Below are 275,374 nucleotides of genomic sequence, written 5' to 3' on the forward strand. Positions count from 1 at the left end.
AGTGACTGTGCCAGTACCTGGCATCACTAAACCAGTTAGTTTATGTTAGCTGTTATTTTATGTCTAAAGTTGTTCTTGTCATGTTTTGCTTCTGAAAACCAAGTCTAATTTTTAAATGCATTTTATTATTTTAATGTTTCTTAAAAAACTTTTTAAACTTCAAAACATCAAATGCAGCATGGAGTTTGTTCTGTATTGCCCGTCACCGCCATATTGCTTTTTAGACCTGTGTCTGCCGGTATATGATGCGTTTCCTGTTACTCGACTTAAAAGCTTGTTTCTAATAAAACATTTCTGGTTTTACTGCCAGGACTGAGAATGGATAACGGTACATTTACCGGACTAAAATCTTACCTCACTGCTAAATTATTGTTAAATATGCTTCTGGTGACGTAACGGGATTTCTACCACAGCCCCTAGTTAAGACTGAACATCTCAGATTAGGCACTCCTGCCTGTGAAACCCGATGGGCATTTTTGCTCGGGTTTGTGGGGTATGTTTTTGGGGTTTTTTTTCCGAAACAAATGGTAAGTTTAGCATATCAATTAAAAAAAAAGAATTTAATTTGGCTTCAAGTCAACCAGCCGCCACCCTTCCTACTTCAAGAGCCCTCAGCCTCCCTCACCTCGCTCTTAGCGCCAGCGCTGGAGGGCGGGCGGCGGGAGGAGGAGAAGGAAGAGGGGAGCGGGCGCGCGGGGAGCGGGCGCGCGGGGAGCGGGCGCGCGGGGAGCGGGCGCGCGGGGAGCGGGCGCGCGGGGAGCGGGCGCGCGGGGAGCGGGCGCGCGGGGAGCGGGCGCCGCCGCAGCCAATCCCGCCCGCTGCGCGAGCGGGAGACGTCACCCCCGTTGCCACGGTGGCGCGCGGACTCGGCGGAGGGAGCGGCCGGCAGCCATGAGCGCGGTGCTGGACGTGCTGTGGGAGGACAGAGATGTCCGTTTCGACGTTTCCCCGCAGTGAGTGTCGTTGCCCTGCCCTCCCCTTACAGCGGGGCTTTCGGACCCACCTGGCCTCTGCCAGCGGGCTTAGCGCGGCCACCATTAGTGGCGCGGTGCATGCTGGGAGCCTTCCCAGTCTGGCGGCAGCGAGGGGGAGCGTGTTTTCCTGGCAGGACGGGAAAAAGGTGTTTGTGGGCTGACTGGGGAGTTTTTGGTAGGTGTAGTCTAGTCACTGTCTCCAATCTAGAAAAGAAGAAAAAAAAAAAAAAGAAAAAAAAAAAAGAAAAAAAAAAAAGGTCGCACACTGGAGGACTGAGGGAAGGGTGTTCTTTTCCTGGTGCTGAGAAGTCGAAACCAGCCGCAGGTGCGTGTCAGAGGGGACAGTACCAGTCGCCGGTAAGCAGGACTCGGTGTCCGCCGCGGTGCCGGTAGCCCGAGCTCAGGGAAACGGGCGGTGGCTGCGCAGCCGCTGAGGGGCCGGGGCTGAAGGGGCGTCCCGCGCGGGGGAGCCTCGTGGGGGCAGTGCTGCCCCGTTCCTGTGGCCGTGAGCCCTGGTGAGCTGTCAGCCCTGGCCCAGGCGTAACACTTCTGCTCTGGTTTCTGTGGCAAAACTCCGCATAGGTTTGCTAATATGGAGCTACAAATTAGCAGCTGGTTGGTGATGATTTTTGGGGTGGAGGCTGAAAGTGCTTCATGTTCATCATGCTTCGTCTCCCTCCTACTCAGTTGACCCTACTGACAACACCCCTTGCGCCTCAGACATGCTGCCTGCAGTAATTTTAGAAACATGAAATTGTATCTTGGATGGTTAAGCACTTCTGTCTTACTTTTTTTTTTTTTTTGTAGAATTGTCATGTAGACGGAGCCTGCTTCCATATTTTCTTTTATGCTAGTGTTATTATTCTTGCTGTCTCCTGTCTAATATCTTTTGTGCTGTTCTGGTGATGTATTGCTGAGTTCATACCTAGTGTCTAGATCCAGATCTTCAGTAGTATCTCATGGAATTCCCCTCCTGAGAATGCATTTTGTTTCTGTCATGCCAATACACTGAAGAGTTTTAGCTGCTTTACATAATAGAGTTAAAATACAGAATCAAACAAAGAACAAAAAAAAAAAAACAAAAAAAACCCAAAATCAAACCACATCCTTTGTGGAAAATTTGGCAGAGCATTTCACATGTGGTATACACGTGATATTTCCTTTGCTGGCATCTATTCTTTCCTGAGCCTTGCTTCACTCCTTGTGACCTAAAAGTATAGCAAGAAGCAATAAATTCTATCCATTAAAATTATATTAATGTGACTTCTTTGCTTTTCCCTCCCATTTTGACACAGTTTCTCCCTATTTTGGGATATAGTTTGCTTGGTCACACTTACTACACATTTATTTATTTACTGTTATAGTTTAATAGTAAAGATATTAATGTATTTCATATCCCAGATGTAGTGATAACAATTTCACATGTACAATGTTGATTTGTATGTATGTGGGCATATGTGGATTTTTCATTGTACAATGCACTAAGAAAAAAAAAGAGAAAGGAAAATGAAGTGGGAAAATAGAAATGGCCTTCTTTTGGAGGATAAATCTAATCTATTTTTCATTAGATAATTTTTTTTCTCCTTTTTTTTTTTTTCTTTTAGACAAATGAAAATGAGACCTGGAGAGGTCCTTATAGACTGCTTAGAGTCTGTTGAAGATACCAAAGGAAACAATGGAGACAGAGGTAACTGCACACTCAGGAATATTGTAAATTTCCTAATATTTAACCTGTGCAGGTTCATGAAAGTCCTGTCTGGTTTCTGTTGAACTTAATGTAAATGGTTGTTGCAGAAAATAGATCCTGCGTGTGTTACAGATCTGTCTCCCCTTGAAATATTTTCAAATAGGATCTCTTGTTCAAAGATATAGGAAGGTAATAGTCTTGTCTCAGAATTTGTTTAGAATTTAAAGCCTTGTAAGAATAATCAATTTATAAACATCATGGTGGTCTTTCACTGTAAACCTGTTCAATGCTTAATTTTTGCTAACCTGATTTAAGCTGAATCAGTAAGGAGTATATATGTAGTGTGCAAGGGCATGAAGCTGCCAGCGTGCTGAGATGACCCTTCCTGGGGTTGGATGTGCTGCTGTACAGGGTGCAGAATCAAAGAAATTTGCATGTGACATAAAGGGGTGAGGTTATTCGTGCAGACAGCTGTGATAGTTAACTCACTGCCTTCCACTTCTTGTCCCCAGAGCAGTTCTGCACTGATTGTGTCTCCACATTTTTACCATAGGCAGGTGGATGTGAAATCAGTAGCTGTTCTTGGTTTGGTTTTGAGGAATGCTGGTATAACTTAGAGGTTGTTTAATTCGTTCTTTGCTGGATTTTCTCTCCTAGAATTTAAAAAAAAAAAGTGTGCAATGATTTTTCTGCTGTGGTTTCCTGTGCTTTTCTTCTTTTTCCTATCAAAGTGAAGTAATATAATGGTGTTTTAAAACTAGTGGTAAGTATGTACCACAGACTGGAACATTTAATTTAATGGAAGTTATTCAGATTAAAAATATCTACACTCTTTATTTCCAGGTAAACTGCTTGTGACAAATTTGCGGATTATTTGGCGCTCATTGTCATTGCCCAGAGTCAATCTCTGTAAGTATCATCTCCTGTTAAACAACTGCAAATTTTGTGTTTTCTTTGTGGTGGCATGCTGTTCTTTCACAGTAGTATTGATTACAGTACAGAATTGTATAGTTCTGTTGTACTGTAAGGTCTGAAATAAACTGTTAATAATGAAGCTATTTGTAATATAGGAACTGTTACAATAATTCACAGCAAAATACAAATATTAAATGTTAATTGAAGTTGAAGAGTACTTCAGACATATTTTTCATTTGCCGTATGTGGAATTCATTCGTTTTTCTAGAAAGAAACAAAAGTTTGAGTTTCTTCATGCTTTGCTTTACTTGAACCTCTTGTTGCCACCTCTTTGTTCACATTCTGTATTGTTGTGCAGCTCTTATTCCCCACAAGTGCCTACCTTACCAAATTTGCTATTGTAAGTTCTGAATAAGCTTCTAATTTTAACTGCATGAGTGGTTAGCAGGTCTACTCATATTTAATTTAATTTGCTGAAACAAGGGCAGGATGTACTTACTTTGTACCCGAATTATTTCCAGGGCTCAGTTCCCAAGAGCCAGTCAACACTGAAAATCTGTATTCTGTTCATAATGCATATAAACTGATGCTCTCAGCCTGCTTGCTCTTCTGCATTGGCTGTTTCATACATGCACGCACATACAAGTGCACGCACACACACCGCTGCTTTTCTATGTATTTATAAATTTTTAAAAAATTGTTTGCTTGTGTATTTAAGTTTTAGAATATACCCTTTTAGAGGAGATCACTAAGAAACTTATGGAGAAGTTCAGCCCTATAGAAGCTCAAGGAAGTCTAACCTGTGGCTTTTAGAGTTTAAAATACTCTCTAGCTTTCAAGATAATGCATTATTTTTTACATTAAGGGAATATATATATATATATAAAAAAAATTATTGGATGCCATTTTTGACCAGTGCTGTTTCTTTTCATTTTGGAAAATTTCTTATAAGGAACCTAGGAAATCGTCTTTTTCTGGTATTTTCATAAGTATTAATTCTGTAAAGACTGAATATTCTTATCTACATAACTGCTGCCACATCTGAGCTTTTGAAGAAGCAGAATCTGCCCAAAGCAAATTGTAGTTCTCCTTTTGATTTTTTTTTTTTTAACCTCTCTCTATGCTACTGTTAGTAGCAAGAGCGTCATTGACGTTCAGATTTAGCCCAGCACCATTTTAGTGCATCCGTTTGTTTTAGGAAAAATGGCTGGGATTGTTTCTGGTTTTATTTTGTGTCAGAGCAATACTGTAGAAGAGGCAAAGTGAAACTTATAACTGCTTTTTTCCTCTTCTACTTTCTTCTCCACTTGTACTTTCCATTTTGCTGCTTTTTTGGTAATCTCCTTAGCTCTTCTTCTACAAAGTATTATATCAATGTAGAAAGTTTTATTTATAAGGATAGAATTTACAAGCAACATCATAATGAAGCAGGCCTTTTTGAGGCAACAGTCAAACCCTGAAACAAGGGAAATTCTGATTAGGTATTAGGAGAAAAACGTTCACAATGATGGCAGTCAAACAATGGAACAGGCTCCCGAAGTGGTTGTGGAATCTCCTGTGGAAATATTAAAAACTCAATTGGACAGTACCCTGAGCAGCCAGGTAGAGTTAGTTTTGCTTTGAGAAGAGCACTGGACCAGACAACCTCCCAAGGTCCTTTCCAGCTTAAATTAGTCTTTGATTTTGTGATGAGGGCCCAAACCATTAACCACAGTGTGTAATTCTCACAAATAGCATCCAAAGCTGTGCTACAAAATTCAATACCATACTTTGTAATTTTGACTATTATTTTTTCCTGTTCTCAAAAACTGTTCTTTTTTTTTTCCTACCCTAACTTTTAGCTGTTGGTTACAACTGCATTATAAATATAACTACAAGAACTGCCAACTCAGTAAGTTTCAAAAAATACTTTTTAAAATAATAAAAGAAGGTGTAATTCATTGTTTATACTTGTTGCACTATACCAACAATAATCTGAAAGTTTACTTGCAAGAACAGTAATGGAATAGTAATGGAAGTTTAGTTTTAAAAGTTGAGAGAGTCAATAGGGGTCAGTTTCCTAAGGCAGTAAAACTCATGTAATCACACTGTTTGGTGATTCTTCTCCCCTTTAGGTAAGTCAAGCACATGTTGGCTCGTTGTTTCTGAATTTAACAAATGTCTAGAGAGGCACTAATTTTGTGTGAGAAAGTCCTCAAATTCATACCCTGAATTACATGTAACTGTGAAGCTATTTCTTTGGCTTGCAGCAAAGAACTAGCAGGGAGATCATGTAGGTTCCCCAGACAGCGACATAGCAAAGCCAAAAACAGTGTTTCAGTCGTGATATTGCAGATGTATAGCAGGCAGGCTTCGTTAGTTCTACTGTTGATGGAACTACTAGTTTCTCAAAAAGACCCTGAGTTCAGTTGAAGGCAGCAGTAGATCAGTGGTACAATCAGGATTACACCTTCAGATATACTATTTAGAACAAGAATTTAGAAAATACGTCAAGATTATTTATTGCCTGTACAGTCAAGCTACTATATTGTCAAAGGGTTAAATTTCATTTTTTTCCTTACAGAAATTACGAGGGCAGACAGAAGCTCTGTATATATTGACTAAATGTAACAATACACGGTTTGAGTTCATATTTACCAATGTTGTCCCCGGGAGTCCCAGACTCTTCACTTCAGTTATTGCTGTACACAGGTAGCATACTTAAAATAATATTTGTTCATTTACAAAATTCTGTGAATCAAGTACATGATTACTACTGCTGATGGACTGAGTATATAACCACCCATTTTGAACATTCAGAAAACTCTTCCAAAAGAGATCAATACAATTCATGGAAGGAGGGGAGAGAATGATCACAAATTCTAGTAGATAACTATGCATAATGAAAATTAATGTCTATTAATACCAGTCATTGATCACAGTTTATTCACCTTGTGTGTATAAACTATCTGAACAAATAAAAGTACAAAAGAGCTAATTCCAGTGTGCATTTTCTATCTATAATTTCTGTCTGTAGACAGAATTTCCCATAATTTTGGACCATGTAATGGAAAAGAAGAGTTCAAGCCTGGTCAAAACTCTAATTGACTACAAAACAGTTTATGTTTCCCACCTAAAGATAAGTCATCTGAATGAGTGTGTGCATAACACATAACCATGGTTTTCTGTTTAAGAGCTACGGAATACTGACCTACGTATATTGGATGTTTGTGACTTAATCAGCATTGAAAGATAAAGGATTCTTGATGTCTATACTTTGTATAATATGGGGCCCAGAATACATGTTTTGCAGTAGAGGCTGTGAGATTACTATCTTAAGGAAAAGAAAGAAGTAGCATACACATGAACAATACAGGAGATTGAAACAGATGTCAGACAAACCCTTTTAAGCTTAGAGATAACTTCATTAAGGAAAGCTGAAATATAATGGTTTACATTTATGAAATTTTAGGAGTACTCATCATTTTTGTGCAATGTGGTAATAAGAAACGTTGGAAGTAAACAACCTTTCTTATTGGTGCTAAAACAAACAGTAAAGATAATAGAAAACACTGAAACAGTAACGTGTTTTTTATTTTTTGCAGGGCTTATGAAACTTCTAAAATGTATCGTGATCTGAAGCTGAGAAGTGCATTAATTCAGAATAAGCAACTGAGATTATTACCACAAGAACAAATATATGATAAAATCAATGGAGTTTGGAATTTATCAAGTGATCAGGTATAGTGAAAAATGAAGCTACGTTGACGACAGCCGAGTTAAAAAGCTTTGGCTTTCATCTAGCAATTGTACTACTATAATTTTATAACCTCAAAGGAATTACCTTTAATTCAGTTTGACAGCTGATCCATGCGGAGAAGCTGATCCCATATATTCGCTACTCAGTACAACAAAGTATTTTTTGCAACCTGAAGTCTAGATGACAGCTGATATGCAAGGGACAAGATATACAGTTCCTGTTAAAAAGATGTATTTATGAGTCTAAAGCTCTGTATCATCCTGAAAGACAATAGTGTTGTTTCCAAAGAGCTCTGCTAAATATTTGTATGTTTACATGCAGCTTTGACTACAGTGTAAGACTATATTGTCTTCTGATTACTGGGAATTGAAAATACTGGTACAGGAATCTAGGTCTTAAAAACATGGAAAAATAAAGATTAAGGAAAAAATAGAAAACATTTCTATTATTTTACAGGGCATTAGTTGCAAGTATTTCCCAGAGCCATGAAACAAAATGGGAGCTGTTATTTCTATCTGTGCTATTTTAGTCCAGAATGGAAATAGGATCCATCCTGACAAGCTAAAAAGTTCTTTCCTCTGCATTCTCTTGGCACACATCTCCACAATTGCCTAAGTTTAACCCACATGCCATTATACTTACGCTATACACCAATTCCAGATCTGTACAGTTAAGAACACTCTCAGATGCTTCATGTACTCCCATGAGGTCTGCTGTGCTGTGATTTGATCCTGCTTTCCTGCAGTTATAGGTACTCCAGCTATTTTCACCACTTGAGTGCTGTATCCTTTAAAGATTGGATCTTGCTTCCTTGCAATCAATAGAAGCATTTTCACTGGTTTTGGTGGCAAAGAATCAGGCTTTTATTGAATTAAATATGAAGCTGTATCCTGCTTGTGTTTAAAGGATAGCAGTAATCATTGTGTTTGAAAAAAGACTCTATACTTCAAAGCAGTTCTAACATATCTTTTCTTTAATAGGGAAATTTGGGAACATTTTTTATCACTAATGTGAGAATAGTTTGGCATGCAAATATGAACGATAGCTTTAATGTCAGCATACCGTATCTACAAATTGTAAGTATCTTAAAACAACCATTTTCAAAATGAAATGGCACAAGTTCAAGTCTTCTGTTAAAACTCCCAGTTCACTAAAATTAGTATTTCATATCCCAGAGTCAGGGAGGAATTTAGCCTTACCAGCATCAACCACGGGGTAGATTTTTTTTTTTTTTTCCAGATTAATTTGGGACTTCCGTGGGCATGTATAGATGTTGAAAATGGCTTCTATTTCCAATTTTCAAACTACTTATTATGATGCTTCATGCCCCCTGCATACACTGGGGTTAATGATCTGTGAACCTGATGTTCAGAAATGAACTGTTACCACTTCTGACAACACTTTTCCTTGATGTTCAGGGGCTCAGATTTGTTATGGTAAATGGGAGGGGAATACTGGTAGCCAAGCTTCCAGAACCAGTAATTGTAATTAGTAGATTGTAAAAAAAAAAAAAAAATAGATAAAGCAGATTTTTATCAAGTAATTTAAAAAATTTTAACGAACAGTTTTTACCTCTTTACCCTTAGCGTTCAATAAAAATAAGAGACTCAAAGTTTGGCTTGGCGCTTGTTATAGAGAGTTCTCAGCAGGTAAGAAGCTTTAATAGCTTTTTTTTATTGGTTACATTTTTATATATAGTAGTTCTTTAATTCTGAAATGTTGCAGGGCCACTTTTAAGGTACTTCTGTATGGGCTTTTGAACAGAACTTTAAAAAAGTCCTCTTTGCACTGCTTAAAATGTCCGTATGTTAAGGTAAATATGGCTATTGTGAGTTATAGTTTCTCTAAGCAAAGCAACAATAGGCCAGCATGACTAGTTAAAATAAAGTAAAATAACTGTTAGAAACAGTGTCTTCTGACAGATTATCTTTGGGATCTAGTTACTTCTATACTTAATTAAGACCACTGTTTTTAATCTTTTTCACTTGTGTATCTGTTTTGCTGTAAGAGAGAAAATTATTTTTCTTCAATGTGACCTTAATCATAAATACTTTTAATAGTGATTTTTTTTTTAAAAAAAAAAAGTTCAACTAACTTTATTTACTGTATCTGAAAGCTTCTTCAAAAGCAACATCAAGATCTAACAGACTAAACATATGCTGAGTAGCTAGGAATAAATCATTAGTATTGCTTCTGAATTTCTCCTGCCCATGTTTGCTTTTGGTTTTCTGTCTGAGAAGTTTGTTGCCTGTTTATATAATGGGCTAGCAGTTAAAAGCTTATTAACCTCATACAGAAACATTGTAATTGTTTTTGTTTCACCCATCATTTAAGTGGCAAAATGAAAATAAGATAATACCGAAATACAGGTAATGTTTCATCAGCAAGCTGAAATTTGCTATCATTAAACTGCAAATCCCTATCAAGGGGAAAAATTGCTTAAATAATAAGCAACGCTAATAAATATATGTCTCCTTTTTTCTCTGTTATATAGAGTGGAGGATATGTACTTGGTTTTAAAATAGACCCTGTGGAGAAACTACAGGAGGCAGTGAAAGAAATTAATTCACTTCACAGAGTTTATTCAGCTAACCCTATATTTGGAGTGGACTATGAAATGGAAGAAAAGGTACTCCACTCATATATTTTAAATTAGATGCAATATTGTGTTAACAGCAGTAATAAAAATATATTAAACGTATTAGATATGTGAGCTTACTTACTTCAGTGTTTTACTTTGCAGCCTCAACCTCTTGAAGACCTAACAGTGGAACAGGTTCAAGATGATGTGGAAATAGAATCTGATGAACATACAGATGCTTTTGTGGTAAGCTGCTCCACAGAAAACTAAAAATTACATAATTCTTGTTTGGTTATTCAAATGTAAGCAATGTACAGCTGTAATCCTCTATTAAAGATAAGCTACAATTGAACTTTCTGTATTTAAAATGCACTTACACACCTTTTATTCAAAATCCTGAATACTAAAGGAATTTATTCTGTGTATGGATTTTTAACTTAAGAACAAACTATTATTCAAAATAAACAGTAGTAGCTAGTTAAAGTAACAGTTGTATATAGTTTCTCAGCACATTAAGAACAGGAATAGCTTAAAAACCAGCAGTATAATATAATCAAATACATTATATTAAAACAAGTCTTAATTTTCTTGGAGCAGATTAATAGATGGTGGTATCTATACACTCAACATTCATATAAGATTCAAACTTGAAAGATTTTTAGAAAGGCAGCAATAATTTTGAGTCACTCCTGACAACCTTTGCAGTCCTGACAATACCAGTTTAGAAAAATGTATTAGTATCGGTCTCCTAATATTTCAGGAAAATTTGCTTTTAAATGCATTAGTCTTTCTAGGAATTTCCAAATTTACTGTGCAACCCAGTAACACCTGACTGCATGACAGACTGCACAGGTAGACTGCACATGTTTTCAAGAGCTCACCTTGATGCACTGACAATTGGCATGTTTTCTTAATTCATCTCTGAAGTCTGGTAAATTAGCAGTGCTGGCACCCATCTTATTTCCACCTTATTTTCTTTCGCTGATGCAGATAAAGTCTTATCTCTTACTTTCCCTCCTTTTTCCGTTTATTTTTTTCTGTTTATTTTTGCACATTTTTAATGTGAATAAAAATGTGCAAAAACATAGTTGAAGACTACCTTTTCCTTAAAGGTAGATTCTGTTGCTCTATTGGTGCCTTTGTCACCTGGATTAAATAACTGTGCTTTGCATATTCTGAAACAAAAATTAGAAGCTCTAAATTTTTAGAAGGTGGTTGCTATAGGAAACATAGATCATCCACGACCCAAGGAGTAGGTCCACACCAATATTCCATGACACTTGACGACTGCGATGCTGTTCTGTAGAGTCTTGTATAGCTTAAGATCCAGCTAAGCAGGAAAACATTTTCTTTACTGCCCCTCGCCAGTCCATAGGGGCAGCTGAGGCAAGACCAAACCAGGCTTTTATTGGTAAATATGAAGATTTAGAGCCTGTTGGTCCAGAGACTTACAGAGCTGTGGATATTTTCAGAGATCTGATTTCGTGAAGAGTTTGAGCCTTCATTTCCACACACGCAGAATGGCAAAGATTGTATCTCCCTCCCAGATCTCTGTCTGAGAGTGGAAAAATTTGGTTAATTGTTCACTAACTCTGTGTTCATTCAGTATGATGTTAACTGAATTTTGATATTACTTGTACATTTTAAGTTAGCTTTTTAAATAATAAATGCTGCTGCACATGAGGCAGAAAATGCTAGGATGCTGTCAGTTTGCCTTCATATTAACATTTTGCTCCCTATAAAGTATTTGTCAGTATAATAAATGTAATCTAAAAATTTCACCATTTAAAAATCTTTGTTTATTATGATGGAAAATTCAAAGATTGGTACTTAATGAAAAATGGCATAATCACCAACTCCTGTTAGAATCCTTTTGTAAATTATTCCAACACAGAAAAAACTCTGATCTTGTTTACAAAAATAAAAACCATACTGACTGGTTTGTTGAAGAAAACTTACCAAATACAATTTTGACCCCAAGGAATTATTAGAAGATTTGATTTTAGACTTTTTTTTTTTATTCAAAGTTGCAAATTCTTTTTTTCTTTCTTTTGCAGGCTTACTTTGCTGATGAAAACAAGGTAAGAACACATTTTTTCATACTATCAAATTAATGTTGTTAAAATGAGATAATAAAATTTAAAAGTTCCTTCTGCTTTGTTTTATTTTTTCTCATATCTTGTGCATTCAAACAAGCAACATGATGGGGAGCCTGTTTTTTCAGAAGAACTAGGACTTGCGATAGAGAAGCTAAAGGACGGATTCACGCTCCAGGGACTCTGGGAAGTAATGACCTGATTTAGACTGGCATGCATTTGTTTCCTAAGCAAGGAAGGACTCTCGGTTCTTACTGGGCTTGTGTGTCTGTAGAAGATAATTTAGAAATACCAGAGTGGCATAGAAAGAACATGCCAACGCTGAAGAGCAGGGAAACGTTAGATAATATGACCTTGGGATATATCATAAAAGAAAGATTATTCAAAACCGTCGTATGTGTAAAAGCTTTGTATTCCTTACGTTGTTTCTGTAAGTAGTGGGAGGACAACCAGTATCTAATGTAAGAAGGGGCTGGGCCCCAGCTGCTGGTGGAAGCCCCGCCCCCTGCACCTAGTCACGTGTTCCACAAGCCCCAGCCACCACCTGCGGTTTTACGTGGAAGCAGGTCAGAAACGGGAGACTCCTGTTCCTGCGTACCAAGAGACCACCATGTGAGATAGGGCAGTGTGCTGTATGTAGTTTGATGCTCACTTCAAAGTATTCATGTGTTTATTATGCACAGTGATGTCCTTTCCATTAACTGTTTTATCTAAATCAAATTTCTATAACTTGTTTAATATTGTGCAACATAGAAATATCATCAGATGCAGAACCTTCTGTATGTAGGCATATTGGCTGTATCGTTGCAGCAGTGCCGTTACTGATGACTTTGACAAAAAGCAATACTGTTCCAAGTACTAGTTTCCACATGTCATAAGTTTGTTAAATGTCCAGCACATATCATTCCAGCTACTTAATTGTAAATTGTAATCCAGATATCCTCATACTTTTTTTTTTTTTTTTTTTGCTAGAGCACTTTTTTTAAGGAATGGTCTAGAAAAAAGTGCACACACAAATCGCTTCTATGTCTGAGTCATTAGATTTTTATGGTGTGTTATGTGTTAGAGAGAAATGAGTCATTTATTGTTTAAAGCAAGATGCAGCTGTTACGTTTTCTAGTGAGATAAGACCTCCGTGCTATTTTCTATAAGTGGAAAAAGTCAAATGAGCTCTCCTCTCAGCTGTTGTTTTAGCAGCTGACCGTTATAGTAGAGTAACTGTGGTGTGAATATAATTGTGGTGTTTGTAGAAAATTTTTAAAGGTATATATTTTAATGAAACACTACCTATATCAAAAAGCAAACCTGATTTCAATAAACTTTGGTAATGTGATACCTTGTTGTAGATCTTGCATTCAAATTTTTGTGTTTTGATCCTGTTTCCATTACATTCAAAGAACATTTTACCATATAGGTAAAAAGCATTCTCTACGTGGGCAAAACACAGTCCTTTTTCAAGGTACATTAAATAACTTAAAATTTCAGATTTGTTTTGGATCTGTATTACCACCTTTAATAAAAATCTAAGTGTTCCCAGTGTAAATTGTGAAACCTTCAATATATGCATAATTTTTCTAAATTCACAGTCGCTTTTCAGATTACTTCTCTGATTTTGGGCTTTTTTAGTTTAAATTCAGATTTTTAAAGTTTTTTTTTTTTTAATTACACATCCATTAAATAATACGGTGGATTACAGCAGTAATTTAACAGCAGTTAACACTATTTCTAGTAGAGTTGAATTTAAAAGGATTGATAATGTCTACAGATTATCTGCAGTGAAGAATGGTGTTTGGTAAGGGGGAGGGGGTGGAAGCTTCATTTGAGTTTATTTTTGAAATCAGAACTTTACCTGAATAATATATATTTTATGTCTAAACAGTAGGAGTTTGTTTACAAATAAATACAACCAAATGGATATTAAGAAGCAGCTCAAAATGAATTTCAAAGTCTTAGTTTCTGAAGAAGTTGCAGATGTGGTATGGGTATGTACAAAAATAACCTTAGAGCATAGATAATTGATGTAAAGTTCTGGAGTTTTTTAGTATCTTTATGACTGAAGCAATGAGATGTATTAAGCAGCTCTGAAATGGTGAACAGCAGTTGCAGCCAACAACTTGATTAATCATATTTCTATTTCAGAATATTTGCTAACATGTATATTTACAATCTTGCTCATAGCTGTCTTGCTGAGGGTCAGATTCTGCTGTCCTTACTCACATCGAGTAATTTCTTACATTGCGCGTAATCTCATTGATTCAATGTGGAGAATGATGGCAAAACCCGACCATAGTGACTAAAAGCAACAGTTGCTTCTTTCAGTCTTTGACAGCTGTGAGAGCAACTCTTTTTTCCAAACCATCCATCCTAAATTCCGACCTGTAAGGGTATGTACCTATATTTAGCTGGCAAGATTAAGTTGCAGAGGCTTCAGGCAGGGCAAAGCACATTGGTCTGCCTTTTTTACAGACAGACCTTTGGGCAGACAACAGCTAAAGCTTTCTGCTCCCTCCCCTTTCCCAAGTGTTTGAAATGGATTCCCAAAGGGAACTCACTGAAGAACTCAGACTTTACCAATCCACCCTTCTTCAGGATGGCCTCAAGGAACTCCTCGAAGAGAAAAAGTTTATAGATTGCTCTCTAAAAGCTGGTGACAGAAGCCTGCCTTGCCACAGATTGATTCTGTCAGCATGTAGCCCTTATTTTCGTGAGTATTTCTTATCCGAGCAAAATGAAGAGAAAAAGAAGGAGGTAGTTCTAGAAAATGTTGACCCCAACATCCTGGATATGATTGTCAAATACCTGTATTCAGCAAGTATCGATCTTAATGATTCTAACGTGCAAGATATTTTTGCTTTGGCCAGTCGCTTTCAGATCCCTTCTGTATTCACTGTGTGCGTCTCCTACCTTCAGAAGAGGCTTGCTGTTGGTAACTGTCTGGCCATTCTTCGACTGGGTGTTCTGCTTGATTGCCCAAGACTTGCATTTTCTGCCCGTGATTTTGTTTCGGATCATTTTGTGCAGATCTGCAAAGAAGAGGACTTCATGCAGCTTGCCCCACATGAACTTATCTCAGTTATTTCACCTGACAGCTTAAACGTAGAGAAGGAAGAACTGGTATTTGAGGCAGTAATGAGATGGGTCCGAACAGACAAGGAGAACAGAGTAAAGAGCCTGGGGGAAATTTTTGACTGCATACGTTTTCGTCTTATGCCAGAAAAATATTTCAAAGAACATGTTGAGAAAGATGATATAATTAAAAGCAACTCAGACCTTCAGAAAAAAGTAAAGATTATTAAGGATGCTTTTGCTGGAAAATTGCCTGACTCTAGCAAAAGTACAGAAAAGTCAACCAAAGGGGAGGTGAATGGCGATGTAGGAGATGAAGATTTACTGCCTGGCTACCTAAATGACCTTCCCAGGTACGGCATGTTTGTCAAAGACCTAATTCTTCTGGTTAATGACACTGCTGCAGTAGCTTATGATCCTCTTGAAAATGAATGCTACCTAGCAGCCCTGGCAGAACAGATTCCCAGAAATCATTCCAGTATAGTCACCAAACAAAATCAGGTCTACATTGTTGGAGGACTGTATGTGGAAGAGGAGAACAAGGATCAGCCTTTCCAGTCATACTTCTTCCAGGTATAAGCTTTATAATTGTTGCTGCAATAACAGGTGCTTATAAGAGTTACTGGAAAGTATTCTGAGTCTGTGCAAGTGAGTTGTCTGGGCTCTCTGTATGCTTGATGGAGAGATGTATTGATAGGGAGCTATTCCCAGTCTCAGAGAGATAAATGAAACTAAGGGACTTGCATCTTCTCTTTCAAGATCAAGCCCCTGCTGACATCTCAGAAGAGATTAAAAGGATTAGTATCCTCCGTCTAGGCACTGGCTTTCACTGTTTAAGTCCCAGATTTTTCATGGTACAGATGCCTAAATTTAAGCCTAACAGTATTTTTGTAAAATACCTTTTGTGTTAACTTCCATGAAAGTTGAGCACTTAGCTGCTTTAGATCTAATACGATGTCTTTCCTTTTTTGCATCTGAAATCTTTTTATTAAAGCAGTATTGTGTATATTTTAAATGCCACTTTTGTCACTGAAACTCCAGAAGTCCTTTTGTCACATCCACATTTAAAACCCAAGAGCATTCTAAAATAAATAATTTAGAGGTAGAAGGTTGTTTTCTTGGCAATGTTAGTACACTAAATACCATGTTTCAACAGAGCTTGATTTTATATCTTTGTAAACCTGTATAAATATAAGGTCAGTTAATAGAAACTGTAACTTCCATAACATATTTAAGAAAAAATTAGCAAAAATACAATTTGGCACACTTATACCATGAACTAATTCTGTTGTGGTTTTAGCTACCTGGCTACATGCTTTGGGGGACATTTAAACTATTCATGACAAATTATGCAATATGCTGCTGGCCATGTCCTGTTTTTAGGCACATTGGCCCAAAAGACTGAAAGCAGGTCCTGTTTCAATAAGAAATAAAGCAGAGCGATAAGCAGTGTATGGCTCGCTGATTTCACAGGCAATGGAAGAGTTGGTTTCAGGCATTAGTTATGAGAGGGAAATCTTTGTTAGAGAGGAATTTGCACTGTTTCATGTCCTTATGTAGGTGTAAAACTAATCACTGAAGTGCAAAACTTGTTACAGAAATATTCTAATAGAAATACTGTGTTGATATCATAAGGCATATAATCCAGAACCAAATAGTCTGTCTCAGCCTACTAGAAAGGGGCCTCTGAAAAACTAAACATCCAGATGGATATTAAAAATTGGTGAAGTTTTCAGAATCCTACTTTATATGTCTATATCACTTTCCTGAAATCTGGCTCTCTCGCTTGTCGTCTTTAAGCTTGCTTGCTGCTGCTACTGCCTATTGTTAAAATCCTTGTCTGCATTACCTATGTGGCTGCTGTTCCCTCTAAAATGTTAATGAGGTGCCAAACCAGTTTTTGCTCACTGATCTCCCTTTCTCCACCAGTGAAGCACCTGTTCCATTTTATTTGGTAGTTAGCAACCCAGGAGAAAACAAGGCTTCAGCTGGCTCAAAAATGCGTGACTAGTTTATGCCTCATCATCAGTAGATACGTCATCTTCAAGATTGATTCACTAAGCATGCTGTGATCTGTGATGGGTACATCTCCTCATTACACCACCTAGATCCAGCTACGGGGGCAATCCATGTCCAGGAACTAAATTTCACTGTTGCAATAAAACTTTCTATCCAGTAGGGGTGGTCTGTAAAATTTGGGAGATGCATTTTAGCATGGAGACCTTTACTGTGGAATGTATTTCTGGAAAAAGGATGTCACCGAGCTAAACCCAGATCTGATTACTTTGACTGAACTTTCTCTTGCTTTCTATCAAATGCCTTTACACTCAGGCAAACTCACATTTTACCTTCCCTTCCTGTACATTGTGAGGCAAATCTATATGCAATAGAAGAGAGAAAATGATGTTTTTGAATGTTAGAGAGCATTCAGGTTCAATTTTAAGTTTGCAGAAACAAAAATCAAGCACCACAGTTCCAGAAAAATATAGTTTTGGGTTTTGTTGTTTTTTTTTTCCTGTCCTCCTACTGCTGCTTCTCCTTAGGTGTTTTCAGCATAATGGATGTGAACTGAGGCAGCCATGGGAGTACTTCAGCAGGGGTGACGTCAATATTATTGCCAATGGAGCTGCACTGCCTGCCTTTTTTCCTTGAGAATGAAGTCTTTGTTGTGCTGTCAGAGATATCAGGAGCTTTTGAGGGTATTTGTGGTGAAACACCACCTCTTTTGCTCTAGGGATTGCAGAAGAAACATCTGTGCCATTTGCCATGTAATATTTGCTGATCATTAAGAGGAATGGTGTGAGGATTTCTGGCATCTCTCATTGTGGCAATGAGCACAACCAGCTAAATGCATAGGTGTGCAATGGCAGGAGCGTCTGCTCCCGTTAGGCAGGAAAAAGAGCAACTTATTCTTTCCAAAATGTGATAGGGAACCCAGAGAATGAGGGACCTTTAAACAAGGAAGACGCAAAGAAACTCTGTGAGGATGAGTGAGGCAAACAGATGGAAAAAGAGCTCTCTGGCATTGACTCTTCTAGGTCTCAGCACCACGAAGCGTGGGTGGGTAATCATTCATTAGCTGCACTGAGGGAAGGGTAGGTTGCTCAGGCAAGCAGATGAGCTGTTGAGAGACACTCGGTGCAATTAGATTAATTTTGTGCAAGAATGTTCATTGTGTGAATTTTTACTATTTGCTTTTCCTAACACTTCCTGTTCTGATGCTCTTTCAGCTGGATAGCATCGCTGGTGAATGGGTTGCCCTTCCTCCACTGCCATCAGCCAGGTGTCTCTTCGGACTGGGAGAGTCAGAGAACAAGATCTATGTAATTGCAGGCAAGGACCTTCGCACTGAGGAGTCTCTAGATTCAGTATTGTGCTATGATCCTGTGTATGTCTAAAATTTAATTATGCCCACTGAGGACATGTATATAGCCCACTGTTAGTTGAAAGAGCCTAATGGTGATATTCTTCTTGTTCCAGGGCAATGAAATGGGGTGAGATAAAAAAACTACCCATCAAGGTATATGGCCATGCTACTATCTCAAACAACGGACTGATATATTGTCTTGGTGGAAAAACTGATGATAAGTGAGTCTCTAAGTCTTTTCATGACAACTTATAACATTACTTGGTTGGCCCTTTATAGATTATATGTCCCCACACTCAGAAATCAGGGTTTCCCTTTTTCACATCTCTGGATTAAGGTTGCTAACAATTTGGCAGAGGGGAACACATTATGGTATATAGGATATCCTTTTCATTATAAGGTAAAATTGCATATCAATTGTAATCCCAACTAGTTATTTTAATGACTGCACTTATTTCCAAGGCAGATTTTACTTACGTTGCAGACACGGTAGTAATATATAGCTATGAGGACCCTCACTGGAAGTGTTATTTCCTTCCAGATAAAAATACTTAGGTGCCATGGAATTACTGTGTCAGTGTTTCAGATTTTCTGATCTGTGATGCCTGTTATACCTTAATGGGTATAACATTAGGAAAATCAAAGTTTTCACTCACACTGAGTATGTGGTGGTAATTTTCAGTGTCTGTATAGGGGACATTGAAGATGCAAGCTTGTCAAATCAGCCAAAACAGCAGCAGCATCTTTGTTTTATAGCTTTTGTCATACATTTCTCCACAAACCCGGCTGAACAGAACATGCTGGGAGAGGATGTAGTCTTTCTCCTGTAAGGTACAGTGAAATTGCTGCCCTGCGTAAGCAGCATTTAACATTTGATTTAGTTCTATGGATGTGGTTAGTGCTTAGACATGCAAAGATTCCCAGATTACATGCAAGGATCTCGTGGAGAGCAAAGAGGTGTTATACATAAACCCACACAAGCCACCTCAACTAGGTCTCACGTGGAACAAGCCAGAAGTTCGTTAGAAATGATTACAGGCTTTCTTTTTCCTCTCCAGGAAATGCACTAATAGACTATTTGTATACAATCCCAAGAAAGGAGACTGGAGAGACCTGGCTCCAATGAAAGTGGCTCGCTCGATGTTTGGAACTGCTATCCATAAGGGCAAGATTGTCATTGCAGGTGGTGTCACTGAAGAAGGCCTTACTGCATCTGTTGAAGCTTTTGATCTGACCACCAATAAGTGAGTGCAATATTGAAGCTATTTTCAGGCAAATATTTTATCATCTAGGCTTTTAGGAGCTCTGAGATAAGAGTCACAAAGGTGTTCAGGTGCCTATATTCCCACTAAGACACTTGGTCTATATTCACATCTTTAGCAACAACAGCAGCAGCAGCTTCAAGAACCCGTATGTCTGGCCATTTTTCTTGCCCCCACGCGCATTTTCTACGCTAGCATAGCTACATTGCAAACATGAATCAAAGAGCTCATGTAGCAAAAATAACCCACCCTCTATTTTTTTTTTCTTTTTTAAGTCTGATTACTTTCCCAGTTTAGTTGACCACACAGCCACATAGACAAGTGTGCTGGCGTAACAGGGGAGAAGTGGGAGAGATGGGCAAGGGCCGCGCAATCTAGCTGAAACAGCTCTGGTGCTGAACATGAAACCCCAGCAAGAGAAATCAGGTGCATGAACGTGACTGGCCAAATGTCCTTTGGGTACATGGCTTTGTGATGTCTTGCTGTTCATTTACCTTGTCACAGCAATACCATTTACCACTAGTTAGTGACAGGCAGATAATTCTGCTTATTTATTTAATAAGAAAACTCCAGGAAGACTTTCAATTTGAAGTGCATGCTCTGAAATATAATAAAGAAAAAGTAATGACAAACAAGAGTAAGTCATACCTGGAATTAGCTCACTTATTTGGTCTAGATACTTTCCAGTGTTATTCCTTACCACCAGAATCTTTTGCAGTCAGCATCTCTCAAATGTTTGTGATTTTCCTGGAGTTTATACCCTCTGTATCTGTGTCTTTCTACTCTTAATTTTCCTTTTTTTTTTCCCTTTTTGTTACCTCCTGTCATCATATTTGCAAACTTTCATTTAAAATAATATCAGTAAAGCTTTGTTATGATAGCTCAAACTTGTAAGTGGTCCTGGATGCACCTTTATTTTATTAATAAGCACTTCTATTGTATATAAACACATTTGGCTGTGCTGTCTTCACTGACAGGTGGCACTGCAGCCATCAGCCATGCAACAAAAGCTTTAGCTTAAATGTATGCTATCCCAAAGAGGCTTGCTTATAAAGTTTCACAATACAAAATGTGAATTATGCAAGAAGTAATTATATGAGTCCAAAGTCCACTAACGTTGCACTTTACATCTTCTATAGAAAGCGAAGGACAGTAAAGGTCATTTTGTTACTGTGATGTTTGGTGCATTGTTCAGAAACACGTGCAGCTTGTAGTCTGAAAAATCTGCAGGGTCTTATCTTGGTTTACTCTGTTTTGTTACAGTCAAGTTACACAAGCAAGAGAGACAAATTAGCTTATTAGTTTTGATGTTGACATTATCCAGAAGTGGGATGTCTGTATGTTTTATATGTTCAAAGGTGTGAACTGACAAAAAAAAAATTTAAATTATGCTAATGAGCTCCAGTTACTTCTTTTTTAATACTCAAATTATTATGTCAATGCCACTGGAAATGAACAGGCGTTTTGGAAACTAGAGGGAAAAAATGGGAGTTACTGGGGAACAATACCACTGTATAAAGCATATTACTGATGATGGGACCAGGTGACCTGTAAGAAGTGGTCTCCGGGAAGAGAGATGTCATCATGGTGTAATTCCATCATTTACAACTTGCAGGAAGTCCCTGTGGGGATGGAGACACTGAAACTCACTGCTGACAAATCTCAGCATTTTTCCCTGTTACTAAACCGTTTATTCAAGCGGTCCTTGGTAGCTGAATTTATGTCACCTAGAGGAACATTTTAGTTCAGTTTAGAATATTTCTCACGTGTGTGTTTAACTTAGGTTTTTCTTTTCATCTTTAGGTGGGAGGTTATGCCTGAATTTCCCCAGGAGAGAAGTTCCATCAGTTTAGTCACCTTAAGTGGAGCTTTGTATGCTATTGGAGGCTTTGCAATGATTCAGCTTGAATCTAAAGAATTTGCACCCAGTGAAGTTACTGACATATGGAAGTAAGTTTAATTTTATTCATGCTTTCCTGGTGGAAAGCCATATCTAAAATTGGGGTTTGTAGATACTGGAGGGTAAAATTAGTTTTATCTTTAACTCTGGAAATGAACCATCGCATAGGTTGTAAAGCACTTGTTGACAGATAGAAATGTTTGTCAGACAGTAACAAATAAACAGGAGACTTGCATCTAATGACTACTTTCCACCTACTAATAATTTGAACAGTCTGAATCATGATCTTCAGATTCTTTTCCTCATTAAAAGAGTAAGTTGCCATGTCTCTTGGCAGGTTTAGCCTTTTCGTGACATTCTTATGCAGAAAAGCCTGTATATGCAGAGGTTTGTACATATTCATGTGTTAATAGTCAAATGAGTGATTGTTCTAAGAGAATTAGAAATCCCTCTCTCCTAATTTTTGTTGGGTTTTGTCCAGGTTTTTTTTTGTTTGTTTGCTTTTTCTCTTTTAAAATCTAAATCACAGTAGCAGTGAGGAAACATCACACCTCTGTTGCAACTCTTCAGTTGCTAAGGTAAATTCAGGAGTTTTAACTGGCAGAAGGATAGCAAGGATTCCCAGAAAAAAACATCTTGATATGTAAGAATCTGAAGGAATTCAGAAAGGATGCTTAAGACAAGCAGGAAGCTTTTATAGGAGTAATTAAAGTATGACACAAGCCAAGAACAAGCTTCAGGGACCAGGAAAAGGACAACTCACGTACACAAGAACATCTTTCTGTTCTGCTCTAAAGAACAAAAGCAGCCTTTTTTGGCATCCTTCGGCACTTGGTTGCTACAAGCCATTGCAATATGTAGACTGTTCTCCTTTTCACTTATGTGTGATGAAGCATTAAAATCAAATTTTAAGAAGCTATGTTCTGACCTTATTTTGTTAAATGCAGGTATGATGATGAAAAGAAGGAATGGATTGGCATACTGAAAGAGATCCGATATGCTACTGGAGCCTCCTGCCTGGCTACACGCTTAAACCTGTTCAAGTTATCAAAACTGTAAAAAATGCTGGAAAATGTGATATGGTGACGGTTCAATAGGCCCTTCTGGTTTTGTTGCATGAAAATGTCCCGAAATTGTACAGAGTTTTGTAGCAGCATACTAGTTATACTGTTAAACAGTTCACTTGTCTGTCCAAGTCTTAAGATATTTACTAGCTAACTACCAACAAATGAATTTTTGCCAGCCTTTAAAATCCTCAAGAATTATAATTAATGTTGACTAGAACCAATTAAAGATTTTAGAGAGAACTCCATTTTTCACTCTGTGACATTGGCAGTAAAACTAGTTAGACTTCCTTACACTCAGACAATCCGGGATAGCGGTGGTTTATCCTCCAAACAATGCCCATGAATTAACTGTTAAGTTAAAGACAACGAGTAGGTAGCTATTTTATTTTAACTGGCTGTTTGTACAGCCTGACTTCCCCCTTCAGCAACGTATGTAAATCCTGCATTCTTCAGACATATCTTGAAAATATTTTTGTTAGAGCCTTCTGAAAATAATTTAGGCTGGAATTGAAAACAAAAGTGGCCTAATACTATGTGCCCTAAGAAATGCCAATCTCAGCCAAAGCTGTACTAGTAGCCAGATGTGAGGAAAGAGAGAGAAGTTCACAAGGTTAATAGCTCTGCTGTTTCATCTGCTATGTTTAGGCTTCTGGTAACAAGGATTTTTCCACTTTTTTTAATGCCTTTGTATTTATTTCCAAAGCAAGTATTTTATGGATTTGTTTCTCAAAGCTCTGAGGCCATTAACAAGCATTCATGAAAAAGGCCATCAGGAAATAGCTACGGCAGAGAGGACTTTTCCATCTAATAAAGAGTTGATGCATTTTGATGTTGAAACTTTTAACAATTAAACTTTGTTTTTAAAACTATAAAAGTATCATTTGATGGTGTCTCTTTTAGTGATCAGCTCATCATCACTATCATATTGACAGGACAGATTTCTTAGTACAGCGTTTGCCCAAAACAGAACACTCTGTTTTCTTGAAGCAGAGCACGCTCACCATTTCTATAGTGTATCTCTTCAAAGGACTTCTCCCCTGAATAAAGAGGGTGTCATAAATCTAAAGGATGTCATCAATCTAAATCTACAACAGATGTAGCAGGAAAACTGGAAAAGCGGCCCACCAGACCTGACTGAACAGCAACTCCAACTATCAAATGACCCCTTGCATCGCCTTCCTAGGAGACAGAAGAAAACATATAGCAAAGACACAGCCATCATAGCTCATTTCGGTATGTTACTGCACACCGTACTTACTCTGTGGGATATCTTTTCTATTTCCCCCTTTAGTACTCAAATCTTCAGCTGTTCTTAGCATCTTTTTATTGACTCCAGTTAAATCACTGGTTTACACCAGCCCATCTGCTCTAACATGTTCTGATTTAATTTAGAAAGAATGACTGCAAAAGCACATTTTACTGAAATACTGCTGTATTTTGCTTTTCTTAGATGCCCTTTCAAGTTTTAATCCTCTTCCCATTGTGAATACTCATAACTTTATCCGTACATAACTTGAAGATACCTGGCTTGGCCCAGAGTGATTGTCAGATACCTGAAAAGCAGGGTCCAGCTCAAACACACGACCACCTGTGACTGGTCACATAAGCTACAGCCACAGCCACTTCTCTTACGCTCCCAGGTCGCCACCTGAAGGACATCTGTACAGAAGCAGGGTCATGCAAGAGCCCGGACTTGTAGCCCACCTTCTGAGATTTGAACCTCTATCTATGCTTGTCGTCTCCATTTTACAGAAAATAGAACGTGTGTAGTCTTTCTGTGTGCTGTGCCTTCAATGACATTTCCTCAAAGCACTTGTTTTCGACATCTTGGAGCCGTTGTCTGTTTGATGCCATAAGCAGACAGCCAGCTACTATTTTTTTCAGGCATCCCACAAACATAAGGGCTGCCTTAAGCATCCCACAAACGTAAACGAAGCACCTTGCAGCTTAGATCTGTTCTGTCTGTTTCTCCTGGCTTTTCGTTAGTGTCTTGATTTGTATTCAGTCAAGAAAATTATTTTCTTCTGCTACTGAGTAGTGAAAAAAAAAAAGTGACAGTCAAGTGCATAATGGTCAATTCAGAAATGCAGATGCTTACCTCTGCCACGTTTCAAAGGAATTAGTAAAAAGAATCTGTATTGCTCCTACTAAAAAAGCAAGAAAACATATACACATTGTGTGTGTGAAAGAGATGGGCACAGCTCGCAGTCACGATGAGGTAATGGCAGCTGTAGTCACAACATGGCTGCCTCTGAAAATGGGCTGATTTGCAGAATGACCACTCTGCAGTCACTGCTCTACAGTGATTGTTCTCCTGGCTATTCCGCTTTTTCCTTCTACATCTCAGTATCTTATGCCTCCTGACACAAACCCTGGCTGAGCATGATCTGAGGAAGCCTGGTAACTGGCAGATGGTTTTGAAACATGATAAATAAGCCAGCAATGTTTTTCACTACCAGTAACCAAGGTGGTTGTCACTCTCTGCAGACTTTTCTTGGTCTCAGTTCTTGGTTTCAATTTTCAGCCTAATTTTGCTCTTTTGAACACCGTCTTATTTACAGAACAGGCAGATTAGATGGTTTGTCTAATTTTGTTTTATTTCTATCAGCAAGGGCTAGTGCAATGCATGATGCCATAATAATAAATTCCAGTAATTATCCAATTACTAGTAAGTGCCTATGTCTGACATAAGCATTATTTTCTCCTTATCTTGTATAAATCTTTCAGGTATCCCTTCCAAGTTGCATTTAACTGGAATGCAGGTGTTTCAAGGGTCTGGGTGGCTGCCAGACCTCTAGAAATAGTCTATTTTATACGTATGTAAAGGTGTTCCAGAAGGCTCAAGCCATACTTCTGCACACGCCACATCACAGGGTAGGAGAAGCAGCTGGAAGTTCCTCACCGCACAACACCCTCCCCCGACAGAGACACCCACAGTACCTCTGTTCTGGAAGATGGAAATAAAATGGCTGTAATAGCAGTCCTATTCTTAGTAAATCTGCATTTCAGTTTCTTAGTTTCACAGTACAGATACTGTTTGATCCCTGTTGCTCATCCTGTCACATGCAGGAGGACAGACATAGTTTCCAGTAGATCTGCTGTTTCCTCTCTCACAGTCAAAAGAGTATTTCCAGCTTTTCTTTGCGCAGTTTTACGTCTGGCTCTGTGCTATTTATTTAGGAGATAATAATGTAATTTTATGGCAAAAGTGTCACAGACTTACGTACTTAAAGAACAGCTTTCAGATAATGGGAGATTTTAAGCATCCTTATCACATCTTCATAGCCCCCTGTGACCTGCCTTTTGCAATCCCTAACAAATTGAGGATTAAATCTCTTGACACCTGATGCCCCATGGTAAGCCTTGGTTCAGCTGACTCACAGATAAAGAGATTTTTGAAACTAAATATTCCAGAATTATAGTAAGTTTAATAGTACATAAAGCGTTTGCATAAAAAGTACTTCTTGCTGCATGTCTGACATCACTGTATTCCATATAGATGCCTTCTCAGATATTCTAGCTGTTCACCTTTTTTTGACAGAACCATAGAATTCCATTCAAAGTGAGGAATCTGTAGAACAGAATCATACAAACTGAGTGTTAACATTGGTATAAACTACATACCATCTCATAGCAAAGAAAAAGCTCTTCGATATCTGTTGTTCTCCACTTGAAGATATTTAATCATGTTTCCTTCTAAAAGCTAGGCTTATTCTAATACTGAAAAGATTAATTTCTCAATGTAAGAGTTTTCTTAAATTAAGTACAGTCAGTTTGCTTCCAAAAAGCAGCATAGGTGCAGATATATAAAGCAGATGCCCGCACAATACAGGCCATGACAACTCCATTACACCATTTCCCACCTTCAGAAACCCAAATCGGGAGAAAAACCCCCAAGTCATTATAGTTTGTAATGTTAATATATCAAACTGGAGTAGTGTATCAGTAGCATAACATTTACTCTTGGGGCAATATGAGAAAGGATGATTGTCCTATTAAAAAAACCCAACAAACTTAAAGAAGAATTCTAGCTAAAATTAGAGTAGGTGAGTAATTATATATACAGGAGAATCTGCATTCTCCATTGCTCAAATGTTTCTACACTGGTGGCTGTGAATTATCTATGGCCACTAATGTTCCCTCTCACAGTACTATCACTGCAGCAGACAGACAGCATCCATATCCCAGCTAGCAGCTGCTGTAAGCATCTCTCTATCACTCGAGGAGAGTATGTTCAATGTTTTTCTAGTGAAGTAGTTAAGTCTTTGGTGAATCTAACTGAAACTCCTTCTCCTTTACTGAGACTACGTCAAGATTGCTGGTTTGCCTGCAGTAAAGTAAAACTTGAACCCTTTTACTTCCGTTTTCCTGCAGCCGTTTTCAGTTCTATGAAGTCCTTACACCATCTTGAGAACATCTTGGAATTCCCCCCTAAATACAAAAATTGCTCTTAACCAGTAGGTGCTTTTAACTATTAAAACTATCTTTAAATCTGTTGCAAGGAAAATGTTTCAATCTGTATCAATCAATGTACTGTAGAGTACTGCTGACTGCTCACCTGAACTACCCGGTACCCCAGCATTTCCAGGTGTCGTTTTTTCACTGCAGATTCTCCTTTCAGGTGATGTGAATCTTTGCTAAAAGCTTTTGAATTAAGAAATTCCAAAGCAATTCTGCAAAGGACAAAAACGTGCATTTACTTTCAGGTCCTATCTGAATAGTGAGAAGTGGCATTTCTAGGTCAGTATTGATAGTTGCAGCAAGACTATTACTGGATAAACCTGACAATTCATATAACATTATGCTCAGCAATAAAATGGGGGGGGGCAGTTTTTCCAAAGTAGCCTTTGCTCTCACATCGGTCTGCTGGTGGTGAGTAACTGCATTTGCATCAATTGTTTTCTTTTCCCTTTTTGGTTGGTGTTTGTTTTTTTTTTAAAATCTTCTTTCTTCTCTTCACTTATTAAACTGTCTTAATCGCAATCCAGGAGATTTTTCCTCGCTTTTGCCCTCCAGATTCTCTCCCTCATCACACTGCAGGGGAGTGAGTGAGCAACTGGGTGGGAGCTTAGTTGCCAGTTTGGGTCAACCCACCATACCTAGGAATGCTAAACCTCGTAAGGCTCTCAAAAAAGGAAAAGAAAAATAAATAACCTAGGGGTTGCAACAACCGTTTAGGACATAAGCATCAAAAACCTGGTCTAAACTTGATCTAAAATTGGAAGCTTGGAAGAGCTGATGTCTAAGAATTTGATGTACTAACCTCTGAGCTCCTGGTGGCAGAACCTTTCTCCCTTCATCCTTGATGTCATGTCTGAAGTGTATTCCTTCCACATCTTCCAAAGCTATATTCTGAGCCATATAGGAAAGAGGCTTTTTATTTTCATCCAGAACACACTCAAAATCTGCAAGAAAGCACAACAAACCTGTTTACTGACAAAAAAAAAAAAAAAAAAAGCTAAAGAACTTGATCTGTACAGTGTTTACTTCTAGAAAAACTAAATGATAACCAGAGATACTCAACATTATTTATATTATGCAGAGCTTTTTAGAAACTGTATTTTATACAGCAGTTTCTTCTTTGCAGTTATCTTGTGGCCACATGCCCAGGGGCTTCCTTATCTTGCTGATATCCTAAGGTAGCGATATCAGAGGTCTCCATAACAATCCTTAGAGGACTAACTTCTCACCTATTTCATAGTAGTATGGTGTGCGAACAGATATTCTTGCATAATGGCTCCCTCCTAAGATCTCTGTCAGCATTCTGTGAACATGCTGTCGCAGTGGATTTATTCGGCTACTGCCTACAAAGAGAAAATAAAAAATTCATACATCAAAACTTCCACAGCCAAAGTTTTGAAAACAGCACTTTGTGACACTGCATTTTTGACAGTCAGCCTACTGAATTGAATCTTTTCCACAGATCCCTGGTGTTATTCCATCATAATTCAGAGACCATGTGATCATCTTTTGGGTTGAAAGTGGCAGGTGCCTATTGAGCATGAATTTCAAACTAAGATTTGCCACCCCAGGAGTTTTCTGGTTCACACACTACAAGCACTTTAGTTTAAGGTTTCACCGGTTGGATTTTGTTTGCTTTTAATCATGCTTAGACAAATAAGTATTTACTTACTTTGCATCTACTACAGGCACACCACACTATGTGTCACTTCTCTGTGGCAGATTGTTTAATACCTTGCTCCATGAAACATCTCCAGTCTCAGAGATAAAGCAGCTGAGTTTGATGGATATCAAAGCAGATTTCCCCCACGAGAATTAGTGGAGGAGATACTGAGCTTGCATCAACTGGGTTTTCTAGGCTGATCACTATTCTGAAAGATCTCCGCTGCTACACTTGATCACTAGCCTACTTCTCAGTCTCTCGTCCTTGATGGATCTTGATTCTTCTGAGGAAGATGACAGCAGTGAGTTCAAAAGGAGGTAGCAAAAATGTTCACCTTGAAAAATTTTAAGTCAAATATTGTCTTGTAAGTGAAGCAGGGATCAAAGTGACCCATCTCCTCCAGCAGGCAATCCTAATGATCCTGCCTCTCCATCCTCCATGCCATATATACACTGTTTCTGTGTATTTAAATTTTATCTCTTATGAAGAAATATTCCATCTCTATTACATTAATTCTCACAGGGAAAACTGCCTTGCTGTATCTGTCACACTACTAAGTGGCTGCACTTTTCAAGAACAGATCCTCAGCAGATAGTAGGGTGCACCTTTCTAAGCTTCTATTGTGTGCTAGTGTCAACATGACAGTTTTAAAAGCAGTGTCTAGCAGACTGTTGAAAATAGACTGTTACTAGTAACAAGGGCAGCTTTTTCTCTCCTAAATTACTTACTGTTACGAAAGACACGTTGGCAGTAGTGCTCATGAAACCAAGGGATGTGAAACTCTGGGCATTCCAGACAGACTGCTCTGTTCAATTTCATGAGGTGCAAGCAGACCCTCTGCTTTAGGGCACGAGGCAGGACTGAGTTAAACAAAATAAAAAGGTGTGAACTGAAATGTCAAAAATCCAATACACCGAACTAAATAGCTATCTCTGAATTCCTTACTAGAGATGCAAATATCTGTATACTATGGCCTTTATAAAATTCATGCTGCAGAATCTTAGAAAGGTTTTCAAAATCTCTGAGGAAAAAATGAAAAAAAAAAGTTTTGCTCAATATTGAGAACAACAGCAAGAGAGAAGAAAGAAGCAATTTAAACTCTCTTCTGTCATTTAACTTTTAATGAAGTGGCTGAAGGCAACATAGCAACAGTACATTAATAGCGAACAACATACGGCTAGAAAGTAAACAGTCAGACAAACACTCTGTTTTTTATTCAGAGAGAAGAGACCGGCAGGACTCTTCTTGCAGGTAAGAATCCCACTTTATTTCTTGAGCTTTGTGACTATTTCTGGTAATAAATACCACACTCAGGTAATTTTACTTCCAATAAAATTGAAGAATTACTAAATACTAAGTGCAGTAAGTTGACTACAAAATTTGTTTTAAATGTGCTTCTCTCATCTGCAATACAAGTCTGTACTTCCAAAACAAAGCACAAATTTTTGTTCATTCCTTCCCTTTTAGCACCCAGATAATGACTAGGTTATATAGAGAGGTCTTTCCAGAAAAGTGAATTGTTTAAAGAGTAATTCTACTTCTCAAGTCATACATAGGTCCACAATTCCATTTTACATCAAATGCTACATAACCAAATTCAACAAAGAACTACATATCTACCTTCAAGTTGAGCATCCAGTTTGCTTAGGAAAGAAACATTAAATATCCTCGTTATCAGAACTGGAGGAAAATACCTAGCCACTGCCAAAACATGACCAAGCAGCACCAAGTGGTAAGTTTCAAAACAACCTTTAAAAAACAGACAGAAATCCATATTAACATATGACATAAAGTTGAAAGGATTTGCAATGCCCTCCCCCAGCCTCCCAAATCATCCAAGTTTCTCTCTCAATGTACTAAATGAACACCCAGGCAGATTAGGGACTACCTCTGCTAACTGCACCAAGGAGTAAGCTAAGTCTTGCCAGGTCTTTGCAGGAGAAAACTAGTCTTAAAAAAAAGGTAACTCCACAATATTTTAGTGGACAGCAAATTTTCACAGTTCTGTGAGCCTGTATCATCAATCAAGAAAAAAAAGTCTCTACACATTTCCTCTAAAACTTAGCCATTTCTTTGTGATGAATCACAAAATATATCCTGTCTCCAAATGAGAATTCCTTGGGGAACACCACAACAATTCTATCCAATAACAGCACAGGGAATTAATCAGAATATTCACTCCATTTTTACTACGCTCAAGATACCTTGCTAGTCCCTTATGAACAGTACTTTTTAAGAATGAAATGAAGCTGGAAAACTCAACAGAAGCATACACTGAATCCTTGTCATGGCTTAACTCCAGTAGGCAGAGTATCAGTAGTAACATTCAGACACAGTTTTTTCTTTGCTTAAAAAAAATGCCATCCTATTCCCATTTTTATTCAATACAAATAATATCTCCCAGTTATACTTATTTAATCAGTATCAGAAGATCTTTGTCTAATGCACTCACTCAAGTTAGGAGTAAGATACTGGATACAACTCTCAAAGAATTCTTCATTGTCAGGAGGGTCATAATTCAGAGCAGAGAAAAGGAAGAGAATAAAATAGATTTCAAAGGGGTGAATCTGGAAAATAAAAAAAAAGGACATCCTACATTAAGTTACTGCAAAATATTCTAATATTGCTTTAAAATATAAAAGGATTTTATAATTCATTCAGAACTGGGAGATTTAAGACTAGATGAGCTATTTTCTTAATTTTTTTTTGGTCAACTTTTCCTGGAGAAAATATTAAAAAAATAAAATGCAGAAATCATTACAATTGCAGCTATGGCTAAAATTTAAAAACTATTTCATGTAGATGATCCAAGTGTTTCTGTATACTTTAAAGAAGCTTTTAAAAAGGTTTCCCATTAAGGTCTTGAAGAAACTAAACTGTCTCAGAATAAAATCAAATATCTATATAAATACCAGATTGAGGAGAAAAATAAAAGACAGAAAAAAAAAAAAAAAAAACCAGAGTCATTTTGACCAGAAAGACAGGCTATTAGCAAAATCTCCATGAGAACGAGTAATGTAAAAATATATGCCATGTGATGTGACTACTTGTAAAGAAGTTAAAAAAATATTTAAGATGGTCGAATGTAAAGCTGAATGCAAAGGGTTATGGTTGACCTAGCACAGATTGACTGAACAATAAAATAAGAAAGGAAAATTAAAGAGAAGTAAGTGCAAAATAATATACACAGAAGCAAAACAGTTTTGAATGAACACAGAAAAAGATGAGCTCCAAGTCAGGTACACTGAAGAAAACTCTTAGAAACACTGTGTGGATTGTACTCTGAAACACATTAACTACTAACCTATTCTTACCGAATAACTTACACAGCAGATAGAAAGAAACTGTAATACCTTGTCCATATTTTCAACAGTCACAGAAGCTATTCTGTCAAGTAATGAAGGACAACGGCGGTTTGTTTTTATGAGAAAAACAGACAACTGTAATACATTTGCCCATGTTATTTGGCCTATCAAGTGCTGACACGCAGCCACAGTTTCCTCACTGAGGACTTCTTCAAACCACTCTCCATTCACGTGTGTAAGTTCTTCCAACAGAAGATTTAAGTTGTTGGCTTTCTGAAGCCTCTGAAATCCACAGTCATTCAGTTTTTGCAGAAGCTTTACACATAGCTCAGAACTGTTTTGCCAGTGCAACTGGTCATAATGATTCCATTTGACAAGAGTTGTAGCAATGCAATTCAAATGATGGAGCTTGCATTGAGGCAGAACTGCTGCTGCTTTGTTTATAATGATTTCTTCCACTTGAAAGGAAGGAAGCATGGCCAGGACACGAATTATTGCCGCAATATCAGCAGGTATGACACTAGATTTTAAAAAACTGGAAGAGCGATAGAAATAAAAACAGACCATCAATACTGACAAAGTGCAAATGTTTAAAAAAAATACGTTACATGCATGAAAATTCTATTTTAAAAGTCAAAAGCTGCACATCAAATATAAAATAAGTAGAACATTCATGACATGGTAGAAATTCACACAGCTAGTGACTACCATCTTTTTTCATTGAGATTAACTTCTTCCTTCTAATGTATTCAAAACTGAAAAAAGGGAAGGCAGGGAGCACGTCAGTCAGCTGGTGAGGCTTCAACTGTTACTCTTAAACACAGAAGTCCTTGGTAAAGGCAGAAGGTCCATCTTTGTTAACAGAGTCTGTGGGTCTCTGGGCCTGGATAATTTCTGTGATTTCTGTCCTGGGGAGCATCACGTTCTGAGGTGCCTGAGGAACATGAAGGCATCATCCACAACAAACATGAACAGCTAGGGCACTGCATTCCTATAGAGGCTGAGCAATGGAATCAACAGTGACAGATCTCTTCTCACACAATTCCAGAAATGGTTTCCCTTTCTATGCTGCAACTGTACAAGCCCAAGAACTAACTATACAGTTCTTCAATCAAAAGAAGAGTACTTCTGCTGCACACGTTCACTTGTCCCAACCATGGCATTCTTACTGTATATTTTTCACTACTTGTTCCTTCAGACAAAGACGATATTAATACTTGCCCTTCCTATAAAGCACCAAAGTTTCCTGTTCATTGTCATTATATTGCAGTAGCCAAGGGGCAAAAAAAAAATCTATTTTTAAAAGCTATCATCTCTATTAGCAGATACTATAGATACTGGGTCTATAGTCAAGACAATATCCACTTCCTATCCTCTGATTTACATGGTTAATAGAATCAAATACTTTTAACAGTTTGTTACTTCTTCATATTTTATGGAAACAAAACAATTTAACATCTTAGCTTGTAATTTAAAATACTAAGTCAACAACTGTTAAATACTTAAATAGCTACATTTCCAAGAATACACACTTACCCAAACAGCAACATTTTTAGTTTGGCAAACAGCTCCAGATCGTGGCAACGCAATGCCACCAAGTACTGTGCTAACTTTACCAACTGTAACACATGATAGCTATCCAAGTGTTTGTGCAGAACAGAAGCCATTCTGAATACAAAGAGAAAAAGATGACACGGTATTATGCTAATACAGGAGATACAGCAAAACGCAACATCCCACACGAAGAAGGGGTGTCCCGTGGTGCACAGTACCTATCTGGAGGGTTGCACACACCTGCACTCCTCTCCACCCCAGTTTTGACATGTTGTGTTGTGTTCCACTAACACACAGCAGGTTCTCTCCACTTAGTGGATTGCAAAATTGAAGCCTTCATGACAGCAAAACAGCTACTTTGCTCTAATAATTTCTGTTGCGGATTTTACAACCAGTTAAATTTAGAGTGGACCAAGAATGGGATAGACTAGAAGAGCATCACCAGCTTCAGCACCACTGTACTCAGTTATGTAACAGTGGTTGCTACAGCTATGTTGGTCTAAAGCTGCAAGAGGCAGCTAGATTTCAAGGGTAAAATAATACCTTAAGACCCTTTTAAGACAGTGAGATTCAAGGAGAAAAACCATGAATTCACCTGCTCTTCCCTTTAATACCACTCCAGTCCACAGTACTACTTGTCCTTTTTCTTCCAAGGATCTATTTCGCTTATACAACTACATTTAATCCAGTTACTGCTCACAACCTGCATTTAACTCTACTGCATCTGTGACATATCTGGTGCTACATCTTCCATGCCCAAAACCTCAACTGCTTTTCCCTTCATTGTACGACAGATATTACCTCTCCCTATAAACAATGCTCAATTTACAACTGCAGAATATCTGGTCCAGGTTCTTAAAGATGCAAGACTTAATAGTTCCAAACAGGGCACAAAGACTTTTGAAGAAACAATTCACATCAGTAACAGGATCTCCTAGATAGGACACATTCTCTGCAACTTTCTATATGCTCATTTGTCTCACCAGTTTACAGTAATTGTCAGAGGCTAAGTTTACTCAAATAGGATAATGTATTTGTAAACAAGCCAAAAACTATATTACATTAACTTAGTAGGGTTGAAACGCCCTTCTATGAAATTTCTAAATTGCCTCAATTACTTCTGGGTCAAGCTGCGATACTCTAAGCTCTGTAATAGCTAATTATATATCGTGTATATGCATGTGTGTGCAAGTGATACACTCTCCACTCCCAATTTCCTGGGTATTATATAGTTTTCCATACTAAATGGAAGTAGTTTACCTAGAGAATACAACTTCTTAGTAGTATAAAAAAAATTACTTTTTGAGTAGATGAGAATTTCTGCATTTCATTTTCTGCATCGTCTTCAGTATTACCAATACTTGGTGACTGCTAAGTTCTTCTGCCATGAGCGCTGCAGTTGCTAACAACCTAAAGAGGAAAAGAAAAGCTCTATTTCCTGAAGAAAAACAGTTTAAAATCTCCAGCAAAGACTGCAGCCATTTTCTTTGTCTAGGAGGGAAAGAACTAGTAGACTACTTCAGGAAACACAGAAAAATAAACTTTCCCAGACTAGAGACCTTTGTTCTGTGGACTCTTCTTCTAAACAGTTAATCTGTATGGCACAGATAGAGATGTAAGTGTGTTAGATCAGTACATATTGCTCTGGTGCTAGAAACCAGCAAGTCCAACAATTCTGAAAGTAGACAAGAAGTAGGGAAGGTACTCTAAGACACCAAACAATTCATGATCAATCAGCAAGCTATAGATAACAGAATCAAACATGAGCTGAACTGGTTCTGGGGCATTGATTTTTAACAAAAATAAAATAATTTTTAAAATCCAGAAAAAGCTTTTGGAACTGTCAGCTATGGCAAAACTAACATAGGCTTGCAGTTTATCCAGATCTCTGAATAGAGGCAAATGTTCATGAATAAAAGTCTGAAAAATATGACTAATTGTAAATAATACAGCAAATTCTGCCTAAACTGCAGACTTTGAGAGATCTATGACTAATACCACCTCCAAATAGGATTTTGTAGAACAAGAAAAACAGCAGAGAAATATCTGCCACACAATACTATGCTCTAATTGCTAAATAAATGCTGAAGGGTTCCCTGCTGACGACCTTTCATATAGAATAGGATGTACAGCAAACTGGGACAGGACAAGACTCAGGCTATTTCAGCTACTGCCAGTCTTAAAAAGGAAAAAGCAACACATATCACTGCATATATTTCTCAAGGGAAAGACAGAAAGTTTCTTACTACCGTCCACTGCGAAAGAAAGGCTATAGTGTAAGAGACGGAGCTACAAGAGGGCCTTGCGTAACAGCTTTCACATACCCCTTGATTACTGGATCCAGCTTTCCATGCAACTGTTTTAAGACAAACTGCTATGACAGTGTTTCCATAATGAAATAATACATCACTACAAAGTTACAACTAGGAAACCTACTGCTCAGCTCACAGATGGGCCCAGAAACTCCTCCAAACAGCAGTATATTTCTGTGCAAAACTATGTACATATCATAAATAAGACAAAACTGTTAATAGACTTACCTCTGTCTTATCTTGGATCCTGCTATAGGCCCAAGAGTAAAAAATAATTTTGCAAAGGTTTCAGGATGATAATAATCATCTATTGTTTCAGACAGTAGCTGTTTAGCAACCAAGCGGAATTCAGCATTGTCAAAACTCAGCTGCTCGTACAGTCCAAAAATAAGGCTAATACTGTGAATATCAAGATGGGAGGCACATTTAAGGAAAATCTTGTTGCATTTTTCTATCAATGGATGATATCTCAGATTAACATTCTGAAGAAATTGTAGTATTCTTTTGGCATAATTGAAGTGGACTTCATTCTTTTCTTCCAAGAGCTGTCCAGCCTTGTGTAGTAATCGATCTCGAAAGCTCTGTGAGATAACATCAGATATGCTGACCATCAGCACTGACAAAATCCTAAAAAATTCAAAAGATTTTACACTTACACATTGAATGTGATAAGTAATAAATGTTAGATTTCCTAAATAAACTACACAAAGAAAGAACATTAGTCAGGGTGTTGCTGGCTTCTGCCTAAAAAAATAATTTTAAATCTAACACATAAAAAACAGATGAGCAAAACCCATTAATCCTACTAAAGCCAAAACTCTGCTTTCAGTGAATTTCTGAAATGCTTGGGATTTTTCAACCATCTCTTATAAAGTTGTATGCGATGAAATTGTTTTCTTAAGGCAAAACCCTGACTTGCCTGATTCAAATTTGCAAAAAGATGTTGTTCAATGGAAACTAAAGAAATGTAAAAAATTCTCAAGTGACAGAATGGGGAGAAGAGTCATTGCCACTCCTAAAGAAAGAGTCCCTTCCTAAGGGAATAAAACTTACGACCACAGGGAAAGTAATTTCTGTAAAGAAATGCAGTCCCATTCAGAAAGTTTTATATATGCAGGCTCCTCACATCCACAGCGGTAAGTGCTGGGACCACTGGTGCTGTATAAAGCAGAAAAAAGGAAGAGCAGCCTTTGCTGCAAATGCCCAGGGGGAACAGAGGCAAGAAAAAGAAGCCTGGACTTCTTTGACTAGGGCCAGGTTTTAAGTAATTTTAATATTAGTGTAATGCACCAGCCATGCTAGCAAGAGAACTGATTAATTCGATTTGATTTTTAAAAAATGCTCTGAAGATAATAAAAATAACATTGCTTTAAGACTTTTATTGCAATTCTCAACAGTAAACTAAATCGATGTCGCAGTAGAAAAACTATCAATGTCAAGGAAGAAAAACATCTCCTGGTGAGTTAGCCTCTAAATTGTCAAAAAAGACTATGTAAAATTTACAATCAGTATAAAGCAATATCTGCTGGTTTTCCACTATAAGTAGAATATTAGTTTTAATCAAATCTTTAAATTGGTTATAAAGAAATTCTTCACAAAATCATTGGGAAAACGCATTCACCTAAGCAGACCTGTCCATGAAAATCAATGCATGAATACCAATCACCTCTTTCCCACAAACACCAAACGGAAGAAAATCAACCTCCAGTTGAGAAAAAGGGAGTGTTCAGCAAAGGCAGTCCAGTAATTGTGACACATTGCTTCTCCTGCTACTCAGTTTCATTCTGACACTTACCTTACATCCTGTATAGAATCCAGTTTCAAGTCCACCACATGAGCTACTTTGCCAATTACAGGACTGAAATGTCTGTGCTGCTTGTACAAACACAGTGCGAATTTAGACAGAGCTGGCAAACTAAGCCTGTAAGACATCAAAGACAGACAGACAGAATATTTACCTTTCATTTCTAGGGAATAACTAAAGACAAAAATCTACTTCAACAATTATTGTGCTGGTTTTAGCTGTGACAGAGTTAATGTTCTTCATGGTAGCTAGTATGAGGCTGTGTTTTGGATCTGTGCTGGATCAGTGTTGGTAACACAGGGATGTTTTAGTTATTGCTGAGCAGTGCTTACACAGAGTCAAGACCTTTTCTGCTTCTCACACCACCCCACCAGCGAGGAGGCTGGGGCTGCACAAGAAGGTGGGAAGGGGTACAGCTGGGAGAGCTGACCCCAACTGACCAAAGGGATATTCCATCGCATATGACGTCACGCTCAGCAAGAGTTGGGGGAAGAGGAAGGAAGGGGAGGATGTTTGGAGTTACGGCATTTGTCTTCCCAAGTAACCGTTAAGTGTGATGGAGCCCTGCTTTCCTGGAGATGGCTGAACATCTGCCTACCAGTGGGAAGTACTGAATGAATTTCTTGGTTTGCTTTGCTTGCACGTACAGCTTTTGCTTTACTTTTTAGTCTGTCTTTATCTCAACCCACGAGTTTTCCTTTCTTTCTGATTCTCTCCCTCATATCACCTGAAGGGGGAAGGCAAAGCAAGCAGCTGCGTGGTACTTAGTTGCTGGCGGGGGTTAAGCCACAACAATTATATAAAAAACAAGATTATATTTAAATTATAAAACAAGGAAACAAAATATCTAAGCATCTTCTATTTGGTCACCTATAGTGATACCTTGGACTTAGCCAAAACACCTAGGTATTTCATATTAAAGCATATTGCACAAATGGAGCTCTACAAAAATCACAAGTTCTTTGCTTAACCAGATCAGTCTTAAGAAATCTATAAAGATTACATTCTCAAGCAATGATGTGAAATAGCTAAAATGAATGCAAGCAATTTATCACCCGAACGTCATTTCGTGTTCAAGCTACACTGAATTTATTTACTTGTCAAGATGCCCCAGGTGTTAAGCTGGGAGAGGTAATTCTGTCATGCTGGTGCCAAGACGGACACTAGCTTCTGCAATTAACCCAAGATTGAAGAACGAAAATTACAATATTAAAAAAAAAAAAAAAAAAAATCAAAACAACCCAAGAAAAAAACAACAACAAAAACCACACAAAGGGAAAATGCTGATGTTTTAATACAAGGCTTTTACTAAAATTGAGATGAGCAGGGTTCTAACCATTTAAGAGTTGGACAAGTACTAAGACAAAATTGTAAATATTAAAACCTGCAATTCACTTGAAACACATAAATCTACATAGACAATACATTTCAAAATCTTAAGTACTTGTCAGTCCCCGCTGTTGCAGTATCTGAATCTCTCAAGCATTTGCGTACCAAAGTCCATTAATACGCAAAGCCTCTATATGCATAATTTCCAAAACCTTAAAGAAAACAATTGACATTTAAAATATGCAAATAATGTTTAAAATATCTCATAAATTCTCTTTGAGAACTCTGTGTAGCCTCACGTGAAGCAAATCGCACTTGCAACTTAGACATTTCACACAGCATAGTAGTATAGCACTTGCCTTTCTAATCTTTTCCACGCTTCTGTAACAAGCACTCCTGCCAGAGAATTGTGGTGTTCAACGTTGAGCCTTCAGAAGAAAGACATAATCGTTTGAAGTTTGCTTCAAAAGTTACAAAGAAATAAGATGTATGCCCTTTCATTATATATCATGATGTTTTACTTTTCTGTTGCTCCCTCCATTCAAACAGATTATAAACATTTGTGCATTAATAATCACAACTCCATTTACTAGGAGTGTAAAACAGATCAGCTCTGCCTGCATCTCAAAAACTGAAGCACAGGACGTTAAGTTGTCTGCATCACACAGTCAGAGTACGGACACTGGGACAGGACAGTCTCCCAGTCTCCTTACAGGATGGCTTTGTAGTCAAAATTCCATCTCTTTATTACCAAATACAAAAAATATAAATGTAGAATTCAACAAAACGCTGCTTACCTCAGAATACTATATAGGGTGTCCACTATGGCCTCATCTTCCATGTGTTCCACCTTGTTTTCTGCTAAAATGCAAAGGGTAAGAAACTGGGAGTGATTTCTTATATAGTCACTAGTCCTTAAGAGAAGTGGCCTCTTCTTTTGCAATTGCCACAGCACGTTCAATGCAATTCCCACATGTTTTTCAGAAAGCTTGGCCTTGTTCCTTTCAACAAGGCTGAACACTTCATCTTCATGGGTGCAGCTATTTATGTGGCTCAAAAGCAGATCGCTGCTCAGAGTCCGAGCTTGGTAATGTCTCAGTGTAAACAAACAAACCTGCCTCAAACAAAGCATTTTGCTATGCCTACCACCTATCTTTAAAGTGTCCAGAAAGATTCTTCTTTCACTTTTCACAGTAAACCATGTTGTTACAAAGAACAAACTCAAGTATTTGAAAAACAGAAGATTATTTTTCTTTCATCCTGTATGGTCACTGTATTAAGAAGAATTCAATTCCGAGGTACCTGTAATGACACAGAATTAAAGCAGTTAAGTACAGTCATAACTACTAGCTAAAAATCAATGTCTCTACCTTTTAATGTTCTAAGTACGGCAAGCTTAAGAAGAACCTACAGCTTGGATTCTTCTCAGAGATGCTCCCAACAATGAACACTGACATGCTCACAAGCACTAAGAAAAATTAGCCCAGTTGGTGGATTTAGAAACCTGCCCCCCCCAGACTTTCCAGGTAATTAAAAATACTTTTTCTGTTCTCTTTTGCTACATAGATGCATGTGGATGGAGTAAATCAGATACAGTGACAATACGTCAAAAGCAGAAGCGATTTGAATGTTTCACCAATAGCTTCTAATCAGAAGCTGCAGTACAGAGTTATCAGAATTACTGAACTATATAACCTACCTAGTTTAAAGAGAAAAAAAAAGAAAGCATTTCCTTTCTAATAACATTATAGTAAAATACAGCTTGAAAACCAGCAAAAATTTTTAACCTTTTCGTATGACCGTGTCCTGGAGTCCTAGCTGCAAGTGAATAGGTTTTTCTCCTTAATTCTGTTTTAGAGAACTAAGACAGCATCAAACACCTTTAAGAGAATACTGATATATTTAATTTTTTTTTTTTAAATTTCAAGTATTGTATTATAGAACATTAACCAAAAGCTTTTTATTAGTGTATTTTTGCCTTGCTTACTGTTCCTCTATTTTCATATGTACATCTGATGGAAAAAATAGTTACAATATCAATTAACGTTTACTCCCCACAGTACTGGCAAGCTAAGCTCCCAGGAGACGGGATGAAGCAGCTACCTGAAGAGAATATAAAAACTTCAGGCTCATAGAATTTTGTTGTAAGCCCTGGTAACACCACCTTTCCCCTTTTTGTGCTGCAGTGTGCCTTGCGTCCCGTATCCTAATGACTGAGAACTAGGATCTCTATCATTCTACAGGAAGTTTCCAAACATTTCTGCTTCTGGAAAGTATTTAGCAGATGTAAGTGATTTACCACAAACTTGTATGCAATTGTAATTAATTCTAATATCTTATAAAAAGGAAATCAATAGGAAACACTGGATGTTTTGAAACTTACAAATATATAGATTAAAACCAGGAAATCTGTATCTACTTAATAAACTGTTTCTGAAGTTTTCTACTTACCAAGCGAAATATATACTAAAAAGACAATAAATTCTTAAAAATAATTTCCTATCAGTTGAAACACAGTAAGCATTTTCAAGGCTGCATTACAAACTACAGTGAACCAGGGAGTCTTCCACAAAGCAGAAAATGTGCACACCCACCACTCCCCAAGTTTAACACGTATTCAGGTAACCAAGCGCTAAGAGCTGCTTGTGCGGTATAGAGTGTTTTTCACCCGTCTGACAGACAGTTTTCCTGAGCCGTGCCGCGGGCAGTGCAGCACCCCTGCCACAGGGGTACGGGCAGCGGCCTACCTCCCCCCCCGCCTTTGCCCCGCACCTCGGCTGCTGCCGGGTCACCCGCGGAAACCCTGCCTGCTCCCACTTGCGGGCTGCCTCCTCCTTTCCTGCCGGGAGATTCTGACCCAGAAGCGCTTCAGAAGGAGCGGGGGAAAGGCTGAGCAGCCACGCAGGCCTCCAAGCGGCGGCGGGCGGGAAGGGGACGACCAGGGCCCCGCTGCCCTCACCCGCACGCAGAGGGCAAACCGCAGCGTTAGGCTCGAGGCCCCCGCCCAGCGCTCCCTCGGCCACGTTTCGCCCAACACCGGCTGCATCAAGCCCGTACGCTCTGGGAGGAAGGGGGCACTGCCGTGCTCGGCGGGAGGAAGCTCCGAGCCCGGCCCCCCGGAACCGCCTGGCTCCAGCCTGCCCTCCCCGCCGCGGGAGGGGTCCTGGGCCGCGGCCCCAGCCCGCCCGTACCGGCAGCCGCCGCCGGAGCACAGCGGGAGGGCCGCGCCGCACCCTGGCCTGGCCTCGCCTCCTGCCTGGCGGCGGCCGCTGAGGCACAGCCGGCGAGGTTCTCTGCGCGCCTGCGGAGCGGCCGCCGAGGCGGGGCCGGCGGGGGCACGGCCCAGCTGCCGCAGGCCAAAGCTGCGGGCGCGGCGTGCGAGGTGTGTGCTAGCGCTGGCTTAGGCGAGGGCTATTGAAACGGCGAACTCCAGCACCCGGCTAGGTGAAATAAGAAAACAAAGGAATCAGCGTGGCCTGCGCAACTTCTGAGACCTCCCTGTGCCCGCAGAACATGATCTGGGAAGTCCTTAGCTTACTTTTTCACAAGACTCTTCCTGCATCCAAGCCCCGGATGGAGACCGCTCGCTCAAAACAAGCGCGTGGTTTGGCTGGGCAACGCCATGGGCCTCTGCGCTGTTACTGTGCATCTGCCCCAAGACAGCACTGCCCGTGAGCCGAGATGTCAGCAAATGTCTGAAAGGGGAAAGTCCAACCACTTAGATCTTCCAAAGGAAATAAAAACAGTGTAAAAGTTCCAAGGTCACCTTGATTATTGAGGTCATATTAATAAACACAATGTTTATATAGCACATTCTGAGGGGAATGAAAGTCTTCCTTGCCTAAAAAAATCCCAAAGAGACTGAAGTTCAGGAGTGAAGTTTGAGAGTCTGGCTTCATGTACTGGGAGTAACATTATTTTACACTGTAAATTTTTTATGATTTAAAAAAAAAAGTGGAAAATGTATGCATTTTGGAACATAAATCTAACATGTTGCAATATGTATGTTGCTTATATTGTATATATATAGCTCCAGATCATCTTTCTGGACCTTTTTTCACCATCATGGATAATAACAAAGACATTTAGATAAAATCATAACAATCTCAGATTGCTCTAAAATTCGTTCTAAAAGCATAAACAGGACTATTCCTGCGATCAAATTTTAATTGAATTGACTAGCTGTTTTGCAGCTCTCTATTAAAGGTTTGGGTTTTCAACTTTTTGTCTGTTGCTGATCATATGTGTACCTCATCTACTGGACACTGAAGTGATGGGGCCTGGGTAACAGGCCTGAGCCAGAGCTGACCCATGGATGATCTGCATCGCAGTGCTACGTTCAGCAGGATTGTGTTGTTTTAATTTTAAATTCTTCATTATAGACAGAGTGTGAGAAAGTACATCACAAGAATGGATAACAACTCTGGCCTTGTGTATGAAAAAACAGAAGGTAGGCAATAGAGAAGCGTTACATCACAGCAACTCCCTCGTTCCTCTTTTGAGCTATGGCCAAGCTCTAGAGCAGGGGCCAACAGGGTAACTGAACCCAGATTATTCTGTATTTTAGAATAATGAAAGTTGTTTATTTAGCACTGTAAAAGGCTGGACCCTCTTGCAGTGATTTTGAAGACCTCACCTACGAGTGAACGCACTGTGTAGGACCTCCCAGTTGCCGGGACAGGCTCTCCAAATCCTTGCTGCAACCGGCGCTCCCCAGCGACTGCAGATCTGGATGACGGTAACATTTTAATAGAGTAATTGGTGATGTATCTTTCTTAATCACTATACTTATTTTCATGTAGTAATGATTAGATGCATTACCTTTACATGCTATTACTGTTAATCTGTTGATAATCACTACTAATCATTTATTGCCTTCTCCATTTGAATAAATCAAGTGAAACTTAAGTTTGTGGAGTGTTTTGGTATTTGAATCTTTTGTGCTGATCCTGCTCTGAGGTAAAAGACACCTATGAATACGGAACTCAAACTAATAAAACAGCCTAGATTTTATTTACTACAGATCTGTAGAGTTTTAGAAAAACAGCATGTACATTTTTTAACTGGATTTGTAACAGTTTTTCTAATTGTAAAATGTGTTACTGGAACAGCTCCTGTACCCTTCTGCTACCAAATCCAGATCACCTTAGTTACAGCCTACATAGGCATGCAAGTAACAGAGTAAGACCCAAACCCTGTCAGGTGATCTCCAAGAGTGGCACTTACCTCCTTCAAGAATCTCAGGCCTTGTGCAAACTCACATAAGGACTCCAAGGTATCTGATGCCCCACCTTAGAGGAAAACTATTCCATGTTCATATGAAGGGGACTTCTGCAAATCATATGGCTTTTCGTTTACAAGATGCTGAATTTTTTACTTGTCAAGTACATTTGGATGAAATAAATTAATAATGCCTAAAACCAATTAAAAATGCTAGATAAATTACCTTAAATTTGGACAGACAAGGGAAGAAAAGATTTATCAAAACATGGATTGTTGAAAGCCAGTGTTGATTTACTAAACAGAAATTAAGTCACCAGCTTCTTCAGGATTTCAGAACTCACAAGTGTCAATTGCTCAATTTTTAATTTTTTTCCCTAGAAATTCAGAAGGAGAAAATTTATTTTCCTGCTTTCAACAGACTTCTCATTAGCCAGTCACAGGACTTCCATTACCTCCTGTTATGTGGAGGTAATACGCACTGTTCTGAATTCAAACCCTTCAAAGGAGGTACGTACTTGTTCTGGTTTTGTTAGTGAGGGGGGGGCTAAGGTGGCAGCTTCTGTAGGAAACTGCTAGAAGTCGCTCCCCTTTGTTCAGTGGACTCGGCCGGGCCTAGGGCGGACCCACTGCTGGCCAAGGCCGAACCAATTGGTAGCAGAATGTTCCATGATAACACCTCTGCGATAACGTATTTAAGAAGGGGAAAACAGAAAAAAAAATGGAGAAGATGTGAAGTAGCTGAGCGGAGGCAGAGAGGGGGAGGCGTGAGCCTCATGGGCCTTGCAGGCCTCACCCTCTGGCCTCCCACCGGGCAGCCGACTGGGCCCAACTCGGCCCGGCCCGGCTGCAAGAAGTGGAGAGGAGATGAGATGTGAATAAGATGTAAAAAGGATCCTAAGAGGCGTCTGCCAGCCTGTTGTGAGGAACGGCTGCAGACGCCAAGGTCAGTTCAGAAGGAGGGGGAGGAGTAATGCGGCTCCTGGCCAACATTCCCCTGCAGCCTGTGGTGACGACCATGGTGGAGCAGGTTGTCCCCCTGCAGCCCATGGAGGTCCACGGAGTGGCAGAGATCCACCTGCAGCCCGTGGAGGACCCCACGCCAGAGCAGGTGGAGGCCTGAAGGAGGCTGTGGCCCGTGGAGGGCCTGCTGGGGCAGCTGTTCTGGAGGGACTGCACCCCGTGGAAGAGATGACCCACACTGGAGCAGTTTCACGAAGGACTGTGGCCCATGGGAGGGACCCCACGCTGGAGCAGAGGAGGAACGTGAGAAGTTCTTCCCCCGACAATGAAGTAGCAGCGTAAAACAATGCGTGATGAACTGACCGCGACCCCCATTCCCTTCCCCCCCTCCGCCCCCCCACCCCGTGCCGCTCAGGAGGGGAAGGGAGGGGTGGGGGGAGGTTATCTTGTTCCCTGTCTCATTCTCCTGCTAATTTTAGAAATAAATGAATAGTTTTCCCCAAGTCGAGTCTGTTTTGCCCGTGACGGTAACTTTAAGGATTTCTCCCCGTCCTTATCTCAAACCTTGAGCTGTTTTTTCTTATATCATCTCCTCCTATTCTCTCGGAGGGTGGGGGGAGCAAGAGAGAGACTGGGTAGTCTGGTCCCGATCGGGGCTGAACTACGACAGTACTTCTGTTTAAGTCTTATGTTAGAAGGTGCTCATAGCTTTATGCATTGTCAGAAACTTTCATGTCCCTATTTTTAAGATAGAATCATAGATTAGTTCGGATTGGAAGGGACCTTTAAAGGTCATCTATTCAACCCCCCTCCAAGGAGCAGGGACATCTCCAACCAGATCAGGTTGCTCAGAGCCCCGTCCAGCCTGGCCTTGAATGTTTCCAGGGATGGGGCATCAACCACCTCTCTGGGCAACCTGGGACAGTGCTCCACCACCCTCATTGTAAAAAAATTCTTCCTGATATCTAGTCTGGATCTACCTCCTTCTAGTTTAAAACCATTACCCCTTGTCCTATCACCACTTATTGCAAGATAAATTGAAATTAACTTTGAATGGCAATACAGACATATGGGATAGGATTATCAGGAACTTGTTTTGCATACAGTCGGTCTAAATTCCCATTTTAGTTCTTTACAACCCCTAACGAAGTGCGCCAGGTACTGCTAAGTAGTGTTCTGGGCGCTCCATTTACCAATCCCTTGGCCATTTTCCGGGCTCTCCCGCCAGCAGGGAAGGCCAGCACTGGCGCCGGACACGTGTGGTTGGAAAGCATCGTACACCTGCAGAGGCCGCCCGCCGCTCCAGCAACCCCTTCCCGCGCTGCGCCCGGCCTCTCGCCTCAGGCGGCGGGGCGCGGGGCGGCAGCCGCCCCGGCAGGCCGGGCGGCGGGAAGGGGCGGAGCGCATCTGACGAGCTCGAAGAGGCGGGCGCCCCCCTCCCCCAACCGCTTCGGCTCTTTCTGAGCGGCCCCCGCCGCGTCCCCGCCGCCGGCCAGGGCTGCACCGTGGCCGGCGGCCTCCCTCACCCTTGCCTGGGCCGACGTGCCGCTTCTTCCGTCTCCGCGCCCCCTCCACCCGCCCCCCGCCGCACCGCCCCCGGGGTCGCTCCCTCCCGCCCTTTCCTTCCACTGACGCAGTCTGTGCCGCACCAGCTCTAATATGGCGGCGAGGCGCTGAAGAGCGCGGGGCGACGCGGGCCGCGAGCGGGGTGAGTGTCGGTGCCTCAGCCGAGTGCCGCCGGGGTCCGGCGTGGTCGCCATGCGGCCGAGCGAAGGCCGCAACCCAGGCCAGGGCGTGAGCGCCGAGCGCTCGGCGGGGGTGGAGGTCGCAGCGCCGCGGAGCCTGAGCGTCGGTCACGGACGAGGGTGGGAGCTTCGGCCCCTCCCCGGCCCGCCGAGGGGACGTAGCCCAGCCCGGCCGCCGCTCCGGGGCGGGCGTGGGGCGGCCGTGGCCGCCTGCGCCGGCTTCCCCGCGCGCGCACGCCCCCTCGCAAGGCCCGGCGGCCCGTGTGCGAGGGGCGGGCGGGCCGCTGCCGGGGCGTCCGGTCCCTGAGGGGGCGCACGGGGCTTCCTCGATGAGAGGGGGGGGCCCTGAGAGGGAAGGGGGTGTGTGAGCAGCTGCGGGTGGGAGCAAGAGGGGTGGGTGCAGCGTGGCGGACGGGACCTGGCGAGAACCGCGCTAGGTGGTGGGAGTCCGCGAGGCCGGGTACTGCTGGCTCCTCGCAGCCCAGCGGGCCGGGCGCGCCGGCGGTCTGCCTGCCCGCTGCGAGCGGCCTGCTCGGCCTCTCGGGTGGCGCTGGGCGACTGCTCGGGAGTTTGAATGAGTCGTCTCTCCTCCCCTAGAAGGCGAAGTATCCGGGCTGTCGGCGTGCCACATGTTCTCCTCCCCTCTGCAGGCCTCTCCTAGGGAAGTGGAGCCTACAGGAGCCACCGTGGCTGGCAGGAGGGTCCTCAGCCTCTCTCTTTTAAGGATTTCCTGAGGCACTTCAGAGCTTTTTATGGGTAATGAGTCTCAGGTTCAACCACAACAAAATTGTAACTGTGTATATCCATGTGTGTGTGTATATACATATATATATATAAAAAATTGTACTTTGAGCCATTGAGGAGGCTTTGAAGGAGAGAGGCTTAGGAGAGAGAAAAAAAAAAAGAGTTTATTGAAACTGTGGACAGAATATCTATTGTAGTGCTAAACATTGCCTTACAATACAGTCACAATTAGAAAAGTATCTTCCATAGTGATGATAAGTCACTTTTGCTAATAGTTGCCTAATATTTGACTAGTTAAGTGAATTATATTTTAGTAATCATCTGAGACCTGTTTCAAGAGGAACGTGAGACCATTTCTTTTGTATAAAGTCTATTTTCTAAGATGTATCTTTTTTTCAGAGAAAGCATTTTGTTTTTCATGTTTTTGTTCTGTATTGCCTGCAGAAGATACTGTTCTTTGGACAGGGATAAATGTTTTTAGTTTGGGGGGGGACGGTTCCGCCCATTTTGTTTCACTATTCCTATTCATTAATTGGGGTCCAGCATGACTCAAATTTTTAGGTGCTACCAGGATAAAAATATGATTTAAAATATGGAAATTAAACATGGTTTATGAAGCATTAGTTTAGATAAACTTGCAGAGCTTTATTTACTAGTTTTTAAATATTATTTATAAAGATTTTGGGAGAAGTAGTTTCCTGTATATGAAGTAGATCTGAAGGAACATATAAAGGTTACCAACATCAGTAATCCTCTGAGAGCACCCTTCAGGACTATATTTCTTATCAAGACTTCCCATTTTTCCAGTCCTCGTCTGTGACGCAACAAGGAAACATTCATTTTTTAAGTTAGCTAAGCAGTCATCAGGTTGTTATCAAAAGAAGACACATCCACCCCTTAGGATCTCAGAAAAATCTGTGGATTATGGGGGAATTTGTAGTGAAGAATATGTACTGCAATGGAGGATTTTACTCTACTGCAGGATGATATCTCCAATGCCAGTTCACTCTTCCATGCCATATGCATTTAGGAGCCATCTTCCATTTGGAAGCAGAGTCAGTGAGTGCCAGGGAGCAAATCTGGCCATCTTCTAATGAAGTGAGATTTAGATGGGAGGCTGGGATGAGGCAAGGAACTGGTCTAGAGCTAAGGTAGTAGAGAAAGGAGGACAACATGAGAATAAAAGATGATAGAACAAGGTTTTTTTTGGTTATAGCTGGCAAATGTGGGTCAGGATTAAGAACTATCTCCTACTATTGCATGGCCTTGCCTTATTCTCATCTTCAGTAAAATGCCCACTTCTGAAATTTAGTTTGGAGATCCTAGTGGGTTAATGGCTTGGAGATTACACTAGATCCTTTAAAAGCTATTTTCCCCTTTCCTACAATGCTAAAACTTGCCATTTCTTAGCATTCTCTAAGTCTTAAAATATAAATTCATGGTGTCAGACCTATACTGATCCACTTTCTGGTTACAAATAGTAGAATCAAAGTGGGCGTATTTCTTTGCTGCTTCTCAGGGAGCAGTGAACACCAACAAAACCAGTTTTTTTTTCACAGACCTGTGTGAAAGCACCTTTATTTTTTCACAGATCTTAACAGAAAAAAAAGTACTTTCTGCATAAATTAGATAATAGAAAATCATGACTAACTCTTGACAAGAAAGGTTTTTACTTGCTATTGACAAGACTGTAGTTAGATATTTTAACATATTTTACATTGTAGGTGTCTCTTTCCTAGGAAAATAAAACAGAAGGTTTCTGTTCAAGTAGTTTAAGAGAACATTACTACCTTCTCAGCTGAATGTTACGTTCTCCCAGCTGAGAAGTTTTAACTGGGTATGTATTCCTTATATGCTTTAGTACGAGAAGGCTAAATTAATGTTAATGATTGCAAAAAATCACACTGAAGGTGATGTAAGTGACCTATGCAGTGCAGTAGTGTTAGGAGTATGTACTGCATATTTAGTCAGGACCTATTTGAGGATGGTATTTTCTTAAGCTGCCCTAAGAGGATAGCACATTCTTGCCTCATGTCCATGGAAGACAATGGTTGATATTGCCAGGTATCTCTTAATTTGATTTATTTTTTAGGGGAGGGGAAAATACTATGGTATAGTCAAAAAAAGACTTGTAGAATTATTCTAGAGGAGACCTGATGGAAAGTGGTGTCAGTCACTATTTGTTTGCAAAAATGTTGAAACTTTTTTTTTGTGGTTGTTTTTTTTCCCCCCTAAATACCATTAGAAGGGGCAGTCAGCTTGAAAACCTTTAATGCATGATTTCTGATGATGAGTAGAAAGTCTTCCTGCACGAATTTCATAGACCTGTGTAGAACACAAATGTTTTCCGCTTTCCTTACGGATTTGTTAAGTCCACTCGATTACAAAGACAGCATCCTAAACCTGAAATGTGTTCAAGTCTAGTACCTTATTCCTGAATCTGCTGAAAGCAAAAATCCTGTGCTGCTGATTAGTAAGATGAAAAAAAAAAAATTTCCTTAGTTGTCATTGCTGCTAATTCAGAGGTTTTTTTGATGATGAAACACAGAGGAAGAGGTGGTGGTGTTTGGGGAAAACGCTGAGGAAATGATGGAGGTAGAGGGTTGGGCTGGTTGGATTTTTGTTGTTCGTGCCTTTGGTATAATCCTAACACAGCTGAAAGCTTTCACACAGGAATGGAACTAGGAACAAAATTTCCATTTCACAGTAATAAATTTAGTTCCAGTTTTACCCATACTGCAATGAACATATAACATTTTTAGTCTATGGCTCCACTGTCACTTTAAGTTAATATGTGCTGCTGCCAGATATTTTCTTGGAGAGGGGAGAAAGGGGTAGTTTTTGTGCGGCTAGGTGGCCACCTGTATGAAAGCTAAACATATGGATCTATGAGCCCTGCATTCTGGTATCAGCCCACATTTATGTTGGCTTCAAGTGACTGGAAACACAGCCTTAGTGAATGTGATGCATGTTCAGTATTCACTTTGTGTATTTGCATATTCTGGACTCAAAGTTTTGGTTAAAAATATATTTCTGAAGATTCCAGATGGCTATATTTGCAATATAAATCAGGTTGTCTTCCTACATTTGTAGATGGCCTGAAACAGAGCGCTAGGAATGGGAATGTATGCACTTTATTGTTCACTTCATTTGGACATTGAATGAAGACTAGTGCAGAAGATATCTGTAAATTGGTGCAAGGAAACAAGTACAAAGGCAAGGTCAAGGAGAAATTAAGAATAGGGGAGAGCTGATGATGACAGAGAAAGAAGTGAAGGAATAGGATGTATTTTTCCTACTGAATACATCTTTGCTCCAAATCTATTCTGTCCTTTGCAGGGACTGAAACAAACAGGTAGTCAGTCCCATGACCTATTCAGCATAGATACAAATAAAGGTTGGGTTTTTTCCCCCTCAAAAAACTAGGAAATACCACTGTATTGCTGCTTGCTGTCAGCTCTTGAGATGCATGACACATTGATACTTCAGTTGATGTGCATCTATGAGTGCTTTCTAGCCCATTTCAGTCAAAAGGATCTAGTCCGGGGGGTTGGACTAGGTAAAGGTCCCTTCCAACCCTAATGATTCTATATAGCGGTCTTCCAGTACCTAGTTTATATTAAACAGTATTATTACCAGATCCTTACTAGCACAGGTGACTTTGAAAAAATTTCCCCAAGTTGTATTTTTAAGCGTAACAACACATATGAGTGATAATCTCTGTCAGAGAGGTGCTTGTGAACTCTTTGGGTTGGCTATCTTTTTCCATTGGCACAGATCATTTTGAAGGAGAACAGCTGTCTGCAGCTTGGCCATGAATTGGCCAGCTTTATCTTGCAAATATTTGAAGAAAATAAAGGAGTCTGATGGAAGTTTGAGGGGATGTGAACCCTAACAGACACAGCTGGTGATGCATGGGTTATGGATGCAGCTGTTATGACAAAACGAAATATTTTTGATGTATTTGTCAATAAACACAAATATGCTCCAAGCTGAGCTGTAATTCCACCTTCAGAAATAAAACAAACAGGCCTCTTTTGTTAGATATACTGAAATGGTGTTTTGGTTGTGTTTGGGTTTGTTTTTTTTTTTTTGGCATACTTTTTACCTAGACTTAGTAAGATGCTCCTCAAACAGGAGGTGGTTGAGAATGACGAATGGCTTGAACTTTTTAGGATAGTACTTGGGTTCTTGTATTGTCCTTTCTTACAGAGTTCTGGAAGGAAGAAATGAGCTGACTTCTCAAGATTGCCCTTGCTGCTTTGCCCTTCTATGCAATCTCAAGATTGCATAGCACATTTTTGTGTGTATTTATAGTGAGCATCTTTTGGGTTGACTTTAAAATCCTATTCCTTTCAATAGTAAAATTCCATCAAGTTCACAAAAAATGCAAAGTATTGTGGCTTAAGAGTATCAACATTCAAATTGAAGAGAGAAATACGCAAGTCGTGTCAGCCTGTTGTTACCAGATACATAGTACTATTGCGCTTTACTTGTAATTTTATGACTTGGTGTTTTCAGATTGTTTTTCTTTGTTGGTTCTGTATTTAATATTCATACCCTGTGTACTGGCTTTTCATACAGACAAGTTTTAAATGATCAAGATTGTGTTTGGTGTTAAATACTACATGAATAGGAATTAACAGTTTACAGATCATCTGTAACTTGGTGGTTTTCCCAGTAACACTTCAGGAGAAGATCTGTCTGAAGTAATAACTGGGCAAAGGATACCTAAGTATATTGGAGAGGAAACACTCACTTGACTTGTAGGTAGGCAGGATAAACGTCACCCATGTTTTAGCCTGGTTTACTAGGCAACATCAGAGAGAGTTAGGTTTATTTACTTGGCCTGGTGTTTGTCCAGTCAGGGTGTTCATACTGGCCAGTTGACACAGCTGTCATTTAGAACCAAGTGCAGCCAGTATTTAGGGAATATTATTGGGAGGATTTAGGGAAGGTGCAGGGGACATTGGAGGTAGCATTTAATACATGGACTAAACTTAATTTTTTCCACTGTTCATTAATAGAGGGTAGAGGTAGAAAAACATCAAATTGAGCAAAAGCATACTTATTTTACAACTTGGGTTTAGTCATTGTCAATGCTTGAAATAAAAATTGTGTCATACACTAAGATAGTTTGCATTTATTTTAGCTAAAATACTGTATAGAAATGTTAAGGCATACCTCTACGTTTCTGAAGCTAATTGCCTGTAAAGCAGGACTTAAATCCCCCCTCACTCAAATGCTACAGCTAAATGTTTAAAGTTTGTGTACAATTGATTAATCGGTTGTGGTGCTACTGGTCCTTAGGTGTCTCAGTTCAGTTAAAACTCAGGTCTGTTACCAAACAATATCTATTGGAGCATTTATTCTGAGAGATTTCCTAGAAATAAAGTATCCTCTGCCCCTCCATGCAGCTGTGTAGTCCATTCTGCCGCTGACAGTGCGAGCTGATGGCTGTCCTTTGGGCTGGTCCCAGTTCTAAAGGCAGTCTGTTACCTGCTACCTGTCTCATCTCCCGTCGCTGGCCCACGCTGCCACCTTCCCTGTGCTGCCCCAGAGTTGGCACAGCAGCATTGCGAGCTGCTCAGCCTTCTGCTAACCTGACAACATCAAAGTTCTCAGCTGCAGATGTTTTCTCCATTTGTTTCTCTGCCTGGCTACAAAATTTGTTGTACTAATAGAAGAGAAACAGTAATTCAGGGAGAGGAGCAAGCAGAGTGAGGCAAGCCTGCTGCTTTTGACAAGTCTCTGGCTTGTGTGAATTGATGTATTCGTTACACAGCTAAGAAGACATCTAGTGAGATTATGCGTGTTTGGAAAGTCTTCCCATGCTAAAAAATCACATGAATGATAAACTACTGAATGATGTTTAATTTAAATCAGTCCTACATTGTTCTTATGATTTTCACTGTGTAATCTTGGCAAGGCATTAGGAGCGATACTGAGCACAAGTAGAGAGAATGTAGACTAACACTGCTGTCTTTTGATTTCTTATAGCCTCTTGTTCATAAGCCGAGAGTGACAGATGGTGACAATTGAATTTCTTGAGGCTGTTCTGTGGCACAGCTATGAGTGAAGCTTTAGGGGAGATGTATGCAGTATGTTAGCTAGGTTTGAGTAGTATTTTCTGGCAATAGAAAAAAAGTAGAACTGAAGATTTATGGATTATATTCCAAAATCTGGAAAAGGTACTCCAGTCTCACAGATCCTTTTGCTGTTATAGTTGGTTTTTTTTGTTTTTTTTTTTTCCCCCCTCTCTGAAGTAATTCAGAGAGGATGTGGCTTCAGAAAAGGAAAAGAATGTCGTGATGGTACATAATGTTGGAAGACCGGAGACGCAAAGGGGTTAAGACATTGCTTGTTACACAAAAATAAATGGATTTATACACTCGAAGATAAGCGAAAAGTTGCATTAAATTTTTTTTTATAAAGAAACATGGAATCATTTAGGTTGGAAAAGTCCCTTAAGATCATTGAGTCAAACCATAAACCTAGCACTGCCAAGTCCACCATTAAACCATGTCTCTAAGCACCAGATCTATAGGTCTTTTAGATACCTCCAGAGATGGTGACTCAAAAGAGATAAGCAATGCTATAAAAGGAAAAGAAACAATAAAAAGCCCAAATCATTTCACTTAGCAGTAATTGTGGAAGAGCTACATCTTTGTACTTTTTTTTAATGTAGAATAGTTTGGATCCTAATTAGAGCAGCTCCTGATAAGTGCAGTGACAGGAATCCAGGAGATATATTCCTAAGAAATGGAATGTTTCAGTCTTAACGTGACAGTATGTTGGTCATTTGTCAAGTTGTAACCATCATAATTTATTTTCCACTCTTTGACCATTCTGGTTATTTGTGGCAAAAGTTACGGTATTTCTGAAAGTAAGCCTACTTGACTTGCACAATTATTACTCACCTATGGCAGCTAAGTTTGCCATCCTGGGCTGTTCACCTTTCTGTGCTCCTAGACAAGCAGTATATTCTCTCTTAAGTAGCTGTAGTTCATGGCCCAGATAATTAGTAACTGAGATGAACTGCACTGAGTTGTGAACTGCAACAGCTGATGTATTCCTGAGGAGAACAGGCCTACTCTGAAGCTGGTAACCCTGACCAGAGGGGTGAGTTGGCATGTGGAGATGGCAGCCTCCTCAGCCACTAGCACTGAGCTTGACAGGGGTTGCAGATCAGTCTTTTTAAACAATTGAAAGGCAGTTGCAAACAATTGTTTGAGAGTACTCAAACAAGTTGTTTGGTCTCAAAGCTCATTTCCCCCCCGCCCTGTTTCTATGTCTCTTACGCTTATTTTACCTAGGATATAGAGTTCTAGGATGAAACAACTTAGGTGATTACCTATACCATCTGGATAGCAAGAATGCCTCAAGCTTTATTATCCCCATACCTTACAGTATCTTTTCTTTTTGTATTTCCTGAAGTGTGGGACTTAAGTTTAAATTTAATACTATTGCAGCAAACATGAATAAAACCACTCATTTGGGTCAACACAACATGAAAATGACCAAAAATACTTTGTGTTTTCTGAATCTTTAAAAATACTTATGTTTACTCTCTGTTTGTTTTTTTTTTAAGGTTTGCTTTTCTGAGGCTTTTGTCTGTAGAATCTTCTGCATTGACTTACACATAGTTCAGTACACAAAAGGAAAAACTAAATTTTATTTTTATTACTTACAGTATTTAAACTTTTGAAGCCATGGGAGTAAAGGTCCAGAGACCTCGTTGCTTTTTTGACATAGCCATCAACAATGTACCTGGTAAGAAAATGAAAATATCCATCCAGTTATGTGATATTCACATAAGATATATAAGAATAATACAAATACCACTTAGCTTCATAATAAACGTGGCTTTTTTCTTTCTAGCTGGAAGAGTGGTCTTTGAACTGTTTTCAGATGTGTGTCCAAAGACATGTGAGAATTTTCGCTGCCTTTGCACAGGTTTGTAGATTTTAAATTCTATTTATAGTTTTTAATGTAATACCATGTTAGCTAGTTTGATGTCTATGTTATTTTTCCTGACATTTTCTTACATATAAAAATACAGGTATGTAAAGCATTGGTTCTTGGTATCTCTAGAGATTTACCTGATTTCTCATATACATCTGATGTAGAATCAAAGCAGTTGTAGCTTTGGCTTAGTACGTTGCAGGGAGTGGATACTAATCGTCTTTAAGTACAGACGCAGTAAGCCGCTTTTCTGTTACTAGCATAGATATTGCTGTTCGCATTATATAACATCATCCAGACTTGAAAGGTAGCCAATAAGAGGTCCGCCATGCAGACTGACTTTTCAGTCTTAGATACTTGGAGGTATTTGAAAGGTACTGGTATTAATTAGTATTTTTTTCTTCATTTTAATTTTTCTTTGTTGATGGAGACTGGTGATTTCCACTCCTATTGAAATTCACATTATTTCTGGAACAAAATACTGAGATTAACATCTCCTGGAAGCTTTTCCAAACAATTATTATCCTGTGGGCTGCACACTTTTGTTGAAAATGCTGACAATTTAGCAAAACTTAAATTTATTATCACAGGAATAATTTTGTGAATACATAAATAGTGCACTTGCTTTCTGTCTTCAGCATGTCCTGCTTCCTTTCCTTCCAGCTCTGTTGTTTTTCAGGTCAAGGCTCTGTAGCTGTTAATACTGAACCACTCAGCAGTATTAATATGATCTGAATCAAGTGTGGGTGCATAATTACATTCATGTCAAGTTAGCTAGAACACTTAGTGCACCATTCATGATGTCTCTGGGAGTGTAGGTGTTATGTAATCTGACGTGGGGTTTACTGGCACAAAATCAGATTACCAAAATTTGTTAACAAATTTGAACCTTAACGTGATTCTTTTTAATGGCTGTCAGTATGTTATCATGTGATCATAGCATTCTTTATCTGCTATCAGCTGCCCAGAAGGCAGATTTATTGCATAAAGGTGTTATTCCCTGCTACTGCTTTAAATGTTTTGTTTGAAGTCTTTCAACTGCATTTCAGGTCAGGAACCATTTCATACTTAGTTGCTGACATTCAAAATCAAATTCAGATGCTATGCTACTTTGCTGCTTTAACATGTGTAAGAATAGTGAGGAAAATAGATGGGCAGAGTGTTTATGATACTGATTATCAGCATATTAATTAAAATTTTTATTTCATTTGTTTTCTGTACTGTTTTTTGGGGGGCAGTTTTGAAAAGTATGTGCTGTCTTCTTAAAACAGGGATCACCAGCTCTGTATTTTCCTGACATACCTACATTAGGCATGTGCCAAGTTAGTGGAATAGATACAGCTTCACATTTGTCAAAGATCCTGTCTGAGGTGGTTTAACCCCAGCTGGCAGCTAAGCACCACACAGCCTCTTGCTCACTGTCCCCCCTCAGTGGGATGAGGGAGAGAATCAGAAGGGTAAAAGTGAGAAAACTTCTGGATTGAGGTAAAAACAGTTCAATAGATAAAGCAAAAGCCACACACGCAAGCAAAGCAAAACAAGGAATTCATTCAGTACTTCCCTTTGGCAGGCAGGTGTTCAGCCATCTCAAGAAAAGCAGGGCTCCATCATGCCTAATGGTTACTTGGGAAGACAAATGTTGTAACTTCTGATGTACTTCCCCCTCCCGCCCCCTTCCTTCTTCCTCTGGCTTTATATGCTGAGCATGACATCACATGGTATGGAACATCCCTTTGGTTAGGTGGGGTCAGCTGTGTCCCCTCTCAACTTCTTGCACAGCCCCAGCCTGCTCGCTGGTGGAATGGTGTGAGAAGCAGAAGCACTGCTCAGCCAGAACTAAAATGTCCATGTGTTATCAACACTGATTCAGCACAAATCCAAAACATAACCGCCTACTAGCTACCATGAGGAACATTAACTCTATCGCAGCCAAAACCAGCACGCTGTCAAAAGTGTTTTTTCTAGCTAGTCAGGTCCGTATGGAGGCACCAATCTATTGCAGATAAGTACAGAAAGACCTGCCTGTGACAAAAGCTGACAGTTTGATAGCTCAGAATAACATTATAGGAAGATACAGTCTAATGGTTTGCCAGCACTGAGAGGAAGAGATCCTTTTCCTTCCTACGTACTCCCATTGATTACTGTTACCTTAAGGTTGGCTCTGCCATTCACAGGACCCACCATGAGCCATTCATCTTTCTAACTCAGCAGAGACATTATCTATTTGAGGGTAGCAGGGAAAGTAGATAGTATAGTAGCTGAAGCAGAGACTCTTCTTATGGGTCTTGAGCACCAGCTCTGATGTAAGGGAGGAAGATGGCAGTTGTTATCATGAATGGGGGTGGGAATGAGATTCCTTCTCCTTTCCCTGCCTCTTTGTTTGTTTTTGTTTTGAACTTTTACGGTACCTTAACCTTGTCATGTTGTAACTGAAGACCTGAGTGTTTCTTCCATGCCTCTGAGCAGTGCTGATTATCTTAAACCTAAGCTGGCTGTTTAATTTCAGTCAATCTGTGTGGAAGAGACCAGAGTTGTAGATTAACGTCAGTCCTTGATGCTTCTTTTGGTATAACTGCAGAGACAAAGGGTAGTTTCTGCTCTGCTTCCTTAAATGCTAATTTCTTATTGGTATTACAGGTACGTGTCTGCTCCTGCCTCACAAGCTAATTTTTCAGAGCTTAGTAGGTTATTTTGGTTAAGTGCTTACATAGCACTTTTTTTTGTAGTGGAGATTCTACAAACGCGGATAATAATTATTTTTGTTCCTCCTCTTCTCCTTTAGGTGAAAAGGGTACGGGAAAATCCACCCAAAAGCCATTGCATTACAAAAGTTGTCTGTTTCACAGGGTTGTGAAAGATTTTATGATCCAAGGAGGTGACTTCAGTGAAGGTATGATGTGAATCTTCAAAGAAAACGTTAATGCTTATATAGTAGAATATTGCAGGAGTTTGTAGCGTCATATACTTGTATTAATTATTCTGTGATTCAACTGCTTTATCTTTTTTCTGTGTGAAAACTTTTACGTGAAAACTTAGATAATAAACTTCTATAAACTTATACACGTGCATACACACACAAGAGAGAGTTTTTTTCTGTTATCTCAGTACTCAGAGTACTAAATTTTCTATTGAAATGTTTAAATGTGAGGGTAAAATGTAGCTACTATTGGGAAAAAAAAAGGGAGACTATAGCAGAATATGCGGGAGAATACTTTCTTGTTTTCCAAGTTTGCTTTGGGACTACGAAGATACATCTTGATCTTCTTTGCATATCTTGAAGTATAATGTCAGTGACTTGGATGCAGTTGGATCATTCTTTCATGTTATGAAACACCTTCCACATAATGTGACTCTTAATCGCTACTTTAAGTTGTAATTGTCACTTTTCCTCTTTCAAGGAAATGGCAGGGGAGGAGAATCCATTTATGGAGGCTTTTTTGAAGGTAAGAGTTTTATCAGTCTGCTCCATTTTGGTATTACTATATGCAATCACCTTTACATTCTGTAGTCTCTCTTCTCTGAACCCAAACTTCTTTGTCTTTGTTAAGATTTCATCTGGTCTTAAAGGCCTTTGGCTGACCAGTTTAGATTATTTCATTTTACTTTTAAGATATGAACCTTTTTAATTAATAAAAAATTAAAACCAAGCTCTTTTGTATTTGTCTGGTTTAGCAGACTTGTATTTTTTATAATTATTTTTAAACATACAATTTTGGCTTGGGTAGCTACCTAAAAGTTGAGGATTGTCTTTTCTTCCAGTGAAAGGCATGATGGAGTCAGATTTCTGTACTAATGTTTATTTAAAAGAAAGCATAAAGCCCTGCTTTCCCGAACCCAAGAATGATAGAGGCCATCAGTTTTCTCACAGTCCTGGTTCTTTTTTGGTCATCGTTGCAGAAGTACCACCTCTTCTGCACTCCACTGTGTTTCTCCAGAATGTCCAGAATGTAGTGGAGCATCTCTGTGTTTCTTAAAGCAGTTTTTGTGTTACACCTAAACCCATGTGATGGCTAGCTGCCACCAGCAGGAGTGGTTATGCTCCTCCCTGCCACTTCTCTTGTAATATTGGTTCTTGTCTGAGCTTGCAGCAAATGATCAAAATAATTATTCACTATTTTAGTAGGGCCAGGGTGCAGTTTTCTATCAGACCTTGAACTGAATCAACAATTCACAACTGCCAAAAGAGGGAGGAGATCTTACCTTGCGCTGACTCTCATTCAGATCAAACTTTCAGCTGATTCAGCTTGCTCAAATGTCCAAAGACTATTGAGCAAAAAATTCTTTATTTCTATATTAGTGAATGGACTCAATTCAATAATTTGGCAGGCATCAGAACCAACACAAATGAGTAGCTGAGTTTGAGGAAATGTATGGTTGGGGGAGATGGAAGAAGGAGTGAAACCTCTACGTAGCTTCTGGCAGTTGCAAGCTGGCTATTCAACTCAGGCACAGTATGAAACTGAATTTGTGAGAGTTCTTCCTTTTGTGGATCCCTTAACCAACTCACTGTGGGATTGGGTTGACACTTGATGCTATGCCAGATAGCAGTTGTTCAGGTGATTGGAGAGAGAGTGGGACTGTCCCTTTCACTGCCAGTGACACAGTATACTGTGAAATCAGAGCCTTACAGATAGTACACTTTCTTTGTTAGTACTTATTCCTGCCATTTGTATCTGAACAATATTGAGCAAACTTCCTCTGAAGAGTTTGGATCCCCCAACAGCCTTTATGCTGTTTTGGGAAAGGAGGGAGATAGGATAATATCTTACAGATGTCTTAAATGAAGGCTAGTGATTACATATCGGAGTTCCGTTGGGATTTAGTTTGAACTGTTACAATGATTTGCTAGTCAGAAGTAGGATTCATTCATGTTAAACTTATTTTCTTAATGGTCAGCCTGATAAGTTCATCTGTGTGTCTGACAAGCAGAAGTTGTTTGGGGTTGCTATCAAACTGGATATCCATGTGTATTAAAAAATAATAACAAAACTGCCTGAAAATGAGAGGTTTCCTAATAGTTCATGCACGGCTAAAAAATTTCTTCTGCTCCAAAGAGACAGTGATCAGTATGTGCAGAATAGAAAGAACAACAACTTAAAATTATGAAGTCTCTGCTAATGTTGGTAGGAAACAAATCTCTTGAACAGGAATAGTCAATTTTTAATCCCCCCCCCCTCAGGCTATAAATTATTAATTCATATTTTTCATTATTAAATTGCATTATTTAGAATGGAAGGGATACTATATTAAAAATAGCTATTATTTTGAATCTGTTTTTAATACGACTTTTTACTGAAGTCTGCTTTTTACTAGCAGATTTATTTAGTAAGGATGATACTTAGATTATAGCGTTTACCTAAGCATGGTGTATTTAAAGTAACTGAAACCACTTTCTTTAGATGAAAGCTTTGCTGTAAAGCACAACAAAGAATTTCTCCTTTCAATGGCCAACCGAGGGAAAGATACAAATGGTTCACAGTTCTTTATGTAAGTATTGTACTGTCCTGAAATTTGTGCGCGGTTTGGCATTTGTAAGCTCTAAAGTTAATCCTCTTAAATAGTGAAGATTAGCTCCTGTGCAAACCCAGAGTTGATGGTTTTTCAAAGGTGCATGGAAGCAGCCATTTTTCTCATGTGCTGTTTAGGGAGCCTGACTGTTTCTGTCGTGTTTGTGTTTAGTGCTTAATGTCTGTGCAAAATAGCTTTTGGTAGTTTTCAGGAGCTATGTTCTAACTTGGCCAGTAAAGCAAACCTGTTAGTTCCTTGTAGAACTCTTATCACTATCTTCCAGTAACTGTTGTCTGGCAGCTCTGGGGCTTCTCAAAAGTAGTAGAGGGGTGTTTTTTGGTCATAAAATAACTTAGAATTTCACTGACAGTTAAAACTTAAGTTCTTGAAATAGATTGCTGTAGACTCTTCTTAAATGTAATTTATCTACAGAAAGCGTTCTTGAAATACATCACTCTTATCCATATTTCAAGACTTTAATTGACATGTTGAGTTGTGGATCTCATTTAACATTACACCCTTATTTTGGGATTTCTGACTGATCATTACTGTAGTTTTTCCAGTTTTTCACTTCTACCATGGCTGAAATAATGTTAGTGTAGGGGAAAACTGAGAGAAAGTCAATTTTACTTCTGTGTCAAATAATCTGTACCTACAGGTACTTTTGTCTTGCTTTGATTTCTGATTATTTTCTAATGTAGAGAAAGTTATGTGCAGTCTTCCTGCTCTGAGACAGTTGCCTTAATTTTTGTATCTGTTCTTGGTTGTATTTATATAATTCAATAAAAAGAATACTTTTTATACTCCGTATGAGAATGCTGTCTAAAAATTTGTGTGCACTTTGTTCAGTAAAATGTGATAGTAGAAGTAATTAATTGAATAGGTAATGTCTAAAACATTAAATACATTTAAATGCACACAAAGTAACTTTCACCTTCATATGTATAAATGACATGCTTCAAATGCTAACTGCTTTCCACTAATACTGACTTCGTTTGTTTTTTTTTTCTTTAAAATCTGGAAACAACAGAACAACTAAACCTACACCTCACTTAGATGGGTAAATATCTCTTATGTTATTCTTATGTTTGTTTGGGAACTGCCTTGAGAAAATTAGATACTAAGAATTCTTACTTTTGTTTAAATTCTTCAGACATCATGTTGTTTTTGGACAAGTCATCTCAGGTCAGGAAGTTGTGAGAGAAATAGAAAACCAGAAAACAGATGCATCTAGTAAACCATATGCTGAAGTACGCATACTGAGTTGTGGAGAGTTAATTCCAAAATCCAAAGGTAAAGTTCAACTGTACATTTACGTAGATGGAAACCATGAGGTAATTTTGCTCATTTTCTTCCCTATTGGTTGCTTATAAAAATATTTAGAAACTTACTTATGGTAGAGGTAGGGGCAGCTGGTGAAAAGGTGCAGTACAGTTTGTCACATAAATGATGTTGATGTAGAAGACGTTAAAGAAAGTTGATACATGCTTTCTTCTCCTGTCCTGGATTTCCTCGTACTAGCTAAACTTCAGTACAAAGCTGGCAAGTACTTATCTTGTAGAAAGTAGAATGCTGTGTTAAGAAGATTGATGGCAACCTGACTTTATTTGATAACTGCTGCTTTTTTTGCAGGTCTTGAACTTATTTCAAGTTTCTTTCAGGTAAATGTTCAGAACGGATACTTAGAGTAGAAAAACCTGGAGTTGGCCTTTAGTAGATATCCTTTTTAAGTTCCTATAAACCATGCTCTTAAACAGCAGTGTGACAGAACCTGCCTTTCTTTCTGGGAGGGATGCCTTGTTCTGCCATTCCAGAGCTGAACATGGTATTGGAGATTGGATTTTACTTCTCCTACGAAAAAAGGCTCAATCTAAGATGTTGCTGTCACTCTGGAGAATCTCGTTAGAGAAACCCAGGATGCATGTCTGGTAGGAACTATGATAGGGATCATCATGCTTTTTTGTTTGTGGCACCTTCTGCTGATATGTACTGTGAAGGGTTGCACCAAGGATATTGAAGCACAAGACGAGAATAATTGTTTCTTTGGCCTAAGGAAAATACAGGCATTCAAACTTGAGCTTCTTAGTTTTTCCTTTGCTTTTTGATGCAGTTCTGTGTTCACCTGTTGTGATGTCTAGCAGAATGATTTTGAAGTCTGAAGTGATCTCTTCAATACCTCCCAATTCCAGGCAAGGTTATCATATGGCTCCTGACTTCTCAGAGGTTCTAGAACTTCTTAGATTAACTCATAAGTCACCCTGTGTGTTAGGACATAATTTTGTTTTTCTGGACAGTACTCAGGAGCATGGTATCTATTAGGAAATGCATGTCTGGCATAGATTAGAAAATAAAGTAACATAATACAGATAGAGAGTGGGTGAAACTTGTGAGTGAGATGCTTACTGTATATATATATATATATATGTCTTCCTTGGTTTGCCACACTCCCTTTTTAGTCCGCTCTAGAACACTTGAGGTTGAATGACTCAATGAAAGTTTTGGCACTGAGCAGTCTGATGACTTAAAGCCGTTAGGCAGGTCTTTAAAGTACTTGTCATCAAAAGAGTGAATAAAATAAATACTAAATGTTTTTTTCCTTTGACCTCTCCTAAAAGTAACCGGCTTCTGGAAAGATCAGACTGATCCTACCAATTTGTCTATGTGCTTGTACCTCCTTCCCTCAGTACTGCTGGGATCCTGGAGACTCTGCTTCCTGTAGGTGGTCTGGTGTTCCATGGGCAATGGGATAGTCCCTTCAGCTGGCTCTAAGGCACAGTATTGGTTGATGGTGGGCAGCAGGAGTGTGTGGAGAACAAGAGGCCTTGGGCACCAGGATCTGGCAGGTAGAGGGCAGAGCTGAGTGCAAGATGTGGGCCCTGATGGGCACTAATGCAGAGCCAGGCTGATGAAGGTGCTGCCTGCCAGACCATGATGGAAATCCTGGTCAGTGGAGAATCCTGCTATCGAAAGGGAAGGGCTGTCTGTAGGACCTGCAAAGGCAAATCCACTGCTGCTACTGTGAGCGATGATAGTATGGCTAGAATAGTTTGCTAAATGGGTGATGTGAAGCTACTGATGAGCTGTGCTGACCTGAGGCAGTGGAGATAGGAAGAACAGTTTGTCATCACATCAGCGGAAGGAAGTTTCCCAAGCTGCAGTCCAAAGCTGACAAGTGGAGCAGGAGAGGCCCTTGCACCTGTCAATATATGGAAGAGGCCAGGGAATCCAGATAGGAGGAGCAGTTTCTGAGAGGTGAGCAGTGTCATGGAAGATCATCAACAGAGTGTCATCTAACAGTGGAACTCTTTGTAACACATTACAATGGGAGGCAAAAGGGAACTGATAGTGTGAAATATGAGGCAATTACCAGAGGAAACTGCTTCTAAGAATTTGCTGTTAAGACACAGGAATAAGGAGGTTGCCAGTGAGGGAAGTATAATCGTGAATTTCTGTGGGAGGGTACCTTATAATAGCAAGGGAGGCTTAAACTAAAATATTTACTGTATGAGCTTGTCTGGTGGGCAACACAAAGGAAGGAATTAGACAAGTCTTTATGGGATGTCTTTATGGGATGAAAATAGAGCTGATACTTTTTGGGTTTAGCAGGGAAGCCAAGACGGCACTAGCAGAAGGAGTCACAGTAGAAGTTTGATGCTTGATATGAATGTTTTTCTCTTGGGTTGAAGTTGAGGAGAGGTGATTGGATTTTTGGGTATTGTGATGAATATCCAGATGAAATGCTTTATGAAGGAAGCAAATCTATCTGTTTGTGTAGAAGAATTGGTTTTAGGGATGAGTGGATGATGACTTGACTGAACTAACTTACTGGATGCTATGTGAATTGAACGGTACAGTGATCACAATTATGATATTGCAGAAGCCTAGATCAGAAGCTTTCACCTGGGATTTGAGAGGACGTTGACCTAGAAAAGTGGAATGTTTTTATATTTTTCTTTGTTTTTTCTTTTCTTTTTATTCCTTAAAATTGGGGGAGTTAGTGAAAATGAACAAGAGAAGCTAAATTATAAAAGAGGAATCTCTCTGGCCAAGTGGTATTACTTTTAGAAAAATCTTAAAGTTCCAGGGAAAATCCTGAAAGCTAGGGGGAAAAAAAAGAGAAGAAAGCGAAGTATTAAGCCAGTACTTAGAAAGGTCGTTATGGACCATTGAGAATATAATTCTCAAGAAAAACTGTGGAACAAGGAACACAATACTAACTTTCTTAAAGGCAAATAGGAATTTGATACCAATTGACAAAGTTTTGCAGAAGGGAGTTTAGTCAAACAAGCCTGGCTGCATTGTTTGATACTGACTTTGGTTAATCAAAGGTATATCTGGGGTGTTTTCAAGAATGTAAGACAGTGACATTCTGATTCAAAAAACAAACAGAAACATTAAATGGCTTTGTGCATTGGACAGTTCTTAACAAGAGCTTCTAACGAAGGTTTCTCAGGAAAAGTGTATTTCTGGGGGATTCTGCACAGAGCAGTGCTGGGCTTGATTGTGATCTCCATTGATGTTATAGATGTCCCTGTAGAATCACTGCTCCCAAAAGTGTGCTTTCTGCAATTAAGGCAGATTTTGGCTGCCTTCATAATTCATCAATGTTGCAATTAGGTCATTCTATCAGAACAGTTACTTTAAAATAAAGTATCCAATTATCAATACAGAGTACAAAGTTACACATTTAGGAATCACCACTTAGAAAATATGGCAAATAAAAAATGGCGAATAATTGAAGTGAGATGCATACAAAATAGAAAAAAAGACCTGATAGTCTGAACAGCAGGGTGATTAAACACTGGAAAAAATTATTGGGGAAAATACCTGTCTAAATGTCCTGAAGTAAAGGCACCTTCTTTTTCCAGCACAGCTGATTGAACTTGATATAAGGTAACTATTTGACTGTCACTGCTGTGAACTAAAAGATGAGATCATCTGTTCTGACTTTCATACCTGAGCCGGACTACTTTCTGGCCAGGTCATTTCTTCTTCTTAAATCCAGGAGTCTGATGTCATGGGCCTGATGTAAGACTTGCTACAGTCCATAACAAGCTGAGATGCAGAGAGTGCTTGCTGTGCCATGCAGCGTCATCATGTAATTAATGAAGTCTGGGAAATACTATAGGTCACGGTGAATGGAGTAGGAAGTGATGTATCTATTTCAGATGTGGTCATAAGTTGAAACCTGATCCTGAAAGTAATGAGCTGTAACAGTTGGACTGCAAATAGAAGTCTGTTTCTTTCCTGCTGACCTTCATGCTACAGAATTGGTGTCATTTGTTGTAGTGATCTGTAACTGGCCAGCACCAGGATGGTTCACTATTCAAAGTAGCACTTGCTGCTGGACAGAGTTAGATGTCACCTGAAAGTATATCCCAAACCTCCTGCCGGATATTCTGTCTTTGCTGTGTAAACAGTTCTGGGCTTTTTGGTTGTCGGATTTTTTTTTTTTTTTTTTTTTCACCTCATAGTTTCAGTCCCTACCTGACACATGATTTCACAAAAACATCTGCCATTGACATTATTTGCTGCATGTTAAGAATCACATTACGTTTGTTGAGGTAGTTGCTCACTAACTCATCTCCATTTCTATCTATTACTTACTCATTTTAAAGTAGTAACTATAACATAGCTAAACTTGTTACAAGAATACAGATAAAACTGTCACAAGTAGTTTTTGACACACTTAAAACAGATACAGGAGTAGAAAATACAGGAAATAACTGTATTTATCGATGCCTTATTCAGATATGTCTGAAATTGAGCTTGGAAACATCCTGTTTTACCTGAACGCAGGTAGGAAACAGTATAGTGCAAAATAGTGGCTTTTTTGAATGGGCAAAAAGTGTTGGATGGATAAATATTTGAAAGTGTCTAGGGACTTAGAAATTAGTTAACTTTTGTAGTTGTACTTTTTGTGTTCATGGTAGATTCCTCTTTTTGTTTGGATGCCATCAGGCCTATTCTTTCTGTACAGCTGGACAAAAATCATAGGAAAGTTATCATAACATAATTTTACCTTCCCCCTCCTGCCCCGAGTTTCTCTAATTAGTTGCCTTAATTATTTTGTAGCAATGAGTGCTACACAATAGCTAAGTACAAATTGCATTGTCTTGTTGGGAACAAGTGAGAGCAAAACCAAGAAATGCTTATCTAGACTAAACAGTTGAATTTCTGTGTCTTTAATAGAAAAGAAAAAAAAAACAAAACTTAGGCTTCAGGGAGACATCTTCATGTTTTCTGCTAGATGAAAACGTTGTGTTCTCTGTGTCTGCAGTCTGTCAGCATCTCAAAACTATTCACAGTCATCATCCTGTCATTGGTCACTGATGTTGTCCGTTACCTGTTCTGTGCAGAAGAAGAGCAGGAGATGGGAGGTTGCATTTAAACTGCTTGTATGTTGATGTAGGCCAGATGATATCTCTGTAAAACATGAATTCTTTGGATAGAGCTATTAAAGCTGTTAAAAGCTTTGCAAAATAGGCTAATACTTTCAGCTAGGATTCATGTGCAATTTTAAAATTCATTTCTGTCTCTGATCTGAAGCCTGTTCTAAGGTCTTAGCAGGTGTTCTTCTAAAATACAGATTGTTTGCTGTGTCGAGGAAACAATCTGTTTGGACATCAGTATTTCTTATATATGTCTAGACATATCCTTGAATGTACTTGGGGGAAACAGTTTTCTCCAAAATTTCAATTTGTTCTTAAGTATTTTGATGAAGTGATCTCATGACACAACTGTAAGAAGCTCTGGTGTAGATAAGTTGATTTTTTCTGAGATTTATTTAGAAGTGTTTGATATTAAAATGTGTCTTTGCTGTTCTGACTTAAAGCCAAGAAAGAAGAAAAGAAAAGACACAAGTCGTCTTCCTCATCCAGTGACTCGGAAAGTTCAAGTGATTCAGAATCATCTTCTGATTCATCATCAGATTCGGAGAGTGCTTCAGAAGAGAAATCTAAAAAGCGAAAAAAGAAACACAAGAAAAATTCCAAGAAACATAAGAAAGAAAAGAGAAAGAGAAAGAAAAGCAAGAAAAGGTAATTTTAAACTTTTTCTTTGTTACATATACACTATACAGTACCATTTTATTGTCTTGTAACTACAGAATAGTATTTTGTATCTAATGAAGTAGGTATTTTGAAGTTTGGGAGACAATCTGTTTCCATATATGAGCTTAAATTTTTCAGATATGATGGCAAAGAACAGCATCCATGTGCATACGTGCTGTAGCTTGTGAAGGAGTGGGCTAAGACTTACATGTATATTTGGCTTGAAAATTGCAGGAGGGCTTGGTTTGAAATGGGTGGTAATAGCTTGTTTCTCTAAATTCACTTCTGTGCAATTCAATTTCAGTTATGTGCAGTGGGACTTACGAGAATGTAGTATGCAGGAATAAAAGCAAAACTAAATGAAAAATTTATAAATAAGCATACTTAGCATTATTTCTGTCTGATCTGCTGGAAGTCTTGCAGTTTCACTGGAATGTAATAAAACTCAAAAGGCACTCTTGCTTCTGAAAATGTTATTTCTAATTAATAATTTTGCTTATAGTTCAGTGTGAGATACAAGTTATGTCAGTGCAAGTCACATTTTTCTAAGCGAGCTGTAAAATGTAGGAAATATTGACTTAAGGTAATGCTGCCTAAACATTGTTTCTGTGGGACTAAGCCTGTTTCACACAAGTTTGTTTATACCAACTGCTTGAAATTATGATAGTTTGTAGCTAGTTATATATCCTAGTGTAAAATCCGAATTTGACTTTCCTGATTATGTTTTTAAAAGAATTTTTTTAAAAAAAAAGCTGTATCTAAATAGAGTAAATCCATGTTCAGTGTTGCGCCATTGGAATTACATAGATAAAAAAATGTTGGTCAGACATCTACTGCAGTTGTACATTTTGGAGCAAAGATAGCATGGGGGGGAAGTTGCTTCTGAAATAGCTGTTTCCTGACTTTCTTGTGGTATCATTGTGTATTGAATTAAGATGATTTCTGAATTATTTAAATAGATTGAAAGGTCTTCCCCCATCTAAATAACTCACTTAAAGTATAATTTTTTTTTCAATATAAAAATAAAGCTCATCCAGTGAAAGTGAAGATGAAAACCCTGAAGCACAGCCTTTATCTACTGTCCGTCCTGAAGAAATTCCTCCTATACCTGAAAACCGGTTCCTGATGAGGAAAAGTCCTCCTAAAGTAGATGAAAAAGAAAAAGAGAGGAAAAGCAGAGAGAAGGAAAGAGAAAGGTAATACATCCGTTTTGAGTCTGACTACATGCTGACAGTGGTATGGTCATGTTGCTGTTTTAGAACTCTTAACGTTAAGGGAGTCCTTTCCCTGTTAAACAGTTCCATGTTGTAAGCACTCCTGGATAAAAAACTGATTTTTCAGTTTATTGGCAGCTGTTGTCTTTTTCCTAGAACAAAGGCTTACTTGGTTTTAGTGAATGAAAAAATTAAAATGCTTGATTCAAGAAAAAGAAAGTGAAATGCATTGCAATTTTATCTAGAATTTATTTAGAACTGCTCAGTCTGAATCTATAACTTTTTTTTTTTTTAAAACAGAAAAACCTGGAAATCTTGTAAAATATTTTGGAGTCTCAAAATGGAGACAATGTGGTTGTTACTATCTGCACTGATAATAAAAAATAAATGTGTATGTTCATTTAGTTTAATTTCTGAAGAGATTTTAAAATTTGTTTTATTTTCTTTTTCTTTCTTTGGTGTTGTAAACAATATCAATTTTTCAAAATTATTTTTAGTACTCTATCGAATTCACAGTCAACGTACCAGAGGAGGCTGTTAGTGACCAGATCTGGAAGGAAAATAAAAGGAAGAGGACCAAGGGTAAATGTTTACAATCTGTTCCCCAAATGGTAGCAGAGTTTTCCTGCTGGTGTTACTAACCATTTTCATTAGGATGGTTAATTAAAAAAAAAAAAAAACAAACAAACCAAAAGACAGGATGTATGGTGCATCATAGTTGATTTGGGACTGAGGCTTGAAGGAAGACAACAAGGAAAATTAAGTTAATTTCCTGTTTGTGTACTGAGTTTATTTGAAGGGAGGGAGGGGAGAAAAAAAAATGCTTTCTTTGTGTTACTGTAGTATTCTGTGAATTAGTGAATGGAATTAGCTCAAAAAGGGTTCTAGTGAACACTGGAACCAGTGTGATATCGAGGCCAGGAATGTGAGGTAGACTTCTCCCCTTTTTGGGAAAGGGGAGCTGTCCAATTGGTTCTTCTGATATTGTGAAGCCATACGCTATGCAGTGCTTGTAGCAAATGTTTTTAGTAACAGAAGTCTCTGTCCCTCAAATTGATAGTAAAAACATTAAAGGAAAATTGTGAAGTATTGTTTTCATGTTGCTTGTCAAAGGTAAAAATAATTTTTATTGTTAGAGAAGTGAGTTGCGTTTGTGCTAATTAAAAGCAACAGGAGAAGGCCTCTCAGCAAAGTACAAAAACCCTGAAATAGAAGTTACCTTAGAAACAGTTATTTGATCAGATATTTTGTATTCCTGCTTTAGCTGAATATCAAATACTTTTTTCAGTAAGTTATTGAACTTGTCAGTGTAAACTTGGTACATACATGTGAAGTGTCATGTTAGGTGCTATGTAGAATTGACTGCCAGGGATAAAAACCTTTCCTAGCTATGACAGCATGTGAAATTGAAACTTACACACACTTTATTCTCTTTCTGTTCAAGCGTTACCGGACACCTTCCAGATCCAGGTCAAGAGATCGCTTCCGACGCAGTGAAACTCCTCCACATTGGAGGCAAGAAATGCAAAGAGCTCAAAGAATGAGAGTGTCTAGTGGAGAAAGATGGATAAAAGGGGACAAGTAAGATTCTTTCTTTCCATAGTATATGCATTGAAAATTTTTTATATATTAAAAGTAATACCTGTCATCTTAGATTTTCAATTACAGTTACATCCAAAAAACCAGGGCACTGACTTGGTTATCTCATTACTTAACTGTGTTTGATTTTAATCATGCTACTGTAAATATATAGTTATTAATATAGATCACCTAGTGTGGTTTAAGTTTTGGTTGTGAAGTTGTCTCACTTCTGACTTAACTTTTCAGAGTGGAGGGGATTTAAAAATTTTTAAAATCATATCCTTCTCTCTCCAAGGAGTGAAATAAATGAAAACAAGAGAGAGAATCAAAAAAGCCCAGGAAGAGGAAAAGAGAGAAAAATATCAGACCACAGACAAGTTTCTGAAAGTCCAAGCAGAAGAGGGGAGAAAGAGAAGAAAAAAGATCACAAATCCAGCAGTAAAGACAGAGAGACAAGAAGGAATTCAGAAAAAGATGACAAGCATAACAAAAGCAAGGCCAAGAAAAGAGCTAAATCTAGAAGCCATAGTAAAAGCCGAGAGAAATCAAAAAGTAAAGAAAGAGACTCTAAGCACAGCAGACATGATGAGAAGAGAATAAGGTCAAGAAGCAAAGAGAGAGACCATGAGAAAGGCAGAGAAAAAGAAAAGCGCTATGATTCTAGAGGGAGAGATAAAGAAAGAAGTAGGAGCAAGGAGAGAAGTAAAAGGGCAGGCTCAAGAAGTAATGAACAAGACCATAGGAAGAGTAAAGACAGGGAGAAACGTAAGTCAAGAAGCAAAGAGCGTGAGCATGCTAGAGGAAAACATAGTTCCAGCAGTAGGACAAGGGATCGAAGCAAAAGCAGAGATAGAGGTAGGAGAGGAAGATCGAGAAGCAGAAACAGAGATCGCAGTAGAAGCAAAGAGTATTCAAGAAATCGAGATAGGGAAACAAGAAGAAGAGGAAGATCGAGAAGCAGAGAAAGGAGAGGTACACCAGATAAATACAGAGGAAGAGAAAATAGGAGGAGGAGAGAATCAAGGAGCTCAGAGAGAGAGGAAAGTCAAAGCAGAAACAGAGAGAGGTATTCAAACAGAGAAAGCAGAAGCTCATATAAGAGGAATGATACTGAAAGCCAAAGGAAGAGGCGTTCAAAAAGCCGTGAAAGTAGCAGTCCTGATTCTAGTAAAGATAAGAAGTCCAGTAGAGATCAGGATAGAAGTCCAGACTCAAAAAAGAGACCAAGTAGCAAAGAGAAAGAATCAAAAAAATCTTATTCACGCAGCAGTAAAGAAAAGGAAAAGACCAGTTCCTCAGCAGAAAAAGAAATAAACCAAAAATCAAAGAGTCAGGAAAGAGATCATGCCCCTAGTAAGGATAAAAAGTCTGATCATGAAACAAGTCCTGGAACAGATGACGACAGGCATGGATGAGTTTGTGGACTTAATGTTTCCATTGTCTCAAAGTTTTAGAGACATTTTGGGAAACGCCTTTTTTTAAGATGTGGACTTCGGTTTGGTCTTTTGATAATCTAAAATCTGGATCATTTGTACTGCTAAAGTTTTAATAAACTTGAAATGAAAAATGAATTATGTGTAATACAGTGTGCTGTGTTTTAAATATTTCATTGGTTTATGTATCCTTCTTTTGTGTTGGCAGCTAGAAAGGTAACTTTGCCGCATTTATTTTTTTACCTGATGAACTTAGTTTAGTACGAACAATGGCTGCCTGTGAAGAAGCTTGTTTCATGTTTTCAAGAAGAAAGCTGCAAGTATACTATGTGTCATCTTAAAGCTAGGAGAATGTTGCAAGGTGTCCATCACTCTAGTGCTCCATCTGTATTTCAGTAGGTATAAATCCTAAGGAAATTAAATTTATAGAGGAAAATTATGTTGGTTTGTTTTTTGTTTTTTTTTGTAATCACAAAGTGAATTAATTTAAGTAGATCTTCACTGTTTGTTCTTCTGTCACTGCCAGCAGAATTCATGCATGCTGTAAGGCAGTAATCTGTCTTTGGGAGTTACTTCTTTATCCTAAAATTTTTTTTAAGTGCTCATCAGTGTAATTTTTTTTACCTGTAACCTCCTTTTTCTGTTCCACGCTTTCATGTTTGTCTACTGCAGAAAATTCAGCTTGGATGCTTCAGACTACGCTGCCTTACTTGCTAATTAATGGATGCACAGAGATGAAACAGATTACCAGAATTCACAGTAGGTGTCGGAATAAGGAACCAGAAAATCTTTCTTGCTGCTTCTTAGCAGTCTATGAGAAGACTATTACAGTTCTCAAATACTGGCTTTTGGGGTAGTTGAAGCAGAATTTCAAGTAATGTTTTAAGACAGGTTCTTAATTTCTTTAAAACAAAAATTTGCTTTCCCTCCTGCATCCCTTCATTCTAAAGACTACTGTGAAGTCCTCCTCTTTCTCTACTATGTGTGTCTTCTGCAAACCAGTTCCCTCCCTTTTCTGCTTTCCTCTCCTGCCTCTAGGACCCACCCCTGTTTCTTCTCACCACCACACCTTCATGTGAGAGAGGAGGAGGTTGGCTTGTGTTGCTGCAGGAGTGCCCACATACGTGTGATCACCAGAGAGCAGCCGGTATGTGGTAACTGAATGCAGTGGGCGGAGAGGAGGATAGATTTGGTACAAACCCCAACACTTCTCTCAGTCCTTTGAATTATTCACACCAAAGGCTGGCAGATCTTGAAATTCCTGAAGAGAAGTGACAAGCATTAATGTAAAGCTGTGTCAAAATGAAACGGTGTTTTAATAGTTGATTTTTTTGGCAGATCTTTGTATGACATGACTTGTTTTTACTGTCTTTGTTACTAGTTTGTCAGCATTTTTGAATATATAACCCATTTTGTGATCAGGGTGTGTCTACAGCAGATTAGCAGAATTACTGAAACTTGGCTTGATATTGTGATCCAGACAGCTGTTATTCTAAAGGAAAACAGTTATGTCTTGAAAGCAAAAGAAGATAGAGGATTGTGAACAACATAAGCCTTTTAAGAGCAGAAAACTGGAACTGTGTAGTGTTTACTTTGTAGCAGAATAGTTAGTGGAGCTGCTGTGGAGCTGCTTTGCTATTAACTTTTTTTTCTTTATGTTTTAGTATGAATTTTGCATTGCAGTGGTTATTTTATGCAGAATGTGTAAAACTTTTCCAAGCCCACATGTGAGTGGATGATATAGCTGTTGCTTAAGAGCTTGTAGGAGTGAACTGAAGACCTGTATCACAGTGGACCTGTCTTGTGTGAAGCCACTCTTGAACTCTGTATGGCTTTGGAGAAGTTGCAGTTCTATTTTGGGAGACTGTAGTAAGAAAAAACTAGGAAGATGGGCTTAAGATAATTGTATGGCAGCTTGGACAAAGGCTTCCTCGGTGCATTTATACCGTGCTATGCATGCCATGTGCTTCAGAGTCTCATTGCAAACTGTCTGCAATGTTCTTTCATTATTTTTTATGGAGCTGACGCACAAGCAAATTATTGCTGAAGTAGTATGTTTGTACTACTGAGAATGTTCTTGCCAATAGCACTGAGGCTCATAAAAGCCTGCAAACAAACAAACAAAAAAACCCGTGACTGTATTAATTGCTGTGGAAGATGGGGGGGAAAAATGCAAGCAGTCGGCAATAAGGAAATCCATAGGAATTGTTAAAAAAAAGTTACCAGATCTTTAATTTAAAATCTCAAAATGAGATTAATCCAATTGTAGTTTGCAGTTGAGAGTAACCAGTTATTTCAAAAGATGCACTTGTATACCCTTTGCTACGGATTTTTTTTTTTTTGTTACAGTTCAGAAAACTATTTGTACAAATTAAGCTCTCATTCTTTCACAGCACGTTAAAACTCAGATGAGTTGGTGGCACAAAGCTAATTTTCTTGTTTTTAATGTACTTTGTAAAAAGTTGGTTACTTTTAATTGCACATGGTAGGATACATCTATCTCTTCATAAGTGCATGCTTTGCCTGTATGGTACTTGATGGTAAATTGTTTCAGCACCAATCACTTTGTTTCAACAGAAATACAACAATTGCAGTCTGGGAAGAGGGAGAATTTGCCAGAGTTGTGCTTTTCTTTATCAAACTGGCAATTGAGAATGCTGATAAAAATTCTGTGGGACTGAAGCATAGATCCATGGACAGCAAGACGTCTCCAAGTACCAGTGAGGCCTTGCTGCCTTGTGAGGCACTGACTACTGCTCTTGCTGTCCTGGAACTGTTTCTTCCCTCAATGGCAGAGCTTGCCTATTCCCAGCCTCCCAGTAACTGTCTTGTGCTGTGGTCATAGTGTAGCTCAGTGCCATCTTAGGCAGCTGTGTCACAGGTCATTGGCTTTTGGCTTAGAGAACTAAACTAGAAGCATACTTGAAAGCAATACTTAATGTGTACCAGACGTAATCAAAACACTGCTCATGGTCTTTCCTTGTGAATAGGGAAACAGTACATTTAGAGGACAGCTTTTTCTGCCAGTACCCCAGAACTGACCTTACTCCAGAGAATCTGTGAAACTCAAGACTCAAGGTAAAATGAGGGCAGGGAGTATTAGACTAACTTCATAAGCATATGTGTAAGTGTATGTACAAGCTTGAAATAATTTCCAAAGGTTAGACATGCATTCTCTGTTGTATTGACAATAGATACTGACATTTTATTAATACTGTATAGCCTATGTATACATGGAATGCTGAATTTAGTATTGGCAGTAGCTTTCCAAAGTTTATGAGAGAGACTGTTATTTGATGTTGGATTTTCTGACTACTACCATCAACTCAAAGCACAAATTCTTACTGAGTGTGGGTGAACATAGTGTAAGGTTGTGTAGACAGTATTGCCTGTAAAAGATGTGTTGCTGCCTGCTAATTCTTTGACAGCCATAGTGTTTGAGTTATTGCTTTTTGGGTTGGGTTGGTTTTTGGTTTTTTCCTCAAGGGGGAAAAAAAAAAAGAAAAAAGGCTATGTTGCATTTTAACCATTTGTTCAATCCAGTTGTCAAAACTTTAACCTGAAACGTCTCACCTGCTATTTGAAATCCCACACTATGGACTTTTCTTGCAGTGGTCTTTGTCAGATGCTCTGAAGAATTTGCAGTGATCTTCTAACAATGTTTAATAGCATCAGTCTGACAAGTGGATTTTAGATTAATGTAAACATAAAATAAGTAGTCCTTTATCTGCCTTTCCTGGAACTGTTGATTTATCGTTCATTTACTGAAGCAATAAAGTATTTTTGGACACACTTTCTAGGGGCATAGTAGACTCATTGTTTGTCTGATTGACAAAAATGTATATCCCTGCTTTTAGGACTTTACTTATAATAGAAAACCTAGATATACACATACTTTGCTTTATTAAAGACTTATCTTTTGAATCATCTATATATATGCTATCTCTCCAATACATCAAGAACAGTTTTGAGAAAAGGCAGTATTATTTCAGCAGCAGCCATGAGTTAAAATTTTTTTGTCACCTTAATCTGGAGGATACCAGTGACAAAATTAATGTTCACACATCTAGAGTCAATGTGGCAGAAATGTAAAGAGCTGTTACTTGCACTTTCCTTCTTTTGCTGAAAATAGTAATTTTCCTAATGCAGTATTTAAGTAAATTATTCAAGAAAATTAGTATCAAAAAGTCTGTGAACTATGCATTTTGCAAAATTTGAATTTGGTATAATTCTGCAGTTGCCTAGCATAAAACTTCAGCTTTCCATTTTGTTGCATATGTGCTCTTAGTATAATTCTTATTTCTTTCCCTTGAACAATTCACGTTGTTAGGAACACTGTTCAAACAAAACTTGTGTTGTATAAAAGCAAAAAGTAATAGTCACCTGCTTTAAAAAAAATATATCATACTGAAATAAGTTTTCTAATTTTAGTGTGAAATTTCACAAAAGGAATAGCAGTAATAAAATATTAAAAAGTGGTGAGTTTAGATAGTAAAACTACTTAAAGGTACATGCCGTTAAATAATTAAATTAGTGTCCTTCCTTAATAATAAAGTCATTGCTCAAATGAAACTAATAGGCAGTTAACAAGAGTAAGTCCACAGGACAGATCTTAGACTGCTAAATATGCATATGATTAGTTTTAACTTCGCATTCATAAAAGTTCTAACACTGACATTAAAAGGACTGAGCTGAACTAGTCTAGTGCAGCACCCTGAGTTTGCATTGAATTTTTTCAGCATTCAAAACACTTAAGGAAACTTGCTGGTTTTGGCAGGAAGTTAGACACTTCTGTATATCCTGTACACATCCCTATAACCGTATATAAAAAGTAGTCAGTGTGTGGGTTTAGCCATAACTGCTAATGAAAAGAATGGTTGGAAGGATTGGGAAGAACTTAGGCCTATTAGTTTATGATCAGTGGTAAGAGGAACTAGCTGATAACTGGCTTCCTTCATCAGCTAAAGAGTTGTGGTTAATTATACGGGCAGTATTGTCCCTGTAGTATTTAGCAAAGTATTTGGAAACCTCAGTCTCTTGGACATTCTGTAATTTATAGTTCCTGACGGGGAAGATGATCCAGTTGTCAGCTGAGAGAATGCATTCTTGATATGAAATGTACAAGTTGTGTATTAAAGTACTTCTCAGAAATAAATGCTTTTTTGCGTATTTGTTAGTGTATTCCACATGTCTGTGTGCTTCTTGCAGTATTATTTAGGGCCCTCTGTATTTAGAGTAATATTCAATTCTAAGTCGTATGGTGCAACCTGTGTGTGTAAATGTGCTTGTGAGTGTCAAATCTCCAGTGTTTTGAAGCGGTAGTACTGTTTGTACAGACTTACAAGGTATGGTGATTTGATGTTGGAACACTACCTCTTCAGTTAAACCGAGACCTATACATTTTTACTGAAGATGTGAATAGTCAGATTTTTAATCCGTGCTAAATTGGATGGTAGTGTTGAATTATAGATGGAATTTAGAGTTTCTACTACAGAATGACAAATGACAGTCTATTCGCTATTTAGATACTGTAACATATAAAAATGCAGCTGTGTAATTAAGCTGATCGATCTAACGTCTTATCACTATTTTTTTTTGCTAGTTGCAACCTTCAATCTTGTATTTGCACAAATACAACAGTCTTTTGTGTGTGTGTGTGAAGTGGAATAGTTTTCACTAGTTACAGAAGAACTACCTGTTTGATATAGGAAAGATGGGGAGAATCTCTTCAGCAGGACCTGTTGCGATAAGATGAGGGGTAATGGCTTTAAAATAGAGGCAGGTAGATTCAGATTAATGTTAGGAAAAATTTTTTTACAGTGAGGGTGGTGGAACACAGGCACAGGTTGCCCAGAGAGGTGGTAGATGCCCCATCCCTGGAAACATTCTGGGCCAGGTTGGACGGGGCTCTGAGCAACCTGATCTGGTTGGAGATGTCCTTGCTCCTTGCAGGGGGGTTGGACTAGATGACCTTTAAAGGTCCCTTCCAACCCAAACCTTTCTATGATTCTGTGATGTGAATTTAAATGTAGTGGTAGGACAGCTTACAGCCAGTTTAGAACTGAGTGAAAGAGCAAGTTATGATCAAGTTACTTACACCAGTATCCCAGCCTTGCAACCTGGCTGTGCTGGCAACAGAGCGCTTGGGAGAAAGCAGGAAAGTGCTTTTCCCATTCCCTACAGTCAGTTTAGAAACCTGAATGCTAGATACACAGTCTTGCTGCAGACATCTCTTTCCTATAAAGGATTAAAGACTCACTCGGTGCCACAACTTTCTCAAGATAGTATTCCTATCTTCCGTTGCATTCTCCAAAGTAAAAGTAAGTAGAAAACTGTCACAAATAAAAGGTTCACTCAACACTGATATTGCTACAGGTAGATGTTTTTAAACAGCTTACTCAATTTTATTACTTGCTCAGTAAGATTTTTTTAAGCCAAAACATAAGGTTTGAATTAAGCCTGGAGGCCCAGCAATACTTGAGGAGTACAGTACAGATTAATTAATAGTTTACCTTTGGCTGTTACCTCTTGACTTCCTAGAAAATGAATATACTGCTTTGTTGCATAATAGAACTATAGTAGTTACAGGTACAGTTGCAAGCTATGGCTGTAGCTATGGTACTTGTTCTTTGTGCTGAAGTTGAGGATAGGCAGGTTTTGGCAAATACCATGCCTTGCAACTTGCTTCAGAGTTAGCTTCACCTGTTGGGCACTGATAGGTTTTGCAGGCACATGTAACTGGTAAGGAGACAGTGGCTAGCTGCTTATTCCTTGGTAGATGCTTCTGTAGTTGTCAGATGCATTTCTGAAAAAGAAACAAAACAGTTTGTCTTATTGTATAATACTAACTACTGTACAATTAATGGTATATGCACTGATAGGCTGTAAATGAAACTAATGCAGAAATACTTGTCCTGTAGCAGAAACGTAATAGTGAGCTTTGCCAAAGATAGTCCAATTTCTGCCTTGTCCACTATGCTGCTATATCAGTTCCTGCATTTGTACTTCCTAGGTCTTCGTAGTCTCATACCTTTGATCCTGCCTGTGATCTGCTCAGTAACCGTTCCTTACTTCTTCCAGTACACGTTGCTGCTTTCTAACCTTTCTCCTTTACATAGAAAAGGAGTTGGACCAGATGCTACTCATTTGAGGGGGGCAGTTAGTATGATGTTAACAGAGATGTGATCTTAAATTTTATTGGACCTGCATTTCTGAGGTTGAAGCACTTCAGCACCTAACAGAATTGTGCATTTCTCTGAATAATATATTGGGAGATGAGGAAACCCACAGAAAGCAAGTGCCACAGAGGTTTATGCAAGACGTGCTTTAAGACTACTTTCTAGAGATTGGCTTAACAGATAAGAGAGGGCAGGTTGAATCATTCACCTATCCACTGGGGTATCTAGTTCTTAGTGCCAAAGGCCATGATACACCAAAACAAAAAGCAGCTCAGACTGCAGTGGTGACAGTGCAGGAGTGTAAAGGGAATGACTACACACATTACAAGTTTAACAAACCCTATACCACAACTTCATTTATTTTAAGTTGAATTTATTCAAGATTATTCCAAAGAAGACATCTCATGTAGTCTTGTCACACCTCTGGCCTTCACTTCAACTCCCTCTGAAGTCTTTGCCTTCAGAAATTCAGAGATTTTTTTCTGTTGGGATTGTTTGAGGTTTGTTTTTTTTTTTTTTTTTGAGAGCTATTTATAAGTAGGGAATTTTCCTTCTCTCAAGGATGCACTGCTAGAACAACGATTAAGATTATGGACTAGTTACAGCATTCTTCCATTCAGGAGACACCAGAAAGGCACAAGTTAGTAACAGGCATCTGAAAGAATTTAGCTATTGAAACAGAACAAATTATTTGATGTAACATGAGCTTTGAAAAAGTTTTTCTTTTCTTTTTCAGGACCATACAGCCAGTCTGTACTGGGACATAAAAAAGTCCATCCTTAATAGTCTAACTGTTCTGTTCATGGGTAGTTTATTTCCAGGTAGGTGTCCTCTTCACACTTCCTCAAAGTAGCAAAGTAGCACTTTCTTTGATCAGTAGCAAAGACTGTAATGTTAAAAACTTGAACAGAACTAATAACTCCAACTGGGAACACTACCTAACAGTGAAGAGCTACACAGTGAGTTAACTCAAATTCCCTTAGGATATGTGCCTATCCTGGTTTCAGTAAGGAGCCAGTGTGTTTTGGATTTCCTATGTGAGGAATCTTGATAAAAATACTGATGTTATGAGTTGTTGCTAATGAGACCAAGGACACTGTCCAGCTTCCCAGGTCTCACTAATGTGCAGATGCAGGAAGCTGGGAGGAATACAGACAGAACAGTTGACCCAAACTGGCCAAAGAGAGTATTCCACACCATAAACATCATGCTCAGTATGTAAGTGGTAGTTGCCTGGAGCGGGGGGGCATCTCTCTCTTCCCCCTCTCCCTCTTGTTCCTTTGCTTGCTGCTTGGTTTCATTGCCATGATCGCTGCTTGGGATGGGCTGTATCGGTCACTGAGACATCAGGTGGTGCAAAATAGCACATTGTTAATTTTGTATATTTTAGTATCCTTTATTCTGTTATTACTGTAATTTTCTTTTGCTGTTCTAGTAAACTGTCTTCATCTCAACCCATGAGTTTTCCTTTCTTCCTAATTCTCTCCTCCATCCTGCTGGGGAGAGGGAGGGGGAGCGAGAAACTGTGTGGTGATGAGGGTTAAACCACAACAGAGACATTTTAGAAAGCATCTCTTCCATTTCCTAGGTAGGAGTTGTATTAGATCCACGATGACGGTACTGTCTTACGTGGGTACTGTAGCCATGCAGGTACCAGTTGCGTGCCTGCTGGGAGAACACCATTTTAGACCCTGAAGTCCCACATGTTGAAACTTAAGTTGCTGCTCTACTTCCAGAGCTGTGTGATGGGTTTGGAAAAAAAAGCAGTTTGATTTAAAGGCTCTGTTTCAGGTCCTGTGAGGGTTGCCTTGCATTTCTAAGGTCTTGGCATTCTAATAAGGCCAATACCTATTATGTTTCTCATCTGCTACAACCTCCTGAAGCAGCACACCATCCGAGAGGGTGCTTTGTTGAGCAAAAACAGTAATTAAAGTTTACTAGTCAAATTATTTCTCAAAGCATATTCTGATTTGTTAGCTGTTAATTAAAACTTCAGCTAATAATACAAGTAAGTGACAGTAGGCATTAGATTAGGTCAGCAACTTCCCTTCTTATCAACCACAGTTGATCTCCCTGTATTTTGTGGCCATCTTTAAAGGGTTGCTGAAAAGGACCTCTGGTGGTCAGCAAGACCAACCTCCTGCCTTACATGGGACATCTTTAAAGCCTTCACAGGCAGTGATTCGACCCTCTCTGGCCATTCTGCTCCAGTGTCATTACAGTGTGCTCCTGGTGAAGCAGGTCTTCCTGACTAGTCAGCTGGATGTCCCATGTCGCAATGTGTTTTATCAATCACCTGACTGCTGAGAGTTTGGCTCTGCTGTATGTGTAACTACGCTTCAAGCAGCTGTAGGCTGTTAATCAGATCACTCCTTAGTCTCCTCAGTGTCAGAATGAACGAGCTCAGCTTTCTCTGTTCATTTCTCATCTCGGGCTGTTAAATAGCTTTCATTTGCTTCTACTGCTACAAGGAGCTATTCTCTAAGCCTCAGTTTTTTCTTCCTGTTTTCTTCAACATATCATAAACATCAAACTGATTTTAGTCATCTGTATTATTTCCACAAGCAGCTTTCCATTCTTGCTTTTCATGTAGGACAACTATAAAAGACAATGAAATGTTACCAAAATGCTTTATCACTGAAAACCTCAAGTATTCCATGTTCTTAAAACACTTGATGGGTTTTTTGACTAGTTTTATAGAGGACTACTAACTAGGGTTAGTCATTTAAAGCAAGCACACAAAGCACGTGCATCTCGAGGTGATTCTGCCCCCTCTCCTCTGCTCTCATGAGACCCCACCTGCAGTACTGCATCCAGCTCTGAAGCCCCCAGCATAAGAAGGATGTGGACCTGTTGGAGTGAGTCCAGAGGAGGGCCATCAAGATGATCAGAAGGACATGGACCAGCTGGAGAAGGTCCAGAGGAGGGCCACGAAGATAAGAGGGCTGGAGCACCTTTCCTATGAGGACAGGCTGAGAGAGTTGGGGCTGTTCAGCCTGGAGAAGAGGAGGCTCCGGGGAGACCTTACAGCGGTCTTCCAGTACCTAAAGGGGGCCTACAAGAAAGATGGGGAGAGACTGTTCAGTAGGGCCTGTTGTGATAGAATGAGGGGTAATGGTTTTAAAATAGAGGGAGGCAGATTTAGATTGGATATTAGGAAAACATTTTTTACCGTGTGAGTTGTAGAACACTGGCACAGGTTGCCCAGAGAGGTGGTAGATGCCCCGTCCCTGGAAACGTTCAAGGCCAGGCTGGATGAGGCTCTGAGCAACCTGATCTAGTTGGGGATGTCCCTGCTTCTTGCAAGGGGGTTGGACTAGATGACCTTTGAAGGTCCCTTCCAACTCTAACCATTCTATGATTCTTCAACAGGGCCTGCTGCAATAAGACAAGGGGTAATGGTTTTAAAATAGAGGGAGGTAGATTCAGATTAGATAGTAGGAAAAATTTTTTTACAGTGAGGGTGGTGGAACACAGGCACAGGTTGCCCATAGAAGTGGTGGAGGCCTCATCTCTGGAAACATTGAAGGCCAGGCTGGACGGGGCTCTGAGCAACCTGATCTAGTTGGGGATGTCCCTGCTCCTTGCAAGGGGGGTTGGACCAGATGGCCTTTAAAGGTCCCTTCCAACCCTAACCTTTCTATCATCTCAAAGTCAATGGAATAAAGGGACATTGTCATTCATGCTGGATTTTTTTAAATGATTAATTTCAGTAACTAAATCCATATTTAGCCAATGCACTTCAAAATTACACAGGATTCCTACTTCACTCTAGATGTACTGAAAGGAAGAATTGTTTTCTGGTACTTGAGTTTGATATTTCTGTAGATGTTCAAAGGGGTATAAGCCCCATGGAAGCAGGCTGTATACTTCAAATGCACATACATCCTCTGCAGAAGAGGGTGTTTATTGAAGCTGAGTAGGAAATGACGCTGCAATCCACCTTGCTGCTTGCTGCTGTGGAGGCAGACTAAAAGCCATTTAACTCACCCATTGCATGGCAGTGAGCATGTGCAAATATGCACTTAGGGATGCATCTGGAGCATTATCAAGCTCTGCAGATTTCAGCAGCACTTCTGCTGTAGTCAATGCTTCTTTTCAAGGCTCTACCTTCTGCGATCAAAAGGCTTTATTATAAGTGTCCATTTTATCTGCTTGCTGAAAAAAGCTTGAGGTAGTAAAAGGAGTACTGGCTCAGAGAGAAGGGAAATAAATTTTTAATTAGTCAACTAAGAAAAAATGATTTAGAGACAATTTCACAAGTTAATTGCCATGTCTATTAAAAAAAAAAATCCAAAATCAATTACTCCAAGATAATTGAAGAGAACTCTGTGTCACTTTAGTTGGAAGTGCAGCAATGGTAGCATTTTAGTTTATGTCAGAAGTGAGTTTTTTAAAACAAGTGTCTTCATTGTTCCTCCTTACTGTGCTTTGGTTCACAGTAGAGTGATCACAAACTGGAGCCTTTTGGATCACAAACTGTGCTCCAACCAGCGATAGGCATTCAGCCCTGACACCAGGCAAGAGCTATTCTGGGTAAAACCTCTAAAACACAGGCATCGTGGGTGTAAAGTTCTCAGCAGCAACGTCCTTACTCCACAAACAAGCCTCTTATTGGCCACACTAACTGATGTGGGTACAAAGAGTCAGTCAGCTCACCCATCCACGTCCTGCTGTCCAAAAACTGCGCAGCAGCCCAGATCACAGCAGGACTGACCAACCAAGACGATACCTGGGTCTGTGCTGGCTCTGAGGAGAGTTCTTTGAGGGGCACGCAAGCTGTAACACTCCTACACAATGCCAAGCGTTTGCTCAGTCCCTGAGCAAGTTGGGGGCTTGTGTACATCTGGCAGGAGGAACATGGATGTTGTTACATCAACCATGCTTCCCTGCCTCCCCCAATTTTATTTATTTATTTATTTTAATACTGCATAAGTATACACTCTTGCAATGGTGCTAGTTTAAGAAGCCCACATCTTGTTCCCCCCTTGGAAGGAGGAGAATAAAAATTACATCCAGTAATGGCACTGATTTAGTTACTCACTGTCTATCGCTGAAATGCTTGATCCTTATGAAATCGAGCATCATAATCCAAGTCTGCTTGCTTTTCCTGCTGTTTTTTTGCCTGCTTTTCAGCCTGATGAAGACAAGGGATGTTAGTTGATACTTGTCAAATCTCATCCCTTTCCACTTCTTGCCCCTGCTGCTGCTCTTTGGTGATCTGCCCAGAAGATATGAGAGCAGTAATGGCATGGTTCAAAAAATGGCATAATGACACAGGACAGGAGGTGATCTGTCATTGATCTCTTTCTTATTACCAGCCCTCCCAGGTAACCCTCCCTGACCAGCATAGGCCAAGGCAGCCTGGAAGAGGCCTCTGTTCCACTTCTCTGAGAGGAGGCTGGTTCCCAACATCAGCACCTCTGGTGCACATAGGTAAAAAAGCAAATAAAATGCACGCATCACACCCACAGCAAGCTACCTCTTTCTCTCCCACCCAGGAGATCTAGTACTATGGGTTTAGATGTGTTTTTCTTTCTGAAGGGGTTGACAGGGTACAGCTCTTCTGTTTACCATTTGCTGGATCTGAATTTTCTGTACTTCCAAATTTGCGTCACGTTGTCTTTGTTTCTTGTTTTTTTCCATTTCCAGGTAGATGCGGTTCTTTTCCATTAACATATTACGTTCTTTTTCACCCTCTGCTTTTTCCTCTCTTTCCTTTTCCACTTTCATCTCCATCTGAATTTTACAAAATATACACAAAAAAGTTAACCAAAGAGATACCCTGCTAGTTTGGAAGTCATATCTTTCAGCACTGATAAGCACGGTCATTGTGGCTGGCCAGTGTCCAAGCCCAGGGTTTTCAGCAGCCCTGGCAGATGTGCACCCAACACGAAGTGGGAGAGGGAGAGAGGACCCCAGGAAAGATGTCAGCAGACCTGATGAAACATGCTGATGTGTGGCACCAGAGCCACCAGCTGTGGTCTGTGCCACACTCCTTGGTTGGAGTAAGCAGTGTACAGTCTGGAAAACATTTGCACAAGTCACCAACAATTATAGAGCGTTTCAACTAATTTTGTGAGAGAGGATCATCACATGTACCACTTGTACCTTTCTTAGAGTTAGTTATGAAACTATAGATGGTAAATATAAGAGGCAGCTGCTAAGTGAGAACTTGCATGTGCGTCTCACTCAAGATGGCTGCGCTAGAACCTATGGTGTTTCTAAAAGGTATTCAGAAGTACAAATATTTGACAGAAAGAGGAGTAAGAACAGGCTACATTTCTTACCACAGTGGCTCTGTGTTCAGCAATAGATTCAATGGCTGCCTTTTTTCTTGCTTCTTTCTCTTTGTTTCTCATTTGGTATTCATCTTCTACCTTTGCAGCAACTTCAGCAGTGCGATCATCTTCAATCTTACATGCCTCATTTATCTGTGCAGTTAGTTGTTCAAAAGCTTTGTCCGTATGCTCCTGCATTAACCTGCGGGAGAACATGAGCTACTGTAAGATACCTGGATGTTTGCTCAGATTACTTGAGGCGTTGCTCCTAACAAAGCCAGTAATCCCACTTCCACCCTCAACAGCACCAATTACTACTGGTAGGCATTTCTTCTGGACTTCCTACTTCTTTTTCAAGTTTTAATCACAGAAAAATTGCTTGCATCATAAAGTTCTGATTCTGCTGATATAAAAATTTAGAGTAAATTTGCCACATAATTAAATTGCAAGTTTGAATCTTAACACTGAAAACTGTAGCCCTAGACCCACCTATTAGTCTCTGCATCTTTTTCTCTTGTCAGATCAGCCATCATTTCTTTTTCTTTAATATAAGCCTTAATCCGATCATCATCTTCATCTTCTTTTTGTTTCTCTTTAGCTTTAATTATTTTCTGTTCAGCTACATACTCCTGTTTAAATAGAAAAGTACTTTTATTTTTATGTAGAATGAGATTTTGGAAATGTGAACTGAAAAAAAAAAAAAAAACAAATCTAGCAAAGTCTTCAGGCCTAGCCTAGAAGAAGAGTTCTTTGGTTGTATCAGTGGAGAAGCTATAGAAGATAGAAACCCAGAGATAGAAGAGAATTCTCATGACCTACTTGCCACAAACTACCACAAAAGTAAAATGAGTATGTGGTTGCAGCCCCAAGTACAGCATCTGTAAGTTATACTAATTCCTCTATTTCCGCACTGGCTCCAACTATACTGCACCCATCCTGTGTATCATTCACACAGCACAGACTCTGAAGGGCTCAAACAGTAAATCTGTAGAACCATTAAAAATGTAAGGCACAAGGCATTTTGGAATCATGCAGAAATGGCAGCTATGACTATATATAGCTTTGATTGTATATACAAGGTTGGGGTCAAATAGGGTAAAATTTGTATAAGTGAGGTGATGGGGGAAAAGGCAAGTAAGGTTTCAGTGGGAATTCTCTCCTCTTACTCTCTCATGTGCCAATGAATCATCACAGTATCTCCACTTCAGTCTCCCTGCTCAAGCAGGCACAGAGAGGGAAACAGTAGCAAGTAGATCTTGACTAATTTTCTAAACCTCTCCAATCACAAAAGGAAAGTCAAGTTAAAAAGATATTATCATGCTCAGACTCAGGCTATTCCCTCTTCCTAACAAACAAAAATGGGCTTAAACCAGAGCAGGTACATGGAACCTAAATCCGCTTCTGAAGTCAAGGACGATCTCCTTGCTGTCTATAGCAGACTTTTTCCATTGTAGACCAGTCAAAGCTCAGGTGCCACATCACAACTTCCAAGAGGCCTTTCTCAAAAGCAGAGAAGACAGACATGACCTGCAACTGGCAGGGCAGGCGTATGATCCAATGCCACTGAAGCTGTCAGCAAACCTTCTGTTGCCAAAAGGCCCATTTAGAGATACGAATGCTATTGTTCCACTCCAGGCAGCCAGGGTGAAACAAGCATTTTGAACAGTCTACTCTCCTGTTACTTACATGATGCAGCCTCCGGCGTTCAACTTTTTCCTCCTGTTCCTTTTCTTTTCCTCTCTGAATTTCCAGTTGGTACAATTGGTTCAATCTCTGTATTTGTTCTCCTTCTCTTTTGTCCTGTAGCTTGGCCAGATCTGCCTGATGCTTGTGCTCCCTTATTCTGAGTTGGAAAAAGGAGTTGAATAAATGGGCTAGGGACTGCATGAAGTAATGAACAAATGCGGATTCTGCATATTTACAGGTATTTTAACAGTAAAAAAAGCCCTGATATTTTGAAATAGAATGTCAGAGAGAAAAAATAGAATAACATTTTTTAAAATGTAGCTGCAAATCCTTTGGCCTAAGCTCAGTCCTAGTGCATGGGTGCTGGTTAAGCCTATGCTAGCAAATCAAACATGACCAGCATATGGATTAGAGTTTTAAATTGAATTGGATGAGCCTGTTCAATTGTTAGCCCACTCTCTGTACAAGTCGGGGCTTTGCCAGCTAGCTGTTTTCTGAACAGTGCCATGGCACATGTGACATGGCCACAGTCATCAGCCTGTGCTAGCTGGATGTGTGAATGATTCTGGGCTGACGGAGTGGCAATGATAAAGAGTTCTGCCTCAGGGAGACAAGCCATTTGTTCTCAGTGCCAGAATATAGACTGTCTTGTTGAATTTATTAGGACAGACGTAGCCACTAGCAACAAGAGATGTTTCTGAAAGTGGAGAGCAGAGTCACGGAGGAAAAGGAGGGTGAGGAGAGGTGACAGATTTTCAGCCTGACCGCAGAGCGAGGAGGATCAGACGCCATGGTTCAAAAGAAATGAGTCCTGCAGCTCCCGCCGCGGCCAGGGCTGGGTCGCCTCAGCAGGGCTATCCCCACACAACCCCCCCCTCCCCTCCGGCCTGCCCGGCGCGCCACCCCACCCACAGGAAGATTTTTAACCCAAACCCCACGCCCCACGCCGTTCCTGAAGGCCTCCCCGCCGCGGGCGGGCCCCGCCGGACTCACTGCGCCAGCTGCCCCTGGGCTGTGGCCTGGCGGCCCGCGTAGCGACCGCGCTCCCGCTCAGCCTCCAGGCGGGCGGCCTCCGGCCCCTCGCGGTCCATGGTGGGCCCTTCTCCGCCGCGGGCCGGCCCTGCGCTCAGCGCCCGCCTCTCTAGGAAGCGGCAATGTCTGCCGAAAGAGAGAGAGACGGATCCTCACTGGCAGCCCGGCTGTCCCGGGAAGTCGGGGCTCGTTCTTCCCCCCGCCCCCCCAGGGGGAACAAAGGCGGCCGCGGCGAGCAGTGCCCACGGGCGCGCCCCGGCCCCGAGAAGGAGAACGGCGTTACCTGGGGCGCGGACAGCAGCCGGGGAGAAGGGAGGAGCGGCGGGCAGCGTGCCGCGACTGTTAGACCGACACGGCACAGCGTTCCGCCCAGCCCCGCCCCGGGGAGTTGCTGGCTGGCGCCGACCGCTCCTTTAGGCGGAGACGGGAGGCCCGGCCCGGCCCGGCCGTGAGGCGCCCTCCTCCCTCCCCCGGGCGGGGCGGCAGAGCAGCGCCAAGCAGCGGCGGTGGCCGCGGAGGGCCCGGCCCAGCCCGGCCGCAGGCGTGCGGAGAGCCGCCCTTCTCGGCAGCCGGCTGGTGAAATACCCATTTCCCTGTAGGAGCCTGGGCCCGGTAAGAGGCTATATAACGCGCTCCTCTGCTGTCTTCATGCTCCGACCTCGGGGCTGCTCTTCCCGCTGGTTTGCCTCTGCTCGGCGCGGCTGGTGGTGCGGCGGTTTGGCTGGGCCTGGCTCTGTGCGCTGCCGCCTCACGGAGGTAACTCCATCCTGCTAGGCCTGCCTGTACCTGGGGTTGTTGGAAACTCGTCTTTATCTATTACCTGACCTTCAAAGGTGGCCCCTGGGCGCTGTTTTCCTGGAGGAAAGCCCTTGGCCGCTCTGGGAGCTGGATGAGGGAGGAGATTGGTCTTCCTCCTCCTTCAAAAAGTTCCTCCCTTGCTCTGCCGGGAGGGAAGTCTCCTCGAAGCAGTGACTGCTACACTGGGGAAGGAGTACATCCATCATACATGCAGCTGTTTTGTGCTATAGGGGAGGTAACACCAGCTCTGCTTGGCCCTCACCTTGCAGGAGGGACCTCACCTCTGGGGTAGCCTCATGTCTTGCTCAAGTCCTGTGCTTTCTTCAAAGCCTGTTGCTGTCAGGAGCCGGGCTTAGAAACTTGAAGGCACACAAAAGACCCATTTTCCAAACTAAAATATGTGTAAAACTCTCTTAATTTTTTTTTTTTTAGCACTTGTGTCATTTTCTAGTTTGGTCAACAGAAACCAGCAGCTGGGGAGCTGGAACAGAAGGTTGTGTGCAACTAAGCAGAGCTTCAGGTTTCTTGTCCTTTGTTTTCAGTGGCCCACAGAATAGGGGGATACTCTGCAGGCCCCAGGTTACTGGTGGAGGAAGTCATTACAGGAAGCTCTTACTCTGTCTGAGGCAGGAACATGATGGTAAAATTTCAGCAAAGAAACTAAGCTTTAGGAGTGAGATGTGTGTATGACTTGAGTGTTGGAGAGTACATCAGCTGAGGGATCTGAGAAACAGCTTTATGTATGGATGTATTTACTGCAGGTTGAATCATTGTTAGTCTTTTTGAAAGAACAGTCCAACTATGTTGTCTCTTGTTGCCGTGCTCTTTCTGTAGAAGCTATTTACAGCTACGTTGGGACCTATTTGCCTCCTAGGTGACCTTTTTAAGGGCTGTGTTGACATTTCATTAGTATTTTCATATAACTAACTAATAACGTGACATTTGTTTTACAGAGGTAGTTGCAAAATGCTATAAAAACTGCAGTACCATAACTATTCTAACTTTCGCATGTATTGGGTTGTTCTTCTGTATATTCTGTTAAGTTGTGTTGTTTTTTTCTATTATGGGGAATACTTAACTGGAAATAGGCTAGTGAAAAATGTGACCTTTTGCACTGGGAATTTGTATCCCAGGCTTAAAAAATCCAGGATAATTAATTTTTAGAGTAATTAATAATAAAAATATAACAGTAATAGTGAGCTTTTGGCTGGAATGGGTTATATTGATGATCAATTATACAGCATGCATTCCTGTGTCAAGTTTAATAAACTAACTTTCATGAAATACAAACTGGGGATTTTTTAGAATATAACCAGTACTCTGGCAATCTTTTTTTTTTCCCAACTGGACTTCCAGATTCATTGTATATATTCAGTGTAGATAGTTTACAGTTTAACTCTGCCCATAAGGTTCAAAAAGATATTTTTTTTTTAACCACGTGAAAACTACTTCTGCCTTTTGTTGCTGGATGGTCTCAATGTTATTTCATGTTTTTACCTTCTTGAGCAGTGGTACAGCTACAACAAGGTAACTGGGTCCCAGCACCATTCTGTGCTTGAAAGTTAGTAGTTATTCCTTCTCTTTCTCTGGAAAATGGTCCAGTTCTAAGTCCTCTTGCATCTTTGGAAGCTTTGAGAAGAGGATAAAGATGATGTGTAGTTTTGGACTCTGATTCAATGACTTGCTTTGCGTAGCTCTGAAATTCACGCTCCCTCCAAAGTGCAATAGCCTCTCTCTGAGCATCGTAGTCCAAGTCTGCTTGCTTTTCCTGCTGTTTTTTTGCCTGCTTTTCAGCCTGATGGAGAAAAGGGAATAACAAAGCTTAGTATTTCTTTCACAACATAACTAGCCTAAGGGTAGAAGCTTACATAAGATCTGCAGTGATGTTAGTTGGCAAATATCATCCCTCCCCACTTCTCCCCCCTGCTGTACCCCTCTCAAAAAATGGTACATTAAATAGCTGAGTGAACATCAGCATCGGTTGCTGCTCTTCTGCCCAGAGGAGACAAGAGGGCAGCAGTAGTACATAATGGTACACAACAGGATGTGATCTGTTGTTATTGCAAACCAGCCTCGACTTGCACCACTGCTCTGAGAGGAGGCTGGTCCCCAACACCAGCATATGCGGAGCATACATGATTAGAAAAACCAAAAGCAACAAACAAAAAACCCCAAACAAAACACAGCAAGATTTCTGTTTTCCTCTCAGGCAGGAGCTAGTGCTGATGGTTTAGATGTGTTTTTCTTTCTGAAGGGGTTGACAGGGTACAGTTCTTCTGTTTACCATTTGCTGGATCTGAATTTTCTGTACTTCCAAATTTGCGTCACGTTGTCTTTGTTTCTTGTTTTTTTCCATTTCCAGGTAGATGCGGTTCTTTTCCATTAACATATTAAGTTCTTTTTTACGCTCTGCTTTTTCCTCTCTTTCCTTTTCCACTTTCATCTTCATCTGTATTTTACGAAATACACACACACAAAAAAAAAGGTTAACCAAGGAGTTAGCTTGCTAAGCTGAAATAATATCTTTCAGCAGAAGCAGCCTGTTATCAGTGCTCTGATAAGCACGGTCATTGTGGCTGGCCAGTGTCCAAGCCCAGGGTTTTCAGCAGCCCTGGCAGATGTGCACCCAACATGAAAGTGGGAGAAGGAGAGAGGACCCCAGGAAAGATGTCAGCGGACCTGATGAAACATGCTGATGTGTGGCACCAGAGCCACCAGCTGTGGTCTGGGCCAGGCTCCTTGGTTGGAGTAAGCAGGAATAAGAACAGGCTACATTTCTTACCACAGTGGCTCTGTGTTCAGCAATAGATTCAATGGCTGCCTTTTCTTTTGCTTCTTTCTCTTTGCGTTTTTTCTCTTGTTCAGCTTCTTTTCTTGCAATGTCTCTAGCAAGACGATCATCTTCCCTCTTTAATGCCTCATTCATTTGTACAGCTAATTGTCTAACGATTTTGTCCTGATGTTCCTGCGTTAGTCTGCAGAAGAACATGAGCTACCATATCATATCAGGATACACACCTGGCTCTACCGGAAACATTACTGCTACCAAACTTGGCAATTCTGCTTCTAGTCTTCTCTTGCCCTACAGGCTGGCCCACCCACTGAACTCCTTGATCTCCTTGTGTTCCTCCTGGTTGATTTTTTTTTTTTAACTATTATTATCTGATTTAGCAGATAAATGTTCCCTATATTCTTGTAATACTAGCTTTCTGTTGTGATAATGAGCTGGGTCACCTAGTGAGGAGTCTGCCTAGCATCTTGCCGTCACGGGATAAATTTTGGGAATATTGGCCAGAAGAAGGAAGAGAAGGAAGCTCTTAGATTGGCTCAATGCTATTGTCATGCTATACCCTCAATGATAAATTGATAAGTCATCTTCCCTTAATAATAACCCAATGTAATTAATATAGGTGCCTAGTTAAGAAGTAAAATTATTTTTCTTGATCTGACTCAGGGAAACATAGCTTATGTCTAAAAATACTTTTGTCAAGGATTTTTAATTGTTTTTAGTTGTTGAGGAGGTGGAGGCTTATCAGGCCATATGGAAAACGACTGTTCTCAACACACTGATACAGAGCTTTCCACTTCTGTAAGTCTGTGTACTTTGAAGGGCAGAGAAATCGCTTCCTCACACACCTGCTGCTAAGGAACCTGTGAAAGAATTTCCTTTTACTCCTGAATTCCCTATTCTCCATATGAGTAGCATCTAATTTTTAGAATAACTGTGGTTTGTGTTACATCATCAGTCTGAAAGATTTGAAAATTACTGCAGTATAATTTTTAGTTTATTTACAATTTAGCTTTGTACCTACCTACGCATTTCAGCTTCTTTCTTTTTTATCAGTTTGGCAATAGTTTCCTTTGCTTTAAAATGAGCTTTAATCCGGTCATCTTCTTCCATTTGTTTTTGTTCCTCTACTGCTTTGATTATTTTCTGATCAGCTACATGCTCCTGCATGGGCAAAATGGTCCTGGTATAACAGATGAAGTTTAGAAAATCTCGGCCTGCGGCAACAACTTAGAAGAATCACTCCCTATTCTCCCTCTCCTTGAGAGAAGAGAGGAGAAGGATTCTCAGTACTTCCAGTTACTTCTGCCTCCTTGTTAAAACATGCATGAAGAGGAGATGGTAGATAGGAGGAAGAAGAAGGGGAGCGGAGCATCGAACAGCTGCTTCTGCAGCCCATAACACGATTGCTATGCAATGCAGTGAGCGTTATCCCTTGCTCCCATTCACAGGCATGGGAGAGAGGGACGTTAGAGGAATGGGACTGTGCAATCCCCACCAACACATACACAGACCATGCTGCTCCTGGCCCACCTCATCCAAAATGATCCCAGTCTAAGAGCTTAATCCAAATCATAGCTGAAGATGAGGTTTCTATAATTTTATGTAAAAAAAATGCTCTCTTTTGCATGCTGGCCAGAACTGTTCTGAGACGTTTCTAGTTAGTGTTTAGCAAGATGCCTTTAAAGATGAAAAGAGAAGGCAGCAGGTCTTGACTAAATTTCTAAACCTCTCCAATCATAAAGGGAAAGTCAAGTTAAAAAGATACTGTTATGTTCAGTCTCAAGCTATTCCCTCTTCCTAACAAGGAAAAATGGGATTAAAACAGCAGGTGTGTGGAACTTAAATCCAGTTTTCAAGTAAAGGAGAATATTGCTTGAAGTCTATAGATGACTTTTTAGTCAGATCAGTTAAAGCATCAGGTGCCAATGTCCCTTCAGACAAGAGAAGGGACCTGCCTCCAAGAGCCATTTCTCAAAAAGCACAGAGGAAAGATATGGTCTGCAACTGGCAGGGCAGGCGTATGATCCAATGCCACTGAAGCTGTCAGCAAACCTTCTGTTGCCAAAAGGCCCATTTAGAGATACGAATGCTATTGTTCCACTCCAGGCAGCCAGGGTGAAACAAGCATTTCGAACAGTCTACTCTCCTGTTACTTACATGATGCAGCCTCCGGCGTTCAACTTTTTCCTCCTGTTCCTTTTCTCTTCTTCTCTGAATTTCCAGTTGGTACAATTGGTTCAATCTCTGTATTTGTTCTTCTTCTCTTTTGTCTTCTAGCTTGGCCAGATCTGCCTGATGCTTGTGTTCCTTTATTCTGAGTTGGAAAAAGGAGTTGAATAAATGGGCTAGGGACTGCATGAAGTAATGAACAGATGCGGATTCTGCATAACCATAAGTACCTTGCACTGAATAATGTGATACTTTGAATTGAAGATGGGTAGAATATCAGAGATTAACAGTAGCATCACTGTTTGTAATGGTAGCCCTCAAACTTCTGACCAGAAATCAGCTACATGGTATGCTCACAGTTTGCAGTCTAGTGGTAACACGTTTCATCTGATGACTCATTAGCACCATTGCATTCATAATGTTCTGGCCTATCTCTGCAGCATCCTCAGTGAACAAAATTTCCTCAGTAAGTCCCGCCATAGCTGTGCTTCTGTTTCTGGGCATGCAGCCACCAGCTTACGCTGGTAGTGTTCTGTACTAAGTTCTGCAAGGATTACCTGTCAGACCTGGAATATGTGAGACCAGACTTTGAGCCCTTCCTCTGCCTCAGAATTTCATTCCTTCTATCAGACCACCAAGACCCGTCCTATAAATGCCACTGGGGACCCCTCCGTAAAGTTTTGGAGCCTGTCAGAGGTGATTTTACGTGCAGACTGTTGGCAACTAAAAGACACTGCGTATCACAGCTTCTCCCTTTTGCGCAAGGTCTTTTGTGGCACTCTGGATGTTTCTTTTGAAGTGTCACATTTGTGAATCAAATTATTAGTAAGCTTCTGTAAAAACCTTCTAGAATTTATTTGTGAGAAGAGAGTTTAAGTAAATAATGAAGTAGGGTTACTTTTGGTTACTTATTACTTACTGTTCTAGCTGATCTCTGCGTAATGCCTGTTGGTTCATGTAATGCTGATGTGCCTTTTCTTGCTCTGTGAGAAGAGCTTCTTTACATTCATGTTCCTTTTTTTCATCCTTCTTTTTCTTAACAGCTGACTTTAACTTTTTAAATTCAACTTGAGCATCTCTTTCTTTTAGGACCTCAGCAAGTAGAAGTGCACTCTGCAAGAGAACATTTAAAGTGTTCAGAAGTGTTTGAAGACATTCAGTGCAATTTGAATTTTAAAATGATAAGTTGTCAACAAACATGTAACCCTTTCACTCTTTCATTCTGATGGTATAGGTAAGTTTTTGCCCGGTCAATAGCCTCCTTCCGTTTTGCTGCTTGGAACTGTTCTTCTTCCAAATCAAGTAACTTTCTTTCTTCCTCTTCCCTTTCTTCACGTAATTTTTTGGCTTTACGTTTCTGTTGTGCAAGGCCCTACAGTACAGATAAAATTAGAAATCACATTTAAAGCCCATGGATTAAAAAAGTATAAACCATTCTGAAGGTGATGTACTCAATGTTTGGAGTTTTTTTTAATTTTGCATTTTAGCTTTAATTAAAAAAAAATATACATTGACATTAGGTGCTAAATGTATTTAAATGAAGTTTAGTTAAAATATGTATTTAAAAGCAAATGTTAAACAAAGGGAGTACAGCTAGAAATGTTACTACGAGTGGTTTTACACATATGAAAATAAATTCCATAGCTTACAAATGTATCTTGTACTTACCATAATGGTATTGGGCCAGTCTTTTACAGCAGCTTTGGAGCGCAAGTGCATTTCTTCCCGTTCTTTCTTCTCAGCAAGGATGCGTGCTTCTTCTCTAGTTGTGCTTCCAAGATTGTCCTGAATCCTTTCCCATTCTGCTTTTGGCAAGACAATTACCTGATTAAGATCCACTTCATTAAGAAGAAAATATCCATCTAGAATGTTATTTTCTTCCAAATGATGTGGTGCTGCGCAGAGGAAAAAAAAAAGATACTGAGGTTACTTGGTATCAGAAAATCCTATGTTCAAACTTGTATCAGGATTTGAATTCGTGCATAGTAACAATACCAAGTTGTCCATAGTATTAGTTACTCTCCCCATCTCTGTGCCCCAGAGCTAAGACAGGGTGTCTGTATCTGTAGTCCAGCTACGGCCAGTGCATGTACTTGGGCTGTGGCACTGACTGACTCAGCGGTCTCTGTGTCCCCTTGCCCGTTTGTGTGTGTGTACAGGTTTGGCTGAGAAGAGCAGGGAGCATTCCCAAGAGGAAAGGGAGAATGTGTTGTATTAGGCTTACATACACACGTGCATGCATGAATACAGCTTTTCTAGGTGATCACTAGGTTTTGTGCAATGCCCTTCAAACTGTCACCACTATTTTTGAAGGAAATGGCACTCTGTGCGGAGTGGCGCTCTGCTAGAAATTCTCCTTGTTCATTTGATTTGCAGCAGGCTGACATGCTGTGTGTAAAATGTAAGGTTCTCTTCTCTTGTAGCGGTACTGGTATCAAAGCCTGGTTTTTCAGGTGCGGTTGCTGATCAGTTTGTCTTACGATAGGGACCAGACCAGATCTCCTCCCTCTGTCCAAGGTGAAGGCAGCCTCGCCAAAAGTGAACGTACGCTGGCGGGGCTGCTCCCCACAGAGAGGGGACCGCCAGGCACCTAGCCCTCCTCTGACGCCGGCGGCCGGATGACAACCGCCGCTCCCCTGGTTTCAGGTTCGTTCCTGCTGGGGCGCTGGTAGGGAGGAACCGCCTGTCTGCAGCTGGGGGAGCAGGGAGCAGGTTTGGGGCCAGTCACCCTGGACACGGGGACGAGGAACACCCCTACAGCCTTCCCCTGGTGCCCACGGGGGGAGCCCCACTCACGGCCGAGCTGCCGCTGCCGCCTCCCGCGGACGAGCCCGGAACCCGCCGCCACCGCCGCCATGGTCCTGGGCCGTCCGGTCTGTGTACGCGCGCCGTTGCCAGGCAACCCGGCGGCGGGGAGTCACGTGACGACGTGGATGTCAGGCACGTGGCGGGCGGGGCTCAGGCGGAGGGAGCCGGGAGCGGCGGAAACGGAGGTGGGTTGGCGGCTGGGGGCCGCGCGGGCGGGGGCGGCTTGGCGCGGCCCGGGCGGCTCTGTCCTTTCGCTCACGGGCTTCCGGTCCGCTGCCGAGACCCCCGTGTAGTGCTGAGGGGGTCCGGGGCTGAGGAGGCGGCGGGTGTGAGAGGGCCTGCCGCCGTTCCGGGTGAGGTGTCTCCTGCTCCCGGGGATTCCCGTCGCCCGGAGCTGGGCTGTAGGTACTGAAGTTGCAGGACTGTACAACAAGCAGACCGACTTTTTTTTTTCCCAGATCCACAAATGGCGGTATTTCTTTTCCTTGGCTGCTTTGATTCGGTGTGCCCTTGTTAAGAGGACTGGCTCCATCTGTTCAGTAGTAGTTTCCCTTTGAAATACCTCTTGAGGTGTTTTGCCAGCCTGGTTGCGTTGGCAAGTGGTGGAGAAATTTAGCACCGTTGGTCAAACTGATGGTGCACGAGTACTGGAAGATTGACTCTGTGTTAGCGAATATTAGTAACTATGCAGCATGAGTTTAGATACTTTCACGTTATCTACCTTGAACAGTTTGATACTGAACTAGAACTTTGACCTGAACTAGAACTTTGACCTTTACAAACTGCTTTTTTAGCTTCAGCTTAACTTCCCATGGCTGTGGTGGCCAAAAATAGTTCACTTTGTTTACATATTTGTCCCAATGCTTCATTTTCTTGCAGAAATTTTCTCTTCTGAACACCAGATCGGGGTAGGAATTCAGTATGTTAAAAATATAAATAATTCTCCTCTTTTTTTTGTTTGTTTTGGAAACTATTTTCTGACAGCTATGAAATTTCTATTGGTTTTTGATTTTGACCATACAATCGTAGATGAAAATAGTGATACCTGGATTGTGAAATGTGCTCCTGAGAAAAAACTTCCTAACGGATTAAGAAACTCCTACCGACCAGGACATTGGACAGAATACATGGGCAGAGTCTTTGTCTACTTGGGAGACAATGGTGTCAAAGAAGATGAGATGAAAAGAACTATGACAACAATTCCTTTCACTGCAGGAATGGTAGATCTTCTGGGTTTTATTGGCGAGAACAAAGAGTCGTTTGACTGCATAATTGTTTCAGATTCTAATACAGTATTTATTGACTGGATTTTGAAAGCTGCTGACTTCCATAAGGTGTTTGATGAAGTGTTTACAAACCCTGCAGCATTCAGCACTACTGGCTATCTTACTGTACAGAACTTCCATGCTCACCATTGTGCAAAGTGCCCTAAAAACCTTTGCAAAAAGAAAGTTTTAAAAGAATTTCTAGATAAACAGTTGGAGCGAGGAGTAAGTTATACACAAATTATATATATAGGTGATGGTGGGAATGACTTATGTCCGGTAATGTTTTTGAGGAAGGATGATGTTGCTATGCCTAGGCAGGGGTATACCTTGGAGAAAAAGATTTCTCAACTGGCCAAAGATCTCAGTCCTGTAGTGTGTTCTGTTCTGGTTTGGTCATCTGCTTTTGACATAATGTCTTATCTGAAACTGCTTATAAAGGAATAATTCAAATGATAAAAGGAAACTAATACATATTTATCTTCCTGGGAGAGAGAAACTGGCATGTATAAATGCACAAAATTTAAAATTGGGCTGTTATCTGAACTGTTTTGTTTTTTTAAACACAATATAAAACTGTTTATGTTCAATCTTGCCAATAGTGGGAAAGTGAAGTTAAAGTGGCTTTGTAACATAGTACACATTCCAACATAAGTGGAGAAGGGGGGAGTTGCAAGAGGAATTGCCATTATTCTTAGTCTTCCCCCTCCTCCCCCAAGCCTTTACCAACTGCATAACTGACCTTTTCTGTTCCACGTGCTTAGGGGAAGGAGTAGAATTAGTGCACAGAAGAATGAAATCCTTGACTTACAAAACATGAGGTGCCAGGAGCATGGTTCCGGAACTGTTGGCTTTTATACTTCTTTGATCAGCATAAATGTTTAATTTTGTAAATTATTTGGTATGCTTGTAATCTTGTTTGATCTGAAGATGGATTTCTATTTTCAATATACTAAATATTTTACAAAACAAAATTACTTTTAATAGTTTGTATTATCTTGTATTGTAAAGACAATAAAAGTTACCGTTGCTGACAAAAGCAACACATTTGGTTTGTGTAACATATTCTGCTGGCCTGTGTCATCAGGCACCTGTTCCTGTAAGGGCCTGGAGAGAGAGTGAGCACAAGTGCAGGTGTCAGCCTTTGGATAACACCTTCATTTATTTTGCCAGTCAGACCCCATCTCTTCTGGAGAGCAGAAAGGATGTTGCTCTTCTGTTTAAAGAAAAGTCACTCCCATTCTCCTGACTACTGCCCTGACAGTGTGCTGCTGCCACTCCGTATAGAGCTAACGCTGGTTTGATCTTCCGTGCTGACAGCTCTGAGTCAGCCAGGTGTTTTTTTCATGCTGGGTTTCTGCTGCAATGCACAGGCCCACAGAACGGTGCATAGGTATACCTGTTTACACTGAATTTACCTGTTCAGTCTTGTGCATATGTGTAGTATGATCCTCTCTTACAGGCTGGAAGGGAATATCTATGTCAATTTTAACTTTTTAACAGAATTGTTCTGTCTTTAAATAGTTTAAGGAATTGCTTGCGAATATGCAGTCTTTCTCTTTGCCACTCACAGTGAGATGAGCTGCAAGAGTTGGGCTGTACATTTAGGGATACTAAAAATAAGTCTCGTTAAAGTTAAATAATGTATTTTTATGCCAAATCTTTTCCCTTTTGTAGTCCCACAGAAGGTCCAAAATGATGATGTAGTCTGATGTTGGACTTTAGCTTGCGTGCCTTAATAACGGATAAATTAGTCCAACTTTTGCAGCACTTGGTTGTAGGTGTCTGAGGTGTAGCTCAGCAGCCTGCAATTGCTGTAGCTGTCTTCCTCTGTTTTCTGTGCAGTATTGTTCTCATTTTCTTACCAACACTTGATGTTGTCACTACCTTATTTTTCTCAGTTGAATATTTTTAGGAATGGTCTTGCCTGTTTTCAGGCTGCTAGCATGTATAGATGAAGATTTCCTTCCATTACTTCCTTGTAAATAGTCCTGCTTTTAGCCCTTTAATGAATTGTGAAAGGTTGCTTTGAACAGTCTGTTTTCAGAGATGTCCAGAATAACATACTTGAGTTCTCAGGAGCATTGCTTTAATTATGGATGTTTGAGACGTGCCCGAGATGTTTGTATTGGAGATCTTGCCCTATTGTCTTCTGCAGGGGCACGAAGACAGCATCTGAAGTCTCGAGGGTCTCAATTTGTGACGGGTTTAAGTTGTCTGATTACGGGCTATACAAAAGAATGGTAATGGCTGTTGGGTAGTACAATTTTGTATGGTTGCTTTTTTTTGGTGTGTATCTCTTTCATTCTAGATGTGCTGCTTAATGTTCTAGATTCTGCACCATTCTCTTCAGTGCTTTTCAGAACTTAGTTGTGAGACAGCTTGCTTTCAGTTTGTCCACAGATCTCAGTTACTCCTTATTTAAAAACAAAAAAAAAAGCCCTAGTATATGAATAATTATTTTTCAGCTTTTTCACTCATATTAACTGTTGTTCTTTTAGCCTTAAGGAATCTACCTTGTAGTTTGCAGTGAGAGTGAGAAATTGAGTGAGAATTCCATCTTCATGCTCAAAAAGGGGTGTTTTGTGTGAAAGTACCGAAGCAGGCGTTCAGAGTTAAGCAGAGTTTAAAGTTGAGATAAAGCAAAGCAGACTACTTGAAATATGAGCAACTATAATCTAATCACTTCGGGTAGAGGGTAGAGCTGATGCTATTTGCTAGGCAACTACATGTTGGAGACAAAATAAATTTTTCAATTCCAGTATGTAGGCTGTTAAGCTATTAATGTGAGGTCTTGGGCTTTTTTTTCCTCTAAATAAAAGAGAAGAGAGAATTTTTATGAAGCACCACAATTATAATTTTTTCCACATGTGAGTATAAGGGAGGGGAGATTATTATCTCCAAAGTATGAAGCTGGTTTAAGCTGGTAACCCAGCCAAAAGAGAAACGGAGAAGCTCCTTGAAGGGACGCGTGCGCAGTACTTAGTGTTGCTGTCCTCCAGACTTGCTGGCAATTTAAATCAACATGCTCTCTGGCAGGAGGGTGACTTAGGTAAAGATGTTACAAAAAGAAATGCGTAATGGAAGGCATATGTATGTATGGGAAATACTCTGTATGGTAACAGGTCTGCTATCGTACACCAGCGACTTAGATTTAGTATTATGTGCTGGTAGGGTGCCCAAGACCTGGGAGAAGTTCCTGCTTGTCCATAGGAAGCTGATGAAATGGAAAGCACAAAACCACAGCAAAACAAAGCTGTTGGCATGGGGATGTATAAACAGACTCAGGGCTGTACAAGGGAGTGCTCCAGAGAAAGAAACGGAGTGAGTAATGTAGCTGAGGGACAGGCCTGGGTCAGAGACAGCAGGGCTACTGCTAATTCCTGGGTTACGCCACAAAACTCCAATTTCCTGGGCTAACAATGCCTCATGAGTGGTTGAAAAACTGAAGGCAAAGATGTGTGAAGCATTTGTTGGCTTCTTGTTTGGACCAACTTATTTATGTCCTGTGTTACTGCATAAAGGCCAAGGGCAAGTTAGAGTCCTGTTGCACGGTTAGCGTGGCAGAGCAGTATGTCCCTGTACACTTCCCAGTTCAGATTCCTTCTTTAGTACATGCTTCTGGTGGGCATCATGGAGGGAGTACCACCAGTAGTTAAAAGAAAAAAAATATGCTTTTTTAATCTGTGTAGAGCAAGAGCTCTTCTAGTTTCTCCTTTTAGGTACTGCTGGCACTTGGCTAATAATAACAAATATCCACCTCGTTTGGGTAGGAGAAAGCACTGCCAGTCCTTTCAGTCCAGGAGAGCTCTGGCAGGGCAGGAGGAGCCTGGCCGCTGGATCCAAAGGAACCAAACTCTGCTGCAGGTGAAGGAGGGAGCACAGCTGCTTAAACTCAGAGGACGCTGTGCTTCAAACACTGTTAAAGGACTCCACTGCAGAAAATGTTCTGCTAGCAGAGAAGAAAAAGACCACTTGAATTGTGAACTACGCTTTCAGAAGTGGTAAAACCAATATAGCCTTCTTCCTGAATTATCTGCTTATAGCTGGAGTCTGCTTGTCAGCGTAGTTTGCGAGGGTCCTTTGCAGGCTGCCAGGCCCGGGTGTTTGAGGAGGGCTGTGCCCGCCCCTCCCTTCGCTGACGGGAGAGCCCCGGGCGCTCGCTGCCCCTCCGGCACCGCTGCTGCGCGCCCCGGGGGAGCGGCGCCTGTGCCCGAGGCAGCTGCAGGTCGCAGCTCGCCGCCGTCGGAGGCCCCTGGCTTTGTTCTGTGGCCGGGAGCCACCAAGCCGGTGACGCCCCCCCAGCATCTGCCTCTGTCCCCAGTGCGGCCGGGCCGTGTGCCATCAGCACAGAGCCTGCCGACCCCCCGCCCCCGCCCGCCGGCGTTTCCCCGGGGCAGGCAGGGCAGGGCGGGCGGCCGGGGCACCAAAATAGGAGCTGCCGCTCCGGCCCCGCCGCCTCCCGCGGGCAGCGGCTCTTCCAAAGACGGTCACGGGGCCGCCGCCGGCCTGCGAGCGCCCCTGTTCGCGGCCGCGCTGCGCCCGGGCGTAAGTACCGCGCCGGGGAGGCGGAGGGGCGGTGGGGCTCGGCGAAGCGGCCGGGAAGCCGCTGGGCGCCTCCCGGTGCCCGGCTTTGTGCCTGGGCCGCGGCATGGCCGGGGGCGGGCAGGAGGAGTACGCGTACCTCTACCAGGACTCGGCTCACCCCGCCGGCTTCCTGGCAGCCTTCCGCGCCTTTTACCTGGAGGGGCTGTTCAGCGACATCGCCCTGCAGTGCGCCTCGGGACTCGTCTTCCGCTGCCACCGAGCCGCCTTGGCGGCCTGCAGCGGTTACTTTAAAGCCATGTTCACCGCCGATATGAAAGAGAAATCTACAAACCAGATCAGACTTCCCGGGCTCAGCCATGCCGTACTGGAAGCCCTCGTGAATTATGCATACACATCACAGATCCAGATAACAAAGAGAAATGTCCAAAGTCTACTCCAGGCTGCAGACCTCCTCCAGTTTGTGTCAGTAAAGAAAGCCTGTGAGCAGTTTCTGGTGAGGCACTTGGATACCGACAACTGCATAGGGATGCACTCCTTTGCCGAGTATCATGACTGCCCGGAGCTAGAAAAAGAGTCCAGGAGGATATTGCTAGGGCAGTTTGAAGAAGTGTGGAAGCAGGAAGAGTTTCTGGACATTGGCAAGGAGAAGCTCTCTTATATTCTCTCCAGAGAGAATCTCAATGTTTGGAAAGAAGAGGCAGCCATTGAAGCTGTCGTTAAGTGGGTTGCACACAACGTGGAAGAAAGAATTGAAGACATCTATGAACTGCTGAGCTGCATCAAAGTAGAGTTAGATAACATGTATTTGAGGTCAGCTTTAAGCCTACAAAAAAAGTGCCGACTTAATGACAATAAGATACGGTCGCTCATCTACAACTCCCTGAAGCTCAATCCCAAAGGCCTTTCCAGAAGACCCACAGCAGCTATGTACGTGATCGGAGGATATTATTGGCATCCCTTAGCGGAAGTGCATGTTTGGGATCCTTTAACCAACGCCTGGGTCCAAGGAACAGAGATGCCGGATCACACCAGGGAGAGCTATGGGGTCACTAGCTTGGGACCAGACATATATGTGACAGGAGGTTATAGAACGGAGAGCATCGAAGCCCTTGACACCGTGTGGATATATAAAAGTGAGAGAGATGAATGGGCAGAAGGCTGCCCCATGCTTGACGCAAGGTACTACCACTGTGCAGTTTCCTTGAGTGGCTGCATCTATGCGTTGGGTGGTTACCGCAAGGGAGCTCCGGTGCAAGAAGCTGAGTTCTATGATCCTTTAAAGAAGAAATGGCTTCCTATTGCAAACATGATCAAAGGTAGGTAAGCTTTTGTATGGCGTCTGCTTCAAATGTCGATCCATTTCCATTTGCCACTTTTCAGGGCTCTGGACACTGATAGGGTTTGATCCAAGTTCTAGTGAAGTCCATCAAAATCTCCTGTTAATGGTGGTGAGCTTTGGTTCAGGTCTTTACTAGCTGACTGCAAACATCCAAACGCTATGCTGGGCCATGCCACAGAACACTGGGGTGGAAAAGCAAGTGGTAGTTTCAGTTTAATCTTGCCTCCTTTCAGGAGTGTAATTTCTGTTCAAATTAGAAAGAAATCAGAAAACCACTTGGGATTAGAGTCTGTTCAGTAGATGGTCAAAGAGCAAGCGCCAATAAAAGGATCATATTATTTTAATTTGAGACCAGATTACAAAGATTTTCTGTGCAATCATTTATAAAGGTGTCATCTTCATTTAAAACTTCTTGCATACAGTTTTCTCATACTTCATTGTATCATCTGTTTAGGATCCTTAGTTTAATCTTTAGTGTGAGGATGATGAAAAGCACTAATACCTGCTTCTAGCAGCCAAAATAGTGATTTAGTAAAAATGTGTGGATTTGGATCGCAGTCTAACTAAAGGGTATTATTTTGTTAAAAAATTATAAATAATTATACATTTTATCATAAAATTTTATAAATTAATGCAATTATTTGCAATTAATTGTAAAATTTTACCATAAGTTGATGTAACATAGTATTTTACTTCATACATGAGAGTTTTTGGAGGCATCTGTGACAGGAAAAAAACACTTATGCTCCTACAACTTTATTCATTGTTTATTTTCCACAAACATTATTCTCTTTTTATTTCCTTTAAAACCAGAAATGCTATGCAAGTACTGTGGGCAGTTACACATTCTGGGCAGTTGTTTTGTCCAGTTTTCTGTGTGAAACTTCTTAGATGTTTAAAAAAAAACTACACTAATTTCCTAATTTGGGTCCATTTTATCCTGCCAGATCCCTTGTTTTACTTTGTTTTGTTCTCCTAGAGACAGAGTTAACATGGCTCCATTCTGTTTATGTCCTTGTTTATACAACAGCGTAATAAATAATACCATGAGAAAGACTAAAAGTATCAGAAAAGATACCCTGAGACACTGAATGATCTCAGCTCCCATTGTCTTTGTCCTTGCCATACAAGTGACTTCGGAAAATCTCTTTAACTTACTCAAATATTGAAAGTAATTCCCTATTTCAAAACCAATGTGACAACGTGTCTTTAATTACTGCATAAAAATTCTCTGAAATATTGTGTGGCTGTATTATGTACTATATGTATTGGTTACTGCAGTTTTATTTAATTGTTCTTGACTTATGCTGAGAAAATAAGGTGGCTTAACAAGTTTGTTTATTTCACATTCAATTAAATACTTGCAAGCATAATTTCACCCTAAAGTACTAATTAACAAGTCATTTGAAATGAGGTTACGGATGGAAGTGACCGTGGTGATTGTGTGCAGTCTGAAGGGGTGTTGTGACTTTCACACTGTGTACAGGTGTTGGAAATGCCACCGCCTGTGTCCTGCACGAAGTCATCTACGTAACCGGAGGTCACTATGGGTACAGGGGAAGCTGCACCTATGATAAAATCCAGAGCTACCATTCAGGTAGCAATGAGTGGAGCATAGTCACCACAAGCCCGCATCCAGGTAAACAACAATTTCTGTAACGAGCGTAGAGCTTGATTTGATGACATGTATCCGGGAGTCTTTAAGCCCACTTAAGAGTTTCTGGCATGTTCTTGCTGTAGGGCAGCAAGGGCCAGAGCGGGATCATCTCCCATTTCCAGACTCTGAGGGGGGGAAGGGAAGACCCTCTTCAAGCGTCTGTTCTATAGAAATCACTATATATTGAACTAAGGAATGGCTGCATGCTATCAAATAATCTAGTAAACTAACTTTCTCTAAAGTCCATCTATTCATAGGCATTTGGCAAAAATAATTTCTATGAATTTTAAAAGGGTTTTCTCTATGTTCTACATTTGGTAACAGTAAGTTTTGAAAGCAGTTCTCAGCAAGTACTGTTGCTCATGTCTGTATCTTCTGTAATGCCTTGAGCTTGCTTGCACCAAGCGCAGCAGAAAATCCTAAGGTATCTCCTAAGCTCAGTGGTGCCCAATGTTTGTCATGTCGTTGCAGTTTAAGTTAACATTATCATGCTGAGTTGAACTGTATTCCTTTTTTTTCCTGGAGAATATGGATTGTGTTCAATTACATTACAAAACAAGATCTATTTTGTGGGCGGACAGACCACGATCACGGACTGCTATGACCCAGAGCAAAACGAGTGGAAGCAAATGGCTCACATGATGGAGAGAAGGATGGAGTGTGGCGCAGTGGTTATGAACGGATGCATCTATGTAACAGGAGGATATTCCTATTCAAAAGGAACGTATCTGCAGAGTATTGAGAAATACAATCCTGAACTGAATAAATGGGAAACAGTAGGTAACCTTCCCAGTGCTATGCGGTCCTGTGTCTGCGTGTATAACATGTAAACATTTAATTTTCATATTGCTGTTACAGAAGACAGCAGATGCAGTATTCATAATAGTACTGATTACCTCATGAGTGACAGGTCTAATGCAATCTCTTAGCGTACATCATTAAAAACTAGGTATAATTTGTCTTTATTTTAAACAATTCAGAAATACAAATATGGTAACAAGATCTTCATACATTTTTCACTCTAATTATTGTTTGTCATGAAAATTTTCAAATGACTGTCATAATACTTTGTGCAGCTGTATACGAACTACTGTGAAAAACAGATTTATTTTCATTAATCACTGGGTGGAATCACTATGATCTGGTGCTAAGGTGAGTAAAGTATACAAACAAACAAAAGTAAAGTATACAAACAAAATACTCTGTATTTCTGTGGACTACTAGGCTTAAGATTAAATCTGTGACACTCTGAAGGTAGCTATAGGAATGGTTAATTGCCACAAGCTAAGCATGTGGTACGTGTAGAGCAATATCACTTGGATACCTAGGTTATCACATCCAGAAATAATGAGCAGTTACAGGATGCTTCTAATTCTACCTTCAGATGCCAGAGCGGAGAAGAGCAGAGGCTGGGGATGAGGAAAGAAATGTCATGCAGTAGCCACAGGTACGAGCTGAAAGTGCTAGTGTTCCAGGAGAACAGTGCTCTGCAGTACAAGGCAGTTTTAGAAAAGTGCTCACTTTGCCATTCTCACACTGGCAGGGCCTGTAAGAAATAAAAAGAGTCTCTCTAGAAAGCAACCTGAAATGGGCAGGAAGGTAATAATTTTGTCACCCCTTCACAGGGAGATACCACGGCAGGCTCCTAGCACAGCCTGGCAGTGCCAGCGCCGCCACAAAGCAGAATCCGTATGTAGTGTTGAAATAGCTGGTATTTCGACCCTGCCATCCTCAGCCTTCTCACCAGTCCTTGTTCTGCATCCTGCCATGTTGGCAGTAATAGAAATGCCTTTGATTGAATCATTATTGCAATGACTTCTTAGGATTTGTTTTCTCCTCATAGCTTGTGTGGTGTAATGTGGGGCTTGTTATTAGCCTGGTTCCCTGAGCGAGCAAGGTGCAACTGCATTGTCATTCTGTGCATGTGTCAGCTCCCCTCTAACACTGAACTCACTTGTCTGGGTTCAGCTATGTTCTACAGGGAGGTATAGGCCTTAAAAATACACATTTTTTTTCAGGCTTTATGAAAATCGGTAACAGGATAGAGGGGAGAGAGAGAAACTGAAAGGAAGCACACAGATTGTGTGAAAAGTACAAGATGGCAAACCCTTCCCAGTACTGAGGAGGTGGCTGTGAGGAGCTGTCCTGCTGCAGCTGCTGTGGGACCCTGCGATCTGATAGCGATGATCCAAATAAAGAAATGCCTTGGGGGGCAGAGAGGCTCTTTTAGCCCAGATCAGTTCCCCAATCCAGCTTATAAAATGACCACAGAAACAGCTGTTAGACATTGGCATGAGAGGCAGGGACTAGACAGGGCTGCACAGGGTGCAGTGGGAACTTCCTATACCAGCACTACCACCTAAAATGAAATGTTGGTTTTATTGGATTTCTCAGATATGATGGAAGGAGCTTTCCAAGCAGGTAAGCTCTGAGTTCATAACATTTATTTTTCTTGGTCATAAGCATGTTCAACATTTTTTTTTTTTTTTTTTTTTTTTTTTGGTTCTTTCACATTTTTATGCTGATTCTCACTTGCATTTGCCTGCTGGTAGCAGGCAGCACTCAACTCTGAGCTTTGATGTGAAGTTCTGTGGTGTATATATAGTTCTTGTTTTGATGTCTTTGTGTATCGCCTTACTATGCCAGAAGCTCACGTATGTGTGGGTTCAGCATTTTGCTTCATTATCTGTCCCACTGAGAGCTATTTAAGGATCCAAGGTAATTTGTTTAAAGACTCTAAACTGTAAAGAAGTGTGGGGAATTGAGTTGTTTGAAATGTGTGGGTGGGGCAGGTGGGCAAAAGAGATAAAATGAATTTGTTTCTCCTGGAAATCTCCACAGCTGAGAATTGTACAAAGGCAGGTGGAGATTTAAAGGACGACATTGCAAGAGGATGAAGGTGATTTTTGTATTGAATGAAACTGCAGTGAATTCAACGTGTGTATGTAATTTTTCAGTGCAAAATATGTACCTGTGAAGCTTCATGTTTGTTGTTGGAAAACATAAGCGTAGAACAGCTGCTTATGGCCGGCCCTAAAGTTCATTCTGGCCTGTATGCACTCACCGACACTCGTGAGTTGGTGAAAGGACGTAAGAACAAGGCAAGGACTAGGAAAACCTCCCAGCGTCCACCTGTCTGCTGCTTCTAAACTAGTGGTTGCTGTTGGTGAAAGACGGCGCTGTCCCGGGGTTGGAGCACAGAGCCACTGTCTCCCTCTGGGCACCCTGCAGGTGAGCACAGGGTGTGCTGATCTGGCGTAAACGCAAGTCATCGAGACTTCTGCCTAGGCCTTCAGATTTTTTGAATGCGTTAGAATAAATGGAGTGTAAAAGTTCAGACTTGCTCTTAAACTTTAGCTGGTGCTATTTTTTATAATAAGCTACAATGCCCTTTTAAATTAGCTCGTGTCTGTAGCACATCCCAAGACAGCGTGTAGCGATCAGATCTTGAGCACAGGCAGGAATACGAATTCCGTAAGAGGAATAGGGATTCTGGCGCCTGGTCACTGACTTCTGCGCCTTACCAGAGGTGGAAAGCTCGGAGCGGGGGCTCCTCGGGGCCCATGTGGGTTTTTAAAAATAATAATAGGTGAATGTGAACACTGAATTATTTGCTATCAAAACTGTATTATGGTAGACACTTGTAACCTAGAAAATGAGCTAAGACAGAAGTCAAATGAATTGTTAAGTCAGCACTATTTATTAAATTCTTTACGTGTGTGATCCCAACGTTTGTAGCACTGTAGATGCTTACAACACATCTATAGTGCTTAAGTGACTGTTTGTAATGTTTAGTAAATAAAAATTCAGCATCTCTGTACAAAAATAAGCTTCTAAGTTACTTTTTCTGTTAACTGCAAAGCCCGGACAGGGGCTGGCCCCTGGGTGCGTGTGCCCAGCGCCACGCCAGCCCCTCCCGCGGCTGCCCCTGCGTTCCCTGATGCATGGAACAAGCACGAACGCCTCTTCTCCTTTTTCCAAGTCGCTCGGGGCGAAGGGGCTCCTCCGGCCGTGCCGAGGAGCGCCCACGGCAGCGGCGGGGCTGCGGGCACCGGCGGAGGAGCGGAGCGGGCAGCGCCGGCTGCAGCGGGGCAGCTCCCGCACCGACGGCTGTAACCAGCGCACTCCCGCCCGGCCCCGCCCCGGAAGCGGCGCCCACGTGAGGGGCGGGCGGGCGGCCGCCGCGGGGGCTGCTGGGCCGCGCGGCGCCGACTGCGGCCTTTAAAGCTGCGGAGCGGGGCCGCGTGTGGGCTGGTTGCGGAGCTGCCGCAGGTTGGTGCTCGGGCCTCGTCCCCGCGCCGGGCGGCTGCACCGGAGGGGCCAGGCCCCTGTGAGGAGCGCCGGGCCGGGCCGGGGCAGGGCGGGTGGCGGGGCCCAGCGCGGGAGCGGCTGGCGGGCAGGGCTGCTGGCGGCGCTCCCCGCCGGCGGGCCGGGCGGGAGGAGGCCCCGGAGCGGGAGAGCACGTGCTGCCGCTCTGCCCCCGGCTCGGGCAGCAGCGCGGTGCGGGGTCCGGCCGTGCCCGGCGGCCTCCCGCCGCTGCTCCGCCCGCGCCTCACGCGATGCTGGGATGCGGGCGGTTGGCCGCGCGGTGCCGCTCGGAGCGCCGCTCCCGCCCTGGCCTGCGGTGGCCCCGGGCCCGGCCCGGCGGGCAGGCGGAGGTGTTGGCGGGGCCGGGACCTTGGCCGGGCTTTGAGGCTGTCTGAAGGGGGGCGTGTTGTGCTACAGCCGTGTGAAAGTGTCTTGGAACAAACCGGTGGTCTCCTAGCACAGACGTAAGGGTCAGGAGGGTATTCGAGGATACATTTCTGTCAGTTAATTACTTCTTGTAAGAAATTCCTTCTTATACTGCACTGATTCTACTCAAAAAACAAGCGTGAAAGTCACATCTGCGATAATGAGTGCGGGCAGTTGATCTCTACCTTAAATAAGCTGTATTTTCATTTAAGAATCTGGTCAGAAGGCTCAGGCCTCTTACACACGGGTTCCTGAACAGCGCGCTGCACGAGTAGCCGTTACGTGTTACGTGAAGCCTGTCGCTCTATTACAGTGACGGTAAAAGCAGTTAGCCTGCAACTAAGCTCTGTCCGGGCCTTGAAAGTAAATGACTGGTAAGATTAAAATCCACTTGAGCGTTCTTTTGTGATGACCTGCCTAATAGAGTCTAGTTAAAGGACTTGACTGTTGTTTCCCATTTGTCATTTAAATCTCATGCCTGCTTGCGTTATTTTAACTTGTTTTCATTTTGAGCAGTACTGATACAGACTGTTGGCACACAGAAGGAACAAGTCAGTGTGGTCTACTAAGAAAGAATTTATAATAAAATCTTAGGTAGGATTTCGCATGCTGTTCAGCCTGTGACTGTTCTTCAGTGGAGCTAGCTTTTGATGGTCTTTATTGCTGCACAGCAACTGAAAACTACTGATCTGGAAGTTGGATCCAGAAGACTAGCTAGTGCCAAATGACTGAGCTAAGGAGTCTGAAGGGAGCATGTGCAGCAAGATGAGAATTTATCTTAAATTAGAAAGCTGCTTCTGCTTTTTTTTTTTTTTTTTTCTAAATAGGTTAGAGCTCAATGAGTGTCTGAACTGAATTCCGCATATGGCAAGCTTGAGTCTGTCTTAGTCTTGCTTTTAGTTTGTTGTTATGTGGAGCTGAACAGGTGCTTTTTAGAAAAACTTTTCCAGGTGTAAGGCGTAATCTGAAAGATTTGTCCCAGGTCTTGTGTTGTTTTACACTTCTGTACAGTCTGGTTTTTACCATGAAAATACTGCTAAGGAAATTGACTTTGTTTTTCATCTCTTCTTAGCAGTGGAGCTGAGCCTTATTACGCGGAAAGCGAGTTGCTGGTTCTGAGTACTGTGGTACCCAGAGTGAGGCAGACTGGGAGAGTGGTGCAGTGTGAGAACTGGGGAAGTGCAAGAAAGTCAGGGTATTCAAGGATATAACAAGGCTGAAGGAGTTTAGGGGGCAGAAGCTAGGTGAAGACAAAAGTGTACGTTCTTCCATTACGCTTCACAGCAGTATTATCTTGGCATTTCTTATTGGCTTCTTGGGTATCCAGTGCCAAAAAGAAGGCTGTCCTGCATATTTCAGACTGGTGAGGCTGGAAGAGCTAGGCTCTGCTGGATGGATTGAGGGGAGGGGGGTTCTCTCAAAATGACAAAACCAAAGCAAAGTCAACAGCTTTACAAACTGATTCTCTTGTAACTGTGCTATCTCAGACGTGCTGCCTCTGCATAATCCTCACCTCATTAACTGGAGTAGAACTGCTGGTGATTCGGCAACATGCAGCCAAAAGGCCCCAAGTTTTATTTTAACAACAACTTGTATTAAGGGGAAAACTTGCTCCAAGAAATCCTTGGACCATTCAGTATGACAGGTAAAACAGCAGAGACTGCTGAAGGAGCAAGCAGATGCAGCCTACTTGGAGGCTGGTCTGTATTTCATGCTACAGGAGAGCGCAAAGCAGCCATCTCCACTCAGCTTTTTCTTAAGTGTACTTGAGACCATTTTCCTTAAAATGGGATACATGACTAAAATCCAAATTATTTTTTTTCCTCAGAATATGCAAGAGAGCAAAATTTTTCACATCTCTTAGTAAATCAGTATGTTGTCTTAAAAATTAATTGAGCTCTACTGTGAAAAGCACACATAAGAAAATGGTCCACTTATAATATGTTGCCTAGTGCTTAAAAAACATCTCCCACACCTGGAGAAGAGGGTTTGCAATGTGAGTTAAATTGCCAGACTAAGGTTCAAGAATATGAAGATTCATGTAGCTGCCTTTCAGTACTTTTTTCTGACCGTGAGGATATACTTTATTTTCAAATCTAACCTGCTACAACTGCATGCTGCCACATAAAGGTGTTTCTGATTTTTTTCCCCCCTTCTCTTGTCCTCCCTGCCCTAACAACTCCATCACTAGTGTTTTCTACAAGCTGAATCACGTCAGTGATAAATTCATCTAATTAAACTCTTCTTCCCTTTCTTTGGTGGGTTAACTTTCTGTTGGATCAGCACACAAGGAGTGTGGTCTATTAGTTGATCTAATGGAAAAAGCTGGGACTGCTCCATAGACTGCCATTAAATCACACCAAATTAGGTATAATGTAAAACAGAACACTGTTTTTTCACAGGCTGGGTGTTGGTGGACAACATCGCAGGGGAGTGTGAAGATAGTGCCAGCACCTGAATGTGCTAGTGAACTAATGAGGTCTCCTGTAGTCAGAGTGGCTAATGTGAGACATCTCTGAAGTAACTGCAACTGTTGGCTTGTGTGCTATGGCCTGCGTTTCTGCAAACTGCCTTATAGACAAACACATCACACTGAGCATAGCTGTCAACTAACACTTGCTGAAATAATGCTTTAAAGCTTGTTAACAATGTTAGGTACAAGTGGAGGTCCAATAGTGGGAGAGCAGGATGCAAATTTTAAGGCTGTAAGTGCCTAGATTAAAAACAACTACAACCAAGTCAAAGCATGCAACGTAGCCTTGGGATCAGGAAGGGAAGGAAATGAGAATACTGCAGACTGCTGTATGCTGAACAATGACTGGTGAATTAAACTACTAAAATAAGAAGATGGGACTGCCAGGCAGGTGTTCTGATGCAGAACATAATTTCCTGTGGCAAGGGAGTCTCAAGAGGGTTTTCCCTGCTTCTACATTGTCACTCATCTTTATGCTCTGAAAGATGGTACTGTCCTGTAAGTGGCAGAAGAGCAAAATGTGTATGCTGAAATCTTCCAATAAACCATGCAGGCCGTGAGTGCACACACATCTTCACCAGTAGTCTTAATGATCTGTGAACTGGGATAACTGAGGGCCGTGAAACTGCTTCACCTTCTGTAGCAGGATTGAACAAGTGTGATAGTGTCCAAAAGGAGAAAGAAGAAATCTGTGTTTCATAGTTCAAAACCAAATTCAAACCAGTTTCTGACAGCTTTATAAAGCTGCATTGTTCCCCAAGGACTACTCTCCACAATCTATACTTACCTTACGAGCAACTAGATAGACATTTTCTGATCCATATTAACTTTCTGGGCTGTAGCTGCTTTCTTACTAACCTTCTAGTGCAGGCAGTGACTGTATCTGATGTACTGAGATGATACGCTTAATGCCAGTTAAGGAAGAAGTTAGTTTCAAATTAAAACGTGTAACCTCCTATCAAAGATGCTTGATTCAGTATTCAGGCAAAACTGCAGTGAAGACAAGTTTGCAAAGGAGAGAATTAGACATCTTTAGGATATATTAGTAAATGCAGATACTCTTATTCCTTCCTCCAGTAAGTTCCTTGAACTTTCAAAGATTAATTAGGAGGCAGAAACTTCAGAAAATATTCTAATTATTCTTACAGGAATAGTAAACAATTTTTGTTATTGATGTTTTGCCTACTGATGAGAGATTGGATTTGACTTAAAGAACAAATGTTGCTGGCTCTCAAGTTTGTTGCTGTTAGGTACCAACTGAGGATTTGTGGCTAGAAAAAGTTAATACCAAATAATGCTGTAAAGTGCTAGCATTTTTTTATTTATCTCAAACATAAAATGCCGAATACTGCCTTAATAACTGAAGTATTTTACTTTATTTTTTCCAGTTGTTTCATAGTTGCCCCTTGGAGTTCTGCAGTCATGTTTAAAGTTGGCTCCCAAGCATAAACATATGGCTGAAGAACTTATCTGTTATCTTGTTTAGATGAGGCTGCAGTGAAATGCAACATTATACAAATATAAGTCTGTAAAAAGTACCATTCAATACTTAGTGCCTTTGCTTTAAATTCTTTTCAACACAGCTGGTGAAAATGGCTGAAAATGGAGATGGTGAAAACATGTCTATTTTGGAAAGTAAAATCTGTCAGCAAATTGAGGTAAGTTCAATTTATAGTCTGAGATCTGGACTGAGATGTCGTTTTGGAGACATTCATTGGTAGGGACTTGGCTAATGGGATGTTAACTTCATAGGGAGTTAGACTTTAATCTTCAGCTCTTTAAAAAAAATGTCTGTCAGAGGTCTATGACAGATATTTAATACTTTAAGATAATTCATAATTGTAGTCTTAAGTTGGAAGTTATACCTGTCTCGAGTTGCCTGTAAGACCACCATTTAAAAACACAAAACGTTTAACTTGTTATCGGTTTAGGTGCTATAGCAAGTGAATGTATGATTAAACAATGTATTGCCATGTTTACTGGAGTTACTCTGTCTGCAAATAGGAAGATGCATTTGAATTCTATAGGACTTTTTTTTTGGGGGGGGGGGAATTTTCATACTCTAGAATCTGTGCTGGTCAAAATATTAGGTCATTGCATAACATGCTTACTGCTTTGTGATTTGTTTCTACAAATTGCAACTAAACTTAGGTGCCTACTTTAGATTAACTGTTTCTTGCTCTAGAGGCTTGGAGGGTTGCCCTACAATGGAAAGCTGAGCACATCGCTTAAAAAGACATCTAGAACAAAACTTTTTCCTGAAGTACAAAAAGACAGCTGTGGGTGAATCCCCATTAACATATGGAGCTATAGCTGTTATTTATGAGAAAAAAAAAAAAAAGAGACTAAGGAAAAATAGTTGACAAAGCTAGACTTGTGGTCTTGTGAGTTTGAGGTACACTAGAAGGAGAGGTATTGTTGTAAAACTTGCACTGACTTTTAAAAACACAATTATATTGGTGGAAAGACTTCAACTTATCCTATGGCTTCAAATATTTGACCCTAGTTAGATAACTGCTAGTAAGCAAAAGAATCTGATTAACTTGTCTATCTTGTACTGAACTGAACAATTTGTCAACTACATGACACTCTGCTCTTCCCGTGCCGGACATGATCAAAATGAGAACATAGTAAATTAAAACAAAAACCATTTTTTTATCTTACAGTATTTTCTTGAATGAGACCTAGAAACTCTAGTCTACTTGTATGATTTCTCAGTGTGACAAATACAATATTTTTTTGCTTATACATTCCTTAAATAAGGACTAAAACCTGAATCTGTCAGTGACAAATGTAACTTTTGACTCTGCAGAGCTACAGCAGGTTGATGAATAATTATGTTAACAGAATAAGCTTCACAACTTTCCTAAACAAAACAGTCTAACTTTGCCTCATCAGTCCCATTGCATGAAGCACTGGTTATTTTAGAGCTTACCTGTTGCACCTGAAGTATCACGTTGAAGCAGGAAGTAACAATTTCAGAATTGCTAATTGTTCAGATTTGTTAATTTTGATATGTCTCAATCCACTGTGGTAAGTTGTGAGATGAAAACGAGCTTCTAAGACTGAACATTCAAAACCAAATCTCTCTCCCTGTCCTTCTCCCTTTTTGCAGTACTATTTTGGCAATCACAATCTACCAAGAGACAAGTTCCTGAAGGAACAGATCAAACTAGATGACGGTTGGGTGCCTTTAGAAGTAATGATCAAATTCAACAGGTAAAACAAAGTACAGCTTATCTGAATGGAAGGGCATTTTTCAGCTACTTGTCTCTGTTTGGGGTCAAATGTCCCTGGTGTGCATGTACAACTCCTATTGCTGTTTTCACATTTGGCTTCAGCTTTGCCTGTAGTTTTGTAATAATGTGTGTCTGCTCACTCAATAGGTTAAGTCGCCTTTCAAAAGATTTTAGTGTTATTGTAGAAGCACTAAGAAAATCCAAGACTGGTCTAATGGAAATAAACGAAGACAAAACTAAAATCAGAAGATCTCCAAACAAACCCCTTCCTGAATTAAATGACCAGTATAAGGCTGCAATTAAAAACAGATCTGTATATGTTGTAAGTAAACTTCTTCCTCTGCTTTGTGCTGTTCTGCATGACTTTGACTGAAAACCATCAAAGTGACGCTTGAATTAACTCATACTAGATCGGTTATAATTTCTGAGTAAGTGTCAGTTTGTTGCATGTAATTGAAGCTTGTTGCTATCTTGCAGAAAGGCTTTCCACTAGATGCAACTCTTGATGATATCAAAGAATGGCTTGAGGATAAAGGTCCAGTTGAGAACATTCAAATGAGGAGAACATTGCAGAGAACATTTAAGGTAGCTCTTGCAATGAACAGTTACACCTGGGGCAGGGGTCACCCCCTGGACAGCATTCTGTTTAATTACTCTAACACTGAATGTCTCTTACCATTTAACAGGGCTCAATATTTGCAGTTTTTGATAGTGTTGAATCTGCTAAGAAGTTCACAGAGATCCCAAACCAAAAGTACAAAGACACAGAGCTGATAGTACTTTTCAAGTAAGTCAACTTAACTGTTGTACGAACTAATAATGGTCAAGGGTGGATTTAGACAAGAACCTGGCTTGACCTGAGAAGTGTAAGTTTCTACACTGTTGTACAGGTATTGATAACTGTACCTTCTGGAGACTAGCATCTCAACTCCAGAAGATAATATCAACTGTTGCTTGGCTACTGCTGTCTTATAAAGTATTATAATGGAATACTTTACGTGGCATCAACTTGACTTGTATTCTATTGAAGGGAGGAGTATTGTACAAAGAAGAATGAAGAAAGGAAACAAAACAAAGTAGAAGCTAAAGCAAGAGCTAAACAGTAAGTCATTATCAATTTAAGTGCCTGGTTTTGCTGAGCTGACCACACTTGAACTGAGTCTTAACTAATTTAACTTTTCTACAGGGAAAAAGAAGAAAAACAGAAACAAGCAGCAGATGCTGAAATGGTATGGGTTTCTTAAATCTCTATACCTGAAAACTGTGCAATGCTTGCTTTTGTATGGATTTTCAATCCACATATAACAAACATGCTCCTGCAGATACATTTTGTAAAGGTAATATGTGAGATACTCAGTTTGAAATCCTATAACATAGAGCACTTTCCAGAAAGTCACTTCAACTTTTCCAACTAACCTACAGTAAGACTTTGTTTTGTTATGGTATTTAATCTTATTTTCAAGAGACTAATTTTGTTTAAAGGATCATATCCTGAATTTAAATTATTAGGCATATTTACCTGTTCAGAAGTGATCCTAAAAACACCACTGAGATGATCGTTCTTCTGTGGTATTTAAAGGATTCAGTAAGGGTTCAATTTTGTAGAATTTAAAGAGTGTAACTCTTACGGGGAAGGGAGTCCTAAGTTCCACGTAAGTGTATCGTGGCAAGCAAAAACTTTAAAAAGGGAGGAAAAAAAAAAAAGGGCAGACGAGCTGTGTAGGACTTGGACATCAGCATAAATAAGCTATGTAGCAAGAACGCTTGGGTTACTGACGGTGCTAAGGGGGGGTGACTTCAATTGCTTATTTATCGCTAACATGTTTTAATAGTCTTAGGATTGGAGGGGAGGAAGAATCTTCAAGCTTGACTCTTCAACAAAAATGTGGGGTTGTTTTTTATTTCATTTAGAAGTCTCTGGAAGAAAAGATAGGATGTCTTTTGAAGTTTTCTGGTGATCTAGATGATCAAACATGCAGAGAAGACCTCCATGATGTATTTTCTGGTCACGGAGAAATCAAATGGATACACTTTGTCAGAGGTGCGAAGGAGGTCAGTAGAATCTTAAGATAAGGAGTTAAGAATCACTGTATTAAAGTTTGTAATGGAATTATTAAATGCTTATTCTCTTATACAATCAAATAAGAAATTATTTATTTGACTTGTGGAACTGCAGAATATTTAGAGAATTAAATTATTCCCTAAAGTTCTTTCAAAAGAATTAGATAAACGGTCCAGCCTTCTCAGTTGACAAGTTCAAAACTGAGACTGAGAGTGTTTGTTGGGACAGCCTGAGGGTTTTGCTTCAGTCTGGACATATTTTACATCATGCAAAAGTAATGAACTCGCTGAGGTACCTAACAGGATATGTTGTTCATCGTTCTAGCCAAATGTTTTCACAGTAAGATTAAAATGCAAATACCACTCTTCCTTTTAAGGGAATTATCCTATTTAAGGATGTTGCAAAAGAAGCTCTGGAAAAAGCCAAAGCAGCACATAATGGAAACTTACAGCTTCGGAACAAGGATGTTACATGGGAAGTGCTAGAAGGAGATGCAGAGAAAGAAGCTCTGAAAAAAATACTGGAAGATCAGCAAGAATTGCTGAAACAGAAAACAAAAGGTCCTCCTTTTATTGGTTTAAGCACTTATATAATGTCCTAGAAGTGGCATTGTGTGAAAGTAGCTGTAAATAGTGAATACATACTAAGCACTGACTGTAAAGCATTATTTTGAGCTTTCCAGTTAAAAGACAAATGATACAGATTTCCTGATATCTTATGTCCCCACAGGACGCAAAATTAAAGGAAAAGGAAGAGGGGGAAAGATACCTCAGGGTGCACAGAAAGGGAAAGTACAGTTTCAGGGCAAGAAAATAAAGTTTGAGAATGAAGAAGAAGGTGGCGAAGGTGAGACTAAAACAGGTATGTCATTCTGTGCACTGGATGCAGCTTCTTTAGCACGTGGAGCTACTTTCTGGTGAAGTACTCATATTTCTTACAGATGTTTCATATTTGTCCCTATGTTATAGTATCTCTATCCTCTGTCAGTATCCATAAAGTAACTTTAATGGTCTTCTGCTTGATTCCTTCCAGAACTGTCCAAAAAACATATTAAAGTCATTGCTAGATAGCTGAGGCTGTGCTAGATAGCAGGGCTGTTCAAAGCATTCTGCATTGAAAGATGGTGGTTGTCAGCAACATTACACAACTCTACAGGCCCAGGCTCTTGAGTAGTGATTTTTTTTTTCCTCCTTGAGGATATGAGTAGACTAATACTTCTGCATATTGGTATTTAGCTTGGAGAAGATGAAGAACTAAGCTTCTGTTCATTAGATATGGCACCTGCTGAAACAAAACCCAGTGAAACCTACTCCTGTTAGACTGTATTCCTTCATCTTCTTGCCTGCTCTCCTGCTGTAAACTTATACAGGGGAGAAGCTCTCTGAAGCTGGTATTTTAGAACATTCAAAAGCTTTAAGTCACAGTTATAAGTAAACCCTCTAGCATAGCAGTGGCTGTGGGTAAACTAGGGTTCATCCTTTAACTTACATGGTAGCAAGGGTTTGTTTTTCCAGAGGATTTTAGGTAATACTGAAATGCTTTCCATTACCATAAATGATTACATATTCAATCTTGCAGAACCAGCAAGTCCCAAGAAGAGACCACTAGAGGAAATGGAAAAAGAAGAACCTGCACCAAAACAACTGAAAACAGAAAATGGAGATGGAGATCAGTAATACTAAAATAAAAAAATTCATTGTTTTTATTGTTTCATTTTCGCTATGTTTTAAAGACATGCCTCATTGCAGGAGTTTCTTGGCAGAAAATCTAATGAAATCCACTTCAATATCAACCTATAATGAGAGGAAAGCTTCATTTTGTTGGGTTACAGCATTTTTTTGTTGTTGTTTAAGCAGCATGCTTACTCTTAACATACGACCCTGGAAAATTTTTGTATTTATGGTTTTGTTTATACCGTCAGACCCTCTCAAGTTCTTTGGCACTTGATTGAAATGTAAAAGGTTTTGGACTTTGTAACCTTGCAGTTACGTTAAATAGCAGCTGCCAATAAATTCAGAACTTCAAACTGCTTACTACTGAAGCATGGATGTTAATGTACTATAGAGCTGTAACTGAAGTAGCAAAGCTGAAGGACAGACTTCCAGCATTTAGTTAAAGTCACCAAGAGAACAGGTGCAGCTGAATAAAACTTCTAGTCTTTGCTACTCAATATACTTAACAATCTTCACATCTTGCTGAGTCTACTCTGGATTCTCTCTACTTCTCTTACGGTAATGGGATAAATGGGATAAATGTCTTCTAGGCCAGCATTCAGCACTCAGGAACTTGAGAGTGGGCTTAAGCTTCCATACTCTAGCATCCTGACTAGATCTTCTCTTGTGGGATGAAGTGCATAGCTTCCTCCTCCCCCTCTAAGATAGTTCTATGAGGGATTTCACTGGCTGTACCTACTTGCGATACAGAGCATACAACACTGAAATAATGCTACAGCTGTAAAATCCTAGTTACCCCGGGCCTTCATTTCTTAATTCAGTCTATGTTCCAGTTGCAGATAGGATCAAACAAATAACTATTAAAAGTTGCATCAAGGAGGCTACCCTTAGCTTTTTCACATGGAGTTGCAGTGCTGGCTTTAATCTTTGGGTATAGCTTTGACTTGCATTACAATGATTCTTGTCCCTGTTCAACTGCAAAATGTAGTAACAGCAATGGAACTTGATGTCATCATAATGAACTTTTCCCAAGTGCTGTGAGCGTTCCTCATTCTGTACATGTGGCCCTAAAACTTAAAGTTTCTTAAGCAGAATTTATTTACTTGCCTGGTACAAGACAGCAGTTTCTCAGTTATGTTAGGTTTTTATACTTACTGATTTCTTCTTATGGAATTTGTATGATGCTGGTAGGTCGTATCTAAGTTCTGTAAGAGTACAAGGATAGAATGATTATTAGTCAATTGACTTACACCCTGCGCCCCTGTTCTTCTATATCTTCTGTTGCCCACCCCTGTTGCCCCTTAGCAGAATAACTGTTTTGACCTCTGGACTAGATTATTACTGAACATTTAAGCCAACCACATCACACCGTAAGTGGATGGCTGAAACACAGAAATGCAGTTGTGTTTCAAGCACTTGTGCAACTTCCATGTCTCAAGTTGTATGGCTGTATAAAGTATCTAGCTGGTGATATTTAAGAATTGGGAAGATGCTTGAACTACTGTCAGAAAAATATTTAGGTGACTATAAGGACAGGATGCTTTTTTTGTGGAAGTACTGACCTGTGCTTTGCTTTTGTTATTCAGCAACACTGTCCTTTTGAAGCAGGAACGTATGTAACCTCTGCTTGAAGGCAAAATCTAGTCCAGGAAGAAATCCAATTCTAAATCTGCACAGAATATGTATTCCTTAGAGCTTTATTAAGTGTCTGTTTGTATTCTAGCCAGGTAGCAAGGTATATTAAAAAAAAAAAAAAAAAAGGCTGCTTAAAAAAAGACCTGTGTCATTTTCTGTGTTAAATCACACTTAAATTTACCTCAGGCTATTACAGACTGGCTAGTAGCATTATAGATATGAGCCCTCAACATTTTTTTTTCCTTTAACAACAAATCAATCTTACCTGCTATGACTTCCATCTTCACTTTCCATTCATCTGCTTTCTTTTGAATGTGCTACAATATTAAATAGATACAAGTAAATTTAAGAGCTCTTTTCTACACCCCTGTACTTACTTAGGAAGTCTCCTGTGCTTTTGTTTTTCACGCTGAAACATTCGATCACATACTTGCCTTGATGCATATGAGATCAAAGTTATTTGATGTGATTTGTATTTACCCAAAACAAGTTTCATACCCCATAAAGGTGTGAACAAATCAGTGAAGCTATAGACAGCATCATTAAATGCCAGCTGACATTTATTGCCTGGTTAATGCCCAGCCTACTAAAATGAAGGACTTACCTGCCGTGTTGAAGTTTTGTGAAGGGAATATACAGCAGTTTTTGCCATTTGCAAAGCAGTTTTCAGAAAAATCATGTCCATTCCTAAGAGAATGTTGAAATTATTAGAATTGTTAAATGCAAGCTTACACTAGAGGACTTAAAGATACGCTTCAGTTTTTCTGGAGTAATAGCTATTTGAGAAACAGCACTGAATCCATTAAGGTACATAAAGCATTTCTAAAACTTGCCCAATTGCTTTTAGTAAAGGAGAAAAGTTATAAGGATATGAAATAGCTAGTATTGTTTATTTTAAACCCAGCAATTGTTAGTTACAATGTTGAAGTTGTTAATCTGAACTTAGGAAACTGATTCCAGATCAGCAAAACTCTAGGTAATTACAATAGGTAATTGTAATAAAGAAGGGAGGTATTTCATTGTTTCTCTTGCTATTTCATTCCTAGTAATTTCTAACTGACTTTCAGAATTACCAACCTTTATTATGCTTGGTACCAAATGGAGGGTTCATAATAACCGTGTCAAAACTCTCTGACATGCTGTCAGGTAAAGAACAGACATCACACTGAACCATGTTGATGTTTGTGAGCTCGAAGTCTTCAATATTGCTATTAAATATTTCCAGTGCATCTGCATCTATGTCAAATCCCACACACAACCTATTTAGAAAAAAAGCACCACATATTAGTCTCCTGCAAAATAAAACTGTTTAAATTCTATACAAAAGTTTTGAAAGGGCTCTGTGTACACAACTTGTTTTATCTAGGAAATGAAGCAAGCATACGCTATAAATTTAGTGCTGATAAAAATATTGCCCTTTCTCAACTATCCTTTTAAAGTTTGTGAAGGAAGTTTCCTGTGTTCATTTAGTGCTTCAGGGGAAAGCAAACATTATGACTTCCCAATTCATGGTAACTGTGCATCTCTTCCACTATTTGAATGGTTATTGGCTGTCTAAACAAAATACATAACCTCATTATGCACCGGATTAGATACCTACAATTAGTTCAGCATTGCTATGTTCTGATCTTATTTTCTACCCTTGTATGCCAGAAAAAAAAACACAGCCAGACTTTAGTATTAAATACTTACCCTGCTCCTAACATTGCACTTCCAATGCTGAGCATGCCACAACCACATCCTAAATCTGCAATTGTTTTGTTTTCAATATCATCAAAAGTATTGTGAATTGTATAAAGCATACATGCTGGGGCAGGAAAAAAGAAACACACAGGTCAATCATTTCAAATATGCATCTGATTAATCAAGAAAAGCTACTTCTGTTTTCAGACAACTCTGAACTAAAGGTTTCTTGTAATGCACAATTAAGCTGATGTTGTCACTGCCTGTAATTCTTTTTCATTTGTATGTGAAAACAAGTCAAAAACATTTTGATGAGTTAGGGAGCTCCAGATCTTTGGTGGAGAGATTACACATAGAGCTGTGAGTATTGTTCATGGAAAAAAAGTATGCCTTTACACTTGTTTGATGAAAAACAATGGAAAGATGTAAAATATTGGAAAAAATCATAATTAAGGTATGGATGAGTGTCTGTATGTACACTTTTACTGTTTCTTGTGTGTCATGAAATAAGTCCATTTAGCTTTCTCATTTACAGAATGAGAACATTACTAACAGAATCACAACATTATATTTTAAATAAATTTACTTGATTTTTTTTATTGTACATTAACAGGATATTTCTAATGAAAAGAAGTTAACAGAGCATTAAAAATTAATTAATTATATTCCTGCTGGGTATGATTTCTCAACTACTTTTAGTGTAAAGGCTTCAAAGGAGGTAATGCAGCAGAATTTTTTGTTTAGAGTGCTGATGAAGAACTACTAAGAGACACCAGTGCTGTAGGTAACGTCTACCTGCGATATGAGGTCTTGTTGGATACTGTTCAAGGAGCAGTTTTGGACTTTCAAAAACGTCAACTTGTTGAAGACAGCTTTCCAGTTCTTTAAGCTTTAATTTCTTCATGTTTACAGTTTAACTAAGGAAAATAATGTGTAATCAGTTCCAGTAATATTAATAAATACACATTATTTTAAATTATGTCATACTTAAGGTCCCGCTGTACTCCCCAGCATCTCCCGGGTGCTTTCAGGGCTCCAGCTGACGGGTGACGCGGGACAGGCGCGGCGCGGCGGGGGCTCACGTGAGGCCGTTCCCGGGCCGCGGCCGCCCCTTTCCCCACGCACCGCCGGGAACCGGCTCCCGCCCCCGGCCAGGCGCCGAGGAGGCTCCGCACCTACCGGCAGGCCCGGGAACCTTCACAGCGACCGCACGAACCGAGCCCCGGGAACCTTCATAGCGACCGCTCCCCCGACTGGGCCCTCTCCGCGGCCGCGACGCCGCCGACCCGCACACACTTCCACCGCCCCCGCACCGGGCCTCCTCGCGACACCGCCTCCACTCACCGCAGCCCCGTCGGGGCGGGCTGAGGGGCCGGGGCGGGCCGAGCCGAGCGCCGCCGCGCACTTCCGCCGCGCAGCCCGGCCTCCGCCGCCCGCCAGCCCCCGGCGCCGGGCCGGGCCCAGCCGCGGAGCGACGGGCGGCCGCGCCCCGCCCCCTGCCCGCCCCGCAGCCTGAGGCGCTGGCCGGCGGGCCTACCTCAGGCCGCGGGGCCGCCCGCCCTGTGCGGGTTACAGCGACACCCGCGGCGGTGGAATGCAAGTGAACATTCCCCTTCTTTTAATTAACGACTGTGAACTTTGGCTATCGTGTATCACAAACACGATACATTTTATTGCAGCCTTACGTATCACCACGTTACGCGCCTGTGAGACTCCCAGGTTTGTCCCCCGGCGCTGTCTTCAGCAGTTCAACGCGTTGAGTGCCAGTGGGGGCAGAAAGCAAGGAAACGGACTTCTGCCTGTCGGGTGGCGCAGGACAGCGCTTGAGAGAAAAGCAACAGATTTCCTTACTTCCCTCATGTTTTCCTTCCTGTAATCCTGGAGGGAGACATACGGCACCACGCGCCCGATATTCCCTGCCCTTCCAGGAACCGCACCACGGCACAGCTGCGGTGCCAGAGCCAGCCAGCCATGGGAAACATGGCGGCACAGCCAGCAGGCGGGCGTCGGCCTCGGGGACACGGGGTTTGGTTGCGGTCAGGTAAAAGGTCACTTTCACTTAGGGACAGATTTTTTTTTAAAAAAAGTTCTTCTGTTACAGAGTTGAAATTTTATTTCTTGGGCTTTGACAGTGTTATCAGTATGTCAGCTGTGGTAACTCGCATCTTCTCCTGGAGGGAGCAGATACGCTCTGGTACCTCAGGGCACCGGGCCCGCGGCCGCGCAGACCGCGGAGTGAGTCACCGGCGAGGTGCGGTGCTGCCGCCGAAGTCCAGCGGTGCTCTGCCACCTCTGTGGGGCCGCTGAGGGCACCGAGCGCGCAACCGCGGGCCTGGAGCCTCAGAGTCTCCCGCGTCTCCCTGCCCTCAGAGCCGCCACCGCCTCAGCCCGCCGGGACCCCCGCGGCCCGGACGCACCAGCGGCAGCGCGGTGTCTTCACAGCAGCCGCTGCGCTCGAGGAGCGGCTCGGTAACAAAGAGGACTCGGCTACCGGCGGGGGCGCCGGCCCCCCTAGGGTGGCCCCTCTGGGCGCAGGGCGGCCCGGGCCGCGATGGCAGGCGGCACGCACCTCGCGGCTGCCGCACCCCCCGCGCCCCATCCTGTCCGAAGTTTCAGGCCGGCGGGGGCGAGAGGCGACATTTTGTGGGGCGGCGGCGCGGGCAGAGCACCTGCGCGCTGCCAGGGCGGTGCGGGCCGGCGGGGAGGGCAGAGGAAGAGGAGGGGTAGTGTCAGGAGGAGGGAGCGGGCGGCGGCGGGGAGGGCGCCGGTTCTGCGGCTATCGCGAGAGGGAGGCGCCGCTGGGAGAGGAGGGAGGGCGGCGGGGGGGGGAGCCCCAGAGCCGGGAGCCCGGCGCAGCCGTAACGGCTCCTCAGTTTCCCATCATGGCGGGGGCCGGCGCTAGCGGCCGGGATAAGCGGGACACGGCGGCGAAGCTGAAGACGGCGCTGGGCGGCGAGAACGGCGCGGCGGCGGCGGGCGAGCTGCGGGCGCTGCTGGAGCGGGTGCTGGCCCCGGCGGCGGGGCCGGGCGGCAGCGGCGAGGCGGCGGCCGAGGCGCTGGAGTGGTGCCGCTGCCTGCTGTCGGGCGGGGAGCCGTGGGACAGCTTCGTGCAAGCCGTGCGGGCCTACGACCCGGCCACGCTGTGCGGCCTGGTGTGGACGGCCAACTTCGTGGCCTACCGGTGCCGGACGTGCGGGATCTCGCCCTGCATGAGCCTGTGCGCCGAGTGCTTCCACCAGGGCGAGCACGCCGGGCACGACTACAACATGTTCCGGAGCCAGGCGGGGGGCGCCTGCGACTGCGGCGACAGCAACGTCATGCGGGAGGCCGGGTGAGCGCCGGGCGGCCTCGGCGGGCCGGGCGGGGGGGGCACCTGCCGGCTGGGGTGGCTCTCGCGGGCGAAGCAGCCTCCCCGCGGGGCGGCGGAGGTGGGGCCGGGGCTCGGCGTCTGCCCGGCGCCTCCCCGCGCGCCGGGGGCGGGGGTAAGGGGCACCTGCTTCCGCCTGGGTTGCCTCCCTCCGTCCGTCCCCGGCCGCGGGTCGGACCGAGCTCCGTGGCAGCGGCGGCCGGGCCGAGCGGGAGGTCAGCCCCGCCTTCCCGGCCGCTAGCCCCGACGGGGCGTCCGGCGAGGTGGCTTCCTGCTTTGTTGATGTGCGTGTGTCAGTTTTGTAGGACGCTTATAGAAATCTCGTTGTCCTTGCACCGAGTGCCTGCCTTCAGGGACGCTGATAAGGCGGAGTGCGTGGGAGGCGGTACCTGTCAGCTCCCAGCCTAGGCCTAGCGCAGCTAGCCGTGGAGTGTGTCCGAGCGCTTTTGGACTTCACGTAAAGAAATACACCAAAATGAGCACATTGAGTAAGAAGGAGCCATTTTTGTGTTTTCCCAGTCTGCAGTTCATCTTGCCTTCTGGTTTTGCTATTCTCAATTTTAAAGCAAGGAATTTGGTAACTCTTGGATGGGTACAACAGGGCAGAGTTTTGGGGAAGTTGGATGTCCTTCGTGTTCTGTAAGCGTGCAGACCTACTTGAGGCAAGACTTAAGTACCTGGTCAGAAGAGGGGGAGTGTGGTACCTCATTATACTCTCCTTTGTTCCCTTTATACTCAACGGTAAAAGGAAGGATCAGTCAACCAGTTACTGGGTGGAGGTGATACTTCAGCAGTAAACTTCAAATTTCACAACTGAGTGTCTTTTTGGAGCTCCCTGTGTTCCTGTTCGTTTGCCAGAGAGCTAAAGACTTCACCAGAAGACAGTTTGGAGTGCTTAAGTGAGGCTTCTCTTCTGACTAGCTTTCTAGAATAGCCTTTTGTCTTGATTGTTTCAGCCTTGGCGAGATGGCACGTTCTCGTAAGAGCCATCTCATCTCTTCCTAATAAATGCTGGGTTGTGGCTTACCTAGCAGAAAATGCTAGGAATGTGTAGAAATACTAAATCATGTTATCATGTTTTTAACATTTACAATGTACAATTCTGCATCTCATCTGCTCACTCTGCATCTTAAGATTCCTTCTCTTTTTGCATTTCTACTTAGATATTTCACTAATTCTACTTTTTTCTGTTACCTGAAGGTTGTCATCTTGGCTCTGATTCTTTGTGTCTATAGTCACCGTTTCCCTGCTCTGGGCCTTGAGATGGCTTGATTCTTTGTTTATTAAGTTTCTTTCCCTTTTGCTTCCCTTACTATCTGCCTTCATCATTTCTTCATTCTTCGTTATTGGTGTAATCTTTTCTTATTGGTAGACTCCCTCTAATGGAATAATTTTTTTCCTCCTTTTGTTTCCATTGATATTCAGTGGTTTCAAGGGGCTACTCCTGAAGTGATTCTTTCTTTATCAGTTCTTGTTCAACTTCCAGTGATTCTGCTTTCCTCAGTACCAGTGAAGTAACAGTTCCCCTTGATTGTTGGAAATAAGAAAAAAAAAAAAAAGAATGTAACTTCTTCCCATGCTCAGTGTGGGATAGATTTAGGGCTCCTCTTAGTGGTAGGATTTTAATAGAGCACAGACAAATTGATCTCCTTTAGGTAAATATTAAAATTACTTCTGATACTGTTCTCATCTCGGAGTTTATAGCTTTCACAATTGTCTCTTCCTGTTTTAAACAATTTTGTTCTTGAAGAAAGCTGGTTTAATAAAAAAGAAAGAAAAAATGCTGTTAAATTTGCAGTGCAAACCCTGAGGGAATAAGAATAATTTAATTTCTCTATTATATTTACCCTACTTACTACTTTTAATAGTAGAATTTGAGAGTAAATTGTTTTGGGTGTGAGGTACATCCATTCAGGAGATTTGATAAAGAATCCCATAGTATCTGATCAGAAACAGCACTCTTGAGTTGAGCAGATTTTCCGGTCCTCCCGGACGTAAAGGGGGGCAATACGTGATAGGGTGTGGAGTGCCTGCACGCGACATAAGGTTGCTCTGTTTATCTAAAGAATTGATGTTAAGCCAGTGCAATTAAGTGAACTAGAAACTGTTTGCTATGCAAGACAAAGTAAGTTAAGCTTAAACCAATGTAAAAACATGAACATGTGCAAATGCACACACAGTTTTGTCTGTGGATTTGAATTGATTCAGTGCAGCATGTTTAGATAAACCAGTGTAACTGTGTGTATACAAATCGATTGCACAATTACAAAGGTAATGCTTTACATGTTAAAGTTAGGAGGCCTTCCTGGTAGACTCAGGAAACTGAAATGTGTCTAGCCTGATATAACCTTGGCCACCACAGCCTAGGCTTCTATTAATAGCAAGAGAATCAAATGTAGAGCCTACTTACGAACTTTATCTACCATCTGCCTGCTCAGATAAAGTTTTGTGTAGGTACTGTATAGGAATATTATCGTAACAGTAGTTTGCTTCTGTTGGTTCTTGTTATCTGGTCAGAGTTTTTTGATTTGATGCATCTCAAAAAATACTTTTAATGAAGTCTTAGTTAACTGCTCTGCTGTAAAGGAAATCTCTCCAGCTTACCATCTGGAATATCTTTTCATTTCCTTTAGGGTGGCTCATGTAAATCCAGAGGTGGTTTGGTCTAGGGTATAAGGATGCATGTGTTAATCTTTTATTACTAATTAAATCTATAATTTACTTTTTAAAGGTAACTGTTAATTTTTTTATTTCTGATGCCAGTTTTATAAGGAAGCTGGAATATAGCATAATAGATGGCTGCTGATTTGCTTTAGGTAGCTTGTGTAATTCTCGTTTGGTTTAGAAAAATCAGATTGTCACACTCTCTTCAACCTTTTGATTCCCATGCAGATTTCAGTGGTTTTGATACTTAAGTTAATTGGAGTTGGTCTGATATACTAGAATGTAATTTAGACTTTAGAAAATACCTAACTTTGTAAATGTAGCTGCTTGTCAAAGTTTTAAAAACTCTAGCTTGGCAAGGTTTAATAGATTTTAAGATCCAGTGGTATGTCAGTAGGTGAAAATAGTTTGTAGTTGTCTCCCATATGGTATCTAGCCGTGGGCAAATGAAATTTTGCAGCGCCATCAGAGATAATTACTAATGTTTTGAGGAAGGCAAAATATTACATTTTAAAGAATTTATAGTAGACGTATGCTCATAGTTCAGCAGGCAAATTAATCTGTTGGAGGAGAAAAGCCCTATGCAGTTGGACAGGGTGAAATTCAGACTGAAGTATTTTTTGCTTGGTAGATGATCCTGTCTTATAATGAAACTTGATAGTTTATAGAATAAGCTTGAAGAAAGCAATATGCCATGTGATTATACTAAGAGTATAACTAGTGATCTGTTACTGATGAGTACCATCTTGTTTCTGGGGCTGCCTTGTTCTGATTCCCCTTTAAGTCTGTAGACAAAAACCTGATATACTAGAGAGGCTCTACACTTCGGCTGTTTCATTCCCCTGTGTCCTGTTTCTGAGGATGCCTCACTCTGTGTTGACTTATTTGTTAAATTAATCATGTGGGAAGCAGATGTTTTAGTGCTGCATTACAGTACGAAGAGAATAATATCTCCATCAAGAGTACATGTCCTGAAAGGCAAAAAGCCAGGTTAAGAATTTTGTTAAACAGGCTTTTTACATTGATGTTTGCTGTGTATTTGATGGTAGTTATGGCAACCAATGGCTCCATTGACATGGAACATTGCCTTCTCTTATGGCGTATGTCAAAGGGTCTAAGAAATTATCAATTTCCGCGTGTGACAGTGGGCCATTTCTTTATCACTAGGCATGCATGCAGTCAAAAAAGCTATAGTTATAAGAAAGGTTACTGTTATAAATTGATGCTATATGCTGTATGTTCAAGAGCACCTTCAGGTACCTACCGCAGCTTTCTGCAGTTCTGTCTCTAATGATCTATACTTATTTTTCCATTTAGCTCTGTGTTTTAGAGTGTACATGGAGATTCTATCTGAGCTACATACTACATTAGACTTCTCTCTGTTTGATTTTTTTTTTTTTGTGGGGGTGGTTTATTTATTTTTTTATTTTTCATTATGTCTCTCTTGGGGCCTGATGTATCTGTTGAGTCTACCATGATCCCTTATGAAAGGGCTAGATAATTCTCTTTGCCTCCTTTCAGTGCCAACAAGTATGAGAAGTATATTCTTAATTTCTAGCCTGCTAATTTTGTCCTGCTTTAATTTATTTAGAATTGGCTCTGTTTTTTCAGTGCATTAAAATGTCTGCACCCAGTATTATTGAATAGTTAGTTTTAGGTAAATTTAAATTTCAAACCGTAGCTACCTAGTATTGATGACCTTTGCTACTCTGTCCCCATATCCTTCTTTTCATCCTTCTGGCTCAGTTCCTTATTTTATCCCTTTTCAGAGACACCTCCTTGCAGGAACTCATTTAAATAGAAGTGACCTTGCTGTGCTGTTTGGGAACTGTGGAAGAATACAATCTACCAATATATGGAAGACAGGACAAGAGGAAATGGCCTGAAGTTGTGCCAGGGGAGGTTTAGCTTGGATGTTAGCAAGTATTTCTTCACTGAAATGGTTGTCAAGCATTGGAACAGGCTGCCCAGGGAAGTGGTTGAGTCACCGTCCCTGGAGGTATCTAAAAGACGTGTAGACATGGTGCTTAGGGACATGGCTTAGGGTGGGCTTGGCAGTGGTAGGTTAATGTTTGGACTCAATAATCTTAAAGGTCCTTTCCAACCTAAATGATTCTATGATTCTAATATATTCTATTTCTTTTATTTTCTGTTGCTAAGTAAGAGTAAAGGACCTTTTTCCTGTTCTAGACTTGACAAAACTTTAACAGGTATAGTGACAATTAAAAGGCAGGCTTGCTGTTGAGAAAGATATTATTAATAGTTATGTTTGGATGTATTCTGTGCATGTGCATCAGGCAAGGTCTCTTGTATCATCTTGGGCTGTAAGATCAGGAAAGTAAGATCTGCCTGTAGCTGGGTTCTGGGACGTACAAGTAATAACTATTTTACTGACATTAAGTAGATTATGTGGTTATTTTATGGAGTATCTTGCAACAGTGAATCAACTGTTTAGCATACATATAGCTGTTACTGCTTCAAGGTTGTCCCTTCCAGTATGACTCTATCAATTGTATTCTTTAAGAGTAGACAAGGAAGTGTCAGTTCTCCAGGACCTAGGCTAGGTTGAGCAATGCAGCCTCACGGAGGGAAGAGTGCTCTTTCGTAGCTTTCTTCAAAAAGTTGCTGAAGCAGATGCTTTATCAACAGGCTGAGACCCTACACATTGTCAAGGAGATTAGCCTGCGAGCATTGTGAAACTACATAAAAATATCCTTGTGTTCACGATTGTTGGGCTGGTACAAACAGCATTCTGTAGGGTCTCTAGCAACTCCATGCAGCTTCTCTGTACTCCACACGCTTTCTAGTACTGTTTAATATCCTCATCAATAACACACACAGTGGGATTGAATGCACCCTCAGCAACTTTGCAGATGACACCAAGCTGAGTGCTGAGGTCAACATGCTGGAGGGAAGGACTGCCATCCAGAGGGACCTAGACAAGCTTCAGAAGTGGGCCCGTGTGAACTTCATGAGGTTCAGTAAGACCAAGTGTAAGGTTCTGCACCTGGGTTGGGGCAACCACCTGGTATCAATACAGGCTGGGGGATGAAGAGATTGACAGCAGCCCTGAGGAGAAGGACTTGGAGGTACTGGTGGATGAAAAGCTGGACATGAGCTGACAATGTGCACCTGCAGCCCAGAAGGCTAACTATATCCTGGGCAGCATTAGAAGAAGCGTGGCCAGCAGGTTGAGGGAGGTGATTCTGCCCCTCTGCTCCACTCTTCTGAGACCCCACATGGAGTAGTGCGTCCAGCTCAGGAGCCCTCAGCACAGGAAAGACATGGACCAGTTGGAGAAGGTCCAGAGGAGGGCCACCAAGATGATCAGAGGACTGGAGGACCCTTCCTATAAGGAAAGACCGAGAGAGTTGGGGCTGTTCAGCCTGGAGAAGAGAAGGCTCTGGGGAGACCTTATAGTGGCCTTCCAGAACCTAAAGGGGGCCTCTGAGAAGGATGGGGAGAAACTTGAGCAGGGCCTGTTGTGATAGGACAAGGGGTAATGGTTTTAAAAACAGAGGGGGGTAGATTCAGACTGGATGTAAGGAAAATATTTTTTATAGTGAGGGTGATGGAACACAAGCACAGGTTGCCTAGAGAGGTGGTTGATGCTGCATCTCTGGAAACATTCAAGGCCAGGTTGGACAGGGCTCTGAGCAACATGATCTGGTTGAAGGCATCCTTGCAGGGTGGTTGGAGAAGATGATCTTTAAAGGTCCCTTCCAACCCTAACTATTCTATGATTCTCTACTTTTGAAGTCCTTGGGACTACCAAAGACGTCTATCTGAAGGGACTGAAGAGAAGTCTGAGCTGTACTGCGTGTTAGCTTGGCGTGAGAGTCTGAATAAATCCATGGTCATGTACTTCTAGTGGGTGCAACTTCAGAACAAAGTCTCCACTATTTGATCTTCTGCATACAAGGTACGGGAATTCATGCTGGGATTCACACTGACCACAGCATTTCAAAGAACCACTGTTACCATGCAGTAAATAATTGAGTCCCTCTGCCCTCCTCCCCACCTTTCCCAAACATAAAGCTCAATATTTTGTATTGCTGCTTGGGACTCAACAGTAACACTCAGTAGTTTTTGCAGAGCTTCATGTTAGGTCTTATCCTTGGAAAGCAAAAAAGTTTTCAGGTCACTGTGGTGATTAAGTACATCATGGCATACAGTGAGCTCACAAACCTGCCTGTCTTGTTTTCTCTCAAGAATACTCTAATTAGGACTCCATCTAAATTAGTTGCCGCAATGATTTCTCAGTGGTTAACAGCCAAGTGATAATTTTCTATTACTGCTTTTAGAGCTGTGGCCTGACTAGATGCCATGTACGTTATAAGTGCCTCAGGAATAACATGCAGTTGTTTTACAAGGCATCAATAAGAAACTCTAATGTATTAATATGCATAACTTTAAACATTTAGAAGCCTGAGCTCTTGCTGTGTTAGTCACTGAACAAGCTTAAAATAAAGGATGGTTCTACCCCAGAGCTTTTGCTGATAGGGCCAGTCTGGTTTGAAGAACACAACAGTACTGTGAAGGTTGGGCTCACACAGTATATCTTGCCTTGTCTGAAATTGGCTTATTTATTGTATGACTTGTCTATTGTTTTGTAAAATACCTTGATATATATTCAGTTTAAGAAGAAGTGGTGTTTTTGAGGTCTGTAGAAACAGTCTTGTTCAGATTTGGGCTAACTATTGTTGATTTTCAGTTCCTTTGCTTTGATCTCGCCAACATCTAAAGCTCCTTTTATCCCTTTTGTGAAACTATCAGCTCTCCAGGATTCAAAGTTTGCTATGTCAGGGTGGAGTGTTATTTGTCTGGTACATATCTGATCTACATAGAGCTGTCAAGGGATCTGTTGGCGACAGAATAAATGTGATTTTGGGTGTATGTTTGGGGAACACATCCCTGAAGAACTTTTGTCTCTTAGATCTTTCTTAATGACAATTAATACAGGTTGATTCAGAGTTCAGGCTGTTCTTGCTTATCACTTGCAGAATATCAGGAATTTTATATTTTTAAAAAATCCTGGAATGGTATCTGACAACTGCAGATGATTTTAAATAATAAGTATCCTAGGTGCCCTTCTCTATGGAGTGTTCTGGTAGCTTTGAAAATAATACGATGAATTTTGTTTACATTGAAGTAATAGAGATAGCTGTTTAGGTATTACAATAACAAGGACTGTGTAAGGAACTCTGTTGCCTTTCTCAGGATACATCTCAGTTTCTGCTCAGTGCCTGCAGCGATAATAGCTCTGGCATGAAACACAGGGACACTTACCTTTCCAAGAAAACTGCAAATTACATATATATGCCCCTTGTCTGTTGGAGGCCTGACCAAAGTGGTGTCTTCAGCTTAAGTAGATAGCTTTTATTAAAATCCACACATTTTACTCAAATCTTGAAGAACTGAAGGTTGTTTTTACATTTGTCTAGCACTGTGCAGTCACTTACAGCTTTGTCAGATGAAGTATTTAGGCCAAAATATTACATGCTGTATGTTTGACTGCTTAGATTTTCTTGGAAAAAAATTCTTACCCAGAAAAATAGTTTTGTTAACTCTGTTTTGGAAACTTGATTTTTGCGGTTTAAATGGAAGATGCACTGTCCACGTGCTTTAAGGTAGGTATTTGATGGGACTCTGAAAGCAACTGGGCAGGGAAACTGTATGTGAACGAACAGCTTGGGAAGAGCAAGGGCCAAGCAAAGATGGCTCTGATGAGGGCTCAGGACCAGAGACTGTTTGCTGATCTGCTTGTCTCTCAGACCTACTTTTGAAGTCAGCTGGGAATTCTGCTTTGTGAATGCTATGTAAGGCTAAGAACTCTGAAAAATCAGATCCTAAAAATTATGACATTAAGAATCCAGAACTAGAATATGCATTATCTCTTAATTTCTCTATCTTTAGGTCCATACTCAAAAAAAAAAAAAAAATAGATTGTACCTTTAGAGTCTATATTGCAAAATAATTTTGAATGTTAATATTTTTCTTGTGGGCTTTTTAAATTAAGGTTGCTTTTTAGAGTTGAGTTTGAAGAGTATTCTTGTCAATGCCTTCTTCAGTACAGTGAAATACTAAATTAACTGCTCATTTAAGAAGTACAGTTCTGTTTCTCAACTGAAAAGGCTGCAGTTCCTGTTGGACAAAATGGTTAGAGACTGTATTCGTGCATGCAAATGGATGAATTAAGATAATTTTAATAATCTTAGTACTGCCATTAACAGTGTAACTGAGGCCCTTTAGCTTGCAAGGGCTTCACTTTGCAATCACTGTGATGTTTGAAAAAGCTGCACTGAAGAGAATGGGTATTCTATTTGTAAGTTAGCTATCTGTGTGTCTGTTATTTCACAAATATATTTTAAATTGTGTGTAAATTGAGGCTTTTTGATCAAACTAGGTAAATGTAAGCTGTGCTTAGATGCAATTACAGTGCAGTAATTATATCTCAGAGCATCCACCCTTTTTAAAAAGGCAGTATTTTTGCAGCAGAAGATTGTGTTAGCCTCTTGTATTTCTCTACTGTCTATCAAAATGCACAAATTCAACAACTTTGTGGGTCCATTCAAAAACACACTCAGCTTTGGCTTGACTCGGAAGTCCGTTCCTTCTCATTCTCACTGTATTTCTAAGGTCTTACAACTGAAACTACCAAATCTACTGTTTCTGATTGATAGTGGGTACTTAGGGCCACAAAGATGATAAAAGGGCTGGAGCACCTCTCCTATGAGGACAGGCTGAGAGAGTTGGGGCTGTTCAGCCTGGAGAAGAGGAGGCTCCAGGGAGACCTTATAGCGGCTTTCCAGTACGTAAAGGGGGCCTAAAAGAAAGATGGGGAGAGGCTGTTTAGTAGGGCCTGTTGCAACAGGACAAGGAGTAATGGTTTCAAAATAGTGGGAGGTAGATTTAGATTGGAAATTAGGAAAAAATTTTTTACAATGAGAGTTGTAGAACACAGGAGCAGGTTGCCCAGAGAGGTGGAGGAAGCCCCACCTGGATGAGGCTCTGAGCAACCTGATCTAGTTGGGGATGTCCCTGCTCCTTGCAGGGGGGTTGGACTAGATGACCTTTGAAGGTCCCTTCCAACCCTAACCATTCTATGATTCTATTATTCTACTTGCATACTAATAAAACTCGTTGTAGTTTTATCTACTATACAAGGTGTTTACATCTGAGGACTAACAGAGGGTAATAGAAATTATCTTCTGCAGGGCTTCTTTGCTTTTTCTTTGAAGTGGAGAGCTCCTTTCACTGAAGGCATTTATCAGCTGCTGTAGTAACTGGGGAAGTTTAAAAATTCTTCTTTGAAGTGGAGGAGTTGCCTTCATAGTGAGCCTTGTATCTGCCTCATCCACTAGTTGGTCAGGATAGCATCCTCCTGCGTTGTTGGGTTTCCGTTTTTTTTTGTTCTCTGTGTTTTGCTCCCTCTCAGGTGAACAAGAAAAGGGATGATGGCAGGATGATTCAGGGATTTCAGTGTGACTTCCAAAGAAGCAGGTCTGTGAGTGTTGGTGGATTTAAGCTGGCTCAATGAAATTTTTAAAAATTATTTTTATTTTTAAGGAAATAACTTCTGTTAGCTTAGCTTCTGAACTGGTTTAACACAGGATCAATCAAGTGCTGAAACAAATAAGATGGCTGAATACAGAATTGTCAGGATTGACCTAGTTCAGCTTAAGCAGTTGTGAAACTGTAGCCTAAAGGAAAGGAGTTACTCTACCTGCAGCCGCTTCTAAAATACATTTTGGAAATTCACATTAGAATTATTAAAGATGGAAATAGTAGGAGAGAACAGAATGAATCTGGAAAGTCTAAAGAGGTGGTTACTCAGAAGATGTTAATGTTGCTGATGTTAATACTTGGTATTCCTTCTCCTGTAGGTGTCAACAATGTTTTTCTACATCTTACAAATAAGGTGTCAAAGCAGCGTAAGAGAAGTTTCAGGAATTATATTTTAAGTAATATGGACAAGATTGCTTGTTAAAGCTCTGTTTTTATTTCATTGCAAGTTACTCTGTTATTCTTTCCGTTTGCTGAAGTTAGCCTTGTCTTTCTGTGAAAAAGCAATTTCAAAAGTAGGAAACTGCATGGAAAACAAAAGCCAGAATATGCTTTTGAATCAGAGAAAAGAATAAGGAAAATGATTATGATTTTGTCTCCTTGTAGACCTGTATGTTAGTACTTCCATGTTAGACCTTCAGTGAGATGGAGCTTGACTGTCTCTGGTTAATGCATTGTCATTCTCACTGAAATACTTCTATTATTAAAGCTTATTGTAGTATAATAGTAAAAACAGGAAGGAAGATTGTATAGCACAAGAAAGTTGAAGTACTAAAGATTAAATAGGAACTACAGGCCAGTTGGAAAAGTATTTTTCAGTATTAAAATCATGTAATAAAGCTTAGATCAAGGTGATTTGTCAGTTTTCTAGTCAGTCTTCCTCTCCATAGTCATTTTTATTTTTGAGCTTCTTCAGAAAAAATGTATTTTGTACTCAGTTTATATCCACCTTTCATTACCCCCTATTAGAGACTCCTGCCTGCTCCAGGTGGAGGATTTCTGAGGCTTGACGTTACCAGGAGAGATTTGGAAAACTCTCCTTTTTGTTGCCCATTAAATCCTTATTTTGATAGTCCCAAGAGCATTTTGAAATGTACATTTATGTATACAGACAGTTCTTTACCTAATGCTCTGGTAAGGAAGCTCTTTTAGAAGTGTAAGGAACTGATTATGGAATACCTTTGTCTGCTGTCAATCCAGCGACTGTGTAACCCATTAGAGAAGTTTTTCACAGGTATCTCTGCCTGTATAGGAGGTTTCAACTTGTTTCTTCCTTGGCACAGCTTGGGGTTCTGACTCTTCTTTAGTTAAAAAAAAAGCTGTTGTTTTAACTCTGAAGATCTTCCAAGTCATTGTCTGGTATTTTGGTCAATATTTGTAGAAGAATTGTATAACACTCTATAAAGGCATAGAGCTTTCAGTAGAACAGAGTATCGGTATTTCAGCACTGTAGAAATGTCATACGATGGCAGGATTGATTTTCTGTAATTCAACGTAAAACAGAGTCTCATGAGTGAATGTTATAAACTTGGGCTTAGTAAGATTTCTTCAGCCTGATTTGTAAATAATAAAATCTGGGTACTGGCTTAGATTAAATCTTGCCCTTGAAATTCAGTATGGCAAATAGCTTGTCCAGTGGCAAGTCATCTCAGTAAGGACATATCCTGGTATCCTTACCATGTACACATTTTTAGCTGTTAGTTAAGAACAGCTACAATAGTGTGTTAATTTTGGGCAATGTTTTAATACCATAGCCTTTGGACTATAAATATAGAATATTGCTCATCTTGTGAAATGATATTGGCATTCCTGCTTTAAGGTTTAGGGCCTGGTATCTAGAAATCGTTCCCGGTTCGGAAATACTGTAATTTGACCCTGTGGCAGTGAAAGGATGTTTCCTTACAGTGAATTGAATTTGGATTCTTCCTTGATTTTCCAAAACCTGTATCAATACAGTAATAATAGCACACTTTTTAAGTCAATATGTTTCTTGGGGACCAGAGCTGTTTATCTTCTGTGGAAGGAAGCCTTGTACTTTGCAGAAGCTGGGATTCAAAATACTTTATGTATGAGTTTTGTTACCGTGGCTCCCTTACCTTGTGATCATACCCAGTGAAAATGTCTTTTGGCCGAATGCAAAATATACAGAGGGGACCAGTCAAAGATTTCAAACACACTGCATAGTAATTCTTCCTTGTATATTTTTTAAGTCTATTTACTTTTGATCCCTTCTTATAAAGGTAGCGGTGAAAGAGAAACCAAATACCTTTAAGGTAATAAATGAGGCACCGTATTGCAACATAGATCAAGCCAGATTTGTGATTTATGGCAGTTTAGGTTTCTGTATGTGGATGAGACAAAAGTGAATGACTTTTCATAACTCCTGTGAATGCCATTTGCAAAAGTGAATGACATAAGTGAAAACCACCCATTTGTGCATTAATTAACAAAGTTGACAGTCATTACTGAGCCCTTTCTGTGAGGCACTTCCCCTCCTCCCCAGGGGTGGATAAGCTGTATATACAGACTGCAAATCATCTGGCTAATACTGATACTGTCCTTGTTTACCTTTTATTCATAAAATGTATAATCTCTAAAGTGAAAGAGCAAAGGAGAAGTTCTTAGTCTTCATCTTGTGAAGATGCTGGCCAGTCTTGTGAAGATGCCCTCTTAATTGCTGGACTTGTATCCTCTTTTTTTTTTCTTCTTCTTTTGTTCTAAATTTGTATACTTGCTTTGTGGCTTTCTTCTGTTTCCTTCTTCTCTTGAAAGTGATGCTTTAATGGTCCTCAAAGAAGAAAAGCTTATGTTGTAGAAAATAGCGGCGGCTTCTGGAAAATATGGCCTAGCAAATATAGGGAAGATAACAAATAAATTTAGAAAACAGTTTTCATGTTCAAACAAAGCTGAATCCATTTCTGAATCTTTATGTTGAAAAATGCAAAATTACTGGTAAAATCTAGTGAATTTTTCTGTGAAAGTTTACTCTTGTATGATGTGCTTTTAGACTCTTTATTCCTTGTTAGCTTCTTTTTTTGGCATGGGTAAATAACTCTTTGATGTTGGTAAATGTCCTTTCTAAAAATAGATTGGGAGCAGAAAAGTATTCAGTGGCTCTTGAGTCAGGCCATGTTAAGTCAGTGGGAAATCATTCTGTCTGCTCCAGTGGGGTTTGGCTCAACCTCATGTCATTGTGCATTAGACAAGCCTCAGCTACTACCATACAGCAATTATCCAAAGAAGAAATGTTTTATTTTCTTTTTAAATTAAACAATTTGCACAATACTTGCAGAGTGTTTCTATCATCCTTTGATAAATAAATCTTAGTTGCTATATATTTGAAATAAATACTGATCCTGCAAATTCCTATGCTTTTTTGGAACTGGTTTTTATCAATGTCAAAAGACATTTTAAAAGTCATTATCTGAATGAAGACTTGAAGAATCAGGCCAGCCTCTGACTACTTCATGGAAAGGAGAGGAACTGTTTTAGTTAGATATTTTCAATTAGGCTTTTTAGAAATTGGGAGGTATGTCTTGATAAAGAAAAATTCAGTGTTCTTCTAATTGGTCAATGGAAGGTTCTTCTAACATGTATGGGAAGAAACTGTGTTGTTAGGTATTTGATTTTTGAGAACGGAAAAAAATTGGCAACTTTATAATTCACTGGACTCAGAAATAAAATGGCTTTGAACATAGCAGTTGGAATTTCAGAATACCATTTCCACACCAACTTTAATGTAGAAGTATATACTCTCTGAAAAACAGAAAAAGCAATGTTTTTCTTAGTGTATGTTAACTCTGCTGAGCTGTGCTTGGCTAACATTTTTCTCATCTGTTTTATAGGTTTTGTAAAAGACACCGGATTAAGTCAAATTCAAATGTTCCATGTGTTCCGAAAGACTTGTTGATGATGTCAGAATTAGTTCTTCCACAGTTCATCTTTAGTCTTATTCAGCACTTAAGAGAGGGGTATAATGAGCCTGGTATGTTTTAAATTTGCATGTATCTAGCATATCTTACCATGCTGCTGTCTCTTGCTTTGCAGTCTGTGAAGACACAGTACATGAATACATGAATGCTATCTAGAGTTTATATCATTGAATTTTGTGCTTCTTTTCCTAACCAAGTTACTGCCTGGCTAGGTGATTTGATTTTGTTCTCTCCTGAAGAGCTTCTTAAATATATTTTAAGGGTTGCCTAGCATTGTGTTGAACTCTTCCAGAAAATGAAATCAGAACTAATTTGAAACTTGTACATGTGAATTTTAGAGCATTATTAAAATATAAATTAATTTATTTTGTGGTAGTCATACCTGTTCAGCCTTGTGAAGGTCTTTGCCAAATTACATTACATTTGCACCAAAAGTTCTTGTTATGTGGTTTTCAGCTCTTGATCTGCCATCAGAGAAAGACCTTCATAAAATCCTCCAAGTTTTGGAGCCTCATGTTTCCTTTCTAGAAGACTTGACCAAAATGGGAGGAGCAATGCGATCAGTTCTCACCCAGGTTTTGACTAGCCAACAATTCTACAAAGATCTTAGCTCTGGTATGTTTGTTTTATTTCTAATAATTTTCAAATTATAAAGAATTTAAGGGCATAATTTTTGTTTATCACTTCAGTCTTGCATGTTTTTATTTGACTTCTCAAACCCAGAAAAATGCATGTTTTTAAATCTTTTTTAATTGTTGATAAAAGGGAGGTGGGCTTCAAGAGCAACTAGAAGCATTTAAGACCTGTAAGAGCAAACCTCTTATCCCCTGTGTCCCAGATGGCTTTATAAACATACATAATTTCAAAAGACTCGTTATAATAAATTCATTCTCTTTAAAGTGAAGTGAACACAGCAGCTTAGTACTTCCGAATAAAGCATATCAAGCTTATTCAAAGTGGAATATGTCCAACTTATTTTGGGATCTGCTCTCACAGAGGTTACTGGAGGAGACCTGAATGGCAGAAGGCTGTTGTCTGTCTTGCACTTCTGTGCAAAGCCTTTTTTCTTTTTTTTCTTTTTTTTTTTTTTTTTTTTCTTCTTAAAAATAACTTCCCCACTCCCAGTTAGTTATTCTGTCCTGTACCAAATCACAGAGAATCTGAAAATGTTGGGCAATCACTACTAATCCCAAACTACCTGGAATAAATTAACTCCATCTTATTTTCTTGTAATTAGAAGGTGTCTTTTTTGAGTCTTTTGCATAGGCATGGAATAAATAGTAATTACTGTAGATTTAAGTTGCCATAACTGGCGTGGGTAACAGCTAGTTGAAGAACAGACTATCTCCAAGTCTTTATTTGAAAGGCTTGGGACAGCTGCCTCAGGGACAGTTGTCTTTATTCTGTTGGCTTCCTCTTTTTCTCTCCTGTTTAATAATATTTGAAAGGGAGAACTTTAATGACTTCTCTTTTATATACAAAACCAGAACGCTGTCCAAACCCAACTGTTTTGAAATATCAAAACAAATCCTTTTTTTGATGTAGTGTTAATGGTGGTGGTGCTGGTAAAATAGAAATGAAGTATATCAATTAGAAAAAAACACTGTGTTGAAGGGGAAAAACTGAGAAGGTTTCTGGTCTTTTGGATTTCAGTTAATCAGTTGGGAAAACTTTTTAGCTTCTACATCCCATAATTGTACAGCTTATTAAAACGTTATGGACCACTTTTTAGATTACTTGTATAGAATATGGAGTATATGAACCAAATAGCTGGTTTTGTACTTTAATGCTGTTTTACGTATGTATTCAAGGTGTTGGCGAGAATGCATGTGCAAAGAAAAGTCATGAAAAGTACCTCATTGCTTTGAAAGGCTCTGGACTGACATTTCCTGAGGATAAAATTGCATGTGATATGCAGGAACAAGGAGCTGGAAGTAGCACATTAGCAGTTCAAGGTTTGTGTAGAAAAATATTTTAAGAGAAGACTTGATTATTGCTGATTTTTATATAAGATGTTATTTTAGTTTATTTAAAAAAAAATAAATCTTGATGAAACTTAAGGAATTACTTATTATTTAGTGCACCACCAAATTATAGGACTTATTTTAATTCTAGCAACAAAACTAAATGTGTTAACTTTTTGTTGTTAATATACTAAGCCTCATTTCCCAGTCATAGCATTAGTGGAATTTGAGTAGGCAAGATGAAGTTGCTCATAGTGGAATTTTGTCACTGCAACTAAGTTAAGCCACTTATTCTTACAAAAGTGCTGTGGATTTTTTTTTTCCCCCTAATCACTGAAGCCCATCAGAGTTTTTTGCAATTTATGAAAACATACATCTTTGTTAACTCAGTGTGTTGAAGTTCTGCAATGGAATGTACTTGCAAATCCCTAGTTTTGTGTTTTTTGGAACTCTTACTCCAACTTCTCAGTCCACTGCTGTGTATCTTTTAGAGAAAACTAATGTAGTCTTTAATTTCATACTGGCTTATTAAATATTGTAAAATAGTATCTTTTCAGTTTAAGACTTATGAAAGGAATCTCTGAATTTTTTTATTTCAAAAGGTTTAGCAGGTGCTACGGCAACATCAGGACAAGGGGATTCTTCAGATGAGGTGAGACTGTTTTTAAAGGCTATAATGAACTGCAATGGCATATTAAATACAGAGAATGCTTGCAGACAAATCCCAGAAACCTCAACTCTTCTATCTACCACAAATTCTCTCTGTCTTAATAATTAGAAATAATGGAGCTATAAAGGAATAGATCTCATGCCTTTGATTTACTAAGGACCACTTGAAAAATCCTTATTTTTGCTAATACTATTTCAGTTTAATTTGTGTATGTAATGTAGAAGAAACTTGTGTAGGTAGTTCAAAAGTCACTATAAAGTAAATTTGGCTTGATTAAAGCAAACTTAAAGCATGTAATGCTGTGAATGGTGTTAGCAGGTTTTGGCACTTCACAATCCAGCTGAACTAGTGATAGCAGCAGTGAGAATTTCTCTGTAGATAAATTCCCATGTGTAGGCTTGACCTTACTTACCAAACACTTTGAGTGGGAGTAAAAAGGAGGGAATCTCCTTTTAGATTGAGCTGCAATAAATAAGAGGAATTTGATGAGGAAGGTTAAATTCTGGTGCAGTCACCTTATCAATTTATTCTCTCTTTTTTTGCCATACTATTTAAAACCCAATTTCAACTAGTAAGCCTTAGCAGCCGTTCTAGTACAGTAGTATAACAAACTTTAAATAATGTAAACTATAGTTTTTCATAGGATTCTTGCTTACATTGAATTCTATGTGAACAAGTATTGAAGTAAAACAATTGTTCGTGTGCGTTTAAAACAGTTGTTTGCCTCTGTCACGAGCACAACAGCATCTGCTATGCTTTCAGCAATGCTATTTATAATTTGGCATTTTTCAAAGTATTGCTTGTTGTTTTTTCACCATCGCTTGACAAACAGACGAAAAGAAGCCCCCACAAAAGACTGCTGGCCCATGAAAGAAGGCGGCAATTCAAGTTAATGTTAATATCCTCAAGTAGTATTTTCATATACACTCAAAATGGCTCGGCATGCTTCTTTCTGCTTTACCCCTTTAAGGGAGGAGGAGACAAGTGTCAACTGAAGTTGTTAAGAGTTTGAAGAGAGATTGGATATCTCTGACATTTCTTTTGGGAAAGAAGTCCAAGAGGGACCTAGAGACAGAGATGTATTTCAGAAAGAAGGACTTTTTTTTTAATCAGGAAAAGATAATTTTTTAAATTAAAAGATATTTTATGAATAAAAAAGGGAGGAATTAAAATAACTGCATTATAGCTTGCTACTTAAAGGTTCCTCTTTTCTAGAAAGATTTTTCTTTCTGATCTCCAGGATATAAATGTACATGTAGGTATTTTATTATGTTGTCACAGATGTGATTCCCCCCCCCCCCCCATTTGAAGTTCTGCATATGCTCACATACCTGGAATCACTATTAAGATGTTAATTAAATTAATAAGATACAATGTAAAAAAGCACAAGACTCTGCTTTGAAATCTGTATTTAGAATTTTTTTTAAAAGAATGAGGAAGTAACATGTAGATAAAACAATAAGCACTCAAATTTAGATACTTTTTAGTATATATTTTCACTTCTGAATTTTCCTTTCATATTTTTAATAAAATTACATTGATACAGTACAAGATGCAATTAAAAATAATGTCATAACCTTCTTGGTTTTTTTTTTTTTTTAACCAAAAAACCCTCAGTTTGTGGCATCTCCAAAGAAAGTTGTTTTTTTATTTTATTATCTTTTTCTTAATCATGGTCTGCTTGACAAATATTAATTGCTGAAAAGCAAGTCCAGTCCTTTCATCAAAAAGCCAAAACAGAACCGTGCAGGTGGAAGGCTGAAATACTTATTAGAAAAATGATGTTAGTAGAGAAATGCTTCCTAGAGAAATGTGGAAAAAGTTATCTTGTTTTATGACTTCTCTTCTTCTCCCCTGCCCTCCTGGGTAAGTTACAAAGGGCATTTACAGCTTTTTTAATGCCGTATTATACTCTCTTATAGCAGAGTAAAACTATGTTCTAATTAAGAAATGTGGCAAGAGTACACATTCTAACTGGATTTTCTTCCTCTGGTATTTAAGATAAATCTAAACAGATTAATGTTCTTTCTTACCAAGTAAGTCTTAAAGGTAGCATTGCTTCACAGATGAAAGGCTATATTACAAAATTTACACAGGCTACAGATTAGAGTGGTGTTTCTGCAGGGAACTGAATGGCTTGAAAAGTTTTGCATAGTTCAGTATTTAGTTTCTCTTCTACAATAGTAGATGGTTCTAAGAGAAAAATTAATCTGAAGGATGGATGTAGCCTGAGATGCGTGGTGTGGGTTGTTTTTTGTTCTCCCCTCCCTCACCCCACCCTGAAACAGTATAGGCTCACTTGTGCTTTACTTCTCAAATGGTTTGTGTTCCATCCTGTGGTATTTTGGAGAGAACTCTGTTAGTTTCCTTTGTTATCTTTTCTTCCTCATGTTTTCCTTTGTGCAAAAGGAGGAAGAAAAATGCCCTCTCAAAACCTGTCCTCCTATTTAAGAAGTTTTTATTTTCCAAGGAATCAAATAAAACCCAGTTCATGAACACTTTTACCACACTGATGAATAAAACTTTTTGATTTGGATATCTCTGTTTGGCTGCTCTTGCAGTTTATTGAGCACTGAATGCCTTATTACTCTGTTACATAGTTGTTGACTCCACTTGCTATTTAATGGAATCATACAAAAATCTACGTATAGTATCTAATACTATATAAAGTTTATTATCTGAATTTAGAACAGATATGGCACGCCTTAGGCTTATTGCTAAATATTCTGTTATGTAAAGTAAATCTACATGGATCTTTGCTGTTATCCGGGTGTATTTACACAGCATGATCCAATGGGTAAAAATAAGGTGTTCCACATTTGCTTACTCATTCTCTTACTCTCTGTCCCTGGGCTTGGCAGACACCACGTGACCTAGCACTCATGATCTCACGGCTGTTAAAGCTCCTGCACATTACGATTTAATTCTACCTTACTGAAGTAATGGAAGCCAACTGTTTTAACATTATGGGGGGGGGAGGGGTTCTCAAGAAAGCATTTCTCATAAGTCACTCCTTTTTTCTTCTTTTTAGTGAAATCACTTCAAAAGTTGCAATGAAGACTGTTAAATGTTTAATTTTTTCTCACACTGTAGAAGGAGAAATGCATTTTGTTTGCCAGAGCAGTGGTGTTGGAGGCTAGAATCACACATTAATCACATTTGTATACCCAAGTGCATTATTTTCTGGTTAAGGCTCCTCTAGCAACTCTCTGGATTAACTGAGACTGCTGAAGAGGTCTTGAGACCTCCAGCTGTCAACTTGCTGGTTACAGGAATTTAAATTCCTTTTCTTCAGGGTCGGAGACTGAAATTGTAGTGTCCTGCAGTTCATATAATATCTCAGCAGGTCTGATTTTTGCTTTAGAGTACTTGACCCCTCTGATGGGGGAGTGCGCAGTGGCAACATTTTAAGAACTAACTGGTTCCCGATTGAAGTACAGAAGTAGGATGTGTTCACAAAGACCACAGGACACCTAAGAGTTCAAATGCGTGCCCATCTTAAAATGAATTTTCAAATGGAGGTACTGAAAGGATAGGAAAATTCAGACCTTTCGTTAATGTGATACTTTTGGTGAGTCCTGAGATATAAAATATGAACAATCTTTCTTCCCAAGGAAGGATAGCCACTTCTTGAGTACCACATTCTTTATAATTCCAGTGAAGTTTGAAAGTAAAATATGGGATTTGCTTAGAGGAGAAGGATATTTATTACTTATTTTTAACAGTAGATGTCTACATTAATCATCTCTCATTTTATTAGATCCAGTTGGAATCTTTATTTCTGCTGTTTCATTAGGGCTACCATAGTTAGTAAAGATCCATACAGCATTTAATATAGTTCTGTAACGTCACATTCTTTTTTTTAACATCCAGTGTTAGATTTTGTAGAGTGGTGGCGATGATGTTTTTAATGTGCATTGCATTTTGGGACCTTTGCTATTTTGTTTGTAGAGTGCCTTGAAAGCTTCAAATGACAAGTGCATGTGTAAAGTGTTTCCATTATTCTCTAGGGAAGAAGCAATTAGAATTTACCTCTTAAAGGTGTCAAAAATACTTTATTCTTGGATCAAAACTTTATGTTGATTAGAAAATATCTAGCTAATTGTCTGAGTTGCCGGATTTAATAGCCACTATGTTGGCTTATATTTTTGTAGGAAACAAAAAACCCCAAACGCTATAGATGAATACAGTAAAATCTTGGATGTGCAACAGTTAGAAATTTCGTAATGTTTAACATTTTTGTAGAAATCAGTTTCAGAAATCAAATCAGGTAACCTTACAAAATTAATTAAATAGGTCAAGATGTCTGAACTTGCAGATGATAATGTTGCCTGCAGGGCAAAAAAGGCAATTTAAAAAATAGTGTTTTTTTTCTAATGAGTTGCACAAAGTCCATGGTTCCTGTAAACAGCAAAAGTATTTTTGTGGTAAGAGAGTATGTTCAGGGCTTTTCTGTTTTAGCTTGATAGTAAAACCAGAATTTTGAGAGCATACCGTCTCTTGGCTATAAAATTCTAAATATACAATTATCAATTTTTTAAACTCTTCCCCTACCCCAGGAGGACCAGGATGGTAGCCAAGGTGTGGGCAAGCGCAAGAGGGTGAAACTAAGCAGCACCACCAAAGGTATTTATAAAGTACTGATCTCAGTTTATCGTATTTGCTTTATGTCTATCTTAAAAATTACCTAGGAATATTCATTCACTTCCTAAGCACTGTAGTGCTGCATATGACAGGTATTAAACATAGAAAAGTCTAAAAAAGAATAGCAAGTGAAATTGTGGTAATTGGCAACTTTGATTTTCCTTGAGTGACTACCACTGTCTAGGACACTGTTTGACCAGTCATTTTGTCACCTTCACGTTGTAAGCGGACCTCTAAAAATTCATCCCATTTTCACTGTGTGGCTGGCAAGATTGCCATACAGCTTGACAAACAAGTTTTTGATGTATTTATTTGTAACAGGTTTTTTTTTGGGGGGGGTGGTTTTTTGTTTTTTTTTTTTCATTATGCCACCGTACAGTATGATTGTTTTCTCAGCCAGGCAGGAATGGTTCTCTCTGGTTCTGGTTGGTCTTTCTGTACTGTTCTAGTGATGTTTAAGAAAAGATACTTGAATGAAGTCCCCATTCCGCTATGTTCCTATATTGAAATTAGTCCTCTGTGCAATTTCTAGTCCAATGTGAGCAGCACTCACGTTGAGATCAGTGCAAGTCTTAATTCAAGAATGGCTACAGGCTAAAGACAAGATAGCCCTATCCGGTGTTTGTCCTTGACATGTTTTTGTGCTAAAAAGTGTTTAAATAAAAATATTTAAACTGTTATTATTAAATAAAGAATATTTTTTTTTTTTAATATGAGTATGAGGAGAGTGACATAGGAAGCACAAAGAAATTGCAAGCCCTGAGAAAAGAACATTCAGGTGAAAAACTGTGGTGAGAGTTGTAAGAAAATTTCTGGAAAGGCTTTGGAGTGAAGGTTTGGAACTCGATTTTGAAATGCAAGGGTTCATGAAGTCAGGAAAAAGGTATTAAGGTGTTGTGAGGAATATGAGAAAGTAAAATTGATTGTTTCTAGTGGTTTCAGGTTGAAGGAAAAAGATTAGGAAGCTGTAAAAGCAGAGAATGAGATGTTTTGATAATGATGATCTTAGAAATGTGTGAAAGATTGTGGCAGAGAATAATAATGTGGAAGAGGTGGTAGTTTTGGAGAAATGCAGGGAGCTTACAAAGCTCTCTTACTTGAATTTTGAGGCTGCTGGCTTGCCTAAAAGATAAGTTAGAGTCAGGTAATGCAAGAAAAAAATGCTGGTTTTCTGATAGTAACTGATTATGGGGAATAGGCAGGGAGGAAGCTCAGGTTGAGAAGCTGCCAGATCTGAAAACCAGTATCAGCAATGGCGTTTCAGGAAAAGTGATACTTTAATTCAACATTTCATTTCCCCCCAGGATTGCAGTCTTCCCCCTCTGAGGCATCCCAACATGGACTGTGCTCATGATGTTGATAGCTCCTAATATCAGCCCCAGAGGAGGGAGTCTGCCAATGGGGGAAGGGTAAGTATCTGTTTTTATTAAATATTGAATAGTTTTCTGAAGTTTTCAGCATTCATACTTTATGTCCAATAGGGTATAAAATAAGAGTATGAAAAGAAAATTTTAGAAAACTGAGTATTGAATAAAAACAGATTTACCTTTTCCATATAAGCAGACTCCCATCCTGGGTCTTTAGTGGTACTGTCTTCATAGAGGTTTATTTCTATGCTGGGGGTATCTTGCAGTGCTAAGACTGATATTCCAGAGAGATGTTTACACTAGTCCATGGGGTCTTTTGTGGCGCTAAGAAAGAATAAAAGGTTTCTTTGAAGAAAATACAGGTTTTATGCTGAGGTTCAGTGATACAGGTATGGGACTGAGTATTGAGATAATTTTTATTTTTACTCTGTTTTAAATCCTACATCCAGCTGAAATACCTGATGTTTAAGACAATTTTAAACCCACAGGCACTATATTGGTTTTTTATTTGTTGAAAAAAAAATTTAAAATCATGTGGCGCTTTTCAACAAGAGTGGGAACATTAGTCCCACTGTTCTTGACAAATTTTCCAAGTTGGGTAAGAGCATTCTGCCTACTTAAATTCTGTAGCAGGTATAAGTGGATATATATTTTTTTCCACCCCTGCCTGAAACTGCCATATAAAGTATTTGATACACACTGTTCAACAAGTCAGAGAGAGCTGCACATCAGGGACAGATAAGGTGCTGTGTCACTTGTCTTCATGCCCGATGTTCTCACTCAGGGGCATTTGGCGTGTACCTAAACCTGTGGTGTCTGTTCTGTGGACAGAGGACTTCAGTCTGCATGGCTACCAAGCTTTCATGGGCAGTAAAATCACATACTTAATTTCTTAACAAGAGACGAGGAAGAGAACATAAATTATCATCATGTTTGCTGCAGTAGGTGATATGTAATGATTTACAAAATATTTTAATATTAAAATACCATTCATGACTCTGTGAAGGTAATTTTTTATTTCAACGTTTGTAGAATATATTGAATAAAACATATTCTTGTGTATTTGTGACTTGCTAAAGTCTTGAGGAGATCCCTAAAATTTAAATTACTTGTTATTTTTCATGAATTCCTGGGATATTTTGGGCTGACTGGTCACTTGGCTGAGGAACTCTGACCTTTTGTAATGGTGGAAAATGGAGGTAATTCCTGCTTAGGAAAAGCACAACTGGCTATCCTGCTTAGGATAGGCACAAAGCTGTCCAGTGCAGTCCCTAAAGCTGTCATACTTCAGTGAAGAGGCGAGTCTTCAAGGCCAGAAGATGTTCAGCTTAAGTGTTTTTCAATCTTTGGTGATGAGAGCACTTTATACAGTCCCATTGGAACATGGAATTTTGTGTATGGAGAGTATATAGAATCATAGAGTAGTTTGGGTTGGAAGTGACCTTTTAAAGGTCATCTAGTCCAATCCCCCTGCAAGAAGTAGGGACATCTCCAACTAGATCAGGCTAGGGGCATCAATCACCTCTCTGGGCAACCCGTTCCACTGTTCCACCACCCTCATTGCAAAAAATTTTTTCCTTATATCAAGTCTGAATCTACCTCCCTCTATTTTTAAAACCATTACCCCTTGTCTTATCACAACAGGCACTGCTAAAGAGATTCTCCCCATCTTTCTTATAAACTCCCTTGAGGTACTGGAAGGCTGCTGTAATGTCTCCCCAGAGCCTTCTCTTCTCTGGGTTGAACAGTCCCAACTCTCTCAGCCTGTCCTCATAGGAGAGGTGCTTCAGCCGTCTGATCATCTCCATGGCCCTCCTCTGGACTCTCTCTAACTGGTCCATGTCCTTATGTTGGGGCTTCCAGAACTGGACACAGTACTCCAGGTGGGGTCTCACCAGGGCAGAGCAGAAGGGCAGAATCAGCTTCCTCAACCTGCTGGTCACGCTGCTTCTGATGCAGCCCAGGATGTGGTTGGCTTTCTGGGCTGCAAGTGCACATTGCCGGCTCGTGATGAGCTTCTGGTCCACTAGTACCTCCAAGTTCTCAGGTTTAGTTGATTCCTAGGTATAAAGGAGCATTATTATTCTTTTCTTTATTCCTTACATGTTATGGGAGTGAACAAAGCCCATTGTAGTTTTAAATCATAATCAACCTCTTGAAGAATTATGATAAAAAGTCTTTATATTTTAGTACTTTAAAAAAAAATTGAGTTAGTATGGCTTATGGTCTGTCAAGCCATAGCTTCAGGAACAGTTTATTCTAGCAGAGGTCAGTTTGTGCAGCTTTGCAGTCAGGAAACTGATCTGCTTGAAAATGCAGCTGACAAAATGGAAAGATGACTTGATTCCTACGTAGGTACCCCACAGGGCTGTACTGTCAGCATGACTACAGGGGCAGAGTGGATGGCCAGGAGTTGAATGGGGAAAGATGAGACTGTCTCTTCTAGTACCATCAGGAGATAGTGTCTGATTATGGTATTTTTTATTAAAAAAAAAAACCAAAAAAACAAAAAACCAAAACCAAACAAAACCGAACTAACCAGCAGAACAGCTTTGTAGTTGGTCAATCAGTACATATATTGCTTTAAAAATAACTAATACATTGTTGCTTCTATTTAGCTTGTTTAGAGCTTTGTAAACAGAACATTTGTTCTTAGGTGACAGAACTCATCACTTACTCATAAATTGTATTTTGTTGTTTTGCTATTTTAACTTCAAATAAGTACTAGTCTACATTAACAGTTACTCTCGATTAAGTGGCTGTGTAGATATTGTGCAAATTGCTGTGATTCGTTACAATCAGTGGAGCTATTACAGTAAGGTGATACAATTCAATGCAATCACTGAAGACTGGACTCTGTGTGATAGAACTGTACTGAAAACTTTCATTGGCTTCTCTGGGACTTCCTTTTTTATTGTTACAGGCTCTGACACTGTGCAGTGTTGGCCATGTTCATTTTCCCAGTGTCTTTGAAAAAAAAAATTATAGAGTGCACTAAGATGTTCTTAGATTTTTTGTTACTGAATTTTATATGAGTGCAATTGCACTATCATTGGTTTTAGTTTTAATAATTATTACATCACACATCCCCTCCTCCAACCTTTTATGCAGATCAATCTATAATGGATGTTTTGAAGCATAAATGTTTTCTAGAAGAGTTATTATTTTGGACAATAAAATATGAGTTTCCACAGAAGATGGTGACTTTCTTACTCAACATGCTGCCAGATCAAGATTATAAGGTACTTGCCTTACTTCATTCAGACTTAAATGTCTTTTCTTATTCGCTTACTTAGCATGTATTATGCCTTGCATGAGACTACTTATGTTTATATTTGGATAATAAGTAAACAATGCAGGTCTTTTAATTGTTTTAAGTATCTTGTTAGAAGGTCTAAAGTGTATATAATATTTGGAGACGTGCACAAAACAAGATGGATAATTCTCAAGCAGCAGTATTAATTTTGTTCTCCTGGTTTATTTTTTTCCTTTTTGGCTGTTAGTGCATATTTGCATGTGTTAGATTTTGTTTTGGTTTATTTTACTTTATAAATTGGGTTTTTATCAGTTAAAAGATGTGGATCAGCACTGAATGATTCTGTAGTGTAGTATGACTGGTAAACAACTGTGGTGACTTCATTCCTGTTGCAACTGTTGTAGTAGGCAGTGGTTTCTCCGTATCAGCCATTGCAGTGTGAGTGTTCTTACTGCAGCTGTGCCCTCGGTGGTTTTTGTCAGCCTTCCAAGTGCTTCTGTACAGAGTTTTGCAGTTGTCTGTACCAAGTGTCTCCTGGCCTGGAGTCATGGAGACTGGATGTCATCTTCCTGTTTTAAATCTTGGTGCGCAGCCAGGTTTGGTTGTTTGCTCTACGTGTTCCCAAGACCTAGTAGACATAGCAATGGAGCTTAACATTTTGCTCTGATCATGTCATACCTTTGAGCCATGCAAATATTTTGGACCTTCTCCGTCCCTGCTGGGAGACAAAGATGAAGAAATCCTGAAGTCCAGGCCTGCAGATTTCTTGAAAAATGTCTGTTTATAATGGGACAGCCCTGTATTCGTGCTCCCTTAAAGCCTGGCTGTATTGGAAGCTAAGGAGATGAAGATAACTTGCAAGGAAGAAAAAGATAAAATATGGGCCTTCAGCAATACTCTGTCCGTGTCAAGGCAGCATTTTGATTTGGGATGCCAGCATAGATTCATCTTGGCCTCAGATTCAGCTAATACATGAGGAGACGTGAGGACTTCTTAACTGATGATCCCTCTCCACGAAGCTTGAATTCTTGATATTTGGAGGTCGATGGGGACATCCCGTTCTCCTCATCCACTGTGAGCTAAACCCCTGCCTGTAAAAATGCCCAGCTGCTAGCAGTATGCAGAGGAATCTGGTAAGTTTTGCTATGTTTATCTTTTTACTATACTTTGAAATAACACCAACTTTTAATCATCATGGGGTCTTTTTTTCCTTTGACAACAAGCCTTCAGTGGTTTTCTTTGTTGTCTTCATGATCTTTCTTCATCATGTACTCAGAATGGAGACCATGGTATATTTGGTTTCTCTGCTGGCTGCCATCTTTATTTGGAAATAGTCCCATCTTCCACCTACCAACACTGCATGTTCAATAAAAAAAGATTATTTAAACATTCCTCTTTTTTTGTTGTTGCCAAATTCATGTTTTGTTTGATTAAACAATTAATTCCTATTTGCAAACTTTATTACTATCACAAATCCCAAGCATTTGTAATCTTTTAGAATCTGTGTTTATTTTAATTGCTGTGATTCTCTAAAATGTATTTTTCAGTAGTAAGGAAACTCAGAGCAGGAAATGCATCACACAGCAATACTAGGGAGGCAGTAACACTGTTTTTTCCCAAGGTGCTTGTGCTTTATTGCAAAACTATGTCCATGATGCATGAATTTTAAACATGTCTATGAGGATTGTGGGGAGTGGCTCTGCCTTTTACATTTGTACAGAAAGAACATACCATTTTGGAATGAATTAGAAGAATGTTTTATCTTTCAAGCTTCCATGTAGCTTTTATGAAGGAAAAGTTTGTTTGCTCTTTTATCACGTTGTATTCTCGATCAGTGGGAACACCTGTAGGGATATAAATTGTTCCAAGTGATCTCTCAGCTTTCTGCTACTTTCTCCCATCTACACCATATGTACTGTCTTATTTTCTTCTGTTTCTGCTATTGTAGAGTTTGAGTCTTCATGAGCTGATTTAGCTCATTAAATCAGCAGAATTCTGCTAGGCTGATTTTTCCAATAAACTGAGTGAGCTAACCAGACACAGAGCACAGAGCTGGCTTTCTGTGCATGCTCTGAATTCATTGAAATCTCTGACCTCCACCATAAACGTAGTAGACCTGACTGAATCTACCATGCCTTATGCAGCAATCAATGACCCACCAGCAATCTCTGTTGCACAGATTTATTTTTAAATAGGAAAACAAACTTCTCTTTTAGGATTCCCAGTATTGAAAAGAGATGTTGAAAGGGATGGGCTAAAACCCTGAGTTAAGTAGCTCTTCCCTCCCACCCCTCTTTTGCATATGAGAGAGACAGTGCAACAAACAGTGTGGTCTTTGCCTTACAGGATTTGTGCCTGAGGCGTTCCTTCCAGCACTCTCTGACATTTGAAGCTTGGAAGACTTACAAGTGAAGAAGAAGAAAACAGAAGAGAAATTTGCCGGAGCTTCCAAGAAATTAGAGGTGTTAAGGTGTGAACAAGGTTTCTGCAAGAGGAAAAAGAAAAGGCCAGAGAAATAGAACTGACCTTCATATGACCAAGAAGAAGGCAAAGAAGGGGTTGGCAATAAAAAGGAAGCTGATGGAAGAGCGTAAATCATCCAAGAGCAGAGCCTTGCTGAAATCTGGAATACTGGAAGTAGAGCAATGCAAAAGTATCTGGTAGAGATAATGAATCAACAGACATATTTATCAGAAATCATGTCCTTTTGTCAGGCACCTCCCACAGTGAACGTTGAGGCAGCTATTACAGGAATAGGACTTCACTAACCCCTGGATATGCTGTTTTACAAATTCTGTAGAGGAGTTTTTCTGTTGGGAACTTAATTTTAGCACAGCTTTCACCTGGCAGAACTATCTTTTTATTTGCATTGAAAACATAAACGTGGGAAATGTGAGTTCTAACTGAAACATGGGGTTGATATTAGGCTTCTAAAAGTTATGGAATTATTGAGTGGCCACCAAGAGGAAAGGCCAGATGCGAAAAATAACTTTTTGCGTAGTCCAGAGATTTAGAAGCTACATAAGGTCATAGAGAGTACATTGGTGAAGGTAATGAAATATACAGAAAACAATTCTGTCTTGGGAAGCCACTTGCAAATGGCTGGAAGCTGAGTAAGTATTTGGAAAGATGTGTTAGGTCAGTAACTGCATTCTTACTCCATTCTGCATTTTTCCTTATTAGTTGTGTACAGCTTTGACCACTCCAAGATAGGATACTGAGCTGGATGGAGAGATTTGACCTACTATGGCTGTTTTTATATATGGACTGCAGTTTACCACAGTATTTCAGCATTTTAACTTCTAAAAATTAGTTTAGTTTCTTCCTTTCAAAATTGGAAAGGGTTGTATTTAACTTCCAAGTGAATATAGGAGTAAAGCTTATGTCTTTTGAAGTGTATCACAGAGTCTCTATCATTGTACTATAGTGACAGCGAAACTACAGTACTTTCAGAAATGCGTTATTGTATGAGTGAGGCACAAAAAGTTTAGATGCGTACTGATTTAAAATAAGTTAAAAAATCCAAAATTTGTCCTTAGGGGAGAACCATGTTTTTGCAATCAACTTGAATTGAGAGTGCTGTATAAAACAAGTAAGACATGGTTCCTAAATCACAGAACTTGAGAATCCTATTTAAACATAATACACTGTGAAGAAGCAATATATCAATAAAGTATACTTTTTTACTAGCAGCATTAATATACTAAGTTCTTAAAATATCAGGTGTGTCATTTGTGTCTGAGGCTTAACATTAATAGTGTAAACATCTTGATGTTTGTTATAAGTGTTATTGCCAGTGGCTGAAGTTGTATCAAGCATTAATGTAAAGGAAATTGTATGATAGGTTGTTCTGCCTTCTGGAATACCAGAATGATCTTGTATTAACTGTGTGCAAGTATTGCGAAAATGTTGTTCCAAAACAGCTGTAGCTGAAAACAATTACCATTGTGCTGATCGCCGTACGTAGGAGACACTTTCAATCATTATACAGGTTTCCATCATTGTAGACCAGCTAAAGGAAGGCAAGTTAAGCAGTGTTGTAGTTTTTCCTGCAGTGACATCCTCATCTCCACCCTGCTCTGTTTTTTTTTTGCATGATGAACTTTATTTTTGAGGATATTTTCTGGAAGAAGCAGTCTTTGTGCACAGCAGCAGCGTTATAGCATCATGATATTTTAAAAAATATTTTATAACTAAGAATAACATGGTAGTGCTATAATAAAACTATAGAAGCGCTGAGTCTGAGGCAGGTAAAATGAAGTAAGGATTTGTATACAGTCTCGTGAAAACACAGCTGCCTGAGCATGGTTTTAAAATGTCTAATTTTGTGCTTATGAAAGGCTAGTACTTCCAGAAGGAATAGACAGGAGATTTTAGACTTTGAGCTGAAAATTTCCATCAGTACACAGCTTGTATTATCTCTTCTTATTAAGCCAAGCAAGTCCAGATGGTGTTAATTCAGAACTTAAAGTACTAAGTGAGAAGTGATTTCAAAGCTAGCAGATACACACACATGTATATGCAACGCAAAAGATCGGTTTACAATGCAATTTGAGGCTAATGGAGTGGGACAAGAAATTGTGCTAAGATTTATATGTATACATATTGATACCTTTAAATATCAGTCTGGTTTTAAAAAAAACAAACAGTTGAAGAATAGCAAAGCTTGCTGATGATTTTAATTGTTAAGAAGACAGCACTAAAAGTTTATTAAAAAAATATAGGATGTTATGATAGCAGATGACATTCAGTGTTGAAATGTCATTCTTGACAGATGAATGAAAACCTTACTCCATGGGTAGGTGAGTGCAGGTGATAAGTAACGACAGCTTTGTCGGGCACTGCTAATCTCACTGTTCATAGTGTGTCATTTTAGGACGTTAGTCCCTGTTTTAGGATGTAAAAAATTTAGGATAAATTAGTTACTAGAACTTTGCTGCTTTCAGAGGTATACTGTGACCTTAATTCCTTGTTTCAACATTTCTGGGATTTATTTTTTTTTTAGTGTGGAAAGTATAGAATGAGAGGATTAGATTTTGGGATAAGGTAATAAAATTGGAGGCATAAATTACTCCTATCTATAGGTCTTTTCATGGGGACTGTTTCTGAAAACTAGATATAGGACACTTAGAACATCAGTTTTGGTTTGTCATGGCAACTGGTGTTTCCCAGGATATGTTGTTTGTACTTTTGTAATGGAATATTGTGTAATGAAAGAAAGCTGAACTTTTTGTATGGTGCTTGGTAACATCAACATTTCTTTATAATTTGCAGATTGCTTTTACAAAAACTTTTGTTCAGCATTATGCTTTTATTATGAAAACACTGAAGAAAAGCCATGAATCAGACACAATGTCTAATAGAATTGTGCATATCAGTGTTCAGTTGTTCAGCAATGAAGAACTAGCACGCCAAGTAACAGAGGAATGTCAGCTGCTGGATATTATGGTCACTGTTCTGTTATATATGATGGAAAGTTGCCTTATTAAAAGTGAATTGCAAGGTAGGTTGATTTGTTTGTTTATTTGTTTCATGGATAATAAATGGATTATATAAGAAATTTAATCTCTTTGGTAGTCAATCCACCCCCTAACCCCTTCCCAAAAGTGCACAGAATCTAGCAATATACGGTAGAGACTGAGTCTCAGTTTCCTAGAAATGTAAAGATAGTTATCAAGAGTGATACTGAGGTTTTATGCTTTGGTTTGTAGGGTTTTATTTTGTAGGAATGTTACATAGTTTAAAATACAGAGTATTATCCTGCAGGTGCTTCATTTGTTGGGTAAAGTGTATACACACTATTTGTGAAGCTTATTTGAATGAGAAATTATATATGCAAATTGAGACCTTTATTAATATAAAAATATTTTTAGAGTATTTCACAAGTATTTGAAGTATTTAAAATAGTTTTAATTTTTTTTCACCTGTGATTGCCTTAAAACTTGATATAATTAGAGGAGAATTATTTAATACTTTGTAAAAATAATCATTTCATCAAGCTTTTGGTTGACAGAATGGCAATTTGAATTTGAACTAGTGTACACTGTGTATCTTTTCTAGTGAAAAGAGCTGTCCTATTTCTTCCCTCCTTGTTTTACCTGTCCTTATGTGAAAATGGTGGCACAATGAATCTTGCTGACTTCTGTTTTTTTACGCTTTCGTGTACCTAATAGAACGCTCAGTCCTCTTTATTCTAGTTTGAATTTGAAAATACTCTCTAGATAGGCTGAGTGCTGCTGCCAAATAAGTACCATCAACTTCTGCATGAAACTGTAATTTTTCTTATCTGAAGTATGTTTTGTCTTCGAGTCCACTCTGTACAGCCTGATACGGAATGACTGTACTGAAATGGGAAATCCTCAGTCACCTAGCTATGAAGAGTGCCCTCATTCAGCTGCACTTCAACGTGAGACTACATAGATTGCTTTACAGTATTCAAAGGAAAATGTTGAATCTGTAACAGTTTGTATGTCAAGTGACTTGTGCTAAACTAATGCTATATTGGTGGAATGTAGTTTAAAACCACTTCTAAGCGTTTTCTGAATGTTACTTATTGGTCATTATGGGATGTTGGTAGCATGGTGGTAAGGTTCTGTAATGGATCAGAATTTGCAGCCAAACATAAAAAGGCATTAGACATTCTCTGAAGAAACCTCCTGGTAATTAATTATGTAAGCTGGAGTTGGTAAGCCAAGTAACACTGGATAAATTTGTGATACATCTGTGAGAAAAGACTTACCCCTGGAACAGTTATCCAAAGACATGAAGTTACCTGTTTCCTTCCCCCAGCACCAGTGATTTGTCTTAGCTAAGATTCCATCATGGAATTGATCTGATGCTTCTCAATTTTTTCATGACAGGTACTCCTCATTGCTTTATATATGAGGATTTGTACTGTAAACTGACAGAAAAATTCTAATAAGATATTTTGTTGGGTTTTTTCCCTCTCATATTCTTACTGACCTTCTTTTGCAGTTTTATGGGCTTGTAGCTTGTGTTCAGTTCAGGATACCTCTTCCAATGCTGGAAATAGTGAGAAGTTTTGTTAGAAGTCTGTGCTGGTGAGATAAATTGAAAGAATTCTGTTTGTGCAGCTAGTGCAAATAAGTAGGTCATTTAGTATCTGAAGGAGACAAAGTTTACAAATCCAGTCAATGGATAGATGGAGAGAACATGTTGGAGAGGAGCAATGAGAACATGGAGCAGGAATTGTGTATGCTAGGACACATTTAGTTTGCATTGCTGACAGATCTTCATTGTCTTTTGGATGGCTGACAACTTGCTAAAGTATACAGTTCATTAAGGGTATTTGTGGATGCCAAGTGACAAACTGTGTTCATGAGACAGAGTTGACCTAGGAGCTGTGCTGTTACCAACTTCAAACGTGTTAGTAGTTCAGCTTACCTCTCTCACACGTGGTGTGAAAGGATGAGGACGTGAAATACGGATGCAGGTGACAAAACTGGCTCCTTAGGAAGATTTATGCCCCTGTGCTCTTAGGGACTTTTTTCTTCTCTGTCAGCACTTTCCTCCTACTGAACTTCTCATAGGAGAAGAATTTATGCCTCAAGGAGGAAGTTTTAGTAATGGTTCATCCTTTTTTTAAAAACAAACAAACAAACAAATTCCTTACATTAACCCTGGCTTCTAGAGTAGTCTGAGTAAGAGGGAATGCTACTGCCGATTTGAAGTAACTCTGGATTTGTCTAATCTAGAATGGGACAGAGAATCAGCGGCGTGTAACTGTTGGCTCTTTGCAAAGTCCTTCAGCAGGTTCAGGCAGAGCCGACTGAGATGTTATCCCGTTCTTGGATAGGCTGTGTAAGCATGTGGGAACTAGGCAGCTGAGCAACAAGACCTAGTTTCCTTTCTTTGCAGATGCAGCAGATAACAAGAGGGAGATTAAAGAGTATTTGATCCACTGTGTCAGGGAAGTTTGAGAAGCTCCACAGAGCACTTCTGGCTTTCCTGCTCCTTCTAGGGCTTCAGTGTGATAGATAGGAGCCTGTCTTAAGAAATGAAGCTCTGTATTACCTTACAGTAACACCAAGGTATCTGTTCATAGTTGTGTGGAACTTAAGCAACGTATTTTTCAGGATGAAATCTGATTCATTTTTCTGACTGTGCTGTGTTCTTAGGAAGTAAAATTTGTCAAGATCAAAATATTCTATAACTTCCCAAGTTAGAAAACCTGTTGACATAACAAGCAAGAGAGTTGTTTTGTTTTGTTTTTTTTTTCAGGTACGAATAAACCAACAAAATAAACAACCTCAGAATAGAAAGAAAAAAAATATTTTTTTCAGTAATTACAATAAAGGAGAGGAAAAAAGTTTACGTAGATAGCACAGGGAACCACTCCAGATACAGTTGTGCCCCATCAGCTGGAGAGTGGAGTCTCTTAATAATAGTGTCTTTTTAGCTGTGGCTGTGCCGTACTGCTTAGGACCCTTTCACTGTGTGAAGTGTAACTACAAGGGCCCTTCAGTGCATTTGAACTGGACAAGAGCCATCCCCAAGGCTGATCATCAGATGCAAGATTCCCTTTCTTCTGTTCACTTGAAATAGAACAGCAACTGACAGATGGGTGCCGGAAGTTACTTCCTTCGGATTGTGAATCCAGGACCAATCTTGTTTCCATTCTGATCTTTCCAGGGATCCCTCTTACAAAAATCAAATAGAGGTTTATATGACAGCTGTTGAGGATGTACTTCTGTAATTGGTGGGGAGACTTCTATACCACACCACGACATCCCCTCTCCCTGCCCCGCCACCCTGATTTCTCCCCTTCTTCTGGGAACCTTCTCCTGCCCTAGTCTCAGGAAGACTTCATAAACCCTCTCTGTGTCCCAGATTCAGAGTGGAAATGCTCTTTTCTGCTCTGCTTCTCAGAGTCAACATGCCAATGTAGTTTTTGATCACCAGATTCCAGTTTGAATACTATAAGGTGGCTTGCTCACTGGAAGTGTGTCAAATTCAAAATAGATTTCAGATATTCATAATAGGAATTTTATTGTTTGGTCTTTAAATGCTTCTTGAGAGTACTCAAAAAAGGCGTAGCAGTGACGGCTTTACTAATGCACTGCTTTTCAAAGGTTGTGATACTGTTCAAAGTATGTGTAACCCCTACTGAGTGGGTTCTGTGTTCATGAGTCCACGGTGAGAAAACAGCCTCAGGTACCACAAAACAACCATTCTTCTTTTCTGCAGTTTCCTCTGTGTGAGCCTGACTGCAACATTACAGTAAATCCTAATTGTTATTTTTGCATTATCTTGTAACTTTATTTAAACACTGCAACAAGAAGGGGGAAAAAAGTATTACTTTTTCTTCTCTTTTTTTTTTTTTTTTTCTTTTTTAAATCTAGATGAAGAAAATAGTTTACATGTTGTGGTGAATTGTGGGGAAGCACTACTGAAGAATAATACTTACTGGCCCCTGGTTAGTGATTTTATAAACATACTTTCACACCAAAGTGTGGCAAAGAAATTTTTGGAAGATCATGGTCTTTTGATAACATGGATGAATTTTGTATCGTTCTTTCAAGGTATGTGACTTTCATAATCAGTACTAATATGAGATTTTAAGACAGCTTAATGTTGACAGTAGTGAAATCCTTACACTGCTGTGTGTAAACATTTAATTCATTAGTATTTTCCTAAGTCTGTATTCCTGGAAGGGAACAGTATATTCTAGAAAACAAGTAGATTTGAAAATGATCTAATGAATCTTTTGTCTTCTGTGGACTAGTCAAAGAGCAGTTGCATCACACTTGACTGAGATTCATGGTGGCAGATTCTCAGGTTGTACGTAAAGTAGAAATCACAACTTGTGCTAGAAGTGTTTTACTGGTGAAGTTCTCAATTTAAATATCAGGTAGATTAATATACTAAATCTGGATCTTTTTCTAAGTGTTACTATGAATAAACTTATTTTTTAAAAAAAATTTTAAAATTGTGAACTTTTCAAAACTGATACCTGTTCTGCCTAGAGAGAGGACCAGATATTTTTTGTCCAAATGTTCTCATTGACTAAGTGAGATTCAAAGTAGAAGGGCTGCTATCCATGTTAACGTCACCTGAACAGCAAGGACTGCAGTTACTAGCTGGTCTACAGCTGTTGTTCTTTTCTGATCTATTTATGTTCAAACTTTGATACCTGTTATCGTATATTTTATCCATTATTCTGCTGCTAGATAAGATAGTTACACTTTGTGTAATAGGTGTGTGAAGGCATAACACAAAAAATACTGCATTCCACTGAGCCCCAGTTAAATATTTCGTTGTATAACTCTGCTTAAATCTTTGAAGGTATGAATTTAAATAAACGAGAATTAAATGAGCACGTGGAGTTTGAATCACAGACATACTATGCTGCCTTTGCTGCTGAGCTGGAAGCCTGTGCCCAGCCAATGTGGGGTCTTCTCTCACACTGCAAAGTTAGGGTAAGACTAACATTTCTCTGTCATTACTCTTGGTTTTATTAATGACTTACTACAGAGTTTTTGAATCTGAAAAGTCTGTCTGTTTTGTGTTTGAAAAGACTTAGGTTTTTGCTGTCTTTGTCTCCCGAATATATAAAACAGTGATCAGCTCGAATTCTGTGTATAGTGAGTATAGAATTCATGCTTGTACCTAATTTATTGTCTCCAGAAGTGGGACTACAAGTTCAGGATGTGTACAGTCATTCCAAATGACTGTACATATGGAATAACTGCTAATCTGATGAAGAACTTGATGAATGACTCGAAGGCATTCTGCCTATGTTTGGTGGGAAAGGAGATACATAACTCCTCTTAATGGGATTGTAACGTTGACTGTGTCTGCAAGCAGACACTTCATTATGATCAAGGATGGAGTAGTTCATGGGTTTGTGGAGTTTTACAAACAACCTCAGGTGAAAGCCTCTTAGGTTCTGACATCTCATGTTCTACTAACTAAAGCAAAGAGTTGTTATTATTTGCTAGACTGTAAATTATATTAAGTTATAGTAAATATGGAACCCATTAGCTTATGTGAATACTTAATATTTGAAAAAACTTTGTGTTGTTTATTTTTAATGGAATAAATACTTAATCTTTGAAATTAGCTTATTAAGATACGTAATAGTGTCCATGAGACAGTACTACTTGAATTGAACTGTGCGCTGAAAGAATGTGTGCGAGCATACCGTAGTTTGAAAACAGTTTAAATCTGGCAGTTGCAAAAGACTTTCCATAGTTTAAGTTAGACTGATATATTATGAACATATCAATTTACCAGTCTAAATTGTCTTTTGAAAACTGAATTACAACTTCCGGCTTTTTGAAGTGTTCCTTTCTTCTTAGCATAGGGATGGGAAGGTCTGCTTTTTGTTTCAGGCCTGTATGATTCTTTGCTCCACCTGTTGGCTTGTCAGTCATGTTTTCACCCCTATGTTTGAACCCTTTGTTCATTCTCAATAAATCTGAAAATGGTATAGGAATTTCATAGTTTAATTGTACTTGTTTAGTGAAAACTGATGGGTGGGAATTGTTGCCAGCTCTTGGCGCACACAAGAGGGAAAACTAATGGAGCCTGGCCACCACAGAGGGTGGAACATCAGGATGGGAGTGTGGTTGCATTTCCTGATGAGAGAAGGTGCCTGCCTGAGCCAGTCGGTGCTTGCATAGCTTCTGGCTGGCTGAAACTCTGCTGGCTTTAGCTGGAGAAGTGTGTTATAGATATCCGAAGAGTGTAAGGCAGGTCTGGAATCTATGCTTAGGGGGAAGGGAAGATAAAAGGAAAAGTCTGTGAAGACATGAGGCTTTGTAAATTCTGCTGATCACAGAGCAATTTGGTTTAGCTCCCCTCCCGCCTTCTCTTCTTACACATCACTGCTTTGCTCTTGGAGGGCGATGTACAGCTTTAGTCTTGAAATACATGATTTACTCTGAAATGTATTGTAGTTTTAGGGCACTGTTACAGAGTTCTATCATAGAGTCATAACAAGATTTGCTTATTGTTAAAATCTGTGCAGTATTGTGTTATCATTGCATTTCAGGTGCATTGTGTTAGCCAACTGTAAGGACCTTTCAGTAGATACAACTTACAGGACATTAGCCATTTGTTTTGGTTGCATGGCAAATTTTTTTTTTTTTTTTTTTTTTTAATGCTTACATCTCTAAATTTTTGGTAAAATTAAATGGATAAATTAAACAACAGTAGGCACTAGGACCAGCTGACCATTCTGATGGTGCCTGAATTCTCACCATTGAAATGATCATCTTTTAGAGTAACAATGAAACTATCCTAATACATACTAATTTCCATATGATGAGAGCATAAATTATGCACTGTAAAAATATTCTTGAAATAGTAGTATTTATTTGTAGTAGGAAAACAGTGACACTAACTTAAAACTGTTTTGGCTCGTGTAATATGCTGGTTTCTCTTACTGCAGGAAACACAGAAATACACACGAAATGTTGTCAAATACTGCCTGGAAGCGCTGCAGGACTGGTTTGATGCTATCAACTTTGTAGATGAGGTAAATATCCAGTGAATTTAAGCAAAGTACTGTGAAAATCCAATTAAACTCCAAAGGTGATACACTCTTACCCCTCACCCTGACTCCCCTTAAATGAAATAATCATTCTAGGTACTGATTGAAAAAGAATTGCCTTGCTGAAATTATAGTTAGTAGTTGCAATGTTATGTCCTAGGATCTTTCATTTGTACAGTTTTGGTGATTTAGATTTGCTGGTGCTAGCTTAAGGTCTGAGAGTCATAAAAGCAGTGCCATTGATGTACTACTGTTCTGCTGAATGAAGAGCTGAAGGAATGGCAAAACAGAAGTTGTCTTCTGGTATGGTAGTGGGAAGCAGTTTTGCCACCTTAGCAAGCAATACTCTGCTGTGATTTTGTTTAGTGAGGGGGGGGCCTAAGGTGGTAGCTTCTGTAGGAAGCTGCTAGAAGTCGCTCCCCTTTGTTCAGTGGACTCGACCGGGCCTAGGGCGGACCTGCTGCTGGCCAAGGCCGAGCCAATTGGTAGCAGAATGCTCCGTGATAACGCTTATGCGATGACGTATTTAAGAAGGGGAAAACAGGAAGAAAAAAAAAAAAAAAAAAGAGAAGATGTGAAGAAGCTGAGCGGGGGCAGAGGCGCAGAGGGGGAGGCGCAGGCCTCGTGGGCCTTGCAGGCCTCACCCTCTGGCCTCTCACCAGGCAGCCGACTGGGCCCAACTCGGCCCAGCCTGGCTGCAAGAAGTGGAGAGGAGATGAGATGGATGATGTGAAGAGATCCTGAGAGGCATCTGCCAGCCTGTTGTGAAGAACTTTTCTTGTGAGAGGAGCTGCAGATGCCAAGATCAGTTCAGAAGGAGGGGGAGGAGTAATGCAGCTCCTGGCCAAGATTCCCCTGCAGCCTGTGGTGCTGCAGGGGACCATGGTGGAGCAGGTTGTCCCCCTGCAGCCCATGGACATCCACAGAGGAGCAGAGATCCATTTGGAGCCCCTGAAGGACCCCACATCGCGCGCGGTGGATGCCTGAAGGGGTCTGTGGCCCATGGAGGGCCCACTGGGGCAGCCATTCTGGAGAGACTGCACCCCGTGGAAGAGATGACCCACGTCAGAGCGGTTTCAGGAAGGACAGTGGTGTATGGGTGGGACCCCATGAAGGAGCAGGGGAGGAATGTGAGGAGTTCTTCCCCCGACCATGAAGCAGCAGCGTAAAACGTGTGATGAACTGACCACAACCCCCATTCCCTCTTCCCCCCTGTGCTGCTCGAGGTGGGGAAGGTAGTAGAGATAATGTTAAGTTCGGGAAAAGGGAGGGGTGGGGGGAGGTTATCTTGTTCTCTGTCTCATTATCCCGCTGTTTTTAGTAACGAATGAATAGTTTTCCCCAAGTCGAGTCTGTTTTGCCTGTAACGGTAACTTTAAGGATTTTCTCCCTGTACTTATCTCAAACCTTGAGCCGTTTTTCTTATATCATCTCCCCCTGTTTTCTCGGAGGATGAGGGGAGTGAGAGAGAGACTGCGTAGTCTGGTCCTGATCAGGGCTGAACTACGAAATACTCTCAATCAATTAAGTGTGTCATTAGCTACTCGTGGCTTGGTAAGGTATTAATTACATCTGTCTGAATAAGGGACATCTCTGAATCATTGGAAAGTGCAGGGAGATGAAGTAGTACTAGGTTAGTGGAAAGTAAGTCCATCAAATGAAGACGTGCAAGATACAGTTCTTGTGAGTAGGTTTGGGTTTTTACTGTACGCTATTAAAACATCTTTATTTTCCTTTCAGCCAGCTCCTAACCAAGTTACTTTTCATTTGCCACTACACCGTTACTTTGCCATGTTTTTAAGTAAGGTAAGCACGTGTTTTAGTTACACAGAAGATGGAAATTCCCTGTTGAGTATGATCATTCAGTACAGTGTGTGCTTGCTTTTGTTTCTAGGCTGTCAAATGCCAAGAATTAGATCTGGATACTATCTTGCCAGATCAGGAGATGCTGATGAAACTAATGATTCACCCACTTCAGATTCAGGTACAGGCAGACTTCTGACTTTGATGCAGATGTAGAGATATTCAACAGTTGCTGTCTGATTCTTGTAACCCTGATCATTTAAATATATTTGGAAGTATTTAACAGAGGGGAGTATGTCTTCATTGTGAAATATAAAAATAAGCAATATGTGACAGTAATAGCTAGAATACGCCAAGTAGTTAGGATAAACTTTTTTTTTCTTCTTTTTCCTACTTCCAAAATTAAATACGTGGCATTAGTTATCATTCTCTGAGATAATAATGTTTGCTACAGCACTTTCAAAAGGATAGGAAGAATCAACCCTTTGACCAACACGTGGAAGTGCATGTGTATGGTGTGTATGGAATAACTACCAATGGAGCACAACTTGAGAATAAATCTGAATCTGAAAATTTCACATTTTAAATTGAGAATGAGTTCAAGAATGGATGCACACTGCAACTTTTTTTTTTTTTTTAAAGTTTGTATTTATTTGTATGTAAGTGATAGTAGGCGGTATTTGTAATCACTGCTTTTATATCTAACTTCTTTTTAACCATGATTCCTTTGTCTTTGGAGTACTTCTTGAGATTTTAATAAATAAATAACTAAATAAATCACTTAATTGGCTTTGATTGCTTTTGTTGTCTGAAATATGTGCTCATATGAAAGTATGGTATCTGTTTCATAAACTTGCAGTAGTTCTTTTTCATCTCTCACTCCTGAGGAGGAGTAAATTAGTGTAAAAAACCTATACTTTTTATATAAAGGTGTAGTGTGTATCTATGTGTATACGTGATAGTATATTGATGGTCTGCTAATGTTGACCTGAACAGCTGAATATCCCTGCAATGTTTGTAACTTTTAGTTTTATTTTATTTTCCCTGAACAGGCAAGTCTTTCTGAAATTCACAGCAACATGTGGGTTAGAAACGGTCTACAAATTAAAGGACAAGCCATGACTTACGTGCAGTCTCATTTCTGCAATTCAATGATTGATCCTGACATTTATCTGCTGCAAGTAAGTTATGTTTTCTGAGAAGCCAAGCCAATGCTTATTTACAAACAAACTACTGAGTAAAATGAATTTTTTCTCTTTCCACAGGTTTGTGCCTCTAGGCTGGACCCAGATTACTTTATTTCATCCGTTTTTGAAAGGTAGGTTTAAAAGATGAATGCTCTTGTTCAAAGTTGTGCTAGCTGTCGACTAATTTATGCCATGTGAGAGAAGAGGTGTGTATGTGATACACACCTTCAGGGATACAACTCTGTCTGGCCAAAGCTAACACTTACCTAAGGGCTCTGCCTAAGGGCTCTTACCTAAGGGCTCTACCTCTGTCTCAAGGTATATCCTTGGTGTTATACAGGATTGGCTTTTGATTTACAGTGCAGTAGTGAAGCTTCACTACATTTGTTTGCTGAGCATCTTTAGGATTTTTAAAGTTTTACATATGTTCATATGCAAGCTTTCAGGATATACTAGCCTGAATAAGTAGATAAATATCCTGCAATAGTAAGAGACACAGAAAGGGTGTCAGGTTTTCTGGATAGAATAAAATCAGGGTTTGAAAACAGATTAATTTGCATTAGCTTTTTGTATGTTCATAAATGGAGGTTGTCTTCATGTATAGTAAATATCACTGTAGAATATTCCACAGATAGTTAAACAAACAAAAAAAAAAAACAAAAAAAAAACCAAAATAAAAATAAGAGAGTTTTCATGTATGTTTGCATATTGTTGCATTATATGCATTTCATTTTGGGTTGTTGTGAATGGTATCCTGAGTTTATCAGTACATTTCACCTTGGTGTTTTAATGTTGGAGAATAATGTTTCTGACTTTACTCTTTGCCGTGTAGATTTAAGGTGGTAGATCTGTTAACGATGGCATCACAGCATCAAAATACAGTTCTTGATTCGGAGCATGAGAGGTCCATGTTGGAAGGAGCCTTAACGTTTTTGGTCCTTCTGTTAAGTCTTCGTTTACATTTAGGTAAGAATCACTGCTTTAGGAATACTTGTATGTAAATAACATGCCTGTTAATTTATATTCAACATTTAGTAGCTACCATAAAGCTGATGGCCATATAGTAACTTAAGCATTCCACACTTTGTTTCATTGTTGCCAGTAACTGAATTTTAATCTTTTATGAGTTAGAAATGGATATCATACATAGAAATGGAGAAAAATTGCTTTAATGGAAGTGAGCGATTTGTGTATGTGATCACATGAAGATTCTGTATCTTTTTCAGAAAGATAAGAGTTTTAGTTCCTACCTGTCTTTTCTGACTTGTGCCTTTCATAACATTTGCGCCTGCCTACTCCTTTTTTTTTTTCCTGTATTTTCATAGCAGTGTATCATTACTGTTTGTATACAAACATCGTTAATGTTTGTATGAAGTTTAACTTGCGTTTAATGACAAAGTATGCTGAATGTGTGCTTTTTAAGTCATGCTATTTTAATTGCTTTTAAAATTTTTTTGTTCTAGGAATGACAGATGATGAGATCCTCAGAGCAGAGATGGTAGCCCAACTCTGTATGAATGACAGGACACACAGTTCATTATTGGATCTCATATCCTTGGAACATATTAACTAATGTGCATGAATGAGAATGACAGGTACCGGGATAGTAGTTGGATTTTGGAGTTTGAACAACGTGTTTTCAGCTTACCTAATTGTAACAAATTGTGTAAGGGTTATCGGCAAAGGCATTTGCTCCAGCTTTGGATTTTCTTGCAAAATTTGCAATACTTTGTAATAGTCCTAAATTAGTTTTGATACAAGATGCTAAACTGCTCTTTTTGATACTTTTTTTTTAACACTACAAAAGTCTTTTAGGCGTGAGGCAAAAAGTCTGTTTTCCAATGACGTTGTAGAAAGTCTAGCCAAGCGTCACCTTTATCTGGATTTGAGCCTTTGATTATTGCTAAATTTATGCCGGTATAAAAAGAAGTCACTCTATGCTATATTGACTTTTGCTGTCAGTAGCTGAAAATGCAAATAATAGCAATTCTGAATGCTACTTTGAAATTAGAGTGAAATGCATGTGTTACAGAGGTGTCTTATTAAAGAACAGCAAACTCTAGGAAGTATTTCTGTGCAGTGATATGGTTCATGTCCCTAAACAGCGGAGTGCAAATATGCAGGTTTTACTGCTATCGGTGTGTTAGGCTGTGTGGGTAAGTTAAATAGGTTGTGGTGATTGCCCAAAAGAGCTTGCAGTCCTGGGAAAAGCATTGAACAAAAATACTAGAAATTTATAAAGATAGGACAGGAGGAGATTGAGAGTTACAAATATGTAATAAGAATTATTAATTATTATGATACAACCTAGTAACTCACTTAAGTATGTAAAATAGGTGAATCACTTAAAAGGATCCACTTAGCTATGTAAAAATAAGTGAATCACTTATATCAACAATCACCACTAAGTAGAGGTTTCTTCGTTTGTAATTGCTACTTGTGTTTTGGGGTAATGTCAGTAGGTCGATTAAGTATCACTACCAACAATGAGAAATAGCCAATCTAAGATGGAGAACTACTACTTGTGTTTGTGGATCTCAAGCTATTTACTTGCTTTTTCTGCACTTAGCTGTAAATGCAAAGTATTCTTAAAGAAAGCGAAAGTGTTAGTAAATAAAGGTAAGTACAAAAACTTTATATACACTACGGATAGTTGTTTTTATTTCTCATTTAATACTTACCTCTTGAGTCAAGCATGTAGCAATTGGCTTGCGTTAGGAGTTTAACATCCTAGCTAGGAGACTTTGACTTCGGTAGTAGTTATTGTTCCATAGCAGCTGGAGCATACAGACCTCTTGTGGTAAATGCCGAGCACTGCCGAAATGTAGCCTCTGAAATGAGTGACTGAAAATGTCAAGAGGGAAGTAAAATGCTGTGTCTTGCAACTAAGTTAACTTTGCTTTCTTTAACACAAACATTACATTCCAGAAAATCCCAATCCTAAAAGTGGTATTATTCCAGGAAGCTTAAGCTTTGAATCAGTCTTGTCAGCAGTTGCTGATTTTAAAGCTCCTGTTTTTGAACCTGGAGGTTCCATGCAGCAAGGAATGTATACACCTAAAGGTACGGTAATCGAAGTGTTAGCATACTCAGTGGTAAGATGTTTAACCAAAATTTTTTTCTTTAAACAACAAAAACCAACAATGATAATCACGCCCCCCAAACCTACAAAAAAAAAAAACAAACCCCAAACCACCACTACTAAAACCCCACAAAACTTGTTTGACTTTTTCATTACTGTCTATTGCTTATATTTAAGAATATTGCTGAAGACTGTTAATAGTCTTTAATACATTCATTTTTGATCTAGAGTGAAAATGAGGTTCTCGTATTAATCAGGTATCCTTAGAAAGCAAGGGGAAAATGGAGAACTGAAAAATTGTTATTTGTATTTCACTGATCTGCATACATAATCATTCATGTGATTTTAAAAGCAACCTGATGTACGTTCAGTAGAGTTTAGAACTACTTACACTAACGAGGTGTTAGTTGTGAAGATCCTTTCTTTGAACATCTCCACATTTTGGTTATTAAAGATTTATATATCTTTAAAATCAAAGAGTAATGATACATAACTCTCTTATATTGCTTAAGTATTTTAGTAGCCTGTAACATTTTTTTTCCAGTCAATAGTGATGGTCTAGAACAAAGTTCAGACTAGACTGGTGATAGAATATTATTCTGTAATTCTACAATGCATACAGTGCCAAAATGACAAGTTTCTTCCCCTGACCAGCTTGTCATCTAAATTGGACTCAACGTAATGTTGGTGTATCAAAGGAGAGGAAGAATTTAAGAACTCTGTGTTCTATTACTGTTTCCTGTCACTGAACAGATAAGCCTGTAGGAATCTGAACTGCTCCTTGTGCTTTGGTTGTGCTTCAGCTTGTGGCAAAGCTGAAGAGGGATTAACTCCTTCCTCACCTGAGTACCTCCCTTGAGAACTGGCAGAGTTGAGGTCTGACAATTTTGAACCATTTGGGTGTAGGCTCTGTTGTTCTGTGCATTTTTTTTTTTTTTTTGTTGTTGTTGTTAATGTAGAAAATAATATTGTACTGACTTGGTTGACAGTTTTTGTACTCAGGGACGAGTGAGTCAGTGAAGCTCTTACTTTTATACAAATTAACAAGCAGTGAAGTAATTTTGTGAAACCAGAGTTTTGGGAATTGATTAGTTCTGGTTCCTTGATGTATAATTAGGCAACTTAACTCCTATGTATTTAAAATAACTTTTATTTTAATATTCTGTAAACTGCATTTCCTCGTGTTATTCCTGGCTTCTTGAGCTTGTGACATGCTGGTCTTTTTCATAACACAGTTTGAAGGAAAAATATATTATCGTATTTTTAATTATTACACATTATATTTAGGGAATCTGATGCTAGATTATAGTGTTTTGAGAATTTTGGTGCTTTTTTTTATTAAATGTAGTTTACCTCTAGAATAGATTGTTTATCTTAAAGTATTTTAAGTATCTCACCTATAGCAGTGAATACTGCAGTAATTTGTAGTACTAAGCAGAATCTTTTTTTTTTCTTGAAGTAATAAACCGAGAGAGCTTCTGCAGGAATAAAAGTCAGCATGGTTTTGTTGTATACTATAGCCCTTTAAGTGTTTATAATCTTTATAAGACTATATAGGTTCTCAAAAAGAATGGTGATATTCAAGGCTTTTTTTAAGAATTGTTGTTTTTGACCTATCACAGGTAAAGCAAGTCATATTGAGATCCATTTCCCCTAATTGCTTGTTTCCCTAAATTAGGGGCAGGGGTATTGGCGGCGGGGGGGAATCTGCTTTATGATCACAAAAGCTCTAGTTTTTTTTTTCCATTAACTACTAGTTAAAAAAATAAACAACAAACTAACTTCCTAAAAAAGAACATAGTTCTTGTTCTCTTTGGATTTGTGTGCTGAACATGAGCTGTATGTGCATTTCTAATATTCTCTATATGGCTCTTTCACTTAGTCCTTTTTCCTCATTGTGCATTAGTGGCCCAAACAAGCTTGGTCTGTGTTTCAGACTGCGATAGTAAACTCTGTCCAGAAAAAAAAATTGATTTTTCACAAGCTAAGTTTGATCATACTTCAAACAGAGTAGAAACTTTGCTAAAGTCTTCTCTCTTAACAGTGTATGAGGATATCTGTAGAACTGTTAACATTAGCAGGGGTTAACAGGAGTATCGACCACTTATCTTCCTGCTTGGGGGAAATTAATCTCAAAAGTGTGATAAAGCTGCCTACTTTTGCCTGTGAAAACTTCAAAGAATGTTGTTAAGTGCTTGTGTTGTGTTGTGCCTGCTGGTGGAGCTAAAATTCTGTGTCCGCTGGTTTTCTTCATCCTTTGATGGGATCATTGAATCTTGCCTTCATATTGCTGTTATGGGAGCTAAATGCTTCCAAACAATTAATAGAAGGAACAGCTTAATTTGGCTTTAGGTTGGAAACTTAGGGGTTTTTATTTTAGTAACTTGTAAATAGGGAAAAAAAAAAGTAGCGGTTAAATGGGATATCTTTATTTATAGTCAGTTTAGACTTTTATGTTTATGATTGCTCTGAAAAGCCACTCTGGATCTTACTTTAGAGTGACTAAATTAAATGGAAATAAATAAGATTTTAGTGCCAAAATAATGCACAGATAGTAGTTATAAAACAAAAGCATGCTTGTAAGGGATTGATCACAAATGTTGTTAATAAGAAACTTGGCCATTTGCGAGACTGAACAATAATTGTGGTGATGTAGTCATTTGGCTCACTGCACTTAATAGTTTTATATCACCTGCCTGATAACTGGTCTGCAGTTTTTGCTTCCTGTTGTCAAGAGGGCTTATGCTTATCAAGTACCAAGCGAAAAATAATTAAAACCTTTTCTTACATATACTTGGAAATTAAAAAGAACAAAGCAAGATGCATATGAAAAAGCTGGATTTGGGGCTGCCTTTATATACTTACAATTGGATAAATACATTTACTTAGACATAAAAATTAATTTGAAGTTTTTTTAAAAAACAGAAAAACTTTCCTCAGCATGTGTTACAACTGTTATTTTATCAGAAATATGTGGGGTTTGTTTTTTTTATTCTTTTATCCTTCATTGTAAAGTATTACATAATAGAAAAGAAAGCTAGAAGACACTAAAATAAAGCTTGTTAATAGAAAAGATTTATTGTCTTAATAGATTGTTAATTTTTTTGTTTTGGAACTAAGAAAAATATTTTTGGTAAAATTTTTATATCTTGATAAGTAGTCATTATTAGTATAGTAAGTACAATAATACTCAAGTATATTTACTATTTACTTAGGTATACTAATAAGTAAGAATGAGTAAAAATTACTGTACTTCACTGAAAAAAAATTATTATGTAATAGAAAATTATGTAATTAAAGCTAGTTAAGAAGGTAATCTAGAATCAGTTGTAAGGCCTGTAAAGAGAATTTTAACATGTTACTTCTTCTAAACAACAGCTGAAGTGTGGGATAAGGAATTTGACCCTGTCATGGTAATACTTCGAACGGTTTACCGTAGAGATGTGCAGTCTGCAATGGACAGATATACAGCATTGTAAGTTGGATCATTTTTAGAAATGTAACATCATATTGTTGCTCATTGCACAATAAATCTTTTATTTTCACTGTCTGGTGATGCTAAACCTGTTATTGATGTTTTCAGGCCGCAGATTTGTCTTTGAGTAAATAGCTTACAGATTTACATGGAATATCAGATTTTGGTTGGCTTAGTCTGTTACGCTTCCATAAATGTTTAAAAATACATCTGAACTTAACACTTAATTTTTAAGTTCATAGATACGATAGCACTGGTACTGTCAACTATAGCTAACTATGTCTAGCGTTTCCTAGTGTTGCCTGTAATCCATTCTTACAGATGTGAGATTTCTATGTTGGATGTCTGACTAACGTGGATTTGGGTAAAGTGAAAATTTCTTCTGTGTACCTCATAGAATGAAAATGGAATTCTTAAATTTATAGCAGTAATTAAAAATTCATTTCACTTTATAAATAAAGGTCATTTAAATCAGTGGTAATCCACAGAAAAGTAAGACTGGATTCAATTTGTGTATACATTCCAATACTTTGAGTACTTCTTAAATGGCTTAGAAATACTCATCAGTTCTGAAGTCAATCTAAACGAAAAGTTGTCCACATTATTGCAGTGTTTAAACACAAGTCTCATTTGTTTCAACAGTTTAAAGCAAAGTGGTAAATTCCCTGGGAACCCCTGGCCTCCTTACAAGAAGAGAACACCACTGCATCCAAGTTACAAAGGTCTCACAAAGCTTTTACACTGTAAAACCCTGCATATCGTGCTGTTCACACTTCTTTACAAGGTACAGTCATAATTCTCATTAAGTCCAGTATTCCACCTTTTAGAACAGAAGCTCTTAGAAGCATGATTTCTTTTTAATAGGTTATTTACATTAGTCAGGTTCAAATTTACATAATGTTTTTATTTTTGTTTTATTTTCTTAGTCCTGTATGATGATGTTTTCTAGGTTGGATGAGGCTCTGAGCAACCTGATCTAGTCAGGGATGTCCCTGCTCCTTGCAGAGGGGTTGGACTAGATGACCTTTGAAGGTCCCTTGCAACCCTAACCATTCTATGATTCTATGATTCTGTATATACATACCTTAAGTCAGGTACCCAAGTGGATGAGCAGTCCTACTCTACTTCAAGGAACACTATCTTAACTGTTGGGGTTGCCATTTGAATTGTTGCTCTGTGATGGTTTCAGGGAGTGTGGTGGTGAGTGGTGTTCCTTTGGTTCCCACTGCAGAGTTTTAAGGCATCAGCAGCCTGTTCAAATATATGCAGCCTTTATGGCTCTAGATCCTAAATGGCAAATATATCTTGTAACTGCAGTTGGTTCTAACATTACTTCACAGACGTTCTGTCTTTTGATAATGTTATAGCACTTGTTTTACAGGACTAATTGATGCCTTTGAATTGTGTTTGGTTTTGTCTTTGATAGTTGGCTGCCGTCTTTAAGAGAAGTGCACCCTTTTTGAAGAGTACGTTCATCAGAAAATAGGACTTTGAATCTGTCTATATTTGGAAAATACTTTCAAACCAGTGTGTTGCAGGGACAGATGAGGGTCTATAAAAAGTGGTTTGAGTAGTGCTTTTCCTGGGCACACTTTACTTTTGTGCTTCTTTAACTGCTCCCAGCTCCCCTAAAGTTCTTGTTTTGTTTCACTGTTAAGCGTCTGTTGAATAGAAAATACCTGTTGTTAAATGTAATAACTCTGTGGTATTCACAAAGAGCCATGCTTATTCCCACGGAGTTGTTTCAACTGATTTCTTTCTCTAAGGAAGTATCATGTAGGTTGTCAGTATATCATTAAGATGAGTGAAGACACAAGATTTTACCGGATTTCATTCAGTAGATGTCGTCTTTATGATAGAAAAGGACTTTTTCCCAAAAGCTTCGTATTGCTTATGAATTAATGACTTCAGTAAACCATAGGTTTAGCTATGTAATTAGTGCAATTTCAAAAATCTACTTTAACAATACTAAATACAAAAATTTGACTGTTTTACTACTCTTACTTACCCATAGTAGAATAAGACATGTTATGGTGAAGAATGAATTTGATTTGCAGAGACTATTGAATGAAGCTTTTGAAAGCTCAGTAGTACAACATCTAATGCTTGCTGAAAGTTTTCCATTGTTGGACATCTAGTTCCTTATCTTGCAGAAATGTAACCAATGGCTGACATTTTTCATTCTGAATGCCTGTTCTGGCCTGAGTTTCCAAGACTGAAACAAGGACAAAATACATTCCCTTTTCCCATTTTTAAAAAAATATTTTACCAAGATTCTGGATCTGAATTTAGCCAAACGGTAGACATGGCATTTACGTTGTGTGCATGTTCAGTGGTTGTTTATTTTATTTTATTCTGTTAACTAGAAAAGCTATTGTAAAACAATACTTGTTTTAAGAACTTTTATCTCTCTGATCTTTCTAATAGGTGTGTCTTATGAAATTTGGCCCATTCCAAACCAAGTTGTATTTAAAACTTTACTAGGCTGTGTTCTAAAAATATTAATTTCTGCAGTAGCCTGGCTACAATGAAATTTAAAAATAATTTTTTATCCACTTTTTTGGAAACTTGCAGATTCTTGCCATTTTCTTCCCTTTAAATGAGAATGTTTTCAAGAGGAAATTTGTCCTGATTTTTATCTCAGCAGTACTGGTTCTTCCTCTCAGTGCATTGAAAGCTGCATTAGAAGAAAGATACGAGCATTTATTAATCTAAAGATAAGGTTATTTATTATTTATAATTTTAAAAGATTATGTGAAGATGGTCGTGAACTAAATTCATTTTAACCCTTCTGGTGTTCCCAGTTATCCAGGCATCATTTATAGGACTAGGACCTCATGAGGCCTTACGGTGACTGACTGCGTGAAAAAGGCAGGGAAGGCTAGGTACAGCTCTTTGGTTGTAACTCACAGTAGGGATATCTGTGCAGCTTTGTCTGGCACTTTGGTGTTAAAGTAAATTGCAGCTTGAACTAGTAACAATTGTAAGGTACAAGTTTGTTTGACTGGATAGAGGTGTAAAATTAAATTTTGCTTTTGTGATGTTGCTGAAAGGTTAGTTTTTTCTAAACCTCAAAATATTTTTAATTATCTTTAAAAAATTAAATAAAAAGTGAAGAATCCAAAGTGTATTATCCAGAACACACTTTTTTCATGTTTAGAGATATTAAAGCCTTCACAGGCTGAGTGGAATACTAATTTCCTGTCTTGTAAATACAACAGTCCTGTTGATTCATCACATCCAAAATTACATGTCTTATTTTGTAATAGTGTTCCATTACTGTTATTGGAGAGCTATGTTAATGTTATTACTCTTACTATTCTTGGCCTACTTGGAATGTTTTTATCCTATAGCGTAATCACTAATCAGATATTTTGTTGGAGCATTCAGTCATGACGAGAGTGAAGTTTAAAATATCTTATTGATGTTTCAGAGTAGATATTCCAGGAACTTGAACAGGCAATTCACTGCTCTTGAAAATAATTATTTCCTAATTGTATTTTTATGCATATGATAGGACTTTGAAAGTGTTACTGTGCAACAAAAAGAGAACTATTCTAAATGCTAAAATTGATGCTCTGTGTAGCAAGTGTTGTTACGGTGTTCTGTCTGTTCAGTCTTTACTTTCTAAGTGATACTTGTATCTCATGATACAGCTCTTGTGAGCACAGGGATTAATTAAGAAAATTTTAAAAAACAAACAAACAAACAAAACAAAACAAACAAAAACCCAAACCAACAAACAAAAAAACCACAACAGAAAAAAAAAAAAAACCAAAAGAACAGCTACACAAAAATCACATATGTGGCTCAAGATCTTCTACCTTTCCTAGTGTGGCGAACCTGGAAGGTCACACTTGGAGATAAAGCTTGTAGGCAGTATCTTGTGCTTCTTCATATGAGACTCCTGGCTACTTTCTTTACCTTCCTGTTTATAGATGTCCATCAGGTTTTCGGCAGTTTTTATATTTTGTAACAGGGATTGTGAGAATATTAAAGATAAAACCTTCTAAGGTGTGAATGTCTGTTTTTCTGCCTAGATATTAATGGATCATCAGAATTTATCAGAACATGTTCTTTGCATGGTTTTGTATTTGATTGAGCTGGGGTTGGAAAATTCTCCAGAACAAGAGTCAGATGAAGAAGTAAGAATAAATACCATCTTTTTCATTAACATATGGAAGTATTGTCTAATGATTCAATATTCTTTAAAAATAGATGTTTATTTAAATCATAATTTCACTATAGAAATTAGAACAAAATATCTTTATTTGTTTACTTAAGCACAGATCAATTAAGAAAAAAAAAAGTGCATACTATTGTGAAGAGGAGTCTGGTATCTTGATATGTTTTTCAAAAGTTTCTGTATATATAACCTGACCACACAGATTGGTTAGATCTTTACTACTCTATAAATTAGTACTTGAAATTGGATGCAAAAAAAAAAAAGGTTTTGAACTGAAACCTTTGTCACTGAGCATTTTATTGATAAGGCTCTGTATCTTCTAAAATTTTAGCTGTGCTTTTGATGAGAATTTGAATATAAAGAGCCATTATGTTCATGATTTCATGTTCTCTTACGGTATATGACTTTCATAATTATTCCTACTGTTTAACGTTGCTTATATGACTAAGGATCTGTCACACTTTTTTTAGAGATTTACTTTGGTATAGCTCAGATTTTTTTGTATTGATCTTAGATTATACAGTTTTAGATTACTCCGAGTAGTTCCTTTTACTTCTGCAGGATAGCACTGACAGAATATATTTGATGACATTCAAATCAAATGTGTACATTTATGTATTTTTCAGACCTGTAGTTGTCATGGTAGGCATCAGTCATAATTTTTAAGAGGTATATCAGCTTTAATGCGTTCAACATATTGTTCCTTTCTCATGGAGAGATGATAGCCTCTGTAGTGTAGTTATAAAAGCAACATGTATTTTTGTAACACATAACAAAAGGTATACTTTAAAAAAAAATGTTATTTTAGGAATCTGCAGGTGGACAAGAGCGTTGCCATGATAGTTGGTTTCCAGGTAGTAACTTGGTTTCTAACATGCGTCACTTCATTAACTACGTCCGAGTAAGAGTACCAGAAACTGCTCCAGAGGTGAAGAGGGAACCACCTGCAAGTACGAGTTCTGATGGTTTAGCTTCCTCACAAGTAAGTATGTACAAATGCCAGTCCTTTTCCTAGATTAGTTTGAGTTATTGCCTGTTTTGGCTTTTTTTTGTTAGGATTATTTTTTTTTTTTACTGTTTTTATGAATTTCTTAGGAAATTTTGCTTTCTCCAGTAATCTTTCCTAAGTGTAGTGATAACAGAAGTTATTTCAAATTATGCCTCCTTCCAAATGATGTATTTAATGATTTTTTTTTTTTTTTTTTGTCCTCAACCTACCAGAGTTCAAGGCGGAAGAGCCTCCAGAGAGAGGTAGATCTGTGTGCAGTTTGTTCTCCTAAGCGATTAACTAGCGACATGGCTTTAATTGTGCTCACCTTAACATTCAGTGAAATCTTCTAATTTTCCTGAATTTCCTTTTAATTCATATTGCAAGGACTCATGCTTTTTTTCATATTCTCAATTGTAATCTTAGGTAGTAGACTTCTAAGCAAAGAAACGCCCTTACCTTTTCAATACATGTTTTGAAATAAAAGCTTTCTATCAAATGTAAAATGTCATTGATAGCTTACTGCTTGAGCTTTGTGTTTAGGCCTGTTTTGACTTGCCAAGGTACTACTAACATTTAATAATGTAGAGTAGTCCTAGCTTTCTCGAATCTAGGTAAGTTTAACTTTACACTGAAAATGCATTTGAAATTATTAATAGCAGGTTTATTTGTTTTTGTTTTGGTTTTTTTTTGTTGTTGTTGTTGTGAGAACAAAATGAGTATGTAAATGGTGATATCTTGAAAGATTTATACCTGGTAGATAATATAATCTCTGTCAGGATTACTTTTGTATACAGCACTTAAGGTTGTTGTATGCCAGATGTAGTGAAATACAATGGATATTTCTTTTGCATGTTACTGTTAGAAAAATAAGTCAAAATTTAAAGTTGGTAGGCAAGATGAAATAGATTAAAACATGTAGAAGGTAGGTGAGGTGATTGTCAGAATACTATTTTTAGATTTGATCTCTGAAGTATTTGGTATCATCTTGGCTGCCCAGCCTTCTGAGAGAGTAAGATGTTAGTGTTCTGAATTTCATGTTCAAAATATTCAGGAAACATCTCTCTGCTGTGGATTCAGTATATGCGAGTTGCTCCCATGTATCCTTACTTTGGGACTGAAAGCAAGGGTAGCATAGAATAGAAACATTTGAATGGGTTCTGTCGTTAATGTAACTGCACTTGTGTGCTGATGTGCCCCCAGTAGCAAGCTGTGCTTCCAAATACGGGTATATGGCTTCTGGATCTCAGCTAATAGTCACACAAAATGGACAATGCCCATGGGCATGTGTAGGCTCACCTGTGTTCAGCTGTGTGGGATTAGGAGTTGCACTGTGCAGCAGTGCTCAGTAGATATTAATAACGATATTTAAGTGGCATAGAGGTACTGAAATTAAGACTATTCTAGAAAAAGTAAGGAAATACTTATTGGAGAACAGAATTCTAAGTTTGACTAGAGCAAAGCCAGTTGTTAGTTGTTTTGGTATGGATGATATTTTCATTTTGTACTTGGCTTTTTATGCAGCTATGTATAACAGATTTGTACAGAAGTATGACATGCAGGGTTAGTATTTTCTATAGAAAATTTTAATAAATTTTGAAAGAAGATAAGAAACCTAAAATATTTTGTGCTTTTCCTCTAAGTTTAAAATATTTTCTATAGTTTTATGAATGTATGTTGTTTATACTTGTATTTTTGAAAATTAATCCTTGTAATTTTTTTCCCAAGAATTCAGGGACAGCTCAAGTGTTCAGTTTGGTCGCAGAACGTAGAAAGAAATTTCAGGAGATCATCAATCGGAACACCAGTGAGGCAAATCAAGTGGTTCGGCCCAAAACATCAATGAAATGGTCAGCACCTGGTGCAACTCCACAGCTAACCACAGCCATTCTAGAAGTCAAGGAAAGCATACTGTCCTTGCTGATTAAATTGCATCACAAACTCTCAGGAAGACAAAACTCTTACTATCCTCCATGGTTGGATGATGTGGATGTTTTAATTCACCCAGAAATTCCAAGATACTCTCACGGTGATGGAATGACGGCAGTAGAAAGGATTTTATTGAAAGCTGCTGTACAGAGCAGATTGAATAAACGTATAATTGAAGAAATCTGCAGAAAGGTGACACCTCCAGTACCACCAAAAAAGATTAGTTCTTCAGAGAAGAAAACTTTGGATAAAGAAGAAAGGTAACATTAATAATAAAAGGGTGGTAGAAGGGCAGCATGTGTTGTGCATCTATTGATTCATCTGTCTCTAGGTCTTTGCATGAATTACTTATTAAAATAATATGTGTTAATTCTAAAGTTCTCTTCTTTATCCATTTTTTATACATTATTTAGGTGGGTACTGAGGAAGAACCTGCACCTTGCTAATTTAGATCCTTAAATCAGAACACTTTCGTAATTACTTCGAGGTGTACATACTCACCCTTCGTGTCATGTTGCCATGTATGCCACTCGTACATACAAAGGTGCAGAATTAAGACTGTGTGAACTTTTGAGGCTTAACTGTGCATCCTCAAGATGAGTTAGAAAATTTATTTTGTTTATATTTTTTCACTAAATTCTCTCTGATATGTCCAAGACCTACACTGTACGTGGAAATAAAACATTAAAAAATAGATGTAGTATTTTTCAGTAAGTTACAAACTTTACACAGTAAAATTATTTTTTTTCTTGCAAGTGTTCAGTTAATGGTTTAATTTTCAACATACAATCATAGAATGAGTTGGGTTGGAAGGGACCTTTAAAGGTCATCTAGTCCAACCCCCTTGCAAGGAGCAGGGACATCTCCAACCAGATCAGGTTGCTCAGAGCCCCGTCCAACCTGGCCTGGAATGTTTCCAGGGATGGGACATCAACCACCTCTCTGGGCAACCTGTGCCGGTGTTTCACCAGCCTCATCGCAATTTTTTTGTCCTTATGTCTAATCTTAATCTACCCTCTTTTAGTTTAAAACCATTACCCCTTGTCCTATTGCAAGAGGCCCTGTTAAGAAGTCTGTTGTCATCTTTCTTTTAGGCCCCCTTTACGTACTGGAAAGCCGCTATAAGGTTTCCCTGGTGCCTCCTCTTCTCCAGGCTGAACAGCCCCAATTCTCTCAGCCTGTCCTCATAGGAGAGGTGCTCCAGCCCTCTGATCATTTTTGTGGCCCTACTCTGGACCTGCTCCAACAGGTCCATGTCTTTCCTGTGCTGAGGATTCCAGCAGTTCAGTAAATGAGAGAAATAGTCAAGCTTTAGCGTCGTAAATTGTCTTTCAGAAAATGCCAGACTGAATGGCTGCTGTAGATAAAACACAGCTACATCTTGGACACCTACTCGTTCTTTTGATTCTCAGTAGTGCTAGATTTATGTATGGGAGAAGCACGGGAATCAATGAATCAAGTAACTTTTCATGTAGGAAAGGGTAAGGTCATTCCTCTTCCTCTATAAAGGATGTGGTATATTTGAGCATCTGTTGTGGGCACTTTCACATTTTCAGTTAAGTTCTGGGGCTAACATAATGATGAAAATAAGTATTTCCAGTTCTTTGTTGTTCTGAGTGACTGTTTTCTTCTCCCCAAACCCATAATGGCATTAGGGACCCATCAAGTTTATTAATGGACAGTGTGATAACAGAAATTACTAATCTCATAGACTGGCAGTGCTTATTGCAGTCAGGCTGCAATTTTTACTTTTTAAAAAAATTTTTTGGCTTGTTTTTCTTCCCCCTCCTAGTCCAGTTTTATATTAGTGAAGATCAAGCAGGCTGAGTGTTCAGTGATCATCCTTTTTCATTACTTCAGCATATAATGACAAACTTGCCATTACTCAGGCAATGGATTGTTGCTATAGAAACTAAAATATGGAACTAGAAGAGAGCCTGAGCTGCTTGCAGTATTTTTTAGTTGCAGTGTCATACTCCCATGGGCCATCATGGAAAATTACTGAGCTGTACTGAATCTGTCAGGGTTTGTTTATGTCTTCTTATTAAAGGCCTCTATTTACAGTCACTCTGCTTTCAGTCAAGGCATATATTGAGAAATTCCCAGGGAGAAATAAATAAAAACAGGTTTAATGAATGCCCTGGTATGGTCCTCAGAATAATGAATCTTAGCATTGTTGTAAAAGTTATTTTGAGAAATGGTGGCTGTACAATGTGACAGATAAATGGACAGAAATACTTGGGTTTTTAAGGTGCCTTTAAGAAAACAAGTTAGAAGCTTTGACTCATGAACAGGCCGCCTGGGGATAACAGGTTACAGCGTACTAGCTGCTCTGAGCCTGTGCACACCTGTTCCTGTGCCAGTACAGTGATAATCAGTCAGTGCTGGAAACTAAAGAGCAACCCATCAGCATATCAGATGCCAAGTGGTGTCTTTAAATCCTGTGTTAGTTACCTGAATCATCTCTCAACAGGAGCAATGCTGATGCACAGAGTTTGTAGCTGTGACAGAGCTTTGCTAGCTGCACTGGGGAGGTGCTGCCTAAAGCCCTCGTGCACGGGGCACATAGATCTTTGCATGTGCCATATGGTGAGCAGCTGTGGTCTGAGTTTTCTTAGGTTTTCCCGCTTGAACTCTCCCATTTCCTCTATTTGTAAACTCTTGTCAAAGTAAAGATCCTTTCTTGGTGCCTCAGGAAGAAGAAAATCAATGTCTGTTTTCTTTATCTTTTTACATCCGTCAATATTCACCTACCCGCCGCAGTGTGTATATATAGGGAGTTACAGAATAGCTGGTCATACAGCCTTGTGTGGATCACTAGTACAGTTTAAATAGAAGGATAGACAAAAATGAGTCTCTAATGTCTTCCATTTGTAAATTCAGAACTATATTAAATGATGAGGAAGAAATAGGTGAAGTTAGGTTGGCTCCAGGGCCTTCAGTCTGGAAGCAATCTCAAACTTCTTTAAGTCTAGGTATAAAACCTGATGGTGACCAATATCTAGGGTGGAGGTGGGGGAGAAGGAACCAATATGAGGAGCCTTAGCTGGAAAACAAATTGTGAATAATTGTTTCCCTTGGCATCAAGCTTGATATCAAAAGTGAGTGAGGTAGGCATTTTTGTTATCATTATCATCATTATTAACTTGTAAATGTTGGTTGCTCACAAGAGTACTTGTTTTTGTACGACAGTTGATATTTCACTCTGTTATTCTTCCCTTATGTAACTGAAAAACAGCTTTCAAGAATAAAGCCTTGGGTTCTTTTTTTTATGATGCTGTATCCTAATCTGTTAAAGGGTCCTTTGGTTTTCTGAAGGGTTTTTTAGGGCAGGATATTATTCCTTTCTTTCAGACTCAAAAGAAAATAACTTATTTATTGAAAAACTCTACTTTTAAAGCAAGAGATGCCCCTTTTAGGCTTGAAAATGAATTGTTTATTTAGAGAAAACTTGAATTTTGAATGAAGGTGGTGACTGTAATCAGCCTGACACTAATTTTTTTCCTCCATTTTATATACTCTTTTTTTTCTTTCTTTTTCTCTTCCCCTCTCTTCTTTCACTCAGACGACAGAAGGCCAGAGAAAGGCAACAGAAATTGTTGGCTGAATTTGCCTCGAGGCAGAAAAGCTTCATGGAAACTGCCATGGATGTTGGTAAGTTTTTTTGTGTGTGTGTGGTTTACTGCTTGCATGGAGGTTTTTTGGTGAGGGTATTTTTTTTTAATTTCCATATTGATATTACAGTTTTTACTCAATCAGTTTTTTTTAAAAAACAAATAAACAAAAAACACCAAATAACCCCCCCCCCCCAAAAAAAAACCCCCTGAACTCCAAACAAAATACCCGTCAGATTCCACTACTGTATCCACTTGTTCACTAAATACTTCTTAAGAAGTTTGCAGTTGTGTTTTCTAGGACAGACAATACTGAATACATAATTGCTAAAGAATATATTAAATGATCTAGAAAATATTTAAAAGAGAACACATTATCTGTAGGACATAATTTTATTTCTATTTTTCTGAATACACAGTGGATTAAATGATTGAATTTGTGTAATGTGTTTTAAAGTATTTACCTTTCAATATTAAAACCTCCCAAAGATAGTCTTTTAAAGGTTGCATTTTCTTTAATCTGTTATAACAAAATTTAAGATTATTTCTTCATAGAGGCTTGAATTTTAATAAGGTAAAAGTTTTGTATTTTAAATTTATGTATAGAATTAAGGAAAGCATAATTTTTATGTCATCTCAGTTACTGTAAGTGATAACATTCTGTTCTTTTTCAAATAGACTTTACAGCAGAATCAGCTCCTGTTTTTCTTAAGGATAAGTTCTTTCAGGTTCTGCTGTGTAGAAGCGAGAAATCTTGATTACTTTGCTCGTGTTTAACTGAGGAATAGAAAATATTTTCATCATTCAGGTTACTTCATTGAAATTTAGCACTTTTGAAATACAAGAAAAAGCAGGGATCTTTTTTTCTTTTTTTCCTCTCTTTCAATCAAATATAATCTTCTCTGCAGTTTTGATTTGAATTTAAGCACTGGTTAAGAATATTTTGACAACTATTTTTGCTGAGAAAGTCTGTTTTTTGAGATTGTTAAATTCCCTTCAGTTCATAGGCTACTGAGAAGATTTATTCCTTCATCCTTATGAAGGTCTCAGATACAGCAGTCATTGAAATTTCTTCAGCAATTTATGACTACATATGGTGTTACTTTTGGAGAGTATGCAATACAACACAAAATTCTCAGATAAAAATGAGTTTAAGTCATACTTATTAAATGGGGAGCTATTTCTTTTAAATCTATTTATTGAAGTAAGGAAGAAGGGAAGAAGAAACATGCAGTTCTACTTACTAAAAATTAAGTCTTCACAGTCATGGCTAATTGAAAGCGACTTTGAAGAAAGGAAAACTTTAATTCTACGGTCACCTGTATTTTGAATTCTTGATATTGCTACTTTAAAGATGATATTTTTATGTAGGAAATCACATGTATCTATATTTACCTGTCATAGCTGTATTTGCATATATACATATGTATACATAAATACTCCCATGCTTGAGTTTTATATGTTACATTTAAGGTTACTGCTTTGATTTGTGGATGAAGCTTACTAGTTAAATCAATAAATTACACAACATTTATTTTTCTGGAGGACTGGAAAGACTTAGCTTTTACTTAACTATGTTTGTCAATTATTATTAAGAACCCTTTATTTCTGTAACAGGCAGAACTGGGCCTTTGTGCTTGTGATTGTGCATTAAAAAGTTCTTGAATGTGAAACATTTAAATTGTTTCTTTCTTGGTATTTAAACAATAACTTCAGATATCTCAACGTAAAATGTAGTGTTTGTTGTCAGTTATACGAAGTCGTGCACAGCAGTAGATAGGCTTAATGGACTACATTTTCATAATGTTTTGCATGAAGACATTTCTTGGAAACAAGTTAATAGAATTCCATGCATTCTGTTAGCTGAATAATGGCTTTGCTTTTTCACTAACTTTTTTCAGCATCTTCTAGGTTGTCATACTGTTTTCTGAGTTTGTGATGAAAATTCACTGAATTTGTACTAGTCAGTATTAACTAGCTTTTATGTTCTGACTGGGGTTAAAATTGCTCACAGGAAGGAAGTTTGTATTTCATTATAGTGTGTAGGGTTTATTTTAAAACTTAGATTAATTGTTTGCCAGGAATATTTTATTCAGTTTGCTCTAATTTATTTTTTTAACTGAAATACTTTGTGCAGCTGTGAGTGCAGTCTGTGTATGTTACAGCAAATTATTGAAAAAGTTGCAGCAACTACTGTTAATTTTAAAACACAAGATGTGGTAAGAATTCTGAAGCTAGTCTTTCTGGAGTGATACAATTTAACACTAATAAAAGTGTTTAATAGTCTCACCGTGAATTGTATCACAGCTGTGCTGAAATAGTATGTTTGAAAACAACAAAAAAAACCCCTTTCATGCTCAAATCAGACAGTTAAAAGTGTGTTCCCCTCTCACACATTCAAACTCTGTTACCTGTTACTTTTATTATACGTTGAAATTCAGCAGCAGATTTATTTCTTAGTTTTGATTATTTATTGTAACAGTAATAACACTGTCAGAATACAGGGATGGTGAGGCCTCACCTCCCTGGCTTTGTCACTGATTCAGTTGGCGTCTTTTGGTCAAATTATTATTATGAGCATCATCAACTTTTAAAACTTCTCTGTCTATGAAATGTGGATGTGATTCAGTGGTAAAACGTGAGAACTGGCATAATTGGTTTTGGGTATAGCACTTCAAAAATTTCATAACAGCTTTCTCTTGAGAGTGTAAAAGACTGAAAATATTCTGAAAATAAATGTGTCTAGTAGACAATAGGAATAATGGAGAATAGCCAAAGCATAAAGATTTTTTTTTTATTAAAACCTCATAAACCTAATAGTTTCCAAAGTGTTTATTAAAGTGCATACAGCCACTGTTAAATCCCTGAGGCATTCCTCTTGTTTGATTGCCGGGATGCTGCAATGAAACGTGTCTTAAAATGAAGTTAGCCGATTACATGTTCATTAATCAATACTAAATATGTCTCATTTTACCAGCAAAAAAATATTTGAACTGGAATTCACAAATTCATCTGAGGTTCTGAAAGTAAAGGATGGCATTTGCTTGCATATAATCCCTATAGAAAAAAAAATCCAATTATATAGTTCTTTCTATTTGTGCCCCTGTTGCTTTCTATTTATATTCTGTGACATCTGCAGAACTGCATTGCCATTCAAGCTTGCCTGGAAGTAATTAAGTGAAATTTAGAAACAGTTATGTTAATGAACTAGGATGGAACAGAATCCACTGTGCTGTCTTTAGCTCTTTGACTGCAGGACAAGTGTAAAAAGTAGAAAAATAAGCCAAGAAACATCGTTTAAAGAGCAGCAGATAGGACTCTTGAAATATCTGAGGAGAACATCTAATAAGTAAAAAATGTGTTGTTATGTAGTCATGTAGAGTGTCAACTCCATAGGCCTTCTGGTCTCCTAGTAAGAGCTACTTTTACATCTTTCTTTTGAGAGCACTTATCTCAGTGTGAGGCTACGGTTTCTCTGTTGTCATCTGGAACTCCATGCAAGAGATTTTTGAAACTTCACTGCCTTTCAGGGTGGACATGATAGGAACAGAAATAAATTGCTGTGCTCCAGGTTAATAGTAGGCTTTAATAAATTACAGTGATATTTGTAATGATCTAAGTTATATAAACATGAAATATTGTGATCCATTCCAGACAAGCTGCTGAACTACTTAATAAAGCTTGTAAATTGGTTAATTTATGAATTACAAATATTAAGATATCTCACATTCCTTCAGTACTTCTGCTGTCTCTGAAGTGCCCAGTGTGGTTTTTGTGTTGTTTTTTTTTAATGCGTCATGATAAGTATGCAATATAATCTTTGTGTTTCTTTCTAATGATGCGAGTTTTGGGCGGACACCATTTTGTCCTTCAAGTGAAACGTTCCTTAGCTAGAGTTAAAAAGAAGTACACAGTTTTAATGCAAGGTGACATACATTTCCTAATGCTCAATCTTCTGAATCCAGATAGAAAAATAAATTAGGTACTGATCTCTTGAGAATATATATGCTGGGCTGGGGCAAAGAATATTAACATGCTAATGGTTGCTTTGATGCCAAGGGACCACTTTGACACACAACGTATACAGCAGGAAAAATGTTGACTACAGTGAACAGAGATTGTAAGCTATATTTTCTGTGTTCACAGAGCCCTTTTGGTTCTGGGGTTTTGCTGGGTAGAGGAAAGAAGGGAAGTGAATCTTTAACTCTGGAGAGTACAAATGAAATAAAATTCAAGCAGCAATGGATTCTGCAATAAAACTCTGTGCTAGACTTCAGCAGACTGATCAGTATTTGCTACAAAGTAGGAAATGCTGGGATTTTGTAACTTTGGGTCTCTTACTCCTATTGATACAAAACCAAAGAAAGCTAAATAAGTAATTATTTTAAAACCCATAGGAATGATAGTGTTTGGCACTACCCTGGATTTCTGTCACAGTTTAAATGTTTTCATTTTTGTTTTTAATTAGGTTCATATTTATCCAAATTTCTGAAATAATTCACAGGGACCAAGAAAAGTCCCAGAACCCACTGTAAGGGGCCGGGATGTGTTACAACATTAGACAAACCTCATGAGAGAAACTTGGTGAATTGATACCAGTATCGTGTTTTATCTTGTATTTCTCATTTACTCCTTCACACACACTGACATCATCAGGACAAGTCTCTGTGAAATCAACTAGGTTAAATCTTTGGAGAATCAGAGTTTTTAACTGTAAGCATCTCTGGTTGTATTCTAAAGAATGTTGAGATAAAATGTACTTGCTGTCTCCTATGACTGCTGCCTGGCTAGTAAAGCCGTGCTTCAGCCACCTTGGTCTTCCTTGCTCTCCTGTTGCCACTGGCTATTTCCTGAATCTCCAGCGAAGTGACGAGATGTCTTGTTTTGAGTGCCAGCGGTCTTCACACAAAACAAAATTGCAGGCTCCTACAAAACCTGTTTGAAAGGTGGAGGAGTATGTCTCAAGATCAGTCTCTTAGCAAATGGCTGGCAAAGGATTCTTCTGGCACTCAATAAGGCAACGTTGTTCTAGGACATAACACAAAAGTGCTGTTTTAATAGAAATATCTTCCTAGTGTCGGCAAAAAATGTTGGGGGGTTTGCACCAGTGGAAGCAAACTAAGGAGATTTAGATTATTCTTCACTTGCTAGTTGCTACTGATGTGGCTTTGTTCACGTGACAGTTCTTGCTGGTGATTTGGGTAGAGTTTTTAGCCAGAATAGGAGGAATTTTGTGTTGTATTACAATCAATGTTTAACTGTAAAGAGTTCTCGTCAATGTAAAAGGATATTTAAGAAAATAATAATTTTTATTAAGCTCTCTTTTTATAATTGCGTTCTAGGAGCTAGGAAATGGTAGCTCATACTTTAAAACTTGGCAAGAACCTGTATTTTATAAATCACGTGAATAAAACAGCATTACAACTCCAGTAATTTAAAATAAATACTTCACAAGTTGCCATGGAAAACACAAAGCAATTATGTACTTTTGTTTATGTGAAATGGAGAAAAAGGAAAAAAAAAAAAAAGCTGTGGAGCTACAAGTTCCTGGGCATTTTAAGCTTCCATGTGAGTACTAATGCAGTAAAATGCCGTTTAGTGTTATTTTTCCCCATGTGAAATATGAAATATATAACTGAAAGTGAAGTAGAATGGAGACATGCTAATTACTTCGTATTCACAAGTATCAATGCATTAATGAAATATTTTAGAACAAGGATTCCAGAAAAGAGTCTGTCTCATTTTCTACAGTATTTTGAGTTGAAATGTTTTTGTCCTACTCCTTGACAGTATAGGCAGATCATACAGTTGATGAGACAGGGTCTGTGGCTTCCACAGGAGCTCCACAGAGGCAAAACTCCAGAAGGCGAGAAAGACACGATTCAGATCATTACTATATGCATAGCTTGCTTGCTTTTTTCCAGACTGCCACTGACATATTTTCACCCCACGAATTACGCTGCCCGAATGTACCCTCTCAAACAAACCATAGCCCAAATCTTATTTTCCAAAGAAGCTAACAACTAGTTTAAGCCAATAATCAAGGTTTGTCGTAGTCCATTCAAAGTTTTTTTGTTTGAGTTTCTTTGGTCTGCTTGATTATTTGAGATTTTATACTCTTGCCAATTTCTCTTACCCATGGATTTTGTGTAAGTTGACTTTGTTTTCTTTCACTAGATCTGGGGGAAATTTTTTTTATAAGGAAGCCTTCTAGAAGCTTAGTTCCCTTGAAATTTTACTGTTTGCCAAAGTAGCCTGATCCTAGATCTAAGTAGTCGTGCAGGAAACATGCATTTGATCATTGAGTTCTAAAATGAAATTAGCCTGATTTTTGTGTGCCTGTTGCACATAGATGATAGAAGTATAGATTGCGTGTACTGAATGGGTTTGAAACACATTTTAAATACTAATGTCTGTATTTTTTTCCTTAAGATTTAAAATAAGCAATTTATGATTGCTCAAATAATTTTGTAAATTAAATGCTGACCGATATGAGGACTTTCATTGAGTTGTTCAAAATCAGATTGACATACTATATTCTCTTACTGCACTTCTTACAAATATTGAATAGATCCGTATTTTACATTGTGTTGACAATATTTTAGAAAAAGATAAATAAGAAGGCTGGAACTCTTTAGTTGTTCTCATGTCATGCTTCTGATACATAGGTAAAAATGAGTGTGCATTACACAATTATGAGGTAATGTTAAATATAAAAAAATAGCTTTAGTATTTACTTCCTCCCTTCAGTGCTACAGTTGCTTCTAGGTTTTCTGTGTGTTTGGACTTAAAAAACATTTGCAGTTGATGTATTCTTTCACTGTATGTCTGACTGCCACTAGATGGTGATAGACGTGTGTGCGATTTTAACACCTGCATGTCAATGAAGATCAGAGTTCGCTTTCATATGACCCTCAATAATGACTGGGAAATCAATAGTTACTAAAACAATGTAATTTTGATTCTGCCCTGTGACTAAGAGCATTACACAATGCTTTTCATAGCAAAGAAAGATGCACACCTCTCCTTATAGCAGCAGACCTCCTGTGTTGAACTTGTAGTGGACTTCCGGAAGAGAGCAGCTCTCCTAAAGGCAGTTCTACATGAGAACTGTTGCTGCACTCAAGGTTTTTGGGTTCTCTGTCCAGCACCTTGGCCTACTTAATCAAGGAGATAAAAGGCATGGTTGAAGGTAGGGAGGAAGTGTTTTCCTTTGGAAAAATTATCTTCTAGGAAAGAAAGAAAGTACCCTTATGTTCTAGGTTACGAGGCTGACTGTATGTGTTCCTGAGCAGTGAGGAGAGGACCATCTAGTCCTAAGCTGCTTTTCTTTCAAGCCAGTAAAGAAGTCTTACCGTTGATGGTGACATAACATAAAATTGCTTTTATTTTGGTCAGCCCCTTGCCCCGAAACAGACATCACCGTCATGTGAACGAAGTTACATCAAGTGCAATTGGTCCTTAGCCTTGAACATTTCTGTCTGTGCACCTAGGAAATAATAATGTGGACCATTAGAAAACCATATCTCTGATGTCTTGTGTATAGTGAACATTAAACTAAACATCTACTGCATAGCAGCAGATTACTTTCTTAATGCACCTCAAATTTTTAAAGATTGTGCAAGTTTCATATTTTAAAAAATATTTCATTTTTAGTTGCACATTTCATTCACTTTCTCTAAGCATCTTTAAATTATTTCTAAGGTCTCCAGATTGAATCTCTAGTTGTTGTTAGAGTCAGTTATGAGCAAATCTGGTTTTACTAGAGATTCATATTAATGACACTTCATCTCTGTTCAGAGTTTTCAATATAGCATCTAATGAAATAGAATTTAGATCTCTGTTTTACGGAAGTTTTAAAGAGGTCAAGTTTAATACAGAACTTGAACTAAGCATTTAATTCTGCTGGGAGTAATTTTGAAATGGGAAAACTTGCACCTCATTGTGTAGGTGTCTTTCTGTTTGAAAGAGCAAGGTAAGTTTCAAATAATGGTCAATGTTTTAGTTGTAGATAAACTAGAGAGATTATTTTTAAGTTTTTTCATCATTACCTGAATGCAGATGCGATTGGATTTCTTTCCCTGTGTTTAATATCAATTTTCTTGTCTTTTTTTAGAATCGCCAGATGCTGATATTGCCATGGAGGTAGCTACGTCAGAACAGCATGTTTCTGAGGCAATATATGATTGTGTTATTTGTGGACAAAGTGGTCCTTCTACTGAAGACAGACCTACAGGGCTAGTTGTACTATTACAAGCATCCTCAGGTATGAATGTGTGACTTGTTGGACAAGCAGTGTTTCTGCAGCTTTTATTATGTGTGCATAAATACTGTTGTGTCTCATGGAGCCTGGAAAGACGATCTTCCCTTTTTTTTTTTTGTGGATGGTCCTCCATGAGGCACATGTGTAGGTCGAAGAATTTTTTTTTTTTTTTCTCTATTGGGAAAATTTTTTAAAGTTTGGGGAAAAAAGCAGTTTCATTCCCTCCTAGTTCCTGTTAGCTTTTGCAAACCCAGCAGTATATAATAAACCTAAAGGAAAATAGGTATTGGAAAAAAAAAAAGAAAATAAAATAGCTGGTCGTGTATCTATATCTGTGTACGTGTGTTTGTGTGTGTAGATATACTTAGTGTACATGTGCAAAGGCAGAGCTTTCAGTATTTAGTTTCTTTAATAATTTTTATACTGTTTAACATCAATAAAGCACCCTGTAGTTACAAACCAGAATTTCCGGATTGTTTTCTTAGTTGCTTAGCATATTGTTATCCATTGCATTCTTTATTGCTGCTTCTCTTCATTTAGTGTTGGGACAATGCCGCAATAGCACTGAGCCAAAGAAACTACCAACTACTGAAGAGGAGCAAATATACCCTTGGGATACCTGTGCAGCACTGCATGATGTGAGGCTTACAACTTTACAGCGATACTTTAAAGATGTAAGTATTTCTTATGAACAATGAACACTTATGAAAAATTTGCGTAAAAAGGTAAATGAAATTACAACTTGGAGTCCTTCTAGTTTCACTTCTACATTTAGTGAACACTTTGTCATGTTGCAGTAGTTATGAAGTGTTTACATTTGATGAGGTCCTTGTTTTTAAATAGCATTGGGCTTTTCTCCAGTTATTTTTTTGGCATAGGCATCTAGTATATTTACGGGCTGTATAGTCATTAAATATCCAAGCAGATGTTCTCTAGAAGAAGATATTTCACAATTCAGTATGACCACACTTGAGATGTGGTTTTGTTGTCTTAGGTATTACTTTCAAATCAGTTAAATCTCTTAATCAGTTAAAAATATTGTTGGCAGCACAGAATAAGTGGAAAAAGTTGTTTTAATCTGTAATAGTTTTCTGAGCCACAGAAGGGGAGGATGAGTGGGTGGGAAGGAGGGACCAGCAGAAGACTTCACCCTTTTCTGCTGAATCCTCAACCCTGCACAACATTACTGAAGCTCAGTTTTATATTAGTTGGTATGTTATTTTCTGTTTGGTGTTCCAAGCACAGTTTTGCATTGCTTCACAAAGCCACATTACAGCTTTTCATATTAAATCTTGAGAGCCAATTCTTGTTGCTTAACAGGACTTGTTCAGTTGTAGACTTTAGTGATGTGCTGCCTGTTGCTTTCCTTGCTGATGTATAAAACAGCCACGTAGGATAATATATAACTGTTCTGAGAAATCATTCTGGGGGAGAAGCATATGTAACCTGTAACCCTAAATTAGCTCCTATAGATTAATCCCAGGCAACATACCAGCTCTTAAGCAGGTCTAACTAAATAATCAGCCTTTAGAAGCTTTAAAGAGGAAAAACTGTGGCAATTTTTACTCTGACACAATTGCTAGCTTTCTTATAATCTCTCATCCACAGATAATTGAAATTTACCAACTGCAACCAAGCCTGCTTATGTAAAGTAGGTTAATTTAGAGTAATTTTTGTAATTGTTTTTATATAGTTTCAAAAATTGGGCAGTGTTTTCAGAAAAGCACCTTCTCCTGGGGCAAATATTATACATTTTCTTGCTAGAAAAGAAAACTTTTAAAGATGAAAGCAGGAAAATATTTCTGAACAAAAGATATTTTAGTTCAGAAAGAATCTGCGGACAAGCTTTTCTTGTTTTGACATTGATTATGTTTGTTTATTGTTTCACATAGTTAATGAATATTTTTTCCTACTGAAGTGATTAAAAACATTGAAGCCGTGCTGTAGCTTTATTTTTACATATGCATAGTGCAAATGGAAGGAGTTCCAGGCAAAATGTTACTCAAAAACTTGATCTCACTGAAGTGTGTATTTCCCTTTCTGTGCAGTAACACTACCAACAGATTAGTCTGAAATATACTGTAATGCAGTGAATAAATGCATCCTGCTTTCAAAAATTCCAGTCCTGATTCAAACATCAGTTGAATTAGCTATCTTCGCTTTCACGTTTCCAGGTCACTAATGTGCTAAGAAAGAGTCTCTGTGTGAAATAATTAATTCTTACCTTTCTTTTGGCATAAAAATGGAAACATCCGCATGTGTTCAGCTGAGCTAAGCAATAAGAAGTCCTTTTGTTTATCAACTGTGTCCTTCCGAGTAAACATCCTTCCTTTAACAACAGATTTCAGGAGGCAAGAGAGTAATTTCACTTACCTGTGAGCTTATGAAGAAAAAAATATTTAAAAGCTACGTGCTATATACAGATTGGGCAAAACAGACCAGTTCTTTCTATAGAGATTCCTTTTGCACTTTCTTAGCTGAAATTTGATGCTGTCAATCAGGGAATAGAGTTCTTACCCCTTAAAGGAAAAATAACAGAAAGTGATTACTTTTAATATAGAGAGGTATGTCTAAGGATTACGAGATAAAACTTCATATACTAGATTGATAGGACTATTCTCAGAATCACAAAGTGCTCTGTAACCAATAACTTGGTATAGATGTGCTCCATCCCAATCCTATGGCTCTCTTTGGAATCTCTTTTATTTCTGAACTCAAGAATAATAGAAGAAAGCCTTTCTGCCAAGACTTTGGGGTTGGTTTTTTTTCTTATGCAAATGCTACTAAGTAGCCTTGTTACATACGTGCAATGTTTGTCCGATGGGGCTTATCCAGGTGTATTATATGACCGTGCCTTACTAATAATGAGGTCTACTAAATTATGCAGGAACCAGCAGGAGAAAAAGTTTTTCTTATTCTGTGACCTGAGAGGCAAAGTAAATAGGAGCATGTCTTATAGCTAGAATTTGTAATTTTGTTCTGATTTCCTGCTCATATGCAGTTCATTATTTTCTAAGACCTACCAGTGAGGTAACTTTACTTTTGACATGTGAGCTCTAAGTGCAGCCTTTGAATAAGCCAAATGTTTTCAAAACAATCCTAGTATAAAACTCAGTTCACTAAACAAGTATTTGTTCTCTTTTCCCATTGTGAGGTGTTATATACAATATTGTTCAGCAACACATAAATGCCCTAAGTGTTTATACTGAATTTTAATAACAGATTGGTGTTTAATTATATAATTGTGATCTTGCTATTTTGGTTACATACAAAACTGAATGAAATGTATTGGAGCAGTATATTGCTGTTGGACATGACATAACTTGTGCTGTTGGAACAAAGAGATGCTTTAAAGAAGTCATTATCTTAAGTGAGAAGAACTGCAGAAGTTTAACTTAAGTGTTTGGCTCTTTGTTGGAAAAAATAGCATAATGGCAGCCATGTAACTTAGCACCAGTAAATACTTTATAAAATATTCTTTATTTCCGCAGCATGTCTTATAATTAGACAGCATGCAAATAAAATCTATATATTTTTAAAATCTTAAAATAGGTTGTGATAAATACCTTTATGTATATTGTTATTGTTTTTTCTTACTGTTTTTGCTTTGTCTTAGAGTTCCTGTCTGCAAGCAGTGTCAATAGGCTGGGAAGGAGGTGTTTATGTACAAACTTGTGGTCACACTTTACACATAGATTGTCACAAATCTTACATGGAATCTTTACGGGTAAGCAAAACTAAAGATCATCACTTTTGGATGGAAACTGTAGTGAAGTCAATTGGATTTATGCTGTTCAATTCAGAGAAAGAAAGATTGGGTTTACATGAACAGGCAAGATGTTTTTATTATGTTTCAAGAACTGTAGATACTAAATCTCTCATTATATCTTGACATTATTAACAAAAGGACTTTGTTTTCAGTTATTCTGATATATAAGAAAAAATATAAATGAATCCTGTTTTTAAATAACGAAATAACTGGTTTGGGTTGTGTTTTTGTTTTTTTTTTTTTCTTGTGTGCATATTCAGGTAATTTATTGAGAAATTACTGATATATATGAATTTAAAATACAGTTTGTTAGTCTAGCCTCAGAAAGTGTTGTCTAGAAAGGCATTCTTATTTTCACATGGTCTCAGTAAACAGGGTAGTGTTCCACTGATGTTGCTGGCCTCCTTTGCCCTCCTCAACCTCTTGCAACCCAATTGCGATCTTCTGAATGGCACTGTAGAATGTTATTGTAAGCTCAGCAGTGGTAGAGGTCATCAGATTTTAAGCAATCATTTCTCAAACTTTACTGGGAGTTGCTAGAAAGACACAACACATGTGAAATGTTCAACAAACCCCATTGAAGTATTTTTAATTACGAGGATATTGTTGTTGTTTTAGGACTTAAAACTTAGGAAAATTAGTTGAGTTGGAGGAGACATTCCAATTATTCTTTCTACAGTTTTTGGTTTTAGACTTAGTTCTCTAGGCGTACACCTGAAATAACAAACTAAAAATTGTAATATTTTTCAAATTTCAGCTACATCTTCTTTATTTTCTTTTAGAATGACCAGGTCCTCCAGGGTTTTTCAGTGGACAAAGGAGAATTTACCTGTCCCCTCTGTAGGCAGTTTGCTAACAGTGTTCTTCCTTGTTATCCTGGAAACAACGTGGAAAGAAGCCTTTGGCAAAGTCATAGTAACAAGTGTATGCAAGATCTTGTACAGGAGGTGGAAGATCTTCAAGAGCAGCTGGGAACTTTCCCAGTAAGCATCAGTGTAAGGCAGAAAGATCCTTGTTAATTTGCCTCTACCTTTCAGTTTTTACATTGTTGCATTTGTGACCTCTTAGAAACTCAACAACCTGGGAAACTTCATTTTCTTCTTATACGGAAGATAGCATACTATTGTTTTTTAATCAAGAAATTTAAAATATTTACAGCACTTACTGCATTAAAAGTAAACAATTAAAAAGCTATGACAAAATGTGATTAATACAACTTTTATGGAGTACATTTTCACTTCCCTCCATAGTAATTTACACATAATTGAGTTATATAATATAAAATTCATTTATTGTTTCTTTACAATGTGAAAACACAATATCCTTGTAACTGGAAGCTATTTAAAGAATGTCTATTAAGAATATTTTAAAGTATGGATTATTTGTTTTACAGAAAGAGCAGTTTGCAGATGCTCGTGTGTTACAAAGCTTCATAACGTCTTTCTGAATGATAGAATTAATTCTATTAAATTTTGCTAGCCTTCCAGTCTTGATGGGATACTTTGTGTTATTTTCATGTACTTGTGCAATGCAAATATGCTTTAAAATAATGCACGCAATAAGATTCTTGAACTTAGGAGATGGACAACACAGTGATGTTTTCATATTCAGATCAAATCAGAATAACTTTCAGAATATTATAACACTTCTGTGAGACAGAATATTGGCTTTCAATGCGTATTTTTTCATAACCTGCAAACATATTTTTATAAATATGAACACACTATGGTTTGCGATCAGCTATTGCATGTCTTCGGGTAAAATTCACTAGTCTTTTGTGTCTTTGCTTATAGTCTGAAACCAATCTCAGTAAAGAAATGGAATCTGTAATGAAAGATATAAAAAGTACCACACAGAAGAAGTATACAGATTATAGTAAGAGTCCTGGATCACCTGACAATGATTTTCTGTTTATGTATTCAGTAGCCAGGTGCGTATGTTTTTCTTTTTATGTTTTTTTTTTCTTTTGATTTCTCACTAATAGTGTTACTCACTAGATAGTTTTCTTCTTTTTAAAAAAATACGTATTTCATGCTTTCCAAAAAGTACTTCTTGAGTACTTGGTACATCAAGGTTGTATTTTCTGATTTGCATATGCAAGATGAAAAGATGTGCCTTTTGGTTCCCTTTTAGTATATGTAGCAGTGTCACAAAACCTGGAGAACATTTAGTATTCTGCTTTTTTAGTTTTCTTCTTTATTCAGGGTTTTGCTTTCCATATATCAGAATTTTATTTTGAATTTCCTTTTATACCTTCCTTGCCCAAAGTGTCAAATCATTACTACTACTGTTTAGCAGAATTTCTTATTGCTAGGTTTTAAATCAGACATTAGTTTTATTTACTTAAACGGAGTTCACAGAAGAAGCCTTTTGTATATCAGCAACCAGAAATCTCTCTTCATGTAAATAAGACTTCTAAAAAAAGTGTCAAAACTACCAGCGTTTTCTGTGATGTTTGATTCCAGATTTATAGCTGTCAGTGTCATAGACACAGTCTCCAAGTTAATCAAACAGTCCCTCCTTCCATCTATACCATTAATGTTAAGATGCTCTAAATGGGTAATCTCTTCAGATTTACTGGAATAAGAAGTTGTTGAAATACTCATTAAGCAAATAATTTTCTGAACCCTGACTTACTGGGGCCTGCAGGGAAGGTGCTGACTGCAAAGAAAGTGCAAGCATACAAGTGGTATCATCCAGTAGCATTTTTTACCGCAGTTCCATGAAGTCCGGTTGCTGAATGTCTTTAGCATATAAACAGTGGAAATATTCAAGACTTGGCTCAGCAGGACCCTGGATAATCAAATCTAAGGTTCAGCTTTTGACAGAAGGTTGGACCATCTGATGTCCAGAATTCTTTTCTAACCTAGATTGTTGTATAATTCTATTAAAAGAAATACTGTCTATATTCTTTAACTGTGTATTGTCTGTGCCTTGATTAAGAAGAGCAATTAAATTTTATACATAGCAAGTTAAAAGATTATTCTGTATTACTTTAAGTGGTGTATGCTATACAAGGATAAATAATGTTGAGATTTTTAGCAATGATGTGTTAGGGCAATACAATTTAATATCCTTTCAAAAATATAAAGGACTCAAAATTAATGTTTCCTATGTAAAAGTTTGATTACTTGTAACTGTAACTCGATATGCCATTTAAGGTACAAAAATGTGTTATAATTTACTTCTGGTTGTGATGTTACACAATTTAAAAAATGCTAGCAGCTAAACATATTTTAAATATAACTATATTTTATTATTTTTATATTAACACCCTAGCCCAAGATTTTTGTTTTTATTCCAAGAGTTAAAAATACCTCAAACTAGAACAGCATTTCATTGCTGCTCACACTGCTGGAGAGAGAAATCATGGTTGACCACTAAGATTGGGATATCCCACCTGTACTCATTGTGACCTCTTCTTGTTAGGTTAGACTGATGTCAGCAATTTTCCATTTATCCTTGGCGGAAGGATTTCAGCTGTTGGATCCAGCCTTCCCTATTGTTACCATAACTTGTAAGAACACTTATGAGTTTGCCTGGCAGATCAGCTACAAATGGTTCATTTCTCTTGCCTTTCAATTCAGCAATGCAGGTTTACAGGCTTCTACTACTTGATAATTGCATAAGAACTACAGGTTAAAAATATTAAACTTTGGAAAAAACATTTTAATATAACCTTACAGTTTGTATTTATGGAAATAAATACATAAGTGAGCTGGTCGTCTCCCAGACTGGAAGAGTTTTCTTTGTATGATTTTAGTATGTTTTGTTTAATTTTATGTATCCAAACAATGGACTATCCAGACTGAAGTAACTTGTTTTCTGGAAGTTATTCCTGTCATTCAGCCTGTTTCTTCCTTATTTCCATCCAATTCTTTTTGAGGTAATGATATCCTTGTGTTTCTTACCAACCAGTTACCTTTGAGCATTTCTAGTTTCATGTATTCTGAAACATTTCATTGGTTTTGGTTAGACCATCTACAGCTGTTACTAATTTCTTCCTGGTATTTAATCTAACATACAGATAAAGTGGTCAAGATTATAAGTAGCTCCTGTTTAAATAAGTATTTGAATGCAATTATATTTTTATTGACTCCATATATTTGCAAGTGAATTAAATACTCTTAATTTTATTGTAAATCATGTTCCATTTTCAATCAGAAAATTACATCATCTGCAGTCTTCTTAAAAGATGCTAGTTTACAGCTGGTGGCCAGCTTGAAGTGGATTTCTGCCTGCTGGAATGGGAATACTACTGGTTAAACAAGATGTAGCCACGTGCCCCAGCTTATCCGTTCTGCTTCAGGAAAAGGGGAACTTACTTTTCTTACTTAATTTCTGCTTACACAGACAGATGTCACTGGTAGCAGAGAAAAGAAATTACAAGCAAATTCTCTCACACCCAGTGGGAGAGCTAGCCCCTGTCTGTTTTCCTAGGAAGAGAGGCACTCAGGGTATTGTCATCCTGATTTCTATGCACAGCTGGAAGAGCAGCTCCTTAGCTACCTCCCCCTTTCCCTGCAGTCTTACTTTGTTAAATTTATACCCTTTTCATATGCATCCCTCCTTGTCTTTGCTGACATTTATGAGATTAGTGTAGTGTGTCATTCACAAATCATGTGCCTAGCTTTAATTTTAATACCTCCACATTCATAGCATTGATGACTGTCATTTCTGGCAGCATCTTGGAGAACTGTTTCTATATTGTATAGCAGTAGGTCTCGTCCTTTATGTTGGCTGTGTAAACAAAGCTTTTGGTTTTGCTGTCAGCTATATATAGAATAATAACATAACATTGTGTTCTTTCCTTCCAGTCTGTGTCTCAGTATCTGGGATTTTTCATATATATGTTGTCTTTGTAAAGTGAAGCGAAAGTAAATGGTAGTGCTTAACTTGATTAACTCTGTCCCAATAGAAAGAGGAGGTCCATCCAAATATGTTCTCTTTCTGGAAAGGGCATTGCATTTTTACTTTACCCTAGTCTGTCCTGATATGAATTCTGAGAAATATGCAGTTTCTCTCCCCACCCCCAGCATATTCCTTTAAAGAAAGCCCACAGGAAGGGATGAAGTAGGGCTAATTTTTAATTAGGAGTCTGTACAGCTGAACAAAATCCATCTTCTCAGTTTTTTTTTCTGAGTGAGGAAGATTAAAGCCAGTGTTCTACAAAATTTGTTGCTCCAGTGAGTGACACAGAGATTTGTAGATAGAGGAAACAGTCACTCATATAGATTTTCTTTCTCCTTCTCTTTCACGTTGAGAGGACTGAGATAGCAAAGGATGCTTTCACTGACCACTCTGTGTTCCACTCTTCTATCAGATGCCCCAGGTTTTTTCTTCATTGATGAGAGAACAGGCACTGGGAGCTCTGCTTTTCTTCAGTAGAGGGCAGATGGTACTCAGATCTTCAAGGCAGAGGGGAGCTTGAATTAAGGAGGAGACACACTGGTCTCTTTCAAAAATTATTTAGGGCTGTACCTGATGTAGAACATTTTATAAAGGAGAAGTGTTCAGTTTCACAGAAGATGCTTTCTCTACTGTGCACTTTTTTTTTGGCCAAAGTTTAGGTATATTTTGAAAGAGATGTCTTAGAGGAAAATGCTAATATTTACATTTCCAGGAAAGCTGAACTATAAGCTACTCTTTTTGAGGAGCTGGGAGCAATGTGTGGGAGGTGAGAGTTGGTATGACACGTGTGATGGAGTATATGTTTGCAGACATCTGTCTCTTTACATTCTATATAGCAAAAAGTATTGTGTAACACCTCATATGTATCAAGAAGAGTTTTCAGAATTGTCCCTGAGGTTTGTTTTGTAAAATTGTACATATTTTTGATGAAAGGGAAAATTAAAATTCTAGATATAGAAAGTTGTTCTTAGACATTCAGGTAGTGTTTTTTTTTATTTAAATCTTAATTATCTTTATTTTAACGGAAGGCTGCCATTAATTTTGTTCTACAAATTAGTTAGCAGAAGGTTTGTAGAAATTAAACATATTGGTTTCCTTTATATTCCCATGATGAACTAGCACATGCTGATCTACAGTTGCTATTTTGTCCACTAATATGAAATCCCTGTCCCTGCTTCCTTGCTGGTAGATTTTTAGAAGTTCAGTGAGCACTGCAAATCGCCTGAAGAGTGGAAAATTCCCCTGTCACACAGATGCCCTTATCAGCAGCAACCAGATGGAGCTCTGAGCAGGCACATTATCAGTGTTAAATTGCCTTTTCTGAGTAGAGAGGATTAAAGCATTCCTTCAGAAATTGGTGGCATAAGCTGCAAACTTAGGGATAGTAATATTCTAAAGTGTTACTATTTTAAAAACATGTGAAAGTATCTTAACAAACACTGCATATAAAAATGTATTATTCTTTCAAGCTGATGGAGCTGAAATTCTTTAAAAAATAATTTTTTAAAATAAAATAGTAATCCTGTAGTTTTTTCTTACATATGTATGTGCATTGGGGGGGTGTTCTTAGCTTAGATATATTATGTGCCTAAAATTCTAGAATATATATTCAGTTGCATTATATTGAACCTAAAATTGTTTGATTTTTAGTTAAAGGACAAAATATGTTCAGACTAAGCTTTGTAGTTTGGATTAAATTAGCAAAATACCGTTTCAGAATAATAGAATTATATTCCTTTATTTTAGTTAGAGAAATGTATGTTGACTTATTAAAACAAACTGTCAGTGACCATAATATAAACTGTTTGCCCCAGGTCTTGGAGTAAAAGATAATGCAGTACTGTAACATCCAATTCCGAAATTAAACAAAGCTATCAAATTTGGGCTAAACAATTTCTGATTAAGTATCAGATTACGGTAATACTAAGAAAGCATCAATGTGACATGCAGAGATTGTGACACTCCTGTTTCATACTAATGAACTACAGTGAATTCATTCAGAATTAACCTCCAAGGCTTTTATTAACTGACTTATGTATAAAGGTCAGTGCTTCCATTATAATTTAGACTGTTTTCATACTTAGTTACTTGATGGCATATCCATTGTACTGTCTGTTTTTTTAAAGCAAAACAAAAGCCCTGCCAATAGAGAATACTTTTTAGACGTATCTGATTGATTTAAATTTAGCCAATCTGTATATTGTCTTTTCAGATTTGCACGTAATTCCCGTATTATCAAGGAGTTGCATGTGCATACAGACAAAAAGCCTCAGAATTAACATTTTTTAATTCTTCAATCACAGCTGCAGCAGCTCTCTTAATATAGTACTTGCTAATCAAACCACTTAAAATCACATATGGCAGTATCTTGATAAAGCTTGTTTTATTCTGAGGCATATTTTGGTAGTATCTCACATTAAAGATTACTGCACAGCATTCTTTCATTTAGTGTATCCTGGGAGGTTGTGGTGACTCTTTTGTGTCCGTAGGAGCTTGAATAATGCTGTTTCATTCAACACTTACGTTTTTCTTGCAGAACAAACTTGGAACTTGAGCTGGTCCATCGAGGAGGCAATTTATGTTCAGGAGGTGCAAGCACAGCTGGGAAAAGATCATGTTTAAGTAAGTTCTGTGTTATGAAGTGCAATATAAATTATTAGAACGTTGAATAAAGATGTCTAGTTCTAACATTTTCTAAATTATGTCAACTTTTTCTTTTAAGAACCTTTTTTTCTGCCATAAGAAGGCCTTTAAAGTTTTCAGGTGAAAGGCACTATGTATATGAACGTGTTGTAAACAGCCTGGAGACATAAGTGCCATCTATTCATTGTTAAAATGTTCACTTGCTGTTTGTGTTCTGTTTTGGTACTTATTTTGTAAAATTGTTATGTAGCAAACTAGTCATATGTAGTCCTGTATTAAAATAGACTCATTTTTTATGTAAGGTAATGAGGTTCTAGAACAGACCTGTACAGTATGTCCACTTAGTTTTGTTATCTTTGGTGTACAAAATTTATTATTTTATATAATATTATATTATATTGGACATTAGGCTAAATATGGCTGGTGGGAGCAGAATTACTTTTTCATATATAGCAGGGTTTGTTTTAACTAAACAGTTATAGAATTATGTGAGTTTCCTTCACTGCCCCTTCCATTTTGGTGCATTTAGAGATAAAAAATTGCACTTCTTTAAGTACCTGTTCTAAAATGGATTTTATTGTCTTTCCATACTAACTTATTTCTACAAGAGGTAATCCTGTTTTTAAAGTTTCACTTAAAATGTACCTTAAACCTCTTCATTGTTTTATGTGATGAGGAAAGAATGATTTTAAAAATCCATACCCTATCTAGAACTTGCATACAATTTTATTAAAGTTTTGCTTGCACAGTATTGAAACTGCTTTTATTTTTCAAATGTCATTCATGTCAGGTCCAGTAGAAGTAATCTAAAACAAAATCCATTTTTGTTTTTCTTATGTGTAAGATAATGAGGTGTCTCTCTTGTGATTAAGCATACCATTCTGTACTAGTCTTGTAAGAACTGTGAGGTTTGGGGATTAGATACTGCAGAAAACAGAATATCTTGTCCCAGGTGAGCTGTTAAGCAGCAAGCGTCAGGGAAGATCGTGGGAACAAATAGGTCAAGAGCTATTTTAGTAGATTGCACCACGAGGGCAGCTGCTTTTGGGAGGTAAAATTAAGAAAGATTTAATGTAGCTGTTAGTGTCAGTGATCAAGTCTGTGCAAGAAAAATTATGAAGAGAATTTGGCTGTAAAATTGCCATTTTGAGGTTTAACGTTTTGTGTGTGTGTTACTGAACAGTATGCAACCAAAAAATGCACGTAGAATCCTATTTACTAAAAAATCAAGTTTTAAGGACCATGTTACAGTTTTTGAATCTATGGCCTTGAAAATTCTCTTCAGTTTAGGGGATAGTTACAATATATTACAATTGTATAGGTCTTATTTTTTTATAAGGTTTGAGATCTGATGTTTTGCTTTTTATTTTCACAGAAACAATATTAAGGCTGAATAATTAGGACTTCTCTGTACAGTTTTCATATCTCTCTTTAACTTGTGTATACATGTTTTTCTCTGTCATTGTTACTCTGGTAATCTTGCAATAGTGGGTAAGCAATTCCACAAAATTTGAAAGTTATCTACAAATGAATTTATAATCTAGTCCTTTCTTCCTTTTAACTTTTAAGTATTCCTTCTTTCTTTCTGTCTGCTTTCTTTTCTTTTTTTCCTTTTCCCTTTGTAATAAGGATAGGACTAGAATTTTTTTGGGCAGAATTAAATGTTCTATCACCTTGTCCTCTGGCTTCAGCTTCCCTGTATAGGAGCTCCTTATCCTTATGCTTCCCAGAGATAGCAGAGTTTGGCATTTCAGCATCAATTATATTAATTGGGAAGGACATTAATTTACAAATGGATATCAAAAAAGTATTTAAGACCTGTGTGAGCTTGCCTTAAATACAATGCCCAGCACCTTCGTAACTTCTGTGATAAATCTAACCATTGAGAAAACGGTATTGTTCCACTGATTTTTTTCTTTGCTTTTGTTTTTGTTTTTGTTTTTGTTTTTTCTCCTGTTGTTCATTTGAAGCCTGTGTTTTGCATTTGTAGAAGGGTCAGTGGTGTCATCTGTCTTGGTCATGATATTAGTATCAGTTTAATCAATGCTTTTAGTGTTTTTGTGAGCACAGAAAGCCATCTTGACATGAAGCACTTCTGAAACTCTTCATGCTCCTTCTGTATCAAATTTTTCAACCACGTTGATAGTAATGGCTGTCTGCATTTTATCAATATGGCCAGGGATACTTGGAACCACTAAGCATGGTTCACTCCTGTAGCAAGAAAAAACTAATTGTTTTATGAATGGCTCAGTTGCAACTGTCTCCCTTCTGTAATGTGGTAATGTGAATATGGTTGCAAACGTTCCTACCAAGCTCTCTGCAGCCAATGAAAATTGAAAGAATAAAAGTAGTTTTCAGGAATGCTTTTTACCTTGGTACAGTGGGTTTCTGTGGTTCGTTGGTTTGGCTTTGTGGGGTTTTTGGTTCGGCTTTGTGGCATTTTTTTGTTTTGGTTTGTTTTTTTTTTAGTTAGGAGCTGGCAATCTGCAGATCCATTCTTGCTAACTTTGAAAAAGCAGTTTTTCTTACCAACAGATGATCCTAACTATTTCCTAAAAAGCTTAGTATACCATTCATACCTAGGAATGGGAGAGGCAAAGACAGATACCGTTAGAATTCTGTTGCTAAAGTTGATTTCATACACTGGCAAGTTTGATGTCGAGGACAATTAGCTGCTTCATCAGCAATTAAGGCTTAAGATTTTGTAAAGACTATTCATGTCTTAATGCCTTAATAGGCTTTTCCTGACCTTCACTTTTTTTTTTTTTTTTTTTTCCCCCCACTGATTCCAATCTACTGAATCAGTGATGAATGGGAAGATGTTGTCAGCAGGTCTTTGCAGCTGCTGTTGCTAAGTGGACTATATAAATCTCCACAAGGAGAAAAAGATTCCTCAATCTCCTTATTAACAGTCAAGTCCCATCTGGTTGTATCAAGTGTTTTTTGTTACAGTCCCAACAAACTTTGGGAGAAGAAGGGCATAATGTCTCTAGTCTGGTAATATCTTCACACAGCCGTTGGGACAAGGATGTTTTCAGTTCCACTTGAGGTGAACTGCTGTGTCACTGTGTTTTGTGATCTTTTGACATTGTAAATATGAATACTAGAATGAAAAAAGAGAAGACTGGATCAAAACAGCAAAGTAGAGATTTTCATGACAGCAGTAAATGTTATGTGCGTCTTTCTAAAACATGAGCGAGACTGGGGAATAAGCACACCATCTAGACTTTTGCAAGCAAAACAAAGACAGATAATTCCTTAATTTGCTTTGTCATCATTATTACAGCACATTGCTATACATGGTGGAAGTGGAATTAATAAAAGAAAAAAATCCTCTGATTTCAGCTTTGGTAATTTTAGAGTTGAGAGATTGGAAAAAAGGAAGGAGGAAAAAAGGCAGCAAAACAAGTAGAAATTTGGCATCACTTTGGCAAAGACCAAACCAAGATTACTAGTGAGACCAAAACTTAACAGCTGCATGTTACCTCCTGAGTCACTCATTTTTGTCACTTCAGCACAGCATTTTTATAAGTTCTGCCATTCATCTGTCAAATCCCTATCTGTTCATCTCTCTGAATTTGGTCATCTTTTGTGCTGTGCATACTATGCTAGACCTGAGAAGAGCTGTGAAATCACCTCTGTAGACTCTTGCTTTATGCACTTTGGCATAGCAGAATATTTTTAAGAGCTTTGTCAACATCTGTAAAATCAGCGTGCTTTAATACTAAAAACAGTAAAGAACGCAACTGCAGGCAGTAGGAATATGTAGACAAAATCCCCATTATCTTTGGCTTTTTTACGAGAGGAGCAGCATTAGAACATTTCCTCTAATAACTTCAGTCCCAGTGCGAAGACAAGGTCTTATCCTTTGAGCTGCTCTTTGGAAAGTACCCATTCTAATTAAGGTTATTGCTCCTCTCACAACAGGAGAACCCTGAGAAGTAGAGCTGATAGAGGAAGAGTTGAAAAGAATGTACCAAGAGCAGCCATATATGGAACAATAGATTTATTTTTGTAATTTTTAGGAATGGGATTAGGAAGGCTAACATGAATCAAAGTCAAAGCTGATGTCTAACTGCTAATCTAGATGATTCTATTAAGTGTATTACATAAGCTTTACATGTATTCTGTGAAAACAAAGACCATCTAAATAAGTTGGGAGAATTGTGACAGCGCTGCTTCAATGTAGGTAATATTTGAGTCATATGAACATGTGTTAAAGCCAATAATAATCTTGAGAGCTTAAATGTCTATATCTTTGGAGTCCTGCCAAGCCCCTGATGACTTGCAGCAATAAGTTTATATTGTGCGGTCAAATTTTGTGATTTTTATATTTATTTAATTTAACTAAATGCAGCCTGTCTCAAATATTATGAAGTTATTAGGAGATGAGGACCATGTTAAATTTCTTTTCACTGTTTACGTCTCATGATTTGTTATCAATGAATCTGCAATTCTGATTTTGTTGTGACTTAGTAGTTATCATTCTCTAATTGTGATGCCCCTGCGCTTTCTAAAATTAATATTCTTCTAACAAATTTTGTTTAAAATGTTATTTTGGAGACTCTCAGCTACACCCAGATCCTGTCTTTCCCACTTAAAAAGGTGGGCTGTCCTGGAGGGAAGTGGCCATAAGATGCACTGTGAGCACTGCAGGGATTTGGGATCCCTGGAGCGGTTATGGCCTTCCTTTTCATTCAAGGCAAGGTGCTTGTTTGTGGGACATTGTCATGTTAATGTTGTGCTGCTACGTGGTTTTGTGTTGTTTTTTTTTTTTTTTTAAAAAAAAAAGCTTTTGCGTAGGGTATGAGAAAATAGAGGATATTCTGTATTTTTATGTTTATGTTTTGGAATGATACATTCACACAAATACACAGGAAGAGAACTCTGGTATTCATTTGGCCCAAGGCAGATTCCTGCCAGTCTCTCAAGCATAAGAATGTGGTGAAACACCAAGCACTCCCACACAAAGACGTTGCCGGTTCTAGGTTCTCAGTGCTCTGGTGTTTCCCTTGGCTTTCTCCAGTACTCCATAATCATATTAAACTTGAGGTAAAGCAATTGGAGTCACAGAAGAATGTTTGTAAAGAATAAGCCTTTGTATATTTCTCTGGCTAGTCCTTAGATTTTGCTAATTGTTAGAAATCTTCTCGGAAATGCGGGTACGGAAGCGATGGACGCGCCAGGCCGCCGTTGCAGTGAGGTGGCGGGCAGCAGCCATCGGGCCGGGTTGGTCGCGGTGTTGCCGTCAGGGGGCGCTGTTGGAACGCGCTGCAGGAACGGAGCATGGCGGCGCTGCAGGAACGGAGCCAGGCTGTTCGTGGTTTTACGTCAGTTCATAAAAGATAATTCATAAAAGCTCATTGCAACCATACCTTGTTATCTACCTCCTAGCTTTACATTTATGTGCCAAAATGTTTTCTTGCAAAGGAGAGAGAGCCGCCTTCATTGCAAACAAAATTCTTGGCTTACGAGACTGCGAAACTGAACTTTTCTGTTCCGATCCAGTCAATGTTAGAATGTATCTTGATTCCAGCAATATTACACACTTGCAGGTTGTGAAAAAATTCTCCAGTGATAGAATTTGATGCTTGCCTGGTTAACTTTGTATGAGTTAAAAGCTCAGAAAAATTGCTACTAAAGGAACAAAGGGTTAATTAATTATGCAAAGTGCGCATTTTTTTTCTCTTTTGTCTTTTTCCTCCCCATAGTTGCCCATTTCTATTTAAGGCAAGGAGCAGTTTAGAGAAAAATAACATTCCCTTTAGTAGCAGAGAGGCAAGAGGAAAGGAGCAGATACTTTCATGGGTTTCATTCCAAATAAAACTATATTGAGGTTTTTTTCATATTTTGATGAAATATCAGCGTATTTTGAGGGTTTTGAAGTTTGTCAGCAAAGCAATGTTTTTGCTAGGATCACTTGCCAGGAGAAAAGATTACTTATTTTGTCCTCATTGACTGTTTTTATTCAGAAAGCAGGTGACAGCAATCAATTCCAGTGCCATCTACATCTCCAATTATTTTACAAACCCCAGGAGCTAATTACAGCCCTCAGGCTCTGGCAGTCAGCTGATTTCATCATGCGACTTTTTTGGCCCTTGCATACCTCTGAGTAATTGTCTATTTATGGAAAATAAATTAATAGCTGCTATTTCTACTTAAAAAGGAGGACCTGTGAGTGAGTGTGTAGGTTGAGCAAGTGGGTTGTAGCAAGAAGGGAAAGAGATTAAGAGAACAGGAGGCAAAGGGATCAATTGAAAACATAAAACCAGGGTGAAGGGGAAAGAAAATGGCAAGATACTAAGGAAAAAAGTTACAATGAAAGAGAGGAAGGAAGCAGGATCCCAGAAAATTGAACAGGATTTGTATGTATTCACTGCCTTCTGTTGAAATCTTACTTCTCTTTAAAACCCTTTAAAAAAAAAAAGTAAAAAAAAAAAAAAGATGCTTGTTACGTTACCAGCTTATTTCAAGTGAGATGACAGACTTTTCAGAATCTTGTAAAATAAATGATGGCAACTTAATCTAAAATGCTTCATATTATTGTTCATAATAATCAGCAATCTATCTTCTTCACCTTTCAGATCAGCTGTTCCATGTGTTGGCCATGCACATGCGCCTCTACAGTATAGACTCTGCATACAATCCCTGGAGAAAACTAACCCAGCCGATGCAGAATAAAAATTCAGAGCAAGTATTTTAATTTACCAAATATCATTTTTACCTTGTGAAAGAAACATCCTGACAGAGGGACTTTGGGTAACTTTCTGTCTTAATTTAAATTCTCTGAGGTAGGCTGGTGAACTTAACATCTAAAAAAATGTGTGTATATATTTGTAAAAAATAAATTTTCCAATTTCTTTTATGTAAAATCTGACACATTCCAGTTTTGAGTTAAAGCTTAAATACACCACTTGCAAGGTTAAGCACATGCAAATTTAATAGTGTTGGGTAAGTGGATAGGTGCAGTGCTGTTCTTGGTATGGATGCTAGACAGAATTTACATAAAGTTCAGAAATAGTTTATTGAAAGTTGGGCAATGACTGATAGCTGTTACAGAAATAATGTAAATAGGCCTAATATATGTGAGAAATAATTCTATTTGAATCTAAAAACTTTCATTGTGCTTGTTATTTTAAATAAGTTATTTACCTGAGTTTGCTTTTAGAACATTAACCTTACATATACAGCTGTACAAGGATTAACTGTAATAAATAGAGCCATGTATCTGTGTTCTGCAGGGACTCATCTTCCTATTTGACTTCAGACCCTTAACTTCTCAGGTTGTTGCTTGACAGTGACAAGAAAGGTTGCTTGCCTAAACCCAGATCATTATTTTTCCTTACAAGAGGAAAACAGTTGTTTGGTTGGTTTTTTTAGCACCTTGAGTATCTTCTTCAGAGCTAAGGTCTTCACTTTGTACCTTCCAATAATACTGAAAAGACTGTGTCTTTAGTGCCTATGGAGCTGTGTATTTGTCAGTATGTTTCTAAGAGCCTGAGCTGGAAAGCATCATGGGATTAAAAAAATTAATCTAGGAAGTGATGCCACAATCGTCATTTGCAGAAAAATTATTAAATCGTTTGCGCCTGCTTCTAGTTTAAGATTTTGCTGTTTATCCTTTTGGAACCCAGGTCTTTTTTTTTTTTTTTTTTGCAATCAACTTTAGGTTATTGCAGTAATTAGACTAGATTAACAGATTAGTTTGTAAACTATTAGCAGAACAAAGCATCAAGAATTTTATAATCTGAAAACCTGTGTTATTCAAACTGCATTGAAAGTGTGTTTTCGTGTGAATCTACTCTGCCCTAGATTGAGCAGTGGAACAAGGTTAATAAATTTGGTGTATGGTTGACTGATTTATACCAGGCAAAATTATGATCACGTTGATAGGCTGTTGACAGTCGTAATGGCTGTGGGACTGATCATGCACATCTTATTTTGGTATTTGAAGGGCTTGCTGTATTCGGAAGCCGCTGTTAAAATAGGGGCTGCTTTTTCTGCATGTGCAACTTTTTTTTTTCGCCCTTACAGACTTGATGGAGTTCACTATGCATTGGTCATACCAAGGTTAGATTGCTGCAAGTTAGATTTCACGAGGCAATATTTTGAATCATTTCAAAATGAATGGTACTGTAGACCATAATGGCTTGCTTTGCAGGAGGTGTTGCATGTTGGGAATGCATTTAAACAATTCTCTTGTTTTCTGCACTGGTTTTCAAGATTTCTTGGTAGACTGGCTGATGTTGGTTCAGCTCTGAGTCCTAAACAGTTTAGGAAGCTATAACTGAGAGATCATCCATTTTGCCGTAAAGTAGTTTACTGTTGAGATGCACAGGTAGCAATCAAGCTGGAATTCTTTTGCTCACTCCTTGGAACATTTTTCCTACCTTATTCTGCAGGTCCCAGAAAGCTGCAGAGGCGGCAACCTGGGGACATGTTTTTAATGTATAACCTAGAGCATAAGATGGATATCCGTAATTGTATTTCAGAAATTTGAAGTGGTAGTTTCATTTGAAGATAGCATTCATATGATTGGTGTGTATGATCTAATTGCACACTTCTTGTCACATAGCCTTTTGAGAAATCCAGAATAGTATAAGTACAAGAAAGAGTACTCGGAGCAGTTAGAAGATCATACACTGCTGTAAATTGAAGATTAAGAGCGTGGTGGAGAAATACCACTGCAGACTTAAGATGTGGGTAGCGCACTGCCATTTTGAAGCTAACCAAGTGATCTGAATCATCAGCCTGACTGGTACATAAAACTTTAAGTAAAGATTGTAAAAAAAAAAAGTCAATGAGAGGAAAAGATCTATGTTATCTGACTATGTTACTGTGATTCCAAACAACTTGGCATGAAGAAAGTCACAGGAGCAAAATAACTTTAAAACAACATGCTGTATTTTTCTATTTAATTTTATTTTTTTTTAATTTTATTTTAAATTATTATTTCAGTTGAAAGCAATTTTTCAGAGAAGTTAGTTGCATCTGTATTTATTTTAAAAGGTAATTTTCAAAACAAAGAATGAAAATAATCTATGGGACACAAGTGCAATTGCATTATCTTTTCATCCTTATTCAGTAGTAGTTACTTTATTTAAATACATAAATATGTACAATTAAAACTACCTAGGTATAGAGCTCACAGTTTTTTAGCTTGGTTTTGCACAACCAGCTATCATTATTTGTAAATCATGTCTTAGATTTCGTATATCTGGGAGAACTAGTCAAAGTAATTTGTAAAGACTCTTACAGAATTGCTTTACTGTGCTTCCTAAAGCCTCTAGCTGTGCCCAGTGTCATCTTCTGTAACTGTACCTAGATCACTCCGTAGTTGAAAATGGAAGCTGAGAGGAAAGATAGGAAGGACCTCATGCAGTCACACCAAGGTAAAGTAGAAATAAGGAAATTTTGAGCAAGAAAATACCTTATCAAAAAGGGTCTAAATCATGTGAACTGTTTGAAGGAAGAGGGAGGGAAAAAAGCTAAGTCTGATGAACTGGGTATAATGTATTCTTTCTCCTAGGCCGTTCATGTTGTCAGATTTAGAATACACTTGGTCCCATGGGCTGTGCTTAAGCAAATTGTTCTACTGGGACAGATCTGGTTTCAAGGGTGATCAAATAAACAATTATTGTGGTGTAAGTGGGGAATAATAGCTTCTGGCAGGGGGCAGAGAAGGAGCAGCTGGAGGCCATAATTACTAAACCTAGATGTTAATTTAATGGACAAGTCCAAATAGCCAGAGTGAAATAAAAGGATAGAAATTTTTTTTTAAACTTACATCTCTACGAAGGCTGAAATTTTTGTGTCTGTTTTGGCAGACAAAATGTGTCAGCAAAGAATGATTCGATAAAGCGTTAGAGGACCTTTGCAGTAGAAGCACTTGCAAGGGGGAACTGCATCATAAACTGAAATGCTGAAATATGCTGGGTTATTTTTACTGGAGTGTTTGGCTGTTGTTCTGTTCTAAGCTAGATCCCTTGGGTGATTGTTTATAGTGTCATACTGGGGCAACAATCTGCAGCACAGGGATGGGAATGAGCAACTGTGCGTGGGAAACTCTTAAGTTACATCTCCATCACGGAAGCTTTTGTGAAATGGGAAAAAAAAAACCCCAGTTTTTATGAAGATAGTCCAAGGCAGAGAGAGTTGGATAATGGGACAGTGGGGTTTAGTTAAGGTTTGTGCGAGAGGCGGTAAATACATACACATGCTGCAACAGGACTTATGCTGATGTATTTGGTAAACACACAAATCCTGCCTGAAACACCAATGTCTCAGGACATATGATACGGAGGTTTTGACAGTAATGCCAGCTTCAGGAGTACTTGCTCCTGGCTGTGTCTTCCTTATGCTATACTGTAGGTCACTGTCATCTTCAGCTGTGCTGATGTAACTTGAGCAGCTGCATCATGAACAAAGTCAAGGAACAAATCCATGTTTTTAAAAGGTTTATTTGAATGTGTTTGGGAGCAGGTGACAAGGGAGCCCTGGTAGCACCATGGTGAAAGAGAGAGTGGGAGATGCCTGATGTTAGTACTGTCAGTGAAAACCTGTGTTGTGTAATGAGAAAAACTGACCTGCTGTAAAATCTGCTGTGACACAATGAAGGGCAAATATGAAATTGTGATTATATTCTAGAGTGTAGCCAGAATAAATAGTAGAATTCTACTTTCTTTTCATGAACATCAGAAGCTGTGTATTACTCTGACCTCTCTGCAGGCTGGGATTTTGGGGATATATTTCTCATCCTGCAAATACTGAAGAGAATATAAATTTGCCCTAGTTGATTAAGCCTTTGTTTAGCTGTATCCATATCCCTGTGTCTCAGGTTTTCTGTATTTGACAGTTTGAAGAGGTGTGAGGCTCAAAACTTCCACTTTATTGACTTTCTAACTTTATAATCAGTTGGAGTTAGCATCAAACAAAAATTTTAAGTGTCTCTAGCTGAGAGCAGAGGGGAAGGTGAGCGTATATGTAAGGAAAGGCCATAAGCAAATGCTGCTTGTTTCTAAGTAGAACAGAATTTTCTAATCCTCTGTACCCGTCCAAGAAGGGATTCCCATATAACCTTTATCAGGAGAAGGATGCAGAACACAGAGGCAGATTTGCTCAGCGGTCAGCTGATAGACAGCTCTGGTCTTGGCACAGAGAGGTGCAGCCCAGTTACCTTGGACTGGAGAAGAGGTCAGTTCCACAGAGAAAGTAGAGCAATGCATTTTTCATTTTGGTACATGTTTATATTGCACTGTGCAGTTTATTTCCTCTCCTCCCCCCTTTTTAATAGATAGAGCATACAACTGTAATACATTTGAATCATTTTATATTACTTTGTTCCCATCTGAAATTGTACTTGCTTTCATTTTATTCAGTGCTTCTGTGGCACAATTTTTTGTAAAGTCAGATTTATCAAGTTTTCACATATGCATTGGGGATTAATAGTATGGGTCATTTCTATAAACCACATTTCTAAACACATTTTATAAATTCAGTTTCAGTGTCATAATGAAGAAGTTACTTAGGCTCTTAACAAATGACAGTTTTTAATGCTTCATGTGCTGCAGTGGTTGATGTAAATGGAAGCAGCTTATCTAAACCCCTGACATTTAATGTAGCTTTACGAACTGAATAACTTAGACAGAGAAGTCGGTTGTGATGTTGCCAGTCAATTACAGTATTCTGTATATATAAGAATATTTCCTAATTTTGTCAGAACTGTTATTTGATCTAATTGTTACATAACTGCTAAGTGATATTGATGTTGATACCCTTGTCGGAAAGAGGTGTTCAACTAAATGTGACCAGAGGGAGTTTGATATTTTTTTTTGTCTTAATGTTATTCCAAATTAATTTTTTCCCAAATCTGTATATGAATTAAAAATTAAAGGTGAGAAGTAATTTAAGAGATGTCCATGGTTTTAAAGTCATTACATAATGAGGATTATTTTAAAACTTAGCGTCATAGGTCATAAAATGGAACTAGCCATAGGTATAAGTAAAATTAGAGAGACTTGGTGAGATTAGCATCTTAATTGCCTGAGTAATTTTGGATATGAGGCTTGGTAGTGTGATAGAAATTTTTGCCTCCTTTGTCTTTGTTAGAATTCAATATACTGATTTTTAGAATATTTGGGCTTTGTTTGGGAGGCTCCTATATATAAGTATGTATATTTATGTATGTTACAGTGTTTTAAAACAATACTTTTATGAAATGATCAATTAACAAAAGGCATTATGGATAGTGTTTATTCTGTAGCTATTTGGGTTCATTAATTCAAACGGACAAGTTAGACTATGTTTTCTGTGACTTCATTTTATAAGACCAATCAACCAAGGCATTTGTGCTCATTTTCACAATTGAGAGTGTTACATAAAATGAATGGAAACTTTAGGCACTTAGTAGAATTATTGTTTCAGAATGTGCCATGCTGAGCTGGGAGAGAGGGGAAGGAGAGTAATTAAAAAATACATGGTTGGATAACGCACTTAGTATGTCCAAAAGTGTTCATTTAATCCTCCTCTTTCATGACTGCTTCTGCATGTTAAAATTCATACTACAGATGACTCCTAGCCGTGCCTTTGGAGAGAGAAGTCTTGGGTTTTCATGAAATGGGTAACTATGTAGGGGTCTCCTTCCAAAAGCAGCATCATGTTTATGTGCCTCAGAGATGATAGACTGGTTGGATCCCCAAAGCTATTAGAAGGCACTGAGGATGTTATGCGTGCATCCACATACCACCACATGTGGACAACATTTTCCAGTACATTATCTGCAAGAGCTGAGTTTGTCTGCTGTGTGTGTGATAGATGGCACCAAGGGGGCTGGTGCCTTCATAAAAAGAGACACCAGCTAAGCTAATTGGGTAGCCAGTGCCAGCTGCTTTGGATCAGAGGAAGTGTTTGGTGCTCTTGGAAGAGAGGCTGTAATTGGATCCGGCTTTTGTTGGATCAGTTCACTCGTCATGCTCTGAAAGGGCAGGGTTGAGACAGGAGAGGGCTTAAATGTCTTGTCTGTGTATGTTTCTTTCCTCAGTCTGGTTCTGTTTGTACAGAAACTTGGGTACTTGCTGCAGGGCGTAAGAAAGCCTCATTGGGAAACTCTATGGTCCACAATGACTTGCAGAACCACCAAAAGGAGGAGAGTGAGGCTGTGCTTTTGGAGGCAGAGCTTAATAAGGATACATGTATGTTTTCAATACAACAGTCTAGCACTTCATCAATTGTAGTTTACCTGCAGAACAGTTAAGATTGTTGGAACAAAGCATGAAGCTAACCTTGAAACTGTAGCAGGTGGATGTATTTTGGTGTCCTGACATTCTCAGGTGGTTTTTAGGGAGAGCTCAATGAAGTGCCACATGGCATGTAGGCCTATAGCTGCCCTAAATAAGGGAAGCTTCTACCAGGAGAGGGAGAATAATTTTTCCTACAGTTTCTGACCAGTGAGAAGAGTGGCAAAAGAGGAGAAAAAAAAAAAGATTAAAAAGCCTAAGGAGTGCTAGAAAGAAAATGCCCTTCCAGGACATTTCAGCATTTCAATCACATGGCAATTGAAAGGGATTCGGTAGCATGTGATGTTTTCCTTTGCAATATTTGCATCTGTTTGTAAGAAGCTGTTGAGGACTCTGTTTTCCATGGGAGACTCGGTCAGTTATAGTAAGGCCTCACGATATAGCTCCTGGGGTAGTAGTGCAGATAAATATCTCAAACAAGCATCTCCTCAGTTACTCCACTGGCGTTCAGCAGCCAACAAGCTGGCACCACCACTGTTGGGGAATGGGGATTAGAACCCAGACAGCCCTTCTGTGCGTGTTGCAGAAGAGGAGAGGGAACAATGAAGGAAGCATATTGCATTGTACCAGCTGCTCCTGCTTAAGATCTCCTTCACACTCTGTGTCAGCTGAAGAGGGGAGAATTTTTTTTTTTTGCCATTTTGATTTTTCGCCATTTTGACTCAGCTATTGAAGCTATAGAATATTGTTGGATATTGCTATACAAAGCTAGAAAAATACTACCTCCTTTCTGCAAATATTTTCTACTTTTAAGTATAAGACTACAAGGTGATGTTATGTCATTCAGTGAATCTGAATAGTTCAGAAGTTTGCAGCATCTCTTTACTTGCTTATTTGCTGTCCGTCTAGCGATGTGGGGTTTTTTAATAAAGAGTGTATGTAAGATGGCATAATCCCATCTGTGATGGCTGCCTGAGTCTTCATTTCCTTACATGAAGAAAAAGAATACCTCTTCTAAGCTCTCAGCATTTTCCAGTAGGGGCAATTCTTGTAACGTTAATGTAATTTGACAATTTGTAGTTCTTGCAGCATAGATATAAATACTTGTGAAATGCCATGCTTTGAAAAACAAGTAAATGATTCTCTTACTATGCAGTATATTTTCTTATTTTAGAACAGAAGTTCTAAAAGTGAAATACTGAATGTTTCTTGAGTCTGTACATAGGAATAACTACTTCAGGCAGTTTTGAAATCAGGTACCCAAATGGTATCTTCCTCACGAGTTATCACAGTCCATTAGTAACATTAAATGGTTTTAAAATTAAGATCAGTTCACGAATTGTCAGATATTTGGCTACTGTAATATTTAAAATAAAATGCAAAATAAAATAGGAAAATGAAAAATGGCCTTATAGTATCAGAAGTTATTTTCTTTGGGTTTTCTTTCCAGACTGATAAGTGAAGAGCTGCCAGAAGTTCCTGTGCTTTACAGAGATGTCTCATCCCTTTTGCTTATCCAGATTTTAACCATGCCTCAACCATTGCACAAAGGTATGTTACAAAAGTATGTGTATTTAGATGATTATGTATGGTAAATTATAGCTTGGCTACTGGGTATTCTAAAATAATATTTCTACCTTACCTACAGAAGGTGGCGTTGAACAGAAATTTTTGCTGTGGGTTGACAGGCTTATCTGTGTCTCCTGTCTTCTCACCGTATCAGTCAGCCTATTCAGTAAAGATACAAGAGCTGAGCGAAAACTATTCAGGACTTTTACTGAAGGAAAAGTGTCCTTTGTTTGACCTTCATCTCTGCTTAGAGTGGCAGCTCAATACTTCAAGTTGAACTGAGTGCCTAAGGGTGAAAGATTGTAGTTTAGTTTGAATTTCAGAGTTTAAATTGCAGCAATCTTACATAATATCATCATATATATGAAGATAATTGCTGTAATACAGCAACTTCAATAGAGACGGTATATAGTGTAATTTGGAGTAAATATTAAATAGATATTTAAAAACTAAATTTTTTTCATTACTAAAATAAAAACTGTTTTAAAAACCTAAATTTCTTTTTCTGTATGAAAGGAATAGCTGAACCTGGTCTATCTTGCTAATAGACAGTATATGCTTCAGAAAATGGGTATTAGAACCCTCTGGTCTCTGGCTTGATTATTTATAGCTGTATCTTTATTTTAAAATAGAAAAAACAAGTATCTTTTTACTACTTCACTGACAGTGAACAGGGTATCTGCTTTGGGGTCTGTGTGGCACTTTTGATACCTACTGAGTTTTGGTAATTTGTGAATAGATAAATTTGGCTACTGTAATATTTGAAATAAAATGCAAAATAAAATAGGAAAATGAAAAATGGGCTTATAGTATCAGAAGTTATTTTCTTTGGGTTTTCTTTCCAGACTGACTGTTCTGCTCTTGATGCTTACACCTAAGTTATGAAGTACAGTAGAAGCTCTGTTCCCACTCAAGAGGTGTTCAGTCCTCACTATTGAATGTTCAAATTCAGCTCAAGGGACTCTGTGAACATTGTGGGTTATGTTTTTTTGATTCAATATACATGTTTATCGATTAAGTATGTCCAATAAATTATTAGAATATGAAAATACTAGAATAATATAGAATCATAGAATCATAGGATGGTTAGAGTTGGAAGGGACCTTCAAAGGCCATCTAGTCCAACCCCCCTGCAAGGAGCAGGGACATCCCCGACTAGATCAGGTTGCTCAGAGCCTCATCCAGCCTGGCCTTGAACGTTTCCAGGGATGGGGCCTCCACCACCTCTCTGGGCAACCTGTGCCAGTGTTCTACAACTCGCATTGTAAAAAATTTTTTCCTAATATCCAGTCTAAATCTACCTCCCTCTATTTTAAAACCATTACTCCTTGTCCTATTGCAACAGGCCCTACTAAACAGCCTATCCCCATCTTTCCTATAGGCCCCCTTTATGTACTGGAAGACCGCTATCAGGTCTCCCCGGAGCCTTCTCTTCTCAGGCTGAACAGCCCCAACATTCTCAGCCTGTCCTCATAAGAGAGGTGCTCCAGCCCTTTTACCATCTCCTCTGGACCTTCTCCAACTGGTTCATGTCCTGCTTGTGTTGGGGGCTCCAGAACTGGACACAGTACTCCAGGTGGGGTCTCACCAGGGCAGAGTAGAGGGGGAGAATCACCTCCCTCGACCTGCTGGCCACGCTTCTCTTGATGCAGCCCAGGATGCGGTTGGCCTTCTGGGCCACAAGAGCACATTGCCGGCTCTTGTTAAGCTTCTCATCCACCAGCACTCCCAAGTCCTTCTCCTCAGGGCTGCTCTCGATCCATTCTCTGCCCAGCCTGTATTTGTGCCTGGGATTGCCATGACCCAGGTGCAGGACCTTGCACTTGGCCTGGTTGAACTTCATGAGGTTGGCACGGGCCCACCTCTCCAGCCTGTCAAGGTCATGGTATTTTTAAATAGGAAGCCTATTGTCAAAACCAGACTTTTTTTAACTACTGTTTAACTTAATTTAAGTTTTCTTGGAAGGGCTTAATAAAAGCAGTAAACAAGTTTTATGAGCCTAACATCTTCTGAAATTTGGGGGAGAGAGTGGTGATGTCAGAGCACAAACTTTTTGTAGCTTATGTTCAAGCATTGAAAAACACCATTTTTGGAAAGTATACCTTATCCTAGGAAAGACAATGTTCACTTAATAGTAAGCTATCCTGTGGGGAATTCTGTGAAATACCACATACTAGCAGCACATTTTGCCTTTGCTCTTTGGTTTAGTGTATGTTGCAGTTGAAAGGGAAATGGCAAGTGGCAGGAAGAAGATTAATGTAACCACTTCAGATCTATGAAGCATTAAATTGGAAATAAATTGCCATTTATCTTTCTAATTTTTATTTCATCAAAATGGTTAGGCAGAATAAAAAGAAAGTCTTTCATGGTTTCTTTGTCCTGAGGTGCAGAATGCAGAAAAGTAGGTAATAACAAATTTGTTTAGAACTTTTGTAGTGGGTGTGTAGGTCAGAGTTGAATTCAGTATCACCAATTCTTGTTAGAGAGCTGAGGCATGAAAAGGTAAAACGGCTTGTGCAGAATCAGATGGCAGGTCAGTGACAGGGCTGATCAAAGTCTGCATTTGACCCTACTGCTTCCCGAACTGTCTGTACTGCTTTGGTGTTACTGTGGGATGCAAGAGCTGTGGACTTGGCTGGACACCAGTATGCAGACAGGTTGATAGTTGTGGACACTGAGAGATATTTCCAGTACATTCCTTTAACAATACGCTTAACTACATTGCAGAAGTGGTGGTGTTGCAGTCTGGTGCAGAATGCTGTGGTAGTGGTGTTAGAACACTAATAATGAAGAATCTGTAGGGTTTAGAATCCAGGAAAGGTTGTCTTCCTCTTAGCATGGACACTCTCCTGTCATGGTACTGGTTTTGCAGTATCATTTATTAGATATGTTGGTGTATTTGTATCCTTACAGGAAACAAAAACTGTTCATCAAGTATTAAATCTTCATGTTTGTACTCAAAATCCTTTTTGTTTGCACAGTGTTTTTTAAAAACATTGAATGCTCTGTAAGGAGTACCCAAACTTCATCTCTTGCCCTTCAGATACATCGCTAGGAATCGCATTAACTACCCTATTAAATGTTGGATGGGTGTTGGTATCTTTTTCAGTCCAACATCGATTAAAGCAATAAAAACATCATTACTGTTCCACCTCTTCATTCAGTGAGCAATATTGATCTGAACACATCACAAAGAAAGAACACTAAGAACACTACAAATTAATTTTTTTTTTTTTAGGGGAGGAAACTTGGTGGTGGAGGTCAGAGCATTTACAAGCACTTAGCAATTTACAAAGAAGGGAATGGGGAATAGAATGTGTACCTCCTGTATAGTGTAACCAGCAAAATAAACACTGTGTTCACCTTACTAAAAACCACTTGTGATTTTTTGTTTGTTTGTTTGTTAATTTGTTTGACACTAGAACATAGGCATAGCTTTTGTAGGCTTCATATGCTCAACATTTTGAAATGATGCCAGACTGAATACCTAATAATCCACATAGGTGTTTCTCATTTAATTCTGTGGCAGTTGTTGTGCAGAGGATGGACAGTGTTTGTGGTATTGTGAACTGGAACTCTGTAGAAAGTGAGGAATTTTTTTTCTAGAACCTATAGCTCCTTTCTTACAGAAATAGAAAATGGTGTTGCATATGAAGAAAGGTAGTACAGAAATTGAGACAGTGGCTTGGTGGTTAACAAAAATTAAATGTATGCTTGTAAACCGAATTCAACACCCACCACTCCCCCTTTCTGCAACATAGTTTGGGGAATGGATTGAGAGCAGCCCTGAGGAGAAGGACTTGGGAGTGCTGGTGGATGAGAAGCTTAACATGAGCAGGCAATGCGCCCTTGCGGCCCAGAAGGCCAACCACATCCTGGGCTGCATCAAGAGAAGCGTGGCCAGCAGGTCGAGGGAGGTGATTCTCCCCCTCTACTCTGCCCTGGTGAGACCCCACCTGGAGTACTGTGTCCAGTTCTGGAGCCCCCAACACAAGCAGGACATGGACCAGTTGGAGAAGGTCCAGAGGAGGGCCACGAAGATGATAAAAGGGCTGGAGCACCTCTCATATGAGGACAGGCTGAGAGAGTTGGGGCTGTTCAGCCTGGAGAAGAGGAGGCTCTGGGGAGACCTGATAGCGGTCTTCCAGTACCTGAAGGGGGCCTACAAGAAAGATGGGGATAGGCTGTTTAGTAGGGCCTGTTGCGATAGGACGAGAGGTAATGGTTTTAAAATAGAGGGGGGTAGATTTAGATTGGAAATTAGGAAAAAAATTTTTACGATGCGAGTTATAGAACATTGGAACAGGTTGCCCAGAAAGGTGGTGGAGGCCCCATCTCTGGAAGCGTTCAAGGCCAGGCTGGATGAGGCTCTGAGCAATCTGATCTAGTCGGGGATGTCCCTGCTCCTTGCAGGGGGGTTGGACTAGATGACCTTTGAAGGTCCCTTCCAACTCTAACCATCCTATGATTCTATGATTCTATGATAGTTTCTGTATGCTGAACAAGTAATTTCATTCAAATTGGACATTCTTCTTTATTACCATCAATAGTAAAAAAAAATATATATATTTCCCCAGTAGCTGAATTTGGGCCCCCATGGCCAGATTTCTAGAAGGACAGAGTGCTTGTAGCCTCCAGTGATTTCAGTTTCTGCTTTGCTTTGAATGTAAAAAATACCATGCTGTTGCAAAGTATTTAAAACCTGGGGTCAGGGCGAGCCTGAGGCTAGTAGGCACATAGAATTGGTGGTCAGCTGGCCAGCAGTGCCCTGGTGCTCCGCTTGGTGCTGCACACGCAGGGAGGGTCACGCAGCAGCGGGAGGGTTTCGCGATGTGCTGGTACGCAGCCAGCGCTGCTCTAACACAGGCCAGAGCACTGCCTTTGCGAGAGCTGTGATTTGGGAGCTGTGGATGTGCTCCAACTTGGTTTTGAGAGTTTAACCCAACCTCTATGGACTGTGGGAAAGATTTTCTTCTCTGGTATATAACACACCTAAATTTAGCCCACCACCCCCCGCTTTTTTTTTTTTTTTTTTTTTTTTTTAATTCTGATAAGGCGCAGCTGCTGAAGAACGTAACCTAGATGTTCTGACACATTCTTTTTCTATAAAGTTGCAATGACGTGCAATGAAAATACAGCATGCAGCACTCAGGCAAACACTAGCACTTTAATGATTGGATAAGAATCTTGACTAAATATAGAATGAATGTAATCAGCTTGAATAGTGTCCAATTTCAATGTGGAAGTTGAAATACTTATCTATATCCTGGAACCTTCAATATACCTTTCATGGGTTATGTGAAGTTCCGTGCTGTCTCCCTTTGTTCTGAAGTACTTTTTAAAATAACTGTTCAAGCTTTAGATCAAGAAGAATATTTTCGAAGGTTACTTACATAAACACGTCCTTCCAAATTCATTGGAAAATGTCCTGGGTCTTTAATTTTGTGTTTGGTTCACTTTGTGGGTTCTTTCTCTAGGCATTGCCTGCCTGCTTATATAATCTAGTTTGATATTGAAATTAAAAGATTCATATTGTTGATAATACACTTATTCACTGCACATTTCTTGCACTCATGTTAAAATTAGAGTTCTAGAAGTGTTTCCTGGATAAATCTTATTGTTAAAAGGGTTTGTTTAATTCATGTAATGGATGGGATGCTGTGAACTAATTTAGTTCAACAAAGTTTTGTTTAAAAAAAGTTTTAAAAATAGGAATGTAAAAGCATTTCTCACTATTATTCAAAAATAAGTACAAAAATTCTGCATTGGCCTCTGTTTTGATTATAATGGCCTAGCCATACTAATACAACTTTTAGGTTGTCAGAATATCAGATTAGGTTTTTTAATGTACAAACATGGAAGTCCTAACTGCATTTTAGTGCAGAACGTTGCACGGTGTATAATCTGCAACAGAAGGGACTGACGGCATGTACGTAGTTTACTCCCAGCATACAAATATACTAGCAATCTTTAGAGTTACTAAATCAAAAAGATGATGTAGCAAAAGCACAGCCTCCACCAGGGGGGCAGCAGGAAAACATGATGCAGCCCTGTCACGCACGTTGTGGAAAGGCAAATAAAATCACTCCTTGCAGTAGACAAGAACGTAACAGCTCCAGCATTATGGATACCTACAGCTGTCAAATATTTTGCATTTTACAATAAGAGATAACACACAGTAATGAAATGATAATTGATCCTCTGACTGGTGTTTTTAGTATGTCTCCCATGGGATGTTTTTGTGACTGTAAAATACTTGTTTCCAAAGCCTTGGTGCTCATTGCACAGCATGCTGCCTCTGGGCTGCTCCTGTGAGATTTTCCTTCTTTTTTTTTTTAAAAAAAAAAAAAAAAAGTTTGTGCAGAAGTCCAGACTTCTTAAGAGCGACCCAGATGTGGGAGTGTGTGGGTTTTTGTCCAATTCTGGCTTCTCCAAAAATGTAATTTGTAGTCATTTATGAGTCACGCACATGTAAGTAAGTACAAATATTAATTTATTTTGAGAAACATAATATAAGCTAGATATAATATTTCTGGTGAATTGAACAATTAGTATTAAGGTGGGAACAGGGACAAGGAGTAATTCTATTTAACAAAAAACAGATTTTAAAAAATGTAATAGTTTTAGAGGGTGCTGAGACACCCAGTGTTGAGCACTGTATAATCACCTCAGCAGAACAGAGTGAGAAATAGAAGAGAAAGTGGGGAATAGCAAGTTAGTGAATGTTGACCAGTGGTTCTAGTTTTGCTTGGCGTAAGTGCAGCGGTTTTCATTCATGCTTTTACAGTGTAAAATTGGGATCATTCTGCTTGTACCTGCTATTGATGGAGATGGAGCTCAGTACTTGAGTTCAGTTCTAGCTACAATTGTAGACTGTAGCTCTGGCCAAAGAGGCAATTTTTGCAATTCTATGGTTGCATACAGTTTAATCTTGAAGAACTCAGTCCCAGAAAATTTATGGAATGCTTGCCCACTATTATTTCTCAGGAGGAGGATTGCTAAGAAAATGGAGATGTCGTCAGCAGAGGAAAAAAGCAGAGTCTATAGATCTAGTGGAATCTGGTGAATTCTCCTTCTTGGGAAATGCGGAGAGGAAAATCATTATAATGCTACCTTCTTTAGAATGGGGCGGATGAAGTGTGGCAGCATTCGTTGTCATGTTTAAAATAAATTCAATAGGAAGATAATACAGAAAGAAGTACACTTTTAATTATGTAGTTACAAATAATCATTTAGGTGCTTAAATTGTACTGATTGTAAACTGATAGTATATACTGAGTTCCAAAGTCCATGTCTGCGTTGATTTGTAAACATTTGTTGCATAAAGAAGCAATTGTTATTTCACGAATTTAATTATGTACTCATGTCCTGGCTGTGTTTATTTTAGAATCCAGTGGGGGGTTTTGGTATTAGATAAAAGAAAGGAGAAGCAAGGAGTCTAATCTCCCTTACCTCCTTTTCATTTTCACATGCAAATCTTGTTTAAATCCTTTGGGAAGAAAGAATAAATTTAACCCATGTTTTTGTGAGATGCTTATGTAAATAAAATTGGTTTTCTTGACTTCAAAGCCCAAGAGGAGTTTTTAAAACCCACATTTTTCTATCTGTTGTTTTAGATATATATTATAGTTATGTTTGTGCTTAAGGAATGGTGTAAGTGTTGACAGAAACTTCTTTGATCTGCCTAAATTAAAAAAAAAATCAAATTATTTGAGATAGGAAATACAATCTAAAGTAAAAAGAGTGGGGAAAAAAGAAGAAAGGACTGCCTCGGTATCTTCATTTCAGAGAGTGATCCCATTCACCTTTTTTCCTCTTCCAATTTTAGGAAGTCTTATTTTGCCTCTGTTGCTAGCTTCCCAAAAAAGATTTCAAAGCCTTTCTCCTGCAGCTTATATGTAGGAGATAACAGCCTTTAAGTAATATAAAAAATTGTAAACAAATAAAGATCTTTCAAAAGAAGGTAAGTTCTAAAGTGATAGTCTGTGTTTTGTCCTCCTCCTGTATTCACATGAGGTCTAGTAAATAGGTACTCACTAAGGAGTGATTTGCAGCGAGTCTTTTATGGCTGGATCCATATCTGGAAGTGAAGAGTTAAAAACTGAAGTATGCTAAATGTCCTTCTTGCAGTGATTTCTTTGGGAACTCAACTTTCCAGTATTTGTATGAATGTAACTTGCCCCAGATGGTGCAATCATTGCCAGAAGAGATGGTAGGATATGCATTTACATACATTTACAGCACCCAATTAGTTGTAGCTATCAGTAGCTCAACTTGATGTAACATTTGGACAAAATAGAATTTTGTCATATTGCCAGGTCCCTAGGAGGAAGACACTGCTGATCAGGATTAAGATGAATGTATCTCCCGGAAGACCTTACAGCAGCCTTCCAGTAGCTAAAGGGGCCCTACAGGAAAGCTGGAGAGGGACTTTTGACAAGGGCATGTAGCGATAGGACAAGGAGTAATGGCCTTAAACTGAAAGAGGGTAGATTTAGATTAGATATAAGGAAGAAATCCTTCACTCTGATGGTGGTGAGGCTCAGGTTTCCCAGAGAACTTGTGGATGCGCCATCCCTGGAAGTGTTCAAGGCCAGGTTGGATGGGGCTTCAGGCAGCCTGGTCTAGTGGAAGGTGTCTCTGCCTGTGACAGGGGAGTTGGAACAAGATTATTTTTAAGGTCACTTCCAACCCAAACCATTCTGTGATTCTGTATGACTCTGTGATATGGAGCAGTAGAAAATTACTGGCCCTGTACTTGTTCTGTTCACTCTGGCTGGCAAGTCATTTTTGAAAGTCAGTAAATACTTTGTTTTGTATGTTTTGGGAGTTTGTACATTTTGTATAGTGCTTGCTTTTCATTTTGGAAGCATCATTTCCATAACTAGAGACTCAGTAATCAGTGTATGTGCTAAAAATATCAAGTATTTAAAACAGACATTCTTTGTTTTACAGAACACTTCACCTGCATTATAAAAGTGCTGTTCACTTTATTGTATACTCAAGCCTTGGCAGCATTTTCTGTTAAATGCAGTGCTGAAGAAAGGATGGCATGGAAAAAGTCAGGAGCTCTCAAAAAGGTTAGTTAATTTATTCAAACATTTATGAAATTTTGCTTCTCTATTTCTGGTTGGAATGTAACAGATACTTCTGGTTTGCATATAATAATTTGCTTCTGCTTCACTAAAATCCAGTATTTTGCTTGTGTGTCAATTTTTGCCAGTTGTGGTATGTGATGAGACTTAAAAGCTTCATAATGAGTATTTAGTTCCAGAACTGAGTTTAAGATTTGAGCCTATATCTCTATACTTTCAGTCTTGAGTTTGTTGCAGTGGTATTGAGAAAATGCAGCTTTCCTTCCTGTGAAATTGAAGCCTTCCTAGGTAAACCGCGGGTCAATCTGATGCATTCCTTTACAGGAAAAGCAGGCAAGCTTGTTGCTGGGGAAAAAAATCTGTGTTTGTATTGCTTGTTCATGCTTTTTGTGGCTAGCCACATACATTTCTCTCAATACATGATCTAGAGTGCTCATGTGATGAAGAGGCAGAGAAGGAAATTTGTAGACTAGGCAGGTAGGTATTTCACTATCATTTCCTTGCCTTTTCATAGTATTTACAAGTAAAGTGAAGGTGCATCTTGCTATTTCAGTTCAGCTAATTGAATGCCAGTTCCCGCCAAAAGATGCAGTTCCCTGCCCTGGCGCTGGCATTCATTTAATCCTTCAGTTAGCTTCCTGCTCCACAGATTGATTCCCCAGAAGGTCAGAAGAGTGACAGTGCCAGACTTAGGGAAAGAATGGAAGCATCGGGGCCAGGAGAGGAAATGAGAGGAGGAATACCCCTTTATACAGCAGCTGGGCCTTAGATTATGTTGGCTGTAAAATGAAATGCACACTGAGCAGCATGACCTACTTTGCACATGTTAGTTAATTTGTCATACTGGTCAGTCACAGCTCCAAGGTAGTACAGACAAATTATCTGCTGGCCAAACTACTAATATGTGGGATTTTTTTTTAATTTTTTTTTAATTTTTTTTTCTGAACTTGCTTGAAGCATTTGAGATCACTGGGCAGTACTGCATTTTGATAGCTCTCTCTCTTCCCCCTTCTTTCAATGTGTTATAACTTTCTTCAAATCTCAAGAATACTTGCTTGAGATTGTTGCTGGTGAGGGGGTTTTTCCATTTTTCTGTTTACTACGTGTTTCCCAAGTGACAGAAGATTTTACAGTTTAAAGTTTTTAGTAGAAAGCGTATAAGTAAATCAGTGTTAACAGATTACATTCTTTCAGAGTCCATATGATAAACATGGACAGGATTTTTCTTAGTAGCAGAGGTTGGAGTTTATCTGAACATTATTTATAATGCTTAATCTTCTGTCTACAGTGAGAGATTTTGTTGTATGAAAATAGACTTGTGGTAGGTGGGCTTGCTACCTAATAATGCTAGGATGTTTTCTTACAGAAGCATGTGAAAGCATTTGCTTTACATAAAGCACTTTGTACTTGAGGCTTGCAAATTATGATAATGGCTCAGATAATGGATTTATGAAGTAGCCACCTCTCCTGATATTAAAGACAGTCCACTTTAGTGGAATTTTCACTAGTGTGCTCGTCTTTGATGGATGATAAGGCTGAGTGGGAAATAGTAGCACATTAAACATGCTACTGTGAATGGATGTTGTGATTTAGTGTAATTCAAGTAACACAACAGATTAACTTCCCTCAGTTTGAGAATTTTGACTTTTCTCCTGTGAGAAGCCCATTGAAGCCTGACAGTTTTCCAAGTGGGAGAGCAGAAGAGGTAGGAGGTAGATATGAACACTGGTCCCTGCTGTGTATGTGCTGCACCGACAGCGTCTCTCACTCTCCCTCGAAAACCTCCTCCTTCCTCTTGGCTGTCTTGTGTAGATCATCTGTGTACAACTGTCCAAGTTCTGACAGCAGCCTGGACGATGTGCTTAGGGTGATCTCTGCGTGATCCTCAGGTCTTCAGGGACTCCTACCCCAAGTGCAGAGGCATTGCAAAACTTGCACATGCAAGTCTGTCCTTCCCCAGATGTCTTTCCAGTTTCCTGCTCCTCATCCTGCGTAATGCTGCTGCCTGGACCCTGTGTGTGTGCAGGAGACTTCTGAGCACTCAGGGCCGGCCAGCAGTAATTGCGCAGCTCCCTGTCTGATCTCCCAGCCCTTTTGGCAGCCTTTCTCTTTTTGAGCCTAGCCAACTGCCAATTTAAATATACGTTGCCTTCTAGTTCTTAGACTGTGAGTATAAACAGCAAGTCTGTCTTCCTGATGCTGAAAGGTGAAGACTCCATCTAAAATGAACAATTATAATTGATGTCAAAATGCACTAAAGAAACCAACTGATGAATTCGATACATTGTTACGTACTGAAGTCTTTATGTGCTCAGTCTCACCTAGTTGCTTGGGAATTTTTTAAAATAATCCAAATAACATTGCACTCCCTCATTGTTTGTTTTGTTGATGATACACTAACAGAGCTCAAATTTCACATCCAATCGTGTTTTGCCTGGGTAGAATTTATTATGAGTTAGAAGAAAAATACTTATGGAAATACTGCTTTCTATTTCTGATGGCTTTCTGTAATCATTGCCTTTAAATTAAATGCTGTGGCACAAAGCTATGTGACTCTTTATTCTTTCCAATGATTTTTTTTTTTTCCCATCTTTAATAGATATTATTCATGCTAAACACAGCTTCCCATTTTCTGGTAGACTCATTTAAACATAAAATACATAGCAAGTGTTTTGTAATTCATCCTGGTTGGTACATTGTAGAAAACTACTATTTTTTCTGTTAATTAGTTGTATTAGAATTCAAATTCTGTCAAAACTTGATGTATTCATAAAGTGTTTTTTCCTAATTTTAAAGTAAGCATTTTTATACTCACAGAGAAAACATGGAAAATGCAACATTAGACAAGTGTTTTCATGTAACGCTCTATTTCGAATATGTGTAATTGAGGTAGCAATTCACATTTCACTCTGTGAGCCAAATGCATTCCCTTTCTGTAGCATTTTTTAACAATATGGATCTTTGTAGGTCAAAATTCATGTGTTGATCAAAAGGAAATTTACTTCATCGCTGTTACGTTTACAGGACCTTTTTTTCCCTTTCATGACCAGTGCATTTTGGATTTCTTTCCTTCTTATTTGCAGAATACATCCACTAGTGAAAAATCTTGGGAAGTGTTGCTGAGTCATGTGATTAGTGAGCTGTCTAAGGGGAAGATATATGAAGAAGGAGAGACTGAAGAATTAACAGTGGTATTGGCAAATCTATCGAGAATTTACCCAGCATGTCCCCTTTCTGTCTTTTTAAGTTTTTCAGCTTTGTTTTTATAATGATTTTTCTCTGATCTTGCTAAAGACTGTAGTACAACTCTTTATTTTCTAGATCAAAGCAGATCCCTTTGGGACAGTTCGCCTGTGCAAATTTTTCTTTTATTAACATCATATATGGCCAGTGCTATGTTGAGAAAGTTATTGACAAATACTTCTTATTATTGTGGTTTTTAACCATGAAAGACCTTTCAGAAACTTGTAAAACTGAATATTTAAGTAGAGAAAAAAAAAGTTGTCAACGGGGAAAGAAAACTTTTTTTCTTTCAGATTATTAGTGAAATGCTGGCCTTTGGAATGTATGTTGGATGCAGTGATTTACATAGTATACAGTATGCTTAAAAAACATTTGTTTCATATTAGAGTTTCTTACGTAGGACACAATTTATCTGGGGCAGAATTTAGTAACTGCTTCCTTCCCCCATAGGTAAATCCTGATTCTGTAGAGTGCTATCTGCGGCAGTTCTGCCTGCCTTTCCTCAGGATCACAAGCCTTCTTCAACACCATCTTTTTGGAGGGGATTTACCTAGTTGCCAGGTACAGATTGAGAAGGGCACATTCAAATGTTTCTGTTTAAAAGCCAGAGTAAAAAAATTAGACTTTTAAGGTGTGTTTTTCATGGTATGTATTTTCTGTCTGAAGACATTTTTTTAAAAAATCGTATTTTATAGCATTGCTCTGCAGCGTTGTTTCTCTTCCATAAATTTGTTTTCAAGGCAGTTTTCCTGAAAAATGGTACTATGTTCTTAAAATTCAGCAAATACGTGCTTATTTTATTAGGTTGTAGATGCCTGTCTCATAAAATACCAACCTATTTTTAAAACTTGTCCAGCAGTTGCAGAAGTGGCATAATTTCCACACAGACTGGAATTTAGTCCTGATTTTGCTTAATGCTTGTTAATACTTGGACTTTATTCTCCGAGACATTGCATCAGCAGACAATTATGTTTAAGTTCCATGACTGATTTAAGCAGAGTTTGCTGCAGGTCAGCTCCCTTGTTTCCTTGCTCCAAAATAATCTTATCTCTAAAATAGCTACAAAGCCAGTGTGGAGTGTTAAACAGGAAGAAAATTATTGGGGAGTTTGGAGTTTTCTTTTTTGTTTTTGTTTTTTTTTTTAGATTTGTGGGTTTTTGTGGGGTTTGGGGTGTGGTGGATTTTCTATCTTTTTTTCTTTTTTCTTTTTTTTTAATTCTAACTAGTTTTCATGTATTTTGAGAATCCAGTTTGAGGTAATCTGGAAAAAATTGAAGCTTTTCTGTGTGTTGGAACATGACAGTTAGCATCATTGTACTATAACATCTTTACTGTTTTTACTGAATAGAGACATTTTTAATAAACTATTTAAAAATTCAGAATTTAAGTATCAATCTAAACCTCTCTGGTTTCATACCTAAAAGGAAGATGAAGAATTCACAGTTCTTGCAAGCTGCCTGGGGCTATTACCATCTTTCCAGTCGGCTCATCAGTTCACCAGTGCCTCTTGTCTCGATTGGCCAGTGTCAGCATTTGACATGATATCACAGTGGTGCTCAGAATTGGCTTCATTTGCAGATAGACATCCAGATCAAGTAAAGGTATGTAACAAAATTACATCTTCCAAAATAGTCCTGATGTGGAAGTAGCTATTTACTGCTTGATTCACTATGTACATACACTGTTGTTTTGGATAAGGATCTAAGAACCTGACTTGTGAGAGAGAAATTGTAATCAGAAACATTAGTTAGTGAATGTGGGTTAAAAACAGGAATAAGAAAATCTATCTGGTTTTTATATGATAGCTGGAAACATAAAATAGAAACACTATCCTTAGATGATACCAAGTGTCTGCACCTGAAGCCTATCAAGGGCATGTAATAGAAACGTTGTCTTTTAAGAAAATGCTTACAGAAGTTTTTCTTATCTATTAGACATTGTTGATATTTTTGAGCATCTTTAGTTGCAATACTGAAAATGATCAAAAGGATAAAAGCTGTTTCATAGGTGACTGAATAAAAATAGTACATCTTCTCTGAAGGTTAAAGAAACAATACCAAGACTTGAATCAGTGCAGTTGTAATATCAGTTGTGAAATTGAAATGTTTCATCATTATTGCATTCTTTTTATTAAGAAGCAGCATCTCAACAATTCAGGTCCCCAGCCCCTAAGTTTATGGTATCAAAGAGGCAAGCCAGGTGCATTCCTCACTCCGCAACATGATCTACACCTGCCATTGCATGTTTGCAGGTGTGAATTAGCTGTTGTGAATGAAAATTTGAATACTCAGATTAATCTCAAAATACAGTTGCTGCCAATTTGGTAGGCATTTGAGAGAGATTGCAGTGAAACTAATAGTATTCTTTGTATGACTGGGTACAAATGCAATTTTCCCCCTCCCCCCCCCCCCCCCCCCCCCAATTAGGTTTTGAGGTCATACACTCTTCAAAAACATACCTTGCAAGAAAGATTCCATCTGACCCTTATGCCCATCAGTTATAAACCCAGTAAAAATGAGTAGGTTGAAGGAAACCATATTACTGTCTTTAAAAAAAATCCCAAAACCAAAATAAACCTCATAAAATTTGACAGCATTTTTAAGAGCAAAACAGCAGAGTTTGGCTTTGAAATCAGTATTTAGGTAGTGCCTGCCATATCAAAGGTTTGTGAGTACTGCGAAGTTTTCAATTGCCTCAAAATTTGTAGATGTAACAGTTATGAAAATCAGGCAGATGTCTTCAAATGTCATTTACAGAGCCTAACTTCAGTTCTGTTTTTGAAAGTTCTAGTCTAAATTTTAGCTAGGAGACAGCTTTCACAGTCAGTGCCAGGATTTGGCAGCGGTGTGTTGATGTTGCCAAGATAACTTGGTGTAGTGAATGGGAGTCTTCCCTGTAGATCACTCTTAATTCTCTTGGGTTAGCTATGAAGATTTTTTGCACTTAAAAAGTGTCACATATAGAAAATGTCATTGGGAAAAGGCTAACGCCCGTTTTGCGCCCATTATAAAAGATGAACTGTGACCACAGTTGGTGAGGGTGTTCAGCCAGAGGAAGGTGACTATTGCAAGTTGACTTTTGACTTCTAAATTTGTGAAATGCAGAAGTAGTGACAGATTTTTAAACTGCATGCTTCGTTTCTTTGGTATTCTTATCTCTTCAAAAATATGAATGGATAAATGAATGTGTGGAACTGATACATTGTTCTGTTCTTATTTGTAGGCTTTGCTTATCCAGGAGCCGAAGTGGGATTTGCCACGCCTCCTTCAGTTGCCTGAGAATTATAATACCATTTTTCAGTATTACCACAGAAAGACTTGCACTGTTTGTACCAAGGTTCCTAAAGATCCTGCTGTTTGTCTAGTTTGTGGTACTTTTGTATGCTTGAAAGGACTGTGCTGCAAACAACAGAGTTACTGTGAATGTGTACTGGTAAGAGAGAGTTAATTCAAATTCTGTAATTGATTCTCACACTCATGGATAGTTTTAACTCCATTGCTCAGTTTTTATGGCTTTCTTTCCAAAATGTGTTTATATAATATTTACTGCTTATTTCTGACAGAGGGACCTAGACTGGATTCTAGAGAGCAGTTTTATTCACCTTTTTAAGCCCATAGCCTATTTCACCTGTTTGAAAAACTCTCACAAAGCCATTGTGTGCAATGTTGACACATGGTTTTGATTCATAACCAACTGGAATTTGTCTACATTATGATTGTTCCTATATGATTGTTCATAATTATTTTAATTTTTCTGTTTTGTTTCCTTGCTTTCTGTGTACATAAGAATATCAATGTATGGGTTTGGATTTTTTTCCTTTTATAGTACTTTCTGATACAACTGACCTATACTACTGACCCACAGACTATAGCTAAATAAGCATCAGTTTAAGGCCTTTGACTTGAATTCAGCAGGAAACTTTGCTAGTTTCTCAGCATATATTTGAGTTCTTTTGGGAACCTGAGTTGGACAGCATCTAGTATTGTTTTCCTGTCTATGATAAAGGTTTGCTTTGACAGCCATTCTGTTTCCTACTGTAGAACAGTTACTAGAAGGCTATAATTACATGGGCTTTACAAAACTATGAGGGGAATTTGTTAGGGAGATATTTACAAATGGAGCATAAATCAAGCCCAAAGAAATTTCACAGGGATCTTGGACCTCTTTGAAATTGTTTGATGTTGCCTTTCTCTCTCATAGTGCTAATATGGTGGGAGAAGGAGGGGTGGGCAAAAATTAAAATAGAATCAAGTTTATATTCATGGTATCAAGCTTAATTAAAACAAAGTTATTTTAAAAAATTAAAAATCTATATAATTCATTACATTTCATTATAGTTGATGGGATTATAGCTTCTAATTGTAATAAAACTGCATAGGAAGAGCACATTTTTTTAATTGCTAAAATGAATACAGATCATGCCATTCATAGAGGTGAATGACATTGAAGCAAGCAAGAACTATTAAAAAAGAGAGGGTTTTAGCTAGATTTATAGAGCCATAGACTAGATCTGTGAGCATGGACAGATGTTTAACAAAAGAAACTTTTACAAAAGAGCTAATGTTAAGTTTTTCTGAATACTTATCCTTGCCATCTAAGAAAAATATTTGGTCATGCTATACAGTTTGCTATACAACAACAAATTCAAAATATTGTAGAGAATATTTTTGCTCATTTTTATTAGGTAATTATGTTTTTACATGATAATGAATATCATCCCTTTTTGAGCAGGGAACCATTTTTGTATGCAAATACTATTACGGCAGCACAAAATATGCAGTTCTAGTTTGCTTGCAGAATTTTGGGACAGGGTATACTTTGTCAAACTGTTTCTTAGTAAATAACCTGTGTGTGTTATTTCAAGCAAAACTAATTTCTGTTTTTTAAATCTTTTTTGTTACAAAGTTGAGAGACACTAACGGAATCTTTGCACTTCTCCCTTTCTGCCCCCATAATATTACAGCATTCTCAAAACTGTGGAGCTGGGACAGGAATATTTCTTTTGATTAATGCATCTGTAATCATTATCATACGAGGCCATCGTTTCTGCCTGTGGGGTTCTGTGTATCTAGATGCACATGGTGAAGAAGACAGAGACCTTAGGTAATGTTTTCCTTACAAGCATGTTTCGTTGTTACTCCTCTGTATAGATCAATTTTATGTTATGCAATACATGCAATAACATATAATATATACATTTTATAATATAATACAATATATTATAATATATACAATTATAATAAATACATGCAATAACAGATCTCTATCTTCCTTGAGTGGAAAATCCACATTTACTGCAAGCTGGACTGACTCTTTTGCTTTTTTTTTTTTGCTTTTTCTTTTTTTTTGGCCCAAAGATGGTGTAATCATGATCAGAGTTATACACACCAGGCACCCAACAGACAGATCCCTCTGTTGCCACTCCCAATGACGGTCTGTTCTGAGTGTTGCCTTGGGAATCACTTCCCTCTCAAAGTTGTTGTTTGGCCTTGAACCAAACAATGCAGTTGGACTCTAGTGTAGGGAAGGAGTGTAGCTTCCAAGCTGCATGTGCCTGAGAGAGCAAGAGAGATTTTCTGAATTCTGCCACTCAGGAGGGAGAAAGGGAGATCCCAGCAGTCATCTTATTAAAAACAAAACTAAAAGCCCCTCACCGATAAAAATGTATGCTTCCCTTGGGGAAAAAAGTTGTATGAGTATCGTGTGTTGATTATATAATTAAGCTATTTTTCCATTTATTTGGCATATTAACCATTAGTTTTTATTTTCTTTTTTTTTTTCCTACAGGCGTGGTAAACCTCTCTACATATGCAAAGAAAGATACAAAGTGCTTGAGCAGCAGTGGGTATCTCATACTTTTGATCATATCAATAAAAGATGGGGGCCACATTATAATGGCTTGTAAGTCATCATCATCATCTACACACTGTATCATTGCTGTTACCATGAATGAATGCATCTTGACTGACAATAGCTTTAATTGAATGGGAGTTTAGCGCTCTGACTCGGGGTGGAGTGGGGTATGGGCATAAAAGGGAAATGGAACTTTGTCAACATGTGAAATTTTTGCAAAATTAGCTGCTGTTGCTACTAAATAATGATTCAATAATTTGAAATTAAATCCTCAAAATTGTGTGAGCAATCTGATTGCACTCAGTAGTCCATTTTTCTTGTTTTTTAAAGCCTGTTATTGTTAAGAAGCACAAATTTTACTTACAGTTGTTTAGAAGCTCCAGGGATAGCTGTCAGGTTTTTATTTTCCTCTGCATGGAGTTGAGTTTTTAGCAATTTTTGCTGAAACAGTGTATATGTCTACTACATCTACTAAATATGTTGGATAAAATTTCTTTGCCTTTCCTGTGTTGGTTTGAGGTTTTTGCTTGATATGCATTTGTAATGAGATGGGATTTCTAAAACAATTGTGAGACTGCATGGTAACAATTGGTCTGAAAGTTGAATTTTAAAGAGTATTTCACTTATCATGAGAGGTCTATTGAAATATTTCAGGCATTACTGAAAACTTACGCATTCTCAGGAATTTCTTTTTTTATTTTCCTCCATAAATAAGTGAAATAGCTGTAAATTAGATATCTTATTCTTTTTTTTTTTTTTCTTTTCCAGAAAGGAGATTTTTTTTTTCCATATCAATTGAATAAACTTAGTGATAACACATACAGAACTTGCTGTATATAGAGAATTTGTATGGCACCCAACATAGCAGATCCCAGTTAGAAGCAGAATGACCGTAAGCCTGCCTGTCATTTCAAACCAGATGTACGTTCCAGAATGACTGGATTGGGAATCTGCAGGCTATTCTGTCAATGAAACATAATCTTGTATCTTTCCTGTCATTTCAGGAGGTTCCTCTATACTGTACTTGTTTAGATTAATCACTGTTCTTTCTGCTTGGTTTCCTAAGAAGGAAAAAAACCAAAACAAACAAACCCAAAACTCAACAGAGATAGCCTAGATGAACAACCAATGCATGTGCAGCCTCACTGAATGAATGACAAAACAGTTTATGCTTAGAGGGCTAGAAAATTCATGAGAACAGGCATGACTGGGCTAAACCCCGCAATGTAAGTAGGTAGGAAAGGTTATAGTTAAAATACTGATATGTAATATATTGCTACTAATGTTTTTCACAAGTGTTGGACGTTTGTTGGCTATTTCATGCAGTACTACCAAGCTGTTCCTGGTAGTTTTGACTTTCATAGCTTGCGTGTAAAATAAAATTTGTATGTGTAAAATAAAAACATCTGATGAGAAAACCCCATATACAATGAAAACAGTTCCCCAGTGAAAGTCATTATCTAGTGAAAAGTGTATAGGGGAAATCAAATGACTGTATAGCAATCAAGGAGAACAGACAGACGGAAAAGTAAGTGAATACAATGAGTTTTTCTGGATACCTGCAATTGAAAAAATCCCACAATAATGAATGCTGGTTTTTATACATGCATATAAATATATATATATATTTCAGAAGTATTACAGTACTTCCTGTAAAATTAGAATTGCTCTGTTTCACCAACTAAATGGCTATGTCTTTTCCAAAATATTACTTTTTTGATACTGTATTATAAGTTCTGCCTGTAATATTTTTGCATTGCTCATTATGAATATCAGGCCATTTTGTAAGTGTGGTTAAAGAGCAAAAAGATTCTTTACATCTCCAGCATAACATTATTACAGGGCTCCTGAACTTGAGTAATCTGTCGTTTGAAGCTCTAATGCTGTATTTACAAGAGATAATGTATCCAGAATTTGATTACTGTGTTTTATTTAAAATGGAATGTTCTCTGGTTGTGCATATGGATGTGAAGTAAAACTATTAGCCTTAACTTTAACATTGGGGTATTTCATAGTGTTTATTTTAGTACTGGTGAATTAGTCACCAGTCAGTTTAAAAACAACAACAAAAAAAATCACTTGGTTGAAAAATTGTACTTGAATATCCTTGCATGCTGCTAAACAAGAATTTTCATTTCCCCCATAACTTTTTTAATCCTACTTTATTAAGCTAACATTGAAAAATAACATGTCCAAACTAGAGTGGTGTGTGCTTGTATTACTCAAATGTTCTGGTGTGATATCCTGTATGAATGATCATTTAAGTACAGTACATTACTGTAGAATCTAAATCAGTCTTTATAACACATCAGAAGAGTATAAAACTAGGAGTACAGTAATCGACATTGTAAGATATGTTAATAAAAGTCTACTGTCAATCTGTGTGTTCATGAAATTTTTTCTCTCTACCCCAGTCATCCAAAATTTAATTGTTATTGAATTCCACCCAATAGCCAGGCAGTTATTTAAATGTCAAAAGCTTATGTATGCAAAGTACTTTGCATAGAGACTAAATGTGGTATTTTTCTTCTTTTTGTTACTTCACACAGTCATGTATTTTGTATTAGTAATTTGGATTATTTTATTGTACTCATAACTATACCATTTAAAGTTGTGCTTAATTTTATGCCAGCTATTCAGTGTTGCTGCTGCAAACTGCTAAAATTAAAATGGTGAGTTGAGAAACTGTACTTCTGGGAAAATTGTGCTTGATCTTCTGTCAAATCTGCTTCTGGAATAACTATTACTTCAATTTGATGAATGTCTGTATGTATTATTTTTTTCCTTTTCTTTTGGCCTTTGAGAAATTTGGTGAAACAGTCTTGTTTTGACCTTGACCTTTGAATAATAGCATTGTTTTTTAGTGGGGGCCAGCAATTTTCAAAGAATATTTTTATCACCTCTGCAATAGGAATGTTGTATAACTCACAGCATTTCACAAGCAAATGACATTTTTCCTTTAAAAAGAGTCTTTTGCTACAGTATCCAACAAATGTTGTCCTTTACTTTGGAATCCCATGACACGGTTTGTGCTGTGTGTATAGCTGCCAGAGGAGACAGTGAGTTTTGTGCTGATCTTGATATGATTTAGATCTAATTTTCATCTAACCCAGATTCTGCAGTCCTGCTTTTCACTTTTGTTTCTTGGAGGTGAGGGTAATGATGAATGGAGCCTGTCTGAGCATCAGTCTAGGTAAGAATGAAATTATGCTGTTTGCAAAAACACAGGAATGAGCTGAGCCAGTATATGGAGGTTCACAGCTCTCAATTATCAGCTGTGGGATATGAGGGGAGGGCACGCAAGCTGGGGAGGCTGGCTCTGTGTGACAATTTCTGTTGCGTGGATTGCTCACTGCAGTCAGTGAGATCCATGCTGCCTGGTCTGAAGGCCGCACTGCAGGAATGCCTCCTTTTGGTAGGGCACAGTGCCCCGAAGCACCTACACTCATGTTTTCTCAGATGGGCAGCTGTTTGCCTGCAAGTGCTCTTACACTGAGAAGAGCCCCAGCTGCTGCAGGTGCTGCCTTGTGACTTCACTTGCCTCTTCTGCCACGATAACGTCCTGTCACTGTGGCTGTAATCTTGCTAGGTTTGTAATAGCTGTTAATTCCTGGAAATGGGTGTCCTTAGTAGGAAAAGCATATTCTCGGTGAAGTCAAACACTCACAAATCCTAGCTGTATAAATGGCCAGTGTTCTGATATATTTTTAAAATCTTTTTAATTAATAGGCTTTTATTTTTTTTTAATTCACTGTATCATTTGTACTTTCTTACCACTAATACTATTCAGGAGATTTAATGCCACATGCTTCAAATGTTGTTTCTTTGAAATGCCACTCAGAAAGCAAAATTGAATCTTGTTAAATAAATGATAGTTCTAAAAAGCTTATCTTATTATCCTAAAACGTGATACTTGCAATGTATGCTTTGGCATGATACAGGAAAATACGGAAGAAAAAAAAAACAAACCCACTCTCTTGAAAAGCATTTTAAATTTAGCTCTGAGTCCCAGTTAAAATGTCTCAAAATCCGCTTTCATGAAAGTACCAGTATTTGAAAAGCCATTTCCTGTAATTCTGTCACTTGACGTAGGGCAGGCTGGTCTCATAATTTGTGAAAACAGGAGCCAGTTCCATGGAAACCCCTCACATCACTGAATGATTTACTACCCAATAAACAACTTATTATTACTTTTGTCTTTTTCCCTTGTATGTCCCACATGAATGGTAAACATCTCAGTTTCCACTCAGTATGGAAATAAATGTTTAAGGACTGAAGCTATCTTTTTTTTCTTCCTTTACCTCCTGTCATGCAGCAGGAATTCTCTGGGAGAAAACTGTTTTCCTGTAAAATCAAACCCCTCAGTCAGTGATGCCTTACACCACCCATGATGTCTGTGTTATTTTAGCTACTGGAGTTGCTTACATCTGTTGCCTAATACATTTCCCATTGTAGGACTGCTTTCAACTCATGACTACTAAACTTTTTAATAATTTTGACTGAAAACAATTACACTGGGTTTATTCCTCATGGTTAGATTTTTAATTTTTTTAAAATGTTTCAACAACAAAAAAAAAGCAAGATACTTTTCAGAGAGTAAAACTGGAAAAAAACCCAAATGTTTGTATCCTTCATTTTAGTTTTCCTAAGTGTGGGCCATATGTACTGTCTCTGTGCTTGGGTCTTAAATGTGGTGACCAGACGTGTTTGGGTCTCATATTAACGTGCAATGGAACTGCATACTGAAGCACTTACCAAATCAGAACAACATGTTCCCAGGGATTACATGTAAATACCTAAAGCAGATAATGAGCCTTTGTCTGTTTTTCAGGTGTCAAGGAATATCCTTTTCACCTGGCTCTTGAAGCCACTAATACAGTTTGCTGTGAGAAGCATTTTCCTTCTGTTTCTTTGAAAAGCTGGGGCGCTCTCCATGTAATGTAGCCTCTTTTTTTCATGCCTTCATTGCCTCCATATTGTATATACTACTACCTTGTTTGTGTAGTATTCCACAACAAAAGAACCCTAAAACAGCTGGAGAACTCCCTGTATACTGTAGAACAATACTTTGAAAATAAGATGGCATTCTCTCAGAGTCCTTTATGCACAGATAGTGAGGGGGTACAGCCTGAAAACTCGTTTGTAGAGGCTGAGGCTGCGGCTGCTTTCTTTCTCTATGGAGCTAGTCATCTTAGATTTGTTATGCATCAGCTTTGAAAACGTAAAACTCACTTCGCACTTCTTCGAGGTTTCTCCACAGGCCCTAAAACATACTGCCCGTGTTTTAGGACAACTTCTCATTGCTCTCGAGAGAGTTTAGTACAGAGCTGCTGTGTGAATTTCGGAGACCTCTGTAACAAGGTACTTAGAACTCCTGTGTTAAGTTATGCATCATATATACTATAGACATGCAGATTTTGTTTAAGATTTTCAGGGCAGCTGAAGGAACTGTTATGTATTTTTTCATTTAGGTTCTCTAGCTGTCCACTTAGCCTCTTGGTGTTGTCTCACACTTGGCTGGTAAGCTCCTTTAAGACAGGGGACAGCTCCTGTTTGGTTCAGTAAGTAAACCAAATAAGTGCTGCTCTGTAATGGCAGATCAACTGGTGTTACAGCAATCCAGGTAGCAGGATCTGGCATCATCAAAGAAATATAAATGTGCATACAGGCCTTAAGTGAGATATGGCCCTTTCATGCTTTACTTGCATGCTTTCTGAATGTTGTCATGCTTTGCTGCCTCCAGCCTCATATGTCACCCCTTCCCACACAGACATTTTGGCAGTAATCGTAATGACCAGGAAATTAAAAGTGGTTTGTTTCCCATAGTCAGCTATGACTCTGGGCATAATGATACCTCTTCAATATCTCTACATCATCTCTTTTTTTTTTTTTTTCCTGCCAGAAGCTGCTATCTCAAGAAACAAATATATTCTGAGAGTGAAAGATGCCTATTGCCTTTCATGAGTCTAGTGCTGTATTTGTACAACTGATACCTTCCAGCAGGTGACTGATGTCATTCAAATAACCATGATACCTGGCTACTCAGAAACGGCTCATACTTCCACTTTATTCCCACTTGGATTGCCTTTTTTTTAGTCACATAACTGATAATAGCAACATTTCATATGGAAAATTTTCCTTATACAAGGAAAACAGTATTTAAAAAAATTAGATGGGTGCTATTTTAGTGATGCATTTTACAGACTAGGATTCTTTGTGTTTAAATTGTGGCAAAATTAGGGAATATTACTCAAATTATTACATATAATTTTACAATTTTTATCTGTCTAAAGAAACACATAAGAAATCCAAAACAATCTCAAGCTAAGGTACTGCACTAGTGCTGCTCTTCTGTGCGAGTGTATTTCCAAGGATACTGCAATACATTTTTTCACTGAATGCTGCAGAGCTGTGTTACCTCTGGTCCTCAGAAACACATGTCAAAAGACATGTTACACTGGTGAATACCAACAAGGTGGTTCCCCTAGCAACAATAAATAGAAGAAAGCTCAGCCCATTCAAGTGATTTACCTTTGTAAGCGTGTGGCAGCAAAGATGGATTTTTAACACTAAAGGAACTCATTAGCTGTAGAAGAAAAGCAGCAAATAAAGAACTGTGGATTTCTCTTACCCAGCATTGCTATTTATTAGAAGTGTGTATACAACATAATTATTGGGAATTTGTATAGGATATTTTTAACATGAAATATCATCTAATTTTCCTTTTTTCCTTCTGCAGCTTTTAGTTTTCTGTACTATGCAGGGGGAAAAATGCTGTATGTGGGAAGAGAGAAGGAGAAAGGATTATTTGGATAAGTTCACCTTCCAAATGTGTTAATAATGTCCTGCATACTTACTCAGATGTAGCATTTGAGTGGCATAGACCTCTCAGTGGTTCAGATGTTCATCCGCTAAGGGTAAATTCAGGGATTTAAACATAATAAATATGCCAAGTCTGTCCAGCAATAATTTTTAATGTAGCCATGAGAGGTTGTAATGGCACTCCCAGTTATATATCTGCTGCCTTTGTGAAGAAAGCTGTAGAAAACAAAACTAAGGATTACTCTTGGGCATATCACAGTCCAGCTCTGTAGGAGTAATAAGGGTAAGTTTATGGTATTTGGGCAACCCGACTCGCGTTGTGGAAGACCTACACGTTAGGTACTGCGAACTGGTACACATCACTTGCTAGAATCTTTGTGGATCCTTCTCTTGGCAACTGGTATCTAGAATGTACAGCATGTAGGCTCTTCTATGTGTATTGTTTGTTGTTGGCTTTTAAGTCCTCAGAGTCACCTTTCCTCTGGAGTTTACAGCTGGGAATGAATCCAATATAATTCTAACTCGCTGTAGTTCAGCGATGCTATTTACATTTCAGTGCTATCTCTATATCAGGCGTTCCATCTCCCCCCCTTCTGTTTCCAGGCGTCTGCCTGAGGTCTGCAGTTTGTGCTTATGATTTGTAAGGGCCGGACTATGGGTCTGTACCTTGCACTTCAGTCTTGGCTAGAACTGTTACATTGTTGAACTGCTGCTCCTGCTCTTTCCTGATGCAAGTGTAATTACTCTTTAATGTGGTGCTGCTACCTACATGGTGTTGCTGCATTTCTGTAGTTGTTATCAGACTACTCTGCAGCTGCTGACTTCTAGTTTAAATCTTCTTTGAATATATCTGTAAAGCTCCAATATTCTTCATACTACTTCCATTGATTTCAGAGGAAGTGGAATCCACTCTTATATTAACATTGCCAGTATTTAATTTACTTCATTGCTGAAGGATTTTTAAATGAAAGTTCTCTCTCCTTTTCAGTTCCCTTTTCTGTTTTGCTGGGGTTTTTTTTTTTGTTTGTTTGTTTGTTTTTTGTTGTTTTTTTTTTCCTTCAAATCCGTGCTGTAAAACTCCTCAGCTGCTTTGCCCTTGCTGTCCTCTATTCAGGTAATGCAGTAGTTTTGTATTCAGATTTTTCTTCTCCCAGCACAAATGAGAACAAAACTAGATGTCTTGGCTAGAGCAACCATCTTTGTATGCAGGTATGCACAGATGCATTAAAGCTAGGAGCTGTTGTTTCAAACATCTGTCTAGATTAAAACCTAACTGCAATAAGACCTTGGCATGTAGACCTCTTGGACACAGCTTACTGTATCCGTACCTGCGGGTGTCCTGCTTTTCCTCTTGGGCAGTGAATGGGATGGGTGACACTCTAGGATGGGAAGGGCTTTGGGATGAAATTATGATTTAGAGATGAGAACTCTGAACTGAAGCATTTTGCTTGCTCTGGGACAGAGCAGACAGACAGAGTCTGGGCTTTGGCTCAGCAGGCTAAGAACTGGCAGCTGTGTTTCCTACAGGGGCCCTGAGCTACGCTCCTGCAGCCTGAGCCCTGATTTGGGACTGGAGATGGGCTCTGGGGCTCTCCCAGGGAGCTATTAGAAATGACAGTACACCAAGGTCTCTGCACACCGTATCCTCCCCTTTACCTTATTCTTTTGCTCTCAGAAATACAGCAATCCTACTCTTAGGCAGAGATGCAGATGAAGAAAGTAGCAAGGCAGGATGGGGGATGTTTCCATGTGAACAAAATATGGCATGATTTGGAAGAGGACGCAAGCACTGATGGATGGAAGTCTTAATGTGAGTTCTGTTAATGAAGCAGAAGGCTGATGAACTGAGGTAAGAAAGGGACACGTGAAGAATTGCTTGAACCACAGAGTTTATTATGTTTGTTTTCTCTAAGATGGTGGCAACCCTTGAACAAGGTGTATTTGCATTTGTTTAAAAACTAAGAAGGGAAAACCAAAGCAGCAGCCACGTGACCTGGCAGGGCAAGACAATATGACACAACACGAGTTAACTCAGATGCTTGCAGTTAGAGTGCTGTACCCAGTCGCATAGCTGGAATTTACAACTGCCTCAAGATTTTCATGGAAGTAGTACACATTTCAACAGTGTCCTTAAAGTCTTCAGCAACTGTTTTTTCCCTTACAGCAAACCTGTTTAGTATTATTACATTAACTTGTGATTTGCCAGTTTATGATGTGTGTAGGTTAATGCAATCATGCATGCTGTTTGTAATCACAAGTCCATCTCCGGGCAAAGAAAAATGCACAAAGAGATGAACAGGTATTTAAAAATACCTGTCTTTTAAAGGGATTTACTGTACTGAATAATGTTTATGTATATCCATTTAAATAAGAAGATTTTAAGTTTATAATTCAGAGTAAGACAGTGCACCTCAACTTTTTAATTACAGGAGCAGGTTCCATTATAATTACAACTTTTATGATTAAAATATTTCCATTTATAATTTGTTGCTTACATGCTCTACTACAAGTCAGTACTGTATATCAATTTAAATGTTAACAGATTCACAAAAAAAAAAAAAAAAAAAAACCCTACTTAATGTTCAGCAATTGAACACTTCCATAGAATACACTTTGGAAAAGCTCATCAGTTAGATACTGTAGACTATTTACTGCCTAAGAAATTCCCATTCAATTCTTGAGGCTTTAGCATTTTATAACATCTCATGCAATAATAGCTTTTCACCTTTTGGCATCTAGCCATGGCCATACAAATGACAAATTATTTAATTTTCAATTACAGTCTAAAGAAAGACTAGGAATGGCTTGATCTCTCACTGAGTCTGCGTTAGTGGAGCTGTTGTATAATGGGTCAATCATCACTGCACATGTAATCAGAAATATTCTACCTGAGATTGCAAGCAAGAACAACAAAAAATGGGTGCACTTAAATATTGTTTGTTTCAGTATGGCTTCAGGATAAGCAATGTTCATGTAAATAATAGTTTAGGATCGAGAGCTCTTCCTATTACTGCAAACAGTAACATTGACAGTCTGCTAACAAGGGAAAACCTTTGAAGTGCAGATGCCAGTAAAGAACATGACTAAAACCAAACCTATTCCTTTAACATGTATACTACTATAAACGTGTTATAATATTACAATTTCTTATTATAGTGTTTATATAATCCTGTATACTACAGGATTTTATAATTGCAGACAATCAGAGAAAATAACGGCTTGTGATGAAGACGTGTAGTCCAGTGCACAAAAATTCAATAAAACAACAATAGCATGAAATGGAGCACTGCTCAGCAAAACTTCTGGAGACTCTCCTGTCACCTCAGTTTCTTTCTAATGTTGTCATGGACTAAATTCAGATAAAATGCTTAGGATTTGCATTTCCTACTGACCATCTGAATCAAGGTTTGGCTTCAGTTACTTTTAATTTTGATAAAGGATTATCTTGATGTAATTTACTAGAATGTGGATGCTAGAAAAGAATGTGTCTGTAGGATTACAAAGCAGAGTTCACTAATCAAGAGAAAGGTGAAAAAAAATACTGTACTTTGGTGGGAATGATGACAATTCACTGTTAGAAACTACTGCCTTGTTAAAACAAAACTGGTACAGCAATGGATAAAGGTGGTGCTGGAAGAGTCTTGTGGAGAATGCTGTTGCTCCTCAGTCCTTGAAGTCTACATCTTAATTATGAAAAGATACGTGGATATCAAGCCCTTCTCATCTCTTTTTTTTTTTTTTTTTAATTTTGAAGATTACTTAAAGACTACTTGTTAGTTAAAGATAGACAAGAACTGATCTAGTGCTTTCATATCTGAAGTGGTACTGGATGTTGTGGAGTGAGTCAGACCTCGCCGAAGCTGATGCTCTTTATTTGTAACAGATTAAATTAGAATGATAGGAATTGTCACCCAAAACGCAGCCTCCGGGCAAGCCTGATCAGAGCCCTACGGTGTGTTTCTGACTACCAAAATAGAGATCTGCTGATTTCACGGATCACCGTGTCTCATCCTGTGAGACAGATACAATTAAAAACGAAGAAGCCGAGGGTCGTCACAATGAGCCAGCAAAATGCTTATGGAGAGATCACTACAGAAAGCTGAGGGAGAAGGAGCCTCCTGTAACGCCCTCGCTTCAAAAAAAAACACTGGCACACTGAACACTGTTTTTGTAAACAACGAAAAGTGCGTCAGAGAAAACACCTACCTGAATTTCTTCTCATCAGGCAACCAGAAACAACCTGGAAAATGGTTATGCCTGAGCTCAAAGACTAGCAAGTACAAAAAGAGAAGCCCAAAACTGAGGGACTCCTCCACACTGGCTCCCAAAAGGGTAGAAGTGCTTTATAAAATAATTTCCTTCACCAGGGCCCATTTCTCAGGGCACAGACGGCGCTGCGCTCGCAGTTCATTGTTCTGGCCTATGCACTGCACACACGGCGGCAAGCGAGGTGCTCAGCGAGTCTCGGCGAAAGCGGGTCAACACTCGCTCCGCACACCCCCGCCCCCACTGCGGCTCCTGCTCCTGCCCCTTCCTTTAACCTCACCTCTGGCGGCGCGCGTTCACCCAGGACCAGCCGTGACCGCGCCCGCCGTGAGGTAACGCGCGCGCGCGCCGCCCCCCGCTTCCAGCAGAATGCGGGGCTGCGCCCGCCGCCGCGGGGCCCGGTGCGGGCCGGGGAGGGGCCGGTGGCGGCCCCCCGGCTGCTCAGCTGGGACTGGTAGCGCGGCGGCTTCCCCTGCCCCGGCGGGGTGAGGGTCCGCTCTCCCCAGGTGTCCGGCCCTGCGGGGCCGCCCCGCCGCCGCGTGGGGTCGGGGTCGCGCCTCGACGGAGAGGAGCTTGGAAATGGCGGTCGCCATTTGCCTCGCAGTCCGATGGCGCTCGAGTCGGGCGGGGTCTGTCACCTCCCTGAGGGAGTCGGTGCTGAGCGGGCCCGTCACTGCCGCCGGGAATTCGCCTTTTCCCCGAGAGCTTGAGAAGGCCGCTCTCGGCTCCGGGGATTGCGGTGGGGGCGGGCTGTGTCCCGCTGGCAGGCCCGGTGTCCCGGGCCGCCCGGGGCCCGCCCGTGCGGCGCCATGCAGGCCCAGCTGCCCCCCCTCTGCAGGTGACCACCACCTGTACCTAGTTTTACAAAATCTATAGGTAAGCAGTACTCAAACAGAAGAAGAAAAAAAAAACCCTCCATGGTTAAATGATTAAAAATGGCAGAAGATACTACAAGGCAAGAAGTAAGTAGGTGTGATGCAGGATTCAGGCACATCGGGACAAAGCGATGAATAGCTGAAGAAAAGTCTCTGTAAGTTCCCTAAATACCACAGTAGACCTGGCTCTAGTGTGCAGTATTCTTTTAAGCAACCTACAAGTAACTAGTGAACCATAATATACACTGCAAGTACTGTAACATTTGATAGCTTCCTTTAAGCAAATATATGTGTCTTTTTCTCTCTCCCTGGTACAAGGTACACAATTATTAACCAAAAAAAAAAGGAAAAGGTACTTTATCTGTAGACAATACTGCGCACAAATTGAGAAGAAGGGGCTAACTTAAAACATCTTTCTAGTTCTTTTTCTGAAACAGTGCATTCAGTTCTGTGTAAATACAAAATTGGTTTTTTTTTTTTAAATTTTTGTATTTAAAAGCAAGGGTTTTTTTCATTTCATTCTCCCCTTCAAAATCCTCACTCTGGAATTCCAGTTTCATCACATTGTGAAAACCAAGGATCAGTGTTTTGTTTTGAGGTATTTTGAAATTATTAATTGGGACACTATGTTCTCGTACAGAAATTTCTCTTCATATTAAGATGTGTAATAACACTGGTTCACCCTCCACAAATCAGATGTAGTTTTTCTGGTAAAAGCAATGAATTGGTTATATCTTAACCTACTGTGGAGTCTTGTGGAATGTGTTCTGAAAATGCGTGGATTCCCTTTTTTAGACTTTTTTTGTATCCTCAAATTGAAGTCCAGTGCAGTTCTTAATGTGCAGTTTCAAACTGTGATGTGTTTTATTTTCCTAACACTATAACCTATAGTCCTCTAGTGTTTATCCAAGTTGGTGTAAGTTATTGATGTTGTAGCACATAAAGTAAAAATAGAAGAGTTCACCAAAGTTTTATTCCAAAAATAAAAAATGTGACTTTTACCAAACAGAGATTTTTTTTTTCCTGGGCTTAGATTTTCATATGGTAATCTGCCTAGAAGGCAAGCTGGATATAGATTTCTAAAAGCCATTTCAGATACTTTTAAAATAGAAGGTTGGTTTAAGTGCAAATGGATTGTTTTGGAAACAGGGAAAATATGAACTTCTGTGCTGGTACTTGCTGCTCCATAGTGTTCCACGGCAGGAAGTTGTAGGAACATTATCTGCAGCAATATGTTTGTGCACGTTGGAGCGTGAGGGCCGCTGTGTGATTCCTTCCTCAGAATTATGTGCTTCCCTGTTGGTGTATGTGCAGAGTGATTTATCCCGTACTATCCAAAATCCTTGATTATAAGAAATATTGTACCTCTTTTGTTGACTTTCTAAGTACAGGGAAGAGATTTAGTGAGCAGTGCTGTGGCTGTTTGGTTGCTTTAAGAGCTGCCAGGACCAGTTTTGCAGTGTTTTTGCCAAATGCATTCAGGATAAAAAGTTCATTGGACAAAGACAATGATTCTTGCTGTGCCAGTGCCTGGAGAGGCTCACTAACAAGGGGCTCCTGAGTGCAGGGTTGTCTGAAGAAGACACATTTTGTCTGGCAAAACCAGAAGTTACTGTCTTTACCAACCTGCCATTGAGGAAGTGGAGGAGAAAGGAGTAGTGAACAAAGTGCTGATACACTGTGTGGTGCTGTGAGGATAATCAAAGAACATTCGTGTTCAGGAAGGAGTTTTGAAGTAGTGAAATGATGGTATTGGTTTGCTTTTGTTCTGGTTTAAAAATTGGTTGGTGTTTTTTTGTTTGTTGTTTTTTTTTCCCCCTAGCCCTAGTTTTAGGCTGTCATCTGAACACACTTCATGTGATACATTGTGTGTCTGTAGCTGTTCTTTCATTAGTTCTTACAAACTTCCCTTCCCTGGAGGTGAATTCTAGTGATCTAACCCAAGGAAATAGAAAAGAGGAGAGCCTATGGATCAGCAAGAGAAAAGGAGAAGGGGGAAAAAAGCCTCCTACAAACCCTGAGCATAACTGGCCAGGTGAGCACTAAACTTTTTGCCAATCTATTCTACAGCTGAACTTAAATAATGTAGAGCCAAATAAAAGAAAGGCACCTTTAGCTTGATTATTTCAGGGAAGCTGGGAGTGCTCTGCACCTGCAGGAACAATCAGCACTTCATTCAATAGGAATTTTTCTTTTGTTGTTGTTACTGTTTAATTCCTTTTCATGAGATTGAACTGAACTGTGCAGCAGCAAAATGAGTAAGCTGGAATATATCTGGCAGTCATCCAGGACACAAGATCAGAGTGGGCATTTTTAGTAAAGACTTGTGCGGTACAAGTTAAAATACGGAGCCACATTCCTCATAGTGCTAACAGGAGGAATCAAATACACGAACTCATTTGCTGTGATGGATTATCACTGTGCTGTTTGATAAAGCCATGTAGCTCCTAATATGGGGAGGGGAGATAGGAAGAAGGTAAGGAAGCTGCAGCAGGAGAATCTAGAGGACAGAAGAGTGCACAATGAAGGTGATGATCACCCAAGGAATTACAGTGTGCAGCTGAGGAAAACACCACTCCCACTGTTTGTGGAAAGTGGAGAGGACTCCTCTGCACATAGAAATGGAGAAGGAGCAACCATCTAATGCATGAAATCAGTCTCCTGCTAGTTCCCTTCTAGCTTGTCCTGCCTTTCGTGTATCTTTCCTGTCTTTGCACAGTTCTTGTTTTGGGAGTTGGACAAGTGACATAAATACTGGGGAAATGGTGGTTTGTCTGGAGTGATGAGACTCTGGAGTGAGTGACTGACTGATTTGTGTGGTACTTCAGCAAACAGAACCCCACGGTGAATCTGATGCAGCATTAACAAAGCAAGGCTTTGGGATTGATGTGCCACACCAGAAACCTGAAAAATAACTTGAGAAACTACCATTGTTTAATAGTGCAAAATTTCTGCAAGGAATTTTCCCCTTTCTGGGGAAGAGAAGTTCTCCAAATAATGCATTGTGTAAGGCCATACATGCTTTCCTTGTGTCAAAGCTGGAAAGATGGTTGGCTGTGGCTAGAATGCCCATCTGAATGCTGCACAGCAGGCAAGAAGCTCTGCTGAACGCAGCTGAGAGTTGGCCTGTGGTAATGGCATGTGAGGAGGGGGAAGGAAGAATGAGATTTTTTCATTTCCTGCTGCTGCTTTCTAAAGAACAAGGCATGTCAGTAGCCTCTTGCTGGCTGGTCTTCTTTTTCTCCATGCCTCATCCAGTTGTTCCTTCATCAGGCACTGACTGTACCCCGCTGTGTGGAGAGAGAGTACTGATACTGTATGTGGAAAAAGGAGACGTTTGCGGAACTGCATTTACACATTTGAAAACCCTCAACTGAGTTAATTTTACAATATTTTTTATGAAATAGATGACAATTCAGGAAAATGAATGCATCTCCTGACATAGCATAATATGAATGAATAAAAGGAGTAGCTTTTAGTAGTAGAGCATGTGTCAGATAAAAGTATCTCGGAATAAGGGAAGAGTTAAAGCTAGCATGTGTTCTTTTGCATCTTTCACTGTTCCTTCTGCCCTTGTAGGCACTACTTTCTTGATTAGAATATCAACAGAAAGTGTAAAGCTGTGGAAAGTGGATCTTTGTTTGCCTGCTTATGCTGACAGCATTGTGGTTGACGGCAATTAAAGTAGGCAGAGTCAATTTTCTTTTCCTTCTTTCTGTGTTGTTGGTAGTGTATAGACTGTGGAGAGAGTTGCGTTCAGTACACTGGTGAATGTGTTCAGCTCACCTGAGATAATGGCATAATTACTGCTATCACTCTATTCAGGTAGCTGTTTGTCTAACATTCTGCATGGATACTGTATTTTTTGGCTATGCATAGATCTTTCTTGCCTTACACACACTTCCATGATTCACAAGAAAATTCCATCTCCTTCAGCCTCCTAGTCATGCCACTACTGCAGCAGAAACAACAGGGAATAATTTACCCCTCCAGTTCACAGAGCAATGTCACTAACCCTCAGAGATTTCTGTGGTAAGCAACCTGAAACACTTGAAAAGGATGTAATATCCAGGGGTTCAGTGTTCATAGCTGAAAGCTTCAACGATATATTAAGCTTGGCATCTTGGTGAAAAAAAAGATGTGTTTGTATTTAATCTGCGTTGAATTATTAGTCCCACATTGTGTGCAGTGACTGAAAATTATGTATTCAATAGCAAGGTCAACTGTAAAGCAGGTAGCACCTCTTAATAAATACATACATCCTGTCTTGTATTTGCCTGGGTTTTATTTATAGAAGACAGGAAGTAATTTTCCATCTTCCTTTGTGTCTAAATGTGAGAACCAGCAACTTGACTTTTGGCTGTCTGTGATTCAAACCTGGAGGGAGTTCAGAGCAAGGTATAAGAAAGAAAGGTGAGTTCCAAGTCGGGGGAGGTACTTAAGTGGTGTAAGCAGTTTCACAAAGGCACCATGCAGACAAAGACAGTTTCAAATATGTTCTTTTCCTCAGCGATAGCGATGACCCCTCCCCGTTCCGAGTGCTGGTCTGCTTTCTCATGGTTGTGAATGTCAGTTTAAAGTCCAACTTCTGTATGGATATTCACATTTGAATACTTGACATGAGTTCTGTGTCTCCCACTCCTAGAATTAGGAACCTAGTATTTAGGTGCAGTATGCAGTGTCTGAATAGATAATGTCATTTTCTGAATGCTGTCCTAATCATTAGTGTCTACTGCATGGCGTTGCAAGTAATAATAAGAATTCTGCAGAACAGAATGCAGAGAAACTAGAAAATTCTCTCTTGAGAGGAGAAATTGATGTCAATTTTTCCTTTCATCCTAGCAAGGTTTCTTATGTTGGTTGGTACTTTCTAATTGCTATCAGCAGTATCAAAAGACACAAAGTTACGTAAAAGAAGTTCCAGCCTCTGCCCAGAAATCCATAGATTTCATTCCTGCTGTGCTGTGCCATATTCAAAGTTAATTGGATGACCCAATTTTAAACCTGAAACACTGTATGAACTTAGAGACTGTATCAGGGAAATTGTAAGTTGCTTGAAGAGCGCATCTGCGGTCTTAGGTGCAAAAAGCTGGAGGCCAAAACAGTGTTGGAAGCACATTAGCATTTAATGACTGAAAAGAAAGGTGACCAGTGGAATGGGAATGTATACACACAGTATATGATAAAAGCCAATTTCCATTTTAGTCAAATTCTACTTTGTAACAGGCAGTTTAAGGGACTCTGTTCGTCATTCCCCTGCGTTGCTATAAAGCATCATCCTCCTTCTTTCCATATGCAGTTTAGTGTTTGGAATAGATCAATTGAGCGAGAGTTCAGGAAGCTCCCTAAGTTCCCTTTCCAAACTAAATCAGACTGTAAGTTTTGAATTTCTGTTTCATTCATCATGTGCTTTTGAGACCTCCTCATGTTCTTGTTAATAATTCAGCCTTTACCCATCCTAGGTTTATTGCTCAGAGAGACAGTAACTTTGGCTGAGTCCACCATATGGCCAACAGGAGCTATGTCAGGTAAAGAATGCAACCTTTAATTTTTCACCTTGATCTCTTTTGCTGTTAATCAGCTTTGGAATAGAACTATAATGCATGCAGTCGGGTTCGTGTGTGTCAACAACTGTTAGCTTGGGTGGCCTGTTACTTTGAAACAGCTGGAGAAATGCCAAAGATCTCAAGTGTCTTGAAGGCTGTCAAGCTTTTTCTTTTTATGTTTGTTGTTGCAGTAGCTGAGAACACAGCAAGTCCTGAAGCAAACTGGATTAGGTAAGAAAGAATTTTTAAACATCATCTTCTATGGCACCCTGGAGAAAAAACAAATGTATTATGTTGTTGTGACTCCTTTCCCATGAAATAGTTAAGTCCTTGTCTCATTCTGCTAACACATCATAATTGTATTACAGATGGGAAGCTAGTAGCTGTGAAGTGGTGCTCTGCTTGCAGCTGTGTTTCTTAACCTTTTTCTTTTTTTCTTTCTCAAGTAATGAAATGAAAATTATCAAGCTAGGCAAAATAGCTGTCTCCTGATTTCATCATAACACCAAGAACATTGTGAAAGAAAGTTACTCACCAATAACGTGTAATTAAAAATAATGGTTACTAGCTGTTGTTGCTTCTCAACAAGGCCTTCATACATTTGGAGCAGCACAGCTGTATTTGACTCAGGTTGCACTAGAAGTGTTAATTCCATTCACAAACATCCTCTAAGGGTAGAACTGCCCTTGTGATTGTGGGCTTGTTCAGTCGCTTCTCTTTCTACTGCTGTTCAGAAACTACTTGCTAGAGAGGGACTTTTGAACTGTGTGGTGCATGGCATGATGAAATATAAATCTCTGTGACTGGTAAAAGTCTCAGTTATGTTTATTAGGGAACTCTTCATCCTCGTTTCTGAAAGAAAATACACTGCTTAGTTTCTACAGGCCTTACCTGTTAGCTTCTTTCAAAAGAGTGATTGTTACAAATCATACCTTAAAAGTTGCTAGTCTTGAGTTACGAGTTTGTAGCATTGATGGCTTTTATGATGCCTACAGTATTAGAAGAGGAATAAGCTTTTGCAACTTTGATACTATAAGAAAGGATGGATTGTGAAGAGTGCAGCCTGTACTGCTTTCATTATAACTCCTATCTGAAGAACTGACTTGTGGTTTACTTTTTCCTACTTGGGTTCTTTGCCAAAAAAAATAAAATGGTGACTCTCTTTCTCATCAGGATTCATGGCCCCCTCAGTGTCAACCTGTTGTGAAATGAGACCTAGGGATTTCGTTATAAAAAAAAATTAAAAATCAATTTACTGAGAATATTAATACTGTAGGTAACAGATTCCAACTAGGGATTTACATATCTAAGTGTTAGCTCTTTAAAAAAAAAAGTTATTGTGTGGGGTTCTTATGTATGTGTATAGTAACAGGGGTAGCTCTTTATAAGTCATTGTGATAATGGAGCTAATGACAAGACAGTTGGCACTGTCGCGCTAAGGTGATCTTCACTCTTGCAAGACAAAATATAGTTAGATTAGCATATTTTTGCAGAGAGACGCAGTTATCCATGTGTATAAAAGATTTGACTCCTGTTAGCCAGCAGATGCCTGTGTCCTTGACAAAGCTGTCTTTGCAAGATAGATACACCTATAGAATGCACAGTGATCTGTACTGTATGCCACAGTTTCCTCTCCAAAATGCTTTGTAACTTGCGAATATATAAATGTTTTGGGGACTAGGTGGAGGATCTTGGAGTGTTGCAATGATACCTACTCTGTCTTGGGTCTAGGGCCTAAACATATCAGACTGCTGTAGTACCAAGTAAACTATTTATTCTGTCCTTGACGCAGTTCCAGCTCTATTATGGAGGCTGCACTGAACTTGTAGGTATGCAGTTGTGCCTTATCTTTGTTGCCTTCCCAGCTTTTCCTCTGTCTTGCATTTGGACCCAGGTGTGCAAGTCTCAAACAGCTTGCTAACTGCAGTCCTGCATCTTATTCCAGATATGCTGTTTTCTTTTTAGGGCTTTCAGGAGGTAAAAGTTTTTTTCAGAACTATTCTTTAAGAGGACTCTGTGTCACTAATAAGCAGCATACTGTAATTGCTTTGGTAAAGGCTTTATAAAATCCTACAGCGAGGGAGGTATCCTGCAGAGGGGGAGGGCACTTGTTTTACCGTGGGCTGCTTGAGTCCAGCTGCAAGGCTGATGCTAAATATAGTTTTGAGATTCATATGGAAATGGTGTGTTGTATACGAAAATAGGCTGGGCTTTTGTGAAGATGTAGGAAGTTAGAGGCATCTCTGGCTTTTTTTTATGGATAATAAAGGAAAATATAGGAATATTTAGGGAGTAATTTCTTCCTAGCATTGAAATCTGAAACAACAGAAAGTGCTGCTTAAAACTGTTTGAAAGAGTGCTGTCTCTGCTCTTTTAAATTTCCTGGGTAGGCATAGAACTGGAAGAGTGATGCTGATCCCAAGGGGGATCTTGTCTTTATGTTTGACTACTAAGGAAAAATCTCATCCATTGTTTCATAAATATTTCGCTCCACAAACAATAATTTTACTAAAGTCTGCCAGGTGGAGAGTTTCCTGATTCAGTGTTCTCTGCTACTTCTGTCCTCAGCTTAGGCATTGAGCAAATGTCAGGGAAAGAGATAAATAGTTCATGATAGTTCAGCTATAAGAATAATCTGTTCTACTGTTCTTTGGTGACCAGTACTGTTGCCAATTCTCATCTCTTCCATGGTCTCCCTACTTCTACTCTTCTCTGTTATCCAGCCTAGTATGAACTGAAGGGTAGAAGGGAACTGTGGTTAATTTGGGCCTGAAAGACAGGCAGGGCTAGAGGTTTCAGAAACACTTCTTTGTTCAGGATCTTTCTTTTTTTTTTTTTTTTTTTTCTCTTTCCTTTTCCTGAGTAAATGTGTCAAAAATTATCTAACTGGCAGTAAATACTCCACTCTCATGAGACCCCACCTGGAGTAATGTATCCAACTCTGGAGCCCCCAACATAAGAAGGACATGGACCTTAGGCCCCCCCTCACTAACAAAACCAGAACAACCTGTTGGAGCGCATCCAGAGGAGGGCCACCAAGATGATCGGAGAGCTGGAGCACCTCTCATATGAGGACAGGCTGAGAGAGTTGGGGCTGTTCAGCCTGGAGAAGAGAAGGCTCTGGGGAGACTTTATAGTGGTCTTCCAGTACCTCAAGGGAGCCTAGAGGAAAGATGGGGAGAAACTCTTTAGCAGGGCCTGTATTGATAGGATGAGGGGTAATGGTTTTAAAACAGAAGGAGGCAGATTCAGACCTGATACAAGGAAAAAGTTTTTTACAGTGGGGGTGGTGGAACACTGGAACAGGTTGCCCAGAGAGGTGGTGGATGCCCCATCTCTGGAAACATGCAAGACCAGGTTGAACGGGGAGGTACAAGGAGAGTTGTTGTTGTTGTTCTCCTTCAAGTTCCTGAGTATATCAGCTAGGCAATCTAGATACCACCTGTGTAACTGATATCCAGTTACTTCACCTCTGCCATGGGACAATCCTGTCATCTTTGTAGCATGCCCAAACAGCCTGTCAGTGAGCTGTTTGTTAGATGGTTGCATTTGCTCTAAATAATTGATATAAAACCTGCTCTGAAAGGAAAAGAAAAAAATATTAAAAGCCCCATTTCTGGTACTGAAAGTGTGTAATATCGCTGCTGCTAAAAGTTTTCCTGAATGTGTAGGGAATAAACTCAGACTGAGTGCATTAAGCAGGAGGAGTAGTAAAAAGTGTAGAGTGGGATGGCAGTTTTCATGTTTGCTTGTACATTTTTCACATTATATTTTAAACTGGAGGGCTGAATGATAGATCTGATTAATTCCATCTTGCTTGTAAGAAGAGGGCATGTTTGGTGCACATCTTGTTGTCTTCACTTGTTCTCTCATCATTTCTGTCAATAGTTACATGGATGATCTTTATACTTTGTGTGTAGCCTGTGAAGTGAATATAAAGACCTGTCAGACTACCTCTTCTAATACATTTTCTTCTGAGGAAACAAACCTAACGTAAATGTCACCTGCAGTATGAGCAACTGTAGCAGATGGAGCATTGAATTAATGGCCCCGATCGGCAAGCCAGGAAAGATTATGAAATGAGATAAATGGTAGATAAGGGATACGATTAAAAAAATTTCCTGTGCTTAAAAATTGGTTCAGGAAAGAGTATATCTTAAAAAATTTACAGAGTATTTAAAGATCACCTATCTTTTATACTTTTGGAAAAGTATTAAAAAACCATTTGCAATTATGTTTATAGGGAAAGTCCCCCTTTAATTAAAATGATGTTTTTCAGCTGCAAGTCTTCCATTCTTTTGTAACAAATATTTTGAATATGCTGAAAGGTAGGGAATTTGCTTATAAAATGTGTCTGGTATGATGCGTCATGTTTTGTGGCAAGATCACTGTCTCAGTGAAGAACGATTATAAGACTAAACTGATTGCTGTACTGAAAATCATATATATTGTCAAATGTAAAGGAAGGGCCAGCATTATTCAAAGAAAGTGACTTGAGTTTAGCAACTGGTAATCAATAGGAAGGGGATGTTAGGGCAGCTCCCTTGCTGGTGTTCCTTTCATAGGTCCAGGGAACGGAAGCAATTTATATGCTGGCAGAAGATTTCGAGGGTCTGCAGAAGTCAGCTAACAATAAACTAAAGAAGTATGTCAGTGACTCATGTAAATAGGTTAAGTTGCTTCTCACTAGTGGTAGTTTGGCCTCTTTCCGGTTCCAAGAGTGAAGGACGACAGACTGTAATAATGTATATGTTGTAATACAGAGAAACTAGCTATTTGATAGCTGGGCAAAAGGTGGTGGCATGGTGATTTGTGATGGCGTAAGGTTGCTCAGCTGAGAGCTTCAGAGTTCAGCAGCACTGCTGAGAAAATGTGCTGGATTTCACACTCCCTCATAGCAGCCAACTGACTGCTGTGAAATGAACACCTTCTTTTGACCAGTCCGTGAAAAGGCCTTTGGAACAGAAAATTGATCCACTCTGAGCTGGAAGGTGAGTGCTCTCTGTGATGGCTGAAAGACTAGGGATGCAACATGTACAAGGAACGGCTAAGAATGCAATTTAGAGTGCTTGTTAAATCGGTTGTACTTATCCTTTCAGCTGTTTGTGGTGAAGAGTCCACGCTCCGCTCCCCCCTTCATAATCTAGGGTGGTCTTTCCACATGTTCCTGTGTGTCCAGGAACACATCCTTTGCAAACTGATTAGCTCCGCAAGAATCAAATATGAGGTCTCCTCATATTTGCCTCCTGCCAAATACTAGTAGGTTCCAGTTTTCAGAGAGTTCTCTGGAGATAGTTAATCTGAATTTCCCTTTTGATTGGCAGTATCAGCTCAGTCTGACATCTGATTAGCCTGTACTTACTGCTGATAACATAGGCATGCACAAGCTCAGGTATTGCCACAGAGTTTCTGTTCAACTGTTATTTGCCTTTTACTGTGAGTTGACAGAAAGAGAATGGAGGAATTAACCACTTGTGAAGGAAGGACTACAAAGAGCTCCTCAGGGAGCAGTGACAAAAGCTCTGATAACAAGCACATGAGGCAGGAAACTGGTAGTATAATCTTAAACCAAAGTGAAACTGGAAACCCCCTGGGACTGAGAGCCATCAGTCAGCACTGCAGAGTAAAGCAACACAAGGGCCACAAATGAGGTGTTTGAAAGTCAGGAAGCTGGCAGTAGGGTGGGACCTGCTGAAGCAGCTGGAGTGGGACCCAGTGTTCTGGTTTTGTTAGTGAGGGGGGGCCTAAGGTGGTAGCTTCTGTAGGAAACTGCTAGAAGTCGCTCCCCTTTGTTCAGTGGACTCGGCCGGGCCTAGGGCGGACCCGCTGCTGGCCAAGGCCGAGCCAATTGGTAGCAGAATGTCCCGTGATAACGCCTCTGCGATAACGTATTTAAGTAGGGGAAAACAGGAAAAAGAGGAGGAGATGTGAAGCAGCTGAGCGGGGGGCAGAGAGGGGGAGGCGCGAGCCTCATGGGCCTTGCAGGCCTCACCCTCTGGCCTCCCGCCGGGCAGCCGACTGGGCCCAACTCGGCCCGGCCCGGCTGCAAGAAGTGGAGAGGAGATGAGAAGTGAATGAGATGTAAAAAGGATCCTGAGAGACATCTACCAGCCTGTTGTGATGAACGGCTGCAGACGCCAAGGTCAGTTCAGAAGGAGGGGGAGGAGTAACGCGGCTCCTGGCCAAGATTCCTCTGCAACTCGTGGTGAAGACCATGGTGGAGCGGGTTGTCCCCCTGCAGCCCATGGAGGTCCACGGAGGGGCAGAAATCCACCTGCAGCCCGTGGAGGACCCCACGCCAGAGCAGGTGGAGGCCTGAAGGAGGCTGTGGCCCGTGGAGGGCCCGCTGGGACAGCCGTTCTAGAGGGACTGCACCCCGTGGAAGAGATGACCCACGCCGGAGCAGTTTCACGAAGGACTGTGGCATATGGTGGGACCCCACGCTGGAGCAGAGGAGGAATGCGAGGAGTTCTTCCCCTGACGATGATACAGCGGCGTAAAACAACGCGTGATGAACTGACCGCGACCCCCATTCCCTTTTCCCCCCCCGTGCCGCTTGGGAGGGGAAGGTAGTAGAGATAATGTTAAGCCCGGGAAGAGGGAGGGGTGGGGGGAGGTTATCTTGTTCCCTGTCTCATTCTCCTGCTAATTTTAGAAATAAATGAATAGTTTTCCCCAAGTCGAGTCTGTTTTGCCCGTGACGGTAACTTTAAGGATTTCTCCCCGTCCTTATCTCAAACCTTGAGCCGTTTTTCTTATATCATCTTCTCCTATTCTCTCGGAGGGTGGGGGGAGCGAGAGACAGACTGCGTAGTCTGGTCCTGATCAGGGCTGAACTACGACACCCAGCAGTCAGCACCACAGTGCTGTGAGGGCTCAATAAATATTTTTTTTTTTCTTCATGGGTCTCTGAAGGAGGTGTTTGCCTTAATTATTCTAGTCCCTTAGAGGCACAGAGGGAATGAATTCACTGCACACAAGTGTATTCCTAGAACTGTGAAAAATCATGCTATACTTTTCTGAAACAGATTTCATAGAATCATAGAGTAATTTTGGTTGGAAGGGACCTTCAAAGGCCATCTAGTCCAAGGCCCCTGCAAGGAGCAGGGACATCTCCAACCAGATCAGATTGCTTAGAGCCGAGTCCAACTTGGCCTTGAGTGTTTCCAGGGATGGGGCATCAACCACCTCTCTGGGCAACTTGTGCCAGTCTTTTCCTCACCCTCCCCACAGTAGTAATATCTTACAGTAGCATACCATTCCTGGGGCTTACACTTTCTCTTTCTTTTCATCATCCAGTTGGTTATTGCCTTCATGCTCATGATCTTTCATAAGAGGAACCATGTTCTTCGGTGTGTTGCTGTGTGTCCCCTCATTACCCACATGCTCATTGTACTTTTGAAGTGGGCTGGAGAACAAGTTTTGTCTTTTTCTCTAAGAACTCCTCTTTTGTGTCACGCTTTCCTGTCTGTTCTGAACGCAGTCAGTTACAGATACATACCTTGCTTATTCTAGACCAAATAATTAATTAAGGGTTAGAAAATTAATGGAAAAACTACATACAGTTATGCTTCTGTATGTTTATCAGTAAAAAGTGCATGAAGTGCCACAAAAGTTACACCGATATCTTAGTAAAAAGAAGTTGCAAGAATTGCTGCTGCTGAGACTATTTCTTGCAAGGAATGTCATGAATATTGTACTGCCACTATGAGAAATTTAATATAGTGCATTTTCAATAGTTGTAAGGTGACCTATGGTGTAGCTTTCTGTCTTTACTTAATCTGACTTTCCTGAGTCTTAACAGTGGTACATCTGGAGAGATGCAGAAAACAGTAGTAGTGTGAAGTTTTAATGATGAAAACTTCTGTAAACTTTGGATGGTGCAATATATAAACTTTATTTGTCTACCTGAAATATGGAGTAATCTTTATAAGTAAATTTTACATGTCTCCTGTATTGTGTTGTACACAAAAGGGAAATAATTAGGAGTGTTTCAGAAGGCGTGTTACTGTAACATTCAAATTAAGTGAAGGAAAGATCTTTGCTAGTTCTTTACTGAACAAAAGTGAAAAGGCTATATTCCTCCTTATTAAAGTCTTGATGACAAATGGGTATGAATATTTCATCAACCAGAAGAATACTTTGTTACTGTTCAAACTTAGTCTTATTCTTTCATGAACTCCAGAGACTTAGGAATCAGAATAATTTTATAATCTGCGGCAAAGACTGATTTTTAAAAACAATATATACTAAATTGCCAGAATTTTGCAAGAGCTGTTTATTTAATAGAAGGAAGAAAATAATTAAATTTGAAATTAGATTTTGGGAGAGAGTATTTTTATAAAGCAGGTCCTGATATAGGGTTCTGCTTTACAGTATGGGATTTTGTGTAATTAAATATTGGCTGTCTTAATAATTACTCAGTTAATTAAGACAGTATGTCCTTGTGGCCTCAAATGCTTGCTTACTCTGTGTGAAGGAAGAAAAGAGAAAGAAAAAAGAAAAGACAGAAGAAGAGTTTGTTTCCCTTAGAATATTTGCCTTACAAGTTCCACACCAGCTCCTTTTGATTTCAGTGAACATTTTCTATGTTGTTCTGGTTTTGTTTAGTGAGGGGGGGCCTAAGGTGGTATCTTCTGTAGGAAACTGCTAGAAGTTGCTCCCCTTTGTTCAGTGGACTCGGCCGGGCCTAGGGCGGATCCGCTGCTGGCCAAGGCCGAGCCGATTGGTAGCAGAATGTTCCATGATAACGCCTCTGCGATAACGTATTTAAGAAGGGGAAAACAGGAAAAAAAAATGGGGAGAAGATGTGAAGCAGCTGAGCGGGGGCAGAGAGGGGGAGGCACAGGCCTCATGGGCCTTGCAGGCCTCACCCTCTGGCCTCCCGCTGGGAAGCCGACTGGGCCCAACTTGGCCCGGCCTGGCTGCAAGAAGTGGAGAGGAGATGAGATGTGAATAAGATGTAAAAAGATCCTGAGAGGCATCTGCCAGCCTGTTGTGATGAACGGCTGCAGATGCCATGGTCAGTTCAGAAGGAGGGGGAGGAGTAATGCAGCTCCTGGCCAAGATTCCCCTGCAGCCTGTGGTGACGACCATGGTGGAGCAGGTTGTCCCCCTGCAGCCCATGGAGGCCCACGGAGGGGCAGAGATTCACCTGCAGCCTGTGGAGGACCCCACGCTGAGGCAGGTGGATGCCTGAAGGCGGCTGTGGCCTGCGGAGGGCCCGCTGGGGCAGCCATTCTGGAGAGACTGCACCCCGTGGAAGAGATGACCCACGCTGGGGCAGTTTCACGAAGGACTGTGGCATATGGTGGGACCCCACAACGGAGTGGCAGGGGAGGAATGTGAGGAGTTCTTCCCCCGACCATGAAGCAGCAGCGTAAAACAACGCGTGATGAACTGACCACAACCCCCATTCCGTCTTCGCCCCCTGTGCTGCTCGGGGTGGGGGGGTAGGGGGGGAGGTAGTAGAGATAACATTAAGTTCAGGAAGAGGGAGGATGGGGGAAGCGAGAGAGAGAGACTGCGTAGTTTGGTCCCGATCGGGGCTGAACTACGACATATGTAAACAGTATCTAGTGTAATATATGAACATTACAGTTTAGTCTAAGAGTCTATAAACCCCTTACAGTTATCACCAGACAACACTGTAGCATGCATATCTTCATCTGTTTTCCTTTAAGCAGATGAAAATAGTGACCATGAGAAAAATGTATCTAGCTCATCTGTTCATAGGGCTGTTGGGTCTCACTGGTTTTGCCTCTTGATATGCACTCAAGGATCTGTAGATCTGTAGGTCTCACTGCTCTTTGGTTTGAAAAACATGCAAGTTTTCACATGTTCTGAGGGAAGCTAGCCTGAAAAAAGGCTTGGCTAAAATGTCAGTAGGCACTCTGCAGTGAGGGCTGGGCTGACCTGCGAGGGCAGGTGAGCCGGGGCCACAGGTGCCATCAAGGCAGCAGGGCCAGTGGCCTCACTGAGCAGGGGACATCCTGGCAGGACCCAAGCCAGACAAGGAGGGCAGGCCTAGTGATGGCAGCCAGGGTTGTCCAACAGTCCAGTAACTGCCAGGCAAGTCTATAGCAACAAAGCAGACTCAAGGTCTGGCCAGGAGATTAAGTCCATGGGTTAGGGTTTGGGTCTGGGTGAATGGGGTACTTGCTCAGGCAGAGGCATGGCTGTAGGATAGCTCAGACAGGGACCAGGGTGAGGGCCTCAGTTTAAATGCAGCTCCCAAGATAAGCAGATGCCCTGACTTTGCAAACTTTTGCAAAATTATGTAATCCATTGTGCTGTTTATGTCCCGTTGCATGTGCTGGGCATTATTCTGTACTAGTTGTTGCAGTTGATAAGTGGTTTTATGTGCTGATCTTGCTTGAGTTAGAGCTCACATGCCAGTCTGCTGCAGGTCAATTTTGTCCTAATATTTTGGATTCCTGAACAACTTTGTTATGTCAGAGTACAGCCCAGTCAAGATAAGAGTCATTCTGGCATGGATAACTTCAGTTCCTGACACAATCTAGTTGCCTTGTCAAGAATTAATTCTGGCTTTTGCGGTAGTTTCCTTTTGAGTGATTATGGTAAGATCTTTTATCAGGGACTTACTTACCTCATAAACTTGCATGATTGTCTCTTCGTCTTTTGACAGCCACATTTTAAAAAGTGTTTTCTTTGTATACATAGTGAAAAACAAACCTCTAATGGATTTCATTTATATGTGGAGTGCCATATTCCTTTCGGTTTTGTGGCATTGCACCATACTTCCTTTTTACATCTGAATTAGCAAATACATCAACTGCTTCAGAATCTGACTGTCGTCTGAAAGTTTTTATTCCTTTTTCACTGGCATCCAGTAGTTGAAGGTACAGAATGAATCATGGTTTACAACTTATCATTTTTCTTCCTCCTTTTTTTTTGTTCCTGGAGCCCAGGAGGCCAGTGAATCATTTCTGAAATCACTATAGGTCTGAGGTCCTTGAAAGAAAGAGTTATTGTTCAGAGAACAAGTTCAGCAGAACATGGCTTTCTCTAGCCTGTCCCCGTCAGATAGGTTTCAGGGGTTTTTTTTGCCCTTGAAGCTAAGATATATGAATTTGCAGTTTCAAAATCACCAGTCTTTGTACTTTTTCTGGCTGACCTTTCCCAGTAGTGATGACAGGAAAGCAGTGTTCATAGTCTGTAATGTTATTTCCTAGTGTTTGCAGTAGTACCTCTGCTTCCAGACTTGTGAAAGCAGTGTTTCCCCTGTGTTCTGGACTGAAGTAGACAAGGGATCTGTAGTCTTACATCTCTGGAAATGCTTTGTTACAGCATCCCTCAAAAACAGGATTGCATACTAAACCAGTGTCTAACTCCAGAAACATTCATTATTAGCACATGCAACCTCTATTGAAAGACGCAGTTAAAGGAGACGCACGCCTTCATCCCATTGATGTGTCTGCATGAAGTATGGTTGTTAATTTACAACATAACAAATACATAAAAATAAAAATGTTAACATATACAGAAGCTTTGACACTGAGGTTTGACCATTTCCCGGCTAATGTTATGCTTCACAACAGACTAACATTGTGAAAAGTTCATCCAAATGTGAATAATCACTAATTTCTCATGGGGCAGGTGAGACTCTTCACATCAGGCATAAAGCCATCAGCCTCTCCAGAAGGTGGCAAGCAATATTTTGATGGAGGAACAGATTACTCCCTTGTTAGATAAATGACTGGTAGTTTGTGTTTTAGGGGAGCGGACAAAGGCGAATTACCCCAGAGACAGGGATGGATTATAAAGCAAAAATGGTTGCCAAAGTAGGATTGCCTTTTGCGAGAGACATATAAGCTGAAAAAGAGCTGTGAGTTTATTAATAAGACCCTTCAAGGCTGATCTGATTCTAGATGGATGTAGACTTTTAATTTCTGTTCTCTTGTGATTTTGTAAACCTTGGTAAACTGCATTGTGTACTGCAGATGTAGTAAATAAATCCTTTTACTAGTCATTTCCGTTGACCTGGTTTGAATGAGGGATGATATCAATACAGTCAACTAACTTAGAGGAATTTGTGCCTATAGGCTCTTGCAATCCATAGACAGTGCTGAACTACTCTCAAGAAGTCAGCAGCCCAAAACATTTCTTAGAGGCTGTAAAGGATAGCAGAGTTGCACAGGCCAAAGCATAAGCCAATAACTCAGTGCCTAAGAAGAATAGGTATTTCCATTGCTGAAGATGAAATCTCTCTGGAACACTAGTGAGACGCCCCAGAATTACAAAGGAGTGTAAGGGTAGAGGTTGTTACTGCAAATTTTACAAGTTGGGAAATTAGAGATAGAGAAAAGGGAAATAATATATCTAGGGTACGCACAAAATTCTTCTGTCCTGATACCTTAGCCCATTCCTATACCATGCTTTCAAGATCAGGTGTATTCCAGCTCCTGTTAGTTGCTTCCCATATGGTGGTTGCCTTCACTAATGTAAAGGTTGAGCAGACTGTTAGGTCAGCATGCTTCTGAGATAACATCCCATTTTTAGAATTAGTTCAGTTTTCATTAGTGAATTAACTGGACATATAAATATTTATGACTATCTCAGATGTCTGATTACAACAGGGAATAAATAATTTATTATAGAAAATTACCTTTGTACAATTGATACTGCAAGGATATAAATCAGATACGGCAATTTCAAAAAAAAAAAAAAACAGCACAATACATTGTTTTTGCCAGAACACCCTCAAGTGAAAGTGAGTATCTTTTTGGTGCAACCATTGCCATCTAAGCTGTGTAACAAACCTTCCATTGTGTGAATAGCAGTGATGTGAAAAAGCCTATTTATTTATAGTATTGTGCATATAATACAAGTATTTTGACAGCTGGGACAATTTAGGGAATCTTTATACAATATATGATTTCTGTTTGATATTGGGAAGTTTTAAGTCCGTCAGTCTACAAGCATCGTTTTGAATGGGGGTGTATTTTCCTTGTCTGTTTTACTTCTGCATTTGTAGGTTGGTTGCAATAAACTTTTAACCTGCCAAAAGCTAATAAAGAGGAAAAACTAAATTTTGATAAGTGAATGGGATTAAATAAAGGATTAAATACTCTGTGTGACAAGCCAGTTATCAAGCTTTAAACTTAAAATGGGAGGCTAGGCTTCAGTGGTGTGTTTTGGTCACATAGTGGGTTTGAAGAGGAACCAGCTAAGAAGGGAGGCTGGAAGATTAAAGGAAAGGGATTTTTATCATCCATTTTAAAGGAAAATCGGCCTCTCATTCCACAAAAAGAGCGCTTGCTGCAGAGATCAGGAGGAATGACCTAGAAAAGAAGAGCAACTGTGCTTCAGAGTAAATGGCACAAGCTTGAAGGAAGAGATTGAGGACTCCTGGTTGTAGTGAGTTAGAAGCTGAAAGAGTTTGAGACATCAGGAAGCTGAGAGAGTGAAGTCTTAAAACAAGATGTTTGTTGTTTTGACTGTTTATTTATGTTCCTTGTAATAGCTAAAGTAAAGGGGCTTTCAGAACCCCTGTTAAGTCTGTCCATGTGTCTATTTCACCTCACACATACCTTTAAAAATACCCTTGCTGTGGAGCTCTGAGAGGGTTTCAAGGCACTGAAGAACAAGCTGCCAGCATAGCTCTGTGGCTAGCTGAGCTGATCCACAAAGTCACATGTCCGACAAGAGGAGCCAAAATGCACGCACTCTGAGCCTCAAGGGACACTTACAGCAATCCACGGGTTGCCTCTGCACTGTTACCAGGGGACAGCTGACAAGACTCCTGTGAGGGCTGTTGCAGCAGAATATCGCCATAATGTTTAGAAGGATGTAGCTGGGGATGCCTGTGCAAGAGACACCTTTCAATACAAGGTACTACTATTGAAAGGTACTAGTTCATCCAGTTTGTAAATGGACAACCTGAAGCACGTATAAAATATGATTTCTGTGGTGTACAGGGAGTGAGTTACAGTCGAGTATCTCTGGAGTTCTCCTAACTCCTAGGATTGTATTTGAAACGTAAACTCTCTTTATAATGCTGTCTAGTAAAAGGAGCGTTCTAACATAAGACAGTAAAATCCTTACACCACATCGCTCCTCCCATATGAAGATATCTTTCTTGAATGGATAATGCCAGTTACTGTTTTGCTCATCACGCTTTTATTTATTTATTTAATTTTTTTAAGAAAGCCTTAACTGATTTTTTCAGTTCAGTGCTGCTTATGGTGACACAGAAGTATATTAGCTATTCTCCTGTTTTATGTTTGTTGAATGGTATCACAAAATGGTATCACTCTTTCAAGTTCTGAGAGCCAACGGTATCGAACACAGAGCATAAACTGAACAATATCTAAAAGAAAACTGAATACCTGCTAATGAACTGCTAAAGGCTGGTTATTCCAGGTCATAGTTACTGTGCCCAGTATATGGTACAGCATCCTTACCTGTCATGTTTTCTCTTTGTAAATTAAGTTCAGGCATTCTCTTAACTTTCTTCAGGAGCATCTGCAGCAGCCCAAGAGTTAATCTGGGAAAAGAGGCCAGTTTGTTAATTCTATTCTAAAAGTTCATGGATGATTTTTTTGTTGTTGTTATTAAATTGTTCTCTCTTCAAGATCACAGCTATTGGAGGTGTTAATCTCCCTCAAATCCTCTGAATCAGCAGGAATTGAAATTGATTAGTGCTTCTCAGTGTGAAAAACCTGGCAAGAGCAAGCTCTGAGAATTTTTGCTTGGGTCAGTATTAGGATCTATTGTTTCTCCTGGGGTGCTTGTACCTTTTCCCTCAACCAGCTAGCTGAGTACTTTGGTAATGTGTTTTTGGTTTAGTGGACATTAGGTTTATATGCAAACTGTTTAGAATTTCAGGCATCTTCCTTTGTGCGATAAAGAAAAATCAAATCTTTCTTACTGATGACCATACATCGGAACGTATAGTAAAGTGTACCAAGGTCTAAATTACTCTTTGAAGTTACAAAGCCAGAAGTTTTACTGGATGAATATCTAAGAGAATCAGTATTGCAGCAATGTTGTTTGCTGTGCAAGTCGGAATATACAAATGCAGAAGTCACAAAGACAAGAAAAAGTCTATTCTATTCTATTCTATTCTATGCTATGCTATGCTATGCTATTTTCACTTTTTTTTCCCCCTGAAACTAGGTTCCTGTCAGAGTTTGCTGACACATTAATCCTTCTACTTGTCTTAAATATTAGCAAATAATAAGGTCTTTTTTGGATTCAGATAGCAAAAAACAAACATGTTTTTGTTCCTCTCTGTAGATTAAGGCATTATTAAATAATATATACAGGTATAACATCTCTGAGCAGCTTCTATGTGTATCACTATCTATTCTTTTCTTTTACCTGTCTGTACCTGCAAATCCCTAACTGATTTTCAAGTTCAATAATTAACTGTGAGCAGCAGTGGACATTGGCATTGTCCTGCCACTTTTTGTCAGTCTTTTCAGCTGGGAAGATGTCAAGCCAATTGCTTGTGGGTTTGCCTTGGTCGTTGTTACTGAACTCAGCTTAGACGGTTATAGGCCCAGATAACATAACCCAAATAATAAATTTATAATGTATTAAACTAAATTCTTTAAAGGTTCTTTTGATAACTGCTCCATGAAGATAGCTGCTGAAAGAAGTTTAAAAATAATGGATGCTATCTCGTATGGTTATTATTATTTTTGAAGCCTGTTAGAGAAGAGAAATTATGCAAATTGGTGTCACGCTAGGCTACTGCACACATGCTGGTAATGCATAACAACTAGCTCACTGATGAAAATACTTCATCTTAAGCAAGAGTCATTGTCAGCACTAAGAGATGTTCTTTGTATCATGGTTAACAGTTTATTATTATTTTTCTTATGGATAAAGGAGAGTGTTCTTATTAAAAATCCTCATTAGAACAAAACTGCTGTAAAAGTAATACTGGAGAACTATAGTGATAAATTATGATTGATTACATTATACAATTAAGGTATATTGTGAAACAATAGGAAGATCTCTTCAAAAAATTAAGCAGTTGTTGCTCACTCTCTGTGAATGACTTAGGGGCTTTAATTCTTCAGCTCCTGCATGTAAAAGACTCAATAAATAGATCAGGCTCACAATCAATTAGTGTCACAATGATCTTTAGTATTAATGAAGTGAAACTGCTAGCGTGGAACCAGTTTATCTTTACCCTTCATGACAGCATCTTAAGCTAACACACTGCATTGTCTATCTAGTACTGGGCATGGGAACCAGTACGCGGAACCTACAGTTCTGTGCAGCACTGGCTCATAGAAGCACTCGCTGTGAGGAAGTTATCTAAGCCCTGAAGAATTCCAACGGGACAAAAATCCAATATAAGATAAGCTGGTTTCAGCAAGTAGGTCGCTAATGTAAGTTTGCAGTTATCTTCTTCCCAGATTTATCCTACATCTGTCTTAGATTTCTTTTTCCTCATCTGTACACAAAGCATATCAAGCTTTTCTGGTTAGACTGCAGTGAAGAGCCTGGTTTTGGTCTAAGGGTCATCATTCTGTTATAGCCCTTCATCCTTCCATTTTAGCACTAACACATGCATTTTGTTTGCCCTGTTAAATTGCTGTCAAAGGAGGCAGAGAAAACCTTCTCAGGTATTGATTTTTCACACATGGGGACTGTAGCTCATAGTCACTTGATTTGCCACCTGCAGTTTATAACTGAATGGGCTCATGGGACTGTAAGCTTCATTTTAGCGCTGAGTTCCCAGGCTGAGGTGAAATTGATGTGTTAGCTGTTAGCCATTTGTAACTGCTTTAATGTATTTTGCCTGTTGGAATTCTATTTAGATGGCTAATACAGATAGGATTTTTGCAATGGAAATGCCACTGATCAGAACGTCCTCTTTGAGTTGTTGATCCTAACTGGCTTTCAGATATTTGGATCTGATCTTGGATAGTAATTTCTGCTTAATATTTTTGGGATCTTTCTGATTTTCATTGTTATTTTTATAATGTAATTGTTATTAATTATTTCATAGTAACTGACTAGGTACGTAATTTTATTCAACATTTGGTCCTTGGAGTTGTAGATATGGAACTGATTAATTAGTGGTCAAACAAAGTGTAGTGTAGTGTAGTTCCTTGTGAATGGTCAGGGTCTTTATTTTCAGTGGTACTCAAAACTTCACTAGAAGTTTCTATTGATTTCTGTGTTAGCAAGGTACTGTTTACCTCACAGGATAAGAAAAAAAGTACTTGGTTAATCATGGGCAGGAAGTGATTTTTTGCAATAATTTGAATCTCAGCAAAACATTCAATTTTTTATTACTGAATACAGTTTTCTCTGTTGGTCCTAGTGACAAATTTTCTTAAGTGCACAGTACCTGCCAGAAACCTTGAAAGTGTCATTTTTTCCATTAATAATACATTTTGCTAATTTTGTTAAAACAAAAGAAAAATCTATTTCCTGCATGTTAATGAGAAGTGCACTGCTTCAGTAGTCATCTCTGAGAATTATGCAATCTTTATGTGTCTTGGCTTGACCATTTTTTTGCTTAGCTTACAACACTGGATGTTTATGTTGAACATCATTGAAACAGTCTTTTGAAGTTTTGTGAGAAAATCCTTTCTCACAGAAGATTGCATCCAAATTTGACAGAGAAGTAGAAAATCCTCCAAATAAGTTCCTACGGTTTTCATAAAAATCTGTGTCAGGCTAGAGGAATGAACCATAACCAATGTCCCCTCTGAGGGGGATACAGGTTGCATTTTGTTCTTGACGCATTCTGCTTTGGTTGTTTCACCATGTGCTAACAATTGCAGCTTAGCTACATCAGATGTTGTCTTTTGGGGATATCAGAGGAAAGAAACAATGATAATTATTATGCTGGTAGGAAATTAAAAAGATGCAGATTTATCAAATGTGTTAGTTTCACTGCTCATGAAACAAATTACTTTGTGGTTTTCTTAGTTTTGTGAATTACTGTTTGTAAATCTTTTCACTCTAGCTACATTTCCACTTTTGTGCATATTTAATTAGAGATGTTCAGCTATGGTAGACCAGAATAAAGCATGTTGTATCTATAAAAATAGTGGGATTGAATGATTCTGACATGAAGAAATTTTATTCCTAATATAATACTATTGACATCAATTAAGATTAGATAGAAGAATCAAAGCACCAATAAACTTTCTGAGGTACTAGTGGTAATTTTTGTGAAAAAAGATGGAGTAGCTTGAGTTTACCCTCATCCTTAAGACCTTCCTACTCTAGAAAAACCCAGTGGTTGCTTGTTCTGTTCTTCACTATGCAGTAGATTGGAAGCAGTTTTTAATTAAACTTAAAGTGCATGGCCCCATTCTGTGCAAGCTAAGCAAATCTCTTTACGGCTAATATTACACTATTTGCAAGACCCATTCAACCAGAAAATGGCTCGAGGTGAAGTTAACTGGTATGAGTGTTGTAGACAGTAGGTGACACAAAGCCATGGGGCTGTGGTAAGGGAGAAGTACCTTCATAATGAATTCCTGGGAATCAGAGAAACCTGATTTTTGAGGGAGATGCAGTTACGAAGGACCCAAGATGCCAGCAATGTTACGTGGACCCCATGGAAGATGAAATTTTATCAAGAGTGTTCTGGCACTTGCTTGGGAGTCACAGGATGAGGTGTTAAACAGTTCTGGAGTAAAATAACTTTTCTTATGACTCAGCAACAGAGTCAGCAGTGCCTCCCTGACCCCCCTGCCCTGGTCAGGAACACCTTCCAGTAGACCAGGTTGCTCAAAGACCCATCCACCCTGGCCTTGAACACTTCCAGGAATAGGACATCCACAAGTTCTCTGGGCAACCTGTTCCAGTGCCTCACCACCGTCACAGTAAAGAATTTCTTCTTTGGATCTAATCTAAATCTACCCTCTTCCAGTATAAAGCTAATACTCTGTCCTATCGCTACATGCACTTGTCAAAAGTCCTTTCTTATAAGCCCCCTTTAGGTACTGGAAGGCCGCTGTAAGGTCTCCCTGGAGCCTTCTCTTCCCCGGGTTGAACAGCCCCAACTCTCTCAACCTGTCCTTATAGGAGAGGTGCTCCAGCCTTCTGGTCATCTCCATGGCCCTCCTCTGGACTCACTCCAACTGGTCCATGTCCATCCTATGTTGGGGGTTCCAGAACTGGACACAGTACTCCAGGTGGGGTCTCACAAGAGCAGAGTAGAGGGGCAGAATCACCTTCCTCGACCTGCTGGCTACGCTTCTTCTAATGCAGCTCAGGATGTGGTTGGCTTTCTGGGCTGCAAGTGCACATTGCTGGCTCATGTTGAGATTCTCATCAAGGAACGCCCCCAAGTCCTTCTCCTCAGAGCTACTCTCAATCTGTTCTCTGCCCAGCCTGTATTTGTGCCTGGGATTGCCCCAACCCACGTGCAGAACCTTGCATTTGGCCTTTTTGAACTTCATGAGGTTCTCACAAGCCCACCCTCTCCAGCCTGTCAACAGTCCCTCTGGAGAGCATCTCTTCCTTCCAGTGTGTCAACTGTTATTAATGGACAAAAGTTAATGCTTTACT

The 275,374-nt window shown here is 39.2% G+C and overlaps 11 protein-coding genes across 35 annotated transcripts; 7 read left to right on the top strand and 4 right to left on the bottom strand.

Moving 5' to 3' along the window:
* Positions 1–832: 832 nt before the first annotated feature.
* On the top strand, positions 833–13,327 carry BBS5 (Bardet-Biedl syndrome 5). Of its 2 annotated transcripts, none has more exons than XM_086750886.1 (12): positions 833–953; positions 2,579–2,661; positions 3,505–3,570; positions 5,418–5,467; positions 6,140–6,267; positions 7,161–7,296; positions 8,296–8,391; positions 8,902–8,964; positions 9,810–9,944; positions 10,059–10,142; positions 11,954–11,977; positions 12,093–13,327. In XM_086750886.1, exons 1-12 carry the CDS (start codon positions 892–894, stop codon positions 12,192–12,194), a joined length of 1,029 nt encoding a protein of 342 aa, XP_086607012.1. In that variant the 5' UTR covers positions 833–891; the 3' UTR covers positions 12,195–13,327. The 2 variants fall into 2 exon arrangements, with proteins under 2 accessions (XP_086607012.1, XP_086607013.1); XM_086750887.1 differs by lacking the exon at positions 833–953 and adding an exon at positions 1,114–1,149.
* Positions 13,328–14,465: 1,138 nt separating this feature from the next.
* KLHL41 (kelch like family member 41) lies at positions 14,466–23,528 on the top strand. Its single transcript, XM_010130788.2, has 6 exons — positions 14,466–15,631; positions 18,289–18,446; positions 18,539–18,646; positions 19,484–19,669; positions 21,491–21,637; positions 22,535–23,528. Exons 1-6 carry the CDS (start codon positions 14,522–14,524, stop codon positions 22,644–22,646), a joined length of 1,821 nt encoding a protein of 606 aa, XP_010129090.1. The 5' UTR covers positions 14,466–14,521; the 3' UTR covers positions 22,647–23,528.
* Positions 23,529–25,333: 1,805 nt separating this feature from the next.
* Positions 25,334–40,335, bottom strand: FASTKD1 (FAST kinase domains 1). The gene is made up of 13 exons (XM_086750964.1): positions 39,880–40,335; positions 37,745–37,870; positions 36,178–36,576; positions 34,937–35,047; positions 33,620–33,751; positions 32,132–32,618; positions 31,231–31,345; positions 30,399–30,527; positions 29,507–29,638; positions 28,345–28,458; positions 27,918–28,059; positions 27,213–27,327; positions 25,334–26,225 (listed from the first exon to the last, which is right to left on the bottom strand). Exons 1-13 carry the CDS (start codon positions 40,212–40,214, stop codon positions 26,136–26,138), a joined length of 2,427 nt encoding a protein of 808 aa, XP_086607090.1. The 5' UTR covers positions 40,215–40,335; the 3' UTR covers positions 25,334–26,135.
* A 6,400-nt stretch (positions 40,336–46,735) lies between these two features.
* PPIG (peptidylprolyl isomerase G) lies at positions 46,736–72,645 on the top strand. Of its 2 annotated transcripts, XM_086750904.1 has the most exons (14): positions 46,736–46,973; positions 47,608–47,766; positions 55,448–55,527; positions 55,636–55,710; positions 58,502–58,609; positions 59,118–59,162; positions 61,119–61,206; positions 62,258–62,287; positions 62,381–62,520; positions 68,063–68,267; positions 69,308–69,475; positions 69,991–70,075; positions 70,938–71,074; positions 71,370–72,645. In XM_086750904.1, exons 3-14 carry the CDS (start codon positions 55,467–55,469, stop codon positions 72,487–72,489), a joined length of 2,262 nt encoding a protein of 753 aa, XP_086607030.1. In that variant the 5' UTR covers positions 46,736–46,973; positions 47,608–47,766; positions 55,448–55,466; the 3' UTR covers positions 72,490–72,645. The 2 variants fall into 2 exon arrangements, with proteins under 2 accessions (XP_086607030.1, XP_086607031.1); XM_086750905.1 differs by lacking the exon at positions 47,608–47,766.
* A 12,056-nt stretch (positions 72,646–84,701) lies between these two features.
* LOC147600202 (cilia- and flagella- associated protein 210-like) lies at positions 84,702–89,122 on the bottom strand. Its single transcript, XM_086751564.1, has 7 exons — positions 88,968–89,122; positions 88,646–88,810; positions 87,653–87,809; positions 86,456–86,595; positions 85,976–86,168; positions 85,260–85,424; positions 84,702–84,822 (listed from the first exon to the last, which is right to left on the bottom strand). The coding sequence occupies exons 2-7, from the start codon at positions 88,741–88,743 to the stop codon at positions 84,733–84,735; spliced, it is 843 nt and encodes a 280-aa protein (XP_086607690.1). The 5' UTR covers positions 88,744–88,810; positions 88,968–89,122; the 3' UTR covers positions 84,702–84,732.
* Positions 89,123–89,216: 94 nt separating this feature from the next.
* On the top strand, positions 89,217–99,558 carry PHOSPHO2 (phosphatase, orphan 2). Of its 13 annotated transcripts, none has more exons than XM_086751556.1 (5): positions 89,217–89,296; positions 95,532–95,676; positions 96,896–97,088; positions 97,709–97,784; positions 98,235–99,558. In XM_086751556.1, exon 5 carries the CDS (start codon positions 98,237–98,239, stop codon positions 98,960–98,962), a length of 726 nt encoding a protein of 241 aa, XP_086607682.1. In that variant the 5' UTR covers positions 89,217–89,296; positions 95,532–95,676; positions 96,896–97,088; positions 97,709–97,784; positions 98,235–98,236; the 3' UTR covers positions 98,963–99,558. The 13 variants fall into 13 exon arrangements, with proteins under 13 accessions (XP_086607682.1, XP_086607683.1, XP_086607675.1 ...); XM_086751557.1 differs by having other exon boundaries at positions 97,709–97,722; XM_086751549.1 differs by lacking the exon at positions 97,709–97,784.
* CFAP210 (cilia and flagella associated protein 210) lies at positions 89,909–97,305 on the bottom strand. The gene is made up of 9 exons (XM_086751548.1): positions 97,239–97,305; positions 96,111–96,337; positions 95,641–95,814; positions 95,362–95,555; positions 94,431–94,587; positions 93,295–93,434; positions 92,265–92,457; positions 91,767–91,931; positions 89,909–91,277 (listed from the first exon to the last, which is right to left on the bottom strand). Exons 1-9 carry the CDS (start codon positions 97,297–97,299, stop codon positions 90,963–90,965), a joined length of 1,626 nt encoding a protein of 541 aa, XP_086607674.1. The 5' UTR covers positions 97,300–97,305; the 3' UTR covers positions 89,909–90,962.
* A 683-nt stretch (positions 99,559–100,241) lies between the features above and the next one.
* KLHL23 (kelch like family member 23) lies at positions 100,242–108,160 on the top strand. 2 transcript variants are annotated; one of them, XM_010125410.2, is made up of 3 exons: positions 100,242–104,379; positions 105,889–106,041; positions 106,585–106,892. In XM_010125410.2, the coding sequence occupies exons 1-3, from the start codon at positions 103,167–103,169 to the stop codon at positions 106,887–106,889; spliced, it is 1,671 nt and encodes a 556-aa protein (XP_010123712.2). In that variant the 5' UTR covers positions 100,242–103,166; the 3' UTR covers positions 106,890–106,892. The 2 variants fall into 2 exon arrangements, with proteins under 2 accessions (XP_010123712.2, XP_086607673.1); XM_086751547.1 differs by lacking the exon at positions 105,889–106,041 and having other exon boundaries at positions 106,585–108,160.
* A 2,089-nt stretch (positions 108,161–110,249) lies between these two features.
* Positions 110,250–120,600, top strand: SSB (small RNA binding exonuclease protection factor La). Its single transcript, XM_086751565.1, has 12 exons — positions 110,250–110,331; positions 114,850–114,924; positions 116,382–116,485; positions 116,653–116,827; positions 116,983–117,090; positions 117,192–117,292; positions 117,536–117,607; positions 117,692–117,734; positions 118,417–118,557; positions 118,944–119,127; positions 119,297–119,428; positions 120,146–120,600. The coding sequence occupies exons 2-12, from the start codon at positions 114,859–114,861 to the stop codon at positions 120,241–120,243; spliced, it is 1,224 nt and encodes a 407-aa protein (XP_086607691.1). The 5' UTR covers positions 110,250–110,331; positions 114,850–114,858; the 3' UTR covers positions 120,244–120,600.
* Positions 111,810–125,035, bottom strand: METTL5 (methyltransferase 5, N6-adenosine). Of its 5 annotated transcripts, XR_015258992.1 has the most exons (9): positions 124,903–125,035; positions 124,354–124,475; positions 123,568–123,682; positions 122,953–123,134; positions 122,480–122,562; positions 122,141–122,192; positions 121,803–121,909; positions 121,396–121,445; positions 120,244–120,360 (listed from the first exon to the last, which is right to left on the bottom strand). XR_015258992.1 is itself a non-coding variant. In XM_086751566.1 (8 exons), exons 2-8 carry the CDS (start codon positions 124,460–124,462, stop codon positions 114,200–114,202), a joined length of 648 nt encoding a protein of 215 aa, XP_086607692.1. In that variant the 5' UTR covers positions 124,463–124,475; positions 124,903–125,035; the 3' UTR covers positions 111,810–114,199. The 5 variants fall into 5 exon arrangements, 4 of the variants coding, with proteins under 4 accessions (XP_086607692.1, XP_086607693.1, XP_086607695.1 ...); XM_086751566.1 differs by lacking the exons at positions 120,244–120,360; positions 121,803–121,909 and adding an exon at positions 111,810–114,256; XM_086751567.1 differs by lacking the exons at positions 120,244–120,360; positions 121,803–121,909 and adding an exon at positions 111,810–114,256 and having other exon boundaries at positions 124,855–124,905.
* Positions 125,036–125,807: 772 nt separating this feature from the next.
* On the top strand, positions 125,808–241,040 carry UBR3 (ubiquitin protein ligase E3 component n-recognin 3). Of its 6 annotated transcripts, none has more exons than XM_086751540.1 (40): positions 125,808–126,889; positions 141,001–141,140; positions 141,544–141,702; positions 142,899–143,042; positions 143,654–143,703; positions 148,281–148,347; positions 152,844–152,974; positions 158,263–158,491; positions 162,351–162,530; positions 163,294–163,427; positions 165,404–165,490; positions 167,246–167,311; positions 167,400–167,489; positions 168,361–168,489; positions 168,574–168,626; positions 169,328–169,461; positions 169,959–170,043; positions 171,416–171,558; positions 174,956–175,052; positions 175,695–175,836; positions 179,093–179,197; positions 180,047–180,220; positions 180,460–180,489; positions 181,955–182,415; positions 185,721–185,809; positions 193,886–194,035; positions 194,573–194,706; positions 197,649–197,759; positions 198,584–198,796; positions 199,595–199,731; positions 205,249–205,334; positions 211,940–212,045; positions 220,041–220,141; positions 229,115–229,239; positions 232,338–232,445; positions 232,948–233,058; positions 233,922–234,098; positions 235,720–235,929; positions 237,461–237,600; positions 238,285–241,040. In XM_086751540.1, exons 1-40 carry the CDS (start codon positions 126,441–126,443, stop codon positions 238,400–238,402), a joined length of 5,595 nt encoding a protein of 1,864 aa, XP_086607666.1. In that variant the 5' UTR covers positions 125,808–126,440; the 3' UTR covers positions 238,403–241,040. The 6 variants fall into 6 exon arrangements, with proteins under 6 accessions (XP_086607666.1, XP_086607668.1, XP_086607669.1 ...); XM_086751542.1 differs by having other exon boundaries at positions 198,584–198,784; XM_086751546.1 differs by lacking the exon at positions 125,808–126,889 and adding an exon at positions 127,249–127,382.
* The last annotated feature ends 34,334 nt before the right edge of the window (positions 241,041–275,374 follow it).

Source organism: Chlamydotis macqueenii, chromosome 6 (assembly GCF_036417535.1).
Source record: "Chlamydotis macqueenii isolate bChlMac1 chromosome 6, bChlMac1.mat, whole genome shotgun sequence".
NCBI classification, from domain to species: domain Eukaryota; kingdom Metazoa; phylum Chordata; class Aves; order Otidiformes; family Otididae; genus Chlamydotis; species Chlamydotis macqueenii.

What these genes read in the sequence shown, in the direction of transcription:
- FASTKD1 (XM_086750964.1), bottom strand. Translation starts at nt 40,214, where the DNA reads ATGCTTTGTTTGAGGCAGGTTTGTTTGTTTACACTGAGACATTACCAA. An exon ending in ACCCTATATAGTATTCTGAG is followed by an intron (nt 37,871 to 39,879) that starts GTAAGCAGCGTT and finishes GATGTCTTACAG; the next exon opens with GCTTAGTTTGCCAGCTCTGT. An exon ending in GTATCTTACTCCTAACTTGA is followed by an intron (nt 30,528 to 31,230) that starts GTGAGTGCATTA and finishes TGTTTTTTAAAG; the next exon opens with GTTGTTTTGAAACTTACCAC.
- LOC147600202 (XM_086751564.1), bottom strand. Translation starts at nt 88,743, where the DNA reads ATGGACCGCGAGGGGCCGGAGGCCGCCCGCCTGGAGGCTGAGCGGGAG. An exon ending in AACGCCGGAGGCTGCATCAT is followed by an intron (nt 86,596 to 87,652) that starts GTAAGTAACAGG and finishes CTATTTAAACAG; the next exon opens with GAGTATGTAGCTGAACAGAA. An exon ending in AAAGATGCAGAGACTAATAG is followed by an intron (nt 86,169 to 86,455) that starts GTGGGTCTAGGG and finishes GTTCTCCCGCAG; the next exon opens with GTTAATGCAGGAGCATACGG.
- KLHL41 (XM_010130788.2), top strand. Translation starts at nt 14,522, where the DNA reads ATGGATTCCCAAAGGGAACTCACTGAAGAACTCAGACTTTACCAATCC. An exon ending in GGTGGAAAAACTGATGATAA is followed by an intron (nt 18,647 to 19,483) that starts GTGAGTCTCTAA and finishes TTTCCTCTCCAG; the next exon opens with GAAATGCACTAATAGACTAT. An exon ending in TTTGATCTGACCACCAATAA is followed by an intron (nt 19,670 to 21,490) that starts GTGAGTGCAATA and finishes TTTCATCTTTAG; the next exon opens with GTGGGAGGTTATGCCTGAAT.
- KLHL23 (XM_010125410.2), top strand. Translation starts at nt 103,167, where the DNA reads ATGGCCGGGGGCGGGCAGGAGGAGTACGCGTACCTCTACCAGGACTCG. An exon ending in TATTGCAAACATGATCAAAG is followed by an intron (nt 104,380 to 105,888) that starts GTAGGTAAGCTT and finishes CACTGTGTACAG; the next exon opens with GTGTTGGAAATGCCACCGCC. An exon ending in CACCACAAGCCCGCATCCAG is followed by an intron (nt 106,042 to 106,584) that starts GTAAACAACAAT and finishes TTTTTCCTGGAG; the next exon opens with AATATGGATTGTGTTCAATT.
- METTL5 (XM_086751566.1), bottom strand. Translation starts at nt 124,462, where the DNA reads ATGAAGAAATTAAAGCTTAAAGAACTGGAAAGCTGTCTTCAACAAGTT. An exon ending in AACAAGACCTCATATCGCAG is followed by an intron (nt 123,683 to 124,353) that starts GTAGACGTTACC and finishes TTCCTGCCCCAG; the next exon opens with CATGTATGCTTTATACAATT. An exon ending in AGTGCAATGTTAGGAGCAGG is followed by an intron (nt 123,135 to 123,567) that starts GTAAGTATTTAA and finishes TTTTCTAAATAG; the next exon opens with GTTGTGTGTGGGATTTGACA.
- UBR3 (XM_086751540.1), top strand. Translation starts at nt 126,441, where the DNA reads ATGGCGGGGGCCGGCGCTAGCGGCCGGGATAAGCGGGACACGGCGGCG. An exon ending in TTGCCATGTTTTTAAGTAAG is followed by an intron (nt 167,312 to 167,399) that starts GTAAGCACGTGT and finishes TTTTGTTTCTAG; the next exon opens with GCTGTCAAATGCCAAGAATT. An exon ending in AAGTCTTCGTTTACATTTAG is followed by an intron (nt 169,462 to 169,958) that starts GTAAGAATCACT and finishes TTTTTGTTCTAG; the next exon opens with GAATGACAGATGATGAGATC.
- SSB (XM_086751565.1), top strand. Translation starts at nt 114,859, where the DNA reads ATGGCTGAAAATGGAGATGGTGAAAACATGTCTATTTTGGAAAGTAAA. An exon ending in AAGCAGCAGATGCTGAAATG is followed by an intron (nt 117,735 to 118,416) that starts GTATGGGTTTCT and finishes TATTTCATTTAG; the next exon opens with AAGTCTCTGGAAGAAAAGAT. An exon ending in GCTGAAACAGAAAACAAAAG is followed by an intron (nt 119,128 to 119,296) that starts GTCCTCCTTTTA and finishes ATGTCCCCACAG; the next exon opens with GACGCAAAATTAAAGGAAAA.
- CFAP210 (XM_086751548.1), bottom strand. Translation starts at nt 97,299, where the DNA reads ATGGCGGCGGTGGCGGCGGGTTCCGGGCTCGTCCGCGGGAGGCGGCAG. An exon ending in ACTGGCCCAATACCATTATG is followed by an intron (nt 95,815 to 96,110) that starts GTAAGTACAAGA and finishes TCTGTACTGTAG; the next exon opens with GGCCTTGCACAACAGAAACG. An exon ending in AAATTCAGATCCAGCAAATG is followed by an intron (nt 91,278 to 91,766) that starts GTAAACAGAAGA and finishes TTTCTCCATCAG; the next exon opens with GCTGAAAAGCAGGCAAAAAA.
- PHOSPHO2 (XM_086751549.1), top strand. Translation starts at nt 97,061, where the DNA reads ATGACAACCGCCGCTCCCCTGGTTTCAG. An exon ending in CGCCGCTCCCCTGGTTTCAG is followed by an intron (nt 97,089 to 98,234) that starts GTTCGTTCCTGC and finishes ATTTTCTGACAG; the next exon opens with CTATGAAATTTCTATTGGTT.
- PPIG (XM_086750904.1), top strand. Translation starts at nt 55,467, where the DNA reads ATGGGAGTAAAGGTCCAGAGACCTCGTTGCTTTTTTGACATAGCCATC. An exon ending in CCTACACCTCACTTAGATGG is followed by an intron (nt 62,288 to 62,380) that starts GTAAATATCTCT and finishes TAAATTCTTCAG; the next exon opens with ACATCATGTTGTTTTTGGAC. An exon ending in AGAGAGAAGGAAAGAGAAAG is followed by an intron (nt 69,476 to 69,990) that starts GTAATACATCCG and finishes AATTATTTTTAG; the next exon opens with TACTCTATCGAATTCACAGT.
- BBS5 (XM_086750886.1), top strand. Translation starts at nt 892, where the DNA reads ATGAGCGCGGTGCTGGACGTGCTGTGGGAGGACAGAGATGTCCGTTTC. An exon ending in TCAGTTATTGCTGTACACAG is followed by an intron (nt 6,268 to 7,160) that starts GTAGCATACTTA and finishes TATTTTTTGCAG; the next exon opens with GGCTTATGAAACTTCTAAAA. An exon ending in GCATACCGTATCTACAAATT is followed by an intron (nt 8,392 to 8,901) that starts GTAAGTATCTTA and finishes CTTTACCCTTAG; the next exon opens with CGTTCAATAAAAATAAGAGA.